This window comes from Peromyscus eremicus, chromosome 8b, assembly GCF_949786415.1.
Source record: "Peromyscus eremicus chromosome 8b, PerEre_H2_v1, whole genome shotgun sequence".
Classification (NCBI taxonomy): domain Eukaryota; kingdom Metazoa; phylum Chordata; class Mammalia; order Rodentia; family Cricetidae; genus Peromyscus; species Peromyscus eremicus.
Window position 1 is genome coordinate 8,605,173 of NC_081424.1, and position 288,358 is coordinate 8,893,530.

General features: G+C 44.5%; 4 protein-coding genes and 1 non-coding gene across 6 annotated transcripts; 3 read left to right on the plus strand and 2 right to left on the minus strand.

Annotated features, from left to right (window-relative positions):
* Positions 1 to 971: 971 nt before the first annotated feature.
* Positions 972 to 1,049, minus strand: Trnaa-agc (transfer RNA alanine (anticodon AGC)). Its single transcript has one exon. It is a non-coding gene; the product is annotated as a tRNA-Ala (tRNA).
* A 17,503-nt stretch (positions 1,050 to 18,552) lies between these two features.
* Positions 18,553 to 19,347, plus strand: LOC131918758 (large ribosomal subunit protein eL39-like). Its single transcript, XM_059272961.1, has 2 exons — positions 18,553 to 18,605; positions 19,197 to 19,347. Exons 1-2 carry the CDS (start codon positions 18,553 to 18,555, stop codon positions 19,345 to 19,347), a joined length of 204 nt encoding a protein of 67 aa, XP_059128944.1.
* Positions 19,348 to 94,391: 75,044 nt separating this feature from the next.
* On the plus strand, positions 94,392 to 152,205 carry Crybg1 (crystallin beta-gamma domain containing 1). Its single transcript, XM_059272450.1, has 20 exons — positions 94,392 to 95,863; positions 101,353 to 103,666; positions 107,545 to 107,592; positions 107,675 to 107,793; positions 111,499 to 111,658; positions 114,067 to 114,206; positions 123,203 to 123,329; positions 125,731 to 125,766; positions 127,074 to 127,231; positions 128,285 to 128,411; positions 128,510 to 128,655; positions 134,061 to 134,187; positions 134,367 to 134,399; positions 135,490 to 135,602; positions 137,298 to 137,427; positions 140,214 to 140,353; positions 142,672 to 142,795; positions 143,227 to 143,385; positions 145,256 to 145,418; positions 150,837 to 152,205. Exons 1-20 carry the CDS (start codon positions 95,193 to 95,195, stop codon positions 150,923 to 150,925), a joined length of 5,124 nt encoding a protein of 1,707 aa, XP_059128433.1. The 5' UTR covers positions 94,392 to 95,192; the 3' UTR covers positions 150,926 to 152,205.
* Positions 152,206 to 155,890: 3,685 nt separating this feature from the next.
* On the minus strand, positions 155,891 to 208,233 carry Rtn4ip1 (reticulon 4 interacting protein 1). 2 transcript variants are annotated; one of them, XM_059272452.1, is made up of 9 exons: positions 207,551 to 208,233; positions 202,051 to 202,202; positions 200,104 to 200,172; positions 199,102 to 199,226; positions 191,606 to 191,654; positions 186,428 to 186,564; positions 171,985 to 172,168; positions 167,788 to 167,880; positions 155,891 to 156,016 (listed from the first exon to the last, which is right to left on the minus strand). In XM_059272452.1, exons 1-9 carry the CDS (start codon positions 207,831 to 207,833, stop codon positions 155,909 to 155,911), a joined length of 1,200 nt encoding a protein of 399 aa, XP_059128435.1. In that variant the 5' UTR covers positions 207,834 to 208,233; the 3' UTR covers positions 155,891 to 155,908. The 2 variants fall into 2 exon arrangements, with proteins under 2 accessions (XP_059128435.1, XP_059128436.1); XM_059272453.1 differs by having other exon boundaries at positions 208,066 to 208,231.
* Positions 208,234 to 208,274: 41 nt separating this feature from the next.
* Qrsl1 (glutaminyl-tRNA amidotransferase subunit QRSL1) lies at positions 208,275 to 233,828 on the plus strand. Its single transcript, XM_059272451.1, has 11 exons — positions 208,275 to 208,425; positions 216,386 to 216,545; positions 217,193 to 217,291; positions 218,291 to 218,387; positions 222,498 to 222,665; positions 225,821 to 225,996; positions 226,077 to 226,189; positions 228,057 to 228,249; positions 228,900 to 229,017; positions 230,853 to 231,058; positions 233,323 to 233,828. Exons 1-11 carry the CDS (start codon positions 208,402 to 208,404, stop codon positions 233,541 to 233,543), a joined length of 1,575 nt encoding a protein of 524 aa, XP_059128434.1. The 5' UTR covers positions 208,275 to 208,401; the 3' UTR covers positions 233,544 to 233,828.
* The last annotated feature ends 54,530 nt before the right edge of the window (positions 233,829 to 288,358 follow it).

The following is a 288,358-nucleotide window of genomic DNA, read 5'->3' on the forward strand; positions in this document are numbered from 1 at the left end:
CTGAGCTCTGCCCAGACAGCCCACTCTTCACATTAGTGCCTAGCCCCAGCACCCAGGCTTCCTGGGGACCCAGTAAAGACAGCACAGTGCCCACCTGGAGGACTACTGTGGGTCTGATTTCATTTGCTCCCTCGGGAGCCTCTCCCCTCCAGCATTCTCTTTCTTGGTCCCTCAGCTTTCAGAATTCTGGCAGGAAATTAGCATTGTCCATGGATGTCCTTAAACACCAGCACATAGTAAGCAAATTCTACCAAGAACGTTCCCTGGCCCAAAGTTCATATACATAGCACAACACATACACACATAACACACACACACACACACACACACACACACACACACACACACAACACACACACACACACACACACACACACACACACACACAGATTCTGTCCTTTCTTCCTGCAGGCAGGCATTCTTAATCCCACTGAGTATTCTCAGAGTGCTCATGCTCACTTTGTTTTCAGCAGGAGAGAAATAGAGGAGGCTGAGGATGGGAATAGGATGGGGATGACACACAGCTTTACTGTGACATGCTCTTCATCAGTCTTGGTTCATATTTCCAGCTTTATTTGATATATGCCTGAGGTAAAAGATGGTTGGAAGCTGCCTGACTGGTTCTATTGTGTTGTGGTATGTGGGCCACAGATTCCTCTGATACCTGTCTTCAGAACATGTTCCCATTGTTCTCAAATGGGGGGGCTCCAACTAAAATTCTGAAAAGGAAGAAAGTTGTAAATATTTGAGTAAATGAATACATAATTTATTGATTAAAGCAAGCTATGAATAAAATGAATAAACAACTCATTGACTAATACAAGCAAAAGACCAGATGACCCCGGAAGTCCTTCAACACAGACTTACTAAAGGGTTTTCATGAGACACATCTGTGGTTATTGACATAGAAGACACTTGTGACACACTGCTGATAAATTTATAAATGAACTTTTTTTTTTTTTTTTTGGTGGTGGTGGGGAGCTGAGGATCGAACCCAGGGCCTTGTGCTTGCTAGGCAAGCGCTCTACCACTGAGCTAAATCCCCAACCCATAAACGAACATTCTATAGGCTAGTCATGTACATGTATATGTGTGTCCCTTCAGCATAGCTGGGCACACATACACAGACACTAAAAAGAAAATGTGCCGGGCGATGGTGGCACACGCCTTTAATCCCAGCACTCGGGAGGCAGAGGCAGACAGATCTCTGTGATTTCTAGGCCAGCCCGGTCTACAGAGTGTGAGTGAGTTCCAGGAAAGGGACCAAAGCTACATAGAGAAACCCTGTCTCCAAAAAAAAATAACAAAAAAAAAAGGAGAAAATGTGCAATGGTTATCTCTAGGAGCCATCTTTAGGAACCTCGCTATAAATGTTCAGTTACTACCTTAGTTCTGTTTTTTCTTCTTTCTTTGTGGTCTGGGGGTTGAGCCTCACATCTGCTGGGTAAGCGCTCCACCACTGAGTTCTACCCCAATTCCTCTTGCAGTTCTCTGTTTCTTGAATTTTTTTTTTTGTATTGAGTGTGTTTTACTTTGCTCAATAGAGAAGAGATGATGGAGTTTACATTGAGTTTTAAAGAGCAATCAATCACTAAGAAGCATGGAAGTCACGTGGTGGCTGAGATGCCGAGAGGAAAAGAGTATGGGCACCAAGCCGCTCAGGGACATTATCTCCTTCACCTGCACAGCCTCAGCACCAGCCTCCGACTATTTTTCTAGGTTTTTAACTGTCACAATGACAAGAAGAGCCACAGAAACTACTTGGGTTCATAATTGTGGATTCAATGGACATTTACCCTGTGTTATATTAAACATTGTACCATGGGGAAAACAAAGAAATACAAGAACTAACTTTAGCCTCATTAAGTGTTAAGGTAAGGAGAGGGCCACAGTGGAAACGCACTGGGATGGGGATGTGGCTCAGGGGCACAGCACTTGCCCAGCGTGTACAACGCTCCAGGTTCAATCCCTAGCACTGAAAACAAATGAAGAAACAGAATTACAGAGATGTCTCATTACACCAGTAACTACTTTGCTATTGTTTTGAAACAGTCTCATAGCACAAAATGGCCCAGGACTCATTATGTAGCTAAGGATAACCTTGAACTCCTGATCCTCCTGCCTCCACTCCCTAGTGCTTCCTTACAGCCATATGCTGCTGTGCCAGGGTTTAAACTAGTCACTCAGTAGACAGCCTCTAACGAGTTCAGTTCTGACTGAACTGAACCAAGGCAGGAAGAAATTGTCAGAGCGAAAAATACAAGTGTTTTACAGCTTTTGTTTCTTTCTGGATGGGAGGCTGACACGTTTGGTCTAGAAACTTGCCTCTGATTTATGCTGTGGAGTCTCTCTCCCTAGTCTAGCAGATGAGACTTATGCAGAAGGGATGCCCCTCACGGAAGTCTTCCCAGCTGGCTCCAAAGTGTAGCCCTTTCCTATATTTCAATATAATCTTAGGTATTGATGAAGACGAATCTGTTTAGCATACTCTCAGGATAAAGAAGCACGTAACTCATCAGGCAAAAACTCTACTCAGAGTCAGGAATGTGGCTTGGTTGGTAGAGTGTTTGTGTAGCATGGTGGGGGGGTGCGGGGCTTGACTTGATTCTCAGAGCTGCATAAACTGGCATGGCGGCACACACCTGTAATCTCCACGCTTGAAATGAAGGCAAAAGGATCCGAAGTCCAAGGTCATCTGCAGCTGTAGATCAAATTCAGGTCCAGGTTGACATGACAGCCCATCTCAAAAAAAAAAAATTCACTCAAAAATGGTTATGATTTTTTTTTTTTTGAGCTGGGTAGTGGTGGCACACACATTTAATCCCAGCACTCAGGAGGCAGAGGCAAGAGGATCTCTGTGAGTTCAAGTCCAGCCTGGTCTACACAGTGAACTCCAGGACTACATAGAGAGAACCTGTCTCAACCACTCCCCGGAAAAAAAAAAAAAGTTTCTTTTTTGGTGAAGCTACATTTTTGGCAAGTTTCCACTTTCAGATGTACTTATGGGTAAAGTCTCCTTTGCTGAAATATCAAATACCAGAGCAGTTAGGATGAGAATACAGGGGAGGGGAAGCATGGAGTGTACAAAAGGAGAGCTCTCTGAAGAGGTGTCTGGGCTGAACAGGGAGGCCTCCTGAGGACTGAGTCTTTGTTGGAATGGCAAATGAAAACTATCTTGGGGAAACTGAGGCAAGCACTCTACACCAAAGAGAGCAAGTGGTCAACACTGAAATCCAGTTGCTTAGTTGGGCTTACTATTGCTGTGATGAAACATCATGACCAAAAGCATCTTGGGAAGGAAAGATGCTTACACTTACACTTCCAGGTAATGGTCCATCACTGAGGGAAGTCAGGGCAGGAACTCAAATAGGGCACGAACCTGGGGCCAGGAGCTGATGCAGAGGCCATGGAGGGGTGCTGCTTACTGCCTTGATCCACACGGCTTCCTCAGGCTGCTTTCTTGTAGAACCCAAGACCACCATCTCAGGGATGGCTCCACCCACAATGTTAATGAAGAAAATGCCCCACAGGCTTGCTTACAGCCCGCTTTTATGCAGACATTTTCTCAGTGGAGGTTCCCTCCTCTCAGATGACTCTAGCTTGTGTCAAGCTGACATAAACTAGCAGTACATCAGGGAAGATGAGCAGAAGAGATTCTTCTGGATTCATGATGTTGGGAGGTAACAGTAACGGTGGGAGATTAGCCTATGTGAGCCTAATAATGGAGGGAGAAGCATTCTGAGTCAGCAGTTGTCAGGGATAGAGAAATGAGCTACTCTTGCCGGGTCTGTAATCGTGTGTGTGTGTGTGTGTGTGTGTGTGTGTGTGTGTGTGTGTGTGTGTTATGTGTGTGTACATGTGGTGTGTGTGTGTGTGTGTGTGTGTGTGTGTGTGTGTGTGTGAGAGAGAGAGAGAGAGAGAGAGAGAGAGAGAGAGAGAGAAATGTATGTGTACGTGTGGTGTGTGTGTATGTGTGTGTGTTTGTTGTGTGTGGTTTGTGTGTGTGTGTGTGATATGTATGTGTACATGTGGTGTGTGTGTTGTGTGTGATTTGTGTGTGTTCGTGTACGCATGTGCAAGCATGTGTGCATATGGGTACCCACATGCCGTGGTGTGCAGGGGAGGTCAGAGGACAACTTCGGTTTCAGTCCTCACATTCCACCTTGTTTGGTGACAGGGTTTCTCTTGTCTGTTGCTGTGTACACCAGGGTAGCTGGCTGGCAAGCATCTAGAGATTCTTCTGTGTCCCCCTCCCACTTGCTGGTAAGGGCACACTGGAGGGATTACAGATGCACGGCTACTGTGCCTGGCTTTTTGCATGGGTTCCGGGGATCCGAACTCAGACTGTCTGGCTTGTGGGACAAGTGCTTTACACACTGAGCATCTCCCCAGCCCTCCATTTTTTAGCAGTGTGTGGGATGGTGGAAACTATACTTTTACGTATGAAGAGTTCAAGTTATTAAGGCCCACCTGTGGATGTGTTCTTTAGGAGTCTGGGTCCACGGTGCTTTTGGGACCACTGAGGCTGACCTGGGAGATTAAGACCTCCAAGGAAGGAAAGTAGAAGGCTGTGCATAGAGTGCCATTTCATCCTTACTTCAGATCCAGTGTCTTGCCCTGTTGTGCATGTGCCAAGCTCACAGGATTCCCTTGACTGCAGGTTCCTGTTCTTCTCACCTTATCCAAATTTAAACTCTAACCTGGAATTTACCACCCCCACACCTCAGTGCTCTGGGCCTTGGTGTCAGCTTCTCACAGTTGGGGCCTCCCTGCTGCAGCCTGTATACACATTGTTCCTTTATGGCCCCGCAAACTGGGCTAGAACTCAGTGTTCTCATGAGTAAGCACTTACAAAATCCGTTTTGTTCATTTTTAAAACAGGCTTTATTAGACCATAATAATGATAGACAACAATGAATCTCATTACAACGTGTTCATACATGCATGTGTTTCTATCATAGTCACCCCCTATTACTCTCTTGCCCCCTTCTCACCCACTGATCCCCTTCTCTGAGTAGTTTTTCTACTATTGGCTTTCATGTGTGTGAGACCCACTGAGTTTAATTAGGGTGGCTTACAGGAGCGAGGATGAGGGGTTATTTGCAGTTATTAACAGTGGCTACCACTAAAGAAAATGTCTCTTTCTCCCTCACCATCCATCAGCTGCCTATAGATCCTCAGTGATGGATGGGGCCTCCTGAGCTCTTTCCACACCAAGAGTATCAGCAGTTCCAATCTTGTGCAGGGCATATGCATGCAATCACGGCCATTAAGAGTTCAAGAGTGTAATGGTCCTGCCGTGCGCAGAAGACAGTGTTCTGCATCATCCATCCCTGTCTCCAGCCCTTACATTCTTTGTTCCCTCTTCTGCAGTGTTTTCCAGGCCTTGCAAGGGGTGATGTAGCTATGCTCTTTAAGGCTGTCACTTGCTCTCACTACTTTGACCAGTTAGGAGCTCCTCAGTAAATGACACCTGCTGCAGAAAGCTTCTCGGATCGGACTTCCAGCAGGATGGGCGGACACGTTAGAAGGCAATTTCACAGGGACGTCATGCCCTCTTAGCAGTACAGCAGCAACAGCTTCACTATTAGGCTTATGTCTTCCCCAGCTTTACAGTACCAGACACCAGTTTCCTCCTGTGGGTAGAATCAGAAAGGAGATGGTCACCCCCAGATAGTCATGACACTGTTGGACCAGCTGGCAACGTCTTTTGTGGAAGGTCAATAATGTAGCACATAGGGTCATAGAGTAAGATGTTGGTCTTTCCTCCCAGCAGCCTGCCTGGATGACACCTTCCAGTACCGTGAATAGCCAGCATGGAGGAAGCCTCCAGCTCAGTTCCAGTTTCCCCCCTTGCCCCCCACCATCCTTTCTCTCCTCTCTGTTCTTTGTTGTAGTGTGGTAGTCTTCTGTTCGTGTTCACTTAGACTCATTTCCCTCTTGCAGAACTCTTAAAATGTTTTAAATGACATTTATTTCAGTGTGTGTGTGTGTGTGTGTGTGTGTGTGTGTGTGTGGTGTGTGTGTGTGTGTGTGTGTGTGTGCTGGTGGTGGTAGGGGTGCAACAAAAGTATGGAGGTGAGAGGACAGTTTACAGAAATCAGTTCTCTCCTTCTACCATGCAGCTTTCAGAGACTGAACTCAGGACGCGGGGCCTGGTGGCCATTGCCTCCACCCCCTGCCACCTTGCCTGCCCCTACCATGGTTTCTCTACATCCTGTATCAGCTGATGTCTTCAGCAATAAGGTTCTCATCATCTAGTTCCAACTGTGCTATTTTTTTGTTTTTTGCAATACAGTCTTTTGTAGCCCAGGATGACCTCAAATTCGCAATGTAGCCAAGGATGGCATGAGCTCCTGAAGCTCCTGCCTCAACCTCTGTAGTGCTGAGTTTATAGGCATATGCCACCACATCTGATTTTGCAGGAGAATTATTTGCTGGGACTGACTGGGGTCTCACGCCCGCAAGCGAATGCTCTAGCACTGAACGATACCCCCGTCTTGGAATAGCCCCAGTAGCCACATTCCCTTTTTCTTGCTGTCTGAGCCTCTTCCCCAACCCACTCTTTTTTTTTTCCTTCCTTACTAAAAATGCATTAAGTTTTGTTGGGGAAACATTAGCAAATACAACTCAGTAGGTGTTGGTGTCAAGAATTATAGACTTTTTTTTATATCAAGAATAAAATGTGTACTCTATTCTTTCTTCTGCCTCCGACTTGGGGCCGTTCTCAAATGCTTTCATTTACTCATGACCAGAGTGTTTATTATTTGGAAGGTGGAAGATAGTTCCCACCCTTAAGGGCTTCCTTTCTAGTGCTGGGACTGAAGGAGGGTCTAGATAAAGATGTGATAATACTCCCAACAAGATGTCTGGGGAGCCTGGCCCTTAGTCTGGAGCCTAAAGTGACTCATGTTATTACCCTTTTTAGGAGCTTCCACCCAGAGTCGTCACTTCTAAATGACTGCAAGTCAAAACTAAACAAAACAAAAACAGTTGATTTGTTAAAAGGCCTTCCACCCTAGAAGTGAATTGTTCCTGTAGATAAGTCGGCAAGTGTTACAGGCTCTCCAGCTGCCCTTTAGGAATATGCTTACTTCTTGATGTGTAGAAAGTTACTTACTGCCCCCTCCCAGCAACCCGCTTCCTTCCAGCAACGCCATAGATCTAACCCAGGGCCTGTGCACCTCCAGCCTGCATCTCCCTTTTAATGACATTAATTTTTGAAGCAAATGGCTTCAGGGAAATGTAGAAGGACTGAAAACGCATCTGCCCTCTGCATGGGCGTCAGGACAGGACGTGGACAAAAGCAGTAAGGTGACATGATTTTGATCCAATGAACTTTCCTGGTTGAACGGGGTGGGGTGTCAGCTTTGACAATATTAAATATTTTCACTTTGCTGTCTCCTCTGGTTCTCCCACACTTCCCATCTCTCATATATGTTGTGATTTAAGAAAACCCAATTTAGCCAGGCGGTGGTGGCGCACGCTTTTAATCCCAGTACTCAGGAGGCAGAGGCAGGCAGATCTCTGTGAGTTTGAGGCCAGCCTGGTCTCCAAAGTGAGTTCCAGGAGAGGCACAAAGCTACACAGAGAAACCCTGTCTCGAAAAACCATTAAAAAAAAAAAAAAATTTTACCACTTTCAGCCAGACTTAGTGGCTCACCCCGAAGAGCACAACGGAAGCAAGAAATTGCAGTGAGTTCAAGGCCAACCTTGACCAGCTAGTGCATTCAGGCCAGTGACCTTCATAGTTAGACCCTGTTACAAAACAAACAAAAAACACACCAAAATCTAAGAAACGAGTCAGGGGATTATCCATATTGCAGAGAAACCTCCACTTTACAAAGCTGTCTCATTTCCTTTAGCCGGCAAACCGGAAGCATGCTTTGACCTACCAAACTCCTTGGCCAAACCATTTTTTAGGAACACATAGCGCAAAATAAAAATATGTGTTTTTCCTGCTTGCACTTTCTTTGAAGGATAATCAATTAGCTTTTCCTGAGCCTCCAGTAAAATTATAAAATTCATTAATATGTCTTTCCCTTTACATTTTTATTTATCATTCTCATCATCATCATGTGTATGTGTTTGTAGGAGGAGTCCTCTAACTGAAGATGACTGGGGAGACATTCACAACCAAGCTGCCTGGTTTCACTTTGAGATTGTGAGCACAGTGCCAAACAGGCCCAAATGCAGATCTAGAAGTCCTGCTGTATGTCCCTTCAGCCCCCCCGCCGCCGTCCCCCCCTCCCCCCCGTTTCCCTATGTCTTCACCTCCCCTCAAACCTTTAGACCCCACACTCTATCTCACGTTATGATTTTGCTTCTTATTCCCAGAAAATAGGGTCGGTCGTATAGAAATCCCGCACCCTTCTGATACCAACTTACCTTCGTTCGTACCCCGCCTGTAATTCACTCCTGTTACCATGGATGCCCGTGCTCCTCTCCATTGTGTTCCTGGTCCCATCCTCTCTCTGCTGCTTAGGGATTCCTTTGGCCCAGAATAATCCCTCCCATTCCTGTGTCATTATCTGCCTGCCCCATAGCGTCATCCTGCCCCATCGTGGCATACCCCAATCCTGCTGTCACATCAGCTATCTCACTCTTTCTAGACCCCAAATCTCATTTCTCTGACCCTATTACAGAAAACCTGGACAAAAAGGATTGTTTATACTGCTGTCTCCTTCACCATTAAATCCCACCCCCACCCCACTGGAAACACCTTCTGCTGAGGTCACCAAGGGATGTGGCACTGTTTTCTTGTGGGGCCCTATACAAACCAGGAAAGCTCAGGTGTCTCAGCTTGAGCAGCGCTGCCCCTGGGGAAGCAGGGAAAAAAGCCTCTGGCTCCCAAGGGGAAGAGGGCCAAGCAAACCTGCCAGGCTAGTTCTGCTCACATTTGCCAAGCAGAGCAGTTACTGTCTCCTTGAAGGCTGAATGAGGAGAGGGGTCCAGAGTCTCCTACACAGGCCAGGAGACAAAGGAGTTGGGGGCTGACGTTTATTCCCAGCTGTCAAGCTCATGTCCACATCCTTTCACAAGGCCCCTGGCTCCTTCCGTGCTCGATGTCCGGTAACACATTTGCCTCATTTTTCTCTTACCTCTCTGAAATCTCGCTGGCAATTCTCCTTGCAAACTCCCAAATGTTGGGGGCCTCAGAGCTCAGTCCTTGGAGACCTCTTCTCTCTGCACTTCCTTTCTAGGTGAGCTAGTTAGCGTGGCAGCGTTGTGTGATTTATTATATATTTGTATTTCCAGTACCAGCTTTTCTTCTGCATCCCAGACTATCTGAATGTCCTATAGGTTTCTCTTTTCTTTCCCTCCCTCCCTTTCTCTTTTTCCTTCCGTCCTGTCTTCTAAGACAGGGTTTTTTAGTCACTGTTCTATTGCTGTGAAGAGACACCATGACCAAGGCAACTTGGAAAATAAAGCATTTGTTTGGGAGTTGGCTCATAGTTTCAGAGGGTTAGTCCATGACCATAATGTCAGGGAGCATGGCGACAGGCAGGCAGGCAGCCATGACACCGGAACAGTAGCTGAGAGCTCACATCTGACCATCTGATCTGAACGTGACAGGGAGAGAGATGAGAGAGGTGGGGAGGGAAGTGGAAGAGGGAGAGAAAGAGAGAGACAGACTGCACCCACCCTGGGCTTTGGGCCCTCACCAAGTGACACACCTCCTCCAACAAGGACACAGCTATTCCTTCCAACACTTCATCAAGGAGGGACTAAGCATTCAAGTCTGTGAGCCTGTGGGGGGCATTCTCATTCAAACTACCACACAGGGTTTCACTGTTTAGCTCTGGCTGGCCTGGAACTCACAGAGATCCACCTGCCTCTGTGCATGCTACCATGTCCAACACTCCTCCCCCCCTTTCTTGGGTCTTATGTATCCCCAGCTGGTTTCATACTTGCTATGTAGCCAAGGATGACTTAGAACTGTAAACCTGCTTCCTTCATCTCCCAAGTGCTGAAGTTACATAGGTGTGTGTCTCTAAGTAGGGTTTCTTGGAAGTCTTTGTAGCACAACATGTCTAAAAGCCCACTCCTGACTTCCCCCAGTGTTCTCTTCACACACTGTTCTCCATCCTAGTAAATCTGAATAACGTGACGACTCTGGAAAAGAGTTTCTAATCTCCATGTACACTGTTCCACTCGGAAGTGTACCCGGGACCTGGAGGCCTGGCTCAGTAGGAGGGGTGTGCTTGCAATGCACGAGGCATAGCTCAGCCCCCAGCACCACTACTTCCCGCCTACAGCACACATGCCTGGAGTCTGACCATCTTCTAGCGTGGTCCTGCTGTCACCCTGGTCCACCCTGTCATCGCGAGTTGGACTCTTCTCATGTCTGCCGTTCTGTTCTCCTCTTTCCATCCTTGTTCTCCCATGGTTTAGCATCTAAGTATACACCAAGGGTATACCTAATGCTCTTTCCCTAAGTATACACCAAAGGTATACCTAACACTCTTTCCCTAAGTATACACCAAAGGTATACCTAAAGCTCTTTCCCTAAGTATACACCAAAGGTATACCTAACACTCTTTCCCTAAGTATACACCAAAGGTATACCTAAAGCTCTTTCCCTAAGTATACACCAAAGGTATACCTAAAGTTCTTTCTCTAAGTATACACCAAAAGTATACCTAACACTCTTTTCCTAAGTATATACCAAAGGTATACCTAACATTCTTTCCCTAAGTATACACCAAAGGTATACCTAAAGCTCTTTCCCTAAGTATACACCAAAGGTATACCTAACACTCTTTCCCTAAGTATACACCAAAGGTATACCTAAAGCTCTTTCCCTAAGTATATACCAAAGGTATACCTAAAGTTCTTTCTCTAAGTATACACCAAAAGTATACCTAACACTTTTTTCCTAAGTATATACCAAAGGTATACCTAACATTCTTTCCCTAAGTATACACCAAAGGTATACCTAATGCTCTTTCCCTAAGTATACACCAAAGGTATACCTAACGCTCTTTCCCTAAGTATACAACAAAGGTATAACTAATGCTCTTTCCCTAAGTATATACCAAAGGTATATATAGCTAGTGCTCTTTCCCTAAGTATATACCAAAGGTATACCTACGGTTCTTTCTGTTTGAGGGTTGGGAGTTTGTAGGTGTTTAAGGGAAAGCCTCACTCTGTAGTTAAGGCTAGCCTGGAACTCACTGTATAGCCCAGGCTGGCCTTGAACTCCTGGCAATCCTCCTGCCTCAACTTCCTAATGCTGGAATTACAAACATAAACCACCATGCTGAGCTTCATTTAAATCTTAGAAGGATGCTAGTATACCATCATCCCATTTTACAGGCGAAGAATCTTAACAGAGAGATTCTCTTGCCCAGATACCATTAAACACAGAAGAGGCATTCTATGCAAGGCATTCTGACACCAAATAAGATTCCCACTCTAGGACAATTGGAAATGTCTGTTATAAACAGGTGTATCAGACCTTTGGTCCATTGAACTCCAGTGATGCAAAGCATCATCTTGCATTCTCGAACAGCCTGGCAGGCCTGAGAGGCCTTGAGGGATCTTCATGGCAGCAACAAATCAGGTGTTCTGAGGGCTAACAGCTTTTCCAGCTTTTTACCAAATGAATGAGTATTCTTTCCCTCTTTGTGAGTGCTGGCTGCTTGACGATGTTCTGAAAACAAGCTGAGCTGCTCCTGAACATGGTCGTAGACCAGCTTCTCTTTGTGGAGATTTTTACATTTTAGACTTGGGGGAATAGGAAAACTCATGTGTAAGCCTGCCAGAGACAGTGACCTGGGAACTTCACTCTGGCAAAACTTTCTTTCATTTTCTTCTATTTCCTGTTTGTGTGTGCGCTGTATCACCACTCACAGCTTGACCATCTGGGGTTAAGGATTAAGTTCTTTGAAAAATGGAAAGATGGCACATGCTGTGGGTGGATGGTTTAGGAAGAAGCGGAAATAGTGGGACAGGCACTGTCAGCAACAACAGAGGGGAAATGAAAGGCCAGAGAAGTCATCGTAACTGATGGTTGGGCCCGATTCCCTTTTATGTAATAGAACCTCTTTGGGGGACATGAGATTAACCCACAAAAGGACAGAAGTCTAACTGTATGTGGGATCTTTCCCTGTCCTCCCGAGGTTATGTAAGCATGACCAGGTGCCGTCACTGAAACATAAAAGGAAGCCACATTGCATGCAGAATACTCGACGCCACTTCCTTGGACCAAAATAGTGGCCTTTCCTTTTAGCTGTTAGTACAGGGCACACTCCCGTCTGGGAAAGAAAGTGATGAAGTAATGAAACTGTCTTATATTAGAGATCTCAGCTTTACAGCTTCCTGTGAACTAAAGCAAATCCCTTGTCTCTGAGCCTGAGTTTCTTGGCCTGCACACACTGCCAGTGACGGCATCAGCCATGTGTCCTTGTGAGGGTTACAACATGGTAATAAGGTACTTTGTGCTGAGCAGAGACTGGGAAAAGTAGCCGTTAACCGAGAATTATCAAGGTGCTGAGCGCAAGGACTGATTGCTTATCCGCCTTCTCCTGATGCCTTATTCATTTAAAATTGTGAGATAAATTAGGAAATATAGTTTAGGATCCTCCCTGAACCTATGTATTCCTTCTTAAAGATTTCAGATCCCGCCAAATAAATTTGTAGTATAGCTGTGTTTTCTGTGAGTGGTTTTCTTTAAGAAATAACCATGGCTGGACAGTGGTGCTGCACACCCTTAATCCCAGCACTCAGGAAGCAGAGGCAAGTGTATCTCTGTGAGTTCAAGGCCAGCCTGGTCTACAAAGTAAGTTTCAGGATAGCCAGGGCTACAAAGAAATCCTGTCTCAAGAAAAAAAAAGGTGGGGGGGGGGGGGAAGAAAAAAGGAAATGACCATATGTGGGGTGGAGAGCTGGCTCATCAGTTAATAATGTGTACTGCTCTTCCAGAGGACTGGAGTTTAACTTCCCAGCATTCATGTTGGGTGGCTCACAACCACCCGTAACTCCAGCCCCAAGGCATTCAACATCTCTCTCTTCTGGCTTCCTCAGGCACCTGTATTCACACACACACACACACACACACACACACACACACACACACACACACTTAAAATTAAAAAGGAGATAATTCATATTTTTATTAAAATAGATTTTTGTGTTTAGCTATACAACGTTAGCCTGTCTCTCTTATCCTTTGCTGCATAACATCTAACCCCAAAACTGGTGACACCAAATAACTGTCGTTTATTCCTTGATGCACCAGGAACTTGTATGAGTGTGTGCAATCCACGAGTCTTCTTGTGTGGTGTCTGTTGAAGCTGGAGCATCAACTCTAGTTCCTTAGTCTCGGGTCAGACCATTCAGTGAGTGACCTTTTTCTCCCCCGACTCCCACCCCAGGATCTTGCGAAGTATCCCAGGATGGCCTTGAACTCACCATCCTCCTGCTTCAGCCTTCCAAGTGCTGGGATTAGAGGTGTGAGCTAATGTTTCCAGCACATCTGCAGTTCTAAGATTCTGCTCAAGAAGGAAAGTAACTCAGCCATCCACTGTGAAGAACACTGAGAAGCAGTGTGCCGTGAGGGGACATCGTCAGGGCTGCCTCCCAAGACTCACCACAGCCACCAATATGTGTCCACCTAGCCCTTTGCCACAGACCTTTCTAAGTCCCACCTTGGTTTTGTTTGTTGGTTGTTTTAAATAACAGTTAATATCCACATTGCTGATTTTCTCATCCACTTCGCTGGCTTTTCCCTCCATGTTGTTAACGTTCTCTTAAGGTTCTGAATTGAATTCATCTCTTGGTTTATGTCCTCTTTGAGGTAACTGGTCACCTCACTAGTGGACTTTTGAAATCTTCCTCTGGCGTTCTACCTGTGTGAGTATCTTCCAATTGAGCCGTGGTGCAGTTAGGATTATTCCAAGAAGCCATGTCGTTCCGCTTCTTGGTGCTTCCCACGTTTCTCTGTGCATCTTTTAGCTTGGCTATCTTTTAACTTCTGTGGGGGTGGAGAGCAGGAATCTTCATATTCAAGCAGCCTACTCTTGAAGCTTCATCTCCTTATCACTCAGTGAGGAGAAAACAAACTATTATAACATCAACCATACAAGACAAAGACATACGCTTAAAGTCAACTAACTCTCAACACTATTGAGCAGATAACAGAAAAGTGCAAAACTGCTACAGAGTGTACTGTGAAGTCAAACATTACTAAAGATAACTGTGGAAATAACAAGTGAAAGAGATAAAGAAAGGGGGAAGAAATGAGACAGAAGCAAGGTTAAATTAAAAAAAAAAGAAGAGGGGATTAGAAAAAGATCGGAGATTAGGGGAAAAATAGAAAACTAGGTTTCCCAATAACTCAAAACCAAAGTTAGATAAGTGTAAGAAGATGAAATAAAAACATGAGTGTTTTATAAAAAATCAATAAGGTTTAGTTGAAATTACTCTTGATCACCTCCCACAGTTCCAACACTCGGAGGAGACAAACATCCCTCCCACTACACTATCAGCCACTGCAGGAGTACAGCTCAGGGATTCCAGCAGAGGTAAGAGAACATGCCCGACCCAGGCTGCAGGGCTGAGGATGGCTAGCAGAGGCACCAGGTAAACTATGGGCTCTTACCTTCCCTGTGGTTTATACAGCTGTTGGACATGTCTGATGTAGGAGAGACTTGTCTGCACTGTGATGGCTTTCCTTCTTTGGGTACCAGGTGCCTCTGCTAGCCATCCTTGGCCCTGCAGTCTGGATCAGGCATGTTCTCTCAAGTCTTCTGGAATCCCCAAGCTGTACTCCTGCTGTGGCTAGTAGTGTAATGGGAGGGATGTTTGTCTCCTCCGAGTGTTGGACATATGGGCAGTGATCAAAGCACTGAGGTCAGTCCACGCAGAGGACTTGTCTTTGTTCTCTCAGGCCTCCTAAGCATTGGTCACACTGATGGAAGTCAGCTGTGGGTATTGATCACACCCTAGAACTAAAGAATTCTCGGGCTTATGAGGGAGATATCTTGATAGAGGGAGACATCATGTGGGTAGGGAGAAACCTGGTATGAGGGAAGTTCCCAGGAATCCACAGGGATGACGCCAGCTTAGACTACTAGCAGTGGTGGAGGGGGTGCCTGGGCTGGCTTACCCCGGTAGCCAGATTGGTGAATACCCTAACTGTCATCATAGAGCCTTCATCCAGTAACTGGTGGAAACAGATGCAGAGATCCACAGCCAAGCTCCAGGCCAAGTTCTGAAGTCCAGTCAAAGAGAGGGAAGAGGCATTCTGTGAGCAAGGGGGGGTCAAGACCATGATGGGGAAACTTACAGACACAACCGAACCAAGCCAGTGGGAACTTAAGAACTTTGGACCGACAGCTGTGGAGCCTGCATGGGACTGGACTGGGCCCTCTGCATAGGCGAGACAGTGGTGTAGCTTGGTCTGTGTGAGGGGCCCCTGACAGTGGGAATAGGATCTATCCCTGGCTTTAATCTTTGATTCAATTTATCTCTTTCTTTCTCGTGATCTTTTCTAAACTGAAACATTCAGATTCAAACCATTTGGGGGATTTTCTCTGAGGCAGACTCTAAGATGAGAGCCTTGTAGACTTGGGCCAACAATTCCTTAAGGCAGTTAAGCACAAATACTAACTACAGAAGACATGTGTGGTTCCACGCTGTGGATTCACACATTCCACCCAGAGCTGGTTAGGTTACTCTGAGAGGGAGCACCAGCTGCTCAGGAATGGCCACGCTGTTTCAAAGCCATGTTTTTTTTGATCTGGATCACTTTCAGTCCTTTTTGGTTTTGTTTTTTTGTTTTTTGCTTTTGGGAGTCAATATTTCTCTGTGTAGCCCTGACTATCCTGGATCTCACTCTGTAGACCAGGCTGGGCTCGAACTCAGAGATCACCTGCCTCTGCCTCCCAAGCACTGGGATTAAAGCATGCGCCGCCACCACCTCGCCTCTGTCAGTCCTTATGTTATGGGGATTTCCCTGAGAAACTGAGAAAAGAACTCATCTGTACCCTGAAGCACCGGATTCTCTGGCTCTAGGTTAAAAACTGTCATGGGTCCGTCCGTAGTGACTTAGAGAACTAGATGTCAGCAGATGCCAAAGGCACAATGAATCTGCCACCCACCAGGTGTGTTGGCATGGAGGAGTTTATTGATGTTGTTTGTTTAGGCAACTGAGTGCTGTGGGCCCTCCCTGCTTTATAGGACTGGACCGGTATGTTTATTCTAGCAAGATCAAGAGCAGTGCAGTCTCCTACATGCTTCTCTTCTCTTGTGCTCTTGGAAAGTGAAACATGTACACAACATAGTCTCTTAATTGTGCCTTGTAACCTAGATTCCGTGGAAGATGAATCACTGTTGATTCAAAGAGTTTTCTCACACTTCCTGGTATGATTTTGCCTACTTCAAAAATGTTGTTTGTTACGTGTTCTTTTGGTTTGGTTTGGTTTTTTGAGACAGAGTTTCTGTGTGTAGTGACTCACAGAGATCTGCCTGCCTCTACCTCCTGAATGCTGGGATTAAAAGTGAGTGCCACTGCCGCCACCACCCCCCAGCTATTCATTAGTTTTTATGCTTTAGAAATATTAGGTGGGAGAGAAGATCCATGAAACAAAGTGACCCAACTTTATTGAAAATAGTGTTAACCAGGTTGGTGGCACATTCTTGCAATCCTAGCACTTGGCATGAGTTCTGGGCCAGCCTGGGCTATATAACAAGATCTTGTCTCAAAACAAATAAGCAGGGAGGTGGTGGTGCACGCCTTTAATCCCAGTACTCGGGAGACAGAGCCAGGCGGATTTCTGTGAGTTCGAGGCCAGCCTGGTCTATAGAGCGAGATCCAGGACAGGCACCAAAACTACACAGAGAAACCCTATCTCAAAAAAACAAAAACAAAACAAAAAACACATAATAAATTGCTTCGTAATGTAATAGGTTTTGTAGTTGGAAGGATTCAAGAAAAACCCTTCTTTGCTCTTACCTTCTTTCCTTCTGTCTTTTCCCTTCTCAGATACCTGAGTAGCTAGTGTACACTAAGGGAAATCCATGGGTCACAGGAGGGCTTGAACACCTGGGTGGTAAATGCCAACACTGTATTCCAAAACAGGCATCAGTCTGGGGAACGTACCCAAGGCTATGCTGTACTGGTGGGGAAAGGTGTTTTCTAATAGAATTCTAGTCATGAACCCACAGGTGCACCACAGGCTACCCCCAACCTTGACACTTGAGTGCACCCGAGGCCCTACCGTATAACTCCTGTTCCTGACACTTGAGAAACACCCTAGTGCTTCCCAGTAACCAGAGACTATTTTCTATTCTTCCGCCAGCATTCTCCCCTCACTCGTTATTTTTCCAAATAATAAGATGACTCTTACTTCAAACCTGTAGATCAGGGATCCCAAGAGGATACGGAAATGATGTGTGTAAAAATGCCACTTTCCGATCATAAAATGTTACACAGATGTAAGGTGTTGTTGATACTGTTTACATCTTCTGGCTAAAGTGGAAGACAAGGGAGACAGAGAGCTTCTTGGAAGTTTAAGGTGGTCTCCTCAGTTTGAGTGTGTGTCCTGATTAGTTTCTCTGTCAACTTGACCAAGATAGAGTCATCTGTGAAGAGGGAATCTTTTTTTTTTTTTTTTTTTTTTTTTGGTTTTTGAGACAAGGTTTTTCTGTGTAGTTTTGGTGCCTGTCCTGGATCTCACTCTGAAGACCAGGCTGGCCTCGAACTCACAGAGATCCACCTGGCTCTGCCTCCCAAGTGCTGGGATTAAAGGCATGTGCCAACACCTCCGCCCGTGAAGAGGGAATCTTAATTGAGAAAAAGCTTCCATCAGATTGGCTGTAGGGAGGCCTTTGGGGTGTTGTCTTGATTAGTGATTGATGTGGGAGGGCCCAGTCAACTGTGGTGGTGCCACCTCTGTGCAGGTGGTCCTGTGGTACAGAAGAAAGCAGGCTGAGCAAGCCAGAAAATAGCACTCCTCCATGGCCTCTGCTTCGGTTCCTGCCTCCAGTTCCTGCCTCCAGTTCTTGTCCTGACTTCCCTCGGTGAGAGAGTGACCTGAGAGTTGTGAGCTGAAATAAATCCTTTCCTACCTAAGTTGCTTTTGGTCATGGTGTTTCATCACAGCCATGGAGACCCTGACTAGGACAGAATGGGTCCCTTGCTCTCTGGTGGTTTAATTATATAGGACATCATAAAGGGTGGCTCTAACATTCAAGAGAATTTGGGCAAATTTAAAAACTACTAAAATTTTTACTCCTATCTATGACTGTGAGCCATTTTTGTTTGTTTTTGTGTATCCAAATGTGGGTAAACTTGAACTTATGATGCATTATACTTGCTTGATGGATTTACTAGAGTTTTAGAAGTGCTTATTCCTGTTCAATAAAAGCTATAGAAGTGCAGAAAGACATGGACCAAGAAGGCTTGCAGGAACTTATAATCTAAACTAGAGGCCAGCAAAGTCTTTCTGTAAAGAGCCAGTAGTAAACATCTTAGATGTCATCAGTTGGAACTGCTCAATTCTGCCATCCAAGCGTCGAAGCAGCCATAGACACTTTTGTATTATAATGGCCATTGTGGCAGTGATGGTCCCTGGAAACTCCCCTTACAAAATTGAGGGGTCAGAGAGTGGCTCAGTGCTTAAGAGGACTTGCTCTTGCTGAAGACCCCAAGTCTGGTTCCCAGCACCCATATTGAGCAATTCACAACCTGTAACTCCAGCTCCAGGGATCCAGTGCCCTCTTCTGGCCTCTAAGGGCACTTGCACACATATGCACAGGCATGTGCATGTCACACACACACACACACACACACACACACACACACACAAATAAATAAACAGTAATTCTGTCAATTTTCTGTGTTCTCCAAACCTCAGTCTAGCTGCCAGAACCACACAATTACTTGAAATGATTGCTGCTTAATTCTCCAGCAAACATCTGGACAGATGGTGGTTACCTCACACAGGGGATAGATAGTCCCTCTGAGTCTTGTTTTTAAAGCAGATGCTATCTTGGAAATCATCCAAGAACAGACTCTTGTGAAATCACTGACAGTAACCTGGAGCAGTCCTTGATTTAGGTTGGGAATTATGAGCCTTAGGAATAGAGAAAAGGCAGTTGAGATTGGTGGGGAAAACCTGCGTCAACAATTTATTAGCTCTCTTCCCCTTCCTCCTCCGGCGTGCATGTCCACCTGACCCGGTTTCTAGTCTTCACAAGACTTACAGAATCAAGCGATTCCTGGCCAAGAAACAAAAGGAAAGCTGTCCTGTTCCTCAGTGGATTCAAATGAAAACTGGTAACAAAATCAGGTACAACTCTAAGAGAAGACACTGGAGGAGAACAAAGCGGGGTCTGTAAGGATTCACACAGTGGCAAGACTGTTTATACTGAATTGTGGTCATTGACCAATCCTACCACATGGAGTTCAACATTTTTAACCTGGAGACTCGGTCATGTTTAAGTTAGGGAAGTGGTTTGTCCAGTAATAAAATGTAGAACCTTTCAAAAAATACAGTTTATTGGCTTACATGATAAGTTCTATTCTTTCCCAGGATTCCATCTTCTATGGTTGCTGCTCAAAAATCCTTATTTAAACTTCCCAGAGGAGCCCATTAGGAGTTTTCAACCGTTGTTATTGGCCTCTTTTTTTGGTTAAGACGGGGCGGATGGCGATTTTAGAAAATAGAGGAGAGACTATAAACCCTCATGATTCAGTTAGTGGGAGATGACACCGAGGCTGTGTATTGCCCCCACTGTGTTTCTGGCTATGTTACCTTGGCAGGTCCTTGCTTGTCTTCCTGTCTGCCATTGCATCAGAAGCGTCCCTGCTGTGTCTTAAAGGGGAAATGGCATGCTGTAACATGGAGGTGCATCATGACTGCCTACATGGGTTTAGTTGTCTGCAGATTTTATGGTAAGAAACAATGCTGCCATAGGCACCACTGCAGATAAGCAGAGTGTTCTTCAGTGATTTCCTCAGAATCATTTTCTAGAAGTAGAGAAGTAGGGCATTGTGCTAGCATGGTGGCACTTAGTAAGTACGGACAAATCGCTGAACTAAAAGTCTGTAACCATCAGTGTCCTTCATCAGGACTGAAGACTTAAGACAGGGGCAATTTGTAAAATTACATCCTGTAAATATTCCCTTCCTCTCTTTAATGTTTTTAACTTTGTGTGTGTGTGTGTGTGTGTGTGTGTGTGTGTGTGTGTGTGTGCCCATGGAGGCCAGAGGGGGAATCAAATACGCTGGAACTGGAGCATGGGTGCTGGGGGACTGGAGTTACAGGCAGTTGTGAGTGGCCAGCGTGGGTGGAGCCCAACTCAGGCCTCCGCAAGAGCAAGTGCTCTTAAGCACCAACCCCTCTCCAGCTCTCCAGCTCTCCAGCTCTCCAGCTCTCCAGCTCTCCAGCTCTCCAGCTCTTCTCTTTCCTTTGATTTGGTGACTAGAGGAAAAGGCTTCACTTGCAGTATTTCTGCAAAGGGGAGCCTAAATGCTTTCTTCTTTTACAGGAAATTAGCTTTGCAACTAAAATTATTTTTACTCTTGTCAGTGAAAATTAATCTCTGCAGCTAGGAAATGTCAATGTAGTCATCAACATTAAACAATATGACAAATGAAAAATAGTAGTGCAACTTATTTCCTTTTTAATGTTATGAATTGCTCATTTTAGAAGCATTTTCATATGCCTGATGTTACCTTGTTCATAAAAAACAAATTTAAGCCAAGGGTGGTGGCATATGCCTTCAATTCTAGCACCTGGGAGGTAGAGGCAAGAAGATCAGGCATTCAAATTCAGCCTTAGCTACAGAGTAAGCTCAAGGCTAGCCTGGACTACACAATACCCTATCTCAAAAAGAAAAAATAATAATAATAACATTTTATTTTTCAATTATTGGCTATATTTAAACATATGTGTTACAAAACCCATGTGGAAATATTTTTAGAGAGGACAATGAAAACAGCCCGTTCTGCCAGCTTGTTCTGCCAGCTTGCGCTGATTTTTGCACACATTGTAAAAGTCCCTGCCTTATCTTCAGTGTAGAACTAAGACTCCGCTGTATGTGCAGATGGCTGACTCACAGTCCCCATTCTACCGAGGAGACAACACTCCCTCATTTACAATCCTGTTCAACAAAATAAATATTTTCATGGGACAGAATGTTTGTGGTTTGGTGATTCAACTCTCTCCCCAAGCTGGAAACCTGGGTTCCCAACTAACCAGTGGTGCAAGAAAAGACTTGTTTTATATCATCCCCACTAAAGCTATAAATAAATAAAGGCATTTATTGAACATGAGTTATGGGGATAGAAATGTTTGAATCTTTGCTCTCTAAAAGCCTATAATTGACCTGAGAAATATGAACACTTGATAACCAACACTAAACCACAGGAAGTTGCCAACTTATCTACAAAACTGTATTTCATAACAGCCCCCTCCTGGTTGAAAACCAGGCCCATCTCCTGCCTGTACATGTCCTTCAGTTCTTGCTCGGTGAAGAGACTAGAGCCTTTGAGCTCAGGCTGGGGTGAGTGGGGGTCACCTGCCTTCCCCGATCTGTGCTGTGCGTTTGCCTCTCCAATCCACTTCCCTCCCCTCCAGAACGTGTCCTCATCTTATTGGAGATTCTTTCCATCCTGCCTTCCTAATCTTACCCAAGAAATTCCTCTCCCTTCTCCAACTCTCTTTCACTTCTTTTTTTAATTATTTTTATTTTTAGAATGTATTTTATGTGTATGGATTTGCACCACATGAGTGCTTGGGAGTTGGTCATGAGCCACCCTGTGAGTGCTGGGAATTGAACCCAGGTCCTTTTGCAAGAGCAACAAGTCAAGTGCTCTTGCTCTTTTTGTTTGCATTCTTCACTTCCCCTTCCATTCCACTGTAACCCCTCATCACTCTGGGGGTGTCTGTAAGGCCCAAGGTTACCGCTGGTGACACCTCTGTGTGAAGAGGAGAAAGACATGAGTCTCTGGAAGTCAGAGGCTTCTGATAGGGAGGGAAGCCCTGTACAGTTACATTCTACATGGTCTGAAAAGGTCTCCGGCCACCAACCCTTCCTGATGGATCCTGATTTGTTCTTTCAATAGTCTCTTTTCCACATAAAATAACAACCTACTCTTGCAGAAAACAAACACTTTCTCAGAGTATTTTATTGCTTTTTTTTTTGTTCTTTTTAAAAGCAACATTGGAGCCAGTCTGTGATTCATAATGACGTTCTTTTTCTTTTTGTCCCTATGGTTTAATATTTCAGAGCATTACCTAGAGATCAAACCACTGTTCTTACACTGTATCTAAAGTGGAATAAATCAATTACCTTCAAAATTTTTTGGCACACAACTCCAGTGTACATTAGCATTTCCTTTAAAAGCAGATGGCTAAAAGGTAGGGAAACACAAGGCTTCTTGCAATCAGAAACTTGAAGGAGCAACTTTACAAGTTAGATTTGCTGGCATTTGATAATCAAAGATCCCAAAGGGAGAGGGGGACATTTACAGGAAACCCAAGCAAAGACATGGGCAAAGTGTATAGAAGGGAAGGGCAACAGGTCTTTATGACCACAAATGGAGTCTGGGACTGAGGGCCAAGTAATGGCGTACTGGTTAATGGAGCTAGCTTGCGAAGAACCTAAGTTTGAATTCCAACACCCCAAAAAATCTGGATGTGGCCTCGTGGGTCTGTAACTGTACTGCTGTGAGGGATAAAGACAGGAGATTTGCTGGGACTTACTGGCTGCCAGCTAACTCCATTTTCAGTGGGATTCCTGTCTCAGGGGAATACGGTGGATATACCAGGGCGCCTAATGTTTTCTCTCATTTCTGCATTTGTACACACAAGCACATGTACCCCCATACATGTGAATGGCACACACACACATACACCATGGACACAGACAAATCAATTTTTAAAGAAGTCTTAAGTTTTGGGGAAAGATTGATGAGCTTGGAGCTCTACTGAAGGTCCCCCCCTCAGGATGGGGACTCTGAACCTGATGTTCCGATCACACAAACAGCATCTCTCAAAGGACAACTGTATTAAACTGTATGGAAAGTGGGGACACTGGGGCATTCTTTTCTTGCCTCTGCGCCTGAGAAGGTTCCTCTTCCTGAGATATGAGATGATGGCTATCAGCCTATCTCAAATGGACCTCCCCAGCTCTATCTCCTTCAGACAGCAAATCAGGATCCCTAGTGTAGCCTTATTGGTTTTTAATTAGATACATTTTAATTAGAGTTTTCTTTTGTAACATTAGCATCAATTAAAGACACTAATTGGACTCATTCATTATGAATATGATGGCAATTCTAGTCACTGTGAAAGCATGTATCTAGGAGGCCCTTAAGCAACTCTGGTCTCTCGTGGAATTGACCCACCTGGTGCAGATGGACGGGAGAAGCCGAAGGTGTGATTCAGGCAATCGTGAATTATGTATTAATTCCTGGCCATTTTATACTGTTGAACAACCATCCAGGATTTAGAAATTGGGCCAGTTGGGCATGTTGAAATAACAGGAAACTAATATAAAAACTGACTTCTAGCATTGAGGTGTAGTGCTATTTACCTTTAGTCCCAGGGCTCTCAGGAGGCTGAGGCAGGAGGATTGCCACATAGCAAGTTCCAGGCCAGCTGCAGCTACATACCAAGATCTTGTCTCAAAAACAAACAACAAATGCCTACCTCTAACCTCTATAAGCTTTAAAAATTAAAGATAGTGAAACCAACCCTTATATTTTAAAATTATTTATGAAAACTTTACTGCAAATCTTATTATGTGTGAGAATAGTTCAGGTGTCTTTTTGGGGGGAGTTCTTTTTTAAGATATCACCTTACTCCTCTGCCTAGGCCCTTGCCTCAACCTCCCTGGTGCTGGGATTATAGGAATGAGCCCATCATACCTGGAGGCTAGACGTCTGGTAACGTTAAGGACTCCTTTCTCGCAGGTTTTTAAAGGATTTATAGAACCATGTGTGCAAGGTAGCCTCTAAACCTCTGATGCATAGCGGGGGTTGGGGGGTTGGGGGGTAGGGGGGGAGTTGAGGATCTGATTTGTGAGACACAGAGAGTTTGAGAAGTATAGCAAATGCTGAAATATTTTGTTTTGATACGATAGATGGTTACCACAATTTCACTTGAAACTTTATTTGTAGAAATGCCTCCAAGGTAGTAGTGTTTACAGACACGCAGGTATAATCAGGGCGTAGGGCTGATGAAAATGACTTGTGAGTGTCTGGAAGGCTGAGTGCGTGTGAGCGCTGTGCCAAGCATTTCGAGAGCTTTGGAGGTTTCGAGATTCTTATTAATTGCCATTGATATGGGTCGTCTTGGACTAGTGAGCTAAGGTGGAGCAAAGGTAAACAAAACAGGCAGATGGTGCATATTAAACATGCTATAAAGTCAACTTCAAAGCCATGACATCACCATGGACTTCTGGAAAATAATAGTGGATGGAGCAGCTCGACATGGAACTCCTGTGGTTGGACGGAGGGGCTTTTGAGCCAAAGCTTTACATTGACAGTGTTAGGGACTCAGCATAGGAACTGCAAGCAGCTGCCAAATCATGCATCCACCCACCTTTGCAGAAGGGACTTTGTGTTCACTCACCCAGGAATCCCTCCCTGAACATGTGTGAAGTGACAGACATTGTCCTATACCATGTCAGGAACCCCCTTAAGAGTTAGCTCTTCTAGATGAACGTAAGAGCCCCTGGTAACTGTAATGGAACTGAACTACTGGTAACACAATAACCAGGACACAGGATGGGTAAAGGAGCTAGGAAAGCGCAGCCTGGATCCAGAAGAGGGACGCACCATGAACTGTCATCTCTTATAGCGCTGAACCACCAAACGGCTTTCATATGTGAGAGTCAGTCTTTGTGAAGGCAGGATGGTTGGAAGCAGTAGGGGGGACTAGCTGGGAACTACTGAAGACTCTGTGAGGCTGGGAACTGGAGTGTCCCTCCGTCCCTGTCTCCTCTAAAGGACTTACAGTAAGTTACGTCCAGTCAGCTATGCGGGCAGCTAAGGCCTGGGAAGCCAAAGGAGGACTGGCAGAGGCCGGAGAAACAGTTTACAGGAAATGCATTCCTAAAGTTCTGCAGTTACCACAATTGACCCATTATTGGGGTACGTGATCCGCATCGTCTGAGAGTCTACAAGTGAGGGAACAAAGCTTTCCATGGAACTTAATGAAACCAGCTTTCTCCCTTCAGTCCCTAGAGATATGGTATTAAGTAAGATGATGTCAAAAGTGCAGTGTGTCTACCAAAGAGTTCTCATGAGGCCTCTCCTCTTGTAGCCCCAAAGCAAGTGTGATAACCTGAGTTCAGTGTCTGGATCCCCCATGGAAGGAGAAGACAGACTCTTAAAAGTTTTCCTCTGACTTTCACACATACTCCATGGCATGCACACACACATATAAATACAATAAAATTTTAAGATAGCAATTTAAAATACCCTCCCTTGCATTGTTATTTCATTATTATGAACTTATTACAATCACTGGCCTTTCTTTGGGGAGTACACCTGCTAGCCAAAGAAATGCTCCATTTTCCCTTTGTTACCCCTGGATTTAGGATTGGAGCTGCCTTTAAAGGAAACTTTGAACAATCACAGTCCTCCTTTCATATTTTGACAAGTGTATACACTTGCTCAATTTGTATGTTAGAAAGGGAAGCTGGGAGTGGGATGGGCATGGTCTTCAGCTGCTGTGGATGAGAGTATCTGGCATCATGAATGAAACTCAAAACTCTTGATAAACAGAGCCCATCCCCGAGGCCCAGAACTCACCGGAGTTTCTCAGCTCTCTGGAGCGTAATGTAGGATGTGGGGTTCTGGGGTTCTCAGCCTTCACTTATTTTGTTCCTGCCTAGGATAGGATCATTCCCTATTGTGAGACCAGCCTGGGCCTGTTTTGGTTTCCTAGTTGGTTAATCAAGCAGGGTGATCCCAAATAACTAAAGTTAGTATTGACCCTCAGGTAGCTTGCTAAGTAAGCTTCACAGGCTCTGAAGCTCCCAAAGCCTAGACTTCACCAAAGGGTCCCAAGCCTTAGATTGAAGAGGTGATCTGCATTGTACTGGCTAGATATAAAGAGCACTTGGGCATTTCTGTCCCACAGCGCATTGAGAGGTGCTCTTGGCCATTGAGTACTATGTACATCAGTGTGCCCAGGGAAGTAGAGGCCACCTCTGAGTTGAGGCTGGGAGGGAACCGTACTTCTTCAGAAAGAACTGCAAAACTCTAAGGCTGATTAGATTGTCATCCCTGTACAACCACTAGATGGCAGTTTGGACATTCTGTTTCCTTTGCTGACTCTGAACACCTGCATTGATGGTGTAGCCTTCTTTTTTTTTTTTTTTTTTTTGTGGTTTTTCGAGACAGGGTTTCTCTGTATAGCTTTGCGCCTTTCCTGGAACTCGCTTTGGAGACCAGGCTGGCCTTGAACTCACAGAGATCCGCCTGGCTCTGCCTCCCGAGTGCTGGGATTAAAGGCGTGCGCCACCACCGCCCGGCCCGATGGTGTAGCCTTCTTTACAAGGCTAAATATTGAAAATGTTTAGGATTTTTGAAACTTGATTAAGCATATAAAACTATCTCCATTCTCCCATCCAACTGGGGGTTTTGTAATCACAAAACTCATTAGCTGAGAATTTGAAATTAGAACTACTAGTCTCTTTTGGTTTTTTGAGACAGAGTTTCTCTGTGTGACAGCCCTGACTGTCCTGGAACTCTCTTTGTAGACCAGGCTAGCCTCCAACTCACAGAGATCCTCCTGTCTCTGCCTCCTGAGTGCTGATGTTAAAGGCGTGTGCCACCATACCTGGCAGAACTACTAGTCTTAACTAGCCCCATGAATGTGAAGGGTTAACATCTCTGAGCCTCCGTGAATTCATCTGCAAAATGAGGTGATTTCGCAGGCAGTTAGACATTCTTTCTGGGAAGTGTGCCTCCTCAGAGTGCCATCCACATGATACCTTTCAAATTGTTATTCAGGAAATGCCACCTGTCACCCAGGTGTACTAGAATAGCTGCTATTTATTGAGGACCTATGGGGTGCCAGCATGAGGGCGTACACTTTGTTAACAGTTCCTGACTCAATTCCCTTTTTATACTGTGATTATTACCTCGGATGAGGAAACTGGGGCTTAGAGAAGTTATATAACTAGCGAAGATACCCAATGACTGGCCTGGAAAGCTATGAAATTCACACACTTGTGGTATTATATTCCACCCTTGCGTTGGTTGGAAAAATTGTAAATTTGAAGACAGTGTTGCTTTTGAAAGAAAATCTCGCTTTAAAGATCTAAAACCCTTGATCCTGAAAGGGAAATAGATTTCTGTTCTGTTTTGTTAAATATCAAATCTACATGGTTCTATCTAGACTTGTCATTAGATGCATCTTTGTGAGACTCTTCCAGAAGCCTAGCTTCCAGTGCCACATGTGGGTAACCACCAGCAGGCTCCATGTTCTGTCAGCCTCATGGTCTGTCAAGCACAATGTCTTCTCAAGCCTGCACTGAGTAAATCAAGCCAAGTAATGCCCAGGGACCTTTTCAGGCTTAGGTCTGGTGTCTATTGTACACTGGTGTGTGTCCATAATCTACTATGGAGTCTAATGTTAGAGGGGTGGCACTTACCCAGAAGGCCTTTCCCTACCGTTTAGCAGCTGAACTAAAGGAATACCACATAAACGTTTATTGTCATTAGTTGGTATGTTAAATTTTGTCTCTGTCTGTGTGCGGCCAGTAAATTTGTGAATCCTCCTATCCAGTGCCTCAAACTCGGAGCACATGGAGTTGCCTTTTTAGCTGTCTTTTCTATCAGTAACTGTAAAGTTTAGGAGAAAGTGGTAATGATACTTCTTCAGACAACAGAGGGCAGTATAGCATCAGTTTATAGTACATTAGTTTCTAGTATAAGAACAAGTGGGTCTCAATGTTCCTGATGCTGCAACCCTTTAAAAACATTCTCATGTGGTGCTGACCCCCAGCCATAAAATTATTATTGTTGCTACTTCATAAGTGTAATTTTGCTACTGTTATGAACTGTAATGTAAATATATGCTATCTGATATGCGATGCCCCAAAGGGTTCACGACCCAAGTTGAGAACCCCCTGGTAGAGTCACACTCAGCCTTTCTGCTTTAATTATTTTACACGTATGTTAGTTACCTCTGAAGCAATAACTACAGGGCAAAGAAGTTTCCATAACTTGTGCTGTACTGGCTATACATATTCAAGTTCTCCAGGAACAAGTTGGTGAGGTAGAGCAATATTAGGAAAACGTGAGGCAGATTTGTAGAAAGCAAAAAGAGCCTCAAGGCTCAGGGCCACCAGGGTCTTCAGAGGAGACCAGCACTGTAAATTTTGAAAACAGTACAACATTTTGTTTTCTTTTTCTTTTTAAAAAATGGATTCTTTGGGCCGGGCGGTGGTGGCGCACGCCTTTAATCCCAGCACTCGGGAGGCAGAGCCAGGCGGATCTCTGTGAGTTCGAGGCCAGCCTGGGCTACCAAGTGAGCTCCAGGAAAGGCGCAAAGCTACACAGAGAAACCCTGTCTCAAAAAACCAAAAAAAAAAAAAAAAAAAAAAATGGATTCTTTGGAATTGTATGCATGGATCCACTGCATCTTGACCATATTCACCTTGGCCCCCTACACCCTCCCCCCAACTCTCCCTGCACCTCCATACATCTTCCTCCCAACTTGGTGTTCTCATTTTGTAGTAACTTACTGAGTCCAGTTAATTCTGTCCATAGCTGTGGGGTAAGCCACTGGGACTTGGGTAACCTATCAACGGTCACCCTCCCCCCAACGAAAAGTGATTCTCTCCCCAGCTCTCACTCAGCCAGAACTGGGGCATCAGGAGCCCCTCCTACCTCCATGCTGGAATTTTTTTAAGTGTCTTGATCTTGTACAGGTAACCACAGCTGCTGTGAGTTCCTGTGTATAACAGCCTTGTCGATGTAGACGTTACGGCTCTGGCTCAGCAGCCGTGGTCACACATCTCAGCTCCTTGAACAGTCTCTGTGTTTACCACCTACCCACTTCAATACAAAACCTCACAAGCCTGTCTGCTCCAGGAGCTAGGAGAACAGCGGAAGCGGGAACCATGGGCTGAGGATTGAGGGTCCTCACCTGTCTGCACCGGGCTGTCTTCTCTTTCTTGTTTTTGTTGTTGTTTTGGTTTGTTGTTGTTGTTGTTGTTGTTGTTGTTTTTCAAGACAAGGTTTCTCTGTCCTGAAACTGGCTTTGTAGACCAGGCTGGCCTCGAACTCACAGAGATCCACCTGCCTCTGCCTCCTAAGTGCTGGGATTGAGACCTGCACCACCATCATCCAAACCTGTCTTCTTTTTCTTAAAGAGCCCAACACTCCATTTTAAGTAAACTTCAGGCTTCCCAAGACTGGGTTTTGTCTGAGGATAGGCATGAGGCTCTTTAACTAAAGAGGACACTTTAGCAAGGACACAACCTGGTCATTATTTATAACAGAATAGTGGTAACCAAATCAATTGCAGAGAGACGGTCAATATGGTTTTTAAAAGTAAGTTAAATAAAAGGAAATAGGAAGGATAAATAAACCAGCAAATGGTCCGCTTTTTACAAATGAGTCTGAGTAAATTCAAGTACTTACCAAATATTTACTATGGCAGAGTAATGTCTGTCCCATAAAAGGGATACAGGAAAGATTTTAAGCCCAGTGAGGTGAAGTACACAGAGCCAGATGGAGTGCTGTGAGTTCAAGGCCAGCCTGCTCTACATAGTAAGTTCCAGACCAGCCAAGGCTTTCATAGAGAGACTCTGTCTCAAGAAAAAAAGAAAAAGAGAAAAAGGAAGGAAGACAGAAGAAAATAGAAATGATTATAATTAGCAAATTAATAAATATGTTCTGCTAAGACTCCATTGTAAGATGACAGTTTCTGAGGACTTGACTTTATTTTATTAACCAAAAAAATTATTGACCAGTAATGACTTTTATTTCACTAATAGTGTTTGTTTTTTTTTTGAGATTATAATTACATCATTTTCCCTTTCCCTTTCTTCCCTCTAAATGCTCCCACGTGCCCTCCCTTACTTTACTGAGTGGCTTCTTTTAACTGATTGTGTGTGTGTGTGTGTGTGTGTGTGTGTGTGTGTGTGTGTGTGTGTGTATTCATTCTTAGATACAATTTGCTCAAGCCATTATAATATTACTTGTATGTATGTTTTCAGCAATGACTATTTTCAAATGAAACTACTTACACGCCTCCAAATCCTGAATTTCTCATCAGGGAATCACACTCAGCCTTTCTTATCGCTCCTCTGGCCTACTTGTTAGGAATGAAATTCAAATTTACTCCCTTAGACATGAACATATGCAACTTTCCAACTGGTCTTTGCTGTTGCAAACATCTCATCATCGTTGGCCTTTAGGCGAGGAATTTACCAGTGTCTAGTCTACAAGCTGTTCCTCAGAACTGAGACTGTGACAGCCCTAGGTCTCACAGACCCTCAGAATCCTAGAGGTCAGGTATGGGTTTGCTCCTTTTTATGTACGTTGATAACTGATGGCTAGAAATATAAAGAGTGATAAAGTTAACTCAGGATCTACAGAACCTCCACCCTGACTCTGAGCATTTTCTTTCTGTGCAAAACATTGTGTGGGTTACATTTTAGGCCACTACTCTACAGTCTGGGGACTGTGGGTCTGTTTGTCTGTCTGTCTGTTTTTGTTTGTTTGTTTTGGGGGTTGTTGTTGGTGGTGTTTTTTTGGTTTTTGTTTGGTTTGATTTGGTTTGGTTTTTTGTTTGTTTGGTTTTTTGTTGTTGTTGTTTTGGTTTTTTGAGAGAGATGGGTCTCACTTTGTAGCTCTGGCTGTCCTACAACTCACAGAGATCCTCCTGGCCCTGCCTCCTAAGTGCTAGGATTAAAGGTATGGGTATTTTAGGAGAAATCTGCTGTGTTTAGGAGTTCTGGGGCTGAGGTGATGTAGAGGAGGTGGGAAGCACTATGGATGGTGGAAGCATCTGGGTTGTGTGAAAAGCTGCCCTGGGGCTAAGCCTATCTTGTGATGACCTCTCAGCCCACACATCATGTGGCCTCTCCTCACCCCTCACCTCAGTCCGGGAGCAGAATCTGAGAGAATGCCTTGTGTGGCCAGGTGCCCAGCCACACTGCTTGGATCTGGGTCACAGGGAAAGGGAAGTCACCAGTACCTCAATCTTCGCCTCCCTCAAAGGCAGGCCTGAAGTTATGGGTGTGCCACAAACAGCATTTCCTGTTTCAGACTAGCACTAAAGCAAGGCCCTTCCTTGGAAGTGCCTATTGTAGGTCTCTCCTTCAAGGGCCACTGATAAGAAACCTGCCTCAGGACTATGTGTATCTTGAGTGTGAGAGGTCAGGAGTGCAGGCATATCAAATGGAATCTACTCCCGGATCTGTGCTAAGCCTTACTACCACAAGTTGTTTTTTGTTTTGTTTTTTTAACCCAGCAAATCAAGAGGGCAAGCAGGTGGCCTGGAGTCACCCTACTGTGAGGCCTAAATCACACAAGTCTCAACTTTGATGCCTCAGATTCAGTCATAAGCATGTCCTGACTCTACCTCTACCAATATCCCAGTAAGTGTGGGGAGGGTGTTTCACGATCCAGCTAGGGAGCTGATAAAAGAGTGTCCATTTCCACCTCTCCCCACTCTTTCTTTCCTACCAGAATCCTGGGTTTTTCAGATGTCCAGGCTCTGGACAGCAATGTCCTTCCGGCTCCAGCCTCAAAGGAACAGGTCCAGGAACTGGTTTGGCACATAATGACACATGGCAAGAAATGCCTTCTGGAGAGTATTTCCTCACTTCTAAGGGAGATGCACAGGAAGATATATAACACGAATTGCTACATGGTCTTATTAATTAAAAAACAAAACAAGGCCGGGCGGTGGTGGCGCACGCCTTTAATCCCAGCACTTGGGAGGCAGAGGCAGGGGGATTTCTGTGAGTTCGAGGCCAGCCTGGGCTACCAAGTGAGTCCCAGGAAAGGCGCAAAGCTACACAGAGAAACCCTGTCTCGAAACCCCCCCCCCAAAAAAAAAACCCAGAGCCAGGTTTTGGGGTGAAAGCTGAAAGATCAGAGAAACAAAACAAGCCACAGCCAACCTCTCTGTTTGGGTGGGAGTTCCACCTCAGCTCCTGGCACCCTGGCATCCCTATACCCAAAGAGTCTGTAATGTTCTGGTAGAAGATCCACCTCAACTCCCCTCCCCCATCTCTTTCCGCAAACCCACCCCTTCAAAGCCCACCAACACAGCTCCTCCCCAAGAGATGCTCAAGACCACTCCCACAGGGTATATAAGCTGTGTCCCAGAAAACAGACATGTGATTTTCTGGTCTCTTGTCCCTGTCTCCTCCTCTCTGGGGGCTGAAGAATCACCCAGGAATGCTTTATCCATTAAACTTGGGCTTTTTCTAATTCAATCTGATTTGGTTTGATTTGGATTGATGCATTGGCAGAGAGGCTTATCAATGCAAAATACTTATTACTCCTTACCAACTTACTTAGCCAATCCTGTTTCCACGAATCCTCAGACTGAAAGGCTCTGAGTCCTCACCCCTGAGGGTCTCAGTTGAACTGTACTTAGTTCCTGTCTCCTTTCATGCCTTATATACTGTTCTCCATCCAGCCATGTCACTTCCTGGGATTAAAGGCATGTGTGCTTCCCAAGCAAAGACATGAGATCCCAAGTGCTGGGATTAAAGGCGTGTGCCACCATGCATGGCTCTGTTCCCAGTGTGGTCTTGAACTCACAGAGATCCAGACAGATCTCTGCCTCCTGAGTGGTAGAATTAAGGGTGTGTGCCACCACTGTCTGGCCTGTATGTCTAATCTAGTGGCTGGCTCTGTCCTCTGATCCCCAGATAAGTTTATTGGGGTACACAATGTATTGGGGTACACAATATATCACCACAAAGATAGCCTACCGTTCCTGTGACTGGAGCCACCACAGAATTTAGCAAAAACTGAATTCACCAACTAAACTCAGGAGCCCTCTTGCTTTATCTGTTAACAAACTTTTTTAATGGTTTCTCTGAGTTAGACTCATGTTACTTCTAGGGGAGAGGACCTACACTATGTACAGGCAAGGACTGACTCACGAGTGTAACATGCAGAAAGAGCGGACTTGCCATCAGAGCATTTAGCATGGACGATGCAGTAGAAAGGGGCCGCTCCTTTCTTAGACCTTCATTATCATAATGCTTATGGAGCACACATGAGCACATTCGTCTCTTCAACCCCTGGGTAATTTGATAAACACACCTCCAAAGAGGAACAATATTACGGACAGCAGCAGCCTATCTATACAATTTGCTTCACTGTCGCAACTTATAAGAAATAACTTTTCTGTTTCAAGTTCTAATTGTCTTTTCTCGCTTGCTGGTCCTTTCGGCACATTTGCGAAGAGAAGGTCAGGTGAACATTGTTAGCGATAGTGGAGCAGCTCATGCAGATAGGTCTTGATGAAAGGCACATGCACGGTAAGTCTTTAGACCTTCTCGGCTGTAGGGTGTTTTTTGGTTGTTATCCAAATTCTCCTGAGGATTCAGGTATTTATATTCCTTTATATGTTGTCTTTAAATTCTTAGTTACCTGAAGGACTCTTTTAGGTTTTTTTTGGTGGTGGTGGTGGTGTTGTGTATGATACAGTTTCTCTACACAGCCCAAGATGACTTATACATTGTATCAAATGTTGCATGAATTAAATTTGTTGAGAGTGAAGTTATGTTCTAACCAAAGAAATCATATAATTTCATTTTCTTCCTATGGAGTCTCCCTATGCAGCCTCAGATGACCTTGAACTCAGAATCCTTCTGCCTCCACTTCCTAGGTGCTAGGATTACAGAATACCTCACTATGACAGGTCTATGAGATCCTTTAGTTCAATTCCTTCCTATACTGACACAGTTTTTTTTGCTATGTCTAAAAAGGAAGACAAAAATGCTGCTTCTAATGTACTTTCTCACTTTATGTCATGCAAAGAATAGGTTTTTTTTTTTTTAACAAAAATGTACAAGGACAAACTTCCCCAAATTATGCCCATATAGTGCCAGACATGGTAGTGCCTGCCTGTAATCCCAATGTTTGGGAAGCAAAAACAGACATGTGAGGGGATCAGTATCATACTTGTATTTCTCTGAACTCTAAAACGTTGCCTCCTTGGTCCCTTTACCCTTGGCACTGTAGAAATTCTCAGAAGTTTCAATTTCTTCTGTGAAATATGAGACCTTGAATGGTTACTTTTCTTCCTGCTTCACTGGCATTTTTCATTAAAAGACTAAATCTTTCTCTATTCCAGCCTCAACCATATGATTGGGGAAAAAAAAATCTATGAACACTTATATTAATTCCAATGTTCTGGTAACTCAAAGTGGCTTAAAGAATAGGGTATTATCAATCCAACACAGAAGCTAGGAGATGAAGCTGGTGCTGGAGCCGATAACTTAGCAGCTCAACAATGTGTTCGAAGATTCTGTTGCTCTTGTGCGTTTGTCCAGCTTTCTTTTCAGTCTGTTCACAGCCTAGCGGTCCCAAGTCAGCTGTCTATCGTACATATTCACAACATGCAGGAAGGAGAGTTGTTTCTTCCTGTAGGCTTCTTTTAACAAGGACCTTTCCCTAGTCCATGTCCTTCATGTCTCATTCATCAGAATCACACCATAGTGACTATGAACTCTTTACAGGTCACAGAGACATGAAGTGATGTAGTAACAGCCAGCAAAGAGATCTGCCTGGGCTATGTCTAAATTGATTACTGGAAAAGGGACCAGAACACTAGGATTGAACCAGCCATGATTGGCTACTTTGGTTGGATATGGCGTCTGAAATGTACGAGGGACAGGTGTTTGGAGAAAATGAGTGGTAGAAGCAAAGAAAATATGTGTGTGATGAGATGGCAGGAGGTTGGCTAAAGGAAATAGCTTCTTCCCATCGTTTAAGTCAGATACATTTCATTACCCTGGGAATAGTAACTGTTCCTGGCAGAGCCTGTCAGGTGTGGCTAACCTTTGGATGTTGGGGCATGACATTGTCATCTACAGAGTTTATGCTCAAGAACGGTACAATCGAATTACAAAAATAAATCCCATAAAACTTCATCATGTTTTAAGTCAGTTTATGGCTTTGTGTCAAGCTGTTCACAGCCAGGGATGAATATGCCCACAGTCCGCAGGCCAGCCACTCCTGGTAGGTCCTTGTGCCAGCCGGGATTCGTGTCCACTTTCTTCCAGTGTTCATGAAGCCTGAGCATTTCTTTGTCACTTCTTGTTTGTTGTTTTGGGTTTTGTTTTTGAGACAAGTGTAGCATGAATGTTAAGAGGTCTTACTAATAAAAACAAACCTGGAGCCAGGTATTGGAGTGAATGCTGGAAGATAAGAGAAGCAGAACAAGCCACAGCCACCTCACCTCACCAATTCCTCAGCTGATCCTGTTTCCTCAGACTGGAAGCCTCTGAGTCCTCATCCAAATGAATCTCAGCTGAACCGCTGCTAAAAACCTAAAAGCTTAACCAGCTTAGTTCCTGGTCCTCACGCCTTATATACCTTTCTGCTTACTGCCATCACTTCCTGAGATTAAAGGCACGAATCATCATGCCCGGCTGTTTCCAGTATGGCTTTGAACTTACAGAGATCCTGATGGATCTCTGCCTCTGGAATGCTAGGATTAAAAGTGTGTGCTACCACTGCCTAACCTCTATGTTTAAAATTATGGCTGTTCTGTTCTCTGACCCCAGATAAATTTGTTAGGGTGCACGATATATTTTGGGAAACAATACCACCACATTTCCCCTTATTTGTCTAAAATTTTTTTAAAAAGCTTATAATATAAGAAAAACTATATCCAACAAGTATATACAATATATACAGTCAAGAATTACATTAACGAAGTCTAGTCCATTAACATTTTTGACAGATTCAGACAAAAAAACTCCATTAATATATAACAATGTCCAGTCCATTATCATTTGACAAATTCAGACAAAAATTTTTCATTACTTATCCTATTTAAAACAAGTAGTTCCTTTTGAAAAGTAGATTCAATAATCTCCCTTTTTATCTTATCATATCCATATTCTCTTTTTTCTTTTCATAATAGATTCAATAATCTACCTTTTGTCATTTTTATATCTTCCCCTTTTTCTTTTAAGAGTAGATTCAATGATCTACCCATTTATCCTATTATTTATTTTTTCTCAGAGTAGATTCAATGATCTACCTCAAATCTATATTCTCTTTTTTCTTTTTTAAACAAAAACTCTGAATCTAATCTTCTTGTTCAGCTTTTTTCTTGACCATTAACAATTAACAGCTTGTAACCAACCATCATAAACAATGACAATATCCATAACTTATTAAACAACCAAAACCTCCCATCCCACATCTTGGAAATATGGGTGTCGTTTTCTTAAAATTATTTCCTGCTTTCTGGGAGGCAAAGGCATCTTTAGGGAATCCTGAAAAGAAATTTTTTTGGGTTAATTGTCAAGTCCTGAGAGATTTAGCTATATCATTTGTCTAGTCTCTGCATAATGGGAAAGTGCCGGGCTGTCTCAAGTCCTTGCTCGAGCAGTTGTGAATTTGAACCATCTCAGCTAGTCATTTCGAAATTGTCCTGAGCAGTTTGTAGTCCAAAGTCGATCTTTCCATGGTGTTAATGGCTTTACCATAGTCCATGTGGAATCGTCATTATGGGGTCCCATCATCCTTTTGAAGATTTCAAATTTGCTGTTAGGCGTGGTCATGGTTCCCTGCAGACATTTTTTTGTTTTTGTTTTTGTTTTGTTTTGGTGCCTGTCCTGGATCTCACTTTGTAGACCAGGCTGGCCTCAAACTCACAAAGGTCCACCTGGCTCTGCTTCCCGAGTGCTGGGCCACCACCGCCCAGCCTCTTTGTTTAATATTATGACTGTTCTGTTCTCTGACCCCAGATAAATTTATTAGGGCGCACGATATATTTTGGGGAACACAATACCACCACAGACAAGGTCTTGCTCTGTAGCCCATGCTGGCTTCAAAGTCACAGCAGTCCTCCTGCCTCAGCTCCTGAGTGATGGATTGCAGGTGTGAGTCATCACATTTCGCTGTGTTTTCCTTTTCTTAACAGCAATGACAGTAGAGTAACCGAGAAACTGCCAAATGAAGTGGAGTGCCTCATGCCAGGATCTCTGCCCATCAGGTTATCTGAGTGCCTGTCTGATTTGCTTTCACATGGGATGTAAAAGAATTCAGTTAGCTACATGGTGACATCATCAAGACCTGCTTATTGTGTGCTGGAAGAGTACCAGATCGTCTACAATGATGTCTTTAAGTCTCTTCAGTTTTCAATACTCTTGATAACTCATTGGTGTGACCATTTCCATCCTCTCTAGAGCTTTTGGTGTACCAGATGGAAGCCAAGGGGAGTCCCAAGAGGTCACACTTCATGGCGGGGAACCACAGTTACCTCACAACCCCAGTGAGGTGCCTGGCCCTTCATCTACAGAGTCTGCGATGTTTAAAAAGGTAATGCTTCATTGTATTTTATTTTATATTTTGGTTGTTTGAAACAGGGTTTCTCTGTATAGCCCTGGATGTCCTGGGACTCTGCAGACCAAGCTGGCCTTGAACTCAAAGAGATCTGCCTGCCTCTGCCTCCTGAGTGCTGGGATTAAAGGCATGTGCCACCACGGCTAGCTTTACTGTTTCATTTTAAATATATGGTTCTCAGAAGTAAATACTTTTAGTAATTAAAACATTTAAAATAACCCATTTGGCTAAACAATACATGTTTATAAGAAACATTATGTACTATATATAGATACTTATTATTATATAGCTATGCTTATTGTGTATAACCTATTATGACTTATTATCTAATTCAATGTGATATCAAATGTATATTATATACAACATATAGTATACAGTGTAACATAATATGTCAAAGCGTATGATAGTAAATGAGTCTCATTGAATATGTTGAGTCCCCCTTCACAGCCATGGTCATTCTTCCTCACTGTCATGGATCTTTCTTTACTCTTTCCTTTTACTTAGGACACATCAAGTACTATGACATAGGTATTTGGAGTTAGTGCTTCATTCCCGTAAGCATTAGACTTCTTCCTGTGGTCAGATGTTCAACGTTGTTATTAGCTGCTTTTCTTTTTTTTTCTTTTTCTTTCCTTTTATAAATTTTTTATTTTTATTTGTACATCTATTTGTTTTTGAGACAGCATCTCACTATCTAGCCCTAGCTGGTCTGGTACTCAAAAGAACTTCCTGCCTCTGCCTCCTGAGCATTAAAGACAGGGACACCTCTCCCAGGGAGTAATTGCTGGCTGATATTTGCACAGAATGTTCTGTATACATGGGATACACAAGGCCCTGCTTTCAATCTCTGATTTAATTATATTTTCTTAAAAAAAAAAACATTTCCCTGAGGTGGAAAAAGATGTGTGTATTCTTGCTATCTGTGTTCCCTCATATGTATGGAGACACTTTTTGTTATGTACTTATATGTGGTATAGGAGAACAGATTGATGCCCTTAGTCACCATGAGGGCTAGGTTGCTGCCAGGCCCCAGAGAAGTTAGAATACACTTTCTCTTTATAACTTAATAACATCAGTGAGGATGCATAATAAAAGATATTTTGTTGTGAAAGAAGACTCTCCAAATGCAAAAGACATCGGCTTCTCTAACGCTCTACATTAAAAGGTAACTACTCAGTGCAAACAGAGTATGGTGCCTCACAACTGCCAATTCCAGGGGACCCAGTGCTGTCCTCTGCACACCAGGAACCCATGTGCCAGGTCCTCCGCAGTGTCCCTGCTGGCCATGCATTGCCATCAGCAGTCCCATTGTCTCTTCACAGCGATGACTTGGTCCCTGGGCCCCTGCTCACACCCTCAGGCTAGAGCCAAGAAGCTGGGGGTGGGGGGTGCGGTCCTGGACTTTACCCAAGGGAGACCCTGAGGCACCAGAAGGGAGAAGAGAGAGAAGGTAGAAAGGCCAGAGCTTGAAGGGTCAGCCAAGTGAACGGGAGCCCCGTGTGAACAGAACAGGTAGAAGGGAACAGGCAGGAAACAGTTCAGGCCACACTGTCCCCAAGTATCACTTAGAATGGGGTCAGCCAGGTACCACCTCTGTTCCACACTGTGTGATGCTCTTCCCCAGGGATGATCGAACACCACTGGAAGGACTGGCTCTGAGGTCCACTGCTGTCTCTTTCTCTCTCTTTGTCACCCTGCTCTCTTTCCTACCCCTCCAGCATCTCTCCGCCTCCTTTTTTGTTCTTATTCTATTTTTTTTAAATTTATTTATTATGTATACAGTGTTGTGCCTGCATGTATGCCTGCAGGCCAGAAGAGGACATCAGATCTCATTACAGATGGTTGTGAGCCACTATGTGGTTGCTGGGAATTGAACTCAGGACCTCTGGAAGAACAGCCAATGCTCTTAACCTCTGAGCCATCTCACCAGTCCTTGTTCTTATTCTTTAGCCATGGCTCTTATAAGCTTTCTCATTCTCTTTTTTATCACTTGATGGCTGGAAACAAGAGGAGTGTGCAATATCCTTTCTCATCATCACCAATGTGGTTGTTTTTCTTATGTACATGTGATGTGTGTCCATGTGTGTGTCCATGTGAATGCCTGGTGGGTAATTCCCCTGATCCACTCTCCATTTTATTCACTGAAACAGGGTATCTCAGTTAAACCCAGAGCTCACTGTTTATATTGGATCCACACATTCTATGCCACTTTATTTACTTGTTGCTAATTTTAAAGTGCTGTAACAACATTCCTTAAAGCTGGTAATACTATATTGAATCCTTCCATTAAAATAAGATGATGTTTACTATACCTGCTTGTGTACACGGAAATAAAGATTTCTAATTACAAAGGTAACGTCACCAGGCACTGCTTTCTCGTTGAGCGCCCAGTCCTCAACCTCATTCCTCCAGCAGATCAACATATATACTGTGCTTAAGAGGCCTTCAAATTTAACCCTACCCTGCCTTACATGATCCCATGGGCCATAGTGGCATGTCTCCCTCTGAAAGCTGTCCCAAGACCAGACAGAAACATCACTAGGTTCTCATGCTGTCTTAAGGCACTCTGGCTGCCAATTTTACTAAAAATAGTTCAAAAATCATCTTGAAGAACTTAACTTTCCCACACCCTAGGGCCGAGACCCAGCTCTAGTGCTAAGATGAGGGCCTTTACTAATGAAGGTTCAACTTTCCCACAGTGACTATTTCGAGGACTTAAAAACATCATTCTTCTAGACACTTCAATCCTACATTGCATTTTCCTATTAGGATTTCTTTTTTTTTTTTTTTAAGTGTGTGTGTGCATGTATGTGTGTGGGTATGCATGAGTGGGTGTGCATGTATGTTCACGCATGTCTGTCTATCTGTGTGCCTGAGGAGGCGGGAAGAGGGTATAGGATCCCCTGGAGCCAGAGTTATAGTTGGTTATGAGCCACCTGATGTAAGTCCTAAAAACTGGGCTCCAGTCCTCTGAAACAGCAGCAAGCATTCTTAACTGCTGAACCGTCTCTCCAGCCCCAGGGACTTTTATTTTGGGTAATCTGTGCCATTTGGAATCGTGATTAGAGACTGCTAAACCCTGGGACCTCCTCATCCCTGCTGCTGCCCTCTTAAAGAAGTCGCTCACTTTACCTGGGACGTGGCCTATCTACACAGGTCCTTTTAGGGACTGGGATTTAGTTTAGTGTGAGAGCTTGTGCCTAGCATGAGTGATGCTCCAGGTTCACTCACTGCTACTAAAAATAACAAAAACAGAAAGATGTAAGCATTTCATCTCAACCTGTCTTTCAGTTCAAGGTGTCTGCACGGCAGGAGTCTACGCTTAGTCACTATTGATCTAAGGAGTAAAAATAACACACAACAAAACAAAAAGTCTAAGACAGGAAGCAGAGTGAACAGCATGTTGTAGCTTTTACAAAAGACACCAGGATAGAACATACATATATCTGTCAGTGCATTGAATATAGAAGTGTACATTGAACCGGGCGGTGGTGGCACATGCCTTTAATCCCAGCACTCGGGAGGCAGAGCCAGGCAAATCTCTGTGAGTTTGAGGCCAGTCTGGGCTACCAAATGAGTTCCAGGAAAGGCGCAAAGCTACACAGAGAAACCCTGTCTCGAAAAACAAAAACAAACAAACAAAAAAGAAGTGTACACTGAAAGCTAGTAATGATGGTGTGAAGGCATACTCTAGAACTTGAGAGACTGAGGCAGGAGGATTGTAAATTCCAAACTAGCCTGTTCTACATAGGGAGATGCAAAGTCTCTAATTAATTAGTTAACACTGGTAATAATTAGCTGTGAAGGAGTCGGGTGGGAAATGAACAGGTAGGAGACACAAGCTTTTGATGGTGTGTATGTTTGCATTTCTGTCCTGGAGCTATGTGAAAATATTGTTTAATCAAACAGTTTTTGAAGAAGGAGAAATAATTTAAGCATTATTGTGATTAAAAGTAAGACAGGATTTGTGATTGCCCAGACTCTCTGATTTGCTATAAACTATAATCGTCTTGCCTGCATTGTTTGGGATAGTCTGCTTGGTCCCAGGTTTCCTTTACAGGCCAGTCTCTTGCCTTTGGTCCCTTCTTCTCATGCCCAGGCATCCCCACTTTCATATACTTGTAGACGAGCTGTGTCCATCGATGGCCTCTGCCCAGGAAAACCGGTCATTTTCCCCCTTGTGCTGCCAGTTACCTTAAGTGTGCTCTGGAGTCAGCCTTTACTGGGCTGTCAGTAAGTCCTCTTGCTAGATCAGGAGACTCCAAGGGTCGCTGATGGTTTGTAGCAATTGTCAGCTCAGCAGCATCTAGAACGGCCCTGGAGACAAATCTCCAGGCATGCCTGTGAAGGACTCTAGATTAGGTTAGATGAGGTGGGAAGACTCCCCTTAACTGCAGTGTGACCAGCACCCTCAGTCCCTCCCACGTGATGGACAGTGAGCAAGATAAACCCCTTCTCCCCTAAGCTGCTTCTTCTGTCAGGTACATTTGAAGGTGTCAGGGTCACCAGGATGTAACAGGAAAGCTCAGTGAGGGATTTGTTTTCTTTTCTTCCCAAGTACATGCTGTCTCTCCCTTTGAAGTAGCCACTATGGGTGTTGTTTATTTACATATGTATAAATAAACACATGAATATATGTAAGCCAGTCCATTTCCTGTATTCTGCCAAGTTAGAAGGCTTTGTCTGTGAGAGGGTGTGTTTGTTTTTTTTTTTTTCAACAACACAGTAGCATATTTATCATTTCTCTTCTAAATATTCTGTTTTCTTGTGGCAAAAGAAATGTCCAAATAATGAAATATACAAAAAAAAGGCTTAAGGCTCCTTCTACCTTGACAGGTAACTGGCCTGGTTTGTATCTCTTACTACTTATTCTATGAACAGAAAGTTCAAGTACCACATACAATTCTCTAACTTATTTGTTCTTTTCTTTTCTCTCCCCAACGGTGTCACCTGGGGTCTAGTCTAGCCTGGAACGTATTACATAGCTTGAGGATGACCTTGACAACTCGTTTTTTCTTAACTAAAAAAGTTTAGTTATCCTCTTTCCAAGTCGCTCTGTACCAGCATGCCCTTTGTGATAGGTAGTATTCTTCCTATGTGATATGATGGATAGACTGTCATACTTCTCCTGTGTTCTACTTTTCACCTTTTTGTTTTCTTTTGTTTTTTGTTAGTTCTATGAGCTAAATTCTCTTAGAAATAGAATTGCTAAATTAAAAGCATTCGTGTTTTGGAATATATTCTTTCAGACTTGCCATAAAAAAAGGATTTACCAGCTTATACTCCAGTAGTGAATGTGCCCGTTTTTTTCTCTCTTCATATGATGTATGTAGCCAATCTTTTTAAGTCTTGCCAGTCTATTGATATTGTGTTATTTAAATTTGCAATCTTCAATTAAATGAGGTTGAAAGTCAGAAATGGGTAAGGCAGGAGGATTTTCTTGGGTTCCAGGCCAATCTGGGCTACAGAATAAGACCTCATCTCAAAAAAAGAAAAGTAAATCAATAAAAATTAAAAAAAAAAAAGAATGAGCCTGATTTTTTTTTGGGGGGGGAGGTGTCATTTTATATTTTTGCAATGAATTCTCTTTTCCTGTTCTTTCTTTGGGTTTTTACTGGTTTGTTTGTATGGAGACAATCTATGATGCTTCACACTGACAAAAGTTTTTGTTTTTTTTCTTTTCTTGAGACAGGCTCTCTCTATGTAGTCCTGGCTGTCCAGGAACTAGCTATTAGACCAGGCTAGCCTCACAGATCCATTTGCTCTGCCCCTGGAATACTGGGATTAAAGGCATGTGCCACCACGTCCAGCCTTGATAAAAGTTTTTTATTGAAATATTTTTTATCTTCTGTGGCATCATTTCCTCCCTCTTCCTCTCTTTCTCATCCTCCTTCTCCTCTCCCTCCTTCCCCTCTCTATCCTTAGAGGAACTATCAGGCAAAGGGGAAGCAGTTGTGAGACTTGTAATTCTTGGCATGGAAGTTGAAGAGCCGCAGTGTCCTTCACTCAGCGCATTCTCTAAACAGAGAGAGGGAGACAAAAGTTCATTTGTTGCATATGACACAAAAACTTTCCAAGACTTAACAGTCGGGGTCTGAAAACATTTAAGAGGGGTCCCCTAGGATGCTGCAACCAGCGTCAGGGGAGACAAGCCTCCTCCTTTTGGGAGTATTGAGTGGTGACTGTCCTGACCAGCATACCTGCTCTAAGGAATCACCAGTGGTCCAAAACCACAGGGACAATGCAATGCTCGGCACAGTGATAATTACTGTTATTGTTCTGACATCCTGACATGTGAAGCTGAATTCCTACCAGCAAATGCAATAGGGGAGAAAATTAAAGCTGTGGTGACATCATGCCTACAATAAAGAGGCGTCACGGCCAGTGATGCTCACTTGTTTTCCTGAGGCTGTCAAGAGAGGATCGCTCTCATTTGGAGAGATGACACCGTTGAGCCTGGCCTTCTTTTGAATGGAGACAGGGTCTCTCCTAGTCTCAGCAGAGTGTTTGTTTTGACCAGAAGTCTCTCTGTGGGAGCTGTGCCCTCACTCTGGGACTGGCAGGAGACTACCTGGCTGCATATGTGGCCGGGGTGTTGCTCACATTCCGTAGCGCTTACTGTTCCCTCTTGGAGCAAATTTGAAGGTTGATCTACTCCAGCACCTCAATGGGGGGTCGAACGTGCTGTGGCTGTGGCTGTGGCAGGTGTAATGGGTGTGCTAACAATCGAAGCAGGAGTGTCGACTCTCGAAACAGGGGCCTTGACTCCCGGAATAGATGTGAAAATTCCAGAAACAGGTGCTATGACCGGGATCTTGAGGTGAGTCCTTACTGAGAGTCTTCTGTGGCATTGGGTTTTTTGTTTTGTTTACAGCATCTCTCAAAAGGTGTTCAAATATGAAGCAGGTGAGTGGGAGCCAGCATTTATTACTATTGTGGATTGCTAAACATTTTAGTCTTGCATCTGTCAATATCCCCATCAGTACAATTAAAATACACATTCTTCTCTCTCTTCTCTGCTCCTCTCTTCCCCTTGCATGTGTTATTTTTTCTTCTAATTGGCTATAGTTTAGTTAGTGAAGTAAATACCACTGAAGCTCATTACTACAGGGTATTGTTCTCTGAGGCTCAGCCCTCTCTATGTGAAGTTTTTCAGAAACTTTTGTTGGAAAAATATAAATAAAACTTACTTCCTATTTTCTCTAAAGCTGTTTTCCTTTGTGCTGAGCTCATCTGCAGAGTACCAAAGTCTTATTGGAGGTAGATAATAATAAACCACAAAGATGCTTGGGGCAGATAGAGACACAGCACAGTTGGTAGAATGCTTGCCTGAAATGCACAAGGGTCTGGGTTCGATCCCCAGCTCTACATAACCTAGGCATGGCGGCACATGCCCGTAATCCCAACACTCGGATGGAAGCAGGAATTCAAGGTCATCTTGGAGTGCAGAGTGACTTTGAGGCCAGCTTGGGACACAGGAGCGCCTGTCTCAAAAAATACATCAAGATGCTTTGAGAAGAGGCATTTGAGATAAGTGGGCGATCATTTTCAGATTCTGATTCTGTTGTTTGCAGGGCTGGGGATCAAACCCAGGGCCTTTCTTGTTCGTATGAGGCAAGAGCTCTACCATTGAGCTCTATCTGTTGCCTCTGTTTTCAGGTTCTAATCCTCAGCTCAAAGTTGCCTTTTGGGTATGGAATCTCACCAGCTGTAAGACGGAGGGCTGGCTCTTGCTGTCTGCCTCGATGGTTTCCCCATCATCCCCACCCCCTGTGTGTGGGACCTGTGCTGTTCTGTAAACCACAGAGGCTCTTGCCAGCAGCCTGCACTCAGCTTTGATGCTTATTCATTTCTTCTGCACCTGTGATCGTATATAGACATTTGCTTTGTTCTGTGCCGGGGAACTTTGAAGCTGTTGGCTGGAATGCATAAAATGTGTGTCAGCCTTGTTTTGTAATATGCTCTAGGAAAAAGCGTGTCCTATAAACTTTTGATCTATTCTTTTTTTTTCCCTGTCAGAGAGCACTGATCTAACCCATAATTGAATGAAACAGGTAGTTTATTTTAAAATGTGTGTATGTTTGTATGCATATACGCATAAACACATTTTTGAAAAATGTCGAAATGTTGACTGACAGTTCTAGATAGAATAAAACATTTGATGTTGGCCCTTCTCCAACCACATCAGTCAGAGCATCCTTTCAAGTGTGTCCTATTCTCGGGATGTTGGCTCTTAATCATTATTTATTCCCACAACTGTTGGTTTTACTGTTGTGGCCTCCGAGTGCCTCTTCTGCCTCTGGGCCAGATGATCCTCAAAGTTGGAGATTCTTAGTTTTAAACAGTACCTAGAGAGAAGCCTAAAGTCGTTATACATAGATTCATGGTCTTTGCTAATTATTGGCTAATTAGCAACTCTCTAGAGATATTTTTTAATGATTTCCAACCAGCACTTTGGAAGGAAATATCCAGAAGAACTTGGGAAAAAGTCAAGTTTGTGACTTGAAGACACGACCAGGAACACTAACTTAGATGCCCAGAGCCTTGGTGACAACTTATGATTAGGAAAGAGCTCTGTGATTGTGAGTAACTACAGGCAAGCTGGGTCACCTCAGGACACAGAGATCCCAGGACCCGTGCCCAGCTCACTGAGTGAAGGGCTTAGGAGCCTGAGAGAGGGCAGGCTGCTCCCTAAGGTGACCCTACTGAGAGCCCTGAGCAACAAGGGGTTAAGAGAGAGGTGGGGAGATTAGGTCCTTGGTATTGAAACATCCACTTTAAAGTATCTCCCTGTTAATGATGATGCCGCTCAAATCAGGGCCCTCAGGTGTTCTGATGATCTTTGCCTAAAATAACTTAAAAACTAAGAAAAGTATTCTTCCTTCAAGAGTTAACGTCTAGACCTGGAGTGGTAGCACATGCCTCTAATACCAGCACTTGGGAGGCAGAGGCGGGAGGCTCTCTGTGAGTTCAAGTCCAGCCTGGTCAACATAGGGAACTCCAGAACAGCCAAACAATCAAACAAACAAAGAATAGTTAACTTCTAGCCAGGATTGGGGGCACAGGCCTGTAATCCCAGATACTTAATAAACTGAGGCAGGAGATTCAGAAGTTCAAATGGGCTACAGAATGAGTTCAAATCCAGCCTCTTCAATTTAGAGAACTTGTCTCTAAATGAAACAGTAACCAGGCTGGGGCGGCAGTATCAGCACTTACCCGGCATGCACAGGGCCCTCAACCCCCAGTTCAGTCCTCATGGGGAAAGGAAAACTTCTAAGAATTTGGGAATTGGGTAATGTTTCACCATAATGTACATGTTAATTAAAATATTAGATTTTTAAATACTGTACAAAGTGACAATATACATTGTAAACTAAAAAAATTAACCTTTTGGGGAGAGCCATCTTTCAGTTTTTGTTTTATTTTAAAACTGTAATAATCCAAATAATTAAATTCTGATTAAATACTACCTTATTTGTAAAGGTTCTCTGGGTTTCTGGAGTCTTCTCTGACATTGCTCGTGTCTTCATGGAATTTTGTAACATTCTAGTAATTTCTCCATATTTAGAAATGGTGTTTCTTTCCACTAGGAAGTGGCTTCTTTAGATCAGTGAACTTAATATCTTTTTTGTTTGTTTGTTTGTTTTGAGACAGAGTTTCTCTGTGTAGCTTTGCGCCTTTCCTGGAACTCACTTGGTAGCCCAGGCTGGCCTCAAACTCACAGAGATCCATTTGTCTCTGCCTCCTGAGTGCTGGGATTAAAGGCATGTGCCACCACGGCCCAGCGAACTTAACGTCTTTTAAAAAATGAAGTGTATTATTTTTTGTGCGGGAGTGAGAGGACAACTTTCTTGAATCCTTTCCTTCCATCTTTAAGGGGTCCAGTCGGGTCACCAGGCCGTCTCCATGGAAATAAAGCATCAATGCAGCTGAAGACCAGAGCCCACTGGCTTTGGCTTCTGAAAATGAGTGGCTGGGAGCTGGATTAGATGGTGCTTTGTTGTGCCTCAATGTCTTGTGATGCCTCCCAGACCTTGAAGGAAAGGGAAGCTGGCTGGGAGAGGAAATTGGGCTTGTCAGCCTCAGGCCCTGCCTTCAAGGCTCAGAGGACACTCCGCTACCACACCACCACCACCGTGTCTGTTTTTGACATTTGTCTGAATTTGTGCAGATTTCTTTTTTAATGAAATATTGAAGTGCTGGAAAAACTCTTGGAAACAACTAGAATAGATTATACATAATATTCTTCTGCCTCTGGTATCTGATTTTATGAACTAGTTTTATTAATTCACTTTATTCTCATATTACATTTTTAAAAGAAACAGATTTGGGGCTGACAAGATGGTTTAGTAGGTAAAGGTGCTTGCTGCTGAGTCTGGCAACCTGAGTTTGTTCCCTAGAATCTGCACAGTAGAAGGAGAGAACTAACTCCTACAAATTGTATTCTCTATAAATAAATAAATAAATAAATGAAAATTTGTCATGTTGATACCATTAGCTTCCTAAATCCCCCCATATCCCCAGATCTTTTTGCTCTACTATTGCATACTCATATTATCTATTATTTCTTATAAATATTGTTTACATTCAAGTAAGCTTCCTGTCCCTACAGGATTTGTAATATCACTCTTAAGTTTAATTGCTTTTGCATTTTATTTTTATCTGTGCATCAGTGATCTTAACTGTTTAGATATGTCCCTTCTTCCCAGTCATCTATAAAGCCACTAAGCAGAATGATAATCGAGTTGGAATTACTAGAGAAGAGAGCAATTGACTAAGTTGGTACTTTGACCTCATGTTACAATGAGTCTTCATGTTTATGAAAAATGATCCTTGCAATAGCAACTTCTGTCAAGGTTGTGAGTAAATGTGCAGTGGCTATCATTCCAAGTAGAAAATGGAGCCATATGTAATTTCAGAGCATGAACAGTAATGAGAGGGTTGGGTGGATCAAAAAGGACTGAGAAGAACCATCAGAAGGTCAGAGTACATGAAATGAAGGAAGGGCTTAAAGTCACCATGTGCTCAGCATCCACCCAAAGCCACTAACAGGCCTATATGTAGAATTTTTCTTCAAGACCACCAGTTCCCCCAATAAATGCACAGAGACTTAATATTAATCATAAATGCTCAGTCAATAGCTTAGGCTTGTTACTAACTAGCTCTTACAACTCAAATTCACCCATATTTCTTATCTATGCTCTACCACATGGCAATACCGTTTTTTAGCATGGCATATTCATCTTGTCTTTCTCCATGTCTCCTGGTGACTCTGCCCTCCTTCACCATGCTCTCTTTTTGTCCTTAAGTTCTACCTAACCTCTGCCTGCCCAGTTATTGGCCAGTCAGCTTTATTAACCAATGAGGGTAATACATATTCACAGTGTATGAAAAGATTGTTCCACAGCACAGGCCCTAGCCCTTCTGCAGGCTTTTGTTGTTATTTTTTTGGTTTGGATTTTGTTTTTTTTTTTTGGTTTTGTGTTTTGTTTTTGTTTTGTTGTTGTTGTTTTTGTTTGTTTGTTTGTTTGTTTGTTTTTTGAGGTAGGGTCTTAGTGTGTAGTCCTGGCTGACCTAGAGCTTCCTATACAGGCCAGACTTGCTTTGAATTCATAGAGATCCCTGCTTGCTTCCAAGTACTAGAAGTAAAGGTGTGTGCCACCACACCTGACTATTTTTTAAATTTTAATTATATGTGTATATCTGTGTGGGGATATGTACACATGAGTTCAGGTGTCCTGCCCTCAGAGGCTGGAAGAATGGGTTGGGTACGCTAGAGCTGGAGTTACAGGTGGACTGCCCTACATGAATGCTAGGAACTGAACTAGGTCCTCTGCAAGAGCGATGTGTACTTTTAATCACTGAGCCATCTCCCCAGTCCCTTCTGTTTGTACAGTTTTACTCCTGACATTCTGCCTCTGTCTTGTCCTTTGCCCCTCAGTTGGTATGCATGCTATTTACTCATTCACTTAACACTTGACAGGTTACAGAAAAAAAGGGAATGAGAAAAGATAAAGAATTATGTTACTAATGCTTAGCCTAAACCAAGGCTAAAAGAAGTGACAGACCAGTGTTTCAGATTTAAACTAAGATACACTGTATTGGTTATATTTAATACTACCTCGTTCTCATGCATCTAGGAAAAGCATCAGAATAAAGGTGCTGGTTGAATGTAGAAGAGAACAAACTGATCCAAGGAGACTGTCTCTGGGCAGAAAAGGGGGGACAGAAAGGAAACTGAGGAGTAGTTTACACACACACACACACACACACACACACACACACACACACACGCACACACACACACACGCACGCACATACACACACATGTTGGGTGGGAGTCCATTTGTTTTTTTTTTGTTGTTTTTTTTTTGTTTTGGTTTGGTTTTTTTTTTTTTTTTTGAGACAAGGTTTCTCTGTGTAGCTTTGCGCCTTTCCTGGGACTCACTTGGTAGCCCAGGCTGGCCTCGAACTCACAGAGATCCGCCTGGCTCTGCCTCCCGAGTGCTGGGATTAAAGGCATGCGCCACCACCGCCTGGCTGGAGTCCATTTGTTAAATGCAGACAGAGAAATTGTTGTGAGGTCTTAAGCAAAGATACATATTTTATAATAGATGAAATATGTCAAAAACAGTGGCATCGGTCTTCCTGGTGTAATGGAAAAGGTGTATACAGGAAATAAAAAGCCTTGAAAGCAGGTGGGGAGGGACTCTCAGAAGCTGCTCATGTGGCCACCCAATCTGTGGGTTTGAACGGCGGCAGAGGCATTTGTGTGAGATAAAGTCGAGACCCTGAATGACAAATCCCTTGTGTTGTGTGATCAAAAGCGGACAGACATGATTTTAAACATTTATGTTCAAAGGCTGGAGATGTGCTCCTGGTGACAAGCTTGAGGCTTTAGAAGGGAACTGGCTCACGTGGGAATCCATCTGTTCATTCTAGAGGATGCTGAGTTTGAAGTAGTCACTTGAAAACTAGCTAGAGAGATTCGGAATATTTTCAGAACAAACGAGAAGCTGAAGGTTTTTCTGTTATTAATTTATTTATTAAATTTTGTAAATTAACATCAAAATTCATTTGTCAGCAAAATCTAACCACGACAGACATGAAGCAATGTGTCTTTAATTATCTCACTTGAGCACATAGCATTTATTTTGCCATCAAAACTATTACGCTATACACAGAGACCATCTTCCCCAAATCTTCAAAATACTTCTGTCTCCAGGAGCTTTTCATGAGGGGTGGAAGACTTCCAGCAGCTTCAGAGAAAGTAGCAGAGAAGGGACTCACAGAATCACGGAACTGGAGGTTGTCTGTAAGAGTTAAATGGAGGTTGTCGTTTGATCGTGGGCCTCAAATGAATGATTACGTTTCAAACAGAAACAAAAGATGTAAAAAAAAAATTCAAAAGATTAGGTAAAAGAAGGATATTAGATTTGGCAAAAAGGATGACGTAGAACTAGTATCATTCTTAAAGATCATGAGAGTAGAAGCAGATGGTCAGGCTGCTCTGAACTTACTCCAAGTCTTCCACCCCATGGGAAAGCTCTTTGGAAACAGAAATATTTCAAAAGAACATTCAGATTTGGGGAAGATAGCCTCTGTGTACAACGTGATACATTAATGGATTTGAATACAAATTATATGCTATTTGCTCAAGTGAGATAATTAAAGACACAATGTTGGAAGCGGGGCCTGAGGTTCGTCCTCAGGCTGATGGAGAAGTCCGGAATGGGTGGGTAGTGGCTGTCGGGGGGTCACAGGCACTGTTGGGGGAGGCTCCTTGGTAAGATGGGACAATCCAGGCAGTTTTAGAAGCCAAGAAGAACACAAAGGAGACAGGACAGGACTGAAAGGACTTCACAATGAGGAAGGGCAGGTTATTGCTGTGTCGAGCATGGTGGCCATTATTTTGTAGATTAAAAGACTTTTGTCCGTTAAGAACATGGCAATGACACATGAAGAAATTCATGCTGGAGTTAATTTTCTTTGTAGAGAAAGAGGTAAGCTGGTGTCTGGAAAGAGCATGATTTGTCATTAACTGCCTGGTAACCAGCGGCAGGTGTGGTTGGAGGTCACAGAATGATGTCTGCAGAAGGGCCAGGATAAAGGGGGTGTTGGAGATTCAGAGTCCAGACCCAGAAGCGGATGTTTGACCGTGACTGCCATGTTATTCAATGGGATGGGAAAGTTCCAATCCACAAAAATGTGCGGTTCTTTTATTCTCCCAGCAGATATGTAGATGTGACCTATGAAACAAGGCACACCATGTGATCCCTGTTGTTGATTTCCCAAAAATAAGCAAGTAGCTATCACAGGTCAAAGACTGGCCGTGGCAGCAATCTGGTCACTGTCCTTTCCGCACAGAGGAGCTGGACCACCTTGTGTGTGTCAATCATGTCTCCTCATTCTCTTGCTTGTGTCCCAGGTGTCCTACTTGCTGAGAACAGAACCTCCTGTCCCTTGTGACCCCCGTGTGCCCTGCCTCCCTCACTGCCCATCTCCCGCCACGCACCTCCTTATCCCACCTGAACTCTTTCTCGCTGGGAGAATGATACAGCATCCCCTATTTGCTTGGCCTGGAACATGCCTTGGGGCGTCTTTGGACTGATTGCCACTCACCCTTCACATTTCCTTTAAATGGTACCTCTGCAGGAAGGCCACTCCGACACCTCAGCCTACAGGAACTGTCCGCAGAGTACAAATCACTGTGTGACATTTTCCTGTTTGTTTTTGTCTCTCTTCCGTCTCTTGCAACATGAACCAGGAAGCAGGGATTTCCGACTCTTGCTCGGGGCTGTCCCTGTTCCTAACACTGTGCCTGGTACACACAGAGTGCTCCGTAAAGTTTTTCAACTGAGGGAAGGCATACTCTTTCTGTTTCTTCTATTTCAATTTAACTTCCTTAACTACTTTATTTCCCAAGGACCTCTTAACACTTAGCAGGCACTAGGAGTTTGTTAGTTTTTAAACAGGATTTGATTTGCTCACCTCAGTATGACGCAGTAGTAAGGGACTCTGCTCCTCTCCAGCACAGGGCAGCAATTGCTGGGACTAACCATCCTGTAAGGGTTCTTAGGCAGTTAAGTCCAAAACCTGTTTTGTCCCTTTCTTATCCGCCGCCCCCAATTAACATTAAAAAAATAAAAATCTCCCCTCGTAGATATCTTACATAGCAGAAAGCTACTTTGGGTTAGGAAGCAATTTTATAACGAACAGCCTAGGTGGCTTTGCCTCAGGGCCACACTCTGGCTGTCACCTGTGTGAGGATGCTCCTGAGTACTCGGACTGCCAAGCTGTGTCCTTTCTTTTGCTTGGGGACATTTCCTGCTATTCTTCTCTCCAGTGAGTTCAGTAGCAGCCAGGTAAACATGGCATGGTGACATACCCAGAACTAAAATTCCAGCATGCCCTTCCCTCACGGGATGCACTGGAGGAACAGAAATAAAACATCTGTGCTTCATGAAGATGACTGCAGAGTAGGAACCCAAAGGCCAGGATGGAATCATTCAATGAAGGGAGTGTAGCTATGTTCAGACCACCCTCCTTCCAGTGACTGACGCAGCTGTGCTGGCCTCAACACTATGTAATTAATACATACCATTCCTCAAGGGCATGCTACCTGCTGGTGCCATGAAGCCTGCTTACAATTAGCACCACACAATCATTAATTAGCCCATCCTCGAGCCCCTGAGCTGGGTATCATTATTTCTGCTTTGCAAACAAGGAAAAACAAAGGTGCCAGCCCCAGACTCTGGGCATTCTGTCACTGGGCTTAATAAAGAATCTTGGAATTCCTCATTCTAGCTGGGTTTCCTGCATGAGGGAGTCTATCTGTGTTACTGTTGAAGACTGCCCAGTAGGAAGAACTCCAAAGCAGTTGTGCTCACAACCTATTTCAGCTCCAGGCTGGTGGTTCTCTGTGGGAAAGGAGACTGCTTTCTGCTTGGCATGGTGGGAGAGGAGGGACTGTGGCAGAAGGGGGGCTGGCTGGCCTCAGTGAAGAGCAGGGACATGATGTGGCTTTTGGTCTTTAGAGAGATATTACCTGAGCTGAGCGTTTTGAGACTGTCACTTATGTCTGGAAAACGTGTTGTTTTTTTGCAGAGAGGGCTGAACGTGCAATTTGACATTCCTCTCCAGATCATTTCTGGTAAATTCTATAAGCTCGGAACAGACAAAAATCTGGTTCTAGAAGCCCTTCAGCACACAGGGAACAGAGCAAGCCAGATGTTGTGCACTGAAGTGTGGGGCTTTATCTGTGTTTCATGGTAGCTGCTCAGACTGCTGGAAGGGAAGGCTACCTAGTTTCTGCTAGTCACATTTCCATAGGATCCTGTCTATTTTAGTCTTCTGTATAAATTATCAAATAAGCCCAGAAGATGTTCTGCACCCCAATGGGAGATGCAGTGCCTAGGGGTTGGTTTCTGGAACATCTCACTCCATAAAGGTCCTATTAGGAGAGTTCTGCCTTTTAGCTGCTGGTTACTTCCCAAATTGGTTTAAGCACTAACAACCAGGTAACAGGTTGGCTATGAGACACCATGGAAGGCAGTCACTGGCTATCAGTTCTCCAAGCTCCCCGACCCCAGGAAAATGGTGCTTCAGCCCTGTTGAGCAATCTTTGTGCTGGGCATTTAAGAAAAAATAAATTTTGTTTATTTGCATGTCCTAGACATAAAGGAAAAGATGGAATCTCACACACACCATCCCATTACCTTCGGTCTGAATTAGGGAGAGAAGTTTCACTTTGAAGCATTTCTTTGAACAAATTGAGCTAATCAGTAAAACATTCACTGGTTCAAATACATTTTTAAGTAATGCATACTTTCCCTCTTAACACTCAGTTTATTAATATGGCTTTATATTTTTTTTGTTTTGCAAAGGGAGAAAAACTATCAGAGTATTCAATGAAACTTTTTGCAGATATAATCCGCATTATATTTTTTTAATCAGAGCAGAATTTGAAAACAGTGGGGGTTTTTTGTTTGTTTGCTTCCTTGCTTGCCTGTTTGAATTGTTCTTTTTGAGACAGGTCTCACTGTGCAGCCCAGGCTGGCTGGAACTCTTCAGTCTTCCTTCCTTAGAGCCTCTGCAGTCCTGGGATTATAGGCACAAGCCATCATGCCTGGCTTGGGACAGGTTATTTTTTCTGTAGAGCTTTCCCGCCACAGGGTTGTACAACAGGAATTGATTTTGTTGATTTTCTTTTCAAGTTAAACCTGAGATTCTCTTGAGCTTTAAATGTGCCCTTTCATGGATGTATAAATTACATAAGTGTTTTTGGAGACTTGGGTAGCCTAAGTGAAGGTGTAATGTGAGACGTCTAGGACCTCAGGGAGTGAGCTGTTCTAAACAGCAGAGTTTCCTAGATGGCTTATTTTTTCTTTTGTAGGTTGAAAATGTCAGCATTTTTGTTATTGTTTTTAATACAAACCACTTAGCTTTCAATACTTATTTTTCTTTTAAAAAGAGTATACCAAACATTATTTAGATTTTACTTGGTAATGCACAATTATTTGGATAAGAGCAATTACATAGAAATACAGAAATATTCCCACAGTTTATTAAAGTAGAAATTTGTGTGTGTGTGTGTGTGTGTGTGTGTGGTGTTAGTTCAAGCCTTGTGTGTGTCAGTATGAGCCTCATGCTCACTATGAAGTGAACTCACAGCTCTGTACATGCTGAGCACACATCTTCCATACCACTGAGCTGCACTCTTAGCCCTGAAATGTGTATTCTATCTGCTATTGTAGTAAATTATCACTTGTATATTCCTTTTATTAGTTTTTTCCTAGAAGTTTCCTTTTTGATTCCTGTCATTTATTACTTAGTCAGTGTGCATCTTTTCAGGTTTTGATGTTGAATTAACTACGTACTTGGAAATTAGCTCACAGTGCTCACTGGTGTCAGGGAGGTCAGAGGTGCCCTCCTCAACTCTGATATTATTTTTGTGTGTACATAGCTCTCTGTGTGTACACTGATATACAGGTGCATGACCCAGAAGTTGATACTGAGTGCCCTCCTCAATCAGGCTTCACCTTACGCTCTGACTGAACCTTGGTTAGATAGTCTAGCTGGCCAACAAGCCCCGAGAGCAGTCTGTGTCCACCTCCCCATTAATGGGACTCTAGGCCCCTCCCCACACCTGGCTTTTTAGGTTGGTCCTGGGGACCTGAGCCCAGGTCCTCCTGCTTGCATGGCAAGCTCTTCACTGACTGAGCCATCACCCCAGTTCCCCTGCTCTAGTTTTACTAATATTGGTTTGTTTGTTTGTTTGTTTTTGGTACAGAAACTTCAAAACACCCACAAAATAGAAATAATAAAATAACGAACAACCAATTCTTCACTCCACTTCCATTTACACGTAATACAGTTTTAACAATTATCAACACCATATCTCCAACCCATCACGGACACACACAGAATTAAAAGCCAAACCTGGCTGGCCAGATGGTTTAGTGGGTAAAGGTACTTGCCGCAGAAGCCTGGTTACCGGAGTTCGAATCCTAGAACCCACATAAAGATAGAAATAGAAGACCAACTCCACGAAGTTGTCCTATAAGCTTCAGGCATGTGCTATAGCACATATGAACACACATCACACACACACACACACACACACACACACACACACACTCATAATTTTTCAAGAATCAAAAAGGCCAAACCAATCAATATGAACTCATGTTTAACTTACTATAGATACAAATGGTTACACATACAACTTTATATTTATTTGTAATTAAGTTATTAGAGTATACACCCATATATTTTTTGGGTTTTTTTTTTAAGGTTTATGTATTTATCTTTGTGTGTATACATGTGAGTGCCGGTGCCTGTAGAGACCTCATGCATTCTGTCCTCTGGAGCTGGAGTTACAGGTGGTTGAAAGCCACCATGTGGACGTTGGGAATTAAAGTCAGGTCTTCTGGAAGAACAGCAGGTACTCTTAACTACTGAGCCATCTCTCCAGCCCCCCATACAGCTCCTTGCTGTACCAGCTGACAGGACCTAGAAGTAATGACAGCTCAGAGGCAATGAGCGTGCCTAGACCTCTTTGCGGCTACCATCAGAGTGCTATCAAATGAACCAGCACTCAGTAGGACGATAGCTGACCTTAGGACGAGTGCACAAAACATTTAAGATGAACTGGCAGGAAGTAAAACCTGTGAAACACGTCTAAAAACACAACAGAGAGGGTATGGAAGAAAGAAATGGCAGCTGGCTACAGACAAACTAAAACACCAACAGCAAAGCTGGAGCACTTTGAAAACAGTCAACAGAATAAAGAGCATTCCTGGAGCTCACGGTATAGACTAGGTATCCCTGGGTCCATATTGATATTAGAAGTATAAGATGCTGACGTGGCGCTGACCCTGACCCAAATCAATTGTGAAAATACATTTGAGGTGATAGTAGAAATTAGACTATTGGCTGGGTATTTGATAATATGGAATAATTAACAATAAGGATTTTTTTAGTATGATGATAAAATTGTGGCTGTGACTTTTTGGAATGTCTTTACCAGCCATATTATTGATCCATTTATGGGAGAATGATATGTCTCGGGTTGGATTGTTTTAGTTTGGACTCTGTAAATAGATAAAGCTGGGCAGCCGTGATACACGCTTTTAATCCCAGCACTCAGGAGACAGAGGCAGGTAGATTTCTGTGAGTTTGAGGCCAGCCTGGTCTACAGTGTGAGTTTCAGGACAGCCAGGGCTATGCAGAGAGAAACCTTGTCTCAAAAACAAACTGACAAACAAGTAAATAACAACAAAATAAATAGATGAAGAAGAAAGGACAGATGTCTACAGGAGGGTTCTGAACATTAGGCGACTAAACAAGCATGGGCCTCAGCTAAGGATTGTACACCAGTGTGAGTCATTAACTGTAACAGACAGACCACACCAGTACCATGTGTTAGTGACAGAGAAAGTGCACCATGTGTGTGTGGTGCCTATTCTTGATTGTCAACTTGAATACATCTGAGTTTAATTGAAACCTAAGTGCCTAGGTACACCTATGAGGGATTTTTTTTTCCCTTAATTAAATCATTTGAAGTGGGAAGTCCCACTTTAAATCTGGATTTTTTGAGGTGGAAAGATCCACCTTTAATCCAGATCTTTTAGGGTGAGAAGGTTCATCTTTAATCTGGGCCACACCTTCTGCTGGCAGCCCATAAAAAGGACATGGAAGAAGGAAGCTTGCTCTCTTTGCCTGCTTGCTCTCTCTGGCAAATCCATTCCTTTACTGGCATCGGAGCCTACTTCGTTGGGATTCCAGCATATACTGAAGAACAGCTGAGACATTCAGCCTCCTGGACTGCACAACTAATGGATTCTTGAACCTTCCATTGGTAGACAGCAATTGTTTTGACTAGCTGGACCATAGCTTGTAAGCCATTCTAATAAATCCTTTGTGTGTGTGTGTGTGTGTGTGTGTGTGTGTGTATACACATATATAATATGTATATATACATACACAGAATTTTTATATATGCATATATATATATATATATATATATATATATATATATATATTCAATCAGTTCTGTTCCTCTAGAGATCCCTGACTGCAGTATGTATAGGAAATCTCTGAACTAGGTTGCCAGTTTTCACATGAATCTAGAATTGGTTTAAGGATTAAAGTCCTTTAAACTAAAGGCAGTCCATTCCTAGACCTAGAGTTATTTATGAAGTGTCAGTGTATATCTCTAGAGAAGATGCTGTCAGAAAAACCATAATCACAATACTGTTTCCACACTGATGAAGGGATTGTTAGTTACTTCCTGTTGGCAAGTATCCTGCCACGGCTCTAATTTCTCCAGTCATCTCATGGATGTACATGTGGTGTGAGTTTCCAGACTGCAGCGTGGTAAGTGTGTCTCTTGGCATCTTTTAGTTTGTGACAGCCCCTCCTTCCTCTTTTCTGCTTGCCACTTTCTTACATTAATTAATTAGAGACAAGGGTCTCACTGTGTAGCTCACAGGCTTACCTCAACTCACTCTGTAGACCAGGCTAGCCTCAGCTCACTCTGTAGACCAGGCTGGCCTCATACTCACGGAGATCCACCTACCCTGCCTCCTGATTGCTGGGATTAAAGATGTGTGCCACCACACAAGCTCAGCCACTTTTTTCCCTGTGGAATGTCCCACATCCTGGGTTCCTGTCTCTGGCTTTGTCTAATGATGTCACTGAACTCTCCCTCCATCCCTGGTATTTACTAATGAATAGTAAACTTTGCGATCTTGGTTCAGGGAAGGATATTTCACAGGTGGTGCTTTGTGTCATGAAACATGTACTGGTTTCTCGTTTATTTTTTAATGTGAAGATTGATATTGATAATTGATAATATGATCCTCTGGATGCCTCCCTTTCAAAGTCCTTACCAGACAGTGTTACAGCTGTTGATGACTGTTGCTTAGGTCCATCCCCTCATCCGGCCACATTTATTAGCTGGGACTTTTCGATTGAAAGAACTTTCCCTAATCAAGAGCACATGAGAAAAACAGAACAAATGCTTGATTTAATTCCCTTATTTTCCAGTTTCTGGACTAACGAAACCTCCAGAGATATGACCTTGGTTTTCTTGTTGTCTGGGATGTACTTGCAACCATGCAAGAATCATATAATGAACAGATAGTGTCAGAAAATAACAACTAGAAGCTGTGGGTTTCCTAGGTTTATGAGCCACTGGTACTCTTTCCCGCTTCAAAATGGACATTTGGGGCTGGAAGATGACTCAGTAGGTAGACTGTGGAAGCATGAGTTCAATCCCTACCCAGTGCCTGTGCAAAGGCTGGATGTGGAGGCGGACACCTGTAATCCCAGCCCTGGGTAGAGGGTGCTGGGACAAGTGGATGGATTATTTCTGGAGCTCAATGGCCAGTCAGCCTAGCCAACTGATGATCTATATGTTCAGTAAGAGGTCCTGTTTCAAAAAAATCAGATAGATCATGATTAAGGGAGCATGCACAAACATGTCCTCTCACACCCTTATGAACACATTCATGTAACATGCCCCCCCCCCATGGCCCTTCACTTGTACCAACTTACTGATGGCACCACACAAAATAAATAAGTGGAGAGAGAGAGACAGAGAGAGAGAGAGAGAGAGAGAGAGAGAACACTTACAATAGCATAAAGAAACCCATTTTGGAAGGGAGAGGGAAGTGGTCAGCAGAGAATGACATTTCCAGTAAGGATGAATTGTCCCTGACACCTTCACTGGCTGACATCATCTGTGAGCAAGAGAGAAGAAAGAGAGGGAGCCACAGAAAGGTGACAGGCACAGGACAGTGAATCATGAAAAGGAAGAGAACAACCAAGAGCCAGAAAGACACTTGTGCTGTGGCAAAATGGACTCCAACAATGCTAACTGCTGACCTGACCTCCGTGGTGCGCTCTCTCTCCTAGATTCTCCTCTCCACTTAAACGCTAACCTAAGGGTGAATCTTCTTCCTCAGTTTTCTTCTTTTACTTCTGTGAAACATAAGACACTTTTCAAGATGCTTGATTTCAAAACACTCGTTCTGTCCTCACCCCTGCGCTAACTGTGCAGTAACCTGTCCTGTGTGCGCACTCATATAAACATGGCTTTCCTTATCCACTGAGGAATAGGATGCATGGTTATGCCCTTATCAGAGGAGCATTGCTTGCTTAGAAGGAATGAAGATGAAGATCACATCTGCCACACCACACTGTGACTCAGAGGCTGACACAGTAGGTTGGAGAAAACAAATGTCACCGCGTCGTGAAATGTTTGTGGTCACCTGGAAAACTGATCTTAAAAACTCTGTGTTCCGAGAGTCAGCTGCGCTCTTACATCTTTTGCCAGCATGTTCTTAATTCTATTGGTGGTGCTGGAGGTGGAGCCGAGGCTCACATCTGCTAGGCAAGGTGCTACCGCTGGGCTACACCCTCAATCCAGTGTGTTTAATAGAAGCCATCGGGCTGTAAATGTGTGGGCAGTCTACCAGGAATCACTGTAGTGTGCGTAACAACTTACAAACTTTCCTAATTATACAGTCTTTCCCTTTTTATGTGCTTTCCTATTTAGGAAGATTAAAAACACCCTCAAAAGTTTAACTGGTCTTTAAAGTCCCAACGCTTTTACTTTTTATTTAGTATTTTATTGTTACTGCTTTGAAGACAGGGTCTGGCTACGTAGCCAGGCATTACAGACAAGCACCTCTATGCCTGACTTCTTCACTTCTGAACATAAAATCAGTCAGAAGTTTCAACTGCATTCAAACTACTAAATAAACCCAGGTGTGGCAGCCCATGGGATATTGAGTTTGAGGTCAGCCTGAGCCATAGTAAAACCCTGACTCATAACAACAACAACAACAAAATGAGATAATAAGAATAGATTTGGAGGGCTAGAGAGGTGTCTCAGTGGCTAAGACCCATGTTCCCTTCCCAGCACCCACATCAGGGGCTCACAACAACCTGTAACTCTAGTTCCAGGGGATCCAGTGCCCTCTTGGAACCCGTAGCCTTGAGGTACACACGTGGCTCACACACATACATGTAGACAAAACACTCATACATATAAAATAAAAAAAATCTAAATTTTGGAAAGGGAAATTAAATAGATTTGGTGTCTCCCTCAGATGGGAGGAAGAGTGGCTCGGATTCCAAGGCCTGCCTGGACCTCCTCTTCATCCTTGAGAGTAGACCCTGCGGCTGGAAGGTCTTCCCAGGACCGAGACGTGGCCCAGTGGAGGCTGTGTCCAGAAACTCCATTCAGAGCTTGCGTGTATGTGCAAGCTGAGCTATCCCCGGGCAGGCGTGGAAGGCCTCCGGTATATAACATGGAGGCAGCTTGGGGAGAGAAGAAACATTGGGCCTCAGATAAATGTGGAGAAATGTTTTTCAAAGGCAAAAGGACAGAAAACTTGGGACATGAAGGAGACTGGGGGAAGATGGGCTAAGAGAGGGACAGGGATCTTGGGGTGAGGGAGACGAAAGGGAGGAGCGTCTACTAAAACACTGTGCAAAATGCCCTAGCAGTATTCAATAACTTCTAAGCTAATTTAAAACATAAAAGAGAAATCGGAACATTATTTGATAGTTTTTTAGCTTGGCTCACAACTTTAAAATACTTAAGTATATGGTGTGGAACTTTTCATTTAGAATCTTGTTCTCTCTTTTTTTGAAATTAATGTTTGGGCAAATCTGGACAATTTTAAAAATATTTCTAGTGCGTATTAATTATATGTAGTGGGTTTCATTATAACATTTTCATACATTATATTTTGATATATTTTCTCCCCATTTCCCTCTCTTGTCTCCTCCCACCCCTATTGATCTCCATCTTCTCAACAGCTAGTCAAACCTGGATACTTCCTAAAAAATGTGTGTGTGTGTGTGTGTGTGTGTGTGTGTGTGTGTGTGTGTGAGTACACACGTGCCACAGCTACAAATGGAATCAGAGGATAACAGCTTTCACCCTGGGTCTGCGGGATCGAACCCAGGCCATCAGGCTTACCTGGTAAGTGCTTTTACCCTCCAGGCCATCATCTCACCTGCCAAGAGTATGAGAAGCTTTTTAAAAACCAAAGAAGTATGACATTTTTCTGTTCCAATTACTAAAGAGCTGCAGTTTATATTTGACTTTCACCATGAGTATAGTTATGAGGCTATTCCTAGAAATATGCCCCATCAATCTGTGGAATTTTAGAAAAATCTTACAGAATCACGCCAAGTGTGATAAGAGCATCTCTGCAGGGAGGGCTAGGGTGGAGCTGTGAGCTAGTCAGAGATCTGAGCCTTCCATCTTTATGTGTTTGAGGCATAAAGTTCGATGGGAAACAGTTTTGCTGCAAAAATGTTTCCTGCTCTAGCAAAATGTGTAAACTGAATGGGAAGGTAGGAGAAATGCATGTGGGAAATGGAACCTGAAACAAGAGTCTGCGAAAGGCGAGTTCCCAGCAGTCAGTGCTTTAAGAGGCAGATTTCAGTTGGCTTGGGTTGTCTGGAAGCCTCCGGGCTGGGCTCTGCCGTGTGAATCAGAGTTGGGTTGGCACAGGCAAGTGAGGTGGCATTTTGGAAGGGAAAAGTCCACAGGCAGAGATAGGGAGACAGGCAAGCACAGCCTGTGTTTAGAGCATCGAGAATGATCGTCCCCGTGTGCTGAGAGTGGACAATTTGTGCAGAACCACAAAGACAGGATGGCTTTTGGAACTGAGGCATCTCACCCACTCCTTCTTGAGCTGTGTCTCATAGCCAGAGGAAGTCCTTGCCTGGAGAGACCCCTTTCAGTCAGTCTACAGTCATGCAATTTAGGTCTCACACCGAAAGGGCACGCCGTTGCATGGATTTCTACACACGCTTTGACTCACACTCTAGCTGAAGTTCCTGGCAGCTATGACTGAAAACTGACACAGCAACGGACTTATCTGTGATTAATTTGTGGGAAGGTTGAGGTGGAAATTTTTTTTTCTTTAATGTTGACTGTATGTATATCAAGGTTACTGGGCCGGTCAGTGTGTGAAATTCTGTCTTCCTTTCCACAGTGACTCACCCTTGAAATAGGTTAGCTTTTAGACAAAATTTAATAGATGATATTCCTTTTGCAATTGGGGTTTAGAAGTGCCAGAGCCTGTTGTGAATTTTGGCGGGGTTGCTCATGAGGGGCGTGAAGTGAGTTCAGTTCCTTCTGGAGAACTAACTACATACGGACTTCCAGAGTCACATCTGCCAAAGTTCAAATCCACGTTCTCAGTGTACTAACCAGCTTCATCTAGTCAATGTGCTTCCGCTATGCAAAGCACTTAGAATAACATGTGCTCGGGCTGGAGAGATGGCTGGTCTTCCAGAGGACCCAGGTTCAGGTCCCAGCACCCACATGGCCGCTCACAACTGTCTGTAAACTCCAGTTCCAGGGGATCCAACACTCTCACACAGACATGCATGCAGGCAAAACACCAATGCACATAAGATTTAATTTAATTTAATTTAAGTGAATTATTTTTAAAAGAGTATAATTTGCCACAAACATCTGCTGAAATAGTGCTGATGCCATAAAGAGCATCTAGAATTGAAGCATATTTGTGTGGACCTCGCTTTTCTTGTTCAGAATCATCTCTGCTATTCTGGCCCTATTTCTGGGAACTGGTGTGATTTTAATTACAAAGCCACCAAAAGGACACTGTTCACATTATTTGCTTTTTACTAAGGATGGCTATTTTGTCTGTTTGAGGTACACACTTAATGTTCATGGAGGAATGCCTCACAATGGAAGAGAGACTGAGGCCAAAGTGGGTGAAGGGCGTGGCGTTGGCGCTGGTGCTGCTTCCGTACTTGGTGGGTGAATGTTCATCACAGGAGTATTTACTGAGGGAAGTTCTGCTGCAGTTGGAGGAACTGCAACATCAAGTTCAGCTGAGGCAGGAAGTCAGCTTTCCCAAGACTTGCTGCACTCCAGCTACTCCTGTTTATGACAGGTTGCCATTTGGCTTGTAGCTGAAAGATCACCTTAAGTCGTCTTAAATTAGGCTCCATTCACTCAAGCTTCAGAAAACCCCTGGAGAAATGTCCCCGTCACTCATCCTTGGTAGTTTGAGCTGTGACCAAATATCCAAAACATAAAAGTAAGGGTGGGTGGGGCGAGGGACCCGTGAACACAGCCCCTTTGTGGCCACGCCCTTCCTTCAGATCTGCGCTGCTGCGAGCAGTTTCGCCCAGGTTTTTCAGAACTCGTCTGTTCCTGGGGCTGAGAGAGAGCCTTTTTGTGTGTGTGTGTGGCGCTCATCAGAAGTGGGTGTGAAAATTTCCTTCTTGTCCGAAGGCTCTCCAGTCGTGAAGAGAGCTTTTCATTCTCTCTGGGTTGGTCCGGAGCAGAACGGAAGGCTGGGGGCCAAGTCGCCACTTCCTCTGCTGCGGGGCAGGAAAGGCGGCGCAGGAGTCTCCGCCCCCGAGCAGAGGAGGCTGCGCAGGCAAGGTGGTTGGCCTCCCAGTACCAGGCTGTGCCTGAGCTAGGACGTGGAGCAGTGGGGAGGTCAGCTGCAGAGGGGTTCGGGTCACCCCGTCACCCCAGCGGGTTTAGAAGACTAACCTTCACAGGTCGTCCTGTTAGGCCAGATCTGTACATCATGTAAAATATTAAGGGTGCACGACACTAAAATGAAAATAATAAGTGGGTACCTGTTTTCCTTTTGTGTTAAGATTAGGTCTGCCTTATCTCTCTTTCTAAACCTCAATTCCAGTTATGTTTATAATCAGATAAAGCCAAGTAAACTGTGGTTTACGCGGAGACCGGTGATAGCTACAATCTGGAAACTGATGTGCATGCCGAATTATAAAACCTGTGCTAAAAGTAATTGCTGGGTAGACTAGTGCCTGAAGGTTTGGGTTGTGCCTCTCACAGACCTGCTAAGGACCGTGTGACATTTGGCAAAGAGTAATTCAATGAAATTATGCCCAAGTCAAAGCTATATTCCATCCCAGACAGGACCTTTTTAAAATAAAACACCTGCTCTGAATGCTGATTTCTGATATGTACTGATCATTTGTGCCCCCTCCCTAATTAATGTGTTGGGAATTTATCCTAGAATGTATTAGGAAATGGGTGCTTTGGGGAGTTTTTTATTCCTGAACATGAAACCTTTGTGAATGTAATTATTTTGTTTGTTTGTTTGTTTGTTTGTTTGTTTGTTTAATGCCAGAGCCACACATAGTGGTCCACTCTTGTAATCCCAGAACTTGGAAGACTGAGGCAGGAGAATTGCCAAAATTCAGAGGCAATCTGAGCTACATAGTAAGTCAGAGGCCAGCCTGGAACGAGAGGAGAGAGGAAAGGGAAAAAGAGACAGACTATGAATGAATGAAGGTAGAGAGCTTGTTTGTGTGAAGATCCACGGAGAAGGCCTTTACCAGACACTGACCCCGCCAGCCCCTTCATGAAGTCGCACTCCCCAGTCTCCAGAACCATGAGGAATAAATTGGGTAGCTGTAAGCTAGCTGCCCACCCTGTGACATTCTGTTTTGATGGTCTGAATAGACTAAGTCACACAGCTTTACTTTCTAAGTCTTTGTAGCCAAGGAACTTCCTAAGGTTCCCGGTCAGGGAGGTTCATTCTAACCAGTGCATGCCTCTCGGACAAAAGCACAAGCCAAGAGAAGCCTTGTTGATACTCAATGAAGTCTGGGTGGATGAACACAGTTCTGATGGGCCTTCACAGGGAAGATGGTTACTTTGCTAAGAAAACCATCACCACCCCAACTAAGCACGCATCCCTGGGTGTCTGGGATGCGGTCTAGCGGTGCGTGTTCTTTCTCTTCTTGAGGCAGAGGCCAACAGTGCAGCAGCTCTAACAGGTGCAGACCCCTCCGTGTCCCCCAGTGGCTCTTGTATGTTCCCCCTTCCGATCCAAAAGTGCTTCCTTTATCATTCCTGCACTTCCTGAGTCCAGGTCCCCTCAGCATGAGCCCCCAACTCAGTTTCTGCTCTTCTTGGGAAGCTCAGCAGGGCATCAGGGAGTTCCATTTGCACACTGTTGCTATGCATGGAGAACGATTTTCAAAGCCTTGCTGTAACAAAATGCTTGAGACCAGAAGATTATAAACAGCAGAAATGTATTTCTCACAGTTCTGGATGTGGTTGGGGGCCAGCAGGATTAGGGTTCTAATGATGGTGTTGTCCTGGGTTGTAGACAGCTGGTTCCTTACATCTCCACTGGAAAGCAGGGAAGGAAGCAAGCTCTCCTGTGACTCCTGCAAGGGCACTAATCCCATTGATGAGGGCGCTGCTCTCATGACCTGATCGTACCCTACAGGTCCCACATCCTCTTAGTGCCACACAACTAATGTCAGGGTAAGGTTTCAGCATATGACCTCTAAAGGAAGAAAACATCAGTCCGTAGCACCTGCTTGTTATCTTGTATTGCCCCGATGGCAATACACTCCTCTGAGCTGTCTTCAGACCACAAGTAAATGCTCTTAACACATGAATACAATACAATGATACAATTTGTAAGTATTTGTAATAAAATTAATTTGCAAAACATTACATGAGATTTCATTTTATGAGGAACAAAAATTCTTATCATTATCTCAGTGTAACTGAAACTTTATTGTCATCTAGAAATACAAGCTTGACCTCACATGCGCACGACCCTAGGTTCTACTCCCAGCAAACGGCTCTGCCAGCTGTGGTGGCACACATCTGTAAGCCCAGCACTCAGGAGGCTGAGGCAGGAGGATTGAAAATCCGAGGCCTGCTTCTTGAGTGATATAACAAGTTATAGGCCAGCTTGAGATAAAGAGTGAGACCTTATCTCAAAGGGAAGGAAGGAAGGAAGGAAGGAAGGAAGGAAGGAAGGAAGGAAGGAAGGAAGGAAGGAAGGAAGGGAGAGGGAGAGAAGAAAGCTGGTGTCTGAGTGCCCCCCGCCCTGCCCCAATTCTGCGAAGTCCATGGGAGGTGTTCCCCAGACCTCATTCCTGTCCTGTGCTCTTTCTGCTTCCGTTTCTATGACTGTAAAGCAGAGAAGGGTTCCCATGGGACTCCCGTGACACCATAGCTGTCATTTCTTGAAACACCAGGTTCTTCTTTTTTACTTTCACTAATTTCCTCGGAACGATGAAATAAGAGTCTAGAAGGATCCAACCTCATTATTGATTATCACCATTTTAAAAATTGAGGTATTCATAATCCATAAAGTTTACCATTTAAAATGTCCAAGGAGGTGAGTTTTAGTCTGTTCACAGCTTGTATAACCCCCACTACCCTTGGATTTCAAAACCTTTTCATTGCTCTCTCAAAGAAACTGGGCAGTTATTCCTTGGTCCCTCCCTCCCTAGCCGCTAGCAAGTACCACCCCTTTCTCTGACTCTGCCTGTTCCGGCCTATGGTATAAATAGAATGACTGTGTAGGCTGCTGTGTGTGGCTCCCCTCACTTCAGAAGTGTCTCCAAGGGTCTCCCACACTGTGGCATGTGCCAGCACTTCGTTCTTTCATTAGCAAGAGTGCCATCTTTTATTTATCCATCCATTGATGAATATTTGGGCTATTTCTGCTTTTTAACTCATGAATAGTTCTGTTGTGAACATTGACCTACAAGTTTTTTGTTTTTGTTTTTGTTTTTGTTTTTTTGTGCGTGTTTTTAATCCTTTTGGTTTTTTTTTTTTTACTAGGTTTGGAACTACTGGGCATTGTGGGTATTTACACCAACAACGCCTAAGTCCCTGCTTCTGCATATCCTCACTAACACTTGCTTTATCTTCTTTATTTTATCCATCCCGGTAGGTACAGGGTGTCATCTCATTGTGTCTTTGATTTTTAATTCCTCTGATGAACAATAATGGTATGCATCTTTATATGTGTTCATTGGCTATTTGCATATCTTCTTTGGAAAAGTGTCTCTTCGTGGTCCATTTTGTGGGCCATCTTTTTATTTTCTTAGAAGCATAGATGCTTTTAATTTTGATGAAGCCCTGTTTATTATTTATTAGTTGATTATACTTTAGGTTCATAAGGAACTAAGGTTAAATTCAAAGTAATGGAGATTAGATTAAACCTATCCTCCCACTTTACAGGCTCAGTGCTTCCACATAGATCTTTCATCTGCTTTGTGTTGGCTTTGTCGTATGGGTTAGACAGGAGTGATCACGCATTTTGCTAGAAATGCAATCTGTTTTCTCAATGGCGAAGTCCCAAGGGAGATACAGTCTCAGGACTGATTGCCAGGACGGTGGCCAAGTATGTACAGCACAGGAGGTCCAGGCTGATGGCTGAATAAGTGCAGTATGGCAGGCAAATGTGATGCCCACAGTCTGCACTCAAGCTGGGACGGCTCACTTCAGTCTGGAGTTAGCTGGAGTATTTCATGTTAAGAGAAAGCTGGCTGCTCCTGTGGAGTGAAAGCTGAATTTATTGTGACTCTGACAAACTAAACTCATGAACAGAATGATTAGAAGCCCTGACCAGCCGCAGGATGATGCCCTAAGAGATCCAACGCAACCCTGGCAGAGTCCTTGACAATCTCTGTGTGTCTGTAGACTCCCCGCTGGTCTACACATGACTTAGCAGGACCAGGGGCAGAGCCCAGCTCATTCCTGCACCTGTGGGTTCTGCATATCTGGCCTCATCCTCCTCCATCCTCCCCTGTGTCTTGTGTGGACACAGCCACCAGTTGTGTCTAGATGGTCCCTTAGGCTTTCTGTTGGCACCAGACATCCGGGTCTTGGATGGAGATCAAAGAGAGGGAAGGAAGTGAGGCTGGGATCTCATTCTTCCAGATCCCTCCCTGCAGGGCATTGCTGACTGGCTCTGTCCCTCAGTCCCTGCCAGCAAGCCCCTGGCATGGCCGGCCCTCTGTGGGTCCCTGTCTTAGCAGCAACTCCCTCCTTGTCCTCTAGGGCTGTTACTATTCTTGGGTTGGGACACTGCTCTTGGGGTCTCTGTGCCCATCGTTGCCCCATTATTAGACCCATCAGACCAGCTCACTTCTGTCATTCTTTCTTGCAGGGTCTCACTAAAGCTCTTTCTCTCTACTCGGGAGTTTCTATGCTATGCTGAGCAAGCCTTACTTGTAAAACAATGCTGTGAGATGAATGTATCCATTCCGTAACTCTCTGGGGTGCTTACTGTGCATTTGAAACATCTGTTGCAAGACAGCACTATGAGGCTGTGAGAACATCCAGGGAAGGAAGATGGTGACATCCCTGTTCTCGGGATGGATGCTCCAGTGGGAGACAAAAACAGAGACACACATTTTAATCTAGTGAGCTAGAGACAGGTACTAGATGAAAAACAGAACAGAGAGAGGAGGGAGAGACAACTGTAAGAGAGTATTGTTCTAACTAGGTTGTGGGGTCACAGGTGACTTCTCCAAGGTGACAGATGAAGAATCTGTGGTAATCTGGAGAGGGCATCCAGAAGAGCAGCATGTGTGCAGAGCAGCACGAAGGGACTCACACTGGAGCAAGGGCTAGTTAGTGCTGGGACAGTAACCCAAAGTATAGGACAGTGGGTGAGGGGACGGTGGCAGCCGTGTGGGCCACTTCCCAACTGCAGACAGAACCCTCCGTGTCGCTAGGAAGAAAGAATTGCTCAAGAGCACCTAGCCTTCCTTCTTCCCATGTGGCTTCTCGAGAGTCCTCTAGCCTCAGGCAGTCGAATGTTTGAGTATGGAAATATACTGACAAGAAGCCCCCCCCCCCCCCCCCCCGAAGCCCCGCGAAGCAGATAGTACATTGGAGACGAGGATGAGGATACAAGAGATGCAGGAAAGCTAGGCAAGGAAGTCATGAGAGAACAAGACACGAGGGACCCAGAGAACCAGTGGTTTCTGGAGAGTTAGCTGGTGAGAGCTGCTGGTAGAGAGGAGTGGATGGCGGGCCTCAGGGCGCTGCTTCCTGACAGCCCCTAGACAAGTTGCTCACCTTCTCTTTTACTTGCTTCTTGTTTGCAAGAATCCTTATTTTCATATTGCTGTGATAAAACATCATGACCTGTGGAGGCCCACAAAGGTTTCCTAATGAGATCTGAGCTTGCTTTACCCAGCAGGGCTGCATTCAAGGATTGCTTGACCACGTTTGTGGTTACTAGGTGATTGGAAAGAATCTGCACTTGGTTGTGCTAGGGGGAGGTCTTTTGCTCCACCCCTTGGCATTACTATAAATAGCTCTTTAGAAGAGACAGACGGTGCTGGTAGGTTAGGATCCAGGCCCTCCCGAGGCTATCCGGTGTTTCTGTTTCTCTCCTCTCTATTCAAATCTCTTATCCCTCACCCCTCAAGAGTAGCCTGGGGTAAAATGTGGGAGCTGGTCTCCCAGCTGGCCTCCCACAATGACCAAGGTAACTTGGAGAGGGAAGGGTTGATTTGGGATTTGCAGTTCCACCATCAGCACAGGGGAACTTGGTAGCAATAGCGACTAGAGCCTGAAACAGAGCTGAGCATACATCTCCAACCACAAACAGGAAGCAGAGAGAGTCTACTGAAGGCGTGTGGCTTTTGAAACCTCAAATCCTACCCCTAGTGATACACTTCCTCCAGCAAGGCCACATCTCCTAAATTGCCTGTGATGGTTTAAATGAAATGTCCCTCATAGACTCATATATGTGCATGCTTAGTCCCCAGGTGATGAACTGTCTGGGAAGGACTAGGAGGTGTGGCCTTGTTGGAAAAGGGTGTGTCACTAGGAGTGGACTCTGAGGTTTCAGAAGCCCACCCCATGCCCTCTCTCTCCCTCTCCCTCTCTTTCCCTTCTCCACCCCCACCCCAGGATGTAAAGATTTCCACTACTGCTCCAGCACCACACTTCCCTGCCTGCCACCACACCTCCCACCATGATGATAATGAACTAATCCTCTGAAACTATAAGCAAGCCCCCAATTAAGTGCTTTCCTTTATAAAACTTGTCTTGGTCATGGTATCTCTTCACAGCAGTAGAACGCTAAGATGCTGCCAAATAGTGCCACCAACTGGAGACTAAATATTCAAATGCCCTATACTACAGGTGACAGCTTCAAACCACCACAAAAATTAAAACGGTAATATGCACCTCTTTACCCTTTTTACTTTAGGTCTATAAAATACTTACCAAATTCATGAGACATAGTTGACCTAACCTTCACAGTTACAGCTTATAAAAATAGAATGCACATATATATTGTCTGCTATGCCCTGAGACTCCCAGACATCCACGAACACCAGTCGTGATGGAAATTCCCATTCCACACGCCAGGCAAAGTCAGTCCTCCTCCACCCCTCACTGCTTGCTGCTGTCCCCCACTGAGACCACCTCTTCTCGCTCTCTTTCGCCTTCCTTTTACCACAGTCACTGTGCCTGGAACCAGTTTCCTTCCTGATTTTCCCCAAAGAATCACTACCTTACTATGATTCTATAAGCACAGTAAACTTTTACTGAGGCTTGGCACAGCATGCAAACCACTGGAAATGATACTGCTGTGTCTGCTGCTGATAAAATGTCTTTAGTCATTCCACATACTAGAAAATCCTCACTGGCCTTTTCCTCTCACTGTTTCTAAAGTCCACTTTCCAATACCCAAACTGATATTCTTTTGCCCTCCTAAAGATCTCTATTTCTTATTCTGACAAAAGCCTATTTAAAAATATATTTTAAAAATTCCCTGCTCAAGGGACATCACATTTGGTTATCTCTCTCCTAAAACACACCAGAAATTTGATGCTATTTTCTGTGTTGAAGCATAATTAGATTCTAGGTATGTGCCCTTTATGTGGGAGAAAGCAGTGTAAATTTGTGAATGATACTGGGTGTGCCACTCCGTACTCAGCCCAGCCTCTTATAAAAATGAAAAGAATTGCTGTTTTACTGGAAAGAGTAGAATTTCTCTTTCATTAGTAAAGACACCTGGGGTGTTCCCTAGGTGGGAAAAGACTGGGTGTTTATTGTAAATGAGAAAGCAAGAAGCTGGGAGTAGATATGCCAGCTTCAGAAAAGACAGTGAGGAAGCTGGGCATGGTCATGCATACTGCTAACCCCAGCACTCAGAGGGTGGATAAAGGGGAACCAGGAGTTCAAGGTAATTCTCAGCTACATACTCAGTGTGAAGCTAGCCTGGGCTACATGAAATCTTATATCAAAACATAGCAACGGGCTGGAGAGGTGGGTCAGTGGTTAAGAGCATTTGTTGCCCTTGAGAAGATCCCAAGTTCCATTCCCAGCCTCCACGTGGTGGTACACAACCATCTGTGACCACAGTTCCAGGGTATCTGATGCCTTCTTCGGCCTCTTTGGGTACCAGGCATGAATGTGGTACACAGACATACATGCAGACAAAATACTCTTACATACAAAGTAAAATTTTAAAAATGTTAAAACAAAGCAACCAAAAAGAAAAGATAGAGTAAAGGACCTTCCTTACCTCTGTGTTGTTTGCTTGCTTGTTTGTTTTGAGACAATGTCTGATGTAGCCCAGGCTGACCTTGAACTCTTGACCTTCTGCTCCCACCTCTCAAGTGCTGGGATTATAACTGTGTCACTATGCTTGACAATTTTTTAACTTTTTTTTTTCTATATCTATGTGTGTGTGTATATCAGTCAGTTATTAGTCAGGGTTCTCTAGAGTAACAGAACTAATAGAATATATATACATATATATAAAGAAGATTTATTAGAATGATTCACAGGCTGTGGTCCAGCTAATCCATCAATATCTGCCAGTCAGTGGATAAAGGCTCTTGCTGCCAGGCCTGATGACCCAAGTGACTTTGCTCCCTGGGACTCACATGGTAAAGGAAAAAAATGACTGCAAATTGTCCTCTGACCCCTACATTTGTACTCTGACACATGAATGTATGCATCATGCACAGATACACACACAGACAGATAATAAAGTATTATTCAAACAAAAGTAACTTTTTGTTCGTCCTGACCTGGAATGTTTAATCCTGCCTCTGCCTTCTAAGTGATTACAGGTGTAGACCAGAACTCCCTGCCTTCTCTCTCTTCTAAACCAAGAAAACAGTCAGCCTTTCAACATGCATGGAGATCCAAACACTCGATGCTTTTTGTTACATACATGTGCTTTTCCTCCTCCAATGCCTGCTGACCATGTGTACTTCTCATGACCACTGTGTACTTTCTGGACAACACCATGGGATCTTTGTGAATTAGCCACCAAGTGTTCCATGATAGGTCTCCAAATAGACTTGGGGCACCCTTCCACTTGGAGGGACAATCACACCTCTGTTTCTATGTCACAAAGTTATTCACATGTAAGTTTGTGTTCTCATAAGTCCTAACCCTGCCTCGACAGCTTCTCTTCCATTTCTCCAAAACTCATAGTGGATACCATGGTTACCAATATGCCCTGTTTTCTTTTGTCATTCCCCAGGTGCCTGCATTATGGTCCCGGTAGATTAAAGTCATTCACATGCGTGAACTGACCCTTATGATTTAAAATATCTAATTCGGGGCTGGGGAGATGGCTCAGGGGGGTGAAGGTACTTCCTGCATGAACCCAATGACCTAAGTTCTAGCCATGGATCCCATGTTAGAGTTTCTATTGCTGTGATACAACACTGTGACTAAAGCAACTTGGGGAGGAAAGCATTTATTTTGCTTATAATTCTACATCATTGTCCATCATTGAAGGAAGTCGAGGCAGGAACTAATGCAGAGGCCGTAAAGGAGAGCTGCTTACCGGCTTGTTCCCCATGGCTTGCTCAGCCTGCTTTCTTACAGAAACCAGGACCACCACCTCAGAATAGCACCACTCACAATGGGCTGGGCCCTCCTACATTTATCACTAATTAAGAAAATGCTTTATAAGTCTGCCTACAGCCTGATCTTATGGAAGTACTTTCTCAACTGAAGCTCCCTCTTCTCAGAGGTCTCTAGCTTATGTCAAGTTGAAGTAATACTAGCACACCATGTAAGGGTGCCATTTATAGACAGTCTTGTATTTTCCTTATCAAACTGAGACCATAGTGACTGATTTGGGGTTCAGGTTGGTTAAATGCAGATGTATTGTCTTGAGAGTGAAACTTCTGTGGTTTATGGATACTTCCACTTGGGGATATTAACTGTCCCCTAATTTCCACATAACCCATGCTGCCCCTGGCCCACCCTGGAGCTTATCATTGTCCTCCAGGCTTTGTGACTACACTAAGTTCCTCTGGGTTCATCCTTCTCTCCCAATGTCTTCGTCCTCACTGAACATTCTTTCCTTCCCTCTGTCCCCACGACTGCTGGTCACATCAGTCCCCATTCCACTTCACGTCTGAACGGTGGGACCCAGGAGAGGCCGCAATGCTCAGCCTCTTCCAGTGTCCTTTATATCATGTCACTTCCTACTCAGAAACCTGAGGAGAGCTCCTGCTTCCCAGGACTTCACACCTCAGCTTCTTGACTTGCTTCTCAAGGCTCTTCTTCCCAAGTGAGCTCTTCTATTATTCACCCTTCCAGGATGCCCTGCCAGCCTTTACTGTGCCCCATAACTCTAGTTTGGCTGCTGTGCCAAACTAGAATTCACTTGGCCAACTTCCTTCAGGCCCTGCCCTCTCCTGGAGTGCCTTCCCTCCACCTAGGCCTTGTTAAACCAATGCTTCAAGGCTCACCCATGCCAATCTCCTTCCCTTTGAACTCCTCAAGCGTTACAAATGTCTCTATACCTACTGGAACACTTAATTATACACCTGCTTGCACAGTGACGGTAGTTTTATGGATAAATCTATAAGCTTCTAGAAGCAAAAATGAGCTATCTAGCTTGCCCCTCACAGAGTGAGAACATGGTAGCAGGATACAGTCATTAATGTTCTGTGCAGTTTTTGTTCAGGTTGAGTGGGTAGAAGAAATCTTGCCTTAAGTTATGTTGTCTGTTTTTTGTTTGTTTGTTTGTTTGTTTGTTTGGTTGGTTGGTTGGTTGGTTTTTAGTTTTTTTTTTTGTTTTTTTGCTTTCTTTTTTTGTTTTTGTTTGTTTTGAGACAAAGTCTCATGTTACTTGGGCTGGCCTCAAACTCACTATGTAGCCAAGGATGACCTTGACCTGATCCTCCTGCCTCTGCCTCCCAAATGTTGGGATTATGTGTTGCCCGTTATTATGCAGTGCTGACAGTAGAACCCATAACTTCATGCACGCTAAGCAAGCCCTCAGCTAGCTAAGTCACATCCCTGGCCTTGTTGTCACATATTCTTACAGTATCTAAAAATTTTAGTATAAATGGTCGCACAGGCTGAGGAGAGAGCTCAAGGGTTAAGAGTGCTTGATGCTTTCCCAGAGGACCAGAATTCTGTTCCCAGCTCCCAGATCAGGCAGCTCACAGCCACTTGTAACTCCAGTTCCAGGAGGCTCCAGTGCCTCTGGCCTCCTCCATAGGTACCTTCACATACACACACACACACACACACACACACACACACACAAACAATAATAACAATAATAACAATAATAATAATAATAAATCTCTAATATATATGATAGCTACAGAATAATTTGTTAAGTTAATAGTAACTTACAAAAGCTGTAATAGTCCTTTAAAAAGGAAGAAAGAAAAAATTTTTTTAAGTCAGCTAATCTACTTAACAAAGCATAAATTTTTCTACATGTGCCATCCTAAATGGCAGCTATTGCTACTACATTTCTGTCTTATCTGTATACATACTTCTAAATGACAGTATTTCCTTGTGTTTTCTCCACAATATGAGCCTCCACATATTCCTTGTTTTTTAACCCAAATTGTGACTCCTAGAGCTGGCAACCAATAAATGCCTGATGATCTTGTTAATTGAATAAATGAAATGGATGATATGCAATAGCATGGGTCAACCTTGATAGGTTATACTAAGTAATTGTGGGGTGGTTTTGTTGCTGATGATGTTTGGTTGGTAGGTGTTTTTTGTGCTCTGAGATAGTATCTGTTGTAGCCCAGGTTGGCCTCCTACTTGCTCCGTAGAGGAGGTTGGCCTTGTATTCCTGATCCTCCAGTTTCTACCTCCTGAGTGCTGGGGTTTTACAAGCTTGTACTCCCATGCCAAGTTTGTACTAAGTAACTGTGCTTGGAAATAAGTCAGTCACAGAAAGACAAACACCGTATAATTCCATATGAGTGTGATACCCAAAGTAGCCAGACTCAGGCAGAATGTAGGATGGCAATTTCGAGGGCCAGAGGGCAGAGTTGGGGACTCATTGTTTAATAGAGATACCATTTTAGTTTTGTATGATATTTTGCAAAGCAATATGAATATAGTTAGCATTATGGAATTATATGCTTAAAAACGGCTTAGATGGTAAAGTGTGTGTTGTATACTTTCTACTATGGTTGCAAATAAAACTTTAGAAAATGAGGACCATCTCACATGTACTCACCATGGCAGAGCGTGTGCAGCCACTGGCTCAAGCCCGCAGGTGTTTCCAACACTCTGTTCCTAATGGAACAAGACAGCTGTTTTATTTCTGACCTATGTTACCCCCAAAAAGGACAAACATGAAGAGGGCGGCTGGAACAAAAGAAGGTCACCAAACACTAAACACTTTTAGACTGAATGTTACAATCATTCATAATTACTGGATTAGATTTATTGATGAATATAGGTGTCAGTTATTTGGGTACTAAATGGATGTACTTTTTACCCTTCGTAACTGGATGTAATTTTTACCCTTTCTATGATGTAACACCCCCGCATGCGTTTTAGTAATATTACAAGAGATGTGATTTATGGAAAATAATTTATACCTTTGTAAAAAAAAAAAAGTATAAGTAAATAAGACTGGAATTAGAACAATATAGAATAAAAACCCAGCATTAAAGACAATATACTTTGTTTACCAGAGAATTAAAAATCAGAGCTAAGCGGTAACTTGCACTCTTCATATTTCTCATTCACCCCCACACAAGTTTTTTTGTTTTGTTTTAATTTTAGAGTTTAATATATGCAGGGCACTTTCCCCAAACGACCTGCTTACTTCTTCCTCTGCTGCCTCCTCAGTGAGTTTGACTTAGTGTCACACCCAGAAAAGGGCGCACCTCCTTAACCCTCTCAACTCTGGAATCAAACACACCCTTAATAAATGAGCTTTTCACAGGAACCGTCAGTGTCTGAGTCTGAGCTCCGGTGGCGGCGGCGAGAGTGAGCTGGCCAGAGCTGAACAGGGCAGACTGGAGGGTGAACAGGTTGGGCTGTGGTGAGAAGACCACGGTAGTGGGGATGTCGGCCGGGCTGCCAGCTGCTCCTCGTGCTCTTTTGCTGTATCCATAGGGAGTGGAGAAGAGGCGACAGTATGGTAAGCGTCGACCAGAGTCTTGTCTCTCCGTTGCCCGAGACCTCGTTTTTTTTTTAACTTATATAGTAGTGATACGAATGCCATCGATTAACTTCACAAAGTGTTTTATTGTCTCGATCTGGCAAATTCTTTGCTTTTAAAAGTCTTGAGCAATTATGAATAGGAGGAATAATACGGTGGGAACCACATACCTTTGATTGTCAGAGGAATGCAGCATCCTGGATGTGGTCCTGTGGGTCACACTATCTAGTTCTCAGGTGTTTATGACATTAGCAATCTAATCGGGATCATTAGCAAGCTACTCTTGTTAAATACATCTGGGTTCCGGCCATCAGCCATCGGCCATTCTCATGTTGATTTATAATCCTGCTCTTGGGTGTACTAGTAGGACTTAGTTAATCCTTTTACCCAGCTCCTATCCCTGTCCTCTTTTCAGATTCCAAAGACAAACTGGTATCAGCTCTTTGGGGCAGGGGTGGGGGGGAGGAGGGAGTGCCGCTAGTGGGGAAGAAATGTTTTGAGAGTCGGTGCTGATTTTCTTTTTTCTCGGGGGCAGACGTTAAGACACTATTACGCATCCTTCTCAGGTGTAGGCTATCTTTCAAATGTGACTCCAGTGGGCGTCGGCTGCCTGCTGCTCTCGCCGCCTGCCCGGTAACAAGTTATTACGTATTGCACATGCTTTCCCCAAACCAGGTTTATTAGGACACAAGAGTGTTGTGGGAACATCTTGGCTTGTTACAACCTATCATTCAAGAATTGCTAAGGATTCGGCTAAGAGAAAAAGCGATCTTGTTAACTTTTAGGGAAAAGGACACTTATATAAGACCTGCTCAACTTTGCTACGCTGGTTTCATCGCAGAGGTGTGAACATTAAACCCAAGTGCATGGTGGGCTTTGGTGTCTGTTTTCTCTGTTAGAACTCAACTCGTTCCTGTCATTTGGTATTTTAGAAGACAGACTTCAAATTTAGGTTTGAGTTCTTAACCTTCCTTTTAAAAAAACTTTTAGTGTGTGTGTGTGTGTGTGTGTGTGTGTGTACTCACGTCATGCACGCATGAGGAGGTCAGAATGCAATTTGCAATCGTCAGTTCTCTTCTCCACCCTCTGAGTCTCAGGGATAGAACTCAGGTCCTCAGTCTTGGTGGCAAGCATCTTGACCAGCTGAGCCATCTCATTAGACCTCTTTCTTGATCTTTTCTCAGACATCTTAAAGGAACTAATATCTTACACTTTACCAAAACAAACAAAACAAAACAAAACAAAAATTTTCAAAATTATTTGCCAATTTAAAAAAAAAATCAACCATGTAAGTTTAAGAACATCACGAATACAATTCATCAAAAGCATTTGAAAACTTTAGTAAGTGAAATTTCTGATGTTTTAGTCAATCGTCCTATTAGGGCCCAACTCCGGAAGCTGTGCTGAGCAGTCCAATCTGTGAAAGTTGCTAGGTGAGCTTGGGCTGGGCTGGGAGGTAAATTGGCCAGGCTGATCATTCTGAAAGCTGTTTCTGTGTTGAATGTCTGTGCTACGAGATTAAAGATACAGGGAAACGTGCCAAGTATTAGCACCCCACACTAGAAGTACTAGGAGCATATGGCTAGTGAGGATGACAATTGCATTTTAATTTGAAATGTTGAAATGGGCAGAGCCTGCTGCCCATGTCTCCAGGCATAATCATGGCTGGCACTGTGCAGGAAAGCCTGGGTGTGCAGACTTGTCTGCCTCAAGCCCATACAGGAGCGCAGGAGCGGGCTTTGCAAATGCAATCCAGACACACAGGCCGAGGCAGAGAGAAGGCATCTGAGCTCACACTGCCTGCCAGTACAGTGATGAAAGGTGATGAAACATCTTACTTTCAGCATGATTCTCACAGTCTCCTCACTCCCCAAACACACAGGCTCCCAGCCTCTTCAGCCACCTGCCCCATCCCACCTCTGCCAAGCTAGCCTCATGGAAGGAACTAAATAAAAACTATGTGTTCTATGGTGGGGGAAGCAAACCCGTCTTCCTGCCAGTGGGAAGGAAGTGAGGGAAGTGCCGGCAGATCCAAGGACCAGAAACAGATATTAGATGATGTATGAAAATCCTTACATCGATCAACTTAAATGCTGTGTCCAAAAAGTTGAAAGCAGCTTGGTGATTTCTGAGAGCCTCGCTGGGTCTGATGAGCTGCCTCAGGGTCTAGTTCCGTCCTCACACCTGTTTCCTTCCTGATGGCCTCACCTTCCTACAGCAGACATCGCTTTTCAGTTCTTTTTGTGTCTTAGGCAATCTCCATGCCAGAAGAGGACATCAGATCTCATTCATTAGAGATGGCTGTGAGCCACCACATGGTTGCTGGGAATTGAACTCGGGACCTCTGGAAGAGCTGCCAGTGCTCTTAACCACTGAGCCATCTTTCCAGCCCCCAGGGCAAATGGCTTTTTTTAAATAATTTGCCAACTTAAAACAAATTAAACATATAGGTTTAAGGGCATCATGATCATGAACCTTTAAAAGCATTTAAAATGTAGTCAGTGAAATTCCTGATCTTTTGGTTAACCCTTGTAATAGTGTATAATCATAAACACCTAAAATGTACTGAGCCATTGATCTACAACAGCCTGTGAACCCTGCTAGGCAAGCTTGGGCAGTTTCCTTGGGTGTGAAGTGAGAATGGTATCTATCCCCTCACAGGGCCATTAAGAGGTCCCAGGCACAAGACAGGTTTTTAAGTATGGTTACTGAAATCACAAAAGAGAAAAATTAAAAGGCCAATTAGTATAGGACACACATTCATTACCTTTTGAAACCAAAGAAATGCATGCTCCTCGTTATTGTGAAATATAGCTTGCATCAGAAAAGTGTGTAAAATTTAAATGTGGAATATAATGGATAATTATAAAGCAGGCACTGCTGTAATAAGAAACAGCCTAGGAAATAGGATGTTGCTACTTCCTCCTGGTCTCTGATCAGCACTCCCTCATCACCAAGGCCAGGTCCAGAGTGACTGAGGAGCACCAAAACCCACTAATAAATAAATAAAAACAAAACCAGAGAGTGAAGAACAGCAAACACTCAGTAATCAAAACATACAATGCATTAATGCCATATTTTGAAAATTAAAAGTTAATGAGAAGTATTCATGATAAAGTAGTAAAATTTTAAATAAGGAGCTACATCACAAAGAAATAACCATGATCTTCTTAACTATTTATTTTATTTATTTAAAAAGTTTTTATGTGTATGTGTTTTGCCTGTATGTATGTCTGTGCCCCACATGCATGCAGTACCCGTGGATGCCAGAAGAGGGCATTGGATCCTCTGGAACTGGAGTTAAAGTTGTTGTCCACCATGTGGGTGCTGGGAGTTGAACCAGGGTCCTCGGAAGAGCAGCCAGAGTTCTTAATTACTGAGCCATCTATCCAGCCCTAATACCTATTATCTTAAATGCTATGATAGCCATATCTATGTTTTTTCTTTTTTTCTTTTTTTTTTAGTTTCTTGAGACAGGGTCTCTCTGTGTAGCTTTGCGCCTTTCCTGGAACTCACTTGGTAGCCTAGGCTGGCCTCGAACTCACAGAGATCCGCCTGGCTCTGCCTCTCGAGTGCTGGGATTAAAGGTGTGCGCCACCACCGCCTGGCTCTATGTTTTTTTCTTATGATTTACTACCTATAAGCATACCCCAAGACAATATAATTTAGTTTTTGTGTTCCTGAATTTCATATAAAAGGAATTTTATGCTAGAGTCTCACCTATATCTAGGTTCTTCCAATCAATATCATATTTATGCCACACACACCTTTGAAAGCATTCCTAGTGTTTAAGAGGGGAGGCCTCAGTCTCTCAAATGGGTTACATAGTGAGCTCCAGATCATCCTGGGCTACAGTGTTAGCACCTGCCACAAAACAAACAAATAAAACAAAAACAGGACAAAACTAAGCCATTGTACTTATAAAACTCATCCGCAGATAGTGGACAGCTGAAGGTGTTGCCTCTCTTGCTGGGGGGTATTCTATTTTATGAATGCTTTGCTGGTCATTGATTGGGAATTTTAACAAGCACTACTGCTGTGAGAGTCCCTGTGTCTGTGTCCTGGAACCACACACAGACTTCTCAAGGGTCACTGTTCTCATAGCAAGGTCTTAGGGCCCTTGGGACTTCCTGAGGTATTTTGGGGAATGTGGCAATGTCAAAATGGTTATGTAATCCTGCTAAATATCATGCCCCTTTTCACTCCTCTGCCCTTATGAGTGTAGAGTGGAGATCCAACCAGTCAACATAATATGTAGTGGTGTCTTGTTCTGATGACCAAAGGATGCCCTGTGTATTGTTGAACAACTCAGTAGGTATACCAAGGTAGTCCTGAACTCAGAGATCCACTTGCCTTTACCTCCTTAGTGCTGGAATTATAGACATGTGCCACCATACCTGGCTTTGTCTGAATTTCTAACCCAACCATTGATAGATAAAATCTACATAAACAAGGATCCTGTGGTCCTTCATTTCTAAGAATGTCAAGGGGTTCTAAAATCAATTTTTTGAGGACTTTTTGTAGCTTGAGTTTTCCTGCCTGGCCCACAGTCAGGACAAATCTCTCTCACCTGCCAGTCCCACAGCCTCTCAGACCCGACCAAGTAAACACAGAGACTTATATTGCTTTCATACTGTATGGCCGTGGCAGGCTTCTTGCTAACTGTTCTTATAGCTTAAATTAATCCATTTCCATTAATCTATACCTTGCCACATGGCTCGTGGCTTACCGGCATCTTCACATGCTGTTTCTCATCGTGGCGGCTGGCAGTGTCTCTCTGACTCAGCCTTCCACTTCCCAGCTTTAGTCTCCTCCTTGCCCCGCCTACACTTCCTGCCTAGCCAACGGCCAATCAGTGTTTTATTGATTAATTAGCAACACATTTGCCATACATCCCACAGCAACTTTTTGTCCTAAGGAGTATAGGAGGAGCTGCTGAGCTTTTCGTGGTTATCCACGGCAGTTTTCACAGTGGCCACCAGTGTGTGGGAGTTCCCGTTTCCTGCCTCTCCGGGATAGGGATTGTTCTGTTCAGTTTTTACAAGTTTGTTCCCTTGGTGACTAATTAGAAATGTTTCCCATGAAAATAATTCAAGATCTGTGTACAGAGAAGCGGCAGTCCTTTTCGCAACCTGCAACACATTGAGAGTCAATAAACCATCGTCCAAGGCGTGGTGGGTACGATGGGCATGGTGGGCATAGTGAGCATGGTGGACATGGTAGAATTTAGTGCAGTCATTAATATTAATATAGAATTGTATTTAATAACATGAACTCAGTGACGGATGAGGATACCGAATGGTACATATGAAATGGTATTATAGAGTTCATTAAAAACCTGAGGGGTAATGTAGCAATAGTAGGTGTTTGGGAACTTTCCATTTTGACCTTATTTGTGGTTCTAACTTGCCAATATTAATGTGTATTTCTTTTATGGTTTCCATCTTTGCCTTCTTGCTTGCTAGTTGCTTTGTAACCCAGGCTGCTCTAGAACTTGCCATGCGCCCCAGGCTGGCCAAGTGCTACCATGCCAGTCCAGCAGCTTTTTGTGATCATACCCAAGATAAATCAGCTCACTAAGAGAAGAGGGTTTTTTGTTTTTGTTTTGTTTTGTTTTGTTTTGTTTTGTTTTGTTTTGTTGGCTCCCAGTTTTGAAAGTTCCAGTCTGTGATTCGCTGCCTGTGACTTTTAGGCATGTGGCCAAGCACTATGTCACACAGAACACACAGAAAGTAAAACCAGTCACCTCATGGCTGGGTGGGAAAGACAATCACCTTTTAAGGATATGCACCCGGTGACCTCAAGACCTTTCACAAGATCCTACCTCTTTAATCCTCCCAGGACCTCCCAACAGCACCAGGGTGGGGACCAAGCCTTTGGGGTACCTCCAGATCCAAACTGGAACAGTGGCCTGCCCCCTTCCCTAGCTCCTGATTCTTCCCCAGAAACAGTGTTAGGTGTTTCACAAGACCTCACTTGGTTCTTAGCACACCCGGAGGACAAGTATTTCAGAACCAGAATTTGGGGAAATCATCATCAGAGACTACCACTACAGTGAGGCTAGTTCCTGCTGGGGTTCGGTTACACCCTGCACTCTGCCTCTTGCTAGGCTGGAGAGTAAGAGCGTTCTAGAAAACGATGATGCTGTGTTCATCTGACTAGAAATGTGTATTCAGTGCTTATTGGCACCAAGCACTGACAAAAGACAGGGACCTCGAGGCTGAACAAGACTATGTTCCTCTCCTCATAGGAAAGACAAACAGCAAAGAGTCCCAACAAACAAATACCAAATACTGCCATACCCTCCTGAGGGCCTTGTTGCCGCCAGGGCGATGCCAATCTGAGTGGTCCCTGCTGCCACCTGGGGTCATGGAGTTGTCCAGGCCAGAGCTGCTGCTGAGGACCATGTCTGGGTCCATGGTCCTACCATAGCCAGGGTCTGAGTTGATGTCCGTGGCTCCTGATACCATCAAAGGCCATGCTGATGCCAGGAGTCTGGGCCACCACCTAGGGCCATGCTGTCATCTGAGGGCCTCGATGCCAAGGGGCCCGTAACAATCCAAGTGGCCTGTGCTGCCACCTGGGGCCATGGTGACATCCAAGCCTGGGCTGCTAAGGAGGACCATGTCTGGGTCAATGGCCTTACAGCAGCCAGGGTCTGGGCTGATGTCCATGGCTTATGTTACCACAGGGGGGTCATAGGAACCATGCGTAGGAACCATGCATAGGCCTAGGAGAACTGGCTCTGCCCCTTGCCTGAAGGGACAGTCCCAGTGGCCCAGACTGACCAGCTCGGCTACCACCCAGACCCATATCCTGGGCCTTGGGATGGCCCACCCTATCATCTACCCCGTCTATGACCTGCTGTAGTACAGAAAGGGACTGGTCCTGCAGAATGATAGCTGCGGGATCTCCATGTGTCAGGGCGGGATATCTGAGAGGAGTTTCAATGACAGCCCAGCGATGATCGTGCGCCAGGGGTCCTGAAGCAGACCAAACTCATTGCAATGAACATTTCTCGGGTGGGGCTGATTGGACAAAAGGGTGTACTGAGTGACACACCGCAGCTCCCGATGCCACTAGGATGAGTGAAGAGGTGCTGGAAAGATGCAGGAGCCAGTTGGGTTTTCTTGTTTGTTTTGTTTTGTTTTTAATTAACTTTGGGGGGGGGCATGCTGCAGAGGTGTGGGGCAGATATGGAGGGACTGGGAGATGAGCAGGATGGGGGTGCATGATGTGAGATTTCCGAAGGGTCAATGAAGAATTATGTAAAACAAACAAAGAAACAACAACAACAAAATGCCATACCTTTGTGTAAGGATGAGTGCTATGGAGGAAAACGGAAGAGGCTGCAGCCATGGAAACCGAGGTCCTGGACCACATATGGAGAGACGAAGACGGTCACTCTGGGAGGTTCTTGTCTTCTAAATCCATCATCTACATAAGTTGTGAACTTACACAGTTTGTATGCACAAATTAATATAAGAGTAGGCTTCTGGTTTCGGTCTGTCCTAGCCATAACAGATTTAAATGTTCATCAACAGTGATAAGCCACATTCCTCAGACACACCCAGCTTTTTTATGTGTGTGCTGGGATCCAAACTCAGGTCCTGTGCAAGCATTCTTTCCTCCTGAGCCATCCTTCCCTCCCCTAGATGTGGAATTTCTGAGAGGATAAATGCGCTGACCCCTTAGTATTCCCAAGATCTCTTCATGAAAGCACACACTGGCTTTTCTTTCCTCCTTTCGGCCCCTCTCTACCTCCTTCCTTCCTTCCTTTCTTTTCTGTGACACTAGGTCTTGCTATACAATTGGAATTGGCCTGGAACTTGAGCGCTTCCTGCCTCAGTCTCCTGAGAGTTGGGATGCCAGGTGTAGACCATTACACTCAACCGCTTTCTGTTTCATTTCCTGAAAATTATTAGCTGAGTGTGATGGCACACACTTGTAATCTCACTACCCAGGAGTCTGAGGCAGGAGGAGTGTGAGTTTTGAGACACCCTGAACTACATAGTAAATTCCTGTCAGTTCAACTAGGGCAGAACAGGACAGAATAGAATAGGAAAAAGTTTGCTAAAAAGTCAGTAATTCTTCTAGGAATTACAGGAAATTAGAGAATTTCTCAGTTATGCTAATGCATATTATTTGGGTGCGTATTCTAGTTTGTGTTCATTGGAAATGTAAACCTTTTTCCATTTTCTAGAAATAAGTCCACTATGTTCTGCCACATATAAAATGTGCTTAAACTCGCCTTAAGTTAGGCGTTCTCAAGGGCCCTCGGCATCTCAGAGGCAGCCTGAAGCCGCAGTGCTGTGGTCGAAGGAGCTAGTCTGTTTCTCTGTATGGCTGCCCCCTCTCTCCACCTCCTCTTTGCACTCTGTCCCTGTCCAGCGTGAGTGCAGCTAAGCCAGGCTGGTCTCCCTGCTGTTACTCACTCTGCCCACCAGCATCTTCCTAGTCTCCCTCCTGTCCTTTAGAAATGGATTGCTGACTCGAAAACCAGTCCTTGCTCCCTTGGCGCTTAACTCCGGGACTCCGTGAGTACTGGCAGTATTGCAGTTACTCTTGATCTTTGGCAGGAGTCGCTATCCAGACCATTCTTTTTAAAGTGTGTAAAGAACACACCTTTTAGCTCTGAGCCAATATAAAGAGGACTAAGTTGACTACTTTGTATGAGCACATTTCCATTTCCCTGTTTGGCTAACTTTAGTTAGAAACTCACTGGTTAGTCATTTAATTATGTAGTCAGGACATGCACAGGTTAAGCAATATATACCTGGGCTTTAAATGTCAAATTCCTGTGTCTCCTTTAGCCACACACTGTGCACAAGGGAGAAAAAATCACCAAATTAGGATTGCGTATCTCCATTACAACACAAATCAATTCAGCCTGACAGTTATCTTTGTGAGAAAAAAGAAGGTATTTGGGAGACTGTTTAGTTTACATTGAAGGAGACATTCTGGGTTATCTGCTACTTCTAATTAGGTAGACAGTATTGGGGTTGGGGGTCCCCGCCCGGGAAACACACTGACTTGGATAACTGAGGAGATCACTGAGAGGCCATTGCAAAGCGTGGGTGAGATTGGAAGCCAAGGATTCGGCTCAAGTTCTTCAGCCTCACGGCCTCTTCCAAGTGTCTGTGTCTAAATCTGCAATCCAGAAGCTTGCCTTTCTTTTCCTTTTCTTCTTCCTCCCTTCTCTTCCCTCCCACTTCTTTCCTTCCTGCCTTCACTCCTCTTTTCCTTTTTCTTTTCTGTTGGTTTTGATATTTTGAGACTGGGTCCCACTGTCCAGAACTCACAATTCCCCCACCTCAGCCTCGAGAGAACATTACAGCCCATCACCGTATCTACCGCATTTTAAGTTGTACCTACTTCAGCTCCAGAAAGCCACGTTGAATCCCTGGGAAGGACTAGTGAGTGCTCAGCTGGCACTGCTGGGGCCCTTTCTCATTGTGGGTCTGGAAGGGCAAGAAGAGGAAGAAGCCATGATCAAAGCCAGCATAGTTACGTGGGGCCTAACTGGAGGAGAGGGGGAAATAACGCCTTCCCCCCCATTCCAGTCTCTCCTGTCAGGGCCTCCCACCAGCAGAGCCTAATCAAAAGTAAAGGGCAAGGGCTTTGGTTTCTATATTCCATTACAGTCGGGATGAGGCACACACACAAGGGCAGAGTGGGGTGAGCCAGCAGGCATACCCAGAATACACTTTATACTGCTAACAGTCCTGAAGCAGAGCTCCACCCCAGGAGTGGGCTGGCCTGCTAGCTACTCCCTAGGCCTGCCAGCACAGCCAGGCCTAGGGACAAGCAAGGCACAGGGGTGGGACGCAGTGGTACAACGGTACTACGTCAGATCACATCGTACAGTAAGTCTGGTGTCTAATAATGGATTGTAATGCCAAACGGGAAAAGGTATGGAATCAATGTTTAGAAAAGCGGAGTCATATTTAGGAAATTTGTCTTTTTGGACCATGGTTTACCTTTCTAGGGTAAAGAGAAACTTATGATATAAAGTAGATTCTGATCAATCATTATTAGTGAAATTAATAAGAAAATTATTTCACAATTAAAAGATTCTTCTTTTTATTGATCGAGTGTCAGTGACTTAGCCGGATGTGGATGCCCATGCCTGTAATCCAGCACCTCATAGACTGAGGTAGGACTATTGCCAAAACTTGAGGCCAGCCTGGACTATATAGTGAGTTCCAAGCTAGCCTGGGCTGAATCAGTGTGAGATCCTGTCTCAAAAACAAATACAAAACAAAAACAAAACAAAACAAAAAAACGAACAACCAGTTTTGATGGCTTTAAATAATTAGATTCCACTCTGGCTCTATAAAAAACATAAATGATCTAAGTCAGGTGAGGTAGCAAACACCTATTATTCCCAACACTTGGGATGTGTAGGAAGGAGGATCAAAAGTTTAAGGCTAGCCAGGGCTCTAAGACCCTGTATCAGAAAGTGAAATCCAACCAACCAAATATAAATGATCTGAAGACAATTCTTTCCTGAAACCAGAAAGCTGCTTTTTATTTACCTTTATTAACTTTTTAGTTAGTGTTTGAGATAATGGACTTTGTCGAAACATTTTCATATAGGATAGGTTTTTCATTGTACTGCTCATAATCTCCATTGCCCTCTCTTTTACCCCCAGATAGATCCATGACTTTCATGTCATGTATCTGAATTCCACATTTAAGAGAATACTTGTAATATTTACTTATCCATGTCTAGCTCAGTGCACTTAACATGATTTCCTGTCCCGTCTATTTCCTTGCCAATGACATGATTTCATTCTTCTTTGCTATGGAATAAAACTCCACCATGTGAGTGTCCATGCGGTGTATGCTGACTGAGATGCCTTTGGGTGCATGCCCACATGCCCAGGAGTGGTATATTATGATTGCAGCAGTTCATAGCAGCTCTCTTTTCAGTTATTTGCAGATGTCTTTTTGGGAGAGCTCTGGGGACCAAACCCAGGACACTGAGCATGCCAGACAAGAGCTCTATTATTGAGTTGCACCCCCAGCTGGGACTCTGCCTTTGAAAAGAAACTCATCAGAAGAGTGGACATTTAACTCTTCCTAAATGAAAGTGTTTGTATCGGTAGCACCTCTGTTTTGGACATCACTAAGTATGGAAATTAAAGAAAAGAGATATAAACTGAAGGTTCTGTCACTTTTTTAAAAAACAGAATAGTACAACTGATTTTTCACAGTAGGATGTGGTTGTTGTTAGACTCTCATGACATTATTAGAAAAAACATGGAGGAGTAAGTGAGGGAGTGCGTGTCACGTGACTGCAAAGGGGTAGAAGATAGACTCAGAAAGTACAAGAGGAGAAAGTGGCAGAGATGGAGTGGATATTGGAAGGGCCAAGCAATGGATCCAGCAAGCGTTCCAGGCAGGGAGGCTGTGAGCAAAGATGATGGAGAGAGGCCCAAAGGCCTAACATGGTACTGATTACACCTTTTGAATTGGACTACAGATCAAAAGCAGTTGTATGGAACAACTCCATGTGCTGCTCCCTCAGAGGCCTGCCTCCCACTGACCAGCGCATGTCACGGTCTGAAACGGCCTTGGGAGAAATTGCTGTCAAAGCTCAAATGTAACAATAGAGCGTCTTTGTTCTAGCTCTGAACCACTAAAAAGTCACTAACTGTAGTTCCAGGTACTCCAGTGGCTAAGCTCTTGAGCCCAACAAGTTCAAGGTCAACTTTGGCAATACAGTGAAACTCCGCCTCAAAACCAAACAAACAACCCCCCCCCAAAAAAACCCAACCAAACAAATCAACAAAAACCCATTAAAACAAACAAACAAGGACCCTCAGACCCTCATCCCAAAAATGGCTAAATTCTTAAGGCTGAGAACGGGACCGGGATTATATATGATAGAAACAATTAAAGTTAAAATTTGAAAAATATCAGTACTTAATAAGTCTAGTTAGTGAACATTCCATTTCTTTATATTATCTGTGTATATTTAGATTGGGCCACATACATTAGCACAAGCAATATCAAGAAGGAAGAGAACATGATAGGTGATTGACAGGTTAAGTGTCTAATCCAAAGCCAGGTCTGTAATATCTAAGATCCAGATCTGGATCCTTCTTAGATGTAATTTCCTCTCCCTCTGAAACTGTATTGAGATGATAGTCAATGATACACTTAGTGTGGGGAAATGCAGTTTTAATTTTAATTCTGAGGTTGCACTGGACTACTTATCAAGTACAAGGCTAACCAGGGCTGTGATAACCTACATCCAAACCAAATCCAAACAAACAATCAAAAGGGTGAAAGATCTTCCTTGGATTTTTTGTGTATTTTTTTCCCCAACGCAGCGCTCAGAGGTTTTCTGTCCAGCTGTGGACTGTTTCTTTTCTCTCTCCATCCCCCTCCCCCCATCTCTGTTCTTTAGTTAGCTGTCACATGGTTCTAAGATATTTACTTTAAAAATAATCAACAGGGTCTTATTTACCCAAGACTGGCCTCGAACACCGTGTGTAATCAAGGATGACCTTGAACTCCTGATCTTTCTGCCTCTATTTCCCAAGTGCTGGGATGACCAGCATGCACCACTATGTCCACTTTCTATGGCAGTGCTGGGGGTGGGACCCAATGTTTCGTGCATGCTGGGTAAGCCGAGTAACTTCCTTAGCGGTAGGTATTTCTTACTTCTTTTTTTTTTTTTTTTTTTTTTTTTTGGTTTTTCGAGACAGGGTTTCTCTGTGTAGCTTTGCGCCTTTCCTGGAACTCACTTGGTAGCCCAGGCTGGCCTCGAACTCATAGAAATCCGCCTGGCTCTGCCTCCCAAGTGCTGGGATTAAAGGCGTGCGCCACCACCGCCCGGGGTATTTCTTACTTCTACTGAAGGAATTTTCTAACTTTTTTTTTTTTTTTTGCTTTTGATAGTTGAAGACTAAAGTAGTATAAACCTATATTTTGGAGGGCAGTATAGCTCAGAAGCCCTGACCTGTACAGGGCCCTGGATTCGATTCCAGTGGGGCAAGATAAAAAATAAAATAAAAAAATAAAACATTTCTAACCTCTCTATTTTTTAAACCACACAGTAAAGCTATAGATGATAGGCAGACAGATAGACAGATAGATAGACAGACAGACAGACAGACAGAGACAGACAGATAGATAGATATAATCTATTCAGAAAAGAAGTCCTTCACCGGAACAAACGCCAAGCCCCAAAGCATAGGCTCTGAGGGCATCGAACCTGGGAATATCCAGCCTCAGGGCACCCCAGGATCACCCCTAGGTCCATAGGAGAGGAGAGTTGAGGTGGGCATACTCCAAGGGGGCATGAAGCATCCTGATAGGTCCCAGGCCTTTCTCTGCAAACATTCTTCTTCCTGGCAGGGCTAAGGACAAGGTGCAGGGTCTGTGCGCTCCTACCTTAGGTTTAAGACTCTAAACCCTAAGTTCACTCTCTGTCCCTGGTGTTTGGTGCTTCATCTGTCAGGCCATGAGCACCGGTCAGAAACGATCTCCGGCTGTAAAGAAATGTGTAACTTACTTAAGAAAGGAGATGTTCTTCAAAGACTGAGAACTTTATTTAACTGAATGAATGGGGCCTGTGAGCCCTGCTCAGCTGGTCCCTCTCAGATGGCTCCTGGAGTCCCTCCAGAGCTGGTCTCTTTCAGAAATCTTGTCTATAAGAGAGGAGCCTCTGAGATGACTTGAGGACTCCCACACTCCCGTTCATCTGACACACTATGTGTTTCTTACTTCCCAGGAGAAAGCTTAACTTTAAAACAACTTTATTAAGATATAACTTACATATAACAAGTTTAGGAACAAACTCACCTTGGTATTGTTTCATCTTATTCTTTTGAGACACAGCTTCTTATAGACCAGACTGGTCTTGAACCTACTTTTTGTCAAGGATGACCTTGAACTCCTGATTCTCCTGCTCTGTCTCAAGTGCTGGGATTACACATGAGCACACCTTACACTTTTGGCTTTTTTGTTTGTTTTTTTGAGAGAGGGTCTTGCTGTGTGGCCCTGGCTGTCCTAGAAGTCCTTATATAGACCAGTCCGACCAGAACTAGTGGCCATCCGCCTTGTCTCTGCCTCCTGAGTGTTGGCATTCCAAGGGTGCTCCATCACACAGACTTGTCCTCTTGCTTTATTTTCCTGAGTAGCTGGGCAATTTGTATATGATGGCGCAGCCAGTCTATCCATTTTAACTGTACGGCTTGAGGAGCGTTGAAAGCTATGTACATGTGTAACCATCACCACAATCAACAGAGGACCTTTCTGACTACCCTTGAAAGGTTTTCTGGTGATAGTACTGGGGACTGAACATAGAGACTCACACAGGCTAGGCCAGCGGGGTTACTTCCTCACCTCCAGTTAGCATAAGGCTTTGGAGAATTAGCCACATCCTTGCATGTCAAAAGCTTGTCTCTTTTTATTGTTGAGTGCTAATCTGTTGCATAGATGACGTATGTACCACAATTTGTATATCCGGTCACCAGGCGATGAACAACACTTCAAGTGTTTCCAATTTGGGGCTCTTCTGAATGAAGTTGTTATAAAAGTGCTAGTATAAGCAAACCAAAAGTAAAATTCTTGAAAATTCAACAGAACTGTCCAACAAGTAAAAAATAGGCTACTCCTCTGGGGTGTAAGAGAACAAATAGTCGATAATCAGTTGAAGATCAAGTCACTGGCTTTATAAACAGCAACTACAACTAAGATTGAGGGTTGGGGGTTGGGACACTTACACTAAATAAAGAAGGCAGCTGAGGCGGCTTCACAGCCTGGGAAACATGGGTTGCAACATCACTAGGAGGACAGAATGATACATGCAGTAGTTGTTTAATTTTGACAGGGACTGGAATTGGGCCAAAAGACTCAAGCCTGTTTTCCTGTCTACTTTTTCAGAGTATGCTTGATGGCCTGTCCAGGCACGGAAACAAAGGGCTCTATTTTCAGAGTTGGATGGACTTCCCGGGCTAGGCAGCTATGGAGATATATATATATATATATATATATATATATATATATATATATATATATATATATATTTATTTATTAAGGGCTGTTGGAAAGATGAATGTGTAAATCACTTTGTAAGTGTCTAGTACCTAAGCAGGACTCAGTGGGCAGTATTATACTTGGAAATCATGTTTAAAAAAAACTAAAAACCAAATGTTTCTTTAGGAAGCCAGGATGCTTTAGTGTAGTTTTTAAGCCACACCCAGTTCTTCCTCCATTATTTCCATAAGCATGGAGTAACTGGATTAAGCCAAATCTGGGTCGATTTTAGAAGCATATCCCACCAGTCCCAGGAGCTCTGAGTGGCTTCTTCTTTTATCAGTCTCCTCTGTCGCAGCTCTCTGGTGAACCTGTCTGATCTCATCTCAGCCACCCTGGAGCACTGACTGCGGGTCTGGGTCAGGGTAGCCTGGGGTTTTTACCTGGGGCTACTGGGGTTTCCGGGTTCCCTCTGCACATGTGTGTCCTTTGTGGTAGACTAGAAGGGGCCCTAGTTGAACTGGAGGGTATGGGTTTGAATTCTGACTTTATTGGCCCTGCCCCCAGCACATTTTGTTTGGGTCCCAGCCTTTGGACATCTTTTCCCCATCACTGTAGGCAACACATTACCTCACTAGGCTGCAACGGGGTTACACGACACGTAACGCTGCCAGACTGCCCCAACAGATGCGTGTTCACTCTTGATCTCGTGCACTTACTACCCAGGCTTTTTACATTTTCCCACAATCCCCGAACTCCCTTGGCTGCGCTTGTAGCTCAGATGAAAGGATCTGCGTCGACTGCCACAGGAATCCCTCAGTGGAGAATCAGTATCACCCTGAGCTGCCTGCCTCCTCAGGGCTTAGGCTCTCACCTGGGTTTTTAGTTTAAGGGTTGCCTCTTAAGGGACTGTCCTTAGGTAAGAGGTTTGGGTAAGTTGGGCAGATCAGATTCACAAGCTGCTAGGGAGCCAAGAGTGGCTCTCGGCTCCCTCCCCTTTCTAGCCCCACAACCCCCTAACCCACCACTCCTGGTCGGATGCCGGCCCCGTCCTTGCTTTTCATAATCTGCAGCAAGCTGGTTGAGGATTTGCAAATCCGGGTAGAGGATTGTAGCTCCCCCACCCCACCCTGCAGGCGGTGTTAGCCAGGCTAGCTTTCTAGGATCCTCCCTCCGTGGGAGGTACTTGCTGCCTGCCCCTCTCCCTCAGCCCGGGACTCAGATTCCCAGGTGAAGCCCCGGGGTGAGCTGGGAAGGGGCGGGACGGCGCTCTGCCGCCCGCGCAGTTTGAAAGCAGGCACGCGGGCCCCATTGGGTGAGCGCGACCCCGCCGGGCGGGGCCAGGTGCTGCATTCCTGTACCTTGGCTTTGGGTTAAGCCCAGGTGTTTTTCTGATGTTTTCCAGAAAGCCACTGGTTGTTTTTCCTGGCGCCCCTCCCAATCCACCCCCTCCCAGAAAAGAAGGGGAGGTGTTTCTGCAAAAAATTCCTCCCTAAGATAATTGGGGGGGGGGCAGCGAACCGCGGGGCTCCCGAAGTCATGCTTGGTTGCTTTAAATTTGCATTTTTATTAAGGAAGGAGATAAAAAGCTGAAGCCAGTGAGCGCTGGGAATTGTGTACTGTATACATGTGATAATTGGACTCTTCGAATTGAAAACACTTATAACGAAATACTATTCTAAGTAATGTAGCTTCGAAAATGAGTTTAAGAAAAAGAAATTTAGGGCTGGAGAGATGGCTCACCCGTTAAACGCTAGGCTCACAACCAAAAATACAAGAAAATTTAGCCACGCAGATGTGCATGCATGCCTTTAACCCCAGCATCCAGTGGGCAGAAGCAGGCGGGTCTTTGTGAGTTTAAGGCCAGCCTGGTCTACATGATGAGTTCCAGGACAGTCAGTTACGTGGTGAGACCCTATCTCAAATAGTTTTTGTTGTTGTTGCTAGAACATAATAAAGACCAGACAGTCGTGCGCCACCACGCCTAGCTCTACCTTTTTTATTTTCAGTTACACCTGGTCTATTGCCAGGTTGGTTCCCAGCAGTTTTGTAACATACCAAAGGAGAACAAAACAGATTCTCATGTTTTCTCTCCCTGTCCTCTTATTTTCCAGTCCAGAGCACAACCACCAGAAGACAGCAGAAGGAAGCCAGTGTTGGGGAAACTTGGCACTCTTTTTACGGCTGGAAGGAGAAGGAACACCAGGAACGGGTTAGAGAGTCCCACCAAATCCGCCTCTGCCAAACTCCCTGAAACAGAGAGTGAGAAAAATAAGGCTCAGGGCATCCAACCGAAGCCATCCGACGCGGGCGCGGCGGGCTCCGGGCAGGAGGCAGAGGGCCAGCCTGCGGAGAGCTGTGTTCAGACAACCCCCTGCGACGCCGAACTGTCACCTTGCACCAGCAACAGTGTAGGGGTTGTGCAGCAGTGCCACGGCAGTGATTCAGCCCAATTAGAACCTCTGCAGGCAGAGGGAGAGACTTTCCCAAATGCCACCACCGCTGCCAAGGAGCTGCATTCCTCACCAGGGAATTGCTCGGGGCAGGAGAGCGCAGAGACGCCCGCCCGCAGTCCGGGGGAGGACGCGTTGCCAGGCGCTAGCCTCCAACCAGAGACAGCGAGGGGTGTGTCGGGGTCGCCGCCTGAGCAGGACCTCGTGGGAGGACTAGGAGAGGCCCCCGACGGAGCCCCCGGCGTGGATGCCGAAGCGGGCTCTCTGGGGGGCCCCGGGGAAGCGGTTGCGCCAGGTGAGCCTCCCTCCCTGGGCGCAGAGACCGGCCGCACAGCCCGGTCGACGGACCGCGCGCATCCCTCCAAAGTGCTAACATTGGACATCTACTTGAGCAAGACTGAGGTGGCGCAGGTGGACGAGCCGGTCCCGATAGCTCCGGGGACAGACGATTGCGACGATTCGGACGACATGGAGAAGAGGTCAAGCGGCCGCCGATCGGGCCGGCGGAGGAAGTCGCAGAAATCCACGGACTCCCCGGGCGCGGACGCCGTGGCGCCCGAGAGCTCGGCAAAGGACGACGCGGTGTTCGACGACGAGGTGGCGCCAGACGCGGCCGCTGAGAACGGCTCGGCGGAAAGGAAAGTGAAATCGGCACACGCGACTCCCGACGCGGGCGCAGCCTCGGTCACCAGCCCGGAGCCCAAGGCCAGCGCCGGCGCCCGGGGACAGCTCCGAGGGGAGCCGGACCGCGGCAAGCAGCTGCCGCCCGCCTCGTCGCCCACCAAGCGGAGGGGCCGCAGCCGCGTCCCCGAGGCGGTGCCCAGCGGCGGCCCGCGCGCTCCGGCCAAGGAGTCCCCACCCAAGAGGGCGCCAGCCGCGGCGGACGGCGGCGGCGGCGGCGGCGGGGAGGAGGCGGGCCGCGTAGTCCCGCGCGAGCTCACGGTCAGGAGCAGCTCGCTGCTGCCCGAGATCAAGCCCGAGCATAAGAGGGGCCCGCTGCCCCACCACTTCGACGGCCGGGGCGACGGGGGCCGCAGCCGAGAGTCAGGCAGGGGAGCAGGAGTGTCCGACGCCGATGGCCTGAAGCCCAGGAACCATTTCGGCGTGGGCAGGTCGACTGTGACCACTAAAGTGACCCTGTAAGTACCCGCGGAGTCAACCCCTGGGCAGGGGCGCTGCTCAGAGTTGTACGGCTGTCTGTGGTCTGTATGTTTTCCTGCTGAAAACTTTGAAAGAGAGAAGGAGCTGTTTTGCAGAGCTGTGACACACTTGGCAGCCTCCACGGTTAATTCCTGCTTTAATATAAGATCTAAGTTAAATGAATGCAAAAATAGGATATCCCTTGAGGCGCGGTGTTTATATAAACAGCAGCGATAAGACTTAACGGCTTCATTTAGCTAATTATATTCCTTATCCAAAGTGTACAGGGGTATTTCAGGGTAGTCGCAGGGAGCCAGCAGCATTTTGAGTGTGACCCAGTGGCTTTGACAAGGGAGACTTTAAGAGAATTTTTAATAAAAGTTAGTACATTGTTGTCCAAAGTAAGCTTAAAGGAAGTCTCTAATAATTCTCCCTTTTGTGATCTAGGGAAGCTGTTGGTATTTTTGTTTCTGGACTGGAAATAACTTTTCTGTTAGTGAGATGGTCGCTGTTATTGCTAAAATATTACCTAAGTGAAAGGACTCAAAATAATTGACAGTACCTGCGTGCTTTTAAGTTCAGCAATTTCGCAAGTATCTATTGAGTGCCCTTTGTTCTGTGTGCTATGGGGGGGGGGGGGACATGACCCACACCTGTGATTCAGTCTGTTGCCCTCAACATCTTTACGCCCCCCTTGTGGCAGTAGGAAGCACACAAATCAAATAAAGACTGCCCGAGTGCATTTTGCGGTCTTAAGGGTTCTGGAGGTACAAGAAGTCACTGGTTTCCTGGAGGCGCCTGGGCTTGCAGCTTGATAGTAACTGATTTGTGTGGGTAGAACAAGACAGGGAGGGCTCTCTATAGAACTGGTCGTCCCAGCAGGTGAAAATTATTGAGTGCTCAAGTTTTTCCTACATCGATTCACACACTGATCCAAAAAACTGGTCATTTTTTTTTTTAAACTGAACGGTTTCGTTCTATTTGATTTCTTAAAAGGAGTAAGCATTGAAACAGGTCTGTTTGGACACCAGGAGGGAAATGTGCTTAATGAATAACGTAGAGCTACCTCACCGGCTGGCAGCCTGGAGGCCTTTGACATAATCAGCCATTTATTCTGTAACGGTAGTGTCAGGAAAGTAACCTGCGTGAATGATGCCCATTATTTGTGGAAGAGAGTGTGACGGAACACAGAAACCTGCTAAGCCTTGCTGAGAGAAACCCGGCGGGAAGCTCTACCTGTCGTCCAATCAGAAGACAGCAGTGGAAAAACCTGAAAAGTTACACTGTTGAGGGACCCGTAAACAAGTTCAGGAAGGGATCTCACAAAGGAGCTCTTCTCTGGGTCTGTGTCCTATCCGAACTGAGCCAAGTGCCTTTTTTTCTCACTAGTGCATTTTTACGTTGTTTCTTCATCAGTGGTTGTATAAATATCTTTCGTACAGTGCCTAAGTGGAAAATTAAGAATTTGATGTGGTTCTTTGGCCTGTCCGTCTGACGGGGGGCTTTCAGACCCTTTAGTCCTGTTATGGCTGGATTTTAGGCAAAGATGTTGGTAGACTCTGATTTGTTTCTTTGATGGTCTCACCCTGTAGCCCAGGATGGCTCCTAGCTCACCATGTAGCTGAGGCTGGCCTGGAACTCAAGGCCATTCTGCTACTTTACAGGACTAGATGTGAGCCTGGCTTGGGGAGGGTGGAGTCATCTGGTCAAAGAGTTAAAAAAAAAAAAATCAACAACAACAACAACAAAAACCCAAAAGACCCAAATATCACAAATATGACTGAATCCTGTTAGAAAAATGATTTCTTCACATTCTCTAATGGAGCACTGAAATTCTGAAAAAAAGGAATATGTTAAAACAGGGAGGCTCTTCCTTTTATAGCATAGCCTAGGCCCTTTGGACTCCCTCTCACGTCATAATGATGGCATTACAACAGGAATTACAGGAGCCTTCCTTTTAATCAGCCCCAACTGGGTTAATTGCAGTGACTCTTAGTAACACAACTTAATGGTAGAGAGTCTGAGTTGTAAAAGGTGTTTTGATCCTGTGTAAATCTTTAATGAGCAGATCTGCTTCCTACCCTTCAGGGAGCAATGGGCTCACCTGGGGTGCTTTCCACTCACGTCCCCAGATGGGCTTTGATGTCCACTCAGTACTCTTCCTTGTGCTGACTGGCCAGAGTTTTTTTTTTTTTTTTTTTTTTTTAATATTCTGGGTATGTTACCTTTGCTCATTAATTAATTAATTAATACAGCACTCGAAAACCCTGTGTTTCTTCTCGTCTCCCTGGCCCAGACTTCAATCCTGAAGCTTGCTTTTCTGTTTTTGCTTTTTTGAGACAGGGTCTCATATAGCCCAACTCACTCTGGTTGCCAGGGATGACCTTGAACTCCTGATTCTCCTGCCTCCAGATTACAGGCAATGGCCACCAAGTCTGGATTTTATTTGGCTTTTAAATTTAAGATGTGAGCCAGCAATAAGCAAGCCTGGGTATTTAAGGAGATAGTGGAGGAAACAGTACCTAGAGAAATTCATGAACACATATCCAAATCAGGGAGCTAACCTGGGCTTCGCATCCTATCCCTCTGGAGGCTCAGCAGGCCCCACCTTCTTGGGACTCTGAGGTGTGTGATGCCAGTCTGGAGAGCTTGGGATTTCCTTATCTGATAGACCCAATAACTCACTGAACTCTCACCCTCATTCCCCAATACACCCCCCCAGCCCTCCCCAAGTCCCCTACCCTATCCCAACCCCCACCCCAGCGATAAAATGGAAAGCGGCTGAGGGCTCATTCGGGTCGGTCTAGTCCGACCCCTAACGGGGAAGCAGGGTAGTATGGTATGATGTGGTGTCAGAGACAAAGTATGTGACCTCAGGAGGGTCATTCACCTTCTCTGTACCTCAGCCTTCTCGCTTTAGAACAGAGCGTACGAGCCGTACACGGGGTAAACCAAATCAAGTAACTTGTCAAGTGCTTGGCAAGCAGCGGATTTTCCTTTACGACAAACTGACAAGTTCCTCTGTCTGCCCCGAGGAGCACATATAAAATGGTTCATAAAACAGAAAAATGGGGATGATTTTGACTGACAGCAGCCGTGGGGAGCCTCCTGGGTCTGCAGCCTCTCTTAGCCCTAGAGTAAACCAAAAATTCCCTTAACCATAAGTTTCGGGTGAAATAAAAATAACCCTATTCTTAATCATTTAGGTGTTTTGTGTTACCTTTAAGTTACAGATACAAAAGAGAATAGGCCAGAGATGTGAAATAAATTGGCTATGTTCACATGGATATTAGTGTGAGAGCCAGGGCTGGGGCTAGGGCCAACAAATGCCTGCAGAACACATTTTGTTTCTATGAAAGAACACATTGTGTACATCCAAAGGCATTATTTACAGTAATAAGTCATTAGAACTAAGAAATGTGAGTGACAGGAGAGACTGCCTTAGAGTAAACAAGTTATGGTATAGCCATATGATGGAATTATACAGACATTAAAAAGCTTTTCAAGGAAAAAATGTCAAGGACCTGTAAGTTCTGATGGTAACTCATCTTTTTTTCTTAGCAAGAGGCAAGCTGCCAAGCCTCTTGAACACGGCAGTTTCCATTCAAGTAAAATATTTATGCATATGAAGCCGCTGGGAATGAGGCAGAATGTGGACAGCAGGTTTATGAATGATTAAAAACACTTTCCAGGTCAGGAGAGACAGCTCAGAGACAGAGTAAGGAGCTGAGTTCCACTCCCCAAGACCCATGTAAAAGCTGGTCACGGGAGTGTGTCTATAATCCCAGCACTCCTGTATCCAGATGGAAGCCAAGAAAATGCCTGGCAGCTCCCTGGCCTGAGAGCATGGTGTATGCAGTGGTGAACATCCAGAGGCTTTACTCAACAAGGTAGAGGGGTGACACCCATGGTTGTCCTCTGAATCACACAGACACACACACACACACACACACACACACATATACACACACACATACATATATACAATACAAATTTCAGATAGTAGACACATCATACATTAGAAAAATTTTAACGGGATGGATGGCAGGAACAAAATGTCCTAAGAGGCAATGCTAGATGAATATGTTTTATTCTTTTTTTTTTTTTAAGATTTTATTTATTATATATACAGTGTTCTGTCTGCATGTATTCCTGCATGCCAGAAGAGGGCACCAGATCTCATTACAGATGGTTGTGAGCCACCATGTGGTTGGTTGCTGGGTATTGAACTCAGGACCTCTGGAAGAGCAGCCAGTGCTCTTAACTGCTGAGCCATCTCTCCAGCCTTGAATATGTTTTATAATCTACCTTTTAAAGTAGTTTTTTAACAGCAGCTTAGTGGGCTTCTGTTTTTTCTTTTTCTTTTTAAACTTTTAATTTTTTTTTTTTTTTTTTTGAGACAGGGTTTCTCTGTGTAGCTTTGAGCCTTTCCTGGAACTCCCTCTGTAGTCCAGGCTGGCCTTGAACTCACAGAGATCCGCCTGCCTCTGCCTCCCAAGTGCTGGGATTAAAGTCGTGTGCCACCACCACCCAGCTAAAATTTTAATTTAATTTGATGTGTATGGGTGTTTTACCTATATGTGTTTACATGCATGCAATGCCCACAGAGGCCAGAAGAGGGTGATGGATTTCCCCAGAAACTGGAGTTATAATTTTTTTTTTTAAAGATTTATTTATTTACTTTGTATACAGCATGTATGACCAGAAGAGGGCACCAGATCTCATTACAGATGGTTGTGAGCCACCATGTGGTTGCTGGGAATTGAACTCAGGACCTCTGGAAGAGCAGCCAGTGCTCTTAACCTCTGAGCCATCTCTCCAGCCCTATAATTGTTTTTGAGTTGTCTTGTGGGTGCTGGGAATCAAACTCAGTTAAGAGTCAGTGCTCTTAACCGCTGAACGATCTCTTCTCTCCTCTCCCCAAGATAGTTTTTAAAAAATTATGGGATGATTTGGCCTCGCGGCTCATGCCTATAATCCCAGGATTTGGGAAGTAGAGGTGGGAAGATCAAGAATTCAAGGTTATCTTCAGCCAAGCAGTGAGCTCGAGGCCTGCCTAAACCACATGACACCTTGTCCCAAAAAAAACTAAAGGTGAATAAAGCATTACAATAAAATAAAAATGCATAATTGATATCTGGGAAACTCATCTGCATATTTAAAATATGGGAATGTATTAAATATTTAAATTTGTTTTAAAGTTTTTTATACCTTGTAATGTCTTCCAATTCTAGTGCCCATCACTGTGAATACATATTAATACTTGGTAAGTTAATAGCTTCTTAGACAGATAAATAATCTCTTCTGTCATATGCAGGTAAGAGAGCCCTTAAAATACTTCCTAGTATTTGTAGGATTGTTTAGGAAGTGTCATGGAAAAGCAAATCTGCACCTGGAGGATACAGACTTTGCAGTCTTTTGTGAGCTGGTTTATATGTTCACGTAACACCAGGCTGGCGGCTAACTGTTATTGCTTTTTTTCTTGCAGCCCTGCTAGACCCAAACATGTGGAACTAAATCTGAAAACCCTGAAGAATCCCGACAGTTTGGGAAATGAGCACAGTCCGTTTAGCCAGCCGGTTCATAAAGGAAACACTGCCAACAAAATCTCCTTATTTGAAAACAAGCGGGCTAACAGTAGCCCCAGACACCCCGACATCCGCAGCACAAGGAACAATCCTCCCTCTAATAAGACATTTGTTGGGAGGGCTAAGCTAAACCTAGCCAAGAAAGCCAAAGAAATGGAGCAACCTGAAAAGAAAGCCTTGTCACCCAGCCACCAGAATGGCCTGGTGGCCAAGGAATCATCCGCAGAAGCCAAAGGCACGGAAGTCCCTAGCTCCGGAGAAGACCTTCTTCCAGCCACCAGAGGAGGGGGAGGAGAGCCCACCGAGAATCAGGTCCTCTGCCCTGAGCCTGATCAAAGTGGTAAGGCAGATGTACAAACAGATGCTGCCTGTCCTTCACAGCCAGTACCCACTGCCATGGTTCCTGTGACAGACTCTGAGCTCTCAGGAGAGGACCACTCAGAGGCTGCTGACAGCAAAAACCATGTATTTGACAATATGAGTAGTACTGCACAGGACATCCCTGCCGTTCTTAATGCCACAGAGCCTCCTCCAAAGCCACAGGGTGCATTTTCTGACTCACAGCCTGCATCTGAGTCATCTGGGGAGTCTTCTTGCCTGCCTTCTGCTCCCATTCCTGAGGACACTCTCCAAGATGGCTGCGTTCAAGTTCCCACATGCAGTTTTCCATGCGCTGATCTAAAAGTGTCAGAGAACCACCATGAATGTGATGTGCCAGTGTCTCCTCACACTGAGAAAATGCCAGTCTCCAAACTTGGAGCGGGAGAAGCCAGCCCCACTTCATCCCCAGAGCACAGCCCAGAAGCTGTGGGGAATGAGTGTCCATCCAAGGTCCTCGTCCAGGTCCGGTCCTTTGTGCTTCCTGTGGAGAGTCCTCAGGATGTGAGCCCTCAGGTCACCTCAGAAAGCTCTGAAGTTAGAGAGGTGCATCTGCCCAGTTGTCACAATCATGAGTTTGAAGTGGTTTCTGTGGCCCCTTGTTCTCCCGAGCAAGGGGATGTACCCGGCACATCACCTGCGCACACCCATCGCCGAGAGGAGCGTGCGGCACAGCCTGGCCCACACATCATAGAGCCAGGACCTGTCCAAACTCAGAGTCAGAGCAGTGGGACTACCCTGACAGCCGAGTTCAGCCCCATCCACTCTCCCAGCAGCAAAAGTCATTCAGAAAGTCCCCAAAGGCCAGGCCAAAATGTCACCAGCCGGAATACCCCTACCAGTCTTTTGAACGTTTCTGCTAGTAGTGACGATAGTGTCTTTGATTCTTCTTCTGATATGGAAAAATTCACTGAAATTATCAAAAATATGGACAGCACAGTATGTGTGCCCCAGAAAAAAAAGAAGGCCAGGATCCCAAACTCCCCAGCCCCTCATTTCGCCATGCCTCCGATTCACGAGGACAGTTTGGAAAAGGTGTTTGATCCCAACGTGTTCACCATTGGCTTGGGCAAAAAGAAGGAGAGCCAACCAGAGCTGTCCCCGGCTTTGCACTTGATGCCGAACCACGATCCCTTATCCAAACTGAGAGCGAAGCGTGCCTCCACCGAGCAGAGTGCCCTCTTCAAGTCCTTGCACACTAACACTAATGGGAAGAGTGAGCCTCAGACCGCTTCAGACGTGAATGACAAAGAGAACAGGGACATCACCAACCTTGGAGTTAAGCGGTCGAGGCTAGAAAAAAGCACGCTGTTCTCAAGCATGCTTTCTTCTCTGCCACAAGACAAAATCTTTTCTCCCTCTGTGACGTCAGTCAACACCATGACCACATCTTTTAGCACTTCCCAGAACAGCTCTGTACCTCAGTCTTCAGCGGCACAGCCCAGGAAGGAGGGAGACCCGCCCTGTGGCTCAGACAAAGAGCAACCACATCTTGCACCCCACAACTTCTTAAAGGTCTTCAATTTCAACTCATCAAATACATCTCATCCGCGTTTGAAAAGTCCAAGCCCCATGGAAAAGTACCCACAGAGAGAGGAGACCAAGGAAGACCTGAATTCTCGGAGCAACCTACTACCCTTGCCAGAGAACAAACGTTCTGACTTACCCAAGCTGAAGAGCAGTGATGACGTGGAAAAGCCTAACCTTATGGAGAATGTTCTTAAGTCAAACATGCCGAACATTGGGGCCACTGACATGGACGTCTTGGGCCTTTTCAAACCCAGCCGGTATGACCCAGGCCTTACTTTTTCTGGAATGTCATTAGCAGATCCCATGGTAAGTACCAACTGTTACTTAGTTGGTGGTTCTAAGCCCAGGAGGCAGCGAGGGGCTTGGGCTGTGGTTTATAGGTGGTTGTTTGTGTGCAATAGTTTCCTATTTGTTCACCATGTACTTGTGTTTTATTTATTTTTGTTGGTGGTAGTTTTTTGTTGTTTTGTTTTGTTTTTGAGACAGGGTTTCTTTGTGTAGGCTCTCTTGGAACTATCTCTGTAGACCAGGCTGGTCTCAAACTCACAGAGATCCTACCTGCTTCTGCTTCCCAGTGCTGGGATTAAAGGAGTGCACCACCATCACGCAGCTTTTTTTTTCTTCACCAAATACTTTTAAATCTGTATACGAGGAACTCCGAGGTACCAAGAAAGAAAAGACACCCTCACCCTGAGACATTTGTGGTCCAGCAGGGAGAATAAGTTATGTGTTTCAAGGCATTTGTGAACGTCTATGTCATACTATAAGAAGTATAGAAAAGATGTTTTGAGAGTACAGAGACCTAGGAGACCCATTTTCTTCTCTGTAAAACACTCAGTGCTATATTTAGAATTTTGAAGATGTGTGAAACAACTTCCTCTATTTGCAAAGGCCCCACCCAGCCAAAGGATGTCCCCTTCTCCTTCCTCCTGTGCTGTGGGGTTTCACTCATTCCTCCACAAGCATCCTTGCTCATCCTGGGTAGTTGGGAAAGTACCTAATGGAACCTCACGTTTGGAGCATAAAGTTTGGTTTGCATGGATCCTTTCCCTCGGTGTAACAGAGGGAACTGCCATATACAACTTGGATTCTTCCTCTCTGATCTGCTGGTTTTCTCTTTGCTGGTGCTGAAGACCGAACCCAGGGCCTTCTGTGCTAAGCACACTACTGCTGCTGAGCCTCTCTCCAGACCGGGAGTTGTGTTCATGCTAACTTGTGCCCTTCTGCTTCCAAGCTTGCTATTTAAGTTGAAGGGGATTGTGCATGCAACTTGCTTTGCAGTGGCCCAGCTGCCAGGCAAGTGGAGACGTGACCATAGGAAAGACCTGGCCCTCTCTTTCACCTGAGCAGGGCACTGTCGCAGCAGTGAGTGCTGTAATCCCATCATGGACTGTGATTTTGGAGGCGTTTTCAAAATAATATAGTTGGCTAGTTGTGATGAAGCATGTCTGCCATTACAGCACTCAGGAGGCTGAGGCAGGAAAGTTCAGAGGCCTGCCTGAACTATATAACTATATAGCAAGACTCTGTCTAACACACACACACACACACACACACACACACACACACACACACACACACACGTTTTCAGCAGTACTACATGCAGATCTTTTTTCATGGATTTTGTAAACTAATAGGTTTCAAGCTTTTGTAGTCCTAGAACCCACTTTCTTTTAAAGATTGAGAACTCCAAAGAGCTTTTGTTGATTTGGGCAATGTGTCTGTATTAGAACTTGGTCCTGGGAATGCAAACCACCAGAAAACAGACACGCAGGTCCCGTAGCCTTCAGAGTGAAGACATGCCTCACGGAGAAAAGGGCCAGAAAGGGCAGATAACCTTTTGTTGCTATGAAAATAGCTTTGAACTCATGGGGTGCCATGAAAGCTTCTTGGGGACAAACCTCCCCGTCTCCCCTACTCCCACTTCCCCTGACCCCCAGCACTGGGAACGAGTCCAGAGCTATACACGTGCCTATGAAGCTCTCCAGCCTCCTGTTTACTTACAGTCTCACTAACTTACCCAGGCTGGCCTTGAACATGTGTTCTTTCTGCTCCAGCCTTTGGATATAGACATATAGGCCTAGTCTCCTGGGGTGTTTTCATCACCCTTTGACAATCAACCTGTACCACATAGAAATCCTAAAAGTTTTCTAAAAAAAAAAAAAAAAAAAAACAACAACAAAAAAAGACCCCCAAAACCCAGTGTCTCTCAGGCACAAAATTTCTGCCAGTCCATTTCCCATTCATTATGCCATTGTTCCTGTTAATTATTCTTAGATCATTTATTATTTGGCTGTAACTCGACAGAACCTGATTTTTAAAAATAGTTTTTCTCAGGCTGGAGAGATTGCTCAATTGTTAAAACTGTTGCTTTGCAAGCAGCAGGTATGAGGACTGGTTGGTCCACAGAACCCATGTAAATGGTGTGTGTGTGTGTGTGTGTGTGTGTGTATGTGTGTGTGTATGTGCATGTGTATGTGTGCATGCATGTGTGCGTTTTCATGACCCACCTGTAATTCCAGTGCTGGGAAGGGCAGAAACAAGGTCCCCAGAGCAAGCCTGTTAGCTAGACTAGTCCTATTGGTGAGCTGTGGATTCAGTTGAGATGCCTAGCCTCACACACATGCACATCACACACGTGAAACAGGAAAAGTAGTTTCTCTCCGAAGTCAAGTCAGACAGCATGAAAGAAGAAACAGTTTTAATGACTTCTAGGCTTTTTATAATTTTTTCTAAAATGTCTTTCTTCAGGTCTTAGGCTTTGCTGGTTGTAGTTTATATTTAATGTATTTCTTGGCTTTTGTTTTAGATTTTAGGTCTTTCCTTCAGTTTACTGACTTCTCCTGTGTGCACACAGCAAATCAGCGCATCCTGTTTTCTTTCCAATAATCCACACGGGGCGGGAGGGAGGCGGGGCTTGCTCAGACCTTGTGGTCATAGTCCATTGGTGTGAGGCAAGAGGATGCGATCAAAGGCAGACCTCAGGATTGGCATCCTGTTCAGCCGGGAAGTAGCCCATGTTTTGTAATATTTTTACATGTATAATTATTATTTTTATTATCTTGCACGTTACGGGTTTTACTGGTCTTGCCAGGTGATCTTGAAAATGATTACTTCTGAAGCCGTATAAAAAGGTACTTTGTCCATCAAAAAAGGGGAGATTAAAAATACCATGTGCAGGACTGATGAGGTGGCTCAGTGGTTAAGGGCACTAGTTGCTGTTGCAGAGGACCTGAGTTCAATTCCCTGCAAATGCCTGGTGGCTCCCAACCATCAGTAACTACAGTTCCAGGGGAGCCAACACCCTCTTCTGACTTCCATGGACACGTGTCACACATACGTACATGCAGGAAAAAAAACCATTCATACACAAAATAAATAAATCTTTTTTAAAAAGTACCATATGCCATGTACATTGTGAAATATATTATACCTCCTCTTTTTTCCTTTTTCTTTTGCTGTCCTGGGGATTGAACCCACAGCCTTGCATATGCTAGGTGAGTGTTGTACCACTGTGCCACAGCCCTGGCCCACTTTTTACTTTTTTGTTTCGATATAAAAATGTCTTGCTAAATAAGCACTTTGTAGCCTAGGCGGTCCTTGGGTTTGTGATCCTCCTGCCTCATCCTTTCCCATAGCTTCAATAGCTGGAAAGTGCTCCTGGGCCTTGCCATGCACACTTTCGTTTAGACTCGTACTTGTCACATGATGGAGAAGTTACTGTGGCAACACACTATTTATAGATCTAAGGAGGGTGTGCATACGAACACATCAGATCCACTTCTTTCTAAATAAATGACTAATGTAGTCCATTTCTTTCTTTGTTCTTCTTCTTTTTAATTTGAGGTTACTCCGATTCTTTGAAGAGAACCTGGTTAGTTATTTGGTGAACTGATGTAAAGCATAGTTCTGACTTTTGGGCCCTGAATTTTCTGGTATTGGTGGAAATACTCTAGACATTTTAATGAGTAGAAGCTAGAATGGCAAATTCATTTGGAAAATCTTGTAATTTAATCATGTAAATTCAGAGGGAACACTAACATAACGAGTGTAAAGCAAGGTATACTTCAGTGCTGACAAACGGTGAAATAAATATGTTCTGACTAAAAGGCGCTCAGGCGGAGAAGGACAGCTCCCCTGTAATGCTGTAATTGTTTATTGTATTTTCATTCCTCTGATTGCAGACTCTTAGAGGAGGTGTGCATAATAAACTCAATCCACGGCCTGGGAAGGTAAGGTTACTTCAGTTTCTGGTCCAGGTTCTCTCTCGTCTGATGAAGGGACAAAAATGCTTCAACTTTCTTTTCCTTGCAGATTGTGATATTCAGTGAGCCTGATGTCTCTGAGGAGTGCATAGAGGTGTTCCGGGACATGGAGGACTGCAGCTCTTGGCGCCTCTCCCCAGTGATACTTGTGAAAGTTGTCAGAGGATGGTAAGAATGCACTGCAGGTGAAGCTTACAGGGCTGTTAGTCCACTGCAGTGCAGTTTACAGGGGTGTCAGTCCACTGCAGGTACAGCTTACAGGGGTGTTAGGGTCCACTGCAGATGCAGCTTACAGGGGTGTTAGTCCACTGCAGGTGCAGCTTACAGGGATGTTAGGGTCCACTGCAGGTGCAGCTTACTGGGGTGTTAGGGTCCACTGCAGATGCAGCTTACAGGGGTGTTAGGGTCCACTGCAGGTACAGCTTACAGGGGTGTTAGGGTCTACTGCAGGGGCAGTTTACAGGGGTGTTAGGGTCCACTGCAGGGGCAGCTTACAGGGGTGTTAGGGTCCACTGCAGGTACAGCTTACAGGGATGTTAGGGTCCACTGCAGATGCAGCTTACAGGGGTGTTAGTCCACTGCAGGTGCAGCTTACAGGGGTGTTAGGGTTCACTGCAGGTACAGCTTATAGGGGTGTTAGTCCACTGCAGGTGCAGCTTACAGGGGTGTTAGTCCACTGCAGGTGCAGCTTACAGGGTTGTTAGTCCACTGCAGGTGCAGCTTACAGGGGTGTTAGGGTCCACTGCAGGGGCAGTTTACAGGGGTGTTAGGGTCCACTGCAGGGGCAGCTTACAGGGGTGTTAGGGTCCACTGCAGGGGCAGTTTACAGGGGTGTTAGTCCACTGCAGGTGCAGCTTACCACAGGAGTTGGCTTTCTTAATTACTATTTGGACCTCACTGCTTACTTATGAGTGAGTCTTTATCAGCATAATTGACTTAACATGCCGTTGGTGGTAAGATAAAGAACGAGTGTCTAACACATGGCTTTGATTATAAAAGTGATGTGTGTTCATGGTAGAGAAATCAGAAAAATACAGTAGAGCAAACTTACTTTCCCCATATATCTCCACATAACATTGCTTCAGATACATTGGGGCCCGTCATATGATTTTGACTCATGAGTATCTAATGAGGTTGGTAAGAATTGCATTTGGGGGCTGGAGCAATGGCTTAGTAGTGAGGATACTCTCAGCTCTTCTAGAAGACCTGGGTTTGGTTCCCAGCACCCACATGTTGGCTCAACACTGTAACTCCAGTTCCATGAGATCCAGCATTCTCTCCTGGCCTCTTCAGGTACTTACTGCATGCACACAGTGCCCAGACATACTTGCAGGCAAAACACAACACAAAATCCAAACATGTAAAAATAAGTAAAACTTTTTTTAAACCTGTTAAAAACCTCCAAGCAGAGCCAGATGTGGTGGCTCATGTCTATAATCCCAGCACTCAGGAAGCTAAAAGGAAGTTGCTCTGAGTCCCCAGCCAGCTTGGTCTTACGTATCAAGACCCAGACTCAAACTTGCACACACATGCAGGCATGCACTCACATACTGGTCACAAAGCTGGCAAGCTAGTTCAGTGGGTAGAGGTGCTTGCCCCAAAGCTTGGTGAGTTGAGTTCTATTCCTAGGACTTACATGATGCTGGAAGAGAACGGATTCCCACAAGTGCCCTCTGATCTCTACTTGAGAGTCACAGTTCATGTGCACAGGCACATACAAACAAACAAATTTAAAATATTGAGACAAGATCTCACTGTGTACACCAGAGTAGCCTTAAATTCACAGAGACTGATCTGCCTGTCTTTGCTTCCCAAGTGCTGGGATTAAAGGCATACACCACCACACCCAGGCAATAATTAAAAAATAAAATAAACCAAACACTGGGGAGACAGAGGCAGGCAGATCTCTGAATTCAAGGCCACGCTGGTCTACAGAGTGAGTTCCAGGATAGCCAGGGCTACACAGAGAAACCCTGTCTTGAAAAACCAAAATACAAGCCAAACAAATTTATAGGAAAAGATAAATAAATTTCTGACAGTTCAGTGTTGAAGTAATCTAAATTTTTTTTTTAAAGATTTATTTATTTATTATGTATACAGTGAGTGTTCAGCCTGCAGGCCAGAAGAGGGCACCAAATCTCACTGTAGATGGTTGTGAGCCACCATGTGGTTGCTGGGAATTGAACTCAGGTCCTCTGGAAGAGCAGCCAGTGCTCTTAACCTCTGAGCCATCTCTCCAGCCCGTAATCTAAATTTTTAAGAGATTGAAAATGTAAATACTTTGGCAGTTTCTTTCTTTCTTTCTTCTTTTTTTTCTATTGGTTTTTCAAGACAAGGTTTCTCTGTGTAGCCCTGGCTGTCCTGAAGCTCTGTAGACCAGGCTAGCCTTAAACTCAGATCTACCTGTCTCTGCCTCCTAAGTGCTGGGATTAAAGGTGTGCGCCACCAGTACCTGGCTACTTTGACAGTTTCTAACTTGAGTTGTTTCTCAGAAATGCACAGGAAGTTGAGTAAAGAAAACTACAAACAAAACCAGAATACCTTGTTTATCTCCACTGTGCACACTGGGCTGAGGTCAAGATGGCAGGCATTAAACTTGAGTCATTTGAGGACTGACCTCACACATGCGGGACAAGGCAAGCACTTGACCACGGAGCTGTGTCCCCAGCCACCTTTTTACATTTTGAAGCATCATTTTGCCAAGTTACCAGCCTGCCCTTGGATTCACTGGGAAGCCCCAGGTGGCTCCTCTGTGGTCCTTACCTAGAGTATACCACCAGACCCAGCTGTGACCTAAAAAGTTGTGCTTTTTAAAATCTCCATCTGACTAGTTATGCAACAGCTTTTCTAACAAGACATTTAATATTTGAGTATGTTTCTAAATAGTGAACATATTCACTAGAAAAGTTAAATGTCCTTTCATTATCAAATTGGAAAACTGAAAATTATGCTGAAAACAAAGTTTGTAAGACAGTTTTGTTTGTAGTAGGAGAGTTACTGTCTCCTTTGCAACCTTTTTTGTTGTTTTGATGATTTTTTTTTTTTTTTCCGAGACAGGGTTTCTCTGTGTTGTTTTGGTGCCTGTCCTGGATCTCACTCTGTAGACCAGGCTGGCCTCGAACTCACAGAGATCCACTGGCTCTGCCTCCCGAGTGCTGGGATTAAAGGTGTGCACCGCCTGGCTGATGATTTATTTTTAATTATATGTATGTGTGGGCGTTTGTGAGGGCATGTGAGTGCAGGTGCCCATGGAGTCTAGAGGCAGCAGATCCCCTGGAACTGGAGATAACAGGTGGTTGTGAGCCACCCAGAATGTGTGCTGGAAATCAAACTTCAGTCTGCTGCAAGAGCAGTCCTCACTCTTAACCACTGGACCATCTCCCCAACCCTCTGTTAGCAACTCTTATGGGCTTTGTGAAGGTGTGAGCCCTGGCCATGTGCTGGGCTGTTTTTCTTGGTGCTGTGAGGTTGCTGGGGAGAATATTTTTGTTAACATACATATAGTCCTTTGTATCAATATATCCATGGATTCAACTGTGATGTATGCATTACAGTCTCTCTAAGAGAAATGTGTGGTAATTCACATGTAAAGGGAAAGTTCATCCAGAGAGCACTTGTGATTACTGGTCAGTCTCCACTCTTGGTTCTGTGAACATGGGCACAGTGATAATTCCAACATCCTTCAAAATACATCCTTCAAAATGTATAGTTTTTTAATTATCTGAGGCTTGATAAGACCCAGTGAGGTTGGTCTTAGGGAGAGCTTAATGCGATTTCTACTAGTTACTGATGTACAGTACGTATTAGCCAGAATTAAGTAATCACACCTGCCTCACTGTGACAGATAATGGCTTTTCTGTGTTTTGTTCTCAGTTGGATTTTATATGAGAAAGCCAATTTTGAAGGGCACTCCATCGCTCTAGAAGAAGGTGAATTGGAACTCTCTGGTCTCTGGGGCATGGAGGACATTTTGGATGAAGAAGCAGAGTCTGATAAACCTGTAGTAATTGGTTCCATCAGACACGTGGTCCAGGTTGGTTATGGGGAATGTGGACTTCATTCAACACGGGGAGATGGGTGTCAGAGTTAATTTTACTTTAGGGGAATCTTTATTTTATAAAATGAATGGAAAATATTTGATCGATACTCTTTGGATATGTGTTCTATAATGTAAATATTTGTATACCACAAATTAACTAGAAAGGAAACATTCTAATCATTAGATATTTTTTCATGATATATCTGTTAGGAGAGATTTTCGCTCTAGCTTCCACTCACATCCCAAAGAAGCACTTTACTACATAACCTGACTGTGATGAATTCTCTATGAACAGACTGGCTTTTTTCCTTAGATTTATTTTACTTTTTATTTATGTGTCTGCACCTGTGTCTGCAAATATGTACACAGGTATCCATGGAGGCAAGAAGAGGGTTTGGGGTCCCCTGGAGCGGTGACATGGCTGCCAGGACCCGAACTCTGGTCCTCTCGGATGCAGCAAGTGCTTAACTGCTGGGCTATCTCGCCAGTCCCTTGCTTAAGTTTTCGATTGCTGCATGAAGTTCTGCTTTCCTTGAGGCACTTAAGGATATTTTACTTTAGAAGGGCAATCCAGAAATAATTTAGTTGGTAGCTCAACTCAGATTTTATGTGGATTTCAAAATATTATTTGAATCTCTCTGTGTGTCTTTGCTTCCTGGCTGCCATTAGGTGACCTTGCACTGCTTACATGTGCTTCCATGGTATTCAGGCTCATCGTAGGTCCAAAGCAATGACCCTTGAACCTCTGAGCCCAAACAAATCTTTCCTCTAAGCAACAGCAGAACCCCAGATTATTTGAGCTATTTGAGGTCAGTTTATAGAGGTGGGTAGAAGTTCCTGCTTGCTTTTGAGGAGGAAGGTATTGCTAACGTCTTTCTTTGTAAACAGGTAATTTCTGGCATCTTACAAAAGGAAGGTTAGATCATAACTTTATGCCATAGAGGTGGATGTTGTCGAGTGCAGTAGAGGAAAGTGGAAGGGTCTAAAGGGAGATGAGGAAGGATGGGAAACAGTTTTTGGCAGAGAGAAGCCTACTTTCTAGTTCAGTGTTTCCTTTTGTTTGTTTGCTTTAAGACAGCCTTGCGTAGCTCTACTTCCTGATCTTCCTGCTTCCACACCATGTGCCAGGACCTGGGTGTGCGGCATCATACCCCAGGTCAATACTTCTGAGTGACTTAGACGATGACCATTATTTATCTTTAAGTAGGTGTTGACACAATCTGGCTGTGTAGCTTAAGCTGCAGCAATCCTCCTGCCTCTGTACATTTCTAGCCCCCAGAATTATAGGCATCACCACCATAGCCAGTAGAGTACGTAGTGTGGTAAGCCATATACGATAGGACGAACACTGTGTTATCACTTTATGTGATGAGTATTCTGCTTACATATACATCTGTGCACCACATGCATGTCTGGTGCCAGAGCCTCCATGTGGGTTCTGGGAATCGAACCGGGGTCCTCTACTACAACTACAAGTGTTCTTAACCACTGACCCAACTCTGCAGCTCCAAGGAACACTATTTTAGGGTGTCCTCACCCTAATTATGGAGTATTTTGCATATACTTTACACACACACACACACACACACACACACACACACATTTATATATTGCAGCACACACCTCCATTTTTATACGCCCAAGGGCATGGAACAGTGGCCAGAATGAAGAGATTTATAAAGTGCTGTGGGTGTATTTTTTTTCCTACATTTTAAGCCAAACCAACATCCTAGAGCTCTAGTCACAGTCATGGAAAGTCACTATGGAGGGATTATGGGCACAGAACCATAGTTAGGGAAGAACCCAAGTGCAGATTTAGACTAGCCACAAGACTGGGATAGTGACTTCGGAGCAAAGGAACCAAAAGTCCTCTGACCAAGGAACGCCGAGTGAGGATAAGAGAAAGATGTTTCAAAATGCCAAGAAAGTACCTTCCTGGTGACTCTTGAATGTAACCCTGAGATGTGTGATCACAGCAGGATGTCTGACCCAACACAGCCTCCGTGTTGTGTAATGAGTGTAAACAGGAAAGGAGAAGATGAAGTAGCAGTGCCCTGTGAATTGTAGGTGTATTTAAAGTGTATTTTAAGGGACTGGAGAGATGATTCAGCAGTTAGGAGCAATTGCTCTTCCAGAGGACCTGGGTTAGGTTCTCAGCACCCACACTGAGCATTTCATGACGGTAACTACAGTTCCAGTTAAGCTGATACCCTCTTTAGGCCTCCACCAGCACAAGGTATACATGTGGCACATACATAGATTCAGGTGCTCACACATACATGTTAAAATTTTTTGAATAAAGTTTTCAGTCAGTTGTAAGAGAAAGAGTAATGATCTTATTACAAGTTCAATGCACAATATATTAATTATATATGTAATATGTGTGTATTTTTTTTTTTCAGGATTACAGAATTAGTCAAATTGACTTGTTTACAGAGCCAGAAGGGTTAGGACTCCTGAATTCTTACTTTGATGATACTGAGGAAATGCAAGGCTTCGGTGTGATGCAGAAGACGTGTTCCATTAAAGTGCACTGGGGCACGTAAGTCTTCATTTCAAATGCAGTTTAATGAGGGTCCATCAGGAACACTAGAGGATGCAGGATCCAGTATGGGGATCCAAGCTCCTGTCACCATGCTTATGCTTTCCCTGCCGAGGCGTCCCCCCAGCCCACCCGCCCCTTCTCCTGTGCTGGGGTTCATCTTAGGCATGATAGGCAAGGGCTCTACCACTAAGCTATATCCCCGCCCTGGAAACCACATTTTTCACATAGGACTTTTCACTTATCACAGAGAAACCCGGCCCCTCAGTGCTGAGGAGCAGATTATACATTCATGATAATTCCCTATTTCAAGTGCGATGGGTTCAAGCTGAACAGAGTTCTATCACCATTGTTGCACAATGCTGTCGTGTTGCACAAGGCTGCACAAGCCCCAGGAAACCGTAAGAATGTTTTGAGGGAAGTGGGAATATCTGAGACAGGGGAGATGAGGATAAAAACTGGAGGCACAGGACAGAAGATGTCGTCTTTAAAGTGGACCTCAAAGCCCCGGCACATGGGAGGGGTCTGCTGACATGCTAGAAAAGTCCCCATCAAAGTTGCTAGACATTTTATATAAAAAATTTTTTCTTTAGAAAAGTTATTAAACTTATTTTTCATTTATTTATGGTATATATGGCATGTGTGTAGACCCGTGTGTGTGTCTCTGTGTGTATGTGGCATGTGTGTGCTATGGAGTTTGTTTGGAAGTTAGAGAACAACTTTCAGGAATCGGTTCTCTCTTTCCAACATATGGGCCCTGAGTATGGAACTCAGGTCATCAGGCTTCTTTACCCCACTGAGCCATCTTGCCACTCAAATCTCTTCCTTTTTAACATTTTATTTTTGTGTAAGTTTTCTGAAATGCATAATTAGTGCAATGGTAATGTATGTAATATATAATTATTTACATATTCGGGTAGCACTGACAAGTTTTTATGAATGGGATGTGCAGCCACAGGTTTCAGAGTCTATCTGGTAAAGCAGTCTAGGATATCTCCAAACGAATGAGAAAGTGCTCCTTAGTTATGCCTTGGCATTCTGTTGGCCACTATGAATCTTAGTTTGCCATTGTTGTTATCAAGGGGAAGTGGTTTGATTGTGTAGATAGGAGGAATGTATAACCTGCAGATCACAAACTCTGATTGTCAGTCCCCAGAAATCAAGAACTGAACACGTTCAGGTATCTGTAGGAAGTGTGACTGTGGAGGCTGTGACTTGGAGAGGGTAGCAGCCATCTCTGAAGAAATGAAGTGGAGAAGCTCCGCTCGTTTTCTGGTGTTCCATAGCAGTCCTGAGGGACAGAGCTAGAAACTGGAGGAGTAGGCGTTGGCTTCCTAATGGTTGAAAGGAAAGTGGCCTGCCTTGTTTGGTAGAGTTTCTTGTCAAAGGAGGTATTCTAGGACAGGACAGATAATGTTTTATCTAGAGCTCTGTAGGAGGAAATACGGTGTAGATTAGCTACCTTTATGACTGTTCTTTTGTTTGTCTAAAAATTTGAGTATACCTGGAAAAGCTATAGTGGGTAAATGTACAGTTGAAGTAAAGTAAGTATCCAAGGAAACAGGTTAAGAATGAGCACCCTTCCCCCCAGCCCCCCAGCAGTCACGTGTGCTCCTTCCATGCCTTGGGAATGGAAGAAGCGCGCTCTTAAGAAACAGCTCTCTGTCTTAGTCCATTTTCTGTGGCCATGATAAATATTACATGCCGAGAGTTCAGGAGGAGTACTGTTTCTTAGCTCACAGCTTTAGGGGATGGGAGGCGTCTAGTGAGGGCCTTCCTGCTGGTGGGGACTGTGAAGTCCCAGGGCAGTGCAGGGCATTGTGTGGGAGGAGGGTTGTGCACACGAGACAGCCAGCCTGGCTGCAGTAAGAGCCGCTCTGAAATCACCCGTTAGTCCATGAATGGGTGGCTCCATTCATGAGGAAAGAGGCCCCATGACTGAGTCTGACTGAATTACCTCTTGAAGGTCCTGTATGATCTCCTGTCTTAGGACCTTCCAGGGGAGGTTAAATTTCAACTTGCATTTTGAGAGGAGCATCCAAGCCATACTACCCTCCTCTCCATAAGTGAGATAACGGCAGGGAGAGCATGGCGATAGCTTGTCATCGAGTGAAGGGCACTTATTAGGGCAGAGTTCAGGATTACTGACGGCTGTATAGAAATAGGCTGCCAAGAGGGGAGGGCAGGAAAGAGCAAAGCAGCAGGAGGCAGTTCCAGTCATTCAGGCAAGGGGTGGTGGTGGCTTAGGAGCTGTGAGAGTGGAGGCTTGAGATAGAGTTTTATTTTATGTATTTGACATCCCGACCACAGCCTCCCTCCCTCCTCACCTCTCTTTCCCCCCTCTCTCCGCCCACCCCAGTCCACTCCTCCTTCATATTCACTCAGAAAGGGGCAGGCCTCCCCTATACATCAGCATGGCATACCAAGCTGCCCTAAGACCATACCTCGCCCTGTGTTCAGGCTGGGCATGGCAATCCAGCAGGAGGAATAGTTCCCAAGAGCCAGCCAAAGCACTGGGAACAGCCCCTATTCCCATCGCCTGGAGTCCCACAAATAGACCAAGCTACACAACTGTCTCATATATGCAGAGGGCCTAGGTCAGTCCCACACAGGCTCCCTGGTTGTTGGTTCAGATTCCGTGAGTTCCCATGAGCCAGGCAAGCCATCTCTGCGGGTTTTCCCGTGATGTCTCTGACTCCTACAATCCCTCCTCCCTCTCCTCAGCAGGACTCCCTGAGGTCGGCCCAAGGTTTGGCTGTGGGTCTTTGAATCTGCCTCCATCAGTCACGGGATAAAGAGTTTGAAAGGCAGACTGACAGCATTTGCTGATAAGTTTTAGAGAGGTACGGGGGGCCTGGGGCTCAGAAGGCTTGGAACGCTGGCCTGTTCCAAGAGCGGAGGCCTGCAGGAGCAGCGTGCGAGGAAGAGTGGAATTCAGAAGTTGTTCTGGACAGGCTAAATCTGAGATCCACTGCGAGTTCACTCGAGGGGACGGGGTCAGTGGAAGTGTAGGCCTGGATTGCAGGGAAAGGCTGCAGTTAGAACCCGGGACTCCTCCGCTTAGAGGAGGCATTGAAAGGGCTGTGGAGGTGACTCAGTGTTAGAGCACTTGCCCAGCATGCAGAAGGCCTGGAGGTCAATTCTCAGCACCACAGCAGGGAGAAGGGATTCTGTGTGTGCAGAGCAGATAAAAGCAAGTTTTGAAAGGGAACAATGACCATTGAAAAGGCTTTAAATTTGGTACCACATTAGATCTCAAAGGCCAGTGGATAGGGTTGAGGGAAAAGATGTTATGTGCCTTAGGCACTTTTATGTTGGGGGATTGGGAGAAAATGTATGAGTCTGGCAAATGAAAATGTCTCTGTGATCACTGCCTTTGGATGTCTCCTTCAGCTGTTCATTTCTGTGCCAGAAGCCTCCTGAAAGCTGCCTCTGATTGTTCAAAGTCCAGCTTACAGAGCTTGGTTGGTGAACTCAGGACATTAATTCTTTTATAGAGCCCAAGGAAGTCTGGGTGAGCTGATAGGATTGTTTGTATCTAGCTTACTCTCTGCATCCACCCTGTCCTCCCTAGGGTGGGGTTGCAGGTGTCAGCCACCACACCCACCAGGGTGGGAGGGTTTACCTGGTAATAGGCACCCCTCACTCCCTGCTGCTGCTGCTGCTGCTGCTGGTACACCAGTGCTCTGGGTCGTGGAGGGGGCGGGGACTTCTCTAGATCCGATTAATAAACAGATTCATGGGCCCTGTTCACTCTAGATTAAGTTCCTCTGCACGTGTAAGGGCGTAACTGGCCTTATCAGAGTCTTTCTTCAGGAAATGAGTAATTCTTAACTAAATCTGCCTTTCAGATTCTGTTGAGTATGAATGATTTCTAAGCCTTTGCTTTAGTGGCTGGCTGATGGTAGCCCCAATCTTCCCTGAGGCAAAGGCAGGCTTGCGTAATCCTAGTGTATGTTTTTAAAAAACAAAGAATTTTAGAACTCCATAGGGAGCATATGATTTAAGTAAGGAAGACAGGCTGGCTACTTTGTGTGGACCAAGGTTGTGAGTTGGAGAGTTCTGATGCTTTAAAGTGAAGGGACTGCTTTTTCACTAGTCCGATGTGCTCCATCATTTTTACCATGAAGTAGCTGATGTCTACCGAAGAATATATGTCTGTATGCCAGCTTGGGAGCTCAGTAATGACACACACCCTTGTGAGCCTGCCACCCAGCTCAGGACCTGAGTCACTCCCAGCTCTGTTGCAGAACCCCGTCACTTGCTCTGGTCCCATTCCCTTATTCTGCACATCTATAAACTCTCTCCTAAGACTACACATATCCATTGGTTTGCCTGCATTCCTGTGTTTTTCTTTGCTATGTTATAGTAACTATAAGTATTCTGCTGTGGAACATGTTATATTAGTACCCATTTGTATTACACCACCAGAATAGTGGAAACGCCTGCCCACCATCCTCTAGATTCAGTGATTGTTAATATTTCCCATGGTTGTTATCTTGTTTTTGTTTGTTTGTTTGTTTGTTTGAGACAGGGTCTCTCTGTGTAGCACTGGATGTCCTGGTACTCACTCTGTGGACCAGACTGAACCCAGAGATCTGCCTGCGTCTGCCTCCCAAGTCCTGGGATTAAAGGCGTGCGCCGCTATGCCCAGCTTCGTGTTTGTTATCCTTTGCTGTCAGCTGACCTACACTGTAGATATTTTCTTCCTTTGTTCCTATAGACTCAGTCTGAATCTCTTTATAATGAAATAATAACTTCCACTTTACCTAAGAAACTGCATTGATAATAATATGATAATAAGATAATATGACATCCCAGAACCACATTTTCCCGGTTGCCTCCAGACTGTCCTTTGTAGTTTTTGTTTTGTTTTAAATCAAGATCCAGAGCCAGGCCTGGTGGCGCATGCCCGTCATGCCTGTACTTGGTAGGCTAAGGCAGTATAACGTGAGCTCCAGGTTAACTTGGGCACCACAGTGAGAGACACTGTCTGGCCCCCAAACCAGAAGGTTCCCGTGAGAGTCCCTGCTTTAAGTCCATTGTTTTTTCTGCCCCTGTAAATCTCTTTGCTGCTCGGGCCAGACTTCGTGCATCGTAGTACATGCACCATAGTCCACTGTGCTTGCCTGTTCATGCCTGTGCTTGTAATTGTCATCTAGACTGACAGGTTGGTGAGGCCAGGGAGCCGCCTGTCTCCCCGAGAGCTGGGTTATAGAAGCGTGCAACTAGGCCAGGCTTTTCTGGAGCGGGGCCTCTTTCTTTCTTTTTTAGTATTTTATACTTTTTGAAATTATGTAATTATTTCCTTCCCTCCCTTCCTTCCCTCTAATCCCTATGCCACCTACCTTCTTCTAAATTAGGGGCCTCTTTAATTGTTCACATGTGCCCGTACACACACACACACACACACACACACACACACACACACACACATTTCTAAATATATAAAATATATATAAATACATAACCTTCTCTGTCTGTACACTGTTACTTATATGTATATGTTTTCAGGGCTGACCACTAGGCATTGGATAACCAATTTGGGGGCTCTTTCCTGGGGAAGGCTTTCTCCCACTCTCAGCATTCCCGAGTTGTTTTTAGATCTGTGTCTAGGGTAGGGGCCTCATGAGCTTCCCCGCGTCCATGCTAGCATGTCTGGTGTTGGTGGTGGTGGTCACGTCTTGTTCAGGCAGCTGTGCTAATGAGACTCCATGGATGTAGCTTCTTTGACATTCCCAGGAGACTCAGTCTCACAGCAAACTTCCCATTCCTGTGGCTCTTACGATCTTTCTGCCTCCTCTTCTGCAGTGATCCCTGAGCCTTAGATGCAGGACAAGCCAGGCTTTTAAGGCCTCAGCCAGCTGTCTTAGAGAATGGGCTTTCCTGAGTGTTTATTTTCTCATGATCCTCTTATTAACTATTCGTTATATGAAGGGTCATGTCTAAAGGTACGATTACACTTAGGTTGAACAGTTTTGGCAAGGGCACTTCATGTGAGGTGGTATCGTGTATTTATGCTGTATCAACACATGACAAAATAGCCCCCTGCCTACTGATGACCTCAAGTTTGTCTGCCTAGTTAGTGTGGCTCTTCCAACATATCTCCATTGCAAAGTTATTCAGAAGTTTTGAATAACCTCATATTTAATCTTCAGTTAATTTCCACAAATATTTGGCCAGTGTTTATGTCCAACTACATCTCCTAGGACGCAGTGGTGCATGCACGGCTTAGTTGTGCATGCTAGGTGGTCAGCTATTAGTTACTTGTTCTAAGAACAAGCACACATGATACGACAGATTTTTCTTATGGAACTAAAGGGTATTTCTAAAGGAATGATAACACATATTTTAATACACAGACTGTTTAATATACAATGGCCATTGTTCAGCAGTATTCGTATATGTTCACATTCATGCACAGTCATCTTGTCTGTTCCTTATGCATACGCTGACACATGTTCATCGTGTATGTTCTTTATGCATACATTCATGCACAGTCATCACATATGTTTCTTATGCATACATTCATGCACAGTCCAGTCATGGTTGTTAAAAAAAAATAAGTGCATGCATCTTGACAGTATAGTTGATATGACTCTGAACTGTAGTTTTAATGAGCTCAGCTCTTTACCTAAGTACAATGGAAAAGGAAAAAAAAATCTTTAGAAACAGAAATGGCATTGCCTGAAGAAAATTCCCTGCTCTCCTGAAGCTCTGTGCATGCGTTTTCAGATCCCCAAGTGCACTGGGCATATGTCCTTCCCAGTTACTCAGAAGGTCCCTAGGCTGGCTCACTGAGGGAGGACTCTCAGTCTTGCAGATTCACCGGTTCATATGTCCCGCTTCCTCGCAGAGTCCCCCACCTTCTGTAGATGCTGTGCCTAGCCCATATGCTTCAAGGAAAGTGAAACTGATTATAAATAAATAAATAAGTGTTAGATGAACATATCCATTACAGTTCAACCCAAAGAAGGAAAGCCCTCATGAGAAGGCTACTTTGAAAACATCATTTTAGGCCGGGAAGATGGCTCAGCAGTTAAGACACTGGCTGCTCTTCCAGAGGACTTGGGTTCAATTCCCAGCACCAACATGGCAGCTTACAACTCTCTGTAACTCCAGTTCCAGGGGGTCTGACACCCTCACCCATGCAGGCAAAACACCAATGCACATGAAAATTAATAAATTTTTTTTTTAATTGTTGTAAAATTTCAGGGTTACTGCATGAGCCGCACATGCTGTTTGTGAGAAAGCACAGACATCCACTTGTAAGGCACTCAGACTCAACAGTGTTGACTGCAGAACTTCCGTTCCTTGGCCAAATCAAAAAGCTCATGTGTAGCGTGCCCAAGCCAGCCTTGGGCTCCAGAAATGTATGTGCCTTCCTGACTGTCGTGGTTTCGATGTAAGAAGTTAGAGTGTCCCCTCAGCCTGCTGCCTTCTGGCTTAGAGGTATTGCAGGGTGTTTAAAAGACAGGCTTTTCCCACCTTAGTTAACCTGTTTTGAAGTGTAACGTTTGCATAGAAAAGCACTAAAAAATCTAGACTGTATAAGCTGAGTGCATTTTTGTAAGCTAGAAATAGACACCCTAGCATGTGAGGAGCCCCATCATCCAGGCCTCCTTGCTCTTCCACTCCCTCCCCCCTACACCCCTCTGCCTTTGTAACTGTGATCTGCCTTAGGACACTGTTGAGGTCTTTGATCTCCACTTAGACCACCACAGGGCTTCCTAGTCTTTCGTGCACCCGTTGACAGATCTTTAGTAAGAGTTGGGTGGCAAATCTCTGGGTAATTAGTCTAAAGAATGTCTAAGGGCATCTTTAACACACACTTTCACTAAAATGGCCAAAATCAGAAACAAGAGGAAAGCAACTGCACCCTCAGACCCTGTTTTGCTGTGAAGGATTTCATTTAGAGCTCCCGCTTTGGGGCACAACATCTGGGAACGTAGTGTGATTGGTAGAGTAGCACAGCTGGGCGGTTCAGCCAGACTACCAAAGTTATCCCCTGTGTGGGGCTGGGGCTCAAGAAGGAGGGACAGAGGGAAGAGCTAGTCTGTGTTTCTGGAGGAACAGTAACATCTGCACAGCATAAATCACTTCTCCAGTAGCTGCACCTTCCCAGAGACATGCACTCAGCTCCAGTGAGCATGCTTTTATGGTTCTCTGGCCTTAGCTCAGGAGAGGGTGGGGCTGCCACTCCCTGATCAGAGCAGAAATGACAGCTGACGTAACCAATACGAGAACTTGGAATTGCAATGTCTTTAAGAGAAGAATCAAGCGCTCAAAAGGCGTTGCCCCCTGGGAACAGGCAGCCCTTGGACCTTGGCCCTGAGGACAGTGGCGTGTGCTGAGTGGTGTGCACAGTGAGGATGCTTCGTGGGTGTGGAAGAGCAGATTATGTTGGTACACTCCCTGCAATGGGAAAGACTGGCAGGGAGTGGGGACCAGGGGTCAGCCTGCAGCAGCCCTGCCTCGGGGCAAGTGACTTAACCGCATCTGTGAAATAGGGACAAGAGCATTCCTTCCTGGTAGCACTGTTGTGAGGATTAGCTGAGATTCTAGGTAGCCTTCCTTGTAAGTTTTTGGAGGGGTCAGCTGTTACAAATTTTTGACCCCATGGGAAATGATAAGGTAGAACTCTTAAGTCTTTATTTCCGAATGAAATACTAATGTGAAACCAGGCTTGAGATGGCTTGACTGGGGGTCTCTAACCAGGTGACAGAGACATTCCCATGTAAAAATAGTTATAACATGGCTTAAAGTGAGTGGCCACTCCAGCCAAGAGGAAATCATAGGCTGGGGGAACACCATACAGCTGGCTCCTCTGGGGGCTGCTCTTCACCCACACTTAGGAGCAGCCATGCCCGTGTGGCCACGTTCTCCTCTGTTCTTGCCCTCCTCCTTGTCAGGGGCGTCCTGTGTACCATGCAGGAGGGACCAGAAAAACATAAATCATGAGTTCCTGCCTCTTTGCTTCCATGGTGGTGATTTAGGTGGTTGATCTACGAGGAACCTGGATTTCAAGGTGTCCCTTTCATCCTGGAGCCTGGTGAATACCCTGATTTATCCTTCTGGGATACTGAAGAAGCGTACATTGGATCCATGCGGCCCCTGAAAATGGTAAACATGGAACTGAACTTGGTGTTCCGAAGGCAGCAACTCCGTTAGCTTGACCTCCATAATCTTTACCAGCTGTGACTTTGAACAGTAAAACTAGCTTCTGTTGCTTTACATGCATATGTAACACGTATGGATGAGTCCTGTTGCTGGGTAGAAATAATAGAAGCAATAACTTACTCAATTTCACAGCTAAGAAAAGGGGACAAGACTGTGCCCTTTGCCCTGAGGGCATCTTCTGCCTCCCAGAGGAGATGTCTGTGCCAAGCTTTAGCTAAGAGCAGGCTTAGTAAGTGGAGGAAATAGTTATGGAAGATGGGAGCGTTGATGAATAAAACTCCAGTTAGTGGGAGGAGAGGCAGGGCAGGTTCATAACTGGGAAAACTTTTCTATAAGTGAAGCCGAGTCTTAAACAGGAGCAAGATTGTCATAGCTGGAGCTGGCAGAGAATGCACGTGGGGCCAGGGCAGACTCACGGCTGGGCAGGGCATGCTGAGGAGCAGCCCAGGGGCAGTGCCAGGAGGCCGGGCTGAGGTAGACAGGAGTAAGGGGAGCTGAGGTGAGTGAGTGTTCAAGTACTTAGCCTCCCAAGTAGTTGTGCCTTAGAAGGGGCCTGCGCTTCCTTTTCCTCCTCGCCATATTTGCCTTGGTCTCTGGCTGTTCTGCTGAAATGAAAGGCTTCGGCGGGATGAGGCTGCCACGCGGGGCTGTGGTGTGCGGGGCTGTGGTGTGCGGGGCTGTGGGTGGCGTGTGCCACGGGACACTGGGTGCTCACTCAGCACCAGGGAGCGAAGCCCCTGCTACTGCTTGCTTGGGAAACCCCGCTTTGCAGGTGTCTTCAGAGCCAGCCTGAGACGAATCAGAAAGTTATTTTATCTCCTCTCTAGTAAAACGTTCCGTCTGATCATCTGCAGACCCCAATGCAGATGACTTGAGGCTTTTGTTTTCTTCTGAAATGAAATCCACTTTCAGAGAGCCCAGCTTTAGCTTTGGGAATGCATGAAAGAGTTATTCCAAGCTTAAAGAGCAATGTGATGGTTCTAAAACTCTGAAGTTTATTGAGCCCCCGAAGGATTATTTTTTCGGAAGGTGCTCCTTAGGCTGTAAGGCCTGGCTGAGTTAGCCTGTTTCTTTGTGATTTCAGTTTATTTGGGCCGTTTCAAGATCTTCAAGACACATGGGTGGAACATCTCCCAGGTTACCCACCACTGACCTTTGCCTGTCTAGTATTTTTATGTAATACTCTCTTCTCTGATTTTAGTTGGTTTTTTTTTCTAACAACAACAAAAAAGCCTCCTTTTTATTATAAAAGTGTAATAATCCCAGCCCTGTGAGAGGTTTTAAGGGTTACCTAATAGCTTGTCTTATTATTCCATACTGTGTGAACTTCAACACTTTTGTAGGCTATTGGTTACAAAGTCAGATGCCTCAGGGACCGGGCAGGAAACACAAAGGGGTGAGGCTGCTGGGAGCGGTGGACCAAAGGGCGGGGTGGTGATGCCAGCCAAACCTGAGCCCTGCTGAGGATGCCAGCCAAACCTGAGCCCTGCTGAGGATGCCAGCCAAACCTGAGCCCTGCTGAGGATGCCAGCCTAACCTGAGCCCTGCTGAAGGGCCAGCCCGTGCAGGTGTAGAAGGTGGAGCTCACTTCATAGGAGACGTTTGGTCTAGATGTGTCAAACCTTAGGGTTATTTAGCAAGAGAGATAAGAAAGAGGAGTTTGGCCGGGTGGTGGTGGTGGCGGCGGCGGCGGCGCACACCTTTAATGCCAGCACTCAGGAGGCAGAGGCAGGTGGATCTCCGTGAGTTCGAGGCCAGCCTGGTTTACAAAGCAAGTTCCAGGAAAGGTGCAAAGCTACACAAAGAAACCCTGTCTCGAAAAACCAAATAAATAAATAAATAGGTAAATAAATAAAAATAAAAAAATAAGAAAGAGGAGTTTGAGGAGGTTGAGGCAGGAGGATTCCAGGTTTGAGGCTAGCTGGTCTTCATGGTGAGTGAGATCGTGTTTCAAAAGAACAAGAAAAACAATAGCACTGAGTCCTGGAATACAAATTAAAATTGTATCAGAAATGTAAAAACAACACAAAGCAAATAACCCAAGGACCTAGAATGCGGCTCAGTGGTGGAGTGCTTGCCCAGCACGGCAAGGCTCTGGGTTCGATTCCATAGCTCTAAAACACCAAACAGAAACAACAGAAGCACACACTAGGTGTGCACGTTCACTTAGAGCACCATGTGAATCTCTTGCCTTCATTTCTATTCAGTAATTTTGGCGTCATCTCATGTGAATAAAAACACACACACCAGAAAGTAGTCACACTGTGCGCTTTAACTACTATGATGCTATGAAACACTGTCGGTGGAAACTGGGGTTTTTTACTGTGCTGTTTTTTCTTTTCAGGGTGGCCGAAAAGTGGAATTCCCTACAGACCCCAAGGTAACGTGTGTGTGTGTGTGTGTGTGTGTGTGTGTGTGTGCGCGTGCGCGCGCGCCCATGTGTGCGTGTGAGAGAGAGAGAGAGTAGGGAAGAAAGAGAGATTAGTCTATTATCTTCAAGTCTGTGACACTACTGTGATTTCCCCTCTAAGCCTCCCTTTGCTGCAGCCAGAGGAACTGCCCAGCTTCGCATGCTGGAGAGGCTACCGGCCTCCAAGGCTCACTGCTGTATTAACTACCCCTGGTTGTGTTTGCTGATCGCAGAGGCTGCTGCTGGCAACAGAAGAAGGTGTTTGAGCCGAGTTCTCCCTTCTCCAGAGGCCTCTGCTGTCGCTGTTTCTATTCGCTTTGACCACGTGCATGTTTTCATTTTTAAGTCAACTTTAGAATCCTCTGACTCTTCAGTATCTCTTAAACCTTGGCTTTGGAGTGTTCCACACTATGGGTGGAAGGAGGGGAAAGGGACGCCCAATGACTTTTGTTTAAATATATTAGTAGGTGTTGTTATGGACTTAATTTTTATTACAATTTTTTGTTTGTTTGTTTTTTTGTTTTGTTTTGTTTTGTTTTTTGTTTTTTTCGAGACAGGGTTTCTCTGTGTAGCTTTGCACCTTTCCTGGATCTCGCTCTGTAGACCATTCTAGCCTCGAACTCACAAAGATCCGCCTGCCTCTGCCTCCTGAGTGCTAGGATTAAAGGCGTGCGCCACCATTGCCCGGCTATTACAATTATTTAAATAAATTTAAAATTTTAATTTGCATTCCAGGTTTTAGAGCTACTACTACTACTACTACTACTACTACTATTATTATTATTATGAGTAACGTTTGTTTTGTGTGTGTGTGTGTGTGTGTGTGTGTGTGTGTGTGTGTTGGTACATGTGACAAGTCACACGTGAAGGTCTTAACTTGTTAAGAGTTGGCTCTCTCCTTCCATCATGTGTGTCTGGGGAGACTGAACTCAGCCTGTACGTGCTGAGCCCTCTTGCTGGCTCTGTTTTTGTTGATTCCAGCCTGTCTTTATTATGAAGCCCTTGGATGGTTTTGGACTTGGGATCCTCCTTCCTCATCCTCCTGAGTGCTGGGATTGCAGGCCTGTGGCACCATGTCCAGCTTCTTTGTTTGTTTGTTTTCTGGCTGTGTCTTGGGGGCGGGGGGTTTGGAACCCAGGGTCTCACATATGCTGGGTCAGTGCTCTACCACAGAGGCACACCCCTAGCCCGAGTAAGTGCTGTTGAATGGCAGACGCAATGTTTAGCTACTTAATTTCTCCCAAATGATTGTTGTATCTACCTCATTTCTATTGCAGGTAATTATTTATGAGAAGCCTTCCTTTGAAGGAAGGTGTATGGAGCTGGAAACAGAAATGTGTAGTTTTGTCATGGAGGGAGGTGAGACAGAAGAAACAACTGGAAATGACCATCTGCCCTTCACATCGGTGGGGTCTATGAAAGTTCTAAGAGGCATGTAAGTAGATGGGTAACTGGTAAGGATTTCTCTTTTTTTTTTCCCTAATGAAACAAGAAATGTGTTGTCTTTCCCCACAAAAGACAACATTCTTGATTATGGTATGGTGATGTTTGCGGGGGTGGGTGGGGGGGTGGAGTCGTGAGGATTGAACCCCCTGAGCATCACACTACATCCCCAGCTGGGTCTGATGAATTTCAACAGTGTTCATGTTCTCTCCAGTCTACTGTGGACTGGACTTGAAAGTGGCTGGAGGGATGCTGTGGGGAAGTCTGATGCAAGGCTGATCAAATTGATTTTTAAAATATTGTGTTCCAAGCTAATGAACCACTAATTAATTTTCTTTCTATTTTTATGATCTTTTTGAATTTTATAGATCTTGCACATTTCTTGTAGGAGTATATACTGAAGTTGTCCTGTAAACAGGGAAAACTTTCTATTTTCATTACTGTTTGAAGAAAGTTTGTCATTTTACTTGCTGGTTTTCATTTTAATTCTTTTTTTAAAGATTTATTTATTTTTATTTTATGTGTATGAGTGTTTTACCTGCATGTATGTCTGTGTATCATATGTGTACAGTGTCTAAGGAGTCTAAAAGAGGGTGTCAGATCCTCTGGAACTGGAGTTACAGTTGTGAGCTGCCATATGGGTGCTGAGAACCTAACCTGGGTCCTCTGCAAGGGCAGCAAGTGCTCTTAACTGCTGAGCCATCCCTCCAACCCCTCATTTGAATTCTTATTAGACGCACACACTCACACACCCACATGCATGCACATACACACACACACACACACACACACACACACACACACACACACACAGCTACACTCCTTTACAGAACTCTATTATGTTTCTTAGGTTTTCTGAACAGATTCTCTTAAATGTTAAACAATTCTCACAAAAACACATTTATATGCTATCCTCTCTAAATTTAGAGAATTTCAATAGTAACACAAATTCACACCTAATTTTATACTTGTACTTGTCAGTAAAACTGGCCTACAGGGAAGTATTTAAGCGTCTGAGAAGTTGCTCATGTTCTTTCTCTGGCAGTTGGGTTGCCTATGAGAAGTGTGGCTTCGCTGGTCATCAGTACTTGCTAGAAGAAGGAGAATACAGGGACTGGAAAGACTGGGGAGGCTACAGTGCAGAACTTCAGTCTTTGCGACCTATATTAAGTGTAAGTGAAAGAGAAGCCAATGGCTCGTTTGTGTTCTTTTTTGGATGATAAATGGCCACCATTTGAATTTGAATCTGTGTTTTGTTTGTTTTTAATAGGATTTTTCCAATGCTCACATGGTAATGTACAGTGAAAAGAACTTTGGCTCCAAAAGCTCCAGTATTGATGTCTTAGGAATTGTTGCTAATTTAAAGGAGACCGGATATGGGGTGAAGACACAATCAATCAATGTACTAAGTGGCGTGTAAGTGAAATAACTTGCGAGTTTCAGCTTGGGTTTCACTGGGATTTCTGTTAAACTAATAGAGTCCATGACACAGAGTTGGTCCTCAGTAAATATCTGACAGGTAAACATTAGTTCAGTCACTTGATATTTACAGCTGTGCCATTTTTCTAGCTGTTTTAAAAATATTATGATGTAACTTTTTTTTTTTCCCACTTGGAGCAGGCTTTGGGTGTCATGGTAGAAATATGCAGACCTGCTGCCCTTTTTCTAAATGGGTAGATTGTTTGTTCATGACGGGAAGCAAATAAAAAGAGAAGCTGGCATTGACCTTGAGGCTGGGACAAAGTCCATTAGGTTGTCCTATAGTTCCTACCCTGCTAGTCTTTCTTCACTAGTATTCTGACATAAAAACAATTGTTTAGCCTACCTGGAGTTAGCAATTCATGTTTTGTTTTCAAGAGCCTGGTTGTGTAGCGCAGGTGACGGGACCTGGGACCCTGCCTACCCCAGCCTCCCACGTGCTGGAATTATGCCCCAGTACTTTCACTAACGCCAATGCTAGTCTTCCCTGAGAGATGACTCTGAGATGCAAGAGACTGACCAAGCTTGCCAGCCCGAATCATAAGAAGAGAACTCATTGGCTTATACACATGAAAAGCCCTAGAGAAGGTTTTGTGCCAGGCCTGGTGGCACAGGCCTTTACTCAGCATTCAACACACAGACTCTTAATCTCAGCACTCAGGAGGTGGGAGCAAAAACACTGAGTTCAAGACCACCCTGCGTCACATAGTCGGATCCTGTCTGAAAAGAGTAACAATGACAATGACCATTCAAACACAAAAATACCTTGCTGCAGGCATGACTGATACTAGGGATCAAACAAACAGCATCTTCAGAACTTGTCTCACCTGGGCTTGGCTTCACCTTAGGGAGCCCTTTCCACCTGGTAGCCTTCAGCCATGTTTGGCTTTTGTTCTCCCAGCTCATTGCATGCTCAGGTTCCAGGTTTGAATTTGACTCCTTGGTGTGGCTCATTGGTTCATGCCTGAACTAGAGAGGTGGCTGTGCCTGTATAACTTCATCCCTAGGGTCAGTCCCCCAGTGGGTATGATTGGAGTGTGTGGCTCCCCAGGAGCATCAGAAGGACAGATGCCAGATTTCTGTTATAGGGAATTGTTCTCACAGTCCGGGTGGTGTCTCTTCTAAGTGAGAATGTTATTAAACGGACATATGGAAGAAGCTGGCATTGATTCTGTTGAAAGTGGTTGGTGTTGGCCTACCTGAATCAGGCTAGCCTCGGCCCTACTGCACTTCTTGGGGCCTCCCCCACAAGCCTGACATATCTGACACATGTCTACAGTAGAATATGCTTATGTAGTTAGTCACTACGTCCTTGTGTAGGCTGTTGCTTGTGACCCATCTTGGCAGAACGACATCAGTGACCTCTGGATTCCAGTTTTAGCAGAAAATGCCTTCCCATGCGTCCTGTTCTGTAGCCCTAACATTTTATGATTATTGTTGGCTGTCTACCAAAGGCAGGAGTCATCTGAACATGTGGCAGAAGCCACTGAAAATGGTGTCGTGGCTCTGCAGTATTTCAGGTGGCCTTTACAGCTAATTATGTCTGAAAAAAATTAGAGTGAGCATCTGTCCTAAAGAAACAGGTGTGGGTTTTGACACTCACCAGGGATCCTTGTTCATTAGTCACAGGCCAGTCAGTCATCTACCCTAGTGGAGGAAGTGAAGGACTCTGGGTAGATGTTGATGTAGGTTAACTGTTAGTACAGGGCATTGTTGTGCTCTGAGCCTGTTTACCCGTCCTGCTTGTTTGAAATCAGTTTTCTTTACTGGGATGTTAGGCTTTTTGATGTTTTATTTTAAGTCAGTTTTAGCTGTATTTCCTGGATGAGGCTTTTTTTTTTTTTTTTTTTTTTGTAGAAAGTGAGGTTTGGTATTGGGGGAAGTAGAAGGGAGGCACGGTTGTACACACACACACACACACACACACACACACACACACACACACACATGCTGAGGTCAATTACCTCTTCATTCTCATTCAGTTTGTCATTTGACAAACACTTGTTGAGGTCTGTTACACCTCAGATAGGACACAGCATTGACATGGAACAGGAGCGCTGCTGTGAGAGGCAGAGATTGAACCCTGGGAATGCACAGCAGGGGGAGCTTCGAGTCTGTGCCTGGAAGAGGTGGCACTGTGCCCGCCAGCACTGCAGCGGGGAGGGCGACTGGCCTATTCAGTTTTTCATAGTTTCAAAAAAAAAAAAATGGTTTTATTTTAATGGCTTTATTTTTACTGGTAAATAAGCAACCTAATGTTTATTTTGTTTTGTGTTTTTTATTATGTATTTTTGAGGAAGGGTCTCACTGTGTAGCCCTGGATGGCCCAGAACTCTATGAAGACCAGGTCTCACTATGTAGATCTAGTTGACTTTAAACTCACAGAGATCAGCCGGCCTCTGCCTCTTGAGTGCTGGGATTAAAGCTGTGCGCTACCAGACCCAGCTTTACTTTGCTCCTTTATTTCTTATCAAAAAATTCAAAGTTGGAAGCAACTTTTTGTGTTGCTTTTATTGTTTGAGATACAGTCTTGCTCTATGGCCCAGGCTAGCCTTGAACTCAATCTTCTTGCTTCAGAGCCCTCCCAAGTGCAGTGGGTGGGTGTGGAAACTGGGGGTGGGAGATGGATGGAGTGTTACAGATGTAGGCCACCATGTCCAGACAGAACAAAGCTTTTGAAACTCTTGGTCTGTATCACCCTGGAGGCACTATCACATGGTGTTAAATCCCGTGATCATTAGCTGTGAAACATTATGAAGGATGCTCAGGAGACCAACTCAGCCTTTGAGGAACCATATTCCAGTTCTTAAGGAGTCCAAAAGCATTCCCGTACACAGCTGCGTACGGTTCCTATTCTGTATTGTGCTCCTGACCAAGCAGTGGAAGTTGGATTAACTTTTCAACACTAAGAGTAAAACAAAAACGCTTTTAGAGTTTAGCTAAAAATAAGCCCAGTGTGGTGGACCATACCTTTAATTTCAGCACTCAGGAAAGCAGAGGCAGAGTGATCTCTGTGAGTTCAAAGCTAGCCTGGTCTACATAGCAAATTCTAGGCTAGCCAGGGATACAGTGAGAACCTAAATAAATGAATAAAAACAAGTGTTCTTATTTTATTTTTTTTCCTTCACTCCTCCACAGAAGGGTAGGTTTGTCCTCTATCCTCATTCTAAGCCATTATTGCCCCAGGCTGGAGCCTGCTGGGTCACGGGCTTCTCTCTTGTTCCTGCTACCCATCCTCAAACACAGCAGGAATGACTCAGACGCACAGAACCCATCTGTGCAAGGCCCCTGAAGAATTTCCATAAGAGTCCCAAGTATAAGTAGACTCAGCACCATAGATCCCACAGAACCTCGGCTCTGGGTGTTTGGGTGTCTTCCCTCTTTACCCTCAATTCAGGGAGATTCAACCAGGCCTTAGAAGAACGCTTTCCTCTCAAGTCAAGCTGTGTCTTAATGTACTTCCTTGCTTCCATTTGAGTGAGTCAGTGAGGCTCGCCCACTGTCCTGTGTTTACCTAGCCATTGTTTATTTAATTCCACGGGGAAGTGAGCACAGGCACTTGTTAGTTCAACAGGGCTGTGGGGCTCGGGCTCCTGTCCTGGCTATATTTGCTCTTCATTGGTGATTTCCTGCCTCCAAGTCAACCCAAAAGACCCAAAGTCTTTAGTGCTCAGAACTGCCACAATCTCAGAGTCCTGCCACAGCTTTCTGGGATATGACCTGTGCTCAAGATCTTATGAAGAGGCCACTGTGGCTGGAGCTAGCTCCCTCTTTGGTGCCATGGCTCCTTACCCACAGGCTTACCTGAGGTGTGTGTGCAGAGGAGGCACTACAGATAAATGAGTGGCCTCTCCCGCTCAGCACAGGGTCCTCAGCCAGCTCCCTCCCTCATCAACGGTAACGGACCCCCTTCAGCATTCCTGAAAGTTACTGTCAGAACCACAGAGAGGACCAGCTCTCCAAACTCCTCACCTCACAGTGGGGATGTAGAAGTTTGAAAAACTGCTAATGTAACTTTGAGATGGGGGTGAGGGCTTATTTTCTGAGAGAGACTGGGGCTCAGTTTCTGCATTCAGATGGCCAGAGGTGAGCTCTTGGATGTTAGCTATTGAGGTCCTCCTGACCACTTAATTTCTGTAGTGTTTTTTTTTTTTCTCCTGGGGGGTTGTTCATCTCGAAGGGATAACTGTAGACACATTTCTGTTTAAATTGACCCCTCACATAGTGAACTGTGAATCTGTTTCGGTCGTGGTATAGACATAGAGGTTTTACTAGAACATGGCGGGCAGTCACAAAGTGCAAAGAGCCTTGTCAGCCTCAGGGTCACTCACGTTCTGGCCGGTAACTGATTGTGTCACTTTGGATCCGTCACCTCCCATCCCGAATGTGTCACAGCAGATAGTTATTTGTGATGTTCCTTTATCTGCCAACTTCAAGGACAGGGACTCTGTCTTCTTCCATCTGTATAGTCTTCACATCAGTCTAATTTCTGATGTGTGTCCGTCCGATGGGCGGTCAGTGTTTGCTGAGGAAGTGGAGCAACTTCTGGTCTGAAGTGGGCATGCCAGCACCCCCTTAGGTGAATGTGATGTAAAAGATCTGCAAGCAGCTTGGAAAGTTCTGAACATAGCGTGTGCCCTTCAGGCTGTGAGTGGAACGTTAGAACAATTATCTGAGGACTACACTGAGTATCTGTTGAATGGAACAGAATTAGAAAACCTCTTCCCCTTCAAGGACATCCCCTTTGCACAGGAAGCAGCATCAGTTACTTGGTTTGACTGAATCTGCCTTGCTAAGATCACTGCAAAGTTAACACGTAAACATACAAGAGATTTGTCCTTGGTACCCCTGGGAACTGTTTCAGTCTGTTTTTCTATAGCTGTGCTAAGTTGCAAATACTGTTTGAAAAAATGTAAGTGCTTTTCTTTTTTCAGCTTTTTATTAGTCATTGTGGTTTGTTACATATGAGACAGAGCTTCCTGTTAAGATTTATCAGCAGAAATCTTTCAATGTTGAAAAACAGTTTTTATAAAAGAAGAAAAAAGGAACCAGACTCTTTAAAATCTACTGTATTTCATTGGCCTGAAACTAGAAAAAAAAAATTACAGCACAAAATTATTCTCATTGGTGCTTTCTTGAGGCATAGGAATTTGGTATGTAGGAACACCAGAAAGTCTGCATAGGCATTCTTTTGTGATAGACAAAGCAATCAGTCCCTAAATATTAATAAAGAACCAGGAAAAAACCTGGCATCTGATCAGCAAAACAGTTTTCTGATGTGTGAGGCAGTTTCTATGTATGAACATGTGCTATGAACTCTAACTATGGTTTCGTTTCTGTAGATGGGTAGCCTATGAGAACCCCGACTTCACAGGAGAGCAGTATGTCCTGGATAAAGGCCTGTACACCAGTTTTGAGGATTGGGGAGGCAAAAATTGTAAGATCTCTTCTGTTCAACCGATATGCTTGGTAAGGAGTTCATGCATGCGGGAATATTAATTCAGTCTGGCTTCATGTGTAATGACGGCCATAGAAGTGTTCTGGGATAAATTTTAACAGTAATTGCTCAAGTAGGAAAAAAAGTTTTGAACATGATTCCTTCAGTAACCTTTTTTTTCCTCTCTCTCTTCTTTTAAAAAAATGTTTAGGATTCTTTCACTGGTCCAAGAAGACGAAATCAGGTAACTAACTTAAAAAAAAATTCTATAATTAGAGGCTGTCCATTTTCCATTGAAAAAGTGAGTGTAAATGCCAGATGTATGGGACATTTTGTTAATTTTATCCATTTTAAGTCTGAAAACATTAACAGTAGTGCTTAATCAATGGCATTGACCCATGTCTAAATATTTCTCACAAATTTTATTATAAAATGCTGGATTTAATTTCATTCCATCGAGTCAGTTTCATGAATCTACATAAGTAAATATTCCAAGTAATAGCACATGGTTCTCTTGGCACATTATAAAACGAACTCACATTTGCTGTGTCTGCGTTAGAAAACACTTTATATGGCCTCCCCAAGCCTTTGCATTGCCGACTCTCAAATCAACCTCATTGTCACATTGTTTTAATGCAGATGGCCGGACACCTATAATTACAGAGACACAAAGGCCACTGGAGCCTCTTTTATTGGCATATAGTGATTCTAAAAAGTCAGCAAGTATCATCCCTGGAGGAGGAGGGAAGCAAGACTGCATGCTTCCGAATCTAGTCTACTGCTAGTGTTAGAACCGATGAACAATTGCTTTTGGCCACAATGAAGCGTTAACGCGCCTTTAACATAGCTTTTAACAAGAGGGTGCTCTTTAGAAAGTTGCCTCTGTTGTTCCACTGCCTTTGATGCCTCTAAATCAAATACTCATGAATGGTACAGCCAACCTGTTCCTAACTGATTGCTGGTAATCAAGTAGAAAGTTAAGGGATTTATAAATCTCATACCAGCTTACTGTAACAAGAGTTAGCAGGTCAGATCTGAGGCATCATTTAAAAAACTGAGCTTAGGGGCTGAAGAATGTCTCAGAGGTTAAGAGCACTGGCTGGTCTTCCAGAGGTTCTATGCCCAGCACCCACATGGCAGCTCACAACTGTCTTAACTACAGTCCCAGGGGACCTGACACCCTCTTCTGGCCTCTATAGAAACCAGTCACACATGTAGCGCAAAGACACATATATTCAAGCAAAATACCAATACACATAAAAAGAAATAAATTTTTAAAAATCCTGAACATGTTTAGGAAAATAATTTTGTGTTTCTCTTTTCTTTTTTTAAAGATTCACTTGTTTTCAGAACCACAGTTCCAAGGCCAAAGTCAAAGTTTTGAAGAGACAATAAACCACATTGATGATTCGTTTTCGACTAAGTCTTGCAGAGTTCTAGGAGGCAGGTAAGCCGACAGCAAGGGGTAGAGACAGATAATTTGGGTAGAGAAGTCACAGTTTGCAAGTCTTCCCTGTGAAACCACCACACTGGTTGGGAAGCTTGCTTTGCAGCCTCTGGGTTCAGAGGTCAGAGGACGTGCATGCCAGCATGAGCTGGCGAAACAGATGAGTTCAGCACTCGGGAGGATTCAGAACAGTTTATGTTCTGTGCCTGCTCCAGCGGCTGTGAAAGGGGCGGGACTCACACGGCAGATCTCTTTTACAGGAAGACATGAGTAGGGCAGGCACTCTGGGCAGGCAGGTGAAGGGCCACACCCTGACGGAGAGGGCTTGTGCCAGCAGAAGCGAAGCCAGCCTGAACTAGGGGAGGGGAGGACCTGACTCCCTGTGGGCAAGGGCAGAGTTCCATGGATTCATAAGAAACACAGATGAGGCTTGGAGGGGCGGGTGGAGGCGGTGAACTCAAGGTGCTGCTGAAAGCAGGAATGGAGAAACCGAGGAAGCCCTTGGAGCCCTCCCTCTATAGAGAGGCCAGGGGAATTAAGCCTAAGAACAGTAGCGATGGGGCCTTTAACATTACAGTCTGTGTGGTTCGGTGCCGCACAGTGAAAGAGCACCGACTTTGTGTCAAATGCAGACCACGTGACCGGGAGGTGTCAGTTTCTTGGCTCACGCACCCACCCCACGCCAATCCTCTTCTCTCCCGCCTTGTTTCCTACTGCCAGACATGTGAACTTTTATTGTTTTTCATGTCTCAGCTTGCTGGAGTGACTTCAAGAGAGCAGGAACTGTTTCGCTTCTGCTGTGTCTTGAGCAAGAGGACAGTATCCAATATGCAGTCCATCCTCACTGAGCATCTGTTAGATTCTGATATAAAAGCATCAACACCTTTAGGGGAGCGTGGCGAAACACTGCGGTTCACGGGCTCCTGGTCCAGGGTGCAGGCACTCGGAGCAAGGAAAGCATATATGGAAGGAAGTTTTCAGAAAACCAGAGCTGGACCTGCTTCAGGACTTTAATCCCAGCTGTTTGGGAGACGGAGGCAGGAGGATCACAGGTTCAGGGGCCTGCCTGGGTTACACAGTGAGTTCAAGACAGCCAGGAAACTCAGTGAGACCCTGTACACAAAGGGCAGGGGGTGCGGATCAGTGGAAGAGCGCACCCCAGCATGTATGGGACCTGAGTTGAAGCCCCAGGAGAGAAAAAAAGGAAGCCTGGAGACTGACGAGCTCTGAAGGTTGAAGGGTCTTTACACAGGGAGGGGAACTCCTACGCTTACAGTGACACAGGCTGGGAGCCCAGAGGAAGGGTGGGAGGTGGGAAAGCAAAAACATAAAAAATAAATAAATAAAAGCCACCTTCATTCCCATCCAGAAAGTTAACCAGCTTCGGCACATTAAATTGCCACAAGGTGAAATTCAGCAAATATATTCAGATTTTTTTTTAATAAGAAAAATCAGCTAGAAACTTTACACTTATTTTATAGCAGGCATCTTTAAAAATCAGATTTATTTTCTTTCATTCATTCATTTATTTATTTATTGCGAGCCAGGGTCTCACTATGTAGCTGTGACTGTCGTGGAACTCACTATGTACACCAGGCTGGCCTCGAATTTACAGAGATCCAGGCCCGACATAAAAATCAGATTTCTTAAATAGGGTTACAGAAATTTCATACTGTGTGTTTGTTCCTGTTCTAGCTGGGTTGCTTACGATGGAGAAAATTTCTCCGGTAATCAGTATGTGCTGGAAGAAGGCCATTATCCTTGTCTCTCAGCAATGGGATGCCTGCCTGGAGCAACCTTGAAGTCTCTTCGCTTTATAGATGTGGTGAGTATGGACACAGTGGCACAGGAACACTGTTCACGGTCTGGCAGTTAAAGCCAGGAAGGGAGCAGCTGGAACCACTCAGATTAAAGCTGCGCTAGACTGGAGCTTCCTATCCTGCAGATTTCGTTCCTTTACTAAACAAGAAAATATCTGTTTTTATTTAAATGTATGCTTGTGTGTGTGCGGGAGTATGTGCGTGTGTGCATGCACATGTGTGTGCAGGTGCCCTCAGAGACTGGAAGAAGGCATCCCTTGGAGCTGGAGTTCAGGAGACTGGGGGCCACCAGAAATGGGTGCTGGGAACTGAACTCGGTCCTCTGGAAGAGCAGCAGTGCCCTTCACTACTGAGCCATCTCTTTACCCCCGGTTTTTGTGCTTTTTATGTCCGTTAAAACCAGGTCTCTTATTGGCTCTTTCTCTGACTTCTTGCTCAGGACGTCCATTTATTCACACCCACAGCAGCCATCCGGGAGCTGTAGGCCCCTCTCCCGTCTTTTCCCCCCACTTCTTTCTTTTCCCTAACTCCTGTTTCTGTTCCTCTCCCTTTTTAGCCATGCTTTCTGTCTTACACAGCTGGAATCTTCTTGTAAAGTGTGTATGTGTAACTTTTAATCTCATATCAACATTATGCTGTAGTTCTCACGGACATTACTCAGACATTCATGTTACCAGTTTTGGAGAGCTGTCCGTTTTGTTGCCTGCACATCTGGTTTATTGACTGTAACTGTCTCATATTCTGCCACCACTGCTTCCTGAATCCCTGGGGACATGTGGGGGACAGGGTCCCTGGGCTCTCCAGGCCAGAAGTACTGCTGCGTGGGACAGGGTCCCCGGGCCATCCAGAGCGGAAGTACTGCTGTATGGGACAGGGTCCCCAGGCTCTCCAGGGCAGAAGTACTGCTGTGTGGGAAGGGGTCCCCAGGCTCTCTCAGGGTCCCTGGGCTCTCCAGGCCAGAAGTACTGCTGTGTGGGACAGGGTCCCCGGGCTATCCAGAGCGGAAGTACTGCTGTATGGGAAGGGGTCCCCGCGCTATCCAGGGCAGAAGTACTGCTTCATGGGAAAGGGTCCCCGGGCTATCCAGGGCAGAAGTACTGCTGTGTGGGACAGGGTCCCTGGGCTATCCAGGGCAGAAGTACTGCTGTGTGGGAAGGAGTCCCTGGGCTATCCAGGGTGGAGTGCTGGATTTCAAGAGCAGACCAGCGCCTCACTCTGTGCTGACAAAGCCATACAGACAGTGCCCTGGCAGATCAACAGCTCCTCCCTCCCACTGTCCATGACTGTCAGCTTGGTGGAAGGGGTTGATTTACATCTCACCATTAGTGGCTTGCTCTCCTATGCTTGTCATTTGGGGTTTCTGTTTGCCATCTCTTTCTTCAGGTGCCTATTCTCTTGTTATTAATTTGCAGAAATTCCTTGCGGTCACTTCTTTTTAAAATGTTAGATGTATGGGTGTCTTGCCTGCATATGTACCATGTACCATGTACCAGTGCCTGCAAAGGCCAGAAGAAGACATTGGACCCTAGAAAACTGGAGTTACCGTGGTTGTGAGCTGCCATGTGGGTGCTGGGAATTGAACTCGGGTCCCCTGCAAGAGCAGCAAATGTTCTTAATCACTGAGCCCTCTTTCCAGATCAACTCAGGTTATCAACTGTGTGAGAAAGTTGAGAGTGCCTCTGAAACAGTATCTGTCATCTGAGCTAATCAAACCATATATTCAATACAACAGAGCCAGAAGATGATCTTATACGTAAGTCTAGGCGTGTCTATAGTTTTGGAAATTTTTATTTGCTTTTGGTAGCTAGTCTCATAAAATGCTTTGAGCATTCCTCGTTGATGAATTTAGTCTGAAATGTAGGAAGAATGTATGTGTGTTGGCTTTGTAGCACTTTTACCTGCTTGCCTATTTAAATAATAAGATGCGGTTGAGACAGGAAAAGAGTAGCCATGAAACACAGAGGAATCCATGAAACACGGAGGAATGTGGCAAGCCATCAGCGTGCAGTAGTGGGATAAAGCCGTGGCTCAGCTGATAGCATGCTTGCCTGGATGCACGAACACTATCCTGCCGTTAACTGATGGCACACTCAGCCTTGCACGTTAGGGCACATCCACGTAAATGAAGGAGTAATGTAGCTCACCCTTGCCCCAGAACCTGAAGCAGGTTGGGAAATAGCTGTGATCCCTGTGTGCTTTTTTTGATGTGTCATTTATGATCCTGGGATTATTATCATTAGAGCCTAGGGCAGAGGGTCTGTAATTTGAAGTTTTCCTTGTCTGAAAATCAGTTGGGTCCTGCTATCCTCTCTAAAATGTCTGCGCCTTCTACCTGTGGTCTTTGTGGTCCCTGACCATAACTCCTACAAGAGGGTTTGGGAACATGAGCTTACAGAATCTTTGTTAGCATATCACCAGGCCACTACTACCACAGCCTTCTGCCCGTCACTGTTCATGTCTGTGGCTTTCCATCTAAAAAACTCCAAGTTGAAAGTAATTTTCATTAAAGGGTTGGTGTTCCATGTATATAGCCATTTCTCTAGGCACAGGCTATTCCATGCCCCTGCTCTACTGTGGTCTATTTCAGCCTGCCTTTAGATGCAACAGAAAGGCTTCCTACCTTCCAATCTAACTTTGCAACCTAGAAACGTCCAGATTGGCTGAGTCTAGAATAGGTAAACCTGGCTGGGTCCTGTGCCTTGGCCTTGAGAGTAGACGGTATCTCATCAGCTTCAGGTTATCTACAAAAGCTCTGCACTATTAACAGATGAACAAATTTCCCCCCAAACAGGAATTTTCTGAACCAACAATTATTCTTTTTGAAAGAGAAAACTTCAAAGGAAAAAAGATTGAACTGAATGCTGAGACAGTCAACCTTCGATCCATGGGATTCAACACTCAGATACGCTCTGTTCAGGTCATTGGTGGCATGTGAGTGAATCACCTACTTGTTGATCTGCTGAAACAGGAGACTTCTCTTTTCCTGCTTTTACAAATGTGCTCTTCCTAAGAAGCACATTAAAAAGTACATCAACACATATACATATTCATATGAATACACACACATGCATACCATGTCAAAATGTACCATGTCATCTCCATTTCCTCATAATGAAAACTATTTGGATGTCATCATTGACATCATTAAGTGAATGATGTGAGTGACATGTGCCAAGAGGGGACACTGGGAAACTTCAAATATGCATTACATTATCTTTTTTTTTTTTTTTTTTTTTTTTTTTTTTTGGTTTTTCGAGATAGGGTTTCTCTGTGTAGCTTTGCGCCTTTCCTGGAACTCACTTGGTAGCCCAGGCTGGCCTCAAACTCACAGAGATCCGCCTGGCTCTGCCTCCCGAGTGCTGGGATTAAAGGTGTGCGCCACCACCGCCCGGCTGCATTACATTATCTTAAATGAACCTACAGATGGTCCTTGACTTCCTGGTGGGTTAACATTACACACTTCCATTCTATACTTTTCTTGGTGGGTAAAGCCTGTGTAAAGCATCATTCATTCATGTATCCAGATGGTTTTGCTAAGGTTAGGTTATGTACTCAAAATCCCCAGGGGAAGCTTGACAACACAGTACTCAGCAAATTTATGGAACATTCTTTTTTATAGCATGTAAGAAAGGGTTAGCTTTTCCTTGGCTGCAGATGTTGTATAAATTACTAAGTCAACTGCGGAGGGGTCGCAAGATGGTTGGGTGAACAAAAGGCACTCACTGTGCAGGCCTGATGACCTGAGTTTAGTCCCTAGAACAGAGAGCTGACTATACAAAGTTGTCTTCAGACCTCCACACACATGCTGTTGCATGTCCGCAGCCCATCACACACACACACACACACACACACACACACACACACACACACTAAAAAGTTACACCACCACCCAATCTTCTTTTTTTTTTTTAAAAAAAACTTTTGGCAGGATCTCTCTGTGGGATCTTGGCTGGCCTGGAACTTGCTGATAGATCAGGCTAGCCTCAATCAAACTCACAGAGATCCACCTGCTTTCTGTCTCCCATAGCTGGGATTATAAGTATACATCACCATGTCCAGCCCCCATCAGCCAATTTTTTAAACTTGGAAAAATTTTGGTTTTATTCTCTGAGTAATTCTGAAACTGAATTGGGCATAAATAAATATGTATCCATGCAATACTTTTTGTTTATGAAAATATTTTCCTTTTACTGAAACAGCAGATATTGAAGGGACAGCAGCTGATGTGAGCAGATGGTTGTACCATGTTCACTAAAAATATTTAAGAAATTATTAGGATTGTAGCTCATAATGTTTTTACAGTACGTTTTAATGACTATTTTATAAGACAGATGAAATGTTAGCATTTTAGAGTTTGGGGGTTTAAAATAGAAAACATCCTTCTCGGATGGTCAGTGGACAGGAGGAGGATCACAGGGCACTCACTCTGTAGGGTTCTCAACTGTGCAATCCAGCAGCTGGGTGGAAGGAACCTAGCTTAATGTTTTTTGGGATTTGGGGAAGGTTACTCTTATTTAAGAAAATGTTTTATACTTGTTATAAAATTTATCTTAAATTAACATCAAAATAACAGGTTCCATCATGGCTTCATACCTTCTTCATGTCTTAGGTCCTCTTCCTTCACTTGTGAAGGGTCTATTTCTATCCAATCATTACACTCACCCATGCCCACATGAGAACTTGGTAAATGTTAATTGTTTGAATAAGGATCCATAACCTGAAGATGTTTTATGAACAACTTTCAAAAAGGACTGGAGAGTCCCACTGAGAGAGCATCACTATTTCATTGCTTTACTGGAGGGGGAAAATGTACCTATTTCTCTCTCAGAATGGATTCTGACTTAAATACTTAAGTATCCCTTATCCTCCAAAAATTCACTATCAAGAAATGGTTTTGAATGCTCTAGAACACAGGCTTATTTTGCCCTTCAATGTGTATTTAAAGTTCAGCTCAGAATTGATAGTGTTGTTAGCTGGCCATAATGGGGTGGGTATGCCTTTAATCCCCACACTTGGGAGGCTGAGGCAGTCGGATCTCTGTTGAGTCCAGGACAGCCGGGGCTACACAGAGAAACCCTGTCTCAAAAACAAAAAAGGCAGGAAGAGAGGGAGAGAGGGAGGGGTGTGGGGAGGGGAGAGAGAGAGGGAGAGAGAGAGGGAATAAATTTGTGGCATTCTGAAAACAAATGTAACTGTTAGGGCCACCATCAAATGGACGTTGTCACCGCGGTGGTTTGTCCTCTTTTCAGATGGGTTACGTATGAATATGGCAACTACAGAGGCCGGCAGTTCCTACTGTCTCCTGCAGAAGTGCCAAATTGGTATGAGTTCAGTGGCTGTCGCCAAATAGGTTCTCTCCGGCCCTTCATTCAGGTATGTGAATTTTCCCTCCGTGCTGTGAGTAGACTCTTCTCAAAAAATATTTTTGTAAATATAGTTCAGCCTTTTAGTTCTGATTGGAAGCGTGGCATTGGCTCCTCTTCCCTCAGTATTTGGACATCCAGTTTGTGGCACCAGGATATGGATATTTCAGAAATGCCACCAGGCCCAGTAGCACATATGCATGTGTCAGCTCTGCTTGTCCACAGGCACACTCCATGGCCTCTGAGACGTCCTTAAACTCTTAGCATGGTAAACAGTGAGTGCTAAGACCCTTAGCACATGACCCCTTAGCACGTGACCCTGGAGTGTTGTCTCCCTCCTGGACCCATAGGCTTCACTTTGGACTCTTCCAAACATCAGTGTGTCTCAGTTCTTCCAACAGCACAGCTGTATGTGACTGTCACTGGGGTTTTGTCTTCCAGAAACGAATTTACTTCAGACTTCGAAACAAAGCAACGGGGCTGTTTATGTCAACCAACGGGAACCTAGAGGATCTGAAGCTTCTTAGGATCCAGGTCATGGAAGACGTTGGTGCCGATGATCAGATCTGGGTCTACCAGGAAGGATGCATCAAATGCAGGGTGAGCATTCGGGGTTGCACAAGGAAGATGCATCAAATGCAGGGTGAGCATTCGGGGTTGTACAAGGAAAATGCATTAAATGCAGGATGAGCATTCAGGGTTGCACAAGGAAGATGCATCAAATGCAGGATGAGCATTCAGGGTTGCACAAGGAAGATGCATCAAATGCAGGATGAGCATTTGGGGTTGCACAAGGAAGATGCATCAAATGCAGAGTGAGCATTTGGGGTTGCACAAACAATTCCCAAAGACCTTTTAGAAATAAATAGGACGGTTTTCCCCGGGAAAATACTTCCCAGCTGTGACAGAATCAGAATCAGGGTCAGGAAGTTAAAATGGGAAGGGGAATCTAGCAGCCAGGGAGTGATGGTGTTAGTTTGCTCATAGCCATAAACCAGAGCCCAGCCGTACAACGTCAGAAACCACAGGTTCTGTTTGGAGAACGTGCAGAGCAGGGCAAGGGTGCAGACACGTGTGCGGCACAGCTCAGTCCATTTCCTAACGGTCAGACGCTGTACATGGAAAATGGCGGCTCTGCTCCCATCACCCCTGCCGTGGCAGACATCTAACAGCAATGGCCAGATCCCACGAGACAAGCTCATGCACTGTTCCGGGCATCTTCTTCAGCCCTTGACTTTATGGGCTTGCCTGTTTGCTCCTGATACTTTAAACTTGGTGCCTGTGAGTCAGCAGGAGCACGCCTGTTTATTATGTCTGTTGTGCCTGAGGGAGAATCAGGCTTTTGTAAGAGAGGTACTCCTTAGCCACACAGAAGAAACCAGCATTGAGAAGCAGGGGTGAAGGACTGGAGCTGAAACAAAGGGAACTTCTGCCCTGGGATCATCTCGATGCAATAAAGTGAGACCCTCAGCAAGTCTAACATTTCAGTGTGTTGTTTAATACCTCATCTCAGCAGGCCTAGGAGAAAATGATCACAATGCTTTCAACAGTGTGTGTGCTGTACTCAAGGCCTCACACATGCTAGCCGCGTACTCTCCCACTGAGCCATGTCCCCTACCCAGAACAGCCCACTTTTAATAAGCTTTCACTGTAGCATGGTGTAGCAGTGAGCAATGCTCTTTGTTACTTCATGAGGGACTTTGAAAATCTTTGCATTAAAGCATCCTCTTCTGAGTTTGCATTTTCCTATTTTTTATATCTGGATAGCATGCCAATTTAGAAAATTTTACATGTTTCTCATGAATGAAAGACGAGGAGCCACTGAATGTAACTTCAGGGTTTTTTTGGGGGGTGGGGTGGGGGGTAGGGGTGCATTCTGTGGCTGCTCTAATGCAGCTACAGAGAGGAGCAAGCATGAGCTGGAAACTCAAGCCACATGTGAGCTACAGATGCGGCCTCAGAGCACGCTCACTGTTGGTGGGGAGAACCGTCACAGTGGGCGGTTCGCTGCACCGAGGCTTCTCTTTCTTCTTTTCAATGTTTAAGTGGATGGATATTTGGCCTGCTGGTATGTCTGTGTACTACCTGTATGCCTGGTGCCCATGGAGTCAGAAGAGGGTGTCAGGTCCCCTGAGATTGGAGTTAGACAGTTGTTAGCCACCTTGTGGGTGCTGGGAATGGAACCCTGGCCCTTCCAAAGAGCAACCAGTGTTAACCACTTAGTCCCCACGAGGCTTCTCTTAATAGTCATGGAGAGTCTTACAAAGGACAGTCTTAGACTGCATGAGAATGGAGAACTCACCGTCACCCATGTCATCTGAGATAAAGGGCTGATTGTTTGGCTTCAGCTACTCCAGCTGAAGCTGCAACGGCTCATGCGGAGTAAAGGCAGCCAGGGACTACGGTCGTTTTAGACGTCAGTTCGTGAGACTGCAGCGTATCCTGAGACAGACTGTTGTCCCCTAAGCAGATAGCAGAGGACTGCTGCCTGACGATCGTGGGCAGCCTCGTAACGTCCGGCTCGAAACTAGGACTGGCCCTTGATCAAAACGCCGACAGTCAGTTCTGGTGCATGAAGTCGGACGGCAGGATCTACAGCAAGTCGAAGCCACATTTAGTCTTGGATGTGAAAGGTAAGCACTGTTTGTTTCCCTGTGGCGATGCTCCCTTCTTTAGTTAAGGAAACGCCTGCTGTAACATGCTGGTGTGCTACTAATATGCTGCTGGTGCCAGGGGCTGGTTTTTGTTGTTGCTGTTGTTCTGGGAATTGAATCGAGGGTCTGACACATGCTGAGCATGTGCTCACTGAGCTAGATCATACCCGGCCCTGTTTTTTTTTTTTTTTTTTTTAAATGTGCTGGGAGCATTTTTTTTTTTTTTAGATTTATTTATTTATTTATTATGTATACAGCATATATGACAGCAAGCCAGAAGAGGGCACCAGATCTCATTACAGATGGTTGTGAGCCACCATGTGGTTGCTGGGAATTGAACTCAGGACCTCTGGAAGAGCAGTCAGTGCTCTTAACCGCTGAGCCATCTCTCCAGCCCCCGGCCCTGTTTTTATATAGCAGTGCTAGGCTGTGATTTTATTTGGTCAGTGGAGTTGATGGTTCTCAAGGTAGCTTGTCATTGGAAAAAAAACAAAAACAAACCCGAGTTCTAGAAGGAATTACAGAACATATAGAGTAAATCTTTCTATATAGAGAAAGGGTATTTATTAGAATGACTTACAGGCTGTGGTCAGCTACTCTAACAATTATGAACAGAAGGTCCAAGAATCCAGTATTTGTTTAGTCCACAAGGCTGGATGTCTCAGCTGGTCTTCAGTGTTCATTGGGATTCTGTAGAAGTAGACTCCAATGCCAGCGAAGGAATGAACTTGCTAGCCAGGGCAAGGGCAAGCAGGCAGAGAGGGAGGCTTCCTTCTTCCATGTCCTTATATAGCAGTGGTTCTCAACCTTCCTAATGCTGTGACCCTTTAATACATGTTGTAATTGAGCCCTAACCATAAAATTATTTTGTTGCTCCTTCATAACTCTAATTTTGCTACTGTTATGAATTATGATGTAAACATCTGTTTTCCGATGGTCTTAGGTGACCCCTGTAGAAAGGATGTTCGACCCCCACAAAGGGGTTGAGACCCACAGGTTGAGAACTGCTGTTATATAGGCTTCCAGCAGAAGGTCCAGACCCACAGGTTGAGAACTGCTGTTATATAGGCTTCCAGCAGAAGGTCCAGCCCAGATTATAGGTGGGTCGTCCAACCTCTGGATTAAAGGTGTGTCTTCTAACCGCAAAGATATGGATTAGAAGTGGATCATCCCACTTCAGATTATTTAGTGAAGCAAAAATCCTGCAGGTGTGGCCAGCCATTTGGGGTTTTAGTTAATTCCAGATGTAGCCAAGTTGACAACCAAAATAACCATCCCAGACAGCCTGGAGGATTTCAGCGAAGCTAATCTTCTTAGGAAGAAAAAGTTGGGCCCATGGTCATCCAGGGTAGGAGTGTTAAAACACAGACTACTGGCGTCATCCGTAGAGTGCCTGATTCAGGAGGTCTGAAGGTAGGGCCTTCACGTGTGCTTTTCTAACAGGTTCCTAGGTGTTACTGACAGTGATGGTTTGAGAATCACAGAACCATTGGTGGTGATTTTTAAAACACAGTCAATAAAACCAACCTAAATGATCTATGGGAGCTCAGCCAGCAGCAGCACTGCTGCTGTTTTCGAGGATATTAAAGCAAGCTTAATCACAGCACTGGGACGATTTATAGTTTATTTGTCCATTGTAGTTACTTTATTTTTATTTTTGAGACAGGAGGTCACTCTGTAGCCCAGGCTGCCCTTGATCTCTGGGCAGCCCACCCACCTCAGCTTCCCAAGTTCTAGAATTACAGGTGTGTGCTCTGCCACACCCGGGTGTCTTCCAGGTTACTGCTCTCTCTATTCCCTATCAGGAGAGGCTGAGCAGTGAACTGGGGACCGTGTGACCCCACTGTACATCCCACGCTTCTAAATAACTGCCAGAATTTGGCTCGGTTTTTACTTTAATCAGGGCTCTGGGCCAAAGCTGTCATTGAAAATGAGTAAGTCAGGGCAAAGAAACAGTGACAGCTTGGTTCTTCATATGAGTGCTCTGTCTGGACGTATGCCTGTGTGCCAGAAGAGGACATCGGATCCCATTATAGATGGTTGTGAGCCACCATGTGGTTGCTGGGAATTGAACTCGGGACCTTTGGAAGAGCAAGCCCATGCTCTTAACCACTGAGCCACCTCTCCAGCCCGACAGCTTGCTTCTTAAGGCACTTTTGGAGAATGGGAAACAAGGCGTGGGCACCACCAGGGGCGTCTGTAACTGTACAGGGAGCAGAGGCGCTTTGCAGTCCTGGTGGTCCAGGCAGCTAGGGTGGCCAGCCCACTCAGCAGTCAGAACAGACACCGGAACCCGAGGAGCCGGGTGGTGTTCAGAGCGGGAAACCAACTAGACTGAGGGAAGGCAGAGAGCATCGAACTTGAGTAACGTGACTACCGACGGCGCGGGAACCAAGAACGTCACGGAAAGTACAGGGGCAGCCTTGGGTCTGAGAAATGAGCAGCTCTACATAGCATGTCTCCATACTGCATCTGTGGACAGACAGGAGGCCCGTCTCACAGATGACTCCCAAGTGTGAACCGTCTGAGAACCACTGGCCCGGGCTGGCCGCCTTCTTCTTACAGGGCCATGCTGCCTGCACAAGATCAGTTTCAAAACCACTAGCGAGGCTGGGATTGTAGCTGGGTGATGGAATGCTTGGTTCAATCCCTAGTTGCACCTCCCCATTGGGAAGATGGGGTATTTGAGTACATGTTGGGGGTGGGGGAAATCACAGTGTTTAGTTCCCCAACGCAGCTGAGCATTGGTGTTTCTTACCGGTGGGATCAGCATGCAGGGTTAAGGTCACTGTAGTCCTTAGGGTATTTATTGTATTTTATTTATTTAGCAGTCGTCACTGTGTGCCAGGCTCTGTGTTAGACATTGGGTACCAAAGTGGCTGGCTCTTCTCTCTATGGGACTCCTCTTTACGGCTTTACCCTGATGTTCACTGGGTATCAGTCCCACTCTCTGGAGTGAGGTGCTGGCCCGCAGGTTTGTGGGTTTTCAGTGTCTATGGCAGCAATGCAGTTACTTTCTTATTCCCCTGAATGTTCTCAGAATGTGGGAGCATGGCGCCACCTCCTGGCCACAGGAGCAGGCTGCATGGCCAGCACCCTGGCGAGAGAAGGCAGACACAGCTCTTCCCGCTTCTGTGGTTTTCCTTTGTTACCGACTAAAACTGCAGAGGACTTACTAGATGGAGTCTTTCTTCTGGCCTTGTATTTGGGGAGCGAGTTGTTTTAGTGAACACTGAAGTATGATTCCAGACCGGGTATCCTATGACAACAGGGGAAGCTGATTCACACTCGGTTTCAAGACATCACAAGCCTGGTAGGATTGTGCACTAAACGGGCAAATCAAACTACTATGTAACACACAGAAACTAAAAGTGAACCACAACAAAAGGGGTGACTCCAGGTGATGTCTTCCCTTTGTCCCTTTTGCTGGCCTTAAGAAGTCTGCAGTCTCTCGGCCCCTGCCCAGTGTGGGTCATAAGCCACCCAGCAGGATCTTTCTACTCTAAGCTGCCATTTACGGAAACACCAGCGATTTAATTAGGATGTCAAATTTCTTTCAAATTACTCCTCTTCGGTCCTGTGTGCCAAGAACTCAGATATAGCCGTGACGGTAGCACCCTTCTCAGATAGATGGGCTTGTCACCATGTCACAGGTGACATGGGTATGTCGGAACTACCGGCAGGAGTGGCCTGGCTCACATCGCCTGCACACCTGAGGCCTGGCCTTAGGGGAAGTACCATCTTCCTACCTGTGTCTAAACACATGGCAAAAAGAAGGGCTTTGTGTTTCGGCTTACAGCCATTTGACTATTCAGCTGACTTCTGCAGCGTTCAAATAGAAATATGTTTCCTAGAAGAAGAAAAAAGGCCTAGCATGTTTTCAATCCTTCTCAGAGGCAAAAGAATTAATCAAATTATTTCCCAAGAACTCTGTAGGTCTTGTGATTCTAACGGCACTGGGGGAAACGTAAAGTTTGTTAAGGCACCAGAATCCTGAAGAAAGAAAAAAGACGCCGTGTCCTTAATATTAATGTGTATGAGTATCATGTATGCCTGTGTACCTTGGGAGTGCCTGGTGTCCTGCGAGGTCAGAAGTCATTGGATTCCCTGGAACTAGAGTTGTGGGTGGTTTTTGAGCCGCCATGATGGTGCTAGGAATCGAACCCAGGTCCTCTGCAATAACAAGAAGTGCTCTTAACTGCTGAGCCATCTCTCCAGCCAACAACTGTGCTGTCTTGACGGAGAGTGCAGGATTTGCTGGGCCTAAATGGGAGGCTTGAAAGTCTTTCCTTTCCCTGTGCTCTGCACCCCACCTAGCTCCGGAGCACTATGGGTGCGGAGAGACAGCCAGCTAGTTCCTTAAAGAATGAAGCGATGAGTTCCTTCCCCAGCTACTCTTTCAGACCCTTTTGATGTCAAATGATTTAAAGGAGAGAAGAATGTCGTTTCTCTGGTCCGAGGATGAAACATGATTTCAGTACCAGCTGCACCCTGCATCCAAATGCAGATTTTCATGTCCACGGGGTCTTTGGTGAAGAGGCTTCTGCTGAAGCAGATAAGGCACCAGAAAGGATGCTGATTCCATTCTGGGGAAAATCAGATAGTCCCGGCTGTTTGAAAGGGGGCACTGGCTGCTTCTAACACTAGAGTACCCCACATTTTCAATAAGCACCCTCGGAAAGGCCCCTCCAAACATCCTGGTGAGAGGGAAGTACAGGGCTCATGCAGTGATACTCGGCATTACTTCGTACATCCAAGTTCGCAGCAGTGTGTGTGTGGCGGGGGGGGGGGGGGGGGGGGGGGGGAGGTTCTTCTGTGTCCTGAGCATGCTTCCGGGTGTCATTCAGACCTTTAACCTAGTGACAGCTGTTTTTTATTATGCGTGCAGAACTCATTGCCTCTGCCTGCCTCCCCACAGCCTTTCTTTGCATTGCTGCTGGGTGTGCCTGCCTGCTCACGAGGATCTCACATCTGCCTGCCTGCTCACTAGGATCTCACATCTGCCTGCCTGCTCACTAGGATCTCACATCTGCCTGCTCGCTCACTAGGATCTCACATCTCTGTTCTCTCCAGTGCCACCTTATGGCATCTTCGCGTTTTCCTTTCTCTAGACTTTTCCCTGACGCCCCCATTTCAGATGGGGTAATAGGAGCTAGAGTGGCCTATGAGAGCTGGGTAGAAAAGGGAGAGCCAGAAGGCAAGATGGGCTGTGTGGAGTTGCTGGTCCCCAGATGGAGTTTAGCCACACACCCCAGCAAGTTGACCTCGTCCCTGGGTACCAGAGCTACAGCACTTTTATTCCAGTTCTCTTTTGCTCTTCCCGTCTCGACACACACTTCTCCTTCGTGCCCCCACCCCGCACCCTGCACAGTTCTTACTTTCTTTTCTTTCATTCAGGGGGTGCGCAGTACGATCAAAACCACATCATCCTCAACACGGTGAACACAGAGAAGTTAACACAAGTGTGGGAAGCCATGGTCCTATGAACCTGAACCAAGACTGCAGGAGGAGTGTTTGCAGGGGATTTCTGGCCACCTTACTGAAGAAAAATAAAATCACAGAGCTGACGGAGGAGCCGAGTGGGAAGTGGCCCGTAGGCCATGACAGGGAAATTATCTTTTCAAAGACATTTGAGGTTGAAGCCAATAGTTTGTTGTTCTCATTTCTTGCCTTGTACTTCTCGTAACTCCTTAAACAGGCTGCCCCTATAGCAGCTTCCGGGTGTAGACAAGACCACATCGTAACTTATCTCCATGGACAGAGACAAGACCTCTGATCTGGACACACAGATTGCCTTAGCAGGAAGCGTAAAAGCCCATGTTTGTTCATCACAAGACTTTTAGCATTGGAGGATCCACTGCCTTAACGTTTTCCAGGACCGTTTACTGCTGAATGGCAGAGTGGGAAAGTCCTATATACTCAGACATGTTCAAGGAGTTTAGCAAGAATAAACAAAACACTATTTTCAGTTAATGTTCAAAGTGAATAAATTTGCAAATTTTCATGTTGATGTCAGCTCATGAGCAGAACTTGGGTTATTTTAATTCTCCTGTGGGCTGCCCTCAAGTGTCCCAGATAATTTAATGCCCTCCTTACAGCTGCTATTGGGACAGTATTATGGCCTAATTTATTAACTCTTACTTTGTCACCTACCTATAATGCAGAAGCCATACTCTATAATTTTGGCAAAACCTGGACCTTTCAGCCTGGTCTCCCCAGGGCTACCAGCAGGAGGACTGCTTTGGATCTGAAGACACCGGGGACCTCCCTTCTGGAAGCAGAGATGTGGGAAGCTCCGGGAGAGGGCTAGCAGCCACTTCCAGCGAGCGAGCGAGGGAGAGATCCCAAGGGCTCTGTGCAGTGTTAGTGCAGAGACCCAGACCTCCGCAGGCAGTTTGGGAACAACTGCTGTGATCTACTGGTCCAGACTCTGCTGCTCCAACAGCACACTGTCCTTTTGAGCAAAACTGCCAGACTTGGACACATCCTCCTCACAACACTGGTGCTCGGGTCAGAGGGCTCAACAAGTCCACTTCCGTTTCACCTGCTCGAGCCTGCTTCCTCTCTGGAGCCAACGGCAGGCAAGTGTGCTCCTCAGAAGAGTTTATCTGCAGCTTAAACAGCGTTCACAACAGCATCCAGCACGTCTGGCTTCTTATGTGTACATCTCTGCAGGCTTTGTGTATGTCGCTATAGTACGGTGGGGTAAGGTGTCCTATCAAAAGCCTGTTTGATTTCTCTCTTGAATAAACTTACTCCTTGTTAACCGTGTAATGAAATGCTGGAATCAGTTTAGCAGTCCTCTAGCACAGCCAAGAGTCAGTGGGCAGACTGAGGCACAGCATACTAACTGCAGGCACTTTTTAGCCACCTTTTGAGCACTTTTTAAGGTGCTCACATGTGCACTCAAAGATTTAATGCCCTGACACCAGGAGCTCTCTGGGACAAGAACTGAGAACTTCTAGATAGACAAGTCAAGTAGCATTGGCATTTTTTTTTTTTTTTTTTTTTTTTTTGAGACAGGGTCTCACTGTAGCCCTGACTATTCTGGAACTCGCTCTGTAGACCAGGCTGACCTCACAGAGATCTGTCTGCCTCTGCCTCCCAAGTGCTGAGATTAAAAGGCATGTACAGCCTTTTGTACAGGAATTGGAGATATGGCTCAGCAGTTAAGAGTGCTTGACGCTTTTACAAAGGGCCCAGGTTCAGTTTCCAGTACCCACATGGCTGTACATACAGTCTAACTCCAGATACAAGGGATCTGATGCCCCCATCTGGCCTCTGCAGGCACTCTATGCTTATGGTACATTTACATACATGCAGGTAAAACACTCATACATGTAAAACAAGTAAACAAATTTGTACTGAGAGAAATCTAGAGTGACCTTAGAGGAAACCCTACATCCAACATAATACTAAACAGGTATCTAACAGGAATACACAAGGTGGAGAGTTTCTCCAAATGGGTCTGTGTACATGAAAGGCTAGGAGCAAGTATCTACGGGGCAGTAATGAAGCTGAGTATGAAACAGCAGCAAACACCTTGAACAAATGGAGACGAGACTCAAGAATGACAAGTTTATTGGTGAGGCACGTGAGGTCAGAAAATAGTGGTCAGTAGCAATGTCTGTGGAAAAGCCTTCAGAGAAGCATGATGCGGTGGCTGAAAGAAGCCCAGCCTACGTGCAAAATGTTAGGGGCTTTAAAGTCTTCAGCCAGGTGCAGTGGCGTATACCCATAATCTGAGCACTTTACGGTTGGAGGCAGGAGGGTTAGGAGTTCAAGGCCAGCTTGTGCTACATGAGTTTCTAGTGTCAAAATAAAGGAACCTTTCAGTATTAAAAGGCAATTTATATATACACACCCAGGCAATCCCACATGTAAGGATGTGCTAAGGACAGTGAGTGGCGAATGAAAGCATAAGGAAACCCGGCTTTGCATCACTGTGACAGGATAACCAGGATAACGTCTAAGGAGGCAGGGCTGACAGTGGATGGTTTCATCTGACATTAGTTCAGCTGCTTCTGAGAGCACAGTGAGGCAGCACAGAATGGTGGGAGTCTCGGGTTCGCGCTGCTGGGTTCAAACACCAACAGAAAACAGTCTCAGGAGGAAAAAGGTCTATTTCACCTCGCACATTTACAGTCCTTCATGGAGGGAAGTCAAGGCAGGAACTCAGGCAAGAACCCGAGGTAGGACTGAAGCAGAGCCTGGGGAGGGGTGCTGCTCACTGGCTGGCTCAGTTGCTTTCTTATGGACCACCTGCCCAGGGACGACCCACCCACAATGGGCTGGGCACTTTCACATCAATTCTATCAAGAAAATGCCTCACAGGCTAATCTGATGGGACATTTTCTCAATTGAGGTTCTCCTCGGATAACTCTAGCTTGTATCAAGTTGACAAAAAGCCAGCCAGCACAACTGAGCCCTTTTCAATTGACACACAACCACATCACTAGTCACTATAATCTTTCCTTTCTCATTTGTACCCAAAATGTCATGTCAGTATTAATATCACAATATAAAACAATGTAACTTTATAAGTGCCAGTCTTTAAAAATTTCAACACTCTATAAAAGTCAAGTTCTCTCTCTCTTTTTTTAAATTGTCTTTCTAAAAGTCCAAGTCTCTAATATGAGCTTCAATAGTCTGCCTCCCTCTGAACTTTGTAGGCCAATCTTGATTTTCTTTTGGCATGTAACTATCTCCCCAGCTTCCACAGAACAGCCCTTTAAGTACTCAATGGCTTTTCCAGGCCAAAGGTCTAAACACTTCCACAATTCTTGCCAAACAATCTGGTCACGTCTCTCATAGAAAAAATACCCATTCCTGGTTCCAATTTCTGTCTTAGCTAGGTTTCCATTGCTATGATAAAACAGTGACCAAAAACAAACTTGGGGCATGGGGGAAATTTATTTCACTTCTCAGATTACAGTCCATTATGGCAGGAAGTCAGGGCAGGCAGGAACTCAAGGTAGGCAGGAACCTGGAGATCAGAACTAAAGCAGAGGTCTTGGAGGAGTGCTGCTCACTGGCTTGCTCCCTCTTAGCTTACTCAGTTTGGTTTCTTATATACTCCAGGACCACCTAACCCAGGGATGGCACCTCCCACAGTGGGCATGGCCATTCACATTGCTCATCAGGTGATGAGGACACAGAGGCAGGAGGAACTGGGCCCTGCTGTCCCCTCCAATGGCACCTCTCCACTTCCTCCACTGGGTCCTAACTCTTAAAGGTTCTCCCACCTCCCAACATTGTTGCATGTGTTTGTTGCACACATGGGTCTTTGGAGATGTTCCCAACCCAACCTATAGCATCCACGTAGGAAAATAATCACTGCTGAATTTCAGAAGGACCTAATGTTAAGTTCTTCACACTAACATCCATCTCTATACACCACACATTTTAGAATCTCACATTAAGGTAAGATGATGGGGTTTGAGCTGCAAGAAGGCCACAGGAATCTGCAAAGCTGGGTGAAGAGCAGCTTAAGAAAACAAAAACACCACACAGAGGCTGGAGAGATGGCTCAGTGGTTAAGAGCACTGGCTGTTCTTCCTGAGGACCTGGGTTCGATTCCCAGCACCCACATGGCTGCTCACAATCACCTGTCAATTCTAGTTCCAGGGGATCATACACCCACTTCTGGCATCCACAGGTACAAGGTATGCCATGTGGTGCACATACATGTAGGCAAAACACCCATACACATGTCAAAATAAAAATATTAAAAACAAAACACTATGTACTTCTGACTGCAGGCAAGTGCAGGAGCTGATACAGAAATTCCATGAAGAAACTATTCTGTATGTTAATTAATTTTAAAAGTCTTTTTGAGATGGGGTTTCTCTTGGAACTCACTCTGTAGACCACGCTGGCCTCAAACTCACAGCGATCTACCTGCCTCTGCCTCTTAAGTACTGGGATTAAAGGCAGGCACCACCACTGCCCCGCTATGAAAAGTATTTTTTAAAATACATACTTAAAAATTTTTTTTAACTGAGCCAGTGACATGACTCAGCGGGTAAAGGAACCTGCCGCCAAGCCTAAGGACTAGTGCTCTACCCAGAACCTACATGGCAGGAGGAAAGAACCGAGCACTGAACAGTCCCTATAATATCCACAAGTGCACCCTGGCACACGTGCCCCCACAACGTTAAAAAAGATCATAACATTAATTATTTTCTTTATCATTGTGGAGGTATATGCATGGGGGGAGAACTCGGAGGACCATTCTGTGAGTCAGTTCTCTCCCCCTCCGTCACGTGGGCTCCAGGACTGCACTCAGGTCGCCATTGCTTACACTGCCAGAACCTTATCTGCTGAGCTGTCTCACCGGGCATATTCACGTTTATAAACGTACTTTTCCCAGTTAGATTTACGTTTCATGGTATCTATTGAGGGTAGATGTCTGGATCATAGGCACCCAGCGACAGGAAAGCAACAACCCATGGCATGCGCATCTTTATTTAAATGACGTTGACCACAGTCTTTCCTCGGGCGTGGCCTCTTTCCACCTTCAGGAAGGCTTCTGGGACTTCAGAAAAGGGGAAGGTCTGTTCAATCACTGGCCGAATCTACAAGACACAGAAGAGACCAACGGGTTGATAGGAAACTTATCCTTTCCGAGGCAGAGTGTCTGTAGATATCCCTCAATGCCTGTCCTGCCATGTGCTTAGTCCAGGGCTCCAGGACCTCTCCTCCTCGTTCATCTCAGCTCTCCAGTTTTACCCTCCATTTCACCTTTACTCCATCTTACTTCCATTCCCAGTAATGCTGTCACTCCTGCTCAAAACCCTGCAAGAGCTCCCATGTAGTGGGAAGTTTTCCTGTGTCCTGGCTGGCTGGTGGTAGGAACAAATCTCTACCACTCACATCCCCCAAGTGAGCACACAGAGGCTTATATTATGAACTGCATGGCCTAATGGCTCAGGCTGCTTGCTAGCTCGCTCTTACATCCTAAATTAACCCATTTCTAGAAATCTATACTTTGCCACGTGGCTCATGGCTTACTGGTATCTTTACATCTTGCTTGTCATGGCGGCGGCTGGCAGTGTCTCCTCTGCTCTCCTTTCTTCTCCCTCTCTCTCTAGTTAGAATGTCCTGCCTAGCCTTATTCTGCTTCACCATTGGCCAAACAGCTTTATTTATCAACCAATCAGAGCAACACATATTTACAGCATACAGAACGACATCACTTTATCACTCCCAGACCTGACATTCCAAGACACACCACATCCAAGCCTCAGACTTCATGCTGCTTGTCATTTTCATTTTTTATAAATTCTATTTTATTTATTAGTGTGTGTGTGGCTTTGTGTGTGTGTGTGTGTGTGTGTGTGTGTGTGTGTGTGTGTTTCTGTATGTCTGGTGTAGGTGTAGTATGATGTGTATGGTTGTGTGTGTGTATGTGTGTGTATGTGGTTCTGTATGTCTGGTGTAGGTGCAGTATAACATGTATGGTTGTGTGTGTGAGATATGGTTGTGTGTGGTGTGATGTGGGTATGTTATGGGTGTGGTATTGGTGTGTGGTGTGATATGTGTGGTGTGATGTGTGGTGTGGTGTGGTGTGTGTGTGTGGTATGGGTGTGTGGTGTGGTATGGGTGTGTGGTGTGTGTGTGTGGTATGGATGTGTGGTGGGGTGTGTGTGTGTATGTGTGTGTGTGAGATATGGTTGTGTGTGGTGTGATGTGGGTATGTTATGGGTGTGGTACTGGTGTGTGGTGTGATATGTGTGGTGTGATGTGTGTGGTATGGGTGTGTGGTGGTGTGTGTGTGTGTGTGTGTGGTATGGGTGTGTGTGTGTATGTGTGTGTGTGGTATGGATGTGTGGGGGGGTATAGAAACACGTGGTTGTCTGGTGCATGTAGAAATCAGAGGACCACTTTTGGGAGTCAGTTCTCTCCTTCTGTGCCTTCTACCCTGGGTTCTGGCCATCAGGGCTGGCTTGGATTCGCTCTGCAATGCTATTACACTGAGCCCCCCCCCCCCCGCCCCCACTGGCCTCCCTGTCATTTTCTAGCGCTGTATGCTATTATCTCTGTTGGCCTCACATCTGCAGTCCTGCATCCCTGGCCGCACAGCACTTTCTGTCCCCCACGTGCAGTGTTCTTCTAAGCTGCTCTAGAAACCACTGAGCCCTCCTCAAAGCCTGCACTTACTACAGCCGAGTACAAGTCTCTGTCGGGTTCCTAACTGCACAGGAAGTTGCAAAGGGTAGCAAAGTAGCCAGGCCTTTGCTCTATCTACCTGTGCTCCCCTCACAGGAGTGCACACGAGCATAGTTGACTTGTTTTCTAGTTAAATATCTGCACATATATTTAATCAGAGCAGAAAGTATCTGTGTATAGACTATATATCTATAATACCAACATGCAGTGGGTGCTTTATTAAGGCACTAAAATGAAAAGCCCTGAGGTAGGAAGCAGGAGTCCTCTGTGAGCTCTCTGGCCTCGGGAGTTCCACTCAACAGCACCACAGCATTTACACTGTGCAGACTGAGGGACCACCAGCTCAGTCAGCTCAGTCAGCTCGGTGGTGTCTGACTACAGCTGGCTACCTTTACAGTGCATCAGTACTGACAGAAACCCCCTGAAAGCAGGTCCCAGGCAACACCCTCTCTCCATGCAGAAGTCCACCTGAACTCTCCTTCCAAATGTCTAGCAGGAATAGTCAGTGTCCACGGACGGCTCACTGGACGGCTTCTCACAGCTCCACTGGCAAGGATCAGCTGCCACGAGGCACACGCTGACTCACAGACTAAATGACCCTTTTCCTTTGACAAGAGGAAGATATGTTTTATGACATTTGGATGCAGCTGACGCCATTTCCTCTGATGTGACTTTCAGGGCTTCTCAGGCACCACACTCTCCTCCTCCCAAGAGCTGACGATTCTTCTGCATCCACCAATCATGGCACGCTCAGAATCACAGTAAGAGCAGGAAGTGCTCTCACTGTTGGAAGATTCCCCAAGTTACACACCTTCGGGGTAGGGGTCACTCCCATCTTATAAAATTTGGGGCACTGAGCTGAGTTAATGTGCCTGAGTGTCACACTATTGCTGAAAGGCATGGCAGGACTCCACTGAGGCCACTGCCGCTGCTCCGCACTGCACAGAGCCGTCACTACCGTCTGTTCTTTTCATCTCCACCGACGGGTTAGCACAGCCTGAGTCCTGGCTGGCCTGCCATGCGTCAGCTGAGGATTCCAGCCCAGGACCGACAGATGTTGTGGTACATGGCATATGGAGGGGTGTCACTGACCCATAGTCCCCAGCACACTGAGTAGGACCTCAGACCTTCCACAACACTGCAGGAACACAAAAGCTGACCTGAGCTGCCTTCTCTGGTGAGAGAAAGAAGGCACTTGGCTGTTTCGTGTTCTACACAAAACCCAAATCCACCACTCACTCTCCTTAGAGCTCCAGGACATTGTTTACCGAATGCCATCTAACTGGTAAATGAATGACCCCCACACATACATCAAACACGTTCTCCAGTGCCTCTAGGTACAGTGGAATCAGACTCTGGGGTGGGGACAGAACAGTTCTAAGTTCCAGAGAGGTGTGTGCACATTCCCAAGGGACTCCCGGTGCCCTTTTGTTTACTCTCAAATGCCATCCACACCTTCTTTCATTCTCCCAAGCTCACTAAGCCTCTCCCTGCAGAGCACTAGCCTAGCACAGGTACACAGAACAGACTCCACTCCAGAACCGCCGCCTGGGTCATCATGCCAGCTCACTTCAGAGCGCTCTGCGGAGCCACAGAAGCTGACCTGCTGACTGGGCCACTACAGTGGCTGCACGCTTTAATCTGACTGGGCAGGCCCTTTGTGACAAAGAGCCCAAGAGGGCTGACTGTGGCATAATGAGTCATTCAGCAATTCCTGTAAGTGACAATGAAAAAAAAGGGGGTGGGGGTGGGGTGGGGTGGCTTTCAAATTACAGTCAGGCAAATGCCACCGTTGGCTGCCTATGTGACAGCACAGGGAGATTAACTGGAGAATGAGACAGTGTCTATGCACAGCCTCACATTGGCCCGAGAATGCGTGTTTGTGAAAGAGAGGGGATCAGAGTTAAACTCCAGGGAGGGAGAAAGGGTACTCACAGTGAAGTGGGGACATTATGTGATGACAGTGCTGTAGTCCACTTGGCATGGGGAGCCCTGTTATAAAGCAGCAGGTGCAAAGCCACACTTCCCACTGCAAAGATACCCGGGGCTCACAGGTGGTCCGCCAGGAAATACCCTTCTTCAGTGTGGGAGCCAAGTGTGGGGTCTCCCGGTGCACCTTCCCTTCCCTAACAGGACTGGGCTCTTGCTGCCTGGCATCCCTTCTTTAACCCAGGGACAACAGGAGCATCACCCTTCCTAAGTATGACCGACCTTACAACAGCACTTCTGGTTACCAGCCACTGGGCAAGCCTGTGAGGGGCAGGAAAGAGCCAAAGGGGACGAGCGTCTGAGCTAACCTGCTGAACAGAACAGAAAGCTGAAACACAATTGAGTGGTCCATGCAAAGCCAGAGCTCTTGGGAGCACAGCCAAAGTGAGGACCTGGGATCCTTGATTCTGCTGCCCAATGAGATGAAGGTGGTTTGGGAGTCAGTCTGTCCACGTTCCCCTAAGCTCCTCACCCTCATCCTGTCCAGGCACATCCCCCGGGCACAGAAGCTGCAGGTTTCAGAAGGTGAAGTACACGAGGATGGACCAACAGATGGCACTCAAGTGCTCCTGGTCTAAGTTCAAGTCCACATCTCACTAATGGGCACCAGGACCACAGTCCCAGAGCCATCTCTGGGAGTTACTCCCCAGTTTCTGTTAGACTGTCAATGTAAGGGAGGAAGGTAACTCCAAATCCCCAGAACTAAGAACAGTCAAAGGAGGAGGTGAATTTTGTTCTAGTTTGCTCTTTCTTGGGCCCTTCCTGGGACAGGAGGAGGATGGTGGAGGAAGGTGTGTTCTGAGAGAGTAAATATACCCACCAGGAGAGATTCCAGGAAGCACTCCTTTCCAGCCAGGGGAGTGGAGGAACTCGCTATCATTCTCATGGAAACAACCTCAAGAACTTAGAAAAACAAAATCAGAAAAGCCAGGCATGATGGTCACACATGTGACCCCAGAGCCAGGGGCTAGATACGGAAGCACTATGAATTCAAGGCCAGCCTGGGCTACACAGTGAGGTCTAGAACCTTGTTTCAAAACAAAACGGAAAGGGAAAAAAATAAAAGGAATTCAGAAGCATCAAGGCTGGAATACCTGGCAAGCTAACCCTCTTCTGATGGTTCTTATGATCCAATCTCAAACTGTCATGTCCTTCCTGTGGAACAGGATTCGGCTGCAGTATGAAGCTTGAAGCTTGGCCATGCAAGAGGAGCTGGAAATCATCTACCTCAAAACTCAATGTATTCCCTTTCAAAGCTGTACATCTAATACAGTGGCCTCTAAATACATGTGACTAGTTAAAATTTAATCAAGTGAGTAACCAAAATGGAAAAGCCAGTCTCCCAGTTACACTAGCCACATTTCTAATACTCAACAGTCGCAAATGGTTTAGTGGCTGCCTACTGACCATGTGGACAGCCATTTCTACCACTACCAGAAAGATCTGGTGGACAATACTGATGAGGAGGTAACTATTCACAGCAAACATACAAAACAGAGCACTAGGGAGTCCTCAGTGGATGTTCAAACTGAACTCGAGTTCCTAGGAACTCTTCTGATGGCAATAAAAATAAAGAAATAGCAAATTCTGGGAAGCCTACATTGATGCTCAACCAGCTTGAATGGTCAACTGGAATTCTAAAGAGACCTGTGAGCATTAAGTACATGACATCCAAGGGCTTTAAATCCATGAAAAAGCCAGGCATGGTGGTGCACGCCTTTAATCCTAGCACTCAGGAGGCTGAATCTCTGTGAGTTTGATGGCAGCCAGATCTACATAGTGAGTTCTAGGAAAGTCAGAACTACATTGAGAGACCTTGTCTCAAAAACCAAAAGCAAATAAAATATCGTGTTAAGAATATATTACACAAATAAGTATATGCAAAATGGTTAAAAGGGGCTGGGTATGGTACAGGCCTTTAATCTCTGAATTTGACACTACCTGGTCTACATAGAGTTCTAGGCCAGCCAGGGCTACATATCAAGACCTCGTCTCAATCAATCAATCAATCAATCAATAGGAACTGGGTAGGTGGCACATGCCTGTTAGCCCAGCCACTCATGGGGCTGAAATAAAAGGATCACTTGAGCCTAGGAGCTCAAGGCTAGCAGGTATTAAAAAAAAAATAACAATAATAAAAATGATAAGGAAATAAAACCTCTTCCTTCCATACTTGGTCTCCAGTCATCTAGTTTCCTTCTTCAAGAACAACCAACAGCCCAAGATCCTTGTGCATTAGATCAGTCAGAATACTGGCCCTACCCAAGACATTCACACCCCAATTCCCCAAGCCTGTGACAGTAAGTGGCAAGGGCTCTGCAGATGTGATTAGGTTAAAGGGGCCCAAAGCAGACCACCTTGGGTCAACCAAGTAGAATCATGGGATCCTTAGACGAGAAAGGCGGGTCTAAGAATGCCGTGGCTGCTGAACCCTGGAGAGGGCAGGCAAGCAAACAGCTTCTGCCTTCCAGGAGGAACACAGATCTGCCAGACCAGTGTAGACCACTGACTTCCCATGGTATAAAATAATCAATGTGCGTTACTTCACGAGTGACGTCTGTGGTGGTCTGTTTCAATCGGAAGCTAAAGTGCAAACAGAAGCAAATGTAAATCACTATTTCCTTCTATAGTGCAGAGTCATTCTTACCAGCAGCTGCCTACTGAAGACAGGAGAGGCACCGGGTTTCTCTTCTAACCTATGCTACCAATGGTATAAACACAGCTTACTTTTTGCTGTAGCTTTTCATTCCCAACAGAACCAGTTTGCTAAATAGTGTAAAAACAGGAAATGCTTATTGTGCTTAGGGGAAAACGCCAAGGAACTGCAGGCCAAGGCAGACTTTCAGAGAAGTCCATTATACTCAGTGCTCTAGCCACCAATGATCCCAGCAGATCATTGAGACTATCAGAATAGTGCTTTCCAAACTCATGTCTGACAGCCTAGGTTCCTCAGCCGTGGGAGCAGCTGCAGAAAAAGAAGACTGGCAGGGAAGGCTGCTCCCTGTCACCCTGCCACCAGCACAGGCTCCCCTCTGCCTTTTCTATATATGACCAGTTTCCATGGTGACAGACAAGTTAACTATGCGCCAGGAAAAGGATCACGAAACTTTTTTTGTTTGTTTGGTTTGGTTTTTTGAGACACGGTTTCTCTGTGCAACAGTCCTGGCTGTCTTGGAACTTGCACTGTAGACCAGGCTGGCCTTGAACTCACAGATATCCGCCTGCCTCTGCCTCCCAGGTGCTAGGATTAAAGATATGCATCACCATCGCCTGGCTAGGACCAGGAAACTTTTCTGACTTTTCTCCTTCTCCTTTAGGGTTAGGAAGCTTACAACTCCTCTCTGTCTTGAATTGTTTTCTTTGTTTGTTCTATAGACAGGGTGTCATATTCCAGCGCAGGCTGGTTGTGGCAATTCTCCTATGGGGCACTGAGGCAGGAGTGAGCCACCGTATCACTGCTTAGCAAACTTTCAGGGATGGATGAAATAGTGAACAACGTGGGGGGCCACACATGATCTAGAGATTCTTTTTTGTGTTGTTTTGGAGGCTGGAGAGATGGCTCAGCTATTAGGAGCACTAGCTGTTCTTCTAAAGACCCAGGTTCAATTCCCGATACCGACAGGGCCACTCTTCTGGCCTACACAGGCACCGGGCACACCAGTGCTACATAGACATACATGCAGGCACACACCCGTTCTCATAAAAATAAAATAAAAACTTGAAAATTCATTACAAACATAAAACCTGGGGCTGGGGAGATGGCTCAGTAGGTAAAAGTAGGCCCAGTCACAAGGACCTGAGTTCAGAGCCCAGTCTCCCGTGCAAACAGCTGGGCATGACAGCATGCATCTGTAACCCAGCTCTGGGGAGGCAAGTGGAGGCCGAGACAGGTAGCTCCTGGGAGCTCTCTGGCCAGCCAGTCTAGCTCAAGATTCTATGAGAGACCCTGTCTCAAAAAATAGGGTGGAGAGGACGACCCTCAATTTTGATCCCTGGCCACTACCTGCACATATACATTCACAGGAGCATTTGTACCTGGACATATATGAACATACACACATATACTACACACACACACACACACACACACACACACACACACACACACACACACGCTCGCACATACACGTACACTCACATACATATATACAAACAAACATATACCACATACACACACATCACACACATATACAAATAAATAACAAACATTTTTAAATGCTTTTCAAATATAAAAGCCGTTCTTAGCCCAGAAGGCATACAAAAATAGGCCTAAGGTTGGATTTAGCTTACTGACTATATTGTGCCAGCCCCTGGCTAAGACAATGAAAATATTATATCAGTCTTAAGATTCAGATAGAAATTGTGCATAGCTACAATAAATATGAATATAAAAATCTCCTGCTAGCAGAGAGCCTCATGGTGACAGTCAAGAGAAAGGCCGAGTCGGACTCTCTAGGAGAAAGGACTGTGAGGTCCCCACACTTGGAAATGTCAGCTCCTTGTCATCGTGGGCCTGAGACAGGTGGATACATTAAAGGCAGAGATGTTTACAGAAGACCACCCTGCCAAAGGCACAGTGACAGTGTGGGGGTAGTGTTGATATGACTGACCCTCTGCAGCTTCTCCATGCTTACGAGCCCACACAGGGCTGACAGGACTCCATTAACACTGGAGTCAGGGGCTTGTGTGTGGAGGGTGGTGTAGTAGGAATCTTAAATGGTACTTATTAATAAAATCAAACCTGAGGCCAGTTATTGGGCTGAACACTGGATGGTCAGAGAGACAGAACAAGCCACAGCTAACCTCACCTGGCCAACTTCTCAGCTGGTCTTGTTTCCTCAGACTGGAAGCCTCTGTGTCCTCATATCCGAATGGCTCTCAGCTGAACGTGCTGCTCAAAACCTAAAAGCTTAACCAGCCAAATGCTTCTAGTTTCTTCTGGTCCTCACACCTTATATACCTTTCTGCTTTCTACCATCACTCCCTGGGATTAAAGGCGTGAGTCACCATGCTTGGCTGTATCCTTGAACAGATGGATTTCTGCCTCTGGAATGCTAGGATTAAAGGCGTGTGCTACCACTGCCTATCCTAAGTATCTAGTGGCTGTTCTGTTCTCTGACCCCAGATAAGTTTATTAGGGTACACAATATTTTGGGGAACACAATACCATCACAGGGTAGTCTATGTGGGCACACACCATGGGTGTATAGGTGGAGGCCAGAGGTTGACATGAAGTGTCTTCTTCTATTGCTCCACCTTATTTTGAGACAGAGTCTCTAACTGACGGAGCTCGCTGATTGGCCAGAATGACTGGCAGTGAGCCCCTGGGGGCCTCCAGTCTGCTCCCCGTGCTGAGGTGACAGCATGCCTGCCTTTTTACGCGGCTGCTGCTCATACCTTGCGTCAAGCACCTCACCCAATAAGCCACCTCCTCAGCCCCAGACACTGTTTTTAACCAGGAAAGTTCAAGTTACAAGTGCCCGGCAGCAGATTTTCTCCACATTTTCAGAACAAGTCCATCCTGACGTAAAACAAGCAAGAGGGCAAGAAGACAGGTGAGTAAAGAGAAGGGGGCGGGAGGGGACCACAGAGAAACACTAAACACAGACCAGACTTTCCAAAGCTGACTGTCTCACCGATGATCAAACCCTCTGGGCTCAGCAACTGCATTTCCATGAACTGAAATGGACGCACTCAGTTAGTACTTACAACAAAGCTGGGTTATCTGCTGAAGCGCTGTCTGTAAAAAGATCAAATAAATACTGGCACACCTGTGCAAAGGAACAGGAACGCAGGTGTTTACAAAATAAGGGGTGAAGACGTTTTCATAGCCTAATATGAAATATGTTTAAAAACAAAAGGGAAGGTGAGAAATGGTTCATTACTCATTGTCCTTTGCTGTTTGAATAGAATGCCTTTGGAATTTTCAAGAAACTGGTAATACCGGTTTTGTCTGGCAAGCAGAACCTCAGTGACTGAGGGACGGAGTCAAAAGTGGTTATGTGAAATGACCTCAACTTTCAGATTCTGAATCTTACGAATACATTTATCTAACTTAGAGCAGTTGGCTTCGATGTTTGGTGCCTTTACATCCCCAAACAGCAACCACAGCCCCTCTCTCAGGCTCCTGCTGACCAGATCCATTCAGCACTCGTCAGAGTTCTTCAAAAGAACTGAAAGGTCCTTGTCCAGCTGAACAAGTCTCTTCTAAGGGCAGTTTGCAATGTCTGTTGTTATTCCTCACAGTTTCCCAGTGTAAAGAGACAGTGACCTCTCACATTCAGATGACGGCAGGGACCTGACAGGACACCTGACCTCACTGTACCCAGAGTCACCTATCAGCTTACGCAGGCCCAGAGCTCCTCCCTGTCAAAAACAACCCCCAAGCCCAACAGCCTGAGCAGTGAAGAGTCTTCACCGGTCCTCCTCAGGCTCACTTCAAAGGCATCTTCTCTCTCCTGTGTCCCTTCTGAGCTGTTCTACTGGTTATTTGCCAAATGTAATTGCTGCATATATACACATCACCTCTCATCTCTGCTGGGTAAACAGCAATTTCCAAGTAGAGACAAAGTCATAATATTTTGAATACAAGAGAGTGTGACAAGCATTTGGCAGTGTGAACAGACATCAGGACCAACAGCATCATGTGTGTGTGCACTCCTGGAGGACAGACACTGATCATGGGACTCCAGCCTCATGAGACACTCACTTATTTAGAGATGGTTCCATTGTTTGTGGCAACAAAGGAAACATACCTGTGGGATATGGAAGAATCCTACAAATATACAATGTGAGTCTGTTTCTACTCAGGATACACCAAGACTGAGAAACCCATGAATAGGTTCACAAACTTAAAACAGAAAACAGCTCCTACTAGTCCAGGCTATCACAGACCATAGAGTTCCTTGGCTATAACAGAATTGGACAAACAAACCTTAAATGTTTAAAAAACAGCCACTGAGGATCTGGGGTTGAGGGAAGGTAATGGGGGGCGGGTGGAAGGCAGACAGGATGTATTATTGAAGAGAATTAAAAAAAAAAACAAACCAGTCACTAAAGGTAATCTGGGGAGCCTTTCACCCACTAGGAGCCCTGAAAAGCCGTTTAGTACCCCAAAAGGGAGACCCAAAACTCTCAGCAACGTTGATTTTCTATGAAGTACCCCACGGGCCAGGTACCAGCAGTCAGAGAACAGCAACCGTTTGTCTCTGCTCAAGCCCCTGTCAATTCTCACCCGTACCTGCACCCTTCTGAGATAGACCTGTTTTGGCACACACTAACCTTGGACTAAGCCTGAGGAACCACTTCTCACACAGGTATTAGGGGACTGAGATCCAGTACTGTTCTCCCTGTTACCTGGAAAGGGCTCACCTCCTGGCAACCTCACCATCAGACAGAGGAAGTGCCAAGAGGAGTTTTAGTGAGAAATTGCAAGCACCTTCTCCCCCTTGGGCAGAGTTCCATCTCTAAAGCTCAGCTCCCAGTTCTGCTACTCGCTAACCACATGCCTTTAGAAATATCATACAATGTCCTTCCCCGGCTCGCCCCTTGATCTATAAACCAAGAGGGAAGTGTGTTACAGCTCTGAAGGGAAAGGTACCCTGGCAGTCAGGAGCCAAGGAGTACCACAAAGTCACACTGCACAACAAATCTCACACAGGAGATTTATTAGGAAAGACACAAGAGCATGGCTGCCTCTGCTCGGGAGAAGCAGCGGAGAACTGGATGGGAGGTAGGCTTTCTATAGGGTTTCTCGTGCGTAGGCTTTCCAGGGTAGCCCGGGATTGGTGGCAATCTGTGGCCTGGTCTTGGGGCAAGCTCAGGGGCTAGTGGGATTCCGTAGCCTGATCTTGGGCTTTTTTTCTGTAGGGCAGAGCTTGGCCACCTGCATCTCCAGAGGCTGGAAATGCTAGAGTAGTCTGGCGGGGGAGAGTGAGCCTGACCATTCACCTCAAGGAGCTTACAGGTAGACTAAACAGAGTGAGATATTGTGTAGACTGAGTAGCCTCTCCATGAACGGAATGGCAGCAAAAAGAAAAACCACAGCCCCCTCCTCTCACCCCACCCCTCCTCTCTCTCACCCCACCCCTCCTCCTGGAGTGTTCCCAGGGATGAGGACTGCTGGACAGTCTATAAGAAGAATGTCAACACCACAGTTACCAGGAAAAGGGATTCTGGGTGGACCTACCTTTCCCGCATCCACCAGTTCTGCAATTTCATCTAGATATGTACCATTGGCCATGAAGAAGGCCCAGCGGTAATGGACTCCTTGCCAGAAATGCTAAAAGGAAGAAAACAGTCATGGTAAGTGTATAGAAAGGAAGATCTGACTAACTGCAGCTAACTAAAGGCATTTTCTGCATGACCAAGACAAAGAACCCGTTTCCTATATCATGTTGACACATGGTGTGTGCTCAGGACCTCAGCATGGTAACTGACGGAGGGCAGATACCCCATAGAGCTTAAGGAATAAGCAAACGAACTAGGCCTGTCCACGTCAACTCAGGCATCTCCATGCATGACTGACACAGGAAAGCGTCCCTTAAATGACAGTCTGAATGAATGTCTCGTGTGCTTACCTACGAGGGGTTAGGGCTAGACCTCCAGGCATTCCCCACTGAAGTTTGCAGGAAGCCCAGAGGCACCAAAACTACATTTAAAGGTGTTTTAGGAGCAAGAGTCACTAAAGCATGCTTAGACAAGACTCAACCATAATTTTTTGCTTCTGACTCTGACGGGAATAAAGAAGCTTCAAAGAAAGGATATAAAGTTGCTTTTATGTCGTGGCTGGGTCTAATCAGACGGCCTGACTACCTCTGTAGTTACTGTGAATGTCAGGCCATCTGATCTTTGTAGAACAAAACCTCTCAACTCCAGGATGAGCAAAAATCTTACGCCGAAAGGGTTCCACTCCACTTCTCCACCCACGTACAACTGTTATTCTCATTTGCTTCTGAGCAGGTCCTCATCATGTAGCCTAGGCTGCGCTCAACAGTCGTGTCTTTATGAGAGGTAAGTAGGACATTATCAAAACAGCAGTAAGCCAAGCTCCAAGACATCTTAAGCTGGCCCGAGTCCTCAGAGATGGCTAAGGACACTAAGACCATGCTGCTGTCCTGCCCGCTCCTACACACAACTGCAAAGAGAGGGCAGAATGTTCACTGAGGCCAGTCTTGGCTTGACAATCCCTGATTGTCATGGACCTGCAGGGTTGGGAGTCTGATCATAGTGTTCTAGAGCAAAGCTTCTTAAACTGTGCGTCATAACCACATATGGAGTCATACAACTGAATAAAAAATCTAACAGTAAAAGGCTCTGTACAACTTATGTGGCTAGACACTGATGCACTGAGATGTCCCCAGCACAGGGCCCACCTAGTAAGTGACAAGCACAGAAGACCGGTTCAACTGATTCTCCTACGGTCTGCTGTCACTTCCGGGACCACAGTGAAAGCATTCTGGTAACTGTTTGGGGTATTAAAGGGGAACTAAAATGGTCACAACTGCCACATTTAAAGTCCCTCACAACACATTTTTCTGGGAAGCGAACCGTTTGATCCCTAACAGCAGACAAAGACCAGTCCTGATTCCTTCCTCTGCAGACAACTACCCTGTGGTTTTCCTTAAGCTGCTTCTGGACACTGTCAGAGTGAAATAAAGGCAGGCAGAAGCATGGCGCACTTGGCTCCCCTCTGCACCACACACCTGTCACGTTAACTGTGCTGTGCTTCCTCGTAGCTCTTCACCTTTAGCAAGGTGAGTCCTTGCTTTTAGGAAACCAAGTCTTACCATCCTAATGGTGCCCAAGTTCATTTCCAGCAGAAAGAAGCACTTAAGGGGGCTGGCGATGGTTCAGCAGTTAAGAGCATGTGCTGTTCTTGCAGAGGACCTGGGTTTGAGTCCCAGCACCTACATGGCAGCTTATTACTGTCCTCAACTCCAGTTCCAAGGGATCCAGCCCTCTCTTCTGGCCTCTGATGGCACTAGGCACACACACAGTACACATGCACGTAATACATACATACACATAAGGTAAAAATCATGGATTTCTTTAAAAAGCAGCAGCTAAAGACTGAAGACAGCGGCACACACCTATAATCCAAGCTCTCAGGAGGTAGAGGCAGGAGGAACACACGTTTCAGGTAAGCCCCATCTCAAAACAAAACAAAACAGAAAACATCTCAAGGGCCAGGGTGTGACTCAGTGGCACTTCTTCCCCCCCCCCCAGGCAACTTTATTTATTAACATACAATTAAAATCACATTTCAGTACAAGTAAAATACCACCACATTTCCCCTTTTCTATTTTAATAAAAAGGAAAAAAAAAAGAAAAAGGTTATAACTAACAAAAGAAAAACTATATACAAAAGTACAATAACTATATACAATATATACAAATAATAAATGTCTAAACAATGTCTAGTCCATTTCTATTTGACAAATTCAGAGATAATAATTTCATTATCCTATTTTGTTAAGTCCAAAATGTATCTAATTCACTTTCTATCCTAATTAATCTTCAACTATAACTAACTAACCTTCAACTATAACTAACTAATCTTCAACTCCCTCAGAGACCCAAGAAGGAAATAATATTAGCTAACAAAAATAAAAACAGAAAGTGCATGCAAGGAACTTCCAAAAAATTTGTGAGTTGACAGAAACAGCCAGCTGCCTGGACAGTCACCTGAGGTTTCTCCGCAGTGTTGTGGTATCATCTTCAGTCTATAGGCTTAGCATATCTGACAGACTCATTTGTGAAGTAGGATGTACACAAGGTCAACAGTTCAACCTCACATTGGGTGAGAGCAGTCCATGCATCAGAAACACCTGAATTCCACTAGTGTCATGTCATGATTCAGGATTTTAAATTCTGGAAAATGTTGATGGTTTTTTAATTCAGCTGTCCATTCTTCTCGGCTGTGTATATGTGGCTTCATCTCAGCATCCCATTCTTCTCCACATCTCTCTATCAAATGCCAGTCTACTATTGAGAGGCGTGAGCTTAGTTACTCTTCAAGAATAACTGTTTCAGCTGCTGTTCCATAGCACATCAGAAGCCATCGGCCCACTGCCTGTTCAGCTGCCTTCGAAGAAAAGGGCACTCTACCTTTTCTGAGTTACGAAGGCCACGGCAGGGATGGTGCCATATTGTCCTGGCCTCAGAAGATGCCTTTTGATAAAGCCATAATCAGTGGCACTTCTTGCTCAACATGCCTGAGGCCAAGTTCAATCCCTAGCTCCTCATTCAAAACCATGGCATAAAAAGGAAAAGAAACAAAGTGACTGAGGAAGGGGAGGGAGGGGAAGAAAGCTAAGGACAGTCAGCACACCGAGAGTGGCCAGAGCCGGTAGGTCCACCCAGGGAGCGAGCTATTACCTTGAGGGCCTTTCTACTGCCTTCTCCTTGAATCTCAAGTATTTAGTCTAGTTAAGAAAACACTTATCTTTATTTTCTTCTATCTCGTATACCATTTCACCTCCAATTCAATACCCTAGGATTCCCCTAATTTATAAGCTGAAATTTTATCAGCCTCTGTCCCCACTGTGGTGACAAGAAGTGATGACATTAAGCAGAGGGCAGACAGGTAAGCCCCACCTCAGTCCTGTAACTGAGGCGATAAGCACTAATTCCCAAGGCCCACCACTCCCTGGGGACCTTCAGCTTGGGCACTAGAGCACTGCACAGACCCAGAAGCAGTGGCCTATCAATACAGTCAACCTGACTAATCATGTCACAGTAGCTGGTCTTTACAGTTCACTGGGGATAGGAAATGTTGGGACAGTGTGATATAATCCCAGCAAAGGCATAATGGCTCCATTAGTATTCATAGCCTCTCAGTAAAAGTACAATTTCCTTAAGGTTTCTGAACCCCATAGACCTCTAAAGGTGAGAGAGCCTCAGCCTGGGAACCACGGGATGTCTACTGTTACATGAGCAGAGCAGCAGGAAACTGCCTTAGTAATGTCTCTACCTTACCTACAAGAGACTGTTTTAGGACTGGTGAGAAAGAAGCCATCAGGTAGAGGCAGGAAGGAGAGAGAAGGCGTATCAGATGAATCAAGAGAAGCAGTAACAGCTAGTCCCAAGGCTGGCGTTAATGAGAGCCTGGATGGCCTAGGCCTTGTGCCACACTCTCCGTGTGGATTAGCGTATTTACAGCAATGCGGATTCGCAACCTTACCTCATGGGCGAAGACACTGGGCTTGGAAACAGTAAGTAACGTGCCCAGGGTCACAAGGCTACTACACCGAGGTCAGAATTGAAACCCTGCTGTGTGAGGCTAGAGACCACACTGGCAGCCACTGTGGGAAGCTGGCTCCAAGGGAAGAGGAAGGGGCCCAGGGGCAAACTCACTCCCACCAATCACAATTTGCCTCCCTACCTTCAATGTCTTGGTCCCCATGGTGATGCCTGTCTGCAACATGCCATCAGCAATGCCCAGCTGGTCCATATTCAGGAGGAAGGGAGTCACCAGCGTCACATAGGTGGCTCCTGACCACTTCTTGAGGAAGTTTAGAGCCCATGTTTCCGTAGATCCACCCACATTATCAAGGATGAAGTCAAACCTGGGGGGAAAGAACCAAGTGAAAACATCCGGCCAGTCTCTACACTGGTGCAGTTCCCCTCCACTGTGTTGCCAGCTGGCTCCAAGGTGTATTCAGTACCAGCTCACACACCCTGCGCCACTGCATCATCCCAGAGACAGGTAGAGACGGGTTGAGATGGGAGAAGGCACGTCACTCACATTTCTACCTTTCCCCCAATGTTAAAATTTCTTGTTGTAAGTTTTTTTTATACCTTAAGAAAGACTTAAGCAAGTGGTTCTGAATCAGGAGTGATTTGGGTTAATATGAAGAGAACAGATTCTCACACCAAAAAGTATCCAGCTTAAAACATAAGTCACTGAAGAACTAAAGGCTGTCTGTTGAGGAACCCTGACGTCAGCTTTGAAGGCTACAAAACTGTCCTTTCAATATCATCAATGTATTTTTCAGTATATATGACTGCTTGAAAGAAAAGTATACCAAGTGTTTGCCTGTAAAATGACTTGCTTTTATCCCCTCTACAGTCAAAAATGCATCCTCTTCCGCTTCCAGAATGTTCTTTTTGTGTGTTTTATGTATAGTATCAGGATAATGCATGAAAAAAAATCAACACCCTCCCCTTAGCCTTCAGTGGCACTCTGGCATGCCCCGCCCCCAAACTGTCTAATAGAATCCACAGAACTGACAGATATTCAACTCTCTAAACTAACCTAATACTGCTATAATCACTGTACTGCACTCAAAGGGGATAGAAACCCATGAAAACTTTTCATTACTTTCAAAAACAAAGTTCTATTAGAAAATGCATGTTTATAAATTAAGTAAATCAATTGGTGAATTCCTCTTGGGTTAAGTTTCCCCCTTCCAAATTCATCTGGAGGGAGTCAAAACATCAAAGTCTCTAAGATAGCTTTGGCCAGCTTCAAGGATACTGAATCTTTCATGGGATTAAACTAAAGAAAGACAAAAATTAAAGGCTATGAAAGGCAGGAGAGTGAACTTCCTAGGGGATCATGCTTCTTATTAGCCAAGTTTCTACTGTATTCCTAATGTATCAGTAACAAATATGAGGCGATTTAATTTGTGGAAAACTTAAAACTGCTATTATAGACTGGGTACCATGTGAGAAGAAGTCTGGAGACAAGCTGTAGGCTGAATTATCCCAGGAATGATTAATGACCTTGAGCTAACAAAATACCCCAAAGCCCCTGCCTCTGCTTTCTCAACCATGATATGATTGGATTGGAAAGAGATTTAACTCTTTCCTGCTGTAAAATTTCTAAGATTCAAACACCAAGAAAGTTGCTATTTGGAAGAAGTCACAAATTTATAGGCAGATTCTGAGTTCACCCTCTGGGCAAAGGTTATAATTATAATGACCAACTTCAGCTAAACTGTTTGAGGTGGTTTGAATAAGAATGGCCCCCAGAGACATATTTGAATGTTTGGTTCCTAGTTGGTGGAACTGTTTGGGAATGATTAGGAGATGTGGCTTTGTTAGAGGACATGTGTCACTGGGACAGGCTTTAAGGTTCCAAAAGCCCATGCCATTCCCAGTTGACAGACACAATCTCTCTCCTTTCTCTCTCTCAACATGTAAGCTCTCAGCTATTGCCCCAGTGCCACACCTGCCTGCCTGCTGCCACGTTTCCCACCGGGATGGTCACGGACTCACCCTCTGAAACTGTGAGCCAGCCCTCAATTAAATGCTTTCTTTTGTAAGTTGCCTTGCTCATGGTATCTCTTCAGAGCAATAGGAAAGCAAGACACTGTTGAAGGAAGAGGAAGAGAGTGGAAGGAGAGAAGGACAGAGGGAGAGAGGGAGGAAAGGAAAGCCCCCTACTGGAAGAGTACAATTCAAGAAGGCAAGAGCATTTATTTGCCAGAGAAGCTGAGGGGACAGTCACACTGACATGAGAAGACAGAGTGTCCTTCAGCCTTCCGGCTGTCAGGTTCTCCTCTGTGTGGGGCGTTTACCCAACCACCCCCACAGTTCCCCAGAGTTTTCTTGAGTGCGAGCAGCAGGAAATATTAGATAGAAGGATTTATTGCGGAGAATATCGCGGAGATAAACAGATAGAAAATAAAGGATAGCCTCGAGAGGGCCTGGAACCTATTCCAACGGGCCCCGACTGCCTCTGCCCCAGGGTTTTTATAGAGACGCCAAGGGGTGGAGCAAAAGACCTCCTCCCCCAGCACAGCCAAGTGCAGACCATCTCAGACACCTGCACTCAGGCCTGTGGTCTAATCATCCTCTATGAGGACCTGCTGGGTAAAGCCACGAGGAACCCGAGAACGGGCTCCCACAGGTCCCCCTTTCTTAATATATAAAAAAATAACTATTAATGGCTTACAGCAATCTCCAAGCTGTTACACCTCCCAATATGGAGTAGAGGATGATATAGATGGCATTTCTCTTTTGAATTAGGTCCAAGGTGACTACAGCAGTCTTAGCTGCCTCAAGCCCTTTCTAAGTCAAAAACTCTTAAGGCTACTACAAACTTAAAGAATCCCTTAGCTTCATCATTACCATTAACAGGTTAACATAAACATTGCTATACATAGCCACAATTCTCAGTCTTACAACTCAAAGCAAACTCTTAACAGAACCATTTGGATTAGCATATATGGTGCTATATATAGTTAACAATTTTCTCCGTCTTACAACTTTAACTCAATCATTTGAATTTTCTTGCTAACAGAACATAGGAAAAACTTCAATGTATTCACATCAAACTTAAATATTCCTTAACTCCACAAAACCAGGGTGCATTAATATCAATAGGGTAAATAAATTTCTGCAAACATAATTCAACCTCATAACTCCTCCTTTTCTTTATAATTTTTTAAACAAAATCTAAAACCTAGTTAGAAGAACCCAAACTCATATTGAAAAGCAATCTTCTCAATCTAACCATTAACACTTTGAAAACTTAGCAAAACATCCAAAAGCAGTTTCTTAATAAAACTCTTTACACTTTAAAAGTAGTCTCTTAATATACCCCATTTGCATTTCTTACTAACAAAAACATGACATTAATCCCTCAAACAACTTTTGAAATTAGACTAAGGAATATTAACTCTTCCCCCTTTCTTTATAACTTAAGCAAAATCTCAAGCCTAGTTAGAAAACCCAAACTTTTCCATTTAAACAGTTCCATTTGTAACACAAAACCAGTTCTGTAAGTAATTTCATTTTTACATAAACAGTTCCACAAAACAATTGCATTTTTAACACAGAATACATGAATCACCAATTAATAAAGCATATATGCATACACATCTTGACTCTAGGTAGAAATAATAAATTTCTTCATTTAAACAGTTCCATTTTTAACCCAATTCCAGAAAACAGTTCCTAGGTCATTACTATAAGTAAACTCAAAATTGTCCCATTGCAATGAAATCTCTACTATTCATTTCATTTCTTAAGTCCCAAAATTCAAATGATAAATTCTGGTACGAGCCTTCCAAATATGAAGAAATCCATAACCAAAGTCTTTTTGTAATTTTATCTCATTTTAAGTTCAAAAAGTTCAAACAAGAAATAAATTCTGGTATCAGGCTTTCACTTCCAAATATGAAGAGACTTTTTACAACCAAAACTTTTTGCAGTTAACAATTTTAGTTCAAACAAGCGTCTCTGCAACTTTGGTTCTCAAAGACCGACCTTTTTAGGTACAGTAGTAGTCTAAACTGCACCGGTTTTTGATGTTAGCTCAGGTTTTTCTGTGTTGCGTTGATTTTCCATGAATCTCAGCTGCGGATGCCTTGTGCTAGTTCTGGCGTCCGCCATTCTTAGCTTCTTAGCGGCTTCTGGAGTTTTTGAAAAACCGCTCAGACTGCCTGCTTTGCAGTCTGCTAGGACACTAACTTCTGTATGTCTCAGGTTCTTTCACCATATACATTAAGAATAGACTCACACTTAACATTTACACTTTACAAACTCACATATAACCTTTTGCCTTGCAAAGCATTTAGATTCACATTCAACATCTACATTTTACAAACTCACATAATAACGTATTAACATCTACTTATTTATACTCCTTAAGGAAACTATAGAACTACTTTAGCAAATATATTTCTTATTACTTATATATTTCTTATATTCATTCCATCTTATTTAAACTTACATTTACAATTAGTATCTTTACTTCTTACAAGCTTATTACTACACGTCTTAAGACTACCTTAGATATTTCTTGCAAGCTTATTTTCTTAAAGGAACTCTATAGATCTATTTTACAAACTTATATAGCACTACCATTAGCATATATTTAACTTAGCAAACACCTAAAGATTTTTTAACACAGATCTAACAAGAGAATTTTTATAAACTTACATATCTTATTTTCATCTTTTTCTATTTCTTACTCTTAATTATTATCACTATCTCTATTAGACAGATTCTCTTAACTAGACAGGAAGTATGTACATCATTTCTAAAGTTTAGAGTTTATAGTCAGCTTTGTTATAAAACACTGGGATTTGGTGAGTGTTGTTATAGAATTGTGATAGTTGTTGCTAGGGGACTATAACCTTCCCAGGATGATGGCACACTCCAAAGTTGCCAGTTCTCTCAGCCGTTCCGGACCGGCAGAGATGCACTGCTAGCGGTAAACAGTTTTTAACTAGAGGCTGTCCCTTCACCCAAATTCATAATAGTTTCCCTAAGTGCTTCAATTCAGACAAACGTTTCTATTACAGCAGTACTTTTGGTTTGTTCTACGGAAAAACTTCACTTCACACTGAGGGTGAAATTACCGTATTTAGCTGCTGTATGGTCTTTGCCAAATACCGCACATCTATTAGGTGATACAAAGTATTTTTCTAAAGGAGCTAGTAAAGCCAAAAGCGGCACAGCTCCGAACTCTGTTCCCTCACTGTTAGCATTAACCAGTGACAAAACCTCAGAAACATTGATCGAGCCACTTTCATTCTGGTTTCTTTATAGAAACGTCATTGGAGCTGACCTTCCTTAGTTCCACGCTCCTTACCAAATGCTCCGGTAAACACCGAGCTTCATTCTCCTCTTGTAAAAAACACAAACATGTCCTAGACCCCATATTAACACAGGATTAGTACCCTTCCATAATCCCAAGCAGGGTTCTTTCTATTTCTCATTACCCTCAGCTAAAGGACCAGGAAGATTGGCGTGAGCTCTAATATGGCCCACAAAGCATGGCAGCTTTCTTTTGTGAATAGCGTCTTGGAATTGTTGAAACATTTTGACTGGATTGTTGTTAGTTCCAGTATTTTAACCAAAATTGTTACTATTCAAAGGAGTCAAGAACATAAATGTTCTTTCGTGAAACATATCCTTCATTAGCTTACTTTGAGAAAAAGCGTTTCCAGGATTTAGTATTTTCATTTCATTAGCTTTAACTCCTGATGTTATTAGCAGCTGTGATATTTAGCATTGATTTCTTATAAGGAACTTTCAGGTGAAGCAACTCTTGCAAGACAGCTTTTCTGAAGTTTGTTTCCCATCTATAAAGCAGTCATTTTTTTTAATGCCTGTTTCTTATCCCCTTAATTAGATTTGCAAAGGAATCACTCATTGCAGGTTCTTTGTTCAAGAGGTAAATAACTTTTAATTTCACATAAGTTTTTTCATATCTAAGACAACGTTCAGTGTATAAACTGCTCTCTTGCTGTCTTAAGGATTTTAAAGTGGCTTGTTTGCTCTTAAAGGTAGCCTTTTGTCATCCAACTACCGTAAAAACTTTGCACAGCTATAAGGGTAAATAAGTCATTTTACCAAGGAGCCCCAAACCGCGAAGCACCTAGTTCTGTATCCTTTCAATGTTTCATTGGAACTGACACTTAAAACTCTTAGATGATTTTCCTCCTTATTCTTTTAAAAGCTGTATTTTAAAGTTTACCATGAATGTATTTTCGAGTTGACAAAAGTGTTTCAGGGCAATGTCGCCATCTTTAGCAGAAAAACTACCTTTCCCAGAATGCATTTCCCTTATATCAGTCTATAATAATATCAGTCCCTTATATCAGTCCTTTATATCATTTCCCTTATATCAGTCATTTCCCATAGTTGTTTTTGGGTCTGAGAGTCAACTTCTAAGTTCTTTTTTACCAGACTTGCTTACAAATTCTTGCCCGGAAGGTTTGAACAAAGTTTTTTGCTTTTGCACCGGGAGATTTGAACAAGCATTTTACATTTTCAGCTTTGGCACGTTGGGAGATTTCTGGTCTCTCCTCAACTGGCTTTAACAGGTGTTTCTCCTTCATCAGACACTGGCCCCAAATCAGAACCACACCTGCCTCGTTAGCCGGCATTGAGGCTGGCATTTCTGATAGCAACTTTCCTAGGGGCTTGTGTTTTAGCCAGTCAGTGAAAAAGATCACGTACAATAGCTTTTCCATAGCTCCTTCAGAGAGATTTTCTCCCACTGATCTATCTCATTTTGCTTGTTCCTTTCCCCCCAGATGCAGAGTTTCAGGTATCTATCTGCAGCTCTGTACCTCTGCTAGCTGCCCTTGGAAGTAGGGGCTTTTTTTCTCCCCCCCGAATCTGCCTCAAATTCTAGCAGCTTTTTCAGGTCACATTTTCTGGGGAGGATTATGTCCCTTCTCTGTTTCTTCAGAGTCTTTCTCCCAGACAGTTCCCAGTTTGGTCTCAGTTTATCCCCTCTACCCCAGAAACAGTTTCCGACACTACAGTGGCGGCTTTCCCTGCTACTGAAGGTAGGGCTTTTTGTCTGTTTTCCGGGTCTGTGTGGTTTGCATACAGACTGAAAATCTAACAAGGGAGGTTTTTGCCATTTCTAAACTCCCATTAGGACAGGCGTTTTTGTTTCATTAGGCCTTCACCTGGCCCAGTCCCCCAGTGGGTTGCATTTGCTTGTCTGGGTGCTCAAGGACAGAGCTTATTCCAGAGGCAATCACCCCTCAGGGCTACACTCCCTCATCTCAGGGGAGTCAGTTGAAACAAAGCTTTTCTCAAAGAGGTGTTTTCTCTGACAGAAAAGAAAGCTTTACTCCTGGATAGTTCTGTTCTGCCCTGGCTGGGCTCTTTCCTCAGACAGCGTTCTGACTCAGCAGCACAACTGCTTCAGACAGTTCAGCTTTACTGTTTTCCCAGAAAGGTCCTTATTCTGATAGGAAAGCTTTTCTCAGATTTCTTTTTGCAGCTGTGGACCTACCAACCCGGGACTTGTAGGAAAGTGGACAACTGTGCCATTCCCACTGGCTTTAGCTTTGTTCATTGGCAATCTTCCCCCTGGGTCCTGCACCTTCCTGCCTCAGCTCTGTGCTCCAGGAAGTTTACCACTGCAGGAACCCTAGTATCACCGAAATGCACTCCAACTCAGACGCTGGCCAGTCGCCTCTGGGTTTTTGGTCAGAAGTGAGATGCTAACAGTTTGCCTTGCTTCAGGGGATCTTTGCATAAGGACGATTAGGAGCACCTTTTCAAAGACGCTCACTCACAAAACCCTTGATGCCTCAGTTCGGCTGTAACTGAAAAGCTTGGCTTTTTTGCTTTTCTCAGGTAAAGTTTCCTGCCCTTTTGGGCTCTCTGTAGCTCTTTACCCACACTCTCCCAAGCATTTCCCTCAGGGTACTCTGACCCACTGTCTTTTACTAGCTTGAAGAGACACAGCTTACAAGAGGTTTTTAGGAACTTGTCCCTGCCTCCTGCATTGCAGGGAGGATTTTTAAAGCTTGAAAGAACTTAGGTTTTGCTGTCTTCAGAGGTTTGTTGTTTTTCCTTAGAGCTAATCACAGGTGGTCCCCATACTAATATCTTCAGGTGATTCTAATTTTTGCCCTTTTGAGAGAAAGTTAAAGGCTTTAGTTTTTAAGTTTGAGAGCTTTTGAGAAAGATTAAGGCTTTTTAGAGAGTTTTTTTCCCCCCCAAAGTTTTCTAAGAAAAGCTTTATAGTTTAAGAGAAAGATTTTTTTCCCCCCAGGAGAAAGACCAGCTTTTCCCAAAACTTCCCAACTTTAAACTTTGGCTTTTTATACCCCCATTTTTGTCTCAGGGAGAAATCACTTTCTCCTGCCGCTTAGACTTAGCATTTCAGCTGTCCCCAGGTCAAAAGCTTCCATAGGAAACTTATTCTTCCCCATAAGCTCGAAGAAGAGCTTTTTTACTACCCAAATAGCCCAAAGAAAGATTTTTTCCCAGTTTGCGTTCATAGCCCCCAAAGTTAGAAAATTGAAGAGTTTTTCCTGTCTAGTTGCCTATTTTTTTCTACACAATCTTACACTTCTAAGTTTTTCCTAAACTATATTACTACCCTATGCCTTATACTTATTTTTCACAGACAGAAATTGAGAAAGGGATAGAAGATAGAAAATTTTGACAGAAGAGAATTTCGCTGCAGCATCGGACATCCTTCCAGTCCGCTTTCCTTTTCTCTCGAGGATAAAACCCCTGCCTCTCAATATATATAAAAAATATATATTTTCCATAACACTGGCATGCCTCATCCACTGGCAGGGCTGAACTCAGCACTTTCGCCAAAAACTCTGTAATAAAACTATTATTTTCCTTATTCAATAGTCCCTATTACTTTGTCTTTAGTCCCTGTTCATTTGTCTTTAGTCTCCCCTTTTTTTAGTCCCCCTTTTTTTCTTTAGTCCCTTTTTTTTTCTTTTTTCTTTAGTCCCTGTTCGGGCGCCATTCTGTGGGGCGTTTACCCAACCACCCCCACAGTTCCCCAGAGTTTTCTTGAGTGCGAGCAGCAGGAAATATTAGATAGAAGGATTTATTGCGGAGAATATCGTGGAGATAAACAGATAGAAAATAAAGGATAGCCTCGAGAGGGCCTGGAACCTATTCCAACGGGCCCCGACTGCCTCTGCCCCAGGGTTTTTATAGAGACGCCAAGGGGTGGAGCAAAAGACCTCCTCCCCCAGCACAGCCAAGTGCAGACCATCTCAGACACCTGCACTCAGGCCTGTGGTCTAATCATCCTCTATGAGGACCTGCTGGGTAAAGCCACGAGGAACCCGAGAACGGGCTCCCACACCTCTGTAAACAAATGACAAACACGATTGCTACTGAAGGTCAATAGAGGAGAATGGGTTGGTGTTGGCCTTTCTGTAAGTCCAGCAAGTGGCCAGGCCCCACCCCTGTGGACCTCCAACCACCAGGCCTTGCCTACAGGACACTCTAACAGACACAATGGCTGGACCTAGCCCCTCCAGATGCAGGTGGCCAAGCTCCGCCATACAAAGTAAAAAGCTCAGGACCTGAAATCCCACCAATCCCCATCCTGGAAAGCTCTACCACTACCTCCAAGAAACCTATATAAATCCTGTCTTCTGTTCCGTTCTCTGCTGCTTCTTGCCTCAGCAGAAGCAGCTATCCTCCTGGGGTTTCCCTCCCAATAAATCTCTTATTTGAGGTTTGTTGTGTGGTGTATTTGTGGTACTCCTTGGCTCCTGACTGCCAGGATAACTTTCCCCTAAGAGATGTAACACCTCCATTGGGGAAGCCTTTCCCCTCAGAGCTGTAACACCTCCGGGGGCGGGGGGGGGGGGGGTAGCCTTCCCCTCAGAGTGTAACACTTTGTGTCATGCTGCTCTTCCCAACAGCAGAAAATGTGAGATCAACTCAAACTACCACTATCCAGAAAGCAGATCTTGGAGACCTGTCATGTCTTCACCTTCCAGCACCCTACAGAAGCACAGACCTTGACACTCAGATACTTAGCCCTGAATTCTCAATCACATCAAATATGTTCTTGACACAGGAAATTTGCATGTGTTTTTACATCAAATGAGAACAATTGTTCTTCTGGATTCCCCCAATAATTAAACCAGGAGCTTGAGAGATGGTCTGGCAGTTAGGAGTGCTTGCTAGCTTATAGCTAGACAAGAAAACATGAATCCCAGATTCAAGGAGAGATCCTGCCTCAAAGGAACAGATAGAGAGTGACAGAGGGAACTATATGATACCCTCCTTTGGCCTCCACTTACGTAGGCATGTGAACCCATGAGTGTCTGTGCATGTGCACGAACACACACACACACACAAATTAATCAAATACTATTGCATTGGGTGGAGACATACAGCCAGGAACAAGACCAGCTGAAGCCTCTGACTTTTAATATCTCATCCTCGACCACCGCCTCCCAGTCAACTGTTCTCCTTTCCCTGTTCCAGTGTTCCATAGAGCACTATGCTGGATAGACACAGGCTAGAGTCATCAGAGAGGAGGGAGCCTCAGTTGAGAAAATGCCTCCGTAAGACCCAGCTGTAGTGTGGTGATATTTTAATTGTGCTGAAATGTGATTTTTATTTGTATGTTAATAAATAAAGTTTGCCTGGAGATCAGAGGTCATTAGTGGAGAGCCAGGAATAGAAGTCAGGTGGTGGTAGCCCATGCCCTTAATCTGATCACATGGCAGGCAGAGTCTCTGTGAGGTCAAGGACACAGGCAAGCGTGGTGACCCTTGAGTCTTTAATCCCAATCCCAACCATCGAGACCAGGAGGTCTGTATAGACAGGCAGTGACAAAGAAGTCATGTGGCTGGGCTTAGAGCCAATGAGAAGGCAGAACAGGAAAACAATAAAACGCAAGACACACAGGAAGAAAGAAAGTCTCTCTCTCAGGGGAAGGATGACAGCGAGTGGTAAGCTAAAGGGAGTCATGGCTCTTGCTCTGATCTCTTAGACTTTAACTCTGTATTTGGTTCCGTGTTTCTTATTTAATAAGACCGTTTAGAAATGTGTCTACACTGTAGGGCATCTTCTTAATTAGTAACTGATGTGGAAGGAACTAGCCCACTGCTGGCTGGGGCCACCCCTGGTCTAGTGGTCCTGGGTTCTATAAAAAAGGAGGCCGAGCAAGCCACGAAGACAAGCCAGTAAGCTGTAGTAGAATATTTTAAAGTGTGTTACTTTTGTTTATGTTGCATTTGTTTAACTCTGTGAAGCTGTGTTACTGTGCCTGTGTAAAACACCTGATGATCTAATAAAGAAGGCCAGTGGCAAAAAAAAAAAAAAAAAAAAGGCTAGCAACCAGAGGAGGAGGACTCCAGGGGCCAGCCACTCAGCTACACAGCAAGCCATGGAGTAAGAGTAAGATTTACAGAAGTAAGAAAACCGGAAAAGCCCAGAGGCAAAAGGTAGATGGGATAAGTTAAGGAAAGATGGCCAGAAACTAAGCCAAGCTAAGGCTGGGCATTCATATGTAAGAATAAACCTCTGTGTGGGATTTATTTGGGAGCTGGGTGGTGGGTCCCCCAAAAGAGCTAAAACAACAAACAACAACAGTAAGCAGCACCCTCCATGACCTCTGCCTCAGCTCCTGCCCTGTTTGAGTTCCTGTCCTGACTTAATTCCATGATGAACAGTGATGTGGAAGGTACAAGCCAAATACACCCTTCTCGCCCCAAGTTGCCTTGATCATGGTGTTCCATTACAATAATAGTATCCCCTACTAAGGCAGAAATTAGTACCAGGAGAGTGGGGTGTTGCTGTGACACACCTGACCATGTTGTTTTGGGGAGGACTGTAGAAGAACTTTGGAAATTTGAGTGAGAAAAGCCATTGAGAGCCTGGTGAGCTGTTACATGGGATCTTAGAAGCAAAGAATTTTGAAGCAATGAAGACCATGGGGCCCTGGCTTGTGAAGTTCTAGAGGGACGTTTGAGAGTCCCTTAAAAACTCTCAAGGCCATTCGCCATTTTGAATTGAGAACCCGTGGTTCTGGTTAGCTGAAGCTGAAGAATCAGCGGTGACTAACAAGAGACCAGAACCATTGAAGTAAAACCTTTTTGTTGGTAGGACAATTGATGCTGGTCAGCTGGAGCTAAGAAATTAGTGGTGATTAAGAAGAGACCAGAATCATTGGGGTGAATGCTTCTGGGAAGTGTTCCCTGAGAGTCAGTGCACAGAAGCTGTGTTCCAGAGGTGGCCAAGCTTGTATCTCACACTGGGAGCCAAACTTGGTAATGTGTAAGAGTCACCCAAGTGGCACTGGTTTCGAAAGCAGGAAGGGGTCATGGAGAGCAGCTGATTAACATGTTCAGAGGCCACTGGTGAAGATGCAGCCTCAGTGGCAGCTGAAGGCCCAGGACTGAAGAAGTCTTGGCACCAGGAAGAGAGCCTGTGAGAGGCTATTGGTGAAAGTGCAGCCCAGCTGCAGCAGAAGACCCAGCATTTTGGAGATGCCAGTACACGGGATGCCCACCAAGAACAGCAGCAGCAGTGGTGGAGTGGAGCCTGCTCCAGCTTAGAAGACAAGTGTGTGCGCTACAGAGGGTGGGGCCAGGGAAGTGACCCAAGCCCCTTGAAGGAGCTCAGAAGGTTGTGGGTGAATCCAGACATTGGACAATGAGTTATTTACACTGCTGGAGTTTGGTTGTGCTTTGTTCAGATTGTGACTGTGCTCTGGTTCTCCCCTCTTGAAGTAAGAAAATATATTTCATTTATTTTTGATTTTATAGGAGCCCACAGTAGAGAGACTTTAAACTTGAGAGAGGTTTTGAACTTTTACAGACTTTAGATTTAAAAAAGACTAGATTATTTTTAAAGAGACAACTTCTGAAATGCTTGAATTTGTAAGGCCATGGGACTTTTTAATGAAGTTTGTGAAGTGTTTTATATTGTGATATCTTTATTAATGTGTGATCGTGGGTGTTGGAATTCCTGGCCACTCCCCCAGCTACATGACCACACATGCGCTGTCCAGTAGCCAAGCAAGAAGCTTAGTCATCCCAGGAACTTATGTACCATGTAATCCGTGTGCTGCATGGTCACGTAATTTGCATGCAGCGTCATCATGAAATCTATGCGCATGCATGGCGTAGCTATGTAAGCCCATATGTGCATGTGCGGGGGAAATCCATAAAAAAACAGGTCACAGACTCCTCCCCCTCTTCTTCTTCTTCCCCTCTCTCCCTGCACCATTTCTCACAGGCCCAAGCACTCCCCCGTTCTCTTTCCTTCAATAAACTCTTATAGGGGGTTTTGTTGTGCCTCGTGGCTTTTCTCGAAAGGTAAACAGCGCCGAATAAGAATGACTAACATTGGGGTAGACAAGAAAGGAAAGGTTGTGTCTTAGCAGTGATGTGTTTGTGTGTCAAGCTGACAAGGGGTCAGTTGTGCTGGCTAGTTTTATGTTAACTTGACACAAGCTAGAGTAATCAGAGAGGAGAGAGGCTTAACAGAGGAAACGCCTAGAAGATCTGGCTGTAGGCATTTTCTTAATTACTGACTGATAGGGAGGGCCCAGTCCATTGTGGGTGGGGCTATCCCTGGGCTGGTGGTTCTGGGTTCTGTGAGAAAGCAGGCTGAGCAAGCCATGGGGAGTAAGCCAATAAGCAGCACCCCTCCATGACCTCTGCCTCCCGATTCCTGCCCTGTTTGAGTTCCTGTCTTGACTTCCTTTGATGAAGAACAGTAACATGGTAACATAAGCCAAATAAACCCTTTCCTCCCCAAGTTGCTTTGGTCATGGTGTTTCGGCCCAGCAGTAGTAATCCTGACTAGGGCAAGCACTAGGCAGTAATCCTTGGAATATCACGGAATGTGAGATCTACAAAGGAGGAAATGTGTCTGGTTCAGCAGCATCCGGTGTCTAGAACAGTGCCTGATGAGAGCTGAGGCGCCATGAAGGGCAGAACACACAGGCTTCGGCTGGCTGCTCCTGGGAGCACTGCACAGAGAGCCCTGTTGTACTTTCAGCCTTCAACGTTACACAGCTCCACGGTGTGGCCAAGAAGAACTGGCTTCTGAACATGGATTTTAAAAAAGAAAAATTGTAGCCAAATACTTGTGCACTGCACTTTCAGCTCCGCTTTTGCCTCAGCCAATGAAGATCAAATTAACAGACAGGCCACAGGCAAGAGCAACGGGGCTTGAGAGAATCCCCCAGTCAATCCTATCTGGTACTATATATAGGCCAAGCCACAAGCCGGTTTTCAGGTATTCTGTGTATCCACACTGCTCCCTGCCAGCATTTACTCTTACACTGTGTTTTCTTATGCCTTTATTGAACCCAAACACTGAAATGTGTGTAGGAGTAATCATGTGTGGTTTCACGCCCTCCTCTCTAGTCTTCCTGTGATGATGTCACAGAAGGAATACACTTTCCAATCTTCTTGTCTTAAAATCATCGGACCACGTATAAAAAATGACTTCCAAAGTATGTACCATGTGGAAATGAATCCAAATGACCAGGAATGTTTTAGTCTTTAGAAGATTCCAGCGAGACTGTGAAGCCCCCAAACCACCTCAGATCTGCTCACTCAACTGTCCTTGTGCCCTCCCCACAACAGGAGCATTATTCTACCACTTACAGTTTGAAGGACTTCAACTGCTCTTCCACACTTCCCAACGTGTAATCAATGACTTCATCTGCTCCAAGCTTCCTTACAAGTTCACTGGCATCTTGAGAGCAAACTGCTGTCACATGAGCACCCCACACTTTCATTATCTGCCAAGGGGAGGGAGAGAGGAGGAGAGAGTGAAGAAATTGCAGTTTTTTAAAAAGAAAAGTTGGAGCCGGGCGGTGGTGGCGCACACCTTTAATCCCAGCACTTGGGAGGCAGAGCCAGGCGGATCTCTGTGAGTTCGAGGCCAGCCTGGGCTACCAAGTGAGTTCCAGGAAAGGCGCAAAGCTACACAGAGAAACCCTGTCTCGAAAAACCAAAAAAAAAAAAAAAAAGAAAGAAAAGTTGGGGCCAGGTGTACACCTATCAGAGTAATCTCTAGAGAACTTTCAAGTCCTCATCTTACCAAGAACTGTAGAAGGCTACCTATCAGACCTGGTTAAAACGATAAAACTTGTTTGTCAAGAAAATCCCACTAGCTCTCATCTCCCATAGGCAAGACCACCTTTCTGTCTTGAAGTTTATGCAGTGCCCCACCAGGACCAGAAAATCCAGGAGAGTCACAGCTCAGATTTTGAACCTTTAATGGCAAAGGGCAAACAGCAGAGAAAAGAAAACAAACTTTCCGTGTCCTCAGGCAGTGAACTATGACAAAGCACCCGGAACATAAAAAGCGACACCTCTTCCTTTGCATCTCCAGAATCTCTTGAATCAGGCAGTGCGTCCAAGTTCCTGGGGTGACGGGCAGATCGGCAGAGTGCCTGCCAGGCAGGCTCGAGAACCCAACTTCAGATCCCAGCAGCCTAAAGTCCCAGCACTGGGGAGGCAGAGATAGGAGAGTCCCTGGAGTTTTTAGGCAGCTAGTCTAGACAAATCAGTGAGCTCCAGCTTCAAGTGACAAGCCTTGTCTCAAAAACCAAGATGGAGGGTGATGGAAGGAACAGTGTCATCTCTGGCCTCCACGTGCGCTCGTGTGTACACACACACACACACACACACACACACACACTGAGCACATATAGAAACACAGAGGGAGCAGCTCTTAGATATAAAGTTATTAAGACAATAAATATGGACATTTGAGTTTTAGAACTCCTTTGGAGTAAGAAGGCCTAGATAAATGGTCTCTTGGTTTTAAAACACAATTTTAAACATATTTAAAATTAGACTTAATAAAAGTCCATAATTCTAATGTTATTCAGGTTTAGCATCTGAAATCCCCCTCCAAACCTGATATATTTCTTCTAAATGTCAACTTCACAGAATTAGAAGGGGACCATTTCCAGTTTAGTATCAGGCAAGATACTTCAAATTTATCAAGAAATTTGTATTGATATAGACCAAACCAAGCATGGTGACACATACATGTAATCCCAACACTTAGGGCCATAGAGCCAAAGGGTCAGGAACTCAAGGTCACTCTCAGCCATATAGTGTTCAAGGTCAGTCTATGATACACGGGACCCTATCTCAAAACAAAAACAAAAATATTTCCCAAGGATTCATATAACCTGAAAATCTGAGGAAATTGAACCACTGAGGAAGGATAACGTAGTTTATTAGGTTTGTGGCCACAGACAGGGACTCTGGAGTAATGGAAGATATTGCTTTCAACAGCAAGTCCTGAGTCAAAGTCACAGGGTGGAATCTAAGATGACCATCTTTTCCCCATTATATCAAGACATTATTGAGGAAAGGAAATGGCGTGCTAAAGACCTGCATCTTTACATGCTTTTCTTTAGAGATTTAAATTTGTTTTATGTATATGAGTGTCTGCTCTGTGTGTGTGTGCGTGTGTGTGCGTGTGTGTGTGTGTGTGTGTGTGTGTGTGTGTGTGTGTGTACCACAAGCATGCCTGGTCCCCACAGAGGCCAGATGGGGACACTGGACCACAAGACAGTTGCAAGTTGCCATGAAGGTGCAGGTAACCAAGCCCCAGTCTCTTAAAAGTAACCAGTGCTCCTGACCACTGAACCACCCCTCCAGCTCCTGACCACTGAGCCACCCCTCCAGCTCCTGACCACTGAACCACTCCTCCAGCTCCTGACCACTGAACCACCCCTCCAGCTCCTGACCACTGAGCCACCCCTCCAGCTCCTGACCACTGAGCCACCCTCCAGCTCCTGACCACTGAGCCACCCCACCAGCTCCTGACCACTGAGCCACCCCTCCAGCTCCTGACCACTGAGCCACCCCTCCAGCTCCTGACCACTGAACCACCCCTCCAGCTCCTGACCACTGAATCACTCCTCCGGCTCCTGACCACTGAGCCACTCTTCCAGTTCCTGACCACTGAGCCACTCCTCCAGCTCCTGACCACTGAACCACCCCACCAGCTCCTGACCACTGAGCCACCCCTCCAGCTCCTGACCACTGAACCACCCCACCAGCTCCTGACCACTGAGCCACCCCTCCTGCTCCTAAGTCCTCAGGAAGAATCTATCATGTGACAAACACTTCAGCTGTTTTCCTCTTGATGTCTAGCTTTTCCCGACCCACTCAGAACTGTCTAGTTATCTTTGACTATGACTAAAAAGTTCAGTGAAGAAGTTTTCACGTAAAATAAAGTGCAAATACAGGAAGCACCTAGAAGGCAGAACCACTCAGATAAAGAAACAGAATACCTGTAACCATTCAGAGGTTCTTCTTTTCGTCCTGTCTCAACACAAGCCCCTCTCTCAACCACCTCCTCAAGTCACCATTATGTTGATTTTTACAGTAATCAATTCCTGACATTAAAAAACTGTCATCCAAATATGCATTCCTCAGGCACTATTATTTTGGTTGTGCTCATTTTTTAAATATGGGGGGGGGCTCTTCTAAATCACAGGCTGCTGTTCTATCCCTCTGCTCTCCTACGATTTATCTGTGGAAGAACCCAGGCCATGAGGCGACCTGCAGACTTGCCCCTAGTTTGGAACTTGTTTGCACAGGGGCCACGTCTGCACGTTGCTGTGGAGGAGATGGCTGTAAGGCCGGGCAGGCCGAGTTTCCGTCTCTTTAGAAAACCATCGAGAGCGTCTCCCAAAGCTAGAGGATACCAGCTGTCAATGCTCAGGCCTTAGGCCTGTCCACTGGTGGCTGCAAAGTAGTAATGTTCCAGTTCTATCGCTTTTCATTCAGTAGTCGTAATTAATAAATATCTCCCTTCAAAGACTAGATGGTTTGTTCAGTCAGACAGTTCATTAAAAAACGGTAGGACAGCGGATCTCTGAGTTCAGGCCAGCCTGGTCTACAGAGCGTGATTCAGGACAGCCAGGGCTACACAGAGAAACCCTGTCTTGAAAAACAGATAAAATAAAAATAAAAGAACTGGCAGGACAAAAGCTGGGGCTGCACATACATGACAGATCACTTCCCTAACAAGCACAAGGTGGGGGGCAATGCAGGAATACTTAATTATTTCCCTTTGTCAATTTATAATACAATAACTTGTTCCTCATAACCTTCCAAAAGTAATTACTTTTCAAAAAAGTACATCACCAAGAAACTCATGGATTTAAATCTTTATATGGATTCAACCTACTATCATCATTACAGAAAATTACTGCAGTTTCTCTAAGATGGCTCCCGACTCCGACACTGACCTAAAGGTTTGACGTACCCCTGCCACTGTGAAACTAGGCACGCTCACACTGTGAACCCTGTAACTGCCCATTTCTCTACAGGCTTTGCATTCTTTCAGTGAGACGCGATACAGCAAGAGACAGTTCACACATTCATACACTCCTGAGCTCTTACTGATAACCACTACACAACTGGGAGAACCAGGGCTGGCCACTAAGAGCCCTGGAGGCGTAGGCTGGCATTTAAGAGGCTGAGTTCAACCCCTGTACCATCTCCAAAATATTTAGCACTTTTTTCACACATTTTGTCACAGCTACAAGGAAAGTAACTGAGACATATGCATTGTTTTTTAAATCTCCTTGATAGTGACCTTTGATGTATCAAGATTTTTAACTTGATAAAGTTCAACTTACTTGCTTTTTAAGTCTATTGTTTATGTTTTTAGTGTCACATCTAAGAATCTGCTGCCAAATCTAAGGGGATGATTATTTATAGCTGGTTTCTTCTGAGAGTTTTATGGTCAGTGCTCTTATGTTTAACTCTCTGACTCACCTTGAATTATTTTTGTGTATCATATAGGTAAGGGTCCAATTCCCTTCTTTTGTAGGTGGACATCAAGTTGTCTCATCATCTGTTGGCAGGACATTTTCCCCTCACTTAACCATTTTGCATCCTTGTTAACAATGAAATGATGGGGCTGGAGTATTGGCTGCCCTCCCACAGGAGCCTACATCAGTTACCAGCTCATAACCACTACAACTCCAGCTTCAGGGGATCCAACACCCTCTTCTTGCCTCTGCACACACATGCCACACATTCACGTAGACACACAAAAAACTGACCACACATGTATAGATTTGTCTCTGGATAGTTAATTTTTTTCTACTGTGTTCTTGTTGTTTCTCTCTCTCTCTCTCTTTCTCTCTCTCTCTTCCTCTCTCCCTCCCTCCCTCCCTCTTTTGGCAATGTTGTTTACTGCTAAACTGCAAACCTTTAACTACAACCACCACCATGGTCTTCCTCCACACATTCAACTTTTCCACACTAAACAACTGGAAAGGTTAAGGTTCCCTTTGTACTAGAACATATCCGTTTGGGTCACTGAAACTAAAAGGCATTTACTTGATGCCCTATTTTTCTTTCACTTGAGAAAACAGTGACCAAAACCAATTTGGGAAGTAAAGTATTTCAGCTTGCAGACTGTACTCCATCATCAAGGAAGTCGGGTAGGAACTCGAGGCAGGAACTGATGCAGAGGCCATGGAGGGGAGCTGCTCACTGGCTTGTTCTCCACGGCATGCTCGGCCTGCTTTCCTCTACAACCCAGGACCACCAGCCCAGGGGTGGCACCGCCCACAGTGAGCTGGGCCCTCCCACATGAAACATGAATCAAGACAACGCCCCCAGCCACGCCCCCGCCACGCCCACAAGCTGTTTGACGGAGGCCACTCCTTACTGAAGCCTCCTTTTCCCAGGTAACTACAGCTGGTTTCAAGCTGACAAATGAACCAGTTCACTGGCCCCAGCTTTGAAGGAAAGCTAATTTATAAATTCACAGAGACAAAGGTCTTCCTTTACCTGTATCGCAAACGTGCCAACTCCACCCGAGGCCCCCAAGATTAACGCACTGCAATGGAAGACAGAACACAGGGGGTGAGACTGCAGACAGGCCTGCCACGCAGAACCCTGAAAAGCAGAACCCCCAGTGACAATCCCTCCCCAGAGCAAAGCAGTCTTTCACCTTTCCAAGACTGAATTACACAGACTTTACCAGGACGCTTCAGATGCTTGAAATGGAACATTACACAAGCTGAAAACACAAGCACATAACAACTTCCTTTGCCTGCAGTTCGGATGGCACTTTGAAACTCCGTTCGACAGTTTCTCTAGGCTCAAGTTCCGACCTTCCTCTGTAAGGAGGAAACCTGGGGTGCTTGTTAATGCGGCTCTCTCAGAAAAGTCACATTCCTGACCGCATTCCTGCCATGGCGGAAGGAACACCTTGTGTTCAGGCATGTCCCGCTAAACTCAACTGTCCCAGACAGGACTCTCATCCTCTGTATGACTTCCTGTGGAAGCAAACACCTGTGTCCTGTCAGCACAGGCTCTTAGCACATTTACTCAGTGACCTCCCACCACTCGGGACAGGGGGCCAGGCCTGGAGTCCGTGGAGAGTGGAGTAGAGGTAAGAACGGAGGGGGAGGGGGGAGCCTGAGTCTCTAAACACAATGCAAGGCCAGGTGTGCATAGGATACAGACCTCCCGTCCATTCCAAAGAAGTCTGTGAGCTGAAAGAGATCAGTGGTCAAAACTCACCGCATCAGGCAGGCAAGATGGTTCAGTGGGTAAAGGGACTTGGTGTGAAAGCCTGACCACCTTGAGTTCAATCATCGGAACCCACAGGGAAGGGGAGAACAGACTCCCGAAAGTTGTCCTCTGATCACACACACACACACACACACACACACACACACACACACACATACACACACAGAATAAAAAACTTTTTTTGGAAGAATCACTGCTTTGCCTTCTTGGCCGGCTTTCAAATGCCTAGAAAACTGTGTTGATCTGCAGTTCGGGGCTGTGTCTCCAACAGAGGTGGGGGGACACCGCACAAGGCTTGTCTGGTATCTGCTACTATATTAACGACTCTGGGAGACGGTCTCATGAAAGTTCCGAGTGCCCACAGCAAAACAGTCTTCTGAGACTAAGTGGTGGGCGTGGCGGCTGCTTGTTTGCCTCTGTCATTACGTAACTGCTACTTACGGCCCTTTTCTTCACGACCAGACAGTACAGAATTTCACCTCCTACTGCTGCCCAGTGCAGTGAACCTCACCACACACACTCCGTCTATAATCTTAACCCCAGTTTCATTTTTCCTGTCCCTCACTGGAATCACAGAGGCTGATTATTATCATCTGTTATATGTTGAAAGTTATTACTATAATTTCCAAGCCAGCTGTTCCCTTTGAAATACCATTAAATATAATTAAAAGAAGTCTCCTTGCAAATCATGTTCCTTCTACAAGTAGTTTTCATCTCACAAAACTATCAACAGTGAAGAAAAGAAGAAACTCTGGAGATGTCTCGCTCCTCCAAACTTCCATCTCGAGCTTTACATACACCCTTAGTATGTCTAAGTGGAAAGCACCCCGCAGCTGAGGTGGTGGCACACCTAGAACCCAGCACTCAGGAGGCCGAGGCAGGTAGCCTGCAAGCTCAAGCCAGTCCGGGTGACTCCGTGAGACCGTCTCGAACCAAACTATATAAACAAAGAAAACCTGTCATACAGATCATCTAACAATTAATCTACCCACAAAATATTTGATGCTGACTTTTTGCTCATTATCTAAACTTCGAGCTTCTCTTTTATATTAAGACAGAGAAAAGAACAGACATTTGATCAAGTTTGTAGTTGTCCGTGACCTGGTAATTTTTGAGTCAAGAGGCTATTTGTTTAAGAAAATGCCTTTCTGGTGGCTTAAGGATATTTTCTAGGGAAGCCGCAGATCAGAGGCCACTATTCTTAGAAACACCATGGCATTACTCTGTGCCTGATGGTTTGTCTGCTTTTTGTTTTCTTTCTTTGTACAAGGGGATGGGGCAAAGGCATTCCATACATGGAGACACTCTCAGCAGATAACAGGTTTTCAGACGTGGGCGGAGAGCCTCTTGTCTCTTGTTCAATGTGGGCACCTATTTCTACTTCACAGGCACTGAAGGACAGAGACCTCCTATCACGGCCTGTGCTGGCCAGACCATCCTAGATGCCCAGCCGGGGTTTGACTTCATAAAAACCATCGTATCACCATCTGACGAGCAGCACAGGCATTGCTACCACCTGAAGAGAGGGGATCCCCTGGCTACGTGACAGACTGCGTTAAAGTTTCTTCCAGTAAAGGAAAGCTTGAAATGCTTTTCTAGGGGGCTGGAGACATGGCTGCTCTTCCAGAGGACCAGAGTTCAATTCCCAGCATCCACACGGCAGCTCACAACTGTCTGTAACTCCAATTCCAAGGGATCTGTAACTCCACATATACATACACCTTCACAGATGTCTATGCAGGCAAAACTACAATGCATGTAGAATAAAAATAAATAATTCATTAAAAATTTTTAAAAAGACTCTAGTTTCTCCCTGGGAAGACAGGATCAAAAGGATACCAAATATAATGGCTGCCTGGGGACCCAACTGCCAGACACATCTCTGACTCAATTCCTGTCAGCTTGTCTCTTCCCCATAACCTTAATCAAAGTAGCTTCACTTCCTAAATAACAGCAAAACTACCTCACAAAAGGAAGGCTTGAGAACCAGGTTTGGCAACCAGTGTCAGTTCCCAATGCTGCCACCTGAGGGCGCCCTCAAAGTGCAAAATGCCCAGGAGCAGGCTCAAGAAGTGCTGGAGACACTTGGAACACAATTTTCCAACCGTCCAAACTTTAGCTTTGCATAGGATCAAGCAAGGCCTATTCTTTTTTCAAACAAAGTAAATCTCCAAAATGACAACAGGCAAAATGAATTCTAAAGCCAGCAATAAGCTGACTGTTCCCGTGGCTAACCTACCCTCAGTCTATAAAGTACCTTTGAGCTCTAAGGCATGCTGCAGCACCTCCCTCACAGCAGCACTTAGGTGCTGTTCCAGGAGCGTTTCCTGACCTTGCTTGCTGTAAGGGCCACACTACACATGCAAATCCAACCAAGCTGGAACCTTGGCACAGTGAAAAAAGTGTGCTGTTCGTTGGTTTACATCAGTGGTTCTCAACCTTCCTAACGCTGCGACCCTCTAACACAGTTCATGTTGTGCTGACCCTCAACTATGAAATTATTTGTGTTGCTACTTCATAACTGTACTTTTGCTACTGTTATGGCTTGTGATGAAAATATTTTTGGAGATAGAGGTTTGTCAAGGGGGCCGCGCCCCACAGGTTGAAAACCACTGGTTTAGATAGAAATAGCCCAAGAAATATTACACTTGCAAGAGCACTTTAATTCAAAATTGCCCATGTTTTTAGTACATGACCACTCACTTCCAAGTCCACACAGCTTACTCTGAAGGTTCTGAGGACTGTACTAGAGGCAGATCTAGAAAACATGGGGAAATATGAATAATTATTATATTGCTATACATTCTTCTTTGTTGTTGAGACAGGGTACTAGGTAGCCCTGGCTGGCCTCAAACTTGTTATGTAGTTGAGGGTGGCCTTGAACTCCTGATCCTCCTATCTCAGCCTCCAGAGTGCTGGGAATACAGGCATGTGCCACCATACTTGCTCTCTAAACTCTAAATCCTAGCTTGCTGTCATTCCTGCCTAATGTCTAAAGTCTCTCTAAATAAGCATGAAGATACTGATGATGTAATGGTGGTTTCTCTGGAGAGACGGCTCAGCAGTGAAGAATGCTTGCTGCTCTTCCAGAGGACCCACCTGGGTTCAGTTCCCAGCACCCATGGCAGGTGGCTTTCAATCACCAAAACTCCAGCTCCAGATCAGACTTCCGGCCTCTACAGGTACCCTCACACACGAGACACACACACACACACACACACACACACACACACACACACACACACTCAAGGAGGAACCAGGAGGAGGGACTTACCCTCAAGTTTCTGTCTGGGTTGGCCTGTAGAAACCTGGGCTGCAAATGCACAGCTCTAGGCTCGGCCTCAATCATTCTCTAAGGGAAACACTAGGTCTCAGATTCATGAACCGCAAAGGGCTGAGCAGAGGCGGAGTCTGAGATAGTGAACATAACTGGTAATTCCAATGGAATCTCATCTTCTGCTTCCTTTGTAGCCCGTGTGGCTGACTTCCCTGACTCCCCACAAGATTAAAGACCATCTATTAGATCCTACTGGCTAAGAAACAAAGATGATATTAAGTCTGGCTACATTTTCTACAGGAAAAAACAATGATCTTTAAGAAAGCAAGATGGTGCTGGTGATGAACCATATTTCAGCTTCATGAGCTCTTTTAAATGTGGGAGTGTGGAGACGGATGAAACTGCAACCGAATTATATCAGCACAACACACTGCTTACCTAACCGTCTAAGTTTCCCTGCTGAGTAAATAAGTATTATCTCGAATAATAATAAGTGAGATAATAGTTATGAAACAATCAACCAAATGTGACTAAGACAGCCTGGATTTGTTTTCTTTCCTTCTAAACCTCTGTAATTTATACTGACATTCCCCAGCTTACAGGACAGTTCATGTGTGAATTAGACATTTGAAATGTAAATACATTTTCCCATGAAAACAAAGCTATTTATATACACTTTGGCAAATGCCCAAGGTAACTGTTTCTAACCATAAGGGTTGGAGAACTTCAGACACAGACTAACAATGCTTCTATTATCTACGATTATTCAGAATTTTGCCTGGGCCTTGGGATGGATCTTCTAAGTGGGACAGGCCCTGGGAACAGGCTTGAATCCCGAGCTCCTTGGGTCACACAGAAACAGACTGAAGGAAGGAAGGAAGGCTGATGGTAACCATGATGAGAGGTTGTTCAAGTAGACTGCCAAGGTGCCAGTGAAGCTCAGGTCTCAGCCCTTCACTCACACGGAGCGTGGCAGTGTGGCAGCACAGACACACAGCTTCATACAACGTAACACAACTAAAGCATGCTGATCACAATCAGCTAAGATGGAGGTCTCTTCCCACCCTCCACTCGGTCCTTCACACACACACACACACACACACACACACACACACACACACACCCCTCCACTCGGTCCTTCACACACACACACACACCCTTCCACTCGGTCCTTCACACACACACACACACACACACACACCCCCTTCCACTCAGTCCTTCACATACACACACACACACACCTCCACTTGGGCCTTCACACACACACACACACACACACACACACACACACACACACACACACCTGACACACTAGCTTCAGCTGGGAAGTTGCTGCCACAGACACAGGCTCTCCTCCTACTCACGGTTTCACAGTCTGACGTTCTAGCTACCCGCCCTCAATTATGGCTCCAAAGTAGAAAATCCAAAATTACGGAAATAAATAATTCCTAAGTTTTAAATAACTTGTACTAGAGCTCACCGACAGAACTGTTCTATTTTATCTTTGGATTCAGAATCCATTGGGGAATTTATGTCTTCATGGATAAGAGGAACTGTTGTATATCTGCTTTGGATTTAGTGGGAAATACTGTATGTGGTTCCTAGTCATTTCTGCATAGAAATAGTTCTTGCTGGCTGCTCTGGCTTAACAACGCCTTCCAAAGGCAGGGCTAACTGTTGGCCTGCAATCCCAACACTCAGGAGCCCGAGGAGAAGATCAAATGTTCAAAGTCAGCCTAGGATACACAGAAAGAACCTACTAGATCGCAAGATGACTCAGCCAGCTGAGGATCTGGGTTTGATCCCTGGAACCCACATAGTGGAAGGAAAAAAGAACTGTGGGGCTGGGAAGATGGTCAGTGGGTAAAGTCACCTCCACCAAGCCTGACCACTGAGTTCCATTTCCCGGGGCCCACGCAATGGAAGGAGGGGACCAACGCCTCCAAGCTGTCCTCTGACAGCACACGGCCTGCCCCACCCCCCTCAACTAAACGTAATTCTCTTTCAAAGGATCTGTGCCATTTGATTCTGGTATCACCTCCAACGCTCCCTCCCTTTCAGTTACTAACTAACTGATCTGGAGTGCCTGCTTTTCTATCAAACAAAACAAAACAAAAGAAAATCCAAAGAATGAATTTCACTGTCAACTCTCTTTGTAAAAGAACATCTTTTACATTGATTTATTTCCTGGGGGAGGGGCCCCAGGGGGTGAACTCAGGTGTCAGGTTCAATTACAACCTCCCTCATCCACTGAGCCATTACCAGTCCCTAAGTCAGTGTTCTAAACTACAGACTACATTATATGTCCTTGTTCATAACAGAAGCCACCATTATTGAGGGCTACCACCTTTACATGCTTTCTCTCACTTAACTTCAAAACAGAGCTCCGAGAGATCAATCGAACAGGAGCCCCAGCTGGGGAGCAGCAGAATCAGAACATGAATGAAAAGATGGCAGCTCTCCCACCCACAGAGCATCTCAGAGCCGCTGTGGTTATCTGTTCTACACATGCTTTACATACTGGTTTTTCTCACACCTACATAACTATGATCAAATTTATAAGTCGGGTAAAATGAATAAAAAGTTTGTAACTTTTAACACCACAATCTGACACTCTGCTGTAATAAAGGTTACACGAGTGTAAGGTTTCCCTCGTGCTTCTAAACCGCTGGCTCTCCTGAACTCATCCTCTCAGATCGTGGCTGACCACAGGGACAGCGACAGAAACTACAGAAGGTAAAAACACAGATGACGAGGATAAACAACGCCACACAGGGTCACTGTGTCACTGCTGACCTAAACAAGCCTATATTCTAGTCACTGGAGCGTCACAACTGACCTCCAAGATGTAAATACGGAGCCCAAGGGAACTCAGGAGTACTCAACACCACTAAATACACGAAGCTGTGAGCAAGTCCCGGTGGGAGGAAGTACCACTCTCAGCTTCGCACGTTCCTCATGGGGTACAGAGGCTCGTACCTTTCCTAGGAGCCTCCCAAAAGCTGGCTCTCTTCTCCAGAGGCTCACATAGAAACTTCTGCCCCAGGGCTCCAGAGATGGCTCAGCTGTTAAGATAGCTTTGTGCTCTTGCAGAGGACACACACTTGGTGGCTCAGTTCCAGTTCCAGAAGATCTGATGTTTTCTTTGGCCGAGACACCTGCATGCATGTGGTGCACATAACCTCACGCAGGCATGCATATACATAATATATAAACATACAATATATATGTAATATAAAAAAAGTTTAAACGCCCTAATATAGGAAACTCAAACTCCTAGATAGCTCAACTACACATCTTTTAAAATCTCCATTGGATTCAGCTGAGACTCCACAGCGTGAGGCTTTAAAATAAAATGTGTCAAATGTTAGCACAACTGGTCACACAGCTATGGTAATCTCAGCACAAACAGATCTGCTGTAAAGAACTGGAAGAAGAAAGGGAGCTTCAGATGTCACACCGCACTTACCGTTTTCCCATGCAATTCTTGGCGTTCAGGCCACCAACCTTGTTTATGGCAGACCAGGCTGTGAGAGCCACATACGGCAAAGAGGCAGCTTGAGTATGAGTGAGTGACTTGGGCTTGTGCGAGACCTGCATTGAAAGACAATGGTCAAAACCAGGCAGGAACTTGCAAGCCTATATACACGGCTAAGCATTTACTTCCACAGGAAAGCAAGAGTTTTCACAGAGAAATGTATAAACCACTTCTGGGTTCAGTGTTCACTGCACACCCTACTCCAGAGTTGGTTTCAGAATAGTCTCCAAACAGCCCTTTACCTCATCACAGAGGCTCAGTAACGTTTTGCAGCCTATATTATTAGATATACCACTTCACTGTTTATTTAAAAAGACCATATATAATAATCACGATTATTAGATATACTTCGCTGTTCATTTAAAAAGACCATATATAATAATCATGTTAGACCTGACTATACCCAGAGATAAATTCCAATAAACCTCAAATCCTGATAAACACATTTTAATTCGTTTTTGAGATCAATTGCTTCCTTAACTCTGTTTTCTAGAAAGTAATTTTTCTAGACTTTTTTTTCTATCCTAGTAATTCCTAATGCCTCGTAACTCCTAATTCCTCCTCCAGGCTCCTTCTGGGGCACTTCCTCAATATTAACCCTTTCTCTCTACTATTAGGTCCCTGACTATATTTGATTCCTCCATGCCTCTCCCTTGGGTATATTTGGTACCTACTGGGTAGAGTGGAGAGCATGGCAGCGTTCACACCTCAGCCCATATCTCTGCTCTAAGGATACAGATGACTGCCCCAGCAGGCAGTGCTAATAACTAACACGAAACAGTTTACACTCTTTCAAAGTTTCCTAGTCTTTATTTTAGCTCTCTCAAAGTTGCCCATAAAATATGAATCTAATCTGAAAAACCACCAATAACTTTCGAGATGCCTGCCGGTCTCCTTATACAACTAAGCATTTCAGCAGAGATGGCGAGTTACCTCATTCCCACTGACCACAACAAATTCTGAGAGAGTGCCTTGTTTCCAAGGAGGAACCGCAGCCCAGACCTGAAATGCAGACGTGCAGCTTTATTAGACACAGAGATGTCTGACCCAAGCTGAGCATGAAGGCATTCTCTAACACATGGCTACCTTGAGGGGGTAGTTGGTGCTCCAGTACAAAGAGTTAAGCTTCACATAATACCAATTCATTGCTGAGTACGATTCTGGATTTAGCAACTCAAACCACACTGGATATACATACTAATATACTTGCCGCATTCAGTAAGACTCTTCTGGGGATCTAGGACTTACTAGCTGTGGCTTTTAACTTTATATATATATATATAAAGTTGAAAAACATATATATATATATATATATATATATATATATATATATATATATATATATATATATATGTTTGAGACAGGGCCTCATCAGGTAGCCCAGGGGGACCCCAAATTTTTTCATCTCAGACTCCTTAGCGCTGGGATTAAAGGTGAACCTCAACATGCCCAGCTGGCTGAGGGACACTTTATAACAGGGCCTCCTCAACTGCAAGCTGGCCTGGCTGTGCTGACTCACAGGGATTATCTTCCCTGTGAAAAGAAACCAGAACACAGCTAGTACCATGAGCTCACTACTATCTCTTGGCAGAAACATCCAAAGTGACAAGTGACAGGAGATTGTACCAAACTTTAGCTATTTCAAAGCCAGCTAACCCATAAGGAGGTAGAAACTATCCTTTAAAGACTCAAACAAAATAAGTAGTCCTAATCCTATATGTTTTAAAGTCTTGCAATTCTTAAGTACTAAGTTAGAAAATTCAAGTACAAGCTGAGCATGTGGCTCATGCCTGTAATGCTAACACTAAGGAGGCCAAGGCAGTGCCATGGGTTCAAGACAAGCCTGAGCTACACAGTGTTCCAAGCAGCAAGACCCTGTCTCAAAAAAAGAAAGGAAGGAAGGAAGGAAGGAAGGAAGGAGGGAGGGAGGGAGGAAGGAAGGAAGGAAGGAAGGAAAGAAAGAAAGAAAGAAAGAAAGAAAGAAAGAAAGAAAGAAAGAAAGAAAGAAAGAAAGAAAGAAACAAACAAACAACTAAACCAATAAGTGTTCTGGCCAAAGGTCAGTCAGTATACGGTCAGTGGTAACAGAGTCTATTTCCAAAGGAAGCAGGATCAGCCTCACCAGGTCACCCACACACCTGCAATCCCAACACTTGGGAGGTGGAGGAGGATTAGGAGCAAAAGCTATCCTCAGCTACAAACCAAGTTCAAGACCCAACTATACTCAGTCTACAATCATTTTAAAAATTAAAAAGTAGAATGGAAATTGCATATTTAAAAAAAGGAATAAAAAGAGCTGGGCATAGTGGCATATGCCAGTAAACCCAGCATTTGGGAAGAAGCAGAATAATATGTTGAAGGGCATCCTGTGGTGGTTTGAAGGAGAATGGCCCCTACAGGCTCAGATATTTGCATGCGTAGTCCCCAGCTGATGAACTGTTTGGGGAGGATTAAGAGGTGCAGCCTTGTTGGAATGGATATGTCCTTGTTGGAGAAGGTATGTCACTGGGGGTGGGCTTGAAAGTTTCAAAATCCCATTCCAGGCCCAGTGCTCTTGGATCAGTATGTAAAGCTTTCAGCTACTTCTCCAGCACCATGCCTGCCTGTATGCCACCATGCTCCCCACCATGAAGATAACAGACTAACCCTCTGAACCTGTAAGCGAGCCTCAATTAAATGCTTCCTTTGATAAGAATTGTCTTGTTCATGGTGTCTCTTCACAGCAATAGAACAGTGACTAAGACACTATGTATGCAACAAGTTGAGACCAGCCTGAGTTACATGAAAACCAGTCTCAAAAACAAAAGCAAGAAAAGAGAAGAGTTGGAGGGGAGAAGAGGGAGAGGGAGGGGAGATGATAAGGAAAAAGGATTAACTCACCTCATCTCCAGGCTTGAAATACTTCACATCAAGCCCACACTCCATCACCACACCAGACACATCCCGACCCAGAGTCAGAGGGAACTCTTCTCCTTTGGTTCTTATATGCAGAGGATCACGCTTCATATTTAAAGCTGTTGCTCCATAACCACCTACAAAACACAATTTACCTGCTTCTTAAAGGAAAAGGCCAGAATGATTTTAAATACTGTAGGACACAGGCAGGTCGATGTCACATGCTCCATCGTAGACTACTGTTTGGTCACCACACAGTGCAGTGTAAAAACAACTGGGTGTTGCTCCTTTCAAAGAAAATTACTTAGAAAGCTGCAATCACTAAAACCACAATTGCTCAAAGTCTCTTTGAAACTCAGATTGCAAAACTGTCTTCTGCAGTTTTAGAATCCTCTTTTACATAATTGCTCTTTGAAGATGGTATCTCTATTAATTTAGTCATTTGCAAACTTTTAAAGTTTTTAGACAGGATCTTGCTAGGTAGCCCAGGCTGGCCTTAAACTCCTGACCCTCTTATCTTGGCCGGAATGCTGTGGCTACAGAGATGTGCTACCATGTTTGTATGAGTTTTTAGCAACTTCTTTAGTCTGTAAAGAAGATAAACGTTCAAGCTGTTAAAGAATCCATACATTAAAGTACCTGACACTAACACTCAATTATGAGTTTGAGTTCTAGTCTCCATCTCCTAAAAATCTACCTAGAATAATGATTTGAGTAAGTGCAAAGGATTACAGTGGGAAGGGGCCGCTGAGCTGCATCTGATATGTCTGATCAGGTCAATGGCGTTATATCTGGGGGGTGGGGTGCACTGTTTTTGGAGGTTGTTTTTGAAACAGTGTCTCACTGTGTAGCCCTGGTTGACCGGGACTAACTCTGTAGACCAAGCTGACCTCACAGAGATCCATCTGCTTCTGCCTCCCCAGTGTTAGGACTAAAGAAAGGTGTGTGGCACACCCGACTCACATCTTGTTTTTAAGGATATTTACACAGATAACAGATAAGTCAAATGAAACCATTCTTTTGGTCAAATGAATTAACTACTCTATGTGCAATAATAATCCAAAATAAGAACTGGGCCTCGCTACTCCAGAGGGGTTCTCAAAACCAAGGGAAGGCCCTTGAAGATATTTAGTGCTGTCTTCAGGTGAGATCAAAAGCAGCAAGGGACTCTAAACTAGCAGAACACCCCAGACAGGGCAGAAGGAGAAGTAACAACAGCCACAAGGGCAAACGCTCGTGTGAATGACCCACTACAAGAGAACAAAGAAATGCAGGAGAGAACAGATGCCCCCGAGCAAGTGAGGCAGGATCCTGGAGACACGAGGAAGGTCAGCCTTAGATGGGGCAGCGACAACCAATCTACACAGCAGTGAAAAGCAGATAAGGGGGATGCTGACCGGTGGGCAGTCTGCGGAAGCTGTTTTCCTAAAGGGGGAAAAAAAGAAAAATCAAGGCACTTGGGAGAAAAATCAAAGTTGGGATAGTCCCAGAAATACTTCAGCTGGGGGTGCTTAGGCCAACATTCCACACTTGCCATCTGGCTAGCTAGAATGTCACTTCATCACAGAAAACGACAAGAGTGCATGGGAGACTCACAAGGGCACATGCTCACCTTCCCTGTCTATATGTATTTCCCTCTGCTAAGACAAGCAATTTACTCACTGAAACCCTTTGTGGTCTGAGCAACAGAAGTGTACAACAGGTCCGATTGTTTTCAATTGTTTTCTTAATAACTCTAATATGCTAATCTACTAAGAGTCTCACACCAGAATGTGGCCAGCTTGTAGTGAGAAACGTGTTGGACAACAAAATGGGGTTTAAGCTTGTCATCCCAGCTTCGGGTGGTAGCACACATAACTGGAACCCTAGCACTTGTGGAACGCAGGCAGAAGGGTCAGGAGTTCAGGATCATCCTCAGCCACCTTGAGTCTGAGGCCAGCCCAGCCCACAAGAGATTCTTACAAAAAGACAAGAGTGCCTCCCACTAACACAGGCGTGACTTGTTCAGAGTTGGGCTAATTTGGAAAACCCAAGATTTCATCAATTTCAGAGATTTTAATCCCATCTAGAGAAACCAAACTTTGTTGTATATGCTGTTGGCGATATTATTTTAAAATTATTCATTGCTTTAGCCATTTCTATGATTTATTATTTTATGTCCAACAGTAATGGCCATTTTCAGAAAAACAGCCTTTATCTGTCAAAACAGATGTTTCTCTTGTTTTCTTCTCAAGGGAAAAAATTAATTTTCTACTTAAATATTTCTCAAAGCTACCATATAACACTTTTGCAAAAAGCATCCATGGGCTGGAAGATAACTTGCAAATAGTATTACCCAATCAAGTAATAAGATACTGGATCATCTCAAAAGCACTCTATGAAAGTAAAACGTGCTACAGTATTATATGAAACAGTAGCCTAGCAAGATCTGGACACAGCCATTCTGTTGAAATGAAACTGTACACAGCACACATTGTGCACTCACATCTTATAAAACAAAATTCCCTTCGGGCCTAATGTAAAAAATAAAAAATTTAAAATGAAGTAAAATATCACATCCAACTAGGAAGAGTAATTATTAATTACATCGGCAGAACACCAGAGGGAGAGAAATGTAGCGCACTGTCCAGCACTGAAGAAAAACAATTAAACATAGACAATTGCAATAAAGGGATTTTCAATTGTATCATCATCATCATCATCATCATCATCATCATCATCATTTGGTTTTTGGAGACACTTAATGGCTCAGTCCATGATGGCCTTGAACTCCCTATCCCCTGTCCCTACTTCTGAAATTACAGCCTGAGTTTGTTGATGTTTCGTTTGTGTGTCTGTTTTAACACCTAGGCCAACCTCAGATTTGCTATGTAGCTGAGAATGACCTTGACCTTCTGGCCCTCCTGGCACTACTTCTCCAGTGCCTGGACTGCAGGTGTGCACTGCCACACCCAGCTTCTGGAGCTCACACCCAGGACTCTGCACAGGGCAGGCAGGTACTCTTATCAACTAAGCTAGCTCGCCAGTTTCCGGAGTTTTCCAGCTCGAACATTTGAAGACGCCAGACCCTTCTCCAAATTTCCTCCTCTGAAGAAAAGCTACTAAGAGTTATTTTGACAGGTAAAGGAAACAAAAGTCATTCTAGGGATACTTTACTCAAATATCCACAATATTCCCAAGATAACATGTAATTCTTTTGTTTTCTTGTGTTTATTGCTGCTAATGCTGGGGATATGGCCCAGGGACATACATGGCTACATAAAGGAATTACTACTGGGCTATACCTCTGGCCCTGATAAAAATCTGATTGAGACATGTTTAACTCTTTTCTTATCACGTATTTGAAATCTAGTGTATTTTACAGTGATTGTACTTTCAATTCAGCCCAGCAATACTCACTGCTCAAGCCATATGTGGCTAGTAGCTACTATCCTCAGCAGTATAGGAAGTCACAATGTTAAATGTAACATTCAACATTAGAGCCAAATGACCTAATATCCATAAATCGGGACTTGAATTCCCAAACCCAGAGGTTCTCCCGGTTAGGTATGCCTGTAATCTGAACACAGCATCTAAAAAACGTTTCTCCTTTTCCAACAATCTTTGTGAGGCCTCCTTTTCATCATTACTTCAAATAACAGTGTAATGGAATACAGAACTATGTATGAAAACCCAGCAAAGAGATGTGCACAGGCATTCAACAATGCTAATCATCTCATTAAATTTCCTGCTTTATTTTGGAAAATACTTTTTACAATTTATTAAATTTTCTTTATCTGGGGGGTAGCACAAATGTGCCACAGACCGCTTTCCAGAGTGATTTCTCTCCTTCTACCATGTGGGTCACAGGGACTGAACCCAGGTCTTGGGGCTCAGCAGCAAGTGCCTTTACCCACCAAGCCTTCTCACTGCATAGTTCTTATATCCTAGTAACCCCTTTGGAGGTAAATCCTGTGCTATATCAACTACTGCCCATTTGAGTGGTTCACAAATGTAGCTGTCTTTCAGTCCTTTCATACTTTATTCCTGTTTTAATTTTCTATGTACTCTATTTTAAAATAAAAATTTTAGCATTTGTTCAAATTTCTGATAAGATGATTATAACTCATATAAAAGTTCAGTAATTTTCAGATACAAATGAGACTTGAAGCCAAATTTGAGAATTGCTAGTCTATCACATCATTTCTGGAGAAAAAGTGAAGTTGGTCTCAACATTTTCTTCTATTTTTAACTTAATCTGTACCAAATAATACACACATATACACATATATGTACATATAAAGAGAAATTAAGTTGGTCACACATTAAGTCATGTATGAGAACTATTGCTCATACACAGAACACTGAATGCAACTGTAGGTCCCCACACAAGGCCCTCAGAACACTGACCCAGGGTTAAACGTATGGCAGCTTCCTTAAACACTGGGAGGTTAACTGCCTCAGAATTAATACTGACATTAGTCATCTCAAAACATGTTCATCTTCAGAAGACACAGACTGAGCTCCCATAAGCAAGACTGACAATATTTTTGTCAACATTTTTCCAGAATTAAAGTAATTCATAAATACAAACCAATCTGTTCACTATTATAGCAGAATAACAGTATAGGATACATTCAAGGAATGCCCTCTCCAAACTTTTCAACATGGCCCAGCAAGAGAAATGAGGATGATAACATTATTCCAATTTCAACAGGTGCATAGCAAGAAAACACATTTTAGCTACGGAGGGCAAAATGCAAAATGAGAAATGAGAATACTGTGCCCATATCCTGGAGTCCTGCTCTGTTGCTTGGTACCCTGGGACTATAACAGAAGCTGTGAAGAATGGGGGAGCAAGGAGGATACAGGAAGTACATAAATCATGATTCTGAACCAATGGGGAAACATAACCAAACTCTGAAACCTATGCCTGACCCTAAAATTACCACCCAGTAAATTAACTGTAGGCACCACTTCTCAGTCCCAATTCACACTTGAAAGAAAGCAACCAAACACACTTAATAAAAGATTAAAGAATTCCTTGGCTATTGTGGCCTCAGAATTTTGGAAGTATTTACAAGGATATTATCAAAAAAACCTACACGACACCGGATGGCTCTGCCTATAGTGCCACTTGCCACCAAGCCGGTTGGTCAGTTTAATCCCCTGGGCCCAAACGGTAGAAGGAAGGAACCCAGTTCCACATGCTGTCCTTTCAGCTCCACTTAAGCACTGTCCCATGCACCCAAACACAAAATAAATAGTAACAATAGTAAACCTAAGTGACTCCTTTATGCCAACACTTGCTATCCCAGGACAGGAAAGGCAGGTCAAGGAGGCCTGCAGAGTGGAAACTGGTCTGTGGTGTACAATGAGTTGGAGGCCATCAGGGGCTAGATCGCAAGCTCTTGTTTTAAAACAAAAAACAAACAAACCAAAACAAACAAAACACCTGCACGCCTAATGAAATTTTGATTAAAAAAAAAAAGTCTGGACAACTTACTTCTCATATTAACATCTATAGGATTTACACTGGCAGCATGGACTTTGATAATGACTTCGTTTGGGTAGTGTATGATGGGTAACAACATGCTCTGAGTGAATCGAAGAACTTCATTCTTTCCATATTTATCTATCACCCAAGCGGGCATGACCGTGCTCCTGGCAGGCGTAGTACTAATCTCTCTAAATGGTCGCTTTGGGCTAACTTTGCTTCTCCAGAAGCAGGCGGCGGCGGCGGCGGCACATGCACTTCTTCTAAGTACACAAGACTTCCAAACTTCCATCCTGCACAGGGATGGAGCCGCGTCCTCAAAAAACAAAAGAAGAAAAAGGCCAGACTCTGCCAAACCCACCAGTCAATTAAAGGGGGAGGAGATTCCAGAAACAAACTCAACCTGATGAAGCAACGGAAGGAAGAGAATAGAATTGCTACTATGCTCCCCAAGTCAGAAATGCTCCAGCTGACGTCCCGTCAGTATTCTGTGCATCGCCCCTTCCTTCCTTCCACTCGCCTACCCCTTAAGGAAAAAACCCAAACAAGCAGAGAGAGAGCCTTCGGCCGGGCGAGCAAACTGCATGAGCAATCCCTGAGCCAGGCCGACTGGAAGCCTCCGATTCCCGACGCGACCCCAGCCTCGGTCTCCTTGCCGGTCCGCGCGCCTCCGCCGCCGGGGCGCCAACCAATCGCGTGCAGCGATCATTTCCGCAGCCGGGACCTCGGCCAATCCAAGCGCTCGGTGTTGAAGAGGCCCGTGAGGATCCAAGATGTCTGCGCCCATGTAAGGCTAGTGACCGGCGGCGACTTCTTCCTCCGCTCCGGGCCCCTCTGGTACCGGGCTGAACCTGAGGACGATGCTGGGCCGGACTCTCCGAGAAGTGAGTGGATGTGGCCCGGAGGGGACCCGGGAGGGCGGAGACACTCGAGGACTCCGAGGTCAAGGTCGCCCCGGGTCACCCCGCACGGCTCGGCCCTCCTGGCCGCCTACATTGCTGAGTGGGAAGTGGGATTCGAACCTGTTGCTCTTAGGCAATACACTCCGTACCCATTCCCAGGAGTAAGGACGTCCGGGGAAATGTTTGCACCGATAAACCGTGGGGTCATCCATCCCGCGCGATTTGGGGAAGGGTTCTCAGACCGACCATTTCAACCCTGTCCCAGCTGTGCTCGCTTAGGGGCGGGGCGAATTTGTATCATGCAGAATTCGAACGAAATAATTGGTGGCTTTAAAACAACAACAACAACAACAACAACAACAAAAACCCTACATTCTTCAGAGACCCCCAAATAACTAGGATTCCTACCACTACCTTCTCTCCTGGACATCATGTTTAAACCCCTGCTTAAGCTGCAGGTCGCAACCCCATATATAGCAGAAATTTTGACAGCAGTTTAAAGGGGGGCGCGGGTAGGTGGCGGGGTTCCGAGAGACCGTGGCCAAAGTTGATTCAAAATCAAAGGCGTTGTGAATCTAAGGTGTTCTGACAGCGCTCACCGATGCTTCCTCCCTGCTTCGCTGCAGCAAGGTTCACCATGTTTGCCTTCCCCAGTAATAATGCCTGAATCATCTCAACTCAGAATCGAGACTGTTGTGTGTTAATGAATCGCAGAGGGGTTTGTTATGTTATGTGTGTTATGGATTGCAGTGGTTCTTTTCTTTTAACCATATGTGCATCTTTTCCAAACTTGTAGACACGTAACTGTTTAACTGCAGGAAGCAAAAACTTTTAATATTTTCCTAAATCATTTCTCAACTTGTCACATAGCTTTAGTAGGAAATTCGTGTATCTTTGGTTTATTGGCGTGAAGGTGCTTGATTCTAAAAATGGCTGTTTGAGTTATTGGTTTGAGTTTCACTTAAAAATCATTAAATGGATTTTGATTTGAGATAATTCAGCTATTTCTGATATAGCCCTAAACATGGTCACACCATTTTGTATAGGGTATTTATTTTATGTATCAGTTCTCAGCACTGATAATTTTCAAATCGAAATGTTGGTAAACTGAAAAAAAAATGGAAGTAGCCTAGATCCTGAAATATCAAATATTCAGCCAAGATTTAATTCTTTATTTAAAAATAAGCAAGTATATACATTTTATTGGTATGCGAATTTGTTTTAATCTTTAATAGATAGTAAAATTATGTGTACCAAAGAATTTTTTTGTTTTGGTTTGGTTTGGTTTTTCAAGTCAAGGTTACTCAGTGTAGCTTTGGAGCCTATTCTGGATCTCACTCTGTAGACCAGGCTGGCCTCGAACTCACAGAGATCTGCCTGGCTGTGCCTCCCGAGTGCTGGGATTAAAGGCATGTGCCACCACCGCCCGGCCCAAAGAATTTTTTAAATATCTACTTGTTTTATGTATGTGGATATTTTGTCTGCATGTACATCTGCACACCACAAGTGGGCATCAGATCCCGTGGGACTACAGTTCTAGACAGTTGAAAGCTGCCATGTGGGTGCTGGGAATTAATTCAGGACTTCTGGAAGAGCAACCAGTGCTCTTAACTGCTGGGCCACCTTTCCAGCCCCCCAAAATTGTTTTAAAATAAATTTATTTATGACTTATCCATAAATGATTTGTATGCCTTCTTACTATACAGATATACCAGGGTTTTGCAAAATTTCTCTGACAGAAAAGGATTGTGTATGGAAAAGGCTTAAGAAACCCTGCCCTAGACTCTAGCTGTAGATAGCTTCTGGAGGTCTCTTCCAGATGCCTCATAACACACTCTAAAGCAAAGTGCTGGTATACCAAGCCATTAAGAAAGTAAAACCTAAAGCACAGCTATTATCCATTGGCCCGTAGACTGTCCTTCACATCCTGTATTTGTTAAATCACTAAACCCTGTATAATCTCTTCTGTCACTTACTCTTAACTCTTAATTCCTACTCTTAACTCTTTTTTTTAATTTTTTTCATTTATTTTACATAACGACCACAGTTTCCCTTCCCTCCTCTCCTTTTCCCTCTCCCCACCTCCCTTCTACCCTCCCCCCATCCACTCCTCCTTCTTCATTCAGAAATGCAGGCCTCCCATGGGCATCAATAAAGCATGGCACATCAAGTTGAGGCAGGACCAAGCTCCTCCGCCTGCATCTAGGTTGGGCAAGGCAACCCAGCATGGGGAACGGGTTCCCAAAAGCCAGATCAACAGGGACTGGTCCTGATCCCACTGCTAGGAGTCCCATAAACAAACCAAGCTACACAACTGTTACACACATGCAGAGGGCCTAGGTCAGTCCCATGCAGGCTCCCTAACTGCTGGTCTAGAGTCCCTGAGCTTCCAGTAGTTCAGGTCATCCTCTCTGTGGGTTTCCTGGTCATGATCTTGACCCCCTCTGGACTCCAGGAGCTCAGCCCAGTGCTTGGCTGTGGATCTCTGCGTCTGCTTCCATCAGTTACTGGATGAAGGTTCTATGATGACAATTAGGTAGTCATCAATCTGATTACTGGAGAAGGCCAGTCCAGGCACCTTCTCCGCTATTGCTAGGAGTCTTAGCTGAGGTCATCCTTGTGGATTCCTGGGAGTTTCCCTGGCACCAGGTTTCTCCCTAATCCCCAAATGGTCCCCCCATCAAGATGTCTCTTTCAATATTCTCCCCATCTGTCTGGCCGGCCCCTAACCCAACCAACCAGATCCCTCATGTTCCCATACCTCCGTCCCCCTCCCCTCTGCCCCCAGTTTACCCAGGAGATCTCTTCTATTTCCCCTTCCCAGAGAAATCCATGCATCTCTCTTTGGGCGTCCTTATTACCTAGCTTCTCTGGGGTGCTCTTAACCCTGATTCATGTTTTAACATGGATCACCTGACTTTGTCTGGGGCCAGACTCTCTCAATCTTTACAACAGTCTGCTTGCCCACTCAGAATCACCTGGGGCTTTAGTTAAGCCTTCAACTGGTTCCCACTCTAGTCTTAATTACATCTGTGTGATTAAAACTAGAGTATATGGCTTAGTAGGGTCTCTGGGTGGATTTTCATAACAGTGTTGAGTGCCTGTCCTGCCCTACCATTTCCCTTTTGTGTCCCCATCTGGGAGGTCTCTTCTTTCTCAACTGGCAGCATTTCAGGAATTATAAATTATAATGAGACATTTAAATCCATAGGCTTTTAGTAATACTTTTCCCCAAAATACTATCCTACATTGTATGTGACATATCCTACTATTAGTGAAAAGTCAAATTTGTTCTTTTTGTTGTTGAGGTAGGATCTTGTGCCCAGGCTAGCCTTGCTAAATTTGTTCTCAAAAAAGAGTGGGAATCCCCAAAACTTGTTTAAAATACAACCTATAAAAAAATGTGGCCTGGCCGGGCGGTGGTGGCGCACACCTTTAATCCCAGCACTCAGAAGGCAGAGCCAGGCAGATCTCTGTGAGTTCAAGGCCAGCCTGGGCTACAGAGTGAGATCCAGAACAGGCACCAAAACTACACAGAGAAACCCTGTCTCAAAAAAACAAACAAACAAAAAATGTGGCCTGCTTTTTCCCTCTCTTATGCACCTGCGGTGGAAGAGAGAGGGGTGTGTGTGTGTGTGTGTGTGTGTGTGTGTGTGCGTGTGTGCGTGTGTGTGTGTGTGTGTGTGTGTGTGTGTGTGTGTGTGCGCGCGCGCGCGCGCGCGCGCGCGCGCTACCCCTTCTGACATGAATAAGCCATTATAAAAACATTTACTTCATGGGGAAAAAACAGTAACAAAAAACCCTTAACAGGGGAGTTGACCCAAAGGAAGACCGAAAAGTTGCCTTGACATTACAGCTTTTACTTAATAACTCCTTTAACAAATATTGCTAATGCCTACTGTATTCAAAGACTGTTTGGTAGTTATTTTACCAGGTGGAAAAGTATCTTCTGTCTACTTTGTGGTTTTTTCCGTGTTTCTGTCCAAATGCTCCTAACTTTACTAGTTAGAAATTGATTAGTTCAGTACACATTCGCTCTTTAATGTGTGCAGATGCCCGAGAGTAGTGAAAGATTCATTCTCCTTGTAAAGTCTATCAGCTGAATCTAAGTTCTCTATTTCCTAACACGGTAGGTGAGATAATTGATTAAGAAAGGGAAATTTTGCTGGGGAGGCAGTTAGAGAAACTTGGAACTAAACATCTGGGGCAATTTGGGGGACCATTAATGGAGCTTGGGATAGCAGAAGAGCCCTGGGACAAGGCCGCAGGATGTGATGACAGATAAGAAGTAAAGCCCAGTGCCAGGTCCTGCCCGACTGCTGACTATTGAGCAGTCCTTGAAGGGAGGAGTGAGTATTGAAAAATAATAGATATGAAAAATAGAGATGTAGATGATGAAAAGAAAAAGACAGAGACACAGAGTAGCATCCAGAGGGCTCTGGGTCAATACCACAGTCACCCCGATTTTATTCCTCATGAGCTTTTTACACACCAGCAAGGGGAGAGGCAAAAGGTATCCCCCTCTCAAGGACACCAGGGTTCAAGGTACAGAGTACAGATAAATAGAAACACTTCCTTAATTCTCAAAACATCTATTAGCCACGCCTTTCGGCAAAGTATCCTGTAATTAGGCCTTGAAGTATAAAACACCTGGTAACCACTTCTTAGGCCAAAACATCCTGTTATACAGCCTTGCTGGGCAAAACAAACTTGGACTCTCTGACCTTGAGTCAAGATGGAGTAAAGCCACACTATGGAGTCTCTGTGGGCTCCTACAGCCCAGGAGGGCTGCAGCCACAGCTTCAACTGCAGGTGAATCTCAGTGAGTCTCAGTTCCAGGACAGTCAAGGCTGCACAGTGAAACCCTGTCCTAGGAAAAAGGTGTGTTGGGAGGTAGTTGTGCAGGTGTATTTAGGTTTGACTCTTAGTTTACTCTATCCTGGCTTGATCCCAGTTTTCTTGGAGTTAGACTCAGAGCTACTGCAATTAATCTAATAGTTTGTGTGGATTGGCTTCTCAGGGTTCAAAACCAAAAAGATTTTCTTAGCCAGTGTTTTACTGCTGTGAAGAAACACCATGACCACAGCAACTTTTATAAAGGAAAGCCTTTAATTGAGGCTTGCTTTCAGTTTCAGAGGTTTAGTTCATTGTCATCACAGCAGGGAGCCTGGCAGCATGCAGGCAGACATAGTGCTAGAGAAGGAGCTGAGAGTTCTATATCCAGATCCACAGGCAGCAGGAGGAGAGAGGTACTGGGTTTGGCATGGACTTTAGAAACCTCAAAGCCTGCCCCTAGAGACACACTTCCTCCAACAAGACTGTACCTTTAAACTACTGCCATTCCCTAAGCATTCAAATATTTAAGCCGATGGGGGCCCATTCTTATGCAAGCCACCACGTTCCACTCCTGGGCCCCCATAGGCTTGTATCCATATCATAATGCAAAAATTCAGTCACTACAACTTCAAAAGTCTACATAGTCTGTAACACAGTACTCCATCTCTTAACTGTAACACCCTGAAAAATCAAAATCAAAGCAGATCACATACTTCCAACATACAATGGCACAAAATATACATTACCATTTGAAAAAGGAGGAAAGAGAGCACAGTGAGGAAATACTGGATCAAAGTAAGACCAGAAACCAGCTGGGCAAACTCCAAACTGCATCTCCTTGTCTGATGTCAAAACACTCTTCAGATCGCCAACTCCTTTCAGCTTTGTTGACTGCAACACACTTCTCTTGGGCTGGTTCCACTCCCTGTTAGCAGCTCTCCTTGGCAGGTATCCTACAACTCTGGCATCTCCAACATCTTGAGGTTTCTGAAGCAATCCAGGCTTCACTTTAACAGCTTCACACAATGGACTCTCTGGACCTCCATTCAGGGTCACACATAGCATATGCCTGGCCTCAGTGGCTTTCCTTAGTTGACTCTACCACTTGGCTGAAACTTCCAAGTTCTGCTGCTTGTTGGGGCTAGAGCATGGCCCCGTCATTCAATTACGTCTGTATCAGCTTTCTGTTGTTGATGGTTTCCGTCATGTCTTCAGCTTTCTCTAATTCATTTTTACAAGTTGGAGGCTTAGTTGGGTGAAGTCTTGCTCTGTGGTCACCACTCCCTTTATTCCTTTAGCATCAGGATTTTCTTTAAACTTTTTAATCTCCTCAAGCATTGGATTTAGCTCCATTACGTTTCCTGGTGTTCCCTTTCTCCTCAAACTGTACATTTTGAATTTTTCCTTTCTTAGCTTGTTCCTTTCATTATAGATCTGTGTAGGAGTGGCCACTGATAACCACATGGCACAGTCAATACTAGAGTGTCTTTAAATCTCTTCCAGTGCCATTAATCCAAATTCTTCAATTCAGCCTCAGGCTGATTTTTTTTTTTGGGCAAGGGCAAAAAGCAGCCACATTCTTTGCCATTCCCACGGTTCTCAGCGCTAAGAATGTCATTGCTTCGATGATATGTTTAGTAGCCAAAAGCTGATCTTTTGCAGACCCTCCCCCTAAATGCAAACTCCTGTTGCTTTATACATTCCAGACATGAGAACACAGTCAACGTAGAGAACAAACTCTTTCCCGTGAGAGTAAACATAGAAGTGGTAAGGAGAGTATATTATGAAGTCCCCCTGTCCTGTCCTGTCCTGTTGTGTGCCTTTGGACAAATGGACAGCTTTTGGGCTTCAGTTTCTTCATTTGTCCAAGATGGTTAATAATGTCAAACTTCCTAATGAATTGATGAAACAAACCAACGGTGCCTGGCTCTTGGTAAATACTCATCGAGAATTACTTTATTCCAGACCCCCTTGTCTCTGAACTCACATAACAGGTGGATGATACAGCTGTTTTTGCATATTATCTCCAAAGACAGCCTGACATCATTGACTTCTTGTTACCTGCTGTCCTTCTGTGATCAGCACGTACCTAGTCTTACTTCCTGCAGGACATGGCAAATAATACTCACTTCATCTCAGGTCTCACTGCCAAATAATAGGCACTGGTCACTTCTCATGCATTTTTTAAAGATCTATTTTTATTGTTTTTTAATTGTGTCTGTGTTCTTTGTGTGTGTGCACGTGAGTTCAGGCACTTCGGAGGACAGAGGAGTTGGCTTCCCCAGACCTGGAGTTACAGGCCTTGTGAGCCACCTGAGATGGGTGCTGGCAACCAAACTGGAGTCTTGTGCAAGAGCAGTCTGTGCTTCTAACTGCTGAGCTGTCTCTGCAGCCCTGCTTCTCATGCGTTTTAACCCTTCATCCACCATGTACATTGGCATGAGGGTTTCAGATCCCCTGCAACTGGAGTTACAGAGAGCTGTAAGCTGCCATGTGGGCGCTGGGAATTGAACCCCAGGTCCTGTGGAAGAGCAGCCAGTGCTCGTAACAGCTGAGCCATCTCTCCAGCCCCCACCAGCCTTCTTAATGCACAAAAAGACAGAAATTCTGAGAAGTTTATATAAGATGTGTGTGTATGTATATCATATGTCTGTGCACTTTTCTGAACACTAGTATGTCTTATCTGAAATGTCCAGTAAATATAAAGGTCTTTTTCAGTGCCATAAAATGCTTCTCTTTTTTCACTGTGTACTCCTTGGGTTACAGTAAGCTGCTCCCTGAACCTACTGTCCCCTACCCATCTATACCCAGGCTGGGCTCAGCTGCCCCAGGCCTGCACGGCTCACTTAACTACTGTTGTTTGCCCAAGCCTAACTAAGAAACAAAACAAGTTAACAAAGAGGAAGATTGCTCCCCACCATTCGCATCTTAGAGCTGATCAATACCGCCCTTTGCTTACTGCACTGTCCGAGAAAAGCTTCTCTGGGTTTTGAGCCCAAGCCTCACCTCTACATTTTGTTTCCACACTGTACTGCTTATGGCTCCCTCAGTACAAGATTTGGACCTGCACAGAACCTGTAAAGAGACTAAATTGTCTCTTCTGTAGGTTTCCGCAGCACTGAAACAGGGCCAGGTTACACCAACAGAGCTCTGCAAGAAATGTCTCTCCCTCATCAAGAAAACCAAGTACCTCAACGCTTACATTACTGTATCAGAAGAGGTGGCCTTAAAGCAAGCTGAAGAGTCGGAGAAAAGATACAAAGAAGGTAAATGTAAATTATGTTCAATTATATATCATTGTTTTCTCTCAAGAGGAACAATTTAGTTGGGTGTAGCAGTGTCTTTCAGTAAGTAAAGCTTTAAACTTAAAACAATCCCTTGTTTAAAGAACTTGTTTTGAGTATTTGGTGTAAATATTATATAGTGCCTATCTGTATTAAACTTGATTTCTAAAGTTTCATTCTGGAGTTCTCTGTCTCTCTCTCTGTCTCTCTCTCTATCTGTGTGTGTGTGTGTGTGTGTGTGTGTGTGTGTGTGTGTGTGTGTGTTAGCTGGAGTGACCATCTTGTTTTTAGCCCTCACAGCACTTGGGTGGGCAGAAGAATAAATCACATGCTGGGTGGTGGTGGTGCACGCCTTTAATCCCAGCACTTGGGAGGCAGAGGCAGGCAGATCTCTGTGAGTTCGAGACCAGCCTGGTCTACAAAGAAAGTTCTAGGACAGCCATGGTTGTTACACAGAGAAACCCTGTCTCAATCCCCCACTACACCTCCAACAAAAGAATAAGGCATGTGGCCATGCCCGGCTTTTGATGTCGATGCTGGGATCTGAATTCAGGGCCTCTCGTTGGACAAGCACTCTTCCCTACTGAGCCGTCTTTCTACCACCACCCCTTTGTGGCTTTTAAATGTAGGTCAGTCCCTTGGAGATTTAGACGGAATTCCTGTTGCTGTAAAAGACAACTTCAGCACATCTGGCATCGAGACAACATGTGCATCAAATATGCTAAAAGGTAAAGTCTAATGATTACAACATTAGTACTTTTATAAAAGTGAGTGTTTTCAGCTTACAGATAAAATACTGAAGCAGCTTCAAGATACCCTGAGATTAATTAGCCTTGTGGGAAGGACTTAGGATAGACTGTCGCCCCTTCACTGCTTGCTCGTTACATCCAGAATTAATTTAGGCATTGGCCAGCCCCATGAATGAATACTGCTTACGAAGTTTCTGAGCCTTTTCCAAAAGACTTGGTACTGGCTGCCATTACTCCTGTGGACACTGAGAATTCATCAGCTCCTACTCACCATCTCTCCAAACTGTGTAGTAATACTTAGTTTTATTCTTTAATCTATCAGGCTGGAAACAAGAATGTTTACAGAAAAAAAAAAAATGAGAAAGTAAAGGTCCTCAGAATGCTGCCCACTAAAAGTGAAATTCTGAGTCCTCTTTCATTAGGTGGACTGGAGTGGAGTTTGGAATATAGGCTAGCGGGTTTTTTGGTTGGTTTTGTTTTTTTCCAATCTGTGGGTGGGGTGTTGTTGTTGTTGGGACAAAGTCTCACCGTGTAGCCCTGCTGGCCTGAGTTTGCTGTGCTATCTGAACTGGCCTTAAATCACAGAGACTCTCCTGCCTCTGCCTCCTGAGTGCATAGACCTGTTTCTAACCAAAATTAATAAAAATTACTACGTGACATAACATTATCTAAGAAGCATAAAAAAACTTTTGAGCATAATGATAAGGAATTAGAGTCAAATAAATTAGATCTATCTTACCATCCAACATTTTATAGTACTCTTTAAGTCAATGTTTTCTGATTGTAAAAATAGTGAATGATGTACTGTAAAAAATGGGCAGTTGGCAGGAGAAAAATTAACTAGAAGAAAGTACAACTTGCTATTTAAATTAAGAGTAATTTACACTCCAATAGTAATTAATTAAAGTTTAAAATCATGCTTCCTGCTCATTGTTTTCTCTCATAATATAATATATAATAAAGATACTATTTCTTCAGGTTATATACCGCCTTACAATGCTACAGTCGTTCAGAAGCTGTTGGATCAGGGAGCTCTACTCATGGGGAAAACTAATTTAGATGAGTTTGCTATGGGGTAAGTAAAACGAAGTTTCTCTCTCTTTTTATTTAACATCTGTGCCTTTAATTTCACTGCACATAGGTACCTAAAGGTAGCAAGAAGGTGGCTTGAAGATTTTTTTTAAATGTCTGTTTTTCTTGTTTTTATTTGTATGTAAGAGAATGACTGCAGGTGACTGCAGGTGCCGGTGGAGGCCAGAGGAGGTCACTGAGTCCCTTGGAGCTGGAGTTGCAGGCAGTTGAGAGCCACCCTGTGGGTGCTGAGAACCAGCTCCACAAGCTCCAGACTGTTGAGCCAAGTCTCTAGCTGCTTCATGAGGACTGTGACATGGGAGTCTCAGTCCCTGTGAAAGCTTATCAGTCGTCTAACGAGTATGTAGATACATTGTTTGGGTTTAGAATGTATTTCCCTGGTGAATGATGCTGTGAAGTGCCTTCTCGTGTGCCTATTTTGCCGTTTGTATGTCTTCAGTTGGTTTATTTATTGGGTTGTAAGAGTTCTTTCATATATTCTAGATCCAAGTACGTTTTCCAAGGTGGTTTGCAAATCTGTTCTCAGAGTCTTTGGCTTATCTTTCATTCTGTCTGTATGAGTTACTTTTGTCTTTGCTGTCATACAGATAACTGACAAATCACCCTAAGGAAAGAAGGGCTTATTTTGGCCTACAGTTTGGGGGTACCTGGCAGGAAAGATGGCAGCCGGAGCCTGAGGCTCAGGGCACATGGCCTGTGCAGTCAGGAAGCAGAGCAATGACTGTCACTGCTCAGCCCGCTTTCTCTGTAGTGGGGGCCTTGACCCGTGGGATGGTTCAGGAATGTGCTGCCCGCAGTTAGTGTGTGTCTTCCCACTCTGCTAGCCCCGAGGCTGTGTCCTAGGTGATGCTACGTCCTAATTTCGGTCCAGTCCAGCTCATCAGTTTTCTCTTTCATGATTCATGCTTCTATGTTGATCTCTACCGATGCTTCCAGTAGTCCTTATCCAGACCAAAAGGACAGGTTTTTATAGAGTGAGCTGTTATATTTAGATGTCACCGTGTAGTTTAAGGTTTTTGTGTATTGTGTGAATATAATTCAGTTTTTTACATATGGACATTTTAGTCCCACCACTGTTTAGACAAGACAAGCTTGTCCTTGTTCTCTGCAAACACATACATGTAAACTTGAGTCAGTATCTGTCTTGACGCTGGTGGCAATAGTCTCTCACTTTGTTCTTTTTCAAGTCACTACATGTGCACTGCGGCCTGTTTTAAAGTCACTGCATGTGCACTGCAACCCTGCTTTAAAGTCACTGCATGTGCACTGCGGCCCTGCTTTAAAGTCACTGCATGTGCACTGCGGCCCTGCTTTAAAATCACTGCATGTGCACTGCGGCCCTGTTTTAAAGGCACTGCATGTGCACTGCGGCCCTGTTTTAAAGGCACTGCATGGGCACTGCGGCCCTGTTTTAAAGTCACTGCATGGGCACTGCGGCCCTGTTTTAAAGTCACTGCATGGGCACTGCGGCCCTGTTTTAAAGTCACTGCATGGGCACTGCGGCCCTGTTTTAAAGTCACTGCATGGGCACTGCGGCCCTGTTTTAAAGGCACTGCATGGGCACTGCAGCCCTGTTTTAAAGTCACTGCATTGCACTGCGGCCCTGTTGTAAAGTCACTGCATGGGCACTGCAGCCCTGTTTTAAAGTCACTGCATGGGCACTGTGGCCCTGTTGTAAAGTCACTGCATGGGCACTGCGGCCCTGTTGTAAAGTCACTGCATGGGCACTGTGGCCCTGTTGTAAAGTCACTGCATGGGCACTGTGGCCCTGTTGTAAAGTCACTGCATTGCACTGCGGCCCTGTTGTAAAGTCACTGCATGGGCACTGCAGCCCTGTTTTAAAGTCACTGCATGTGTACTGTGGCCCTGTTTTAAAGTCACTGCATGTGTATTGCGGCCCTGTTGTAAAGTCACTGCATGGGCACTGTTTGTTTTCCCCATAAGCTTTAGCAGCTTCCTTTGAACTGGCCTCTGTCTGTGTCTTCTAATTCACAAATGTCATGAGTATGTGCTAGTTGAGATTTTTGTTTATTTTTCTCAGCAATACTTTTGAGATTTTCCAATGTAAATTTTTTATAGAGCTTTTGTGATTTATATTTTTGACTAGAGTTTTTAATTTAATTTGAGGGATTGGACATGTGCAAGTAGAGTTCAGAGGACGATTCAGGGAGTCTATCTTTTTCCCCAACATGTGGGTAACTAGGCATTGAATTCAGGTTGTCAGGCTTGGCAGCAAGTGCCTTAGCCCACTGAGCCGCATTCTAGTCCTGACTCATTTTATGCTGTAGTTTTTCAGTTTCTAATTATTTATAGCAAATGCATAAAAACATAATTATTTTTTTTCTTTCTATATTTAACATTGGCCTCCTAGCCATGTTAAAGTTCATGTGTTAGTTCTAGTTGGTCTTTGTAGGTTCTTTGGACTATTTTGTGTAGATAGCAAAGACAGTTTTATTTTGTATTTCTTATTATTTATCTACATTTTGCCTTGGTGAAGCAGTTAAGACTGTCAATGAAGTGTTGAAGAAAAAGTGTAAAATGGGGAGGTGGAGAGATGGCTCAGCAGGTAAGAATGCTTACTGCTCTTGCAGAGGACCTGAGTTCGCTTCCCAGTAACCACATGAGTAACTCACAAACACCTGTAACTTCAGCTTCAGGTGACCCAACACCCGCTTCTGGCCTCTGTGGTCATCTGCACTCATGCATAGACATAAATATGTACAAATAATTAAAGTTGGGGGTGAGGGGCGGATGTAAAGCAGATAGCCTTGCCTTGTTCCTGATACTACGAAGGAAAAAGTCCATCATTCAGCAAAAGCACTTTAGATTTTTCCACTTTATAATTCTTTTCACATTTATAATATTTGTTTGATCAGTGTTCCTGTTTTGTAGAAACAGCCCTGGACTACCGTGTTTATTGTGATATCTCTTAGTGCTAGGTAATGACCTCATCCATGGAAGTAAACTTGGACATGGATTTTTAGGATATTTTCTTTTCTCAGCTGATCAAAATTAACATGGCCAAAGAGGAAAAAGTAGACTTAGTATGTCTCCAGTGTGACTCTTTGAGGACACTCCATTACGTATGAGTCAGCTGGAAAATTATAACCTACGTCTAATAGCAAGAAGTATGTAGCAAACCTAAATCAAGAAGCATTCTATTGACGTTTTTTCATTAAAACAAAAAGATGCTGTGAAAATGTTCCACAGTAAGAAGTTAAAGAATGTAAAGGCTAAAATGATAAAATTTGGAAAACCTATTAAAAAAGTATTTGTGATTTGTGGCCTTGACCTAAGCAAAAATCTTTTTTGCTAGGACACAACATAATTCAAAATAAAAACTGGTAGATTGGGCTTGAGTAAACTAAGAACTTTTGAAATATGCTACTTCAAAGTGATAAATCTGAGAAAAACTGTTATGTAAAATATATAGTACTTTAGTTGATATGTTGACCCATGCCTGAGGCAGAGGCAGGCATATCTCTTAAGTTCAAGGTCAGCCTGGGAGCTGCCTGTCTACCCACCCTACCCAAAATGCTGAGATGACAGGCATGTGGCTGTCTTTCTCATGTGAGTGTTAGGAATTCAAATCAAGGGTCTCGGGCTTACATTACAAGTGTTCTTGCACACTGAGCTATCTCCTCATCCCTCGTTTGGGGTTTTGTTTGGGTTTTTGAGACAGGTTTCACTCCAGCCCAGGCCTGCTTGGGATTCATAGATATCATCCTGTCTCAGCCAACTAAATGCCAAGACGGAAGGCGTGAGCCACCACACCTGATGAACCTTCTGATTAAGGGGGAGATTCCTTTAAAAGATTTCCTAGTTGTCTGAATGTGTGTGAATCTTTTCAACAGAAAGATCTTAACTTACAGGGGAAATCATCTTTAATTGATTTGGATAATCAACGGGGATAAATCTTCCCTTAGCTAGTAATTTTCATTTCCACCACAAACTTCTCCTGCCACCCTCCTTAGCTGCCTGTTGAGCTCAGCCCTTTTCAGCTCAAGCTACAGTGGGTTAAGAAAGTTCCCTGAGTTTCCCTGGGGACAGAAGAGGACGTTTTCTGAGGTACTGCTTTGTCTCTTCCTCTCAGATCTGGAAGCACAGACGGTGTGTTTGGACCGGTTAGAAACCCCTGGAGTTACTCGAGGCAATACAGAGAAAGGCGGCAACGTGACGAGCGGGAGGATTCCCATTGGCTGATAGCTGGAGGGAGCTCAGGGGGCAGTGCGGCCGCTGTGGCAGCCTTCACGTGCTTTGCGTAAGATGCTCCTGTCTGTGCTTTAAACCCCACCCAAGTATAGCGGTCAAACCACATGAAAACCCAGCAGCAACGGAATTCAGACCCTGGTATTCGTATTTCTTTCTGGTGAGCTGTTTGTGTTCAAAGTATACTCAGCTTTAGCCCACTAGGTGAACTTTGGACAGTAAAACTTAATTTAAGGGCTGGAGAGATGGCTCAGAGGTTAAGAGCACTGACTGTTCTTCCAGAGGTCCTGAGTTCAATTCCCAGCAACCACATGGTGGCTCACAACCATCTGTAATGAGACCTGGTGCCCTTTTCTGGCCTGCAAGCACACATGCAGGCAGAACACTGTAAACATTAAAAAAAAAAAAAAAAAGACATTAAAAAAATTTAATTTAAAATAACATTTTATTATCTTTTCTTCTGTAGTCTCTGGTTCTTTAAAAACATAGCTTTATGGATCTCACCAAATAAAACATTGAACATGAGTAGACTTCATGAATATCATTTTTTAATAATTTAATCTGGCGTCAGTTCACTATGCAAATGACAGTGTTTTAGTTTATTGCTACAGAGCTGCGGGTGGTGATTTATCCTTCAGAAAATCTCTAAAAAGAAAAAAAATTCCCTTAGTATATATCAACAGGATATTTACAATAGTGTTTCTGTAACTCTGCGGCTGAAGGTGCCTGCCACTAAGCAGAGCTTTTCAGCCTCCTTAGGAGCTGATTGTCATACATCAGTAAGAACCCGTCAGCCATGTTTGAAGTGCCACTGTTAAAAACATCTATTTCTTTTTCTAGGGAGAGCTAGTATCTGAAGTGTGGTCTCAGTTATAGCCCAGGTTGACTTCAGTCTTTGTAGCAGACAATGGCCTCAAACCCCTGATCCTCTTGCCCAGCTCCCAAGTGCTGAGGTCATAGGCCTGTGCCACTGCCCCTGGCCCTCCAAACATTGTTAACCACCTAAAGAATAGTGAATACTGATTTATTTTATCAGTCTCAATTTAAGTTGAATGTGTTTCCTCAGTAATATAATAGGTATATATTTCCCCTCTCTTTAATTATCCACTAAAACTACATTCTTTCACAGGCATTGCAACCAATAATTTATTTACATATTTTAGAACTATGGAGCAGTAGTCTCCTCAGACTTTTTTTTTCATATTGCTGAAATCTTGTTAAGAAGAAAAGCCATTTCATTTATCTCTGGAATGTTATAGCATTGCATTAATATTAATGAGAGTTCTGACATGTTAGAATGCAGGATCAGGTGCATTTTTTTCCTACCCTCATCATCCCACTTAGTGTTATCTTTCTGAATCGACTTTGAGAAGATGGCATTTTGACACATAATTCCTATGGAAATGTAGGTTTTACTTTTACACAGCCGTCAGTGAATGCTAATAAGAGACAGTATCTTTTTAAAATTATGAAAGCAACAGACTGATTTTGTAGTTAAATGGACTTGGTGAGAAAGGAAATATAATTTGCATTTTCTGTAGAGCACAAGTGGCATGTTATTGTTAGGAACATTATTCAGTCCAAAGCATTGCTTTCAATATAATCAGTAGATTATATATGTACATATAGTCAGTAGAAATGCCAACCAAAAGTAACTTCAGGATGAATGTCTCCAAACTGTCAGGTAGTCTGCTTTTGTCTCCCTGATACTGATTTATTTGTTTTATTATAGTTTTTAAATTAAGATTCTTGGAGTATTATTGAGCCACATAGAAAGAATGAGACAGGGCACTGTGGGGTGATGTAGAAAGTTACTTAAGGTACATTAAGTGGGAACAAGTTCTGAATAGTGCATATAACTCCTGTTTAGAGTAGTCACTACTTTGGCATGGATGTTGGTCATACATGGGGTATCTGGATGAAAGGGTGTAACGGGGCTGTTGCAGGTACTACATGAGAAAATTTTTACTTCTATATCATATACTTTAAATTTTGCAATAGGCATGTACTATCCAACAGCTTTGTTTTTAAATAATTGTTTAACATTTCAGTTGTGGTAAAATATGTATATGTAATTTTGCAATTAATCTGCAAAACTTGTTTTCATTTTGGAAAACTGGAACCAGCGCCCATTAACTGCCCCCACCCCAGTCTCTGGCAGCCTCCTCCCTGCTGTCCCTGGGTCTGCGTGCGCTGGGTACGTCCTGCATATGCTTTCTGCATTGGTCCTCCTGTGACCGGCATGTGTCACCTGGTTCCTTCTTCTACATCATATATGGTCTGAACCATGTTACTTCTTTTTTTTTTAATAAGAACAGCATATATTCTCTAGGTGAGTGGGCTAAGAAATGAACATTCACTTTGTTGAGTAATGAAAAGTTTTTCAAAATGAATATTTAATAAGTTTTTTTTAATCAGATTAACCAGAATTTTAAAAACTACTACTCAGTAATGATACTGAAATGTTAAACACAGTTCGCTAGAAGTAAATATATGAATTGGCCTAATCTGCAACAAGTAATTTGATTATATAGGTTAAGAATTTATAACAACAAACTGACCCTCTTGTTCATTAACCCTGCTTCTTAGAAGCCAGCAACCTAAAAGCAGTCAGCAGGAGCAGAGATTTATGTGTGAAGGTGTTTGACAACAAAGGTTTACTACAAGTTATCATTCCAGATGAAAACAACATTGTGCAAATTACAGTACGTCTTTAGCTATGACTCTAAATGGGAGAGCAAAGGCTTGGGATCTGGGTTTCTGCAGAGAGTGTTTAGTTTATGAAAGCATACTGCCTATTGTTACGTGACCTATTTTATTTACACATATTCTCAATTTTTACAATTTTAATGGCAGCAGGGGGTCACTATAAACACACAAAAAAAGGATGGAAACTTACAATTATGAAATGTTCTCCAAAAAATAAAAACACATTTTTAAAAAGCGTTCAAAGGCCAGGCATAGTGGTACATGCCCATAATTCCAGCACTCAGGAGGCAGAGGCAAGAGGGAGGGTTGATTCTGCCAAAATGTTAACAGTGTTTGTTGCTGGGTCTTCGTGCTTTTCTATACCATATGGATCCCTTGAGATGAGTATGGATTACTCCATATAATTAAGGGAAAGTACACTTTAAAATAGTAGATTCCTAATGCAATTAAAGAGTGTCATTCCTCTAAAAAGAATTCTCTTTCAATCTTCAATCCCAGGGCTCTAGGGTCGGATACTGGAGGCTCCACCAGAAACCCTGCTGCCCACTGTGGGCTTGTTGGTTTCAAACCAAGTTATGGCTTAGTTTCCCGTCATGGCCTCATTCCCCTGGTGAATTCGATGGATGTGCCAGGAATCTTCACCAGATGTGTGGATGATACAGCGACTGTGTTAGGTATTTCTGTGGTTACGTATTATTTGAAAGTCTCACTGTAAAACAATATGTCTGTCACACATAAGGATTCCTTCTTGCAGGTGTACTGGCTGGACATGACCCCAAAGATTCCACCACAGTACAAGACCCTATTAAACCATCCATGATTCCCAGTGTGATGGATGTGAGCAGACTGTGTATAGGAATTCCAAAGGTAACTTCTTTTCATTACTTTTCAGAAAAGCTGGTTGGTGAAATGCTTGGGAGGTGGACTGGCTGTTTTTGAATTCCTGTACCACTTCTTTGATTGGCCATGTGTACTTAAGCATGTAACTTCTCTTCCTAAGCCCAGTTTCTCCCTTTGTGAATGAGGATGATAGAAATACACACCCTGAGAGTTGTGGGGATCCAATTTGATTATTCTATAAAACAAGGGTCTGTGAACTTCTCTTGGAAAGAAAGGGATTCTGTTTGGGGCTTTGTAGATCATAGATCTGGGCTTTATATCTCAGCTATTATAGTGAAAAGGCAGCCATAAGCAATATGTAAATGAAGAAATGTGTCTGTGTACCAATAAAATTTTATTTTTAAAAGTGGATGACTATCACATCTTACCTGTGGTTACAGTTTGCTGATCGATGTTGTAAAAGACATAGGCATACCTTCTCTAGTAAGGCCCCATTAAGTGTTATTGCATTTATTTTTATTATTGCCATTTAGACTATACCTATTAACAATAGCAATTAATAATCTATACATGTAAGTAATAAATTACTGACACTTTAAAATTAAAAAGATCAGGAGTGTGTGTGTGTGTGTGTGTGTGTGTGTGTGTGTGTGTGTGTTTTGTGAGTTTTTATTTAAATTTTAATTTATTCTTAGAAATAGCTATGGATGTGTATGGATATTTTACCCACATGTACACTTGGTACTGTGTGTGGGCCTGGTGCCTGTGGAGGCCATAGATGCCCTGGAGGTGAAGTTACAGATGGCTTTGAGCTGTCTGATGGAGGTGCTGGGAGTTGAACTCATGTCCTTTGGGAGAACATCCAGTGCTCTCAACTGCTGAGCCATCTCTGTAGCCCTTTTATTATTTTAAGTTATACGTAGGTGTGTGTCTTCATGTGGCTATATATACATAAGTACAAGTACCCACAAGGCCAGAGACATCAGCTCTCTGGAGCTGCAGTTGGAGGTGCTGGTGAGCCACTGAGGCAGGTGCTGGCGACCAAGTTCAAGTGTAATAAATAAGAGCTCTAAACTGCTGAGCCCAGCCTGACTTCCGGTTCAGTACCCTCCTGCCTTTCTCTCAAGTGCTGAAATCCAGGTATGTACCACCTTAGCCAATTATATACCTGACAATATATTAATATTTAATACATTTTAGGAATCTTTTAGGAAAACAAATACTGCAGAATAATGAGGCTTCTTAATTTTGGCACCATTGGTATTTTATTCTGGAAGGTTCTGTGGTAGAAAGCCATCTTTTGCATCCCTGGCTTCCACCCCTATCCCATAGCATCCCTCACCACTACAACTCCACAGTCAAAGCATCCACAGACATTATCAGGTGACACCCTACTGTAGAGAATTGCTACTTTAAAAGACTTTCATCAAGATAAATATCTGTACTTTCTTTAAAAAACAAGATAGACCAAAGCTTTAGAAGTGAACCTAGTTGAGTCCTAGATCCCATGTTGGTGTGATGTATAGTGTTAAGAATGCTACTTTACTTCCCTATTCCCAATACTTTTCATCCATAAAATGAGGGATGATGATACCTATGTAATGGAGGTGTGAAAGCATAAACTGAGAGAACCTCTGAAAACTATCAGCAGAGTATTTGAGACATAGTGAACAGGTAGGAGTTCCCAATCAGATCGCTAAGCTTTATACTGTGTCCAGCTAATACTGTCCAGTACTGTGCTCACATGCCATCAACATTTCTAGTCTAGTCTTTCTAGGTACCTACCAGCTGTATTATCAGTATTTTAGTGTAGTGTATTGCCAAAGATTTTAATATATAGATGTTTCTGAGTCTATATAGACTTTCTTGTGTTTTGTTTTGTTTTCCCTCTAAGGAATATCTGGTACCAGAGTTGTCAAGTGAAATACGGTCTCTCTGGTCCCAAGCTGCTGACCTCTTTGAATCTGGGGGTGCCAAAGTGATTGAAGTCTCCCTGCCACATACCTGCTACTCAATTGTCTGCTACCATGTGCTATGTACATCAGAAGTGGCATCGAATATGGCAAGATTTGATGGACTACAATATGGTAAGATGGCTGCTTTGGGGTTGTTTAAGATACCACAGACATTTGAATGGTTCACATACTAGTTATTATTCGGGAAGGTAAATCAGTAAATCAATTTTTTTCCTCTATTATTTTAGTATTGAACTTATGGTATTCATCATAACTCTTTCTTATGTTTGGTTCTCTGGACTGAAGGGATTGTCTTTGTGTGCCCAGCCCATCTGATGTAGTGTCTGACAAAGTGGAGCTCAATCAAAGTTTGCATGGATGGATGGCTGAATGGATGGTTGGGTGAATGGGTGGGTGGTTGAATGGGTGGGGGATAGATGGATGGATGGATGATGAATGGATGGATAGGATACATGAGTGGATGGATGATGGATGGATAGGATACATGGGTGGATGGATGATGGATGGATGGATGCATGGATGGATGGACAGCACATGGTTGGACACATGCGTGGGTGGATGGATGGATGGATGACAAAGTTCTTTCATGGTTCTTTTCTCTCCATGGTTAGTTCTCATAACTAACTGGTCAGTCAGTCACAAAGCAAATAAAGAAAAAGAACTTGGACAGGAAAGTTCTCTAAGATCCACATTGTTCATAATACTATTTCACAGCCAAACCTTTAATTCTTTTTCAAGTAATATTTACCTCTTGTTCTCAGGCCACAGGTCTGGCATTGATGTGTCTACTGAAGCTATGTATGCTGCAACCAGACAAGAAGGGTTCAATGATGTGGTGAGAGGAAGAATTCTCTCAGGAAACTTTTTCTTATTAAAAGAGTAAGACAATTACTTTAAGAATTTTTACTACTCTTGAAACCTTAAAATTTTTATATACTTGCTTAGTTAGCAGGGTCCTTGCCTAGATCTCTAAGGCCCCAGGTTCGATATCCAGCATCAATATTGTGGTAGTGAATAACTGTAATCCCATTACAGGGGTAGTGGAGGCAGGAGGTTCAGAAGTTCAAGGTCATCATTGGTTGCATAGTGAGTTCAAGGCCAGCTTGGGACATGAGATCCTATTAAAAAAATAAAGAAAGAAAGAATACGGAGCTGGTAAAGAGCTCTTGCTGCATAATCATGAGGACCAGAGTTCCGACCCCAGCTCCTACATAACAAACTGGGCATCCTGTGCATGCCTATAACCCTAGATCCAACAGAGGTGGAGACAGGAGGATCACTGGGATTTTCAGGGAAAGACCATGCCTCAAAGGAATAAGTGGAGAGCAACAGAGGAGGGCGCCCGCATCTGTATCTCTGTAGAGCCCATTGGTCAAATGGTGCAGGAAGGGTGCATGATGTTTCCATAGCACGCTCCTGGAATTAACAACAACAACAACAAAAAAAAATCACTTTTCTCTCTTCTTGTATTTGGATCTCAAAGGGACTGGAGTTGTCATGTCCAGTTCCACACTTGAGGAGCCTACAGTGTAAAAGAGTCCAGGAGCAGCTGAAGAGTTTTCATCTTCTCTCTCCTTATGTCACTGATTTATGGTTCTGTCTGTGTCTGGCTTTCCCCCTAATCTTTTAATAGTATTTGAGCATCCTTCTTTTAATTTTTTCTCTGCCCTCTTAGACTAAACTGTTCATAAAATACAAAACTGTAACACTGTGTGTTTTTCTTGTTTCTCTTTTTGGAACCTGCTTCTCAGGACTGTTTCCTACTATCTAATTCAGGCAGATGTGAGACTAGTTATCGTTATACTGTAGATAGTCTGAGACATAGTTCAGGCAGATGTGAGACTAGTTATCATTACACTCTAGATAGACTGAGATATGATAGAAAATTGCATAAGCCTTTGAGACCCAAGTTTTTAACCTTTTGTACCTAGAAAGTAACTTAATCACACTGTATCTCACCCTAAAATAAATGCTCTGGTTTAGCAATTTCCCAACTAGGCAGTATTATTTTATGGTTATTTGATAGAATTGCATCTAGTAGTGAATTCTAATGAATAAATTTCAATGATAAAGTTTTAGAATAACAGTACAGTTGAACAAAATTCATTATTATAAGTTGTTAGGATTCAGCTGGGCAGTGGTGGTGGCACTTGCCTTTAATCCCAGCAGTTGGGATGCAGAGGCAGGCTCATCTCTGAATTTAAGGCCAGCTTGGTCTATAGACCAAGTTCCAGGACTGCCAGGGCTACACAGAGATATCTTGTCTCCAAAAAACAAAAAAGAATCTAAGTAGTGTACTGCGGGTGTGGTGACCAGGTCTTTATTCCAACACTAGCTAGGGTCTCCATAGTGAGTTCTAGGCCAGCCATGCTACATAGTGAGACCGTCTCATAAAATAGAATAGCAATTGGCTAGCAAGATGACTCAGTAAGTAAAGGCACTTTAGGCTGATTGACACTTGAGTTTAATTCTGCGATCCACATTGTGGAAGGAGAGGTGACTGGCTGCTTGTCCTCAGACCTCTACTCACTCCCTTCCTCGCTCCCTCCCCCAAAGAGTAAATAAATAAATAATAATAATAATAGTCTTGCGGTCCCTGATGGTAAAGCTGAGCATCCAGTGGCTCTTTTAATAAGTCTAATGTAAGAGAACTGCCTTTAAAAACAAAACAGAAATAGAAAAAGTCTTTAAGATATCTTTGTATTTTTCCACAGAAATTATGAGAATTATTTCATCAAAGCGCAGAAAGTGAGGCGTCTCATTGTGAGGGATTTCCTGAATGTCTTTGACTCTGGCGTGGATGTCCTGCTGACTCCCACCACCCTGCGCGAGGCAGTGCCGTACTTGGAGTTCATCAAAGAAGACAACAGGACGCGAAGTGCCCAGGATGACATTTTCACACAAGCTGTAAACATGGCAGGTGAAGATTCCTTAAGAATGGTGGGGTTGTCTTCAAAGTTTAGACAGCCCCCCTGGTCTTTAATTCAGCTTCTAGCAGAATTGTTTCCTAAAAACAGTACCCTTCCCTTGCCGGCGGTGGTGGCGCACGCCTTTAATCCCAGCACTCGGGAGGCAGAGCCAGGCGGATCTCTGTGAGTTCGAGGCCAGCCTGGGCTACCAAGTGAGTTCCAGGAAAGGAGCAAAGCTACACAGAGAAACCCTGTCTCGAAAAACCAAAATAAAAAAAAAAAAAAGAATAAAACAGTACCCTTCCCTTCCAGAACACTGAGAGGAGTGTGTGTGTGGCCTGTGCATGCATACTGTATACGAACATTTTCTTAACCAATATGCAATATTTTTATTTTCAAAATATTGAAACATATATAAAGCTTTAAAGGTAGTGTACTGTGTTCTGTATGCCCTTACCTAAGTCTGTCCTCGTTTGTATCTTGCTTCAGCTCTCTTCTCTGTCTGTCTGTCTACCCATACCACCTCCCACACATACTGTATTGAACTGTCTCATTTGAAAAAAACCTTCTAGACATGACATTTTACAGCTGAGTGATTTAGCACAAATCCTCCCTAAACACATTGGCACATCTGAGAAAACTAATAGAAGTCCAATAATAATCTAAATATAGTCCATATTTCAATTTTCTCAGCAATGCTAAAAATGTCTTTTAATATTGTTTTGCCCTTATATCTACTTTTTGTTTGTTTGTTTTGTTTTGTTTTGTTTTTTTCCCTTTGGTTTTTCAAGACTGGATTTTTCTGTGAAACAGTCCTGACTGTCCTGGAACTCACTGTGTAGACCAGGCTGTCCTTGAACTCACTGAGCTCTACCTGCCTCTGCTTCTGGAGTGGTGGGATTAAAGGTGTACGCCACTACCTCCCAGCTCTACTTTTGTTCATAATTTTTAAAGGTTTACAGTAGTCACCAGGTTGTATCTGTTACTGTCTGTGGAACTACACCAGGCTGTAGTTCAGGCACCAGATGCTGAGCTTACCGCTCTTCTGTTTTTTCTTTTTACTCTTTTGTTCCTGAAGGACCAAGACTTCCCTTTTATTATTCCTTTCATGTTTAAACACATTCCTCTACTTTTCTTTTAGGGTAGATCAGCTGGCTGCAAATTCTCTAAACTTTCCTCTTGTAAATGTCTAGGTTTTCCTTTAAAGGTATTCTTGCTGGATATGGGGTTCTGGTTCGAGTGTTCTTTATCTTAGGACGCTTGAAAAAAGGCGATGCTCACCTCAAATCCCAGGGCTTAAGAGGCATGGGGGGTTCACAGCAGTGGAAGGGGAAAGGGATGAGTAAGAGCAAAGTGTCAGGAGGGCTGTGATGAGCCCATTTTTGTATGTTAAGCTAAAGTTCTTTATTAGAAAAGGAAGTCTGCTGAGCCACTTTCCCCAGTCCCTCACCCTCTGAAGTCCCCACCTTTTAAATGTTTCCTCCTAAGTGACAGCTTCTGAAGAGTTGAGGCTGCTCAGGCCCATTCACCAGACTGCTTTCTTATAATCAGGTTAAAGGGACGTTTTTAGCAGAAAACCCCATACTTCTTACTCAGGAAGCAGTTATAGTCATTGGTCCCACTCTGGGAAACTACGCTGTTTCCTTAGGAAGGTAGCTCATGGGGCTGGGGAGAGGGCCCATGGGTAAAGCCCTTGCTGCGTCCCAGCACCCACATGAAGCCAGATGCAGTAGTGTGCATCTGTAGCTGCAGTGTTCCCGTAGCAAGATGGGAGGTGGAGACAGGAGACACCCTGAAGTTAGCAGGCTGGGCGGCCTGCATATACAGTAGTGAGCAAGAGTCTCAGATGCTGATATATCCACGTGTGCACACACAAACACAAAGAAAACAAAAAGCTAGCTGGCCAGATCATTGCTAAGCAATTCATGTGTCTTATCCCGGTTTTATTGCTGGGAAACATCATGACCAAAACAAGTTTGGGAGGAAAGTGACTTACTCTTCCACATCACAGTTCATCATCAAAGGAAGTCAGAACAGGAACTCAAGCAGGATAGGAACTTGGAGGCAGGAGTTGATGGAGAGGTGAAACTCACTCTGTAGACCAGGCTAGCCTCAAACTCACAGAGATCCACCTGCCTCTGCCTCCCGAGTGCTGGGATTAAGGGCGTGTGCCACCACATCTAGCTATCATAGTTTGTTTTAAGCCTTATTCTCTCTTTATCTACAAGCAGAGAGAAGGCAGATTCATCAGTGATGACTTCTTTCTCTTCCTCAGGCTTGCCAGCAGTGAGTGTCCCTGTGGCCCTCTCAAAGCAAGGGTTACCGATAGGACTGCAGTTGATTGGACGTGCGTTTTGTGACCAGCAACTTCTGGCAGTTGCCAAATGGTTTGAAAAACAAGTCCAGTTTCCTGTTATTCAGCTGCAAGACCTCATGGATGATGGCTCGTTGGTACTTGAAAATGGAAAGTTAGCTTCTGTTTCTCTGACCCAATAGTGATCAATGAATCAAGCAGCTGGCTGGGAGTGGGATGCAGGGATCCAGCGCCGGGCCTCAGGCTCGCCAGGCACGCCCTCTGCCACCGGACTGAACCTCCACCGCTGTGAAGTGCAGTTAAATGACTCGTAAGAGGCGCTGTTCTCTAGAGCGCCCAGGGATCTTTCTCAGCCCTGTGACTGGGTTCACTGTCAACTCTGTCTGTCCTGGGAATCACTTCTTCAAATCTCCATGATGTTGTTAATTGTAATATTTACACATTCATTAAATAACTGTTCAATTCAAGTACTGAATTTTACTATAACGCAAAAATACAAGCTCCTAAAAACAATGTATTCTACATAATTTTCATTAAAAATAACAAAAATTAGAGTAAAACTGTTTAGTAATAAATGTCTGAAAATGTGTACATCTCTAATAACAAAATACTAACAGTGCAATAACATTAACTCCTGAGGAGACTGGTGTGGTTCTGACAGGCAGTTCGTTCTGTGGTAGAGTTTGCCTCAGTGGCGTGAGAAATGCCCACAAGCAGAGAGGATTTGCCCTGCTAAAAGCTCTGGACATGGGAGGAAGTGTGGCCACCAGGCCCAGAACCATCAAAGGCTGGGCGGCTCCTCAGCCGGTCTCCAGACTCCTTTTGTTTCTCTGGAAACAGTTAAAATGACAGAACTTCCCCCTTTCCTCTCCTGGTGAAATGTTTGCCTCACTTCTCAGAGCCAGGACAGCTCTGCGTCACACTGAATCACCTCCCTCTTAATCTCAAGGTGGAAGGTTCAAAATGCCCAAGTGACAGCCAGTGAGAACATGTGGAGAGACCGGAATGAGGACGCCAGAGAGATGATATCGTAAGATCTTTTCCCGGAGTGTCTCACTGTTTCCATACCCTCTCGATCGTCTTCATCGGTGTTCTCTGGTTGGACCTCTTGAGCCCAAATCAGACAACATCTAATAGAAATGCTCCGTTTATTCCCCTGAAGTGTCGTCATTGAATAACGCTCTTCTTTGCTAGGACACTTGTCCCTAACATTTGTTAGGCATTCTGGTTTGACACTTGTATATGGTTGGTAAATAAAAGTAGGAACCTGAATTAGTGATAAATATATTTGCTTAGTAAGAAAAACTTATCAGTGTGAAGGACGTGAGAAGATATTGCGGCAGAGCCCTGGACTGTTTGTCTCAGGAATTCAACCTGCCTGTAACCGTCATTAACAATTTCCCCTCCTCTGGGGGACCCTCCCACCGGCAGATGATCAGTCTGGTTACACATAAAATCTTCCATGTGCCAGGCTCACTTGTACTCTTAAATTCAACCAAATTCCTGAAAGAAATGATAACTATAAGAAAACTGCATTCCATTTGATCCTCTACATCTATTGATCTCACATTGTTTTAGAGGTACCACCAACCATAAATCGTAGATTAAAACTAACGGGTTAAAAAGATGGTAGTTACAGAAAGTTCCAAAAAGCCAAAGTGGAAAGCTTGAACCTTGCTCTGAGTACGAAGATGAATCCATGCAAAAAGGTAATGTGTTGTTATTAGAGATTCTAGGTAACCCAAAAATTTAAAGTATACAGAAAAATATATAAATCTGTCATTTTATAATCAAGATCCATTCCCCTGGAATTCTTAGATAACAAGAGGGAATCATCCTAGTTGAAAGAGCTAATGTGAAATTAAAAGCAAGCAAGCAAAAAAAAAAAAAAAAAATCCCAATCTTTTCTTTAGGTATCTGATTTGGGGTCTGGTTGTTTTTGGATATTGCTGATTTGTGTTTGGGGGGTTTTGGGGGGTTGTTACTGTTGTTCGCTTTTATTTGCTTAATTTTTGAGACAAGGTCTCACAGTGTAGTCATATCTGGCCTCCAACTCAAAGATCCACCAGCATGTCTTTTATTAATGCTGAGCTAAACACACGAGTTTTTGAGGCAGTCTTGTATATAGCCCATGTTGCCCTTGAACTCACGATGTGGCCCCGGCTGAACTCAAGCTCCCAAATGCTGGGGTTGTAGGCTCATGTCACCACAGCCAGCTCGGTATGTGTAGTTTGAAATGAAAAACTTTCAGAGACTGTTTACTCTTCGGTCTACATTTCACCCTCAGCTGCACTAATTATTCCAATCTAGGAACAGAGGAGGCTTAAAACTAAAAGTTAGGCTCTCCTGCAGTAGATCCCACTAGTGTGAGTGCGTAGCTGATACCCAGTTTGTGTTCTCTCTCTCTTTACCATGAACCTAGCATCTCTCGCTGTGCCCAGTCGTTGTTGGAGAATGTGACTGACGTGATCTTTAAGGTGGCAAAAGCTAGAATCAACAACAGAAGCACACAGTGTGAAAGTATGTGATGTGCTTACAAATCTTGGCAGCCTGACACACACCACATAGAGCCAGAGGATAGTGGGAAAATGAGTGGTCCATGCTGCACCCCTCCCCCACTGCCCCCCAAATCACTGGAAACCAGAGAGGCAGAATGTGATACCAGGTTTATGTTACCACAGTGAACTTGAGCCATCTAGAAAATGATAGTGTGTACAGAAGAACTTCTAAAAATGACAGTGGTGATTGGTTAGAAAGTAGCCTGTACTGTGTGTGTGTGTGTCTGTGTCTGTGTCTGTGTGTCTGTGTGTGTCTGTGTCTGTGTGTCTGTGTGTGTCTGTGTGTCTATGTGTGTGTGTGTCTATGTGTATCTGTGTCTGTGTGTGTGTCTCTGTGTATGTGTGTCTGTGTGTGTCTGTGTGTGTGTGTCTATGTGTATGTCTGTGTGTCTGTGTCTGTGTGTCTCTGTATGTGTGTCTGTGTGTGTGTGTCTCTGTGTCTGTGTGTCTGTGTGTGTGTGTCTGTGTCTGTGTGTGTGTCCTTGTCTGTCTGTGTCTGTGTGTCTGTGTGTGTGTGTCTGTGTGTGTGTGTCTCTGTGTATGTGTGTCTGTGTGTGTGTCTGTGTGTCTGTGTGTGTCTGTGTGTGTGTGTGTGTCTGTGTGTGTGTGTTGTGGGTGTGTGTATGTGTATCTGTGTGTGTGTCTGTGTGTATGTCTGTGTGTCTGTGTGTGTCTGTGTGTGTGTGTTGTGTGTATTGTGTGTGTGTCTGTGTATCTGTGTGTGTGTCTGTGTGTGTGTGTATGTGTCTGTGTGTGTGTGTCTCTGAGTCTGTCTGTGTGTGTGTGTCTGTGTGTGTGAGTATGTCTGTGTCTGTGTGGTGTGTGTGTGTCTGTGTGTGTGTGTCTGTGTGTGTGTGTCTGTGTGTGTGTGGTGTGTGTGTGTGTCTGTGTGTGTCTGTGTGTGTGTCTCTGTGTGTGTGTGTGTGTGTGTGTCTGTGTATGTCTGTGTGTCTGTGTCTGTGTGTGTCTGTGTGAGTATGTCTGTGTGTGTCTGTGTGTGTGTCTGTGTGTGTGTGTGTGTGTGTAGGAGGGAGAGGCAGGCAGCAACTTTGTGGAGTTAGTTTCCTCCCACCTTTAGGTAGGTTCTGGGCTTCTGAGCCCTCTGCTCCTCAGCATTTCCATCTGTTGCTGAAGATGGGGACACCAGACTTGCTTACTTCCTCTTTGCTGTGATAAAATACTCAACACCTTGAAGGGCTAAGTTCTGCTCACCCTTGAGGGGACAGTCCGTGGGGAAATCAGGGTGACAAGACTGTCACTTTGGGGCCACAGTCAGGAAGGAGAGAGCGATGGATGCCTGTGCTCAGCTTTCTCCTTCAGGGTGGGTCTTCCCACCTCAGGTAACCCGATCTAGATAGTCCCCACAGGCCTGCCCAGAGGCGGGCCTCATCTAAATACTCCCTCAAGTATGCTGGAGTCTTAGGTCCCAGGTGGTTGATAGGAATTCCAGCCACGCCCCCGTGATCCTGCATGCCCCTAGCGGGACACTTAGTCATTTCCGCCTAGTCATTTCCAGATCATGTCCTACTTAACCCATGCACTGTGTGGTCACGTAAATTGAATGCAGTGTGACCACGTGATCTATGCACATATGTGGAGTAGCCACACATGGGCCCATGTGTGCATGAACGGGGTAGTCCTTAAAAGTTGGATCCCGTGTCCCCTCCCCCTCCTCTTCACATGTCTTTTCAGCAGGCCTGAACACGCCTGTCCCTTTCTCCTTTTCTTAATAAAACTCTTGTTAGTGGATTTTGTTGTGTTCTGTGACTTTTCCTCGCAGGGTAAGAGTGTCGCTAAAACCAACAGTGGTTCCAGATCCTGCCAAAGCCAGATCCTGTCAAGATGATAGCCAACAGGGACCATCGCAACATTGGCCACCATGATGCCTCAAACTCACAGTTCCGCCTCAGCTGCCTGAGAACTAAGTTACAGCATGCCACACCACTTCTGGCTACTAGGAGACCAGGACAGTACAAAAAAAAAAAAAGTGTGCCGGGCGGTGGTGGCGCACGCCTTTAATCCCAGCACTCGGGAGGCAGAGCCAGGTGGATCTCTGTGAGTTCAAGGCCAGCCTGGGCTACCAAGTGAGTTCCAGGAGAGGCACAAAGCTACACAGAGAAACCCTGTCTCGAAAAAAACAAAACAAAACAAAACAAAACAAAAAAAAAAGTGGTTCCAGCAATCAGAGGCCATTTAAGATAGATAGCTTGCCTTATTTATTTCAAAAGCAGTATATGCACCAGAACAGAAACCTGAGAATTTTTAAAAATTGCTAATGTTAAGTAAAAGGGCTTTTTTTTTTCTTTATACTTCCAATAGAATATAAATCCAAGAGGGTTCTAGACATTAAAAATGCGTTATTACAAAAGTGTAAGTAGTTGAAGAAACCAATAAAGTGATAATAAAAACAAGGGTGAGGGATACAGCCAGGTACTAACGATTGGATAGTAGTGTGGGAAATTACCCAGCAACATTTCTGGTGGGCAAAGTCATGGGTTTTAAAGATCAGACAGGCCCAGTTTTGACTGGTGACCGCCTTTCAGCACTATGTGACACCCCTGACCTGCACCCCATCTGTAAAGTAAGGGTCTGTGTTGGGGGGGTGGATTCAAGTGACGCTCTGCTCCCACCTGGCATGATGGCGGACAGACAGGTATTCTAAAATTGGTAGTTATAAAACAATAGCTGAGATGGTGGACTTGAGCTTTTCCGACAGATGCAGTGTGGTAAGTTAATGGCACAGGGCCAATTTGCAATTTACTGGGAAGCTTCTACACCTCCCTGGTGGTCTAGTATCTCCTGAAGACAGTTTAAAACTGATAGACTACGTATTTTTAAATGATTTTCGTGCAGAATTGGCCACCTCATGGTTTGGAAACCATGGAGGTCTTCAAAGGCTCTTGGCTCTGACAGCCAAAGAGCAGAGTTGCAACACTCCTCAGGATAGAGCCTCCTCAGAAGTGACCACCCCTATCCTTACAGGGAAAATTTTTTTACAGCTAAATTCTTCTCCATGAAAATCATGTCCTAATCCAACATATAGACCGATAATTGAAGCTCAAGAATACTGTCTTAGCTACAATTACATTATCAGAAAAAGCTTAATGTAAATGTTACGAAGAGCCCACTAGTGTATCCATCAGGGGAAGACGTTAAAGAAGCACCCATGAGACATCATCTAAGCATAAGCAATTTCACTCAAGTGAATCTTCCAAGATAAGTTGGTTACAAGATGGGCCTACAAGAAAATGGAAAGTGGTTAAGAATGGTGGAAGATTTCTGCCAAAGGATACCTGGCAATTTTAGCACACACTGTAGAATACTTTCTGGGCTCTGATAGGACGAATGTACTGAGAGTTCCCAAAGGTTTCTAATCATTAGCATGCACAGTAAGAGGAAGTGAGACTGGGATTCAGAGTTCGAAAACTTACAATAACGAGGTGTTATAATTCTAATTCAGTACTCCATTAGGACCCTTCTGTAGACAATGTATGAAGACACTTATCTCTTCAAAGTTACATGCAAATTATTTCTTAGAAGACTGCTTTTATTCTTCATAGTAATGGCCAATAGGATCTGGGTCATTGATTCAGCATTAAGGTGGTTTGATGGTGAGACATTATAAAATGAGAATTAGAATTTAGAACTTAATTGTATTAGAGAACAGGGAGAAAAATTATCTTTAACCTGGCAAGTGTTCACAGCTAGATGAACTATACTAACATCTGTGGGAGGGGACAGCAAGAATGATTTCCAAGGGCTGATGATAAATTCTGTAGCCAAGAAGAAAAGAGGCAGTTGAGTAAGGAGATCTTTGTATTGGGTCCTATTTCACTCCATATTTTATCCAAATATTTCAAATGCAAGGCAATCAACACCCACCTACCCACCACCTGTGCTCTATCATTGACATTTTACAATGCTTGTTTCTATCATGTGATCTAGTATCTCCATTCATTGATCTACCTTTTAAAATATATATGTCAAAATAATGCTTCTCGTCATATTACACTTTGAATCTAATATTTACTGCTTTATGTATAATTTACATACCATAACATGCACAAATCTTATGCATATATTCCCCGATTTGGCATCTGCACTGACTAACCCAAATTTCTATCCATCTATATATAAACTGTCACTATCGGTTCATCACCCCGGTGAGGTTCTTTGTGGCTCTCCTCCACCCCCACCACCCGGGGGGAGCCCCTGATTCTCACTTCCCAGCACAGCTTAGTTTCATTTAATCTCAGACTCCATGAGTGTAATCTCCCTAGGAAATGCAAGGGGGAACTGCTGCTTTGTGAATTTGATTTGAATGGTTTTAAAAAGTTTTACTAATTGTAAGAGAGCAGGTGTTCTGAGTGGGGAGAGAAGAGGGCTTAAAAGGCTGAATAAGAGAAAAGTCATGTTACATCATTTTATAGTAGTATATTGTTAAAACTTGGTATGAATTAGTTTCTTTTAGATAAGAACAGCTTCAGAGGGTTTACCCACTGCATTAGTGGCAGGCTTGTGGAAGCTGGATGCAGAAGCACAACAGTGTCCTGGGTGACAATATTCTTGGGACAGTATGAACAAGCATCTACTCACTCCAGATAGGATGCCTGTGACAGGCCAAAGAATGGACACCACCAAAGCCAACTTGGGGAACCAATGGGTTTCGTTGGGGTGACTTACAGAGCATAGGTGAGCAGCTAGCACAGGAGTGGAAATAGCTCAGAGAAACATCACTAAAGCCCGCCCCAGCATGGGTGGCAGCTCATGGAAGCTGGAAACCCAGAGCACTAGGAATGACTTGCAGGCAGCACAGGTCAGAAAATGTGTCATCCAAGCAGCTGTCTGGGTCTCTGCCTCTTCCAGGCAGCTCTGTTGCGCTGAGCCCTTTCAGGAGGGTTGGCTTCTCTGAGAATGTTTCTCCGCTCTGCAGTTCTTACTGCTTATATAAGCTTGGACAGGAAGGGGTCTAGTGTGTCTGGTTGGGTTTCAGGGACTTCCTGGAGCCTTTTGAGTTGTTTACTCCTGAGTTCAGTGAGCTTCCCTGCAGGTTGGAATGCTCCACCTCCCCTTAGAACACCCTGTGTCTTCAGTAGCCTCCCTCCAAAATGGAAGATTTTTATCTTTGAGGAAATTGCTACTCAAGAAGTGCCTGGTTGCCTCCCACTAACCATCTCTTTTATTTGGTGAGGTGTGATGATGTTTTTGCTTTATTAGGGTATGGGCTGATAGGAAGTCTCTAGTTCTATAGCCAACTGCATATAACTGAGGCTATTTTTTAAAGCAATCACTGTAATGTTTCCAAGTTATGGTTTTATGTGCTTGTCAAACATATCTAGATATAAAAACAGCCCCATGATAAGGACCTTTTCGTGTTTCACTTTAGCAGTATGTATAGATGTAAACAGTTACCAATGGGCTCTTGTGGTTAATTTGACCCATGAACTGTGAGTGGTACTGTCTGTATTGATGCTCTGGGGATTTCTTTTCTAACAGGAATGCTCAGAGTGATGGTTGTTCATTAACTCCAACCCCTGAGTGACAAATGGTGACTGAATTTGCAGCCTTTCTCTTTTAACCTGTTGCATGGATAGTATGAGTCGTTGTCTTAAGTCACTTAAATATGATATAGCATGTTAATAAAGCATAGGCTGGTCTTCTTGTGATCACTATGAACCTAGGGTCTTGTGCGTGCTTGGCAGGTGGACTGCCACTGAGCAACAACCCCCAGCTCAGCATACTTGCTTCCTTGTATGGAAGGTACAGGAAGAGTTTCAGATAAAGCATGCAATTGGAGGCGAAGTTAGCTCACATCGACATCCCCACTCTTCTCTTGTGAGGATATCAACTTCAGCTGCCTGTGAGCATAAGCTTGCCATTTGTATGTAAAAATGGAGTGGCTCAGAAATGCTCTGATATCCAGGAAACAAAATGTCTGAGAAGTTACTATTTCTATAAAATGTAAGAGAAACATCTAGTTACATTGAGTAAGCCATACGTTACCAAAAAAAGGAGGTGAGGGTAGCAACTTGTCCCTGATTTCCAAACCAAACACCAAAAACAATTTGCAGGGAAAAAAGCCTGCCAGATTTCTACAAAGCCCGTAAAGAAATGTGAAAGATGGACATAATGCACATGTCTGTAATGCCACACATACCAAAAACATGTGTGAAAGCTAGATATATATGTCCCTCAGTGGTAATGCCTGGCATGTATAGAACCCTGGGTTCATAGCACCACACAATGAGATTGATTTGGCAAATTCAATATTTGCCATTTTAATCCATTCCATGGGCTATTATGCTTCTCTGTGGTAGATATTTAGAAAAAGCTGACAATTGTGGTGTGCCCATTCCCAAACCACACTGAGCAATTGACTCACCATATTGGTGTATACAGTAAAAGCAAGTGATAGCCTTCAAATCAAATCAAGTGGCCGTCATGACCCACAGTCTAAATACGCACGCCGGATGAAATCACAGAGAAAGAAAGGATTCACAGCATGTTTCAAAGCAACTCATACCTACTTTTTAAAAATTTGTTTTGGCCGGGCGGTGGTGGCACACGCCTTTAATCCCAGCACTCGGGAGGCAGAGCCAGGCGGATCTCTGTGAGTTCGAGGCCAGCCTGGGCTACCAAGTGAGTTCCAGGAAAGGCGCAAAGCTACGCAGAGAAACCCTGTCTCGAAAAACCAAAAAAAAAAAAAAAATTTGTTTTGCTAGATGGAAGCAAGAAAAAAAAAAAAACCTGACAGATATTTTAAAATGTTATAAGACCATAGTTATAAAACATTTGCATAAGTACACTTAAAATAAAGTAATAGATATTTCACAAGGTTAGTCCAATTCAAAAGTTATTTATAAAGGAGGACTTCAAAATTAGGTGTAAAAGATAGATTACCCCATAAACCTCGTTAAATTGATACCCTTCCAGGTAAGAGTAAATCTGTGTTCCCACTCCATTCCCTATTCTAAAATAAGTTCCAGCAAAGATTAAACTATAGTCACATGTCACAGATATGTTCTAAAAAGTGCATTGCTAGGCAATTTCTTTTTTTATTCTTTTCTTTTTATTATTATGTTTTAAGATATATTTATTTTTTTAGAAGCATAAATATTTATTTGTAACAAAGGAGTTTGTGTAGTGTTGAAAATCTACAACTTCTTGTTAAATTCACATTTGCACTTCCCCTTTTTAAACAAACATTTATAATCATTATTTTATACTGATATAGATATGTAGATACAACATCAAGTTCAGTGGTCCTTCAGCATTTTCCACTTTTTTTTTTTAAAGATTTATTTATTTACTATGTATACAGTGTTCTGCCTACATGCATGCTTGCAGGCCAGAAGAGGGCACCAGATCTCATTACAGATGGCTGTGAGCCACCATGTGGTTGCTGGGAATTGAACTCAGGACCTCTGGAAGAATCTCTCCAGCCCCACACTTTAAAAAAAAAAACAAAACAAAACATAAAAACAGGTTCTAATGCCAAAGTCCAGAGTTATTTGAAACCGGAAAATATTTTCTCTGTAGAAAATAGTAAAAATGGTAACATTCCCCAATAAGCCCTTTTAAGCCAAATAATAGATGATTATACATTATAAGTATTGATTAGATTCTGGGACACAGGAGAAACCTATCTTCATCTGTTTAGAGAGCTATGTTTTACTTAAGTTGTGTAAATGAGATTCCTATTCATCTTCCCCTTCACTGTTTGATTGATGGCAGACATTTTTCTATAGGCTAATCCATAATCTAGAAAGATTTTAGCCTCCCCTCCTGAAAGTACAGCCAGCATATCCTTTCATCAGCTTGATACAGTACAAATTCTTATCCTAATAGTGAAATGTTTCACTAATGCATGCTCAGTGATTGGGCAAAACCAAAACTTATTATAAGCCACGGTCATTCTAGGGTCCTCCCTGCTAGCTAGCCTCCCTGGATCTGTGGGTTGCAGTCTGATTGTCCTTTGCTTTATATTTAGTATCCACTTATGAGTGAGTACATACCATGTTTGTCCTTCTGGGTTTGGGTTACCTCACTCAGGATGATGTTTTCTAGTTCCACCCATTTGGCTAGGCCATTTCTTTCTGTAACCTCATCACTAAGACAGCTATAACATCATGACACCATACTACTTTATGGGACCCCCACTGCACATTCAGTCTGTTCTTATCCTAAGTGTCGTTATGGGGCACATGACTGGATGTTACAGCATTGTTTATATTAGCAGAAAATTGAAGACAACCTAAATGCCGTCAGTGCTTAAATACACTCATTTCATAGGATTTGGCCACTGGAAAAGACAATGCGTAGTCTTATTATCTCCCAATATGGATTGAAGAGAGTTGATGTAGGAGGTTGCCATGTACATAGAACCTGGGCTTGGGAATTCAGAAAATATCTTAGGAAAGCTGGTTTTTCTCTTGTGAGAACAAGGTGGCACTGGGACTAAAGGAAGAAATGTTGTGAATAAGAGCAGAGTGCCTTGTAGAGCTATCAACACAAAGACTTCTGAAGCCAGATGTGTGTGAGTCAATACCCACATACCAAACAAGTAAACAAATCACAGTGACATAGTACACTCTGGTCCCACAGGTCAAAAGCTCAGTCCCAACTACCTCCCTGGTGCCCTACACAAGCTCCAGTTGAAGCCAGATGTGTCAGAGTTTATCCCCACATGGGAAACAAGCAAGTGAACTCCAGCTGTGGTAACATCATATAACCTGAGTATCCTCTGATCTGGCAAGTTGAGGGCTCAGTCCCACCTGTCTGCCTGGTGTCCTACACAAGCTCCAGTGGTTTTTAACCTGTGCTTCTAGCCTGAAGCCATAATTTCCACAATGCTGTTGTTCGTTTTTTACTCTTTTGGGGGGCCACCACCCAGCTCCCCCCAAAAAACACACAGAGGCTTATTCTTCACATTATAAATGCCTGACTTTAGATTGGCTTGTTTTTCGCCAGCTTTCCTTAACTTTAAATTATTCCATCTACCTCTTGCCTCTGGGCTTTTCCCATTCTCTTACTTTCATAAATCTTTCTCTTATTCTGTGGTTTGCTGTGTAATTGGGTGGCTGGCCCCTGGAATCCTCCTCTTTCTCTGGCTACTTCTTCTTTCCTCCCATATTTCTCCTTCTATATATTCTCTCTGCCTGTCAGCCCCTCCTATCCTTTCTTCTGCTTCACTATTGGCTGTTCAGCTCTTTATTAGACCATTGGGTGTTTTAGACAGGCAAAGTAACACAGCTTCAGAGTTAAACAAATGCAACATAAAAAAGTAACTCACCTTAAAATAATATTCTACATTAAAAGATGATAATATTCTACAACACCACAACCTGCAGTTTAAGTTCAAACAAACTGCTAGGGCATCTCTCCAAACTAATGAAGCACTAAGCATGTTACCAGTTGACTATGAAGGATGTTACAAAAGAAAGAGATGGAGAGGTACACACAGCGAGGCATGGGGAAAGGCTCAGAGCTTCTAGCTTCTCCCTCCGGGACTCTCCATGACCTCAGTTGTTAGAACTCCCAAACCCTCTCCCTAAAGATTCTTCTTGAGCTGCACAGTGCAGACATGGCTGCTAGAGCCTGAGTGCTTGAGATTCGCTTTGGCCACTCTGCACCTCTCCATCCCGAGTATATGGAGGACCCCTGTGGTGTCTCCTGAGACCTACGGTTTATCACCACACAAGGGTAATTCAGAAAATTTCTTTACAGTTAGGTACAAGACAAATCTGGGGAAGAGCAGAGTGGTTTTGACTTGGCTTGTGTGATGGCTGATCTTGGTTGTCAACGTGACTACATCTGGAATCAACTAAAACCTCAGAACACACCTGTGAAGGATTTTCTTGGTTTGATCTTCTGAAGTTGGAAGACAACCTTTAAATCTGGGCCACACCTTCTCCTGGCAGCATAAAAAAAAGTGGGGGAAAAAAGATGCTTTTGCCTTTTGCCTGCTTGTCCTCATTCTCACTGGCAAGTTTTTATATCCTGCAGGCATTGCAGCCTGCTTCTTTGGGATTCCGATGTATACTGAAGACCACCTGAGACATCCAGCCTCGTGGACTATTGGATTCTTGGACTTTCCATCAAGAGAGCCATTGCAGGACTAGCTGGATCACAGCCTGTAAGTGACTCTGGTAAATTGTGTGTGTGTGTGTGTGTGTGTGTGTGTGTGTGTGTGTATGTGTGTGTGTGTGCAGATGTGTTTATTCTGTCTATTCTGTTCCTCTAAAGAACCCTGACACAGATTACAAAGAGAAATTAGTTTCTGTGATCTGCCTCGGCTAGGGAGTCTAAGATGGGAACCACGGTCAAAATCCTAAAGGTGCATGTCTTAGCAGGATTTCTATCACTGTGAAGAGACACCATGACCACAGCAATTCTTATAAAGGAAAACATTTAATTGGGGTGGTGGCTTATAGTTGAGAAGTTCAGTCCATTATCATCATGAAGGGAGCACGGTGGCATGCAGGCAGACATGATGCTGGCTACATCTTGATCAGGAGGCAACAGGAAGTGGACTATGACACTGAGCAAAGCTTGAGCAAAAGAGACCTGAAAGCCCCCACAGTGACACACTTCCTCCAACAAGACCGCATCTAGTCCAACAAGGTCATGCCTCCCAATAGTGCCACTCCCTATGAGATAATGGGGGCCAATTACATTCAAACTATCACAGTACATATCATAATATCACAACATATTTGATTTTCACTAAATATTCTTTATGCCACTCAATATGTACAGTATATGAGTTAATGTGGTGATATTTTGTTTGTGCTCTAACAAATAAAGATTGCCTGGAGATCAGAGTTGTAGAGCTAGCCATTAGAGGCCAGGCAGTGGTGGCACACACCTTTAATCCCAGCACTTGGGAGGATGAAGCAGGAAGTGATATGCCTAGGCAGAGAGAGGAAGTGATAAGGCAGGGTAGAGACAGGAGCTCAACCTTTCAGGCTGAGGGTTTGGTAGAGGTAAGAACTAGTGGCTGGCTGCTCTGCTTCTCTGATCTTTCAGCTTTCACCCTGACATCTGACTCCAGGTTTTTATTATTAAGGCCAATTAGGATTCACACTACAGTTAACTTTGAAAATTTTGCCTTATTTATTTTATTTGAGACAGGGATTTCCCATGTTGCCCAGACTTGTCTTGATTAGCTGAGCTCAGGAGATCCTAGCACCTCACCCTCTCAAGTGTTAGAATTACAGGCATACACTATCACATCCGTTGGAAATACTTTGAAACAAGTCAAGTAATTTCTATTAAAAAAAATAATCAAGGGAGCTGGAGACATGGTTCCATGATTGGTTGCTCTTGCAGAGGACCCAGGTTCAATTCCTAGCACCCATATGATGTGCACACCATCCATAGTTCCAGTTCCAAAGAATCCAACACCCTCTCTGGCCTCTGCTGGCTTCAGGCACTCACATGGCATGTACATGCATGCAGACAAAACACTCATACATATAAAATAAAGAAATAATAAAAGCTCAATGCCTAAAATGTTAAAAATTGTATCTTCACCACCTTAATTTCACCTCTGCCTCCAAGTTTACTGTAATTTTTTTAAGATGGGACCTGCCAAAATCTATGGGCAATGATTTCAGGCTTTATTGTATTAAACTTGTTGAAAAGGTTAGAATTTAACAATTTACTTAATACGTGTTCCCAAAATAATGGAGACCTGACCTGAATGCAGTTAGTACTTGCTGAGATGTAATTTTATTTTAGACAATCAAGGCGGATATTGAGGCACATGGCCATAATCCAGCACTTAGGGGGTAGAGGCAGGAAGTTCGGGAAATTAAGTCATCCTAGGCTACATAGCAAGTTGGAAATCAGCCTGGCCTACTTGAGACCCTGTCTCACAAAACAAACACCCAAACAAACAAACAAACAAAACAGAAAAAGGTGGAAGAAAAATACTAAGCAAACAAAAATAGGCACTTTATTTCACTGCAAAAAAAAAAAAGTCACTGTGGTCTATAGTGATTTCACAATGTAAAACTAAAGGTGGGCAAGAAACTGAAATGCTAATGAGCTGTGAGAATTCTGGGTGGCAGAGTCCTCCGCTGAGCAGAGCAGACTTCTAGTGCACAGCCGTCTCTTAGCAAGCATGGGTTCTGTATCTGTGGTTTAGCCAACCACAGCACCACATTTTAGGAAGAACAGACTTTTCTTGCCATTACTCTCTAAACAACGTATCTGTTTATGCAACATTTGCTTTGAATTAGACACAAAAAGTAATCTAGTGTGATTTACAGTTTACAGGGGAATGTTAGTTACACATACTAAGCCATTTCATATAAGTGACTTGAACGTGACTTTGGTCTGTGCAGAGGTCAAAAGCTAACCCCCAAGGACTCCAAGGGATAGCTCTAGCAGCACCATCAACAACTAACACTGAGATTCTATTATCCCTGGGATCCTGCTCCCTATTTTTTTTCTTGGGAGCAACACCTATCTTATTTTGAAGTATCTAACTTTAAACTGCAGCACAAATCATATCACATCAGCCAATAGGAAGGGAATGTCTGCTTCGACCATGTACGGTGACCTTTCAGACAATTTACAGTGTTTAAAAGACAGAGTATGCTTTTCTAGGTATTAATATGATGTTCTTAAAACCTGAAGAAATTATTCTCGGTCAAGCTCATCATCTGCCAAAGACAACCCTAGAAAACCCTTGTGTGGAAAAATCTACCGGCCAAGTAATTAGATTTAACCTTTAAATAACCCTCCTTTACTTTTCTTTCTTATTTCTCCTATTAGTTCTTTGGGAATTTTGGACAATGAGTTTTGGTTACTTTCACCCCCTCTCACACAACTCTTCCCAGGTCTACCACCACTTCCGTTTCCACCCAACTTTGTGTGTGTGTGTGTGTGTGTGTGTGTGTGTGTGTGTGTCCCCCGCCCACTTCGTGTGGCCCAAATATTCTTGGATGTGTAGCCTGCCACACACAGATGTGTGGCTGACTTATCGGGACTACGTTCTTTTTGCTGTTGTTGTTGTATTTTGAGAAGGTCTTCCTACATAGCTCTGGCTGCCCTGGAACCCACTCTGTAGAAAAGGCTGGCCTTGAACTAACAGAGATCTGCCTGCTTCTGACTCCTGAGGGGCTATACTCTTAGAGAAAACTGACCCTTCCCCTTTCAGCAGCTAACAGTTCCTAGGCTAGGGGTGGAACTTCACACCCAACTCCCCTCTTTGTGGGGGATCTGATCTGGCTTGAGTTTGTACAGGTCTTATTTATGCTGTCAATAACCACTGTGAGCACATGTGTACAGCTGTTCTGATGTGTCCAGAGACACCATTTCCTTATTCTCATCCACCATCTCTGCCTCTTTACAGTCTTTCTATCCCCTCTTCCACAATGGCCCCAGAGCCTTTGGAGAAAGGGATGGGATATAGATGTTCCCTTTAAGGCTAAACTTCCTACAGTCTCTTATTTTTGCACCATCAGCCAGTTGTGATACTCTGCTGATATCATCTATAGCAAACCTAAGTTTCTCTGGTGAGGGTTGAGAGATGACTTAATCTGTGGGTATAATGGTAAGTCATTAGAACTTGGTTTAATATTGTGCTAACTTAGCAGAATAATAATAGTAGGTTCTCTCTATGGCCTATTAATGCGAGAAATCCACAGGAGTCTGCTTAATAGGTAAAAGGAAATTATTAGGAAAGGAAACTCACTAAAACAGAATAAGAGAATCATCACAGGGTCCTGGAAGGCTGAGGTACTGTCCCACATAGTTTTGACGCCTGAGTCAGTCCCCACCATCCAAGCCCACATGGGAGAGAAGAACGGCCTATGTGCATCTCAGATCTTAAGGGTAGCCTCGAGGCCATGCCCCAGGGGCAGATACTTCAAGGTTATAGGTAACTGCTACATCTCGAGGGGCTGTTCCTCAAGGTCATAGGTAAAACAGATATCCATGACAGCCTATGACCTGTCACCACAGGTTCTCAGCCTGATAATGGTGCCAGATATGGGCTTCATCATGTGGAGTAGGCTTTAAATCTAATCAGAAAGGGATTGTTTACTCCCGTGATGTTGGTGCCACTATTTCAGTAGTGGGCGTGTCTTGTTCAGCCAGTCATTATTGTAGCTCACAGGGCTTACATACGGATATGACTGATGCTTACTTTTCTTCTCCAGCAGCTTGTAGAACACCTTCCAGTGTGATGAATGGATAGCCAATAGGAATGAAATTTCTAGGCGTGATTTCAACATGCTCTACGACGCAAGTATATGGAGTCTTCAGCAAAAGGGTCTTACCAGCAAGTTCTGGAGAATGACAGGGGTTGCTAGAGTTTTCCAGTGATGCTTAGAAGTCTTTGGGACCTCACTGGCCAGCAACTCCTAAAGAAGTACCACTTTCCTAGCACCGACTTTTTTATTTGTTAGCTTCTAATGTCTAGGGGCTGCATTGTTGTCCTGCTATTGAACAACTCTATTTTGACTATTTTTAATGTATGTGTATAGTTGTAGTTTAGGAAGCGTCTACCACAGTAGGTTTCTATGTGGCTTTTTTATGGTATTTAGTGTTATTTACCCCTTCCAGTTTCCCTTTTTATTATTCCCACCTCTCCCCCACCCCAATTTATCCCTTTTTGTTCTACAATTTCCTTTTAAACCTTTAATACCAATGGTCTCTATTTCCTTTACATTGAAAGCCCCTCTCTATGACCTTTTAGTATTTTTCTGACGTGTGTGGTATTCCAAATGAAGCAAATATATCTAAAGATTCAAAGCCAATATCTACAAATGAGAGAAAAACACATAAAATTTGTCTTTCTGTGCCCGGGTTACTTTACTCAGCATGATTGTTCCCAGCTCCATTAATTTCCCTGCAAATTTCAAAATTTAATTAATTTTTTTTGAGATTTATAGTATGTATACATGTACGTGTACCATGTATATATAGTGCCCATGGAGGCCAGAAAAGGCCATTTGATTCTCTGGAAACTGGAATTAAAGTTGTGAGCTACCATGTGGGTGCTGAAAATTTAACCTCTCCAGTCCCAATTTTACTTTTCTTAATAGCCGAGTAATAGTCCATCATGTAAATGTACCACATTTCCATTATCCATTCATCACTTGATGGACACCTAGGCTGTTTTCATTTCCTGCCTAATATGAATAGAGCAGCAATGGACATGCATGAACAAATATCTCTGTAGTAAGATGTAGATTGCTTTGAGTATATGCCCAAGAGTAGTATAACTGCATCATGCAGTAGGTCTATGTTTAGTGTTTTGAGAGACCACCACACTGATTTTCATAGTGGCTTCACTAGTTTCAACGCCTATTAGCAATGAATAAGTGTTCCCCTTCCCCCATATCCATACCAACATTTGTCATCTTTAGGTTTTTGTTTGTTTGTTTGTTTGTTTTTTAATTCTTGCTGTTTTACTTGGGGTAAGATGAAATCTCAAAGTAGTTTTAATTTGCATTTCCTTTATGGCTATGGATAATGAATTTTAAAAACTTAGTTATTTATATTCCATCTTTTGAGAACTCTGAAGTTCCATGCTTCATTTTAATTGCATTGTTTGTCTTCTTGGTGTTTAATTTTAATTTAGCTCTTTATATATTTTAGATACTAACCTTCTGTCTAATATAAGGCTGATAAAGTTTTTTTTTTTTTTCTGTTCTGTGGACTTCCTCTTTACTGGTATGATAGTGTCCTTTGCTATACAGGAACTTTTTATTTTTATGAGGTACCATTTATTATTTGTTGACTTTAATGCCTGCACTATTGGGTTCCTATTGAGAGAGCCCTTTTTTATGCCAATGAGTTTAAGTGTATTCTCTACTTTTTCCTCTATCACAGTTAAGGTATCAGATATTATGTTGAGGTCCTTGATCTATTTGAGTTAAGTTTTGTGCAGTATGAAAGATGAGGATTGAGTTTCATTTTTCCTACATGTATATCCAGTTTGACCAGCACATTTGTTGAAGATTCTGTCTTTTCTCCAATGTGTATTGTTAGCTTCCAAAGAAAATAGCCAATTTCTTTTAAATTTAGCCTCAGGCAAGTTCTTAGGACAAGGGCAGCATATAGTCACATTCTTTTTTTTTTTTTTTTTTTTTTTTTTTTTTTTTTTTTTCGAGACAGGGTTTCTCCGTGTAGCTTTGCGCCTTTCCTGGAACTCACTTGGTAGCCCAGGCTGGCCTCGAACTCACAGAGATCCGCCTGGCTCTGCCTCCCGAGTGCTGGGATTAAAGGCGTGCGCTACCACCGCCCGGCCCATAGTCACATTCTTATTCAAAATATCACAAGAAGAGTCTCTAGTCCAGTTGCTAATATTGTTTCCCTCTGAAATTCTTGATCTGGGTCTTCACAATCTTTTGTTATTGATATCCAATTTTAATCCATGGTGGTCACATAGAATGAAGAATGTGATTTCAATTTTCCTTCATTTTTTGAGATGTGCTTTGTGTCATAATATACAGCTTATTTTGGAGAAAATCCCATGGAATTCAAAGAAGAATGTGTATTCTTTAGTGTTTGGATGGAATGTTGTGTAGATGTCTGCTAAGTTCATTTGATTTATAATGTCATTTAACTCCAGAGTTCATTTAGTTTTTCCCCCCCAGATGACCTGTCTTATTGGTGAGAGTAGGATACTGAAGTTACGCACTATCAGTGTGTTGGTTTTAATCTGTGGTTATAAACCTAATTGTTTTTATTTTATAAAATTGGGTGCTCCTTGGCCAGGCAGTAGTGGTGCATGCCTTTAATCCCAGCACTCGGGAGGCAAAGGCAGGTGGATCTCTGTGAGTTCAAGGCTAGCCTGATCTACAAAGCGAGTTCCAGGAAAGGCACAAAGCTACACAGAGAAACCCTGTCTCAAAAAACCAAAATAAATGAATAAATAAATAAATAAATAAATAAATAAATAAATAAATGGATGCTCCTGCTTTTGGTACATAAATGTTTAGGATTATAATATTGTTTTGTTGGATTTTTCTGTATATGAGTATAAAACATACTTCTTTATCTCTTCTGATTGTGTTTGGTTTGAAGTCTATTCCTGGTTTGAAGATATTAGAATAGCCACACATGCTTGCTTCTTATTTCCTTTTACTTAGAATACTTTTCTCCATCCTTTTATCCTAAGGCAATGTCTGTCATTGGGAGTAAGATGTGTATCTTAGAGGCAGCAATAAAATGGATCCTGTTTGTTCATCCAATCTGTTAGTTTGTGTTTTCTTTTTTCTTTTTTTTTTTTTCTTTTTTTGGTTTTTCGAGACAATATTTCTCTGTGTAGTTTTGGTGCCTGTCCTAGATCTCGCTCTGTAGACCAGGCTGGCCTCAAACTCACAGAGATCCTCCTGGCTCTGCCTCCCAAGTGCTGGGATTAAAGGTGTGCACCACCACCGCCCAGCCTAGTCTGTGTTTTCTTTTCTTTCTTTTGTGTGGTTGCTGCAGGGGGGTTTCATGCAGTCCACGAATTTAAACTCACAGTATAGCTGAGGATGACTGGATTTATGGTCCTTGCCTGTACTTCCCAAATGCTGAGATTACAGGCATGATACACCACACTTGGTACCTGTGAGCAGTTTCTTCTTTTATAGTAGTTGCTTTAGAATTCTGGAGACCTTACACTGGGAAGACGGCTCAGTTGGTAAAGTGTGGTGATGTACTGTGTACCCCAATAAAGCTTACCTGGAGATCAGAGGACAGAGCCAGCCACTAAATTAGACATGGAGGTCAGGTAGTAGTGGCACACACCTTTAATCCTATCACTTGGGAGACAGAGATCTGTCTGGATCTCTATGAGTTCAAAGCCACACTGGTCTGCAGGAGAGAAACAGAACCAGGCAGTAGTGTGTACAGGAATTTCTAAATGGTCTTATTAAATAAAAAACACGGAGTCAGATATAGAGGTGAAAGCCTTAGAAAGATCAGGGAAATAGGGAAAGCCACCAGCCAACCTTACCTCACCAACTCCGCAGCTTCCAAATACCGAGACTTCCTGTTTACCCATGCCTATATGTCTTGCTGTTCTGCCATCTGTTTGCTCTTCCCATTCAGCTTCATCACTTCCTCATCCTACCCACCTCTATCACTTCCTGTCTGTCTGTACAGACCTCCAGACCTCCATGGTTAACCAGTTTTGGAATTTAAAGCGTGTGCCACCACACCTGGCTCTGTTTCCAGTGTGGCCTTGAACACACAGAGATCCTGCTGGCCAAGTGATAGGATTAAGGGTGTGTACTACCGTTGCCCAATTTCTTGTTTACTTAAAATGGCTTGCTATTTCCTCTGATCTCCAGGCAAGCTTTATTTATTAAAGCAAAAATAAAATATCACCACATTTCAGCATCAATAAAATATCACCACAGTGGTGACACATGCCTTTAATCCCAGGAAGTAATATGGCAGGACACAGAAAGTTATATAAGACGTGAGGAAACAGGAACTCATTGTCTTTAGACTGAGGAGTTTGTAGAGGTAAGAACTAGTGGCGGGCTGTTCTGCTTCTCTGATCTTTTGTTTTTCACCTCAATATCTGGCTCCATGTTTTTTATTATAAGACCATCTAAGATTCCAACAACAGTAAAGTGTTTGCTGCACAAGCCTGATGACCTGAGTTCAGTCCTTTGGATCTGTAGTAAAAAGGGAGAACGAACTCCCCAAAGTCATCAACTGATCTCTGTATGTTGACTGTGGCACCTTTATGCCCACACTCACACATGTTATATAAATGTGTGCACAAATGCACACACACACACACACACACACACACACATACACATGCGCACGCTCACACATATGCACACAAATAGACATAAATAATAAAATAAAAAATAAAAGTATCAGGCAATTTATAATTGATTGCTATAATTCTTTTTCTTTTTCTTTTTCTTTTTTTTTTTTTAGTTTTGTAGTATTTCAAGACAGGGTTTCTCTATGTAGCTCTGGCTGTCCTGGAACTCACTTTGTAGACCAGGCTGGCCTTGAACTCACAGAGATCCGCCTGTCTCTGCCTCTCAAGTTCTAAGATTAAAGGTGTGCACTACTACCACCCAGCTATACTTCTTTATTAAAAATGAGGCAGCCATGGAACTAGAGAGATGACTCAGATGTTAAGAGCACTGAGTGCTCTGCCACAGGACCTGGACTTGGTCTCTAGCACCAAAAGATGGCTAGACCATCTTTAGCCAGTTCCAGTGGATCTGAGGCTCATGTCTGGCCTTTCTGGGAACCGTGCACATACATGGTGCTCAGACATACATCCAACCCAAATAATCATTGACATAAAAGAAAAATTCTTCTTTTTCTTTTCTTTTCTTTTCTTTTCTTTTTTTTTTAAACGAAGCAGACAGGCATGGAGGTATGTGCCTATAATCTCAGTTACCGTGGAGATTGAGACAGGAGGATTATGAATTCAAGACTGGCCTGGTCAGTGTTACCTAAACCCATCTTTAAAAATATTCTAAATCTACTATGAAGTAGGCTCTACAAATGGTCTAATTTATTCAGCTCTTCCTGCCTTCACTTTATCAAAAATATCATTTTTGTCTAACCACCAGGAAAATACATTTCTAAAAGCATTTCTTATAATCCAGCACTGAAGCAGGAGAATAGCCATGAGTCTGAGACCTGTATGGTCTAAGTATGAATTCTAGGCAAGGCCTGGGCTACTGTGTGAAAGCTGTCTTAAAAACAAAACAAAATTCTTCTGGTGATTTTTTATGCTAAAGACAGGCATTGTGTATCTGGGTAGTGTGTTTTTGAGACAGGGTCTTGTTGTGTCACTCAAGCTGGCTCGGACTTTGCAATTTTCCTACCTCGATCTCCGGAATGCTGGAATAACAGGTGTGTGCCACCCCAGCTGGCTGTGTGCCACCCCAGCTGGCTGCATCTAGTCCTTACATTTTCATATTCCCAGACAGGATGCTAAATAGCATGCTGGCCACCTGGCAGCCTCAGTGGTCAACACAGAGAGAAAGGGTCTCTCAGCTCACACACTGTTCTGTCAAGTATGACATCCTTAATATTTGGGACTTTTTTGTAGGCTCCTTGGGTTCACACTGAACAGTTCTGTATAAGAATATGAAGTGGCTGGCTGGGGGTGGCACGTGCCTTTAATCCCAGCACTCAGGAGGTGGAGGCAGATGGATCTCTGTGAGTTCAAGGCCAGCCTGGTCTACAGAGTGAGTTACAAGACCAGCCAAGGCTGTTACACAGAGAACCCCTGTCTCAAAAAACAAACAAACAAACAAACAAACAAAAATACAAAGTCGATACCTTACTTGTCTTTGAAATATTCATGTACTTTATACTTACTATGTGTATAATTTTGAAGGTACTTGTATAAAAGTTATATTTAAATGTTTATTGTCTGAGTGAAATTAAACAGGAGCTAAAGTGTGGGGTTTTTTTTGTTTTTTGTTTTTGTCTATTTGCTTTTTTTAGTTTTTATTTAATACAATGTTATCTGTCCAAAGGTACAGTTAGTTAGACTTGGTCCTGCACCTTCACCAGCACCTTGGGGCATCTCCATCCTTGGTATCTATGTATGAATTACTGGAGCTCTGGGCTTTGAGACCAGTTTGATACATATTTTCTAATGATCTCTTGAAGAGTTGCCCTGGCCAGTCTGTCAGAGACCACAGCTGGGGGCACAAGCTTACAATTTGTCACAAGTCATTTTGTGGACACTTGAGAGCTTTTCATATCTTCTAGCCAGTTCCTCAGCATTGTTCTTGGATAGCCCCAGTGCCCCCTCTTGTCTTTGAGGGGCATCACAAAGCCTGGAGGATGACCACCGCAACTTGAGATAGTCTTCAACTCCTGCGCTCACGGGATTCTCTTGCTTTGGCTTCCTGAGTAGGTGGGGCTATAGGTACTTGCTGCTGTGGCTGTATTTTAACTCTTTGAAACAGAATTTTAGATCCAGTCTTTTGGCTTCCTATCATGGAAAAAGAACATTTTCATTTTTATGTTACTCAATGCCGTACATGCAACCTACGCACACATACAAACACACATTTCTCCTTCTAATATAGCATAAATTTTGGCTAGATTAACAGGTGTTTATGTCACTGCGTGTGTGCTACAATAGAGGCTCTGATAAACTACGTTACTATAAAAGAGTGTTGCAGCAGGTTGGAACCCAAGTATCTGATTCTTTTGTTGTATATGTGAGGCTTTTCTTTAAGACAGGCTCGACATAGTCCAGGCTGGCCTGGAACTCGCTGTGTAGCCCAGGCTATACTTGTCCTGTGATGTCAGTCACTTAAAAATGTAGAAGAAATAATAACTATAATAAAGGAGTGTTGCTGTGTTCAACTGATGCTCAGGTAAAGGGTGGTGTAGGACAAAGAGTGAGTTTCCAAAGTGTGAAAGCCAGAGGCCATCACTGGTTGTCTGTGATGAACCTCTTTTCTCTTATAGACAGAGATAGCAGAGCACCAAACTCAGCTAATGAAGAAAATAACTTCAAAAAGGGTTAATCCGCACTGGAGCTTCTGACCTGAAATGTCAGACTATGGAGTATTATAAAGCACCTGTTGTGTTTTTTCTGTGTGGATAGAGTTGGAATTTGTTAAGCCGTTCATAGGAAAGTGGCAAAGAGAAGGGTTAGGGATGCAGGCCCTCCCGGAGAAGCGAAGGGAGGCCACTCCCTGAAGAATGCCACCTAGAGGACTCACTGAAGCCTTCTGGAAGTGGAGTGATTGAAACCTGTTTCTGGGCCAACCCTCCTACAGTGGAAAAGGAAACAGAAACCCAGCATCCCCTTTCCTCAGGGCTTTTCAGACCCCCGGCACCATTGCCTCATCTACAGTGCCAAAAGAGAAGCAGCAGAATCAGTGGCAGGTGTGACAGCCACAGAAGCAGCAGAATCAGTGGCAGGCGTGGCAGCCACAGCATCCACTACTCTTGGGGCAGAAAGAGAGAGGAGGATGAGAACTCCATCAGACCACCCTCCCAGGATGGCCCGTGGACAGCCCAGTGATGTCATGTCAGTTCTTCATGCAGAGGACCTCCAGAATTAAGGGGACCGCCGATTTTATCTCTGCTAAGTCCCACACCTCTTCCCAGAGCAGGGGCCCAGTTCAGGGACGCCTTGGACCAGGGTCTGGCCCTTACAGTAGTTGTTGTTTGGGGTTAGTCTCTAAACTCTTTTTCCCAGGGCCAGGCTATAGGTACCTACAAGGACAGATTCCACAGAGGGAGAGACTCACAAAGGCTCAAAATCTGGTCTGTTGCCAAGAATACTGGCCTGCCTAAGGACTGCCCCGGATGAGGAAAGGCAAATCTGACCACACCAAACCATGGCCACTGTGAGTACAAAAAGCTCTGTACCTTCTCCCATGCGGGCATGGGTGGACCTTGTCTGTGTGGTGCGCCTTCCCACCCAGCCTGAAATGAGCCCTTTCTGACCTAGCAGCCATGTATCTCTCTGCCGTCCTGTTACAACTACCATTAGACCATCCTACCCATCACCCCCAGTAAGTGACAGGTCTTCCTCTTTGGGAACCAGAGTTGTGCGGTTCATCACGGTGCAGATGTACAATGTCTTCTGATCCAGGCTCTGGAGACCTTCCAAACTCCATCTTGCCCTCTTCAATTGCAAAGGGATCGTCTCTCCCTTGCTGGAAGGTGGCCGAACAGGATAACGCTGGTGTTTCTGGTGCATCGGTTCACCTAGTCCCAGTACTGCCCTGAATTCCCAAGAGCCCCAGTCTCCTTCCCCATTTAGATGCTTGTTTTACATCCTTTTTTTCATGTGACACCCCAGTGGCTTCAGCTGCCCAGGAAACTCACTGGGTGCTCTGACCTTGGGGTCACGTTTGGGTGACTGGTACAGATAGATTGCCCTCCAAAGGGCTTCTTCCTGCTTTAGGATGTCATAGTTTCTGTCAGGAACATGAGCCCCACCTCCAAGGACTATGCTCCAAGGTTGCTTTGAGAAACCACACAATCCCCCTTAGCCTTGCTCAGTGCTGTGGTATTTCTGTGCCCTTCCCACACTACAGTGAGTTCTTCTGCCCAAAGGAGTGAGGCTTTCATTACCTTCTCTCCTTTACCGACCTCCCAATATGGCAGAAGGTGAAACATCCTCAGGCTGCCTCCCCAGTCTTCCACTTACCCTGGTGTCCACTGTTCTGGGTCCAGCCTGGGCTCACAAAGCCGCTGGCTGGCCTTCTCAGCACCCCACCCCCGCCCCCCATTTAGTTAGGTTCTGTCCCTGAGACTACCAACCCTCAGTAAGTTCTGTGACTCCGTACCTGGTCCGTCTCTGGGTGGAACCTGGACAGGACCGTTGCCTTCCTCTATCCCTCTTTCCTTGACTCTCTGGAACTGGTTTCCTTGAAAACAGCAGAACAGGTTAGGTTTTGAGCTGGCTGTGAGGAAATGGGTCGGGAGGTTGGTGGCCCAAAAGGAGGAATATTAGTGATGAACACAGAAGGGAAACAACAACAAAAGGATAATCAGCCAGGCTTGGATACAGGCCCATAACCCCAGCTACCCAGGACATTAAGACAGAAGGGTCTCTCAAGTTCAAGTCCTGCCTGGACTACAAAGTGAGTTCAAAGCTACCCTAAGCAATGAAGTGAGAGCTTGTCTCAAAAAGAAAAAAAATGAGCATGTCAGGCATGATGGTAATGTTTATAAGCCCAGCACCTGGGAGGTGGAGGAAGAGGGGCATTTTCAGATGCATGCATGAGCTACATGAGACCCTGTTGCAAAAAAAAGAAAGGAAAGAGGAGGCAAAGAGAGATGAAGATGTAATTTAGTGGTAGAACATTTGCTTCCCATTAGTTCAAACCCCAATACAGGAAAACAAAGGTAAATCTCTCAAACTAGGCAGACTTACCTTGCCAAGATCAGGGTTACAATTGCTGTGGTAAAATACAAAGGCCAAAAGCAAGTTGGGAAAGAAAGGGGTTTGTATTGCTTATGATTCCATGTCACTGTTCATCACAGATCACCTGAATGAAGTCAGGTCCAGAACCTGGAGGCAGGAGCTGATGCAGAGGCCATGGAGGGATGCTGCTTACTGGCTTGTTCTCCATGATTTGCTCAGCCTGCTTTCTTATAGCACCAAGGGCTACTCGTCTGGGGTGGCCCCACCCACAATAGGCTGGGCCCTCCCACATCAGTGACTAAGCCCAACAGGCTTGTCTACAGCCTGATTTTATGGAGGCATTTTCTCAATTGTGGCTTTTCCTCCTTTCGGATGACTCCAGCTTGTGTCAAGTTAACATAAAACTCAGATGCACAACCCTGGGTGACAAAGAGAGGCCTGGATATAGGAAAGGGGCATCTGGATGGGGCGGCTACAGAACTGAGCTGAAGGAACACCCTCCTGTCTCCAAGTCTGGGATAATGGTCTCTTCAAGAAGAAGAAGAAGAAGAAGAAGAAGAAGAAGAAGAAGAAGAAGAAGAAGAAGAAGAAGAAGAAGAAGAAGAAGAAGAAAAAGCAGAGGAGGAGGAGGAGGAAGAGGAAGAAGACGACAACGATGACGACGACGACAAAGAAGAAGAATACAGCGTCCATCCTGCTACAAAACAACACTGTCCCCTCGGATCAGCCCTGACCTCCTCACCTGGCACTAGACCCACCACCAGGTTTAAGTCATGACTCAGCTGGGAGGGAAAGGCACCAGACACAAAAGGGACCGCAAGAGCTAGCCGGCAGGGCAGTGCCCAGGGGAAGGTGCCGGGGTAGGAGTTCTGGTCATGGCAGATGGAAGCTGGCAAAGCGTTTCTGTCAATGAGAAGGGACTTGTTTGGTGGGAACACTGTCAAGTAACACAGGATTCAGTACTCCAGCAAGGCACCCAGGAGACAGTTGGGAACGCTCTCATGGAATACTGGATTCAACACTCTAGCAAGGCACCCAGGAGACACAGTACATGCATGCTGATAGGAAGGCTCGCAGAAGCCAGGGAAGCAGTGGGCCTAGTAAAGCGAGGGAGAAATGCTAGAGCTGCTTTGGCAGGTGGCAGAGAATGATAAGGTTCAAAGAAGTGGGCAGGCTGGGGTGTGTACAGTGTGCAAGGCACAGATCCTGTGAGAGGATCCAGAGGGCACATGATTTGCCAAAGCAACAGTGAACGCATTGGTGAGAGGTACACCAACATTTCTTCAGATTCTGCGGCAGCTCCCCGCTGCGGGCCAGGGGCGAAGAGCCGAGCACACTGATAGAAAGGGAGAGCATAGATGATTCCCTCGCTGTTCCCACCCCACACACGTATAATATGGAGGGCGGGTTGTGCTTAATCAGCAGGAGTCAAGTGGATGCAATTATTATAGGGGTGGGAGCAGCTACCAAGGAGCCTGACCGGCAGAGAAGTTCGGAGATGGTTAGTGAATGTAACATTACTGAGGAAAACTACACGAGTAGCCAAAAAAGGTACCGCTTAATCTGTGCACAGTAAAAATGAAGGACATCAAGAATGAGGGGTGAGGGCAGTCATTCCAACAAAAATGGGATGACTTGTCACTTTCAAGAACTAAACTAGTCTTGGGTCCTAGAAGCCATCAACATAAAGAGGCTGGGTGAGAAAGCTCACACAATGGTTTCTGCTCTTCCTCCAAATATGTGTAACTCTATGTTCTGAGGACTGCTGGGCACAGAGCTCATGGTGACTTCATATTTACAAGGTACTAATAGTGGTTTAATTCTTGGTCTCCCATTTGCCTTCTTGAACTTCTTAATACTGTCTGAGCAAGGGGCTTTGCATTTACAGTTTATTCCGGGCACCTGGTTTTAAAATGCATGTGTAGTTGGATGTGGGGGGATAGGTAGGGACACGTTGATGAATGGAGTTCTGCTTCAGGTGGCAGTGAGTCTGTTAGATCTGCAGAGTCACCCACAGCATTTGCTGGTTTCTGAATACTTTCCCTGGTCTGTAGGGTAAAACCCACCGGACAGAAACTAGCCAAGGGGAAGGCTCTGAATCTCTCTCTCTCTCTCTCTCTCTCTCTCTCTCTCTCTCTCTCTCTCTCACACACACACACACACACACACACACACAGAGTTAGGGAATTAAAATATTGTTCATAGAGGGCTTGTCAAAAATTAATGTCACACTGAAAACTTTTAAAATGCAGAGGTGCGGGCCAGAGAGATGGCTCAGCAGCTGAGGTCACTGACTGCTCTTTATAAGGACCTGGGCTTGATGCTGAGCACCCACGTGGTGGCTCAAAACCATCTGTAACTCAATTCCCAGGGCACCCAATGCCCTTTTCGGCTATTCACAGACACTGATTGCACATGATGCACAGACAGACATATACAGATAAAACATCTGTGTGTGTAAAATAAAATTTTAAAAACTTTAAAAGGCAGAGGTACTAGACTCATAATATCTCCTTTAATTCACTACAAACAAAAACAAAATTTGAAAAGCAACAATGGACTATTTAGAACTCAACCAAGGGTTGGGGATGTAGCTTAATTATAGCCTTTGGGAGGCCCTGGGTTCAATTCCTATACCACATAAAACAATTACGAAGTGTCCCCCACCCCATCTCCACCCAGGCTCATGCCTTAAAAACTTGGTTTCCAAATGATAGACTTTGGGGAGATGATTAAGGGATTTGGCCTAGTGAGTGGCAGAGCCACTGTGGATTCAGAACCTGGAGACATTATCAGGAGGAGGTGGAAAGTCACTGTGGGGCTGGGTTGGATTCTTCCCAACCAGTAGTAGGTTGCTAGCGATGTATAGCTCATGCTTAGATCCTCGCTGTCACCCTTGTTCACCTTAAGATGAGCTGGTTCCCTCTGCCATACGATGCCTGTCATGATTGTCCTCCTCACACAGGCCCTACTGTAATGGAAGCGGCAGACAGAAGGAAGCTCTGAAACTGTGAGCAAACTTTCTCCTCCTTGTAAACTGTCTCTCTCCAGCATTTTTCACAGCAGAGGAAACAGTGACTAATACAACAAAATTCAACCCAGGAGCAGCCCGGACTAGAGCTGCTGTCCTAGTCACGGGTCATCTTTACTAGACTCTTTAAAGTGAGGGAATCGCACATGGAGTCAAACACTTCATAGATGGACGTGTAGCATGGCTCTGTAGGTATGTCCTGCCTCATAGCTTAGGAGCCCAGGCCTTCTCTCAGGAGGATGATCATGTGTTCAGTATCCCCTCATCAGCACTAGGCCATCCATCACTCAGAAACCTGGAAGGAACTGTTACAATGTTTCTAGCTTTTTGCTACAATGTTTCCAGCTCTTGTGCATACTATCACACAGAGAAGGTCTACTGTGCTTAATTGCCTTCTTGAAGGCATCTAGAACCACCATGGAAACAAGCTTCTTAGCATGTCTGTGGAGATATATCTAGATTAAGTTAACTGAGGTGAGAAAACTCACCCTACGACTGGGTGGCGTCATTCCATAGGCTGCAGTCCTGGACGTCACAAAAGGAGAAAGCCAGATGAGTGTGTGCCTTCACTGGCCCAGCTTCCTGAGTGTGGATGAATGTGACTAAGCGCCTGAAGCTTCTGCCGGGTGACTTCCCCACCATGGCGGAAGGGTCCCTCGAACAGCAAACCCCAAACAACTCTTCCTGGAGTTTCTTTTTCTTTTTCTTTCTTTTTCTTTCTTTCTTTTTTTTTTTAAGATATAAGGTTAAACCAATACCTAATGACTTTTTTTTAAAAAAAAATTTATCGCCGGGCGGTGGTGGCACACGCCTTTAATCCCAGCACTCGGGAGGCAGAGCCAGGCGGATCTCTGTGAGTTCGAGGCCAGCCTGGTCTCCAAAGCGAGTTCCAGGAAAAGGCGCAAAGCTACACAGAGAAACCCTGTCTCGAAAAACCAAAAAAAAAAAAAAAAAAAAAAAAAAAAAAAAAAAATTTATTTATTCTATACACAGTGTTCTGCCTGTATGACAGAAGAGGGCACCAGATCTCATTACAGATAGTTGTGAGCCACCATGTGGTTGCTGGGAATTGAACTCAGGACCTCTGGCAGAGCAGTCTGTGCTCTTAACCTCTGAACCATCTCTCCAGCCCCCCTTGAGTTTCTTTTGTTGGGTATTTTGTTGCAGTAATGAGACAAGTAACTGATGCAGGAAGCCTCATTTAAAATTGTGGATTCCATCAGTTCCCACAGTATTTTTGTTTTGCTTCTTCTGTCTTTAAAAATTGTTTTTAATTTAAAAAGTTGTATGCCTGTGTATATCTGCTGTAGCATGTGTGTGAAGGCCAGAGATGACTTTGGAGAGACAGCTACCTCTTCCCCACTTATGTGGGTTCCAGGGATTGAACCCAGGTTGTAGTGCTTGCATGCCAAGCTCCTTTACCCAGTGAGCAGACCACTCCTTTTTTTTTTTTTAAGATTTATTTATTTATTATGTATACAGTATTTTGCCTGAATTATGTCTGAACACCAGAAGAGGGTACAAGATCTCATTACAGATGGTTGTGAGCCACCATGTGGGTGCTGGGAATTGAACTCGGGACCTCTGGAAAAGCAGCAAGTGCTCTTAACCTCTGAGCCATCTCTCCAGCCCCTGGACCACTCCTTCTTTATTCACTTTTTTTTCTCATGCTGGAGGAGTTCTCCAAAGGCTTGGCCTTCCTTGGCTGTCTGTTAGCACACGAGACAGGCCCCTGAAAACCTTTGATTAGACGATTTGGGTGGAGTGGAGAAGGAAAGATCACTGGTAGAGTTTTTGGGTGATTTAGGAATCAATGTACTAAATCCAAACAATAGACATGTTTTTTCTCTTCATGGCTTCCATTTTTAAAATATCCTAAAAAATATTTATATTCATGTGTGTGTGTGTGTGTGTGTGTGTGTGTGTGTGTGTGTATGGCGTGTCTGTGTGAGCACACACACCATAGTATGTAGCTGACGTTTTCCTGTGTCCTGGCCTGCCAGCAGTCAGGACAATTCTCTCCCACTATTGTCCCCCAAGTAAACACACAGAGGCTTCTAGTATTTAAACTGTTTGGCCTAATTGCTCAGGCTTCTTGCTAGCTAGATCCTACATCTTAAATTAACCCATTTCTATAAATCTATACCTTGCCACGTGGCTCCTGGCTTACCAGTATCTTACATGTTGCTTCCCATGGCAGTGGCTGGCAGCGTCTCCTGACTCAGTCTTCCTGTTCCCAGAATTCTCCTCTCTGCTTATCCTGCCTATCCTATACTTCCTGCCTGGCTACTGGCCAATCAGCATTTTATTTATCAATCAATCATAGCAACACATTTTTACAGCATACAGAACATCCCACAGCAATAGTACCTATAGGAAATACGAAGACAACATTCTATGGATCTGTTCTCTCCTTCCACCCTGATGTGGGTCTGGGGATTGAATTCAGGTTGTCAGGCATGGACAGCAAGCACATTTGCCCTCTGAACCATCCCACTGCACACTCTGGTTAGCTTTTAATTAGAAGACTCCTCCAGTCTCCTGCCAGGGAAATGTCTACCTGGATGCTTGTGTGTTCAGAGCTGACTTGAGCAAGGACCAAGGATCTCATTCTGCATAAAATTTCACTTAATGCATACAGTGTGAACTTCTGCCCTCAACTGTCCTGCAATCCTGGAGGACAAAGAACGTCTGTAACAGAGGAGACTTGGAAGATCTGGCATGCATCTTAGACAAGTTTTCAGACCATCCTGTTTCTTTGCCTAGTATCTCCAATTCAGGCCTTTTCATGTGTGAGAGGGGTGAGGTGACCAGAATAAGCCTGTGGGGGAGCTGTTCTTAGGGATATTTTAAGGTCCCTAAGTTAGTGGTTTCCAGCTGGAGGTGATTCCATGTCCCCCAGGGAACATTTGGCAAATGTCAAAACTGTAAAGCAGTGCTGTGTAGATGAACAGTCTTATTAAATAAGAAACACGGAGCCAAACGCAGAGTTAAAAGCCCAAGAGGTCAGAGCAGAGAGCCGAGACTTAAAACTGCCTTCTTACCCTTCCTGCTGCTGCTGTCTTTCTCCTCAGCTAGAGACCTACTTCCTGTGTGTCTGCCTTTTTATTGACTTTCTGTTCTGCCTTCTCATTGGTTGTAAACCCAACCACATGGCCTCCTCGTCACTGCCTGTCTATACAGACCTCCAGGTCTTCTATGGTTAGTATTGAGATTAAAGGTGTGTGTCTCCATGCTGGCTGTATCCTTGAACACACAGAGATCTGTCTGTCATGTGATCTAGATTAAAGGTATGTGCCACCACTGCCTGGCTCTTGCTATGGCTTGCTATTAGCTCGGACCCCCAGGCAACTTTATTTATTAACATACAAATAAAATCACATTTCAGTACAAATAAAATATCACCATAGTGCTGGCATTTGGTGGGCGCAGGCTGGGTATGTGGGGTGCTGGCATTTGGTGGGCGCAGGCTGGGTATGTTGCCAAACACCTTCCAATCCACAGGACAGCTGGCTTTCCATTGCGTCAGGGCTGAAAAAAATTTGCCCTGAAACTGGTGTGGGCATCTTCCGTTTCCAATTTTCTGATGCCTCTTGGCTTTTTTGCTCCTGTTCCTTTTGATTTTGCAGCTTTATGCCTTTTACAAAGCACTTGCTGTCACTGAGGACTTATTTTTAGGAGGGATCGTTGACATAATAGTTCAGTTTGCATATTTCACCAGAACTCACATGGTGGTATTTGAATTTATATTTGTTGAAAATATTTTAATTCCTACTCAAATACTAGAATAGGCAAATATTTAGTGTCTGGAAGAATGTGTCAACCAAAGAATGGAACACAGAATGCACATAAAATCTGCTGGAAATGGGCTTATGCCTTCTCAAACCTTCTGTACGATTGCTCTGAAGCTCTGGATTGTTGTTAAGTGGGAGGGAACGGCAGCAACAACTACAGCTGAAACCTAAAGATACTTTTAGTCTGCACAGGAGGTCACGGGAATGTCTGTACAACCTTCCCTGACCCTCTACTTCTAGAGTGTGGATATGACCCAGTGGTGGAACAGGTGGTAACACATATAAGGCTCCAGATTCCATCCACAGCACCACAAAAGCAAAAATAAAGCAACACACACGCACCCTCAGCCCCTACTTTGGAAGGAGTCAACATTCCTCACTGGTTTCCCTGGTGGCTGTAGTTTGTGTAGACTGAAGCAAGATAACAAAGAATTTACTGCTTTTGCTCTGAATCTTAAACAGTAGGCCACCAACAAAGAAGTAGCTGAGTCTAAGCAGAATGGAGACAGGGATACAAAGTAACACAGGCAGAATGGAGACAGGGATACAAAGTAACATGCTTCATTGTGACATTTTCATACACACTGTTTTCATCCACACTCTCCAGTCTTCCAGTTCAGTGTCCCCGCCCCTCCTTGTATGTCTCTGCCCAGAGTCCTCTTTCCACTTCCATGTGGCCTGTGTTCTGATACCCTCCCCATCCCCTTCCTTAAGACCTCTTTCCCATCCTGTGCCTCTCCTTCTAGTTTTCTGACATATACCTAGACCCACTCCTCCATAACTATGGACAATTACAAGGTAGGGGCTGCCCAGGAGAACATAAGTGCAGTATTTGTCTTTCTGAAGGTCTGGGACTCCTCACCTAACATAATAGTTACAGATCCACCCATTATCCTGCAATCTTCGTAATTTCATTTTCCTTTATGGCTAAAGAGAACTCCGTTGTGCTACGTACTACATTCTCATTTTCCATTTACCAGTTCATGGACATATAAGCTAGTTCTTTTTCCTTGCTACTATGAACTTAACACCAAGAAACAGGAATGTGTAAGCCCCTATCACAGTATAGAACCTTTGGGTTTTAGGGTCAGGAGTGATAGAGCTGGACCATATGGTAGCTGTTAGATTTGGAGAGGCCTCCACACTAATTTCACAGTGGCTGCACCAGTTTGCAGTCCCACCAGCAGAAAGGGATCCCCTTCACATCAGCGTTTGTCTCCTTGATGGTAAGAAGCCCTGCTGACACGGCTGAGATTTGAGGCCGTTTTAATTTGCATTTCCCCATTTCCCTGAGGGCTAAGGATGTGTAGCACTTTGAAAATATGTACTGGAGGGCCTAGAAAGATGGCTCTATGTTTCTTTTTTTTTTTTTTTTTTTTTTTTCTGCCAGGGGATGGGTGGGGAGCAGGTTGAGACAGGGTCTCACTATGTAGCCCTGGCTGCCTGGAACTCACTATGTAGATCAGGCTGACCTTGATCTCACAGAAATCTTCTGGCTTCTGCCTCCTATTTATAAAAGGTCTGTCTGAATTCATTGTCTTAATTAATATGTAGGGCAGTTTTATTCTTCTAGTAGTGGTTTGAGACCTGTTTAATTAGATATGAGAATTTCTGCCACAGCTTGTTGACAGCATCCATTTGCTTGGAAAGCTGGCTTCCAACTTTTGTGTCTTTGCTCATTATGTGAGTGTCTTAGGGACAACACCGAGTTAGTTTTTTATAAGGCAGTTGTTCAATTTGCATAGTCTAGCTGGTGACATGAGTCTCGCTGGTGATGTGAGTCTCACTGGTGACGTTTGTCAGTTTGCACGCAATCTTGCTGTTGAGGTGTGTTCCCTGTCGTTTGGTGGTTGCTCTGCATGGTCGGGTGACTGGTTCTTTCCCTCACCGTCAGTAGGAGGGCTTTGGGGCTTTCCTAATTTGGACATGATTGATTCCTTCCCAGTGCTTTTCTGTTCATCAGTTCCTCTCATGAAATGCATTTTTTAAAAAGATTTATTTATTTATTATGTAAACAGTGTTCTGCCTGCACATATCCCTGCAGGCCAGAAGAGGGCACCAGGTCTCATTACAGATGGTTGTGAGCCACCATGTGGTTGCTGGGAATTGAACTCAGGACCTTTGGAAGAACAAGCAGTGCTCTCAACCTCTGAGCCATCTCTCCAGCCCATGAAATGCATTCTTGACTGCTCATGGATTAAATTGTCTTCCTTCTTCCTTTGCATATAATATTCCTCTAAGAATCTTTGGTGTGCTGGCTTACTTTGCATGAATTGCCTTGAATTGTGCTTGTCTTGAAATGTTTTCATGTCTTCATCAATTTTAGGAGATAATTTTACTGAACACAGCAATCTTGGTTGATCGTTGTATGCTTTCTTGGCTCCTAGGGTTGTTGGTAAAAGATCTGATGTGATTCTGATGTTTCTGCCTTTGTGGCTGAGTTGGCATTTCTCCTGGCTTAGTTACTGCTCCATTGCTGTGAAGAGACACCATGACCAAGGCAACTTAGAAAAGAAACCATTTAACTGGGAGCTGGCTTACAGTTCCAGAGGGTTAGTCCATGAGCATCATGGCAGGACCATGGCAGCAAGCAGCCAGGCATGGTGCTGGAGAAGGAACTGAGAGTTTACATTTTATCCACAGGCAGCAGGTGGGGGTTAGGGAGGGGTGGGGTGGGGGAGACTGAGCCTGGCTTGGGCTTTTGAAACTTCAAAGCCCACCCCCAGTGACACATCTCTGTGGATGTGCTGAGCTCATGCCCGGCTCCAAAAGCCAAAGATGGCGCTGAGAGGAAGTGAGCTGGATGGATGGGGACCTAACTTGTTTACCAAAAATTATGATTGGCTCTTGGGATCAGGAGAGATGACGTAGGTGCATGGCCTCCTCGTGATCATGCTGAGCTATGCCCCGAGAGGCTCATGGATAAGTGACCTTTGTTGTGATTGGTAGAAGGAAAGCTGGCTTGTGCTTTGGTGCTTTGTGTGTTGATGCGCAATAAACGAGTTCCTGCTTGACATGGCTCCCCACTGTGTCTGATTGTCTCCGGGTACTGGGAGGCTGGGTGACAGCCAGTGGCACACTACCCCTCCTCAGTCAAGGTCTGCTGCTGCGCGCGGTGGGCCTAATTCTTCGGTGAGGTCTGGGGAACCCCACACATCTCCTTCAACAAGGCCACACCTCCTAATTTTTTCCAAACAGTTCCACCAACTAGGGACTAAGTATCCGAGTGTATGAGCCCATGGGAGTCACTCTCAATCAAACCACTGTGCATTTTCTCTCACAGCTTTTAGGATAGTGTTCCATTGTTTTTTTTTTATTTTTGACATCTTGACTATGTCAAATGCCTCTGTGTTTGGAGGTTTTGGAAGTCTATTTCTTTCTCTAGGTTGTGGCTATAGTTTTATTGAATATGTTACCTAAGCCTTCAGACTTTACCAGAGTTTCTTCCTCCCCCTCATGGATTCTTAGGTTTGGCCTCCCAGCATACTCTAGAGTTCCTTAGAATCTGGGGTCATAGTCATTCATCTTTTTTCTTTATATATACTTATATGTATGCTTGCCCCTCCCCCAACATGAAATTCATTCTTCTGCTTGTTCTTATCTGTTGATGATGATGCAAAAGTTGAGGAAAGAGAGATGTCATACTGCTGGAAACCCAAAGAGGTGGCTGAATTCGGCATACCTACAGAAGAGAGTGGAGCATAACTACAGACCCGACAGCAGAAAGGGGGAGAAAGGGTCTGAGTCGAGAGCTACGTGATGTCCACCATTTCCCTGTCCCTGCCACTGCCCAGAGGAGCAAAGCATTGAGAGCACAGAACTTGAAGCACGGAGTAGCATCCAAAGGGCAGCAACAGACCCTGAGCCGTGCAGCCTGTGCAGGAAGCAGCACGAGTGCGGTGATGGAGTCTGAGAAAGTCTCCCCACCCCAACCTTATCATAGCTGAGACAAGCTATAGAAGGATCCAAATCCAAGCAAGTTCTCACTGATAATTTTCCTGTTATTATAAAGAGGGAAAGTGGAAGTAGCAACTGCACTTCAGATGAAGGACACCGGCTAATGTTTGGTCAGTTTCCAAACTATCGAAAGGAGTCTTCCACTTGCAAGGTTAGACAGTCCAGCCATGACCTGGAAGTCAAAGATTGAGCGTCAGCAATCCCAGGACCGTGGAAGTGTGTCTCCCACAGCTACACCAGCTCATCCCTTCCAGGCACTGTCATCTGAGGCACAGAGAGTTCATTACATTTTTAATTCATGTGCTGATGAGCAAACGTACTGACTAAAGGCAATATGTCTCTCCTGTCAAGTATTCAGGGAGCAAATGAGAGACTAAAATAGCCAAGTGAAAATACTCTCATCCTTAGAAAAGGAGCACTTTTCATGATTAAGTATATCAATCTTTTTGTTAAAAAAAAAAGCAGACATTAGAATATGCAGGTGAATTAAAAGAAGAAATTTGTAATCTTAATCATCTGGAGAAAATATGGATCTCTACTATATATCCGTCCACACTGCTGTGTAATCTTATGTACCTCAGTAAAAACTGGATATAATGCAGGGAAGAAACTATTACAGAAACAGCATTAAATCCTGTTCCCCATTTGGGGCTTTAATTCCAGAGATCCTGGCATGAGCTGGTTCCAACTGCACATACATCTGCGATTCTGACATGATGTGTGTGTGTGTGTGTGTGTGTGTGTGTGTGTGTGTGTATGTGTGTTGTATGAAAGTGTGAGTAAGGGTGTGCATGTCAGAGTGTGCATGTGTGTGAGTGTATGTGTGTGAGAGAGTGTGTGTATGTGTGTGAGAGAGTGTGTGTATGTGTGTGAGAAAGAGAGAGAGAGAAGATGAGGGAGACAAGACAGGGGTGGTGCTGAGATCACACCTTGATCTTGGACTCAGCCCCACTCCCACCCCCCTCCACCCCCACCCCCCGCCAATGGTGGGAAGATAAAATGATTCTCTTTCTGCCCACCCAGTCTGTGGTTCTTCATCACAGCAGCCTGGACAGATGAACACACAAGGCAGAAGGGGAAACATTTCCCTGAAGAACTAGCTAGGTTTCCCCCTTGATATCCCCCACAGTCTTACAAAACAGAAGAAATGATGCGTCTGAAGTCCAGAAACTACCAAATGTTAAAACCGAGAGCTTGCCTATTTATTAGCAACGTTGTCTTCCAAAGGTCATGTCTTAAAGGTCATGTCCGATGTGCATGTATATTCCCCCTTCTAGCTCCCTGGCAATGCTCGCCACAGTCATTTCACAGCCAGCTCCATAATTGGCTTTATATTTTCTAAATGTCACTTTCTGATAGAAGTTGTTTTCAGCCTCACTGTTTCTGGCGGAGGAGGTGGAGGTGGGGGCACTGTTGACAGAGCCGTTTCTAAGAAAGTCATCTCTTGTTTTCCCTGGATACAGTCTGTGACAGGAGGGAAGTCCTAAGGGACAAACTCTGGGAACAGAATGTGAAATACCAAGTGGAGTGTGATTCTTGCAGGGGGATCTTCAGGCATCATTCGGCAGCTGGGATCCCACCCTCTGTGCCAGGCACTAGGGAGTTAGCCCCAGGAGACGAACACTGCAGTTAGTACAGCCTGCACAGCCTGAAAGTGGCACAGAGAAGTCTGGAAATTAGTAGGAAAAGGAAGGGGACAGGGGCTTCAGTCACCAGTAAGCCAAGTGCAGAACTGGGGTACCACAGGGGTCCCTGTGGGGGGCAGAGACAATGGCACATGTCTTGAGCTTCTCCTGGCTGTGACCTCAAGTTGGGCTTCTGGTACTCCTTCCTTGGGTACTGGTTTCTGATAATAAGATGCAAAGGTGGATACATCCTCTTGGTTAAATAATGTATCCATGACACCTTTCTGTGGTGTGCATGTTTTGTTGCTACCGGGTTTCTGTATTTGTATCTACAATGTCCCCCAAATGATTTTCTGTTAAGCCGCGGTTCCCTAGGTGGCAGGGAGACAGGAGAGCATGCAGGAGGTGGGGCCTTGTGGGAGGTCTTCATGTCACTAGGGGTGAACTTTGAAGGGAACAATGGGACCCCAACCTCTCCTCCTTTCCTTCCAGGCTTGACTGTCCAGTTGTGATGTGCTGCCTTGTCACATACAACCAAACAGCAGGGTCCTTTGGCCATGAGTGGGAACCATAAGCCAAAACAAACGTTTCCTTTCATAAGTCAATTGTCTGAGGTATTTACTATAGTAGCAGAAAACTGACTGACATAATAGACTATGGCTAGCTGTCTATGGAAGAGAAATACCCTTAGAACAAAATCCCTGAGCTTTCCATTTCTGGGCCAGGAGAGAGAAATACAGGTGCAAAGATTTCAAGCCCCAACTAAGCAACCATATTGAATGTGGCATCACATGGTCACATCAACTTCAGCTCTATCCCTGTGCCAAATCCTACCTATCCTCAGATATGGAGCAGAGGACAGATCACCACACAAGGCTGCAATCTTTTGAATGTATGTTGGAAACACAATCCCATAATTCATGCTTGGCATTTGGAATGCAGGCCTTTGGGAGGTGACTAGGATTAGGATCGTGGTGAGGTCTCCATGATGGCAGTGGTGGTTTGAATGAGAACGGCCCCCATAAGCTCATATGAATGCTTGGTCCCCAGCTGGTGGAACTGTTTAGGAAGGATTAGGAGGTGTGGCCTTCTTGGAGGAGGGTAGCCTTTGAGGTTTCAAAAACCCATGGCATTCCCAGTTATCTCTCTCTGCCTTGTGCTTGTGGATCAGATGTGAGCTCTCAGTTGCTGCTCCAGAGCCACATCTGCCTGCAGCTATGCTTCCTGACATGGGAGTCAGGGACTCAACCTCTAAAACTCTAAATCCCAGCCTGAGGCCCTCATCAAAGGCTCAACAGATGCTGGTACCATGGACTTGCATGTCGCTACCTCCAGACCCATGAGGCAAACAAAGCACTGTCCTTTATAAGTAACCTGCTTTCATTAAAAAAAAAAAATAAATGGTAACAGGAAAGAGAATAAAAGAAATATCCAGAATCAACCATATCCAAAGCTGTTTCCTTGAGTAAATTTTCTTATTCTACTCAGATGGAAAAAGAGCCAAGAAAAGACAGCACAGCGGTGTAAATGCTTTGAGAAACAAAAGAAAGAAAAGTAGTGAGAAAAAACTACTACCCAGGAGAGAGGAAAGGAGCACCCACCAGAACAAACTTCCTAGTGGACTCCCTAGGGCCTTCATTACCTTCACTGTATGCCAGTTTAAATCTCCGTATGAGTTCAACTAGCAAATTTGATGGAGAATTGGAGAAAGAGTACTCAAATTCCCCAAGACAATGATTCTAGGGGCATTGAGGGCTCTGCATTCTCTAATTTGGACCTTTAAATTTTACAGTCTAAGAAATGCCATGGTCTGAGTATAAAATATCCCTCCCAAAGGCTGGTGTACTGAAGGCTTAACTCCTAGATGGTGGATTATTGAGAGGTCACTGCACCATAAAGGGTTAAAGCTATGACACTAGCTTGTAGCTTTTGGTTGCTGGGATAAAGCCCTGTGACCAGGGCAACTTATAGAAGAAGGAAGAAGGGGGTTTTTTTGGCTCGTGGTCCCAGAGGGTTAAGTCTCCGCCGTCGTTGGGAAGCGTGGCAGCCGGAGCAGGCATGGCAGCCGGAGCAGGCATGAAGCTGAGCCATCACATCGTCTCCAGCAAACACGAAGCAGAAAGAATTCGAGGCTGGGCAAGGCTACGAACACCCAAGCCAACTTCCGGTGATGCACTTTTTCAAGGCCTCACCTCTTAAACCTCCTCAAGCAGTGCCACCAGCGGAGGGGCAGGGGGCGGGGATGGGGAGTGGAGAGGGAGGGGAGTGAGTGGGAGAGAGAGGGTAAAGGGGGAGGGAAGGGGGAGGGGCGAGGTGGGGAGTGGAGCGTTCAATACCTGAGCCAATTACCCGCTGCTGCTCAGGTACCCCGACTCTCTTCCACCACAGCTTCCCCGACTCCCCATCACAATGTTTTGTCTCACTAAGGCCCGAATCAGCCAAACCAAATCTTCCCTCCTTTAAACTTTCCCAGGTATTTTTATTTTGTCACAGTGATCAGAAGCTAATTAACACAGGGTACATAGTATGACACAATTGTTCTTTTGCAGTTCTGGGCATGACTCCACGTGCTAGGGAAGCCCTCCCACTGAGCTACATTCTTGCCATCGCCGGTCCTCCCACCCCCCCTCACCAAAGCCAAGAACTATTTTAGAGCAAAATAAACTTGCAAGTGCTGTTTTGTTAAATCAACAGTTAAGTGACTGTTTTCATGGCTCCCCTGCTCATCTTGGCTGATCCCAGGAGGGTTCTGATTTATCTCTGTGATGGTCCATTTCATGGGTGGGCCCAGTGAACCATGCTTCCTGATACTCACGCTCTGGTGTAGTTTCTTTGTGTTTTTTTTGTTTTGTTGTTGTTTATTTGTTTGTTTTTTGGTATAAACTCCTGGGTATTAAATATTCTGTCTTCAGTGTGGCACTGTGGAGAGGTGGTGAAGCCTTTGAGTAGCGGGGCCTATGAGGAGGCGTTGGGCCTCTGGAAGTGTACCCTTTATGAGGATAGTGGGCACTTAGGCCTGTCTTCTTTCTTTCCGCCCCGGCTGTGAGATGAGCGACTGGCTTCACACCGTCATCTGCTCTCACTGTGATCCGATGCTTCGCCAGTTGAAATCTGCAGAACCTTGAGCCAACACAAACCTTTTCTTTATATGCTGATTACCTCTGGTGTGCGCTACAGTGTGGAAGGATGACTAATACACCCCTCCTCTGGAGACTGACTCTGTGACTGCTTTGACCAATAAAATACAGTGGAAGTGATGTTCATGTTCAAGAGAGTCTTGGCACAGCAAAAGATCCTCTGGGGGATCTGCTCAGGGGAAGCTGGGCACACTCTCAGACTGCCATGACAATCCACAAGGACAAAGAGATCCCTGCCCACTGCTTCCTGATATGTCGTGTAAATAAAGAGGCCATCCCGGTTGGTCCAGTAGATAAAGCAGAGATCTGCCAAACCCTATCAGATGTGTTTAATCTTTTGACATTATAACACGGCACTATCATCTACAAAATTCACGCTAAAACAAACAAAACAAACTCTGCAATCATGTTTTGCATGCGCGCACACACACACACACACATACACACACACACAGACACACACACTCATGCTTTGAGCAGGTTTACAATTTTAGATCAGACCACTCTCATAGCTATCTCAGGCTGCAGGCAGCCCGGAGGCTATGGTTGGACACACTTGGTTCACAAAAGGGAGTATTGTGAATAAGTAATTGTGGCCACTGAAAACCAAAACACCTTTTTTCTACCAAGTCATTTCAGTTGCTTCCTTCTAGACCTAGGTGAGGCCACCTTCTCAGAAGACTTACCTGATAAACTCAGTGGAGAGCAGATTATCCTAGAATTTGGTGCAAAGTTTGGATTGCACTGACCTTGCTGTTCTTACTCAGTTTTATAAATTTAACACCCCCTAATACTAACAATGACACTGGTTAATGTTGAGCACTGAACTAAGCTCAGTAGGTAGGGAGAATACGCCCATTTTCCAGATGAAAACACTGAGGCACAACCAATAAAGCCATTTGTCCAAAGGTGGTGGTTCTATTGAAGTACACTTCTGAATGTCATCACTCTATTCCTTGACAGGACTGTGCTCCAAGCACTAAGAGGTAGATACGGAAGAGAGCATTGCATGTGCATTCCAGGCAAGAGGAAAGGGGAAAAGAGACTAAACATTCACAATAGCTGTCATAGACGGTCGACAGACACAGGACCAGGAAGGCCCCGGGATCAGAGACAGTGGGACCCCAGCTACAGAGCAAGCAACAGCCATGAACATGTCGCCTTGGCCGAGTTAGTGGCAGCTGACTTGTAAAAGTTTTCTATGTAGAATGACTCTGCTTCTGGCGAGATGCACATGAGCTGACCTGTTGTCTGCTTGGTTTTCTTTTTATATAAGCTCTCATATTTACACTGGCTTGGATAGATTTTTGTCCCTTGTAATAAAAAGAAATTGTCTAGGACCTCTTCCCAAAGATCACATGTAGATGGACAGCCAAAGGAGATTGTCATGGAATAAAATGTTTCAAAATATATTACTGGCTGTACAGTTTTCTGCTCAGGAAAACATAGGATTCCTGGCAGATTTCACATTAGGAGAGAAATGAAAGACCATGCCAGGAAACATGAAGTTCTCAGGAAGTAATTTGGTTAAAAACATTTCCTTAATAGGATACAATTTGATTCTCTCATTACCTTTTGACAAGAGCAGTAAGACACTGGCTGCTTAGTGATTCGTGAAGCTTTCTCCATGTTCAGTCTTATGGGGAGCTCAACAGCTGTCCCATCCATCCTCATTTTGTTGACAGGACCCAGAGGGTTTAGAGACTGTCTGAGGTCACGTGGGCAGTAGGAAGCTGTCTAGAGACTGAGATCACGTAGGCAGTAGGAAACTGGCTTGGTCTCTACGTTCCTGGACCAGGGCTATGTCTACCTCTGCACTCATGGGTGGTCTTTGTGGCTTGTGTAGATGTGGAGAAGAGTACTTTCTTGACGCACATTACAGCCTCTTGAGGGCCCAGTGTTTTGAAAAGCAGGGTCATTGTTGTTTCATGGTCAATTAGGAAGCCCTTTAAGAGCTACTGTGTGCCAGCAAGTCATTTGATTGAAGGACAGTTCCTTCTAGGGACAAGAGTTCCGTTGATCTGAGGAACATTCTGGCTTTGACATTTTATGGAATCTTTGGGGTTTATGAAGATTGCTGGAATTTCCTTTCTTGTAACAAAGGTGACCATATAATGAAACTTTTTGTCACTCAGCTGAGGCGTAGCAATCAAATTCTCACACGCTGTTCAGAGCTTACTTACACTTGCTTTTTGCTCAGAGAGTGGTAAGGAGAGTAAGCCTTCTACTGTCCCTCCCCAAATCACGAGGCTTATTCAGTTTTTGTATTCTTTGTGTATAGAATGGGGAGAATGTCTTACATATGTGTTTGTGCATCCACATGCACCCACATACACTCGTGGAGGCCAGGGGTCAACATAGGCTGTTTACCTCAGTCATAGTCTACCTTACTTTTGGAGACAAGGTCTGTATCGGGACCTGGAGCTTACTACTTTGTCTGGGCTGACTGGAGAGAAAGCTCCAGGGATCCAGCAGCGTCTGCCTCCCCAGTGCTGGGATTTGTAGACCCAGTTTTTCACCTGGGTGCTGGAATCCAAACTCAGGTCCTCATGCTTTTGTGGAAAGCACTTAACCAATGGTGCCACCTCCCCGACCTCAGTGTATGTAGTCTCTTGAAATGTTTGTAAATTTAAATTGTCCCTGAAGAAGTTACATATGTGATTAAATTCTAACAGAAATTTAAATTTAATTTTTTTTTTCAAAAATAGGAAGAAATCCTAGTATTATTTCAAGTGGCACATTGAGTTGGGGAATGGCACAGCCTGTAACTTGTCGTTGCATAAATATAGTTACTTGGTAGATTAAGGCAGGAGGATTTCAGATTGGAAGTCAAGTCAGTTTGGGCAACTTCATGAGACTCTGTCTCAAAATATAAACCCTTAAAAAAGCAGAATAAAGGGCTGGAGAACTGGGAGGTGTTGGCACACACCTTTAATCCCAGCACTCTGGAGGCAGAGGGAGGTGGATCTCTATGAGTTTGAGGCCAGCCTGGTCTACAGAGTGAGTTCCAGGATGGCCAGGGATACACAGAGAAAAATCTGTCTCAAAAAACAAAACTTCTTATGAAAAATGATACTGAATGGGATTCTGTTCACAGGAATCCAAAAAGTCTTTGGATTTGATTTATATAAATCTAGGAGAATCAGCATGACTTAGTGTACTTCTTTGCATTAAAATAAGTCTTTCTGGAAGGATCCAGTGTGAATTATATACTTATTTTTAAATGGGCCTAAAGAACTATTAGTTAAGATACAACCCTTAGTGCTGTGGATATCACTCTGTATAAATAAAATGCTGATTGGCCAGTAGCCAGGCAGGAAGTATAGGTGGGACAAGCAGAGAAGAGAATTCTGGGAAGTGGAAGGCTGAGACAGAGAGACACTGCCAGTCGCCATGAGGAGAAGCATGATGTAAGATACCGGTAATCCATGAGCCATGTGGCAACCTATAGATTAATAGAAATGGGTTAATTTAAGATATAAGAACAGTTAACAAGAAGTCTGCCATGGCCATACAGTTTATAAGCAATATAAGTCTCTGTGTTTACTTGGTTGGGTCTGAGCAGCTGTGGGACTGGCGGGTGAGAGAGATTTGTCCTGACTGTGGGCCAGGCAAGACCAGGAAAACTTTAGCTACACCTTGGAGTGTCTATTGCTTGACCCAGAGGATAACGGCATTTGCTGCCAAGCTTGATGACCTCTATTTTGGAAGGAGAGAACTGGCTCTGCAATTGATGGAGGATGTTAAGTAGCATCCCAGGCCCGCATCCACCAGATGTCAATAGCACTCCTCACCCTCCCTCCTGCCCTGTAAACAGGCCTTATGAGTTGATTTTGTGCATTCAAGAAGCCATGCTTAGAATTTAGGTGTTCTTCTAGGCCCATGGTATGTCCTCCAATGACACTTTCCCCTGAGATGCTCCTCCATGATGCTAGTGGCATCAGCTAGTCATAGTTCCCACTCAGCAATGTGACCCCACACTGTTCCGAGGTTGGATGTATTATATACACTTTGAACTTGATAGTATTTCCACTTAGTACAGGTTCCGTGGGATGTAATTCCATGTACATGTCAACCAGAATCTGTAATGGCTCAAACATGGCAAATGTTCCTGGGAGGGCACACGTGTTCTGGGGGAAATATCCTGACTTTCAATGCACAGCTAAGGCTCCGTGGTGCTGACCTCTTTCCTGTGGCTGTCGTGGAACTCCCTGCTGGAGCCTGAATCTTGGCCTACTTGCAGCAATTCCATTCATGCAAAATAAAAATCTATTGAGCATAATAGACTTTTTAGAAAATGCTATTGTGTTTTAAAAACGGCGGGAAGGAGTCACACCATAAAACAGGGCCACGTGGGAGGTATATTGAGGGGAAGAGGAGAGAGGAAGGACAGAGAAGGGGGCAGGGATCGGTCCCTGGGGATGAGGAAGGAAAATAGAAAGGAAGAGAGAGAATGAGCACAGGAGATGTGGCTGCAGCTGAGGCATATCCTGTCAGCACCCTAAGGGCAGGCCAATACAGATGCCTAAATGCTAACAAATGCTTTCATACATTCGTTCACTAACTCCTAACAATAGGGGTGTGGAATCAGTGCATGTATGCACGGCCCCCACATAAAAGGAAACTGAGGCCAGCAGCTACCCAGAGAGACAGCAGAAGAGCAAGGAATGCAGAAGTAGCGTTTAGAGCCATTCTCTTGACTGGCAAACTCTCCTGGCTCTCTTCTGCAAACAGTAAAATTGTTGGATCGGACTCATTACATCAGACAAAACCCAAACAGACTTTGTGGTCTAACGGCTTCTGAAAACTTTGAGAGTCTGTATGAGTCGCTTCCTTTCATTTCACATTTTTACAGACACCAGGGGAGCAATCATCATTTGAACAGTTAAATTGATTTAGGGGAGTGAAATCCACTTTCTTTTTCAGTCTTGAAATTACTTCGAGTCATTCGCCACTCTGAGTGGACCCCAGTCCCTCCAGTCTCTGCCACCCCTTGTCCCCCTGCGGCTTCCCAAGCCCCATTACCTGCCCTTAGATTTCCGTTTTAATTTTCCAGACAAGATTGCATTTTACATTTCAGATAGTAAATCCAAAGAGCAACAGGGAAGAGCTCCACAGCCTAAGTGCTCAGAAGGAAACCAAGCGAATCGAGGAAGGAAGGAAGGTGGGGAAGTAAAGCTGAAAGCGTAAGCGCTTTCTAGACCCCTCGAAAAGCCACAGTGCCCTGCAAAATACCACGTTTGATTGCTAATTTGAAAGAAAAGTCACTGGATGTGCCTTCTCTGCACTGGAAGAGGAAAAGAAGGTTCTGGCTAACCTGAGCTCAGTGCCAAGACCTTTAGACTCGGGGTCTGGTATCAAGAGAAGTTTTCAAATGGGAATCTCTCCACATTGCCCTAGACAGTCTCAGATGTGTGGTCACAAGTGATCCTCCTCCCTCAGTCAGCCCTCCCGAGTAGCTATGTCAGCATACCCAAGAATCCTCTTTTAAGCTGTAACTTTTCGAATCTTTTTTTCATACAACAAGAAACCATAGGGAGTTCTGAGTCTGGGCTCTGTTCTTGCTCAGCAGCCGAGCCTGGGCTCAGTTATAGATACTAACACTAAGACACTAGGCCACAGGGAAGAGCCACCAGTGGGGAGGCCCAAGACAGCCCCGGCTGGTTTTCTTGAGGGTGAGGGGTTGGGGTGGGAGTGGGGGTGCGGTTCAGAACTCATTACCCCGGAATGTGGCACCCTGGCATTGGAACAGATAGGCAGGAAGGTGGCTAACCCATTTCCTTGCCTTGTTCCCCAAAACAGGTTCTAAAACTTTCATTCCAGAAGTGCTTTCCTACACCTCCAGGCACGAAGTATCCTCCAATCTCAGGACACCGGGATTCAAAGGATGATTTGAACATGCAGGGCTTACCAGTTCCTAACTTTATTACCAGTACATCTTATTCTCCTCACTTCTCCATGGCCGCCTCCTCATCACACCTAGGATAAAAGCCTGCTTGGCAACACACACCTGTGGTCCTATCACTTGGCAAGCAGAGGCAGGAGGATGGCAAGTTTGAAGGCGTCTGGGTTATATGCTGAGACTCTGTTTCAAAAACAAAAACTAACAAGAAGCATGTTGGCTTTTTTCCTTTGGGCCTTTAGTTCTGAAAGCTCCTGTGTCACACAAAACTCCCATAGATAAATGTGTTTGCTTTATCTTATTGATCTGTCTCTGGTAATAGGTCCCCAGCCATGGACCCAAAATAGAATAGGAAAGAGCATCTTTTCTGTTCACCTGGAGTGCAGGTGTGCTGGACACCAAGCCCCACTCTCTGAGAGCTCGTTTGTGATCCTGACCAGACCTAACTCAGGATCTTGACATACATGGCTATGGAAGAGTAAGATTAGAACATGAAATCACATTTACAATTTGAAAGCAACTGCAGAATCTCGTACTTCATGAAGCACTACAGCATTAGGTACTAACTTTCCCTGAAAGACAGACAGCCGGGGCCTGCACCAGCCCCACTTGGCTCTTAGATGACCTCGTAAAATAAGGAGCAGAGTTCTCTGAGTAAAGGGGTTATAAGAATTTTAATGCGCTCATCTGAGATAGAGTTTGGTGATTTTCAACCTAGAAATTGCAACCCTTTAGAAGTCAGTAAAATCAGCTTCGCGGTGCTGGCACATGCCTTTAATCCCAGGACTTACTCAGGAGGCAGAGGCAGGAGGATCTCTGTGAGTTCAAGGCCAGCCTGGTCTACAGAGCAAGTTCCAGGATAGCCAGGGCTACACAGAGAAACACTGTTGCAAAAAAACAAAACAGGGCTGGAGAGATGGCTCAGAGGTTAAGAGCACTGCCTGCTCTTCCAGAGGTCCTGAGTTCAATTCCCAGCAACCACATAGTGGCTCACAACCATCTGTAATGAGATCTGGTGCCCTCTTCTGACCTGCAGTCATACATGCTGTATACATAATAAATAAATAAATCTTTAAAAAAAAAAAACCCAAAACGTTAGTTAAATCAGTTTGGTAGGATGCAAACAGCACTTTGAACTAATGAATAAACAAATAAATACAGTATGAGAGTCAACATAAGGATTGAACTAAAGCTTTAACTGCGTGGTGTATCCAGGGAAATTCGCCCTTGAGTCCTGTCAGGAGGGGCCCCTAAATTTAATTTTTAGTTTAAGAACTAACTAATCCAGCTGGAGTAGTGCTGGTGCATGTCTGTGATCTCAGGATTCATGGGGTTGAGGTGAGGATGAATTTGAAGTCAGCCTGGCCTACAAAGTGGGACTGTTTCCAAACAGACAGACAGATAAACAAACAAAGCCAATCTCGCTGATCTAGTGACCAAGCTTTTCCCCACCAACTAATGAATCGGTTTAAAATCTGTGGTACTAAGACCTCAGCCTTCTCTAACACATGCGCAAATGGAGACAGGAGCTTGGAGCAGTTTCCCTCACTAATACGGGAGCTCTGAAAGGCGTCAGTAGCCAAATGCATGAGAAACACTCTATGTTGTTTTGTCTTAGATTCCCAATACACATTAGCCAGTGGAAGAACTCGGCCAAGAGACTGGTTTGAACCGGGCCTGGTGGCATATGTCTCAGTGAGGCGGGGCAGGGGTGGAGGGAGAGAAAGAGAGACTGATTCCAGAGGTCCCCAAAATGCTTGGCCCTGACACCCTTTTTCTAAACCATTAACAGTTCCATGACCCGCGCCCCGGCCCTCAGCTGCTGCCCCTCCCTCTTTAGTTCCCACATCTGACTTCTGAAGAAGACGGAAGTAAGGTTTATCCAATAACCTACTCCACAGCTTCATGGCTTCCAACACAGACGTCCCAAGCAGCATGTCTCTGTCTTTGATCAGAGAGGTTGCCTTATTCTAGGTTAATTCCCGAAACTACTGGTTGTGGAATTAAGTTGAACCAAGTCCAGCATTTGGCCAGCTGACCACTGTGAGCGGAGTCTGTTTATTGGTTTAAAATGATTTTGTGTTCCCTTTTCTCTTTCTTCACATGGGTGTTGTGCTGCAGACCGTGACAGAGCACCTGCCCGTGTGTACACAGCCTCGCTAACTCAACCATTCAGCTGCTTTCTTTCCATGTTTAAATAAGAGATAAGCCACACTGGCCAGGGCATGTGGACTCTTGAGGTCATTAACTAACTGAAATTATATATCGTTGCAACTCAGCCAACACTCCAGTCTGTCTGTTAGAAACAGGTGCCCAAGAGGAAATGTTTAATTTCTCCAGGAGGCAAGCACTCTGGCAGACAGTGTTTTCAACCAAACTGTGTCTGTTTACGGAGTAAAATGAGGGGCTGCCTCAGTGTCTAGGAGCTGGCTTGCTGACCACTACCCAGCATCCTCCTTGGCCCTGAATCTTGATGGTAATCTTGCCACTTTACAGGTTCCTCTCCCAGGTGGAAACCCTGTACTAGTTCCTTCTGGGAATCAGCTGGGTTTGGGTTACTTGAAATTGTCTTTTCAATGAACACCCTTTACTTTAGCAATGAATCCTGCTTTCCAGTGCCTGGGCTTGTGGTGTAGTCAGCTGAATCTCTCTCTCTCTGTATCTGTCTGTCTCTGTCTTTGTTTCTCTCTTTTTCTCATGGGTGCCAAGGAGACACCCCACACACACATACACACCCCACCTTTCAGAGTCACCCTGTCCTAGAGACTCTCTCCATGCTAAATTAAGTGTTGCCTTGGCCCAAGCACTTCAGGTTCCTGCGGCTCCCTCCTCCTCCCACAACTCCCAACTTCTGCCTCTGCATTTCTGCCTACTTTCCTGTGCATTTCAACAGTCCTGACTGATGGATGATGCCAAGCATGTTGCCGAATCCAACAGCTCTACTCACTCACCAAATTCTGAGATTCCCTGCGAACTGGGGCGCGGCTCTCAACGGGTTCCCTCGTTCATTTTGTCAAAAGTGTGGACTGTAACCGTGTACCAGAAAGTTCTAGGCCTATGGACCAGATTAACAACAACACAGTCCTTGCTGCCTTTGTGCTAATGAGGGAGATAATAAACAAAATAAGCAAAAAACTATCGAAAGTGATACATCCACAGAAGAGAAAATAAAGCAGGGAAGCTGTGGTGGAAGAGCCAGGTGGGGCGCAGCGGGGGAGGGGGGTGTCTCTGAGGAGGGAGGGAGGTGAGAGCGTGGAAGAACTGCAGATTAGGGGTTCCAGGTCATGGGGTTCAGGATGTGCTACCCCAAACACGAGCACTCCCACTTCCCTAACACAGATCCTAAAACCTAGAAGAATTTTCTAATCTTCTCCAGAGGGTCCTAATTCTCATTCAAGAAGTGACCTGTTGTCTAAGAGGAAAAGAACACCCTTGTGTTCTAGTGCGGACACTGGGCACTCACCAAATCACCTTCAGGCCATCCCCAACTCCATAGCCCGTGGTCCGATCACACCTCACACAGCTGTCTACCTCTTCGTCAGGGCAAGCCTAGAACTGCATATGTCAACCCTTTTCTCTTGTCATTTCCTCAAGAGGTCTTGTCAGATTTATATTAAATGCTTTTATCCTTTGTCCTTCGGCTCTCAGCCGTGGTCCTAAGGAGGAAAGGAAAGAGACATCCTTTTCCTTCTATCACAAGGCCCTGGGCTGGGAATATGTCTAACAAAGTTAGCATAAGACTGCTGTGAACATGAAGTGTTCTCCAAGTGCCAGGCATTTAGATAGCACTAAATGGTAGCGTGTTCGTCAGCTTTTCGTTACTATAATAAGATGTTTGAGGAAGGTTTCTTTAAAAAGAATAGAAGTTCATTTCGACTCACAGTTCTGAAGGTGGAAGGTCCAGGGGCCGTGCATGGTGACGGTGATGGCCTTCTGACTGACAAAAACCTCAAGATGGCGTAGACATCACAAAGCAAGAGACTGGGAATAGCATGTCTCTGTGCCTGGCCCGAGTCCCTTCTTATAAAGCCACCAGGATCTACTCTTGGGAGCTCGACTCTAATGACCTTGTGTGATCCTAAGCACTCTCCAAGGCCTCAGCTCTAAACACTCCAGTCGGGTTGTTTCCACCTCCTTCGTATCATTAACACTTGACTTTGGGGCTCCATGAGTTTGGAGGTTGAGGGAGATGACACAGGCCAGCTTTGCCCAAAGAAGGGGACTATAACGACAGCTGCCTGTGAGGTGTTCGAGGTTTGCGCCATAGAAAATGTATGGTAGCCAGGTATGGTGACACACACCTGTGATCTCAGAGCTTGGAGAGCTGAGGCAGGATGACCAGGAGCTTGAGACCAATGTGGCTTATATAGAAAGAAAGGTGCGGGTCGGGGTGGGGGGAGAACCCTGCATATTATCTGGCCAAGGAAACCCAGATATGCTCCCTGGCCTCCAGAGGGGTGTTTTACAGGGCTGGGCAGATGTCTGAGTGGCGGAAGTGCTACCCAGCAAGCATGGGTACTAGGGTTTAGATCTCCAGAACGCACCCAAAAGTCAGGCAGGCACGACAGCTGCCCGAAATCCCAGCATTTGGAGGACAGAGACAGAGCACCTCCGGGAAAGCTAGCGAGGTAAACAAGCCGGAATCGGCACGCTCTGGGTTCAGAGAGAGAGACTCTGCCTCAACCAATGAAGTGGCGAGATGTGAGGACACTACTCAGTGTCAACTTTGGGTTTCCAAATGCACATGCACTCAAATGCATCCACTTACATGTGTATCCACATCCATGCAAACACACATGTATACACTCATGCATAACACACGTGTTTGAACACACACACACACACACACACACACACACACACACACACACACACGGGGGGGGGGGGGGGGATATTACAGCTTTGTAGGCTTCTAAGTGTTGACATAAGCGTCCATCCCACGGACATTCTGAGCCTTTCTCCCCCAGAACAGTCATCAGGTCACTGTCCAAGCAAAACTATTTTGAAATTTCATTGGCGTGCCACAGGCAGGCATCCTCTAAGCGTTCTCCAGTTCAGCAGCAACAGCAGCAGCAGCGGTGGCTGTGGTGGTGCTGGTGTGGTTGTGGCTGTGGCAGCCTTGGTGGCAGCAGCCACCTGGGGACTTGTTAGAAATTCAGATCCCCAACTTGCACCTAACTCTCTGGGATCAGAAATGCTGTTGTGGGGCTCAGCTCCAGCTCCAGGGGCTCCTGCTGCGTGAAGGGGAACAACTGCTGCCTGGCTGGTGTCATTGCTACCAAGTCTCCTGGGGTGGGACAGCCTCAAAGGTCACTGAACCATGCCCTTTGCTCTCTGTAGACCTGTGTGAGAGGATAGTTTTGTTGTTGTTGGTTTTTATTTCTGGAACTTCCCTGTGGCTCTCTTTCTTGGGCCGTTACTCCCAAGACCTCTGGAGAGAGGACATCTACTTCCCTAGACTGATGTCATCAAAGTCTGAACGAAAATGACTCAGGCCAGGCAGACTCTCTCCACCCTAGCTGCTTCATCCGGCATTGCCAAAATGGCACTGACCACCTCTAAGGACCACTTTAAGCTTTGTAATTTGAATTTTATGAAATGAAACAGAACAGAACAACAAAACCAGGAACTCGCAAAGCTGAGATAGGCCAGCTTGGGATTGTCAGGCCAGTCCCAGCAAGGTATGATCTTGCTGTTTACGTAATGTCAGGTGCCCCAGGAACCAGGCTACTTCCTATTACTTTTCTGGCACCAAGAAAGAGGCCAGTGACCAAACTTTTCCATAGGAGACTGTGTGACTGAAAAAACTCCTTGGTCTTCTATCGGAACGATGCCAGGAACAGGAGGCTGGGGGCAGGAGGAGTTAGGAGCTCTCTGGAGATTGATTTGTGTTCCTCAGTTGAAATCATTGGGTAATTTCCATTGACTCAAAAGATCTTTCTCAAAATTAACCCCAGACAGGTCTGGGAAGATGGCTCAGCTGATAAATAAAGTGCGTGCTATGCAAGCAGGAGGACCTGAGTTTGAGTCCCAGAACCCACATAAAAAGCAGGGTGTGGTTGTAATCCCAACACCAGGGAGGCAGCCACAAGCAGATCCTAGGCAAACCTGTTTAGCCTAATTAGCCAAGCCCAGGTGGGAGACCTTGTCTCAAAACTCAGGACAGTGCCTAAGGAAGAATGTAGTGGTGTTTGCTCTGCCCATGACCTTGGGCTATACGGCCAAGGTCCTATGTGACCTCTTAAAAGGAGGGGGGAGAGGGGTCACATGTGTCCTTTTCCTTGACATGATCGACAGACGGCCTGGGGATTGGACCCAGATCCTCTGGAACGTCAGTCAGTGCTCTTTACCGCTGAGCCACGCCATAATCTAAGTTACACAGCAGTTTTTTTTGCTCACACAGACAAAAAAGATTACAGATACACAGTAAAGACAGATTTAGATGGGAAAAAAACCTCCAAACGGGTCACAGTGTGTTTAAAAATATATGTAAGCTTGGGAGAGAAAGGGAAAAGGCTAGGAAAAGTCCTTTAAAAAAATACAGTAATAAAAAATACAATAAGCCATGCAAAATAAACAAAGAGTTTGGATTATGTATGTTGTTGTGTTTTCTTTGGATTTTTTTAGCTGTTAATGAGCTAACTGCTGAGAGACATTTGATTGTGGGTACTGCTAGGTTAAATCAACCTATGTATTTTAAAAATATCTTGACTTCAAAATTTGAGTCTGGGGATGTGTTGCTTTGGGAAGGAGGTTCTACTTTTGTTTCCACAGAAGGTGAGAGTCTGTGGATTCATTCTGAGTTAATAAAAATCAGATTTGATCAGGAAGACACCCTGAAAATCCTGACTACAGCCATGGGAAAACAAACCTAAAGTAACTACAAGACATGTGACATATATTTTACCTGCTCAAATGTAAAACAAAAAATTATATTTGTCTGGCTTGTATATAATACAGTTTATATTTATATTAATACAGATATGTATGTTAGCTTTAAAAGTTTATATATTTTCAGAACGGGGGGCCAGACACCAACAGAAATGGATGGCCCAGATGATCCAATGCTTTAGTACACCTCTGTTACAGTTTCCTCTGAGTTCTGCATCCAAACAGCTTCCAAGCTTCTGGCTGAGATGGACCAGCCA

Coding starts and splice junctions, on each gene's coding strand:
- LOC131918758 (XM_059272961.1), top strand. CDS start 18,553: ATGGCCATTGTGGCAGTGATGGTCCCTGGAAACTCCCCTTACAAAATT. Junction 18,606..19,196: donor TCCCCTTACAAAATTGAGGG/GTCAGAGAGTGG, acceptor CCCGGTTTCTAG/TCTTCACAAGACTTACAGAA.
- Crybg1 (XM_059272450.1), top strand. CDS start 95,193: ATGGAGAAGAGGTCAAGCGGCCGCCGATCGGGCCGGCGGAGGAAGTCG. Junction 128,412..128,509: donor CTTTGCGACCTATATTAAGT/GTAAGTGAAAGA, acceptor TGTTTTTAATAG/GATTTTTCCAATGCTCACAT. Junction 143,386..145,255: donor AAGGATGCATCAAATGCAGG/GTGAGCATTCGG, acceptor TCCCCTAAGCAG/ATAGCAGAGGACTGCTGCCT.
- Rtn4ip1 (XM_059272452.1), bottom strand. CDS start 207,833: ATGGAAGTTTGGAAGTCTTGTGTACTTAGAAGAAGTGCATGTGCCGCC. Junction 191,655..199,101: donor AAGAATTGCATGGGAAAACG/GTAAGTGCGGTG, acceptor CTTCCATTGCAG/TGCGTTAATCTTGGGGGCCT. Junction 186,565..191,605: donor TTGGCACGTTTGCGATACAG/GTAAAGGAAGAC, acceptor TCCCCTTGGCAG/ATAATGAAAGTGTGGGGTGC.
- Qrsl1 (XM_059272451.1), top strand. CDS start 208,402: ATGCTGGGCCGGACTCTCCGAGAA. Junction 225,997..226,076: donor TGATACAGCGACTGTGTTAG/GTATTTCTGTGG, acceptor TCCTTCTTGCAG/GTGTACTGGCTGGACATGAC. Junction 228,250..228,899: donor ATTTGATGGACTACAATATG/GTAAGATGGCTG, acceptor TCTTGTTCTCAG/GCCACAGGTCTGGCATTGAT.